This window comes from Indicator indicator, chromosome 1 (genome assembly GCF_027791375.1).
Source record: "Indicator indicator isolate 239-I01 chromosome 1, UM_Iind_1.1, whole genome shotgun sequence".
NCBI lineage: Eukaryota > Metazoa > Chordata > Aves > Piciformes > Indicatoridae > Indicator > Indicator indicator.
The window spans coordinates 38,131,946-38,420,303 of NC_072010.1; the positions used below are offsets into that span (position 1 = coordinate 38,131,946).

A 288,358-nucleotide genomic window follows, 5' to 3' on the forward strand; every position below is an offset into this window, starting at 1 on the left:
CAGTCTGATTTCCTTCACTGAATTGGGGTTTTCTAATCCCTGGCTCAATTCTCCTTCCAAACTAGGTAATACCATGTTGCTATTTGCTTGTCAATCAATCCCTATCTCACCAATTGAGATGAATAACAGAGTTGCTATAAAAACTGGGGAAGGCTTTAGGCCTAATTCTCACTTTAGACCTAATTCTCACTCATGCTGAAGTTGCTTTACGCTACTCCGGTTGCTCATTTACTGCGTGTAAATGCAATTTACTGCCTGAGCAATATAAAGTGACTGTAACATAAATGAGATTCAGATCCCCTATGTTCAGAGCAGCTAACAAGTTCAAATTGCTGAGCACTCTTTTCCCACAGGAGCTAGCATACTAGGGTTTCAATGCATATAAAGAATACAACAAGCCAATTAAAAATTAAGATGTTAAATGAGAAATTGAATGGTTATTTCTAAGGTCTGATTTTTCCAAACAATGGGACTGATTAAACCTGGCTGTTACAAACATGCCACCTTCATCTAAAGTTCAACCCTGCGTGAAACTTGGTTGTTTTCAATAACACAAGCAATGACTTTTCCATATTACCTGGAGAAGGAAGATCGTATTTCAGAAGTCCACACAGGATTCAACTGATGGCATTTCCCTCCCCGGGGACTGTCACTGATATTCAACAATTGCTAAGTAGTGAAGCACAGCAGCATGTTTTGATAATGGATGAGTTGGGGAATAACGACAAGAGCCACTTTAAACCGTAGTTACCACAAATGCTGAAGCAGACACTGCTACCTCACACCTTTTCCCATTTCTGAAGTCATGGTTTTATTGACTAAAGACTTAAAAAACATTTCCTGTTATTGTTCTGTAATGACTGAGATCTAAACTGATGTTGGTCTATACTAAGCAAGGTAGTTGATGGTGAGCAGGCCATAGAGTGGACCATTCCAGTTTAGGCAGAGGTCTGTCATCCTCATGTGCTCCTCACACCTGTTATATCAGTATTTGATATCAGCATTCATCCATTTTGCTGTGAAATCCACATTCCTGCCCTCTTCTTTTCATTTGGTCTACTGAAGAAACTTCAATAACCCACATCCTAATAAAGAACTGTAGTGTTGTGGAAACCACAGACACAAGAAGACTGATTTGCTAATACATGAATCTTTATGTGCTATAAGCAAATTGTCTCCTGTGCTCTGTTCACTACTTTCAAACCTATACATTTTGCGCCCAGTTTTTCACCAGCTCATTTCAATCCTACCTTCACCTTGCTGAAGAAGAGAGGGAGCATAGTATATATATCATCTTATACAAAGACTAATAGCCTTCTGCGGTTGCTAAATAACTGCCTGGTTGTCTAACACAGGGCTGTGTTAAAGTGTTCATCTCATAGTCCAGATCCCTCATCTGCTATAGTGGGGTTTTTTTGCAGTGCTCCTCATGCTAACTCACTCTTGAGGCTGGACACTGTAGGGGAAAACCTATGTGATTCCTCTCCTGAAGATGAACTTCTAAAGGCATAGGCATGTTCCTGTTGCACAGAAAAAAAATCAGCAAGCTTTGTGTGCATCTAAAAGTGAGTTTTGCACTGTTCTAAGAGAGACCTGTGCCTAAAATTAATTGGATAATTTTTTAATGGAAGATAAAAATGATCCTACTGCTCCTAGTAAGTACACAACAGGCCTTACGGGTGCTAATAAACAGAATTGTCTTTTTATTCTTCAGCATTGAATGTTGTGATTTATGCCAATGTAACTGAGAGTGGAATATTTTCCTACTTTCTAGTTTAGATAAATCATTGTAAGTAGCAAATTGTGTTTGAGATGTTGCTGTCTGGTTTGCTATAAGAAAAAAAAAGTGTATAAATGTTTTAGAGCAAAGTTGATCATCATATACTATTTAGGCATTTATGACTAGCTTTGCATATGTTAAAGCATTATAAAATTATTTAATGTTGTGGCGAATGCAGGAATTACTAGTGCCATCTATTGTTGGAAAATGTAGAGTTATAAATGTTAATTTGCATATTATATGGTAAAGTAGCATTACAAATTTAATATTTTTACTAAGTTTTATTGCAAAATGAAATAGTTTATGTAACTGCATGTTTGGAATGTCCATACTTTGCATTCCTTGAAATTTGTCTGTCTTCAGAAAGAACATCCCTGAATATTTTATTTTCATTACAGTCTTGTGTCTCTGAAACCAAACTCTGTTTCAGTTTTGGACCCAGAAAAAAAGCTTGTGGTGATTTATTATCCAGTAGCAGAGAACCCAAATTTTCACTTGCTGGACACTGTTAATTTCAAGAATCTTCAAAATTGCACAGCAATTTGAGCCTGAATGTCACATTCCAATGCAGTGCTGTGATGCAGAGTTCTCTGTTTCACTGGCAGAGAAACTGAGGGCTAGATTTATACTGTTTCTTTTACATCTTTGTGGTGTTTGAAAAGGCCCAGCCTTTACTTGTAGAATGAAGTGAGGCATGTGAGGTGTGCAAGGCATGTATGCTGCCAAGACAGGGAGGAGGTTATTGGCTCAAATAGACCTCAGAAGACCTAAATGTGGTTTCTACCTTTCACGACTGATGCAAAGGGAAACCTCTGATGAGCAAAGCTGACAATGCAGAAGTAAAGAGATGGATTTTCTCATTCTCAGCATGCTTGGGAGCTGTTGCCTTGGGAGTCACAATGGCAATTTTTTTTCCTGAGGGAAAGGTGAGCACTATTCTGCTGACAAAGGAAGAACAGAAGTATTGCTATGGTATATCCAGGGCTCTGTGGTCTCTGAATGCCAAACCAGGGGACATTTGTCTTAGTGACTTTTGAACGATGATGTCTCAGTATCGCAACTGTTCACTGTGGATGCTGCATTGCCATACACCATAGAAAAATGTCTAAAGATGGGTCAGTTGTACTCTAGGAGTATTCATCTGTCTCAGCAACATCTCTAAGTGACACAGTTCATCTTCTGGATTTTTTGTGGCCTTTTGGTTTTTGGCTGTCGTAATCACACAATAAATCGTGAAAAGACCTTACCTAATAGAAAAGGGCAGCGGCTGCCTACATCAACAGGTACATTTCAAGGATGATGGCATGATCAGAAGGAATCCACTCTACCTAACTCTGGTTTAAGTCAGGCAATAACTCAGCTACATCCTTCACAGCCATCCATTCCACCTTGGTCTAATACTTTAGGCACTTAAATTTGGTGATGGTGGGTTTCTGCATGTCACTTCATGCCCAATTGCAATCCCCACACAGGCAGACATACATTTGACTCAAACCGCATCCCCTGACTATAACCTGATTTTCAGATCTGGTCAGGTCATGATTAATGCACCATTGTCATGTCATACAAGGGTCATGTGAAAGAAGAGATGAGCAAAGACTAAATAAAGGTTTGTGGTTAAGGCAATCGCCCAAGAGGGAACATACCTCTGATTTCCAGACCAGACTTCTTAAAAAACATGCATTTTACATCAGACCATCTTTGAGTAAGTAAGAGCAACCTTGAGAGCAAGGACCAAGCCTTCTGTTCCATAATCTATTGGAGTGCCCTGAGCATTTCATGCTTCAACAATAGGACCTTGTGCAATTTGTGTTGCTGTTTCTCTTTTTAACACGCTCACTTGATAAGAAGTGAAATTTAAATGTGAAAGTTATTCTGTTTCTTCACTTTGGACAGAAGTAATTTTTAAAATTAAAAATGAATCATATATTTAAGAATAATCAAGATAATACTAAATGAAAAATACTCAATTTCTGCATAGCAAAATGGTTTCCTTATGAGAAATCAGCATTGCTGTTTTGCTTGGGGTAAATCATTCCATAAGAAAAATATAACATTTAAGTGTAAAATGATTTTCAGTTTCCAACTGTATGTTTTGGCTTTAAATGAAATGTGACATTATTTTTATTTTTATTTTTCCTTAAGTTTGTAATGCATGAAATATAACATTTTGGAAATTATTCTGTTTTTTCTTATAGGTCTACAAGAATAATAGCAAGACAAAATTCCATATATGTATAGATTGAGAATTAAAGCAGTTTGAGGCTTTTCAGGTTGGTTTTTTTTTCCCTGAAATTGATTTTGCAATCAGGTATGTCTTTGCTGTTATCTTTTTTTATTTAAGAAAAATGCTCCTGAAATCCTGTTTTTCTGAATATGGTGGAAAATAAGAAACAGGAGATATATCTTTCGACTGATGACATTTTATTCTGAGTTCTCTGGTTTGGATTCCTCTCTGACTTACCTATGCAGCAATTAATTCTCTTGCTGTTTCCTATGTTTTCCTTCTGGTATACACACATGTATATATAGTTATTTCAACTCAGGTCACGTATTAGCTCTTATTCTAAACTTTAAACACAAGAAGGAACAGCTAAGGATTTCAGGCTTGTCTATTTAGAGAAGAAGAGGCTGAGGGGCAATCTCATTGTCTTCTACAGCTTCCTGAGGAGGGAAAGAGGTGCTGAGCTCTTCCCTCAGGCCTCCAGTGATAGGATGTGTGGGAACAGCTCAAGGCTGCACCAGGGAAGGTTTAGGCAGGACATTAAGAAATGTGTCTTTACCAAGAGTGTGATCAAACATTGGAACAAACTTCCTAGAGTGGTGGTCAATGCTCCAAGCCTGTCAGTGTTTAAGAGGCATTTGACAGTGTCCTTAATAGCACGCTTTAACTTTTGGTCTGACCTGGATTGGTCAGGCAGTTGGACTAGATGATTATTGTAGGTCTCTTCCAACTAAAATATGCTATTCTAAATTTCCATTGCTATCTGTCTTTATCAAAACAATCAGAAATTTAACTGTTTCCTTGTTTGACTTGAATGAAATAGCAGGCCTTGCTAACCACGCCAACTTCTGAATATCTATGACCCTGTATCAGTTAAAGACCAAACAGTTATAACACACTCAGATACTTGCATAGCAGCTAAATTGCTAACAAAAGATTAAATTTAAGCTTTTCAGTTGAGATATTTACCTCCATTATGTTTTCATGGTACCTGGGGCAATGAAAAAGGTAAGAGACTTACGTGTGTATAATGCAGATTAATAATAATATTAATTATTATTAATATTATTATGCTAAGCTGCAGAAAGAAAAGACTCTCACAGGAAAAATATAATTCTTAAAACTGAGATATAAAGACGTGGGGAATGGTCTAATAGAAAAATCAGAACCATTTTGGAGAAACTCAGCTACAAACTGAGGTTTTTTTTCAATTTTTAGCATTGTGTTAAACTCTTTGGCTTTGGTTGATATCAGTGGATAAATCACTATCATAAACACAGCACAATTCTTCAAAATACCCCTTACGAACATCCACAGGCAATTTCAAATGTTTTCATAAAAATATCTTGGCAGATTTTCAATTGCCAGATTTTGTTTTATTCTATTCTGAAATTGGATAAAAGGTTGATGGAGCTGATTCTTCAGTCACAATAAAATTAAAAATCTCTTAAGCTGTCTTATAGATACAATACCTAAGAAATCAGATGTCACTAGGCAAAACACAGGCCACATATAGGGTCAGTTAAAAATCCTAATTTTATGTATCATAGACAATATACTTGACTGAACACTGCATGTGCCTCAGATCCATTAGAATGATTTCCAGATGCTGCAAATAGTTTTTGAGGTTTTAAAGACAGTTAAGATAGATGTTTTTGAAATATCTACTTCTACTTGCAGTATTCCTATAGTAAGGATATTACGGACCCAGAAGGAAAGACACTTCAACCTGTTAAAAAAAAAAAGATGATGATGTTGGAAATTGGGTAAGAAGATGATTGCCAGCTGAAGAACTTGCATAAATGCCTGTGAGCTAACCATTATTCATGGCCTTTAAGGATGGCCAAAGTTAGAGCTTTGGAAACTTATGTTGTTCATAGGGAGAAGATGTTTCTGCTAGATTAGCAAAGACCACCTGTTTTGCATGGGATAGTTGTGATTACACCATTATTTTGTCTATTGACTTAAACCAAAAAGAGTTCCAAAATTATTTTAGCCAGAAATGTGGTGATGAGGAGGTGCCTAGGAGTCAGAATCAGAGAGAGGGTTCTTTACCTGCCAGAAGAGATTGTTGCTTGACCGTTCATTTCTTTTAATAAGTGCTAGTACCTCATGAAATCCACGTAACAGCCCTTTGCAAATTATCAGTGTTATCCTCCCTTTCTCCTGTTTCAGAGCATGCAGCAATAATGTTGCCTTCACTGAGCATGTGGCAGTGGTTATCTGCTATAGTTATGTTCTACAGGAAAGAAGATAAGATGATTTTAAATTTGTAAGGTATCTGCCGAGTTGTAGAATTTAATTTGCAAGACCAAACTTCTGCAATATTGTGTTTATATTGCAGTGCCATTTACTGTTTAATAGAAACATTCACAATGCCCTGGTTCCATCTGTTATAAATACTGAAGGCTGATAAACACTATGCAAACACAAGATGCAGCTTTCTGGCAAATTATGTTTAGTATAGCTTCCAAACATAAAGCAAGATTTATAATATTTGCATCTCTCTTTTATTTTCTTCTTCTTTTTTTTTTTTACAGTAATTACTCTAGAGCTTTGAGTAGATATATAAATAACATTCAAAGCTTTTACATTAAATTATTGCTTGAGAAGACAAGGACAAGTATATGCACACACACAAACACATTTCACATCTTCAGTTGCACTGCAATTACAAATCTTGTTATGGCTGCAGAATTTTTGATCCAACTACTTGCAAATACATTTTTATCAGACAAATACAGTTGAAAGGCAAACCCATACACTATTATGCATTGTATGAAGAAAACTCATTTTTTGATTAAGAAAATTGAGATGAACCAGACAAGTAGCAGATGAACCAGACAAGACTTCTAAAGGGCTATACAATGAATAACAAAAAATGTTACTGCTGTTCCCTGCTCTCAGGAGAAAGGGAGAAAGCCTGCAGCAATAGGTGAGTGAGTCACTGAACAAGACTGTTAGAAGCTGTGGGTGAAGCATGGTAGAGAAGGAAAGTTTCTGGTAATGCTGTTTGGGCACGATCCCTTTATCATCTGCCAAAACTGAAAACCAAATTATGCTACATAGTTAAGGAAAAACAAACTTGCAATCTGAAACACTTGAGACCGTCTACAGAAACACTTGAAATGACAGAGCAAAAGTCTTCTTTTGCTCATCCTGGATGCTGTCAGGTGAATCATGCATCCATTTAAAGAGAGGAAGAAATATTTTTTGTTTTATTTTTGATGCAGATGTATTTCAAAGGAATTACCTTGACAAACCTCACTGCAGTCATTGCTGATAGTCTTTAAGGTTAGTGGACATTTCTTCCTCCGCAGAAAACGTTTGTTTGTTTTTCCAGTTGAGTTGCCTGACTTTGACTAACCATATCCTTTCCAGGACATAGCCACACCATTTAAAACAGCCTGGTTATTTGAGCAGATCTGAGCAGATCATGTTATAGACTGGACTTTTTGAAAGCTTTTGGAAATAGAAGATGCAAAAACCTGAGATAAGTTTTGAACATCCATCTTCCCAATTATGTTTATCTTAGAGTAATTAGCAGGAGACATACTCTTAAGGCAAAACGTGTGTTATGGAAAACAACTGTTTCCCAGGCTGCTGCCTTAGTGCAAGCCACTTCTGTATCCACAGCCATAGCTGAACAAACCACAGGGCTCTTAGACTCACAGTTTCATCTTCTACTTCCCCTAATGTTTTAAGTACTGATTTCTGAAGTCTTTTTCTCCTGTCAATATAGGGACATGACTTTGATTTGAGCCTCAGACTGGAGAGGAAAATGGGGAGGAAGATGTGTATATTTACAATACACTGGCCAACGTAGCTGTAGTTTAATCCATTAACCTGTGTATTTCTGACTTTTTGCTGCAATGTAGTATGTTTGGTTTCTGCAATACAAGTGCAACATTGGAGTTATATCAAGTCAGAACACATAACCAGAAAGTGACCTTAATTTAGGATACAGTGAAGTGTCAAGTAGAAGGGTTTCCACCAGAAAGTGAGAAACTTAACAGGAAAGAAATGCAGGTCTTTTATCACTCTGGCCATTACTTCTTTATATTCTGGAATTTTAAAATGTGCACTCTACCCATTCTTTGTTTGTGACCTTTCTCATAAGGACAGGCATTTTCTTATCTTTTTCTTCCTGAAGTCAAGTTAATTTAATTTACTGATCATATCAAAGGCCTAATTCTTATGTATGTGTATTTCACTGGATTAGTTTAACTGGGTGTAAAAGAATGTTAAGTAAAGATAATAGGATGATTCATTTAAACACAACAGGTACAAATTAAGCTGTTAACTGTATTATAGACATTGCATTGCTTATCATGTCTGATAAGCCAGCTCAATAACATTTAGCTTTGGCACATCTTGTAGCTTCACCACGGACGTAACTTTACATACCAATTTTTAGTTGCAATGAAAGCAAAAAAAAAAAGGCTCCTGATTCAGAAATTGGTTTTGCCTGGACTTTGTCTCAACCATCTGCTTTGTCTCAACTCCTTCCACCTGCTGTGGGAAGAAATCAGTGTTTTATACACAGCTACTACTACATTGCTAGAAATTAGAGTTTTGCCTAGTATAAGGAACGAAAGCAGGTCTATTATTCCAGAAGTGTGAAGAACTGAAATCGATGCTCATTTACTACACCAGGTTTGTAGGATAAAGTGAAGTAGTACAGGTCATACAGGATAGACAGGGAGGTCCAAGACAAGTACCATAGGTGGAGGAGCTGGACATTCAGCTCTTGTCCCAAAAATAGCATTTTGTTTGTATGAATCAGCACGTTGATAAAACTCCTTGATCCTGCTGGGTATCCTGTAAGGTCTGTGGAGAAAGGTCTACATTTTGAGGCTACATTACAGCATCAATTCAGTTCCACTGCTGAATAATGCCAACAGAGCTAAATAATTAGTCAGAGAGTCAGAGTCATTTAGACTGGAAGGTACTTCTCTCTGGAAGGCACCTGGCCCAATCCACCATTCAGAGTAGGTTTGGCAGGTTGGTCAGTTGGTCCAGTTCAGTTTTTGAGTATTTCTAAGGGAGGAGATTCCTCTACCACCTTGTGCAACCTGTGGCTGCCTACCTTCAACAGGAGTACTTTTTTTTCTTCACATTTTATCAGAATTTTCTTTGTAGCAGTTTGTGCTCATTCCATCTCACGCTTTCACTGTGCGCTCTCAAGGAGAGTCCAGATTCATCTTCCTTATACCCCTCAAACAGGCATTTATAGAGAACAAATGCTCCCCCACACCCCTTCCCCCCCACCTTCTCAAGGCTAAACAAATTCAGTTCTTTGAAGTTTCTCCTGATAAGTCATGTATTTCAGGTCCTAATCACCCACAGTAGATAAACAGTTTATCTCAATTTGTTCATTAAATGCTGTATAGTGTTCAGCTCTTGGAATTCAAGTCCTAGACATACAGCAAACTTAACTTTGTATTCAGGAGACAGAGGAGCCAAAACAAATTACAGATTTATCTTAGATGCATGCAAATTGGCAGGATAGCCTAATATCTGAAGTGTCTTAATTAATTGCTGTGATCTTTAGATAAATTAACTAGAAAACTGAAAAGTGTATTTGTATGCTTATAAATGGCATTAGTGCAGAGATGAGTAAGAAATAACATCACTTTCTTCTGTCTAGTCTTAAAAAATATACAGCAAATAATTGCAGCTTTCTTTAGAATATTTTTTAATTTAATAAAGTTTGGAAATTATACCTTAAAACCAGAAGGTAAGCTAATGAATTTCATTTAGTAAGTTTAGCCAACAGAAAAGTCAGTTGTTATTTGATCATAGTCTATCAGTGTGTATGCTGGAATGAGACTTAGAGAACTGTGGAATCGTAAGACAATATATAAAAGTTCTGTAGTTGGGAGAGAAACATATCAATTCAAGCTACAATAATGTACATCGTTTTACTGTGATGGCAATTTACAGTCAAAAGAACTTACCTTGGGAATTAATGAATTTATCACTATGTGAAGACTTCAAATTACAACTGTGTATTTCTAAGAGATGTCATCCAGCTCAGTCAGAAATCATAGGTCAGGAATTACTGGGTGAGGTATTGTGACCTCTATTACACAAAAGCTCACAGTAAATTGTCTACATAGTTATTTCAGTTTTTAACTCTGTGGAGCTATAAAGTAGAACCAGACTGGTGTGCTACATGGTTATTCCCCAGTGGCTGCCTGGACAGGAAGAAATGTCTTACTTCTGTGTCAGCTACTACCATGCTCTTCATTTTCCAAGTTTCTAATCACCTGCATTCATTTTTGCAACACCCATGCACCCATGCCAAAAGATGTCAGGAAGAAAATATGTTGGGGTTTTTTTGGACATAAGTTGATTGCCTTCTTTTGATATTTAAAGTAACTGGGATTCTATCTCCTATTGCAAAGACCTAGATTTTTTATGACAATTTCTGATCATTAAGCATAATGAAAATTAAACCCATTAAATAATGTAGGTGGAATGAAATCTCTAATAACATTTCACTTTCAGATCCTTTGAACTTACAGTTTATTTTTTAATGTACTGCATGTGACATTTTATAAAGCAAACAAACAAACAAGCATAATGAATGCATATGACTTCAGAAGAACAGAGCAGAGCATTCTAAACCTAGGAAATTATTTGTCTTTCCCCTTTTGTCTACATGTGGAAGCAGAGAAACATTTAAATCACCCAGGGAAAGCTCTTAAGATAATTATAAGCTAAAATCTCTGCACTTCATCTTTCTCCAGTATTCCTAGTCACCCAAGCACTGGGCTTCAATTTTCTGTGATTTCCTCTAGAAAGCCCTCTCCTCTTCACTGGGACACCTCCTGCTTTGCAGGACCGGACTCTTAGTCCCATCACTTCTGCAGTAGCATACCATGTGCATCCCTCAGTCTCCTTACACAACAGATTGCAGTAAATCTTCAATTTAATATCCTAAACCCTTTTTTTTATGAGGCATAGAAATGAGCTTTCCTTCAGTAAGTGAAGCTTCCTCAGCTTTACAAAAGAGCATCCTAACTCAACAAATCTAAAATAAATTGTATATGTGTTCTACAGAAATCCTCTAAACAAATAAAACGGAGAGACATTTTATAGCAGTAATAATTTCTTACTTGCAAGTGTTTCAAAAGACTCCCACAGCAGCAGGTGTTAAGGAAGTATCCATCTGTTCTTGTTTCTCTGCACAGAAGTATATTGAATAGATAAGAGTTTCTAAATGTTCAGGGTTGTCATTAAAATGGGTTAGCTGTGATCGTCACTTAAGGCATTCCTGATATTGAAATGAAAATGAAGACTATCTCTGGTTCTGTTGCAATCTGAGGATGCGATCAATGGTTCCCTGAAGAAACATCCTGTCAACTGAGTACTTTTTAAATTATCTTCTGAAAACCGCTTCAGTATTCTGTGACTGAACTGGAAATGCTGTATCAGCAGCATTACTGTTCTCTGAAAATATAGATCAAACCCCAGCTGTTGCAGATATGCTAATTGATGAATAAGGTTAAGAGATCTGAGGCCTTTATACTACATTTGAAACTTATGTTTCTGTTTAAATATTGAAGGCTTTTCAGCTTTCTCCTCCACTGCAAAAAGTTACTTGAGTCACTTCCAAGCAAGGCTTCAGAGTCTCTAAACTTGAGTGCTGATAAAGACTGGAACTTCATTGATGCAGCACTGAAATCAACATGAGAAAGAAAAGATGCACTCAGGATGAGAAAAACAAGACATCAGTGTTTTTCCAAGAAAGTATGCAGGGCGATAGCACGAATGAATCTATGAACAAAGCACCTATGAAACTTCTACACACTCCAGGGTGTTTTTGCACCTTAAGTATTTATATTTAAGTGACTACATTTTAGTTTATTGAGATTAAAAAATGCACCTTGGTAAGCAGTGGAAGTGCTAAGAATGAAAATTCCCTCTTTGCTCTTTAGCATTGCTCTTTAGCATCCTCCCACTAAACAGGAGGGAACAAAAAAGGTGGTTTTTTTGTGTTTTGGGTTTTTTTTTGTGTGTGTGTCATTTTATGCATTTTGTTTGGGTTTTTTTGTTGTTTTTGTTTGGTTGGGGGGTTTTGTTTTTGTTTTTGTTTTTGTTTTGTTTTTTTTCTTGCATGTAACACATATAACAGTTATAATACATTTAGAATTGCAATGGTGGTAGCTTCCAACCAAAAATCTGGTAGCAGTATCATGCTCAAATGCCAAAGTTTGATCTGTCTGTTGTGGCTTCACTTTTATTCTATATTCCTCCAACTCTTTGTCCTCTCATGAAGGCATAGTGTTGTAAGTCTTATGGAAATTTTTTTGCATTTGATCATTTTTGTATTTTGTATTATTTTGTATTTGGAACAACTCGGTCTGGATACCTGATAGCCAAATATTCTCATTCTGTGATGGAGTAATTCTGGTACTGTCAACAAAAACTGTTTATAGCTGAATCTATATGCAAAGCTTCAGGATCTTAGGTCTGAAGCCAGCAGTTCAAAAATAATAACACAAATCTTTGCATCTTTGAAAGAATCCTCTCAAACAAATAAAAGCTGGCCAGCCTCCAGCTGGTATGGGATCTCTCCACATTTGAAGTCCAACCTTGAATGCATTTATTAATATAAACTTTACAGTGGCTTTTTATGAAAGTTTGTGGGTTTTTTGGTGTTTGGATTTTGTTTGTGTTTTTGTCTTGTTTTGTTTTCATTTGGGGGCAGTTTGTTTTGGCTTTGTTTTGGTTTAGTATTTTTTTTTGTTGTTTGTTTTGTCATGTTTTTTCCTCTTTCTTTGTTGTTGACTTTACTGAGATCTTTAGGTCTACAAATCTGTGGGTAGAAGAAACTAGATTTTTCAGAAGATAGTTTGTTAGCTATTTTGTAGTTAATAAGTGGTAACATCACACAAGAATACCCAGGAAAAAAGGCCAAGAGACAAAAACCCACCCCACTGTACCACAGCCTGGTCAACAGAGCATGCAAAATACTAATTTGTTTGATGGAAAAGTACAGATTGTGTGCTAGGATTGTTTCAGTACTAAGCATTTTGCTAAGCCACCTGCCAGGTTAAGCCACTCTAATAATGTAACCATGGTAATACTGCTGGTGTCAGTGAGAAAGACAGATTTGTGCAGCCAGTAAGGACTAGACACCTTAATGCATTAACTGGAGCTGTTAGGAAATATTTGGAAATAAATATGTAAAACAGGTATAAAAGGTTCTTTTAGATTGTTTGGTGTTTTGCTTTGGGCCATATTTGTTCACAGCAGGCCACTGTTTATAGGGCTAAGTGAATGTGGTTGTGAGCACTAAAATAGATAAAAGCTCCTGCTAGATTCTGCTCTGCTGCTTTGCTTTTTGTTCTTTGATGGGAAACAACTGTTCTTGTTTTTAGCAGTAAACGTGTTTGTCCATGCTCATGTATCTGCTGATGTAAAGCTGAGATTTATAACATCAGCTGCAGAAAATCTGAAGACAGACAAATCCAACAAAACATGGAAGTCTTAATTAGGCCCTATAAAAATGGAGAAGTGGTCAAGGTGTTGCCACCACATTTTATCTCTTGTCTCTCCATTCCTCTATTGTTTTTCATATGCTTTTTCCATGCACACATTTTCTGTCTCTCTCAGATTTGCCTTTCATATGCCCCTCAGTTATGTGTTCTTCTCACACCTCTAATTTGCAGCTACACTGCTCCACAAATAATAGGTTTGGTTTTTTTTCCAGAGAGGCAATGATCTGATGATATACTGTCTCCAGCATCAGTGCTGCCTTAATTAATTTCTATTCCTATGTCAACACAAGTGGTGCAGGACTGTAATGTGAATCAGATCAGAAAAGAAATCCACTTTAAAGTAAAAATCTCATCACCTCTCCTCTTTGCTCTAACTTCCTCTTTTCCAGGCAGGAGCCTGGTTCATACAGTAGCCCCAGTGTATGCAAGCATAAAGGACTGCCTTAGTGAATGTTACAGAGGCTGGAACAGAGTGCTGGTTATTTATGATTTTGTGGCTAGATGAGGGAAAACCACAAAATTCTAAAATCTGTATTCATTCTCTATGCCAAAAGGCAATTTGAATGAGGAAAAAAAACCAACCCCAGAATCCGTAATGACCTCTCTGTATATTTTTATGTTGTGTCTACTCTGAGTTGCTTTACTAGCAGCATTTCATGATAAGAAATTATTTCCATTCATTCCATATTATTTTACTGATCTGAATCCAAGCTGATGCAGGTAGCCCAAGTTGTTGCTTTAGGCTGTGGTGCAGTTGTTGACAACTTTTTTTTTTTTATTCTATTTTTTCTTATATTCCTCTAGAGCCTTTTTTCCCTTCTGATCTTTCATTTCTGTCTTTCCCTCACTTTTGCTAATTTTTCATGGTAAGTACCAGAATGGTTCACTAATTTACCAGACATCACTGTGCTATCTGGAGCATATTTCTGTCCCCAAGGTGTCAACTGTTGGATTCTGCGTAAAGTAGCTGCTGAATTAGCACATATATTTGCTAGTGAACTGAATCAGGATTTTTTTGTAGGCTATGGAAATGTGTTTGGTTTCATGCTTGGGGGGCTTTGGGGAATGGGCTACTGGTGTGGCTCACACCTCACAGCTTCAAGAAGCTCCCCTGGCTTCTAGTCCGACCCACCTCTAGCCAAGCACTTCTGAGATAACATATTTCATAGAACCACAGAATCATTAAGAAAAGACCTTTAAGATCATCGAGTCCAACCATAACTCTAATACCATAACCACTAGACTATATCCTGAAGCACGACATCTACACATGACTTGAACACCTCCAGGGATGGTGACTCCACCACCTCCCTGGGCAGCCTGTTCCAATGCCTCACCACACTTTCAGTAAAGAATTTTTTCCTCATATCCAATCTAAACTTGCCCTGGCACAACTTAAACCCATTTTCTCTCGTCCTGTTGCTTAGTCATTTGGGAGAAGAGACCAACACCAGCCTCACTACAACCTTCTTTCAGGTAGATGTAGAGAACAATAAGATCTACCCTTAGCTTTCTCTTCTCCAGAATAAAAATCCTGTTCCTTCAGTCGCCCCTTGTATTACATACCCTCTAAACCCCTCACCAGCCTTGTTGCTCTTCTCTGTACACGTTCCAGGACCTCAACATCTTTCTTACTGTTGTGCCCAGAACTGAACACAGTACTCAAACTGTTGCCTCACCAGTGCTGAGTACAGGGGCAGGATCACTTTTCTACTCCTGCTGGACACAGTGTTCTTGATACAGGACAGGATGCTGTTGGCCTTTTTGGCTACCTGGGCACACTGCTGGTTCATATTCAGATGGCCATCTACCAGCACTCCTAGATCCTTTTCCAACGGGCTGCTTTCCAGACACGTTTCCCCATGCCCGTAGTGTTGCTTGGGGTTGTTGTGACCCAAGTGCAGGACCTGGCACTTGGTCTTGTTAAACCTCATTGCATTGGCCTCAGCCCATCGATCTTACCTGTCCAGATCTCTCTGCAGAGCAGATCAACAGTCCTACTCAATTTAGCATCATCTGCAAACTCGCTGAGAGTGCGGTTGATCCCTTCATTCAAATCATTGATAAAGATGTTAAAGAGAACTGGCCCCAGTACCAAGCCCTGGGGGACACTGCTTGTGACAAGATGCTGGCTGAATTTAACTCTGTTTGCCACAACACTTTGGGCCTAGCCATCCAGCCATTTTTTAATCCACTGAAGAGTACATCCATCTATGACATGGGCTGCAAGCTTGTCAATGAGAATGCTGTGGGAGATGGTGTCAAAGGCTTTACTGAATTCCAGGAAGACAGCGTCTGCAGCCTTTCCCTCATCCACTAGGTAGGAAATCTGTTGAGTAAGTTCCATGTTCCATTGGTTCTGGGAGCTCTTTTTGCCCACGGTGGGATGGCAGGCCAAGCCCTTGCTGCCCTCAGAGATCAATGGTGGAGAAACAACCTGTTTGCAGCCCTGGAGGACCCCACCCCTGACTGATCCCTAAAAAGGACATGACTCTGAGGGAGGCCCACACTGGAGCAGCCTGTTGTGGGGAGAATTACAGCCTGCAGAAAGGACCCACACCAGTAGGAGAAGTTTGTGAGGGATCATGTCCCACGGGAGGGGTGCCATGTTGCAGCAGAGGACTAAGAAGTTTTTCCCTGAGCATGAAAGAGCAGCAGGAACAACATGGAATACTGTGACTGACTGTAATCTCCTCTCCCTGCCCCACTCTGCCACTGCAGGGGAGGAGGCAGAAGAGCCAGACAGAGGAAGAAGGGAGGTGTGGGAGGAAGGTATGTTTAAGATGGAGTTGGATCTCAATTGGAGATTGAGCCCTCCCTGTCTCCATTCTTGAGCTTTTTGCTGTATTTTCTCCTCCCCATCCAACTAGAGAGTTGTTAGGAGTGAGTGAGTGGCTGCAGGGTGCTTTGTTACTAGATGGGTAGGCTAAAATCACTATAGGAAAAGTTGAACTTATGCTTCCACACTGAATTAAGGAAGTGTAGCTTTTACAACAGGCAATGATGTGGTAATGGAAGCCCACTTGTGGATTTGGGGTTATGCAGCTTTTTTAGTCTCTGAAGCTCTTCAGTCTTCTGCCCTGTTGTTGTATCGGCTCCATTTGAAATATCCTAGGCACTCAGGATAAATATCCAAGCCAGGGAAGTTCAAAGTGTATACTTGCAAATAATGAGAAGTTGCTCAGGGCTTGAACATTTCTGCTTCTTTTCATTCTACGTCTTTGACCAAAGCACATTTTAATCTAAAAGTTAGCTGGCATTCACAGTTAGAAAAAGAATAGTTTTCTTTTAATATTTTGCTGCTTTAAGGACGGTTCTATAATTCTGTAAATTCCTTCATAATTCTACAGTTACTCAGAATACTGGGCCCAATTCTCAACTGAATTAAGCCCAGATGCATTTTCCACCTCCTTTAGAGGATTTTTTGGTTTTGTGTTTTGCTAACAGCCAGGAAACAAGGAGCACTGAGAACAGAATAATAACTAGAATCAACAGAGACAGAAAAGATACATAAATAAAAAAGAATCAGAGATGAGAGAGGAACTGAATCATTTGATAAGCGAAGGTCAGTAAACAGTATGCCCAGCTATTGCTTTCAGTTGTTAGAAGTGTTGATACCTTTGCTTCTTGAAAGTTCTTAAGAAATTTAGTTATTTTTCCAAACCACAGACATTTGGGCCTGCAGAGTACAATGGAAAAGCAGTGTTAGGCTAAAGCTGCCATGTTGCAATGGGAAAGGTGCATGACAGTATATTTTCACCGACAGGAAATAACACAGAAAGATTCTTGCCTGCTTAGTGCGTATTCAGTCATGGACAGAAAGTCATCTGCTTAGCTGGAGTCTAGCATAGATTTCCAATAACTTGCTTTTCTTCAAGCACAAACATACAGCTGCACTTGAAGAAAACCAGAGAGTGGATCTTTTATAATACAAAAATAATATTTTCAGATTTCCATGAGAAAACAGCATTTATTTATGGGACCATTTTCACCCACCTTGCAACTACTTGCTGGCATAGACTGCTGGATCATTTATGCCCCAAACTGTTCATATAGAAATGATGTCTTCTGGTATAGTGGATACACAAAGCTAAAACTTAACGGCTTTTAATAATAATAGCAAAATCAATTCACAGAGATACAACCCAATCATGTATATTGCTGCCTAACGGGTAGCCTCTGTTTTGCTGCGCAGCCATGCTCTCTAATCTAATCTAATCTATATTTATAGTTAAAAGTCACATTCTCTTTATGTACTATGCAGAATGATGTATCTATTCCTGTATTACTGTGATGGGTTGACATATGGGCTTCCAATATCTATAGTGTTTTGATTGTTGTTGCCCTACTGTAGAGGAATGGACTTACTTTTAACAGGCACATCCATGAGGCTGGATAGGCAACTATAAAATGGGTCCATCCATGCCCACACTGCAGGTATTATACAACACCTTGAGAGCTGAACTGTGCAGAGCTCCCTTTGCATGACATCTACAAAACCTTTAGTCCTCCACTGGGAAAGCCATGCAAGTGCTTTCCTTAATCATCTGCTCATAAACATGCCATGATTTCACCATGCAGCAGTTCTGCCCAGCAGTGTTCATTATGAGCCTTAATTTTCACTGAGATAAACTATGACAAGTTCAGCTTGAAAGGCAGGGGAAATATGAGGGAAACAGAAATCTGCAAAGAGGAACAGGCATTCTCTACCTGCTGTCCTTCTATTTGAGGGCACTGGTGCTGTCTATGTTGAGTGACTGTTTGGATAGCAGTTGGCCTTCAGCAGTGCCTCCGCTGTTACTGAGTTTTGTTCAGTTACACCATTTCTATCAATTTCAGACATTAAATGACTGCCAATGGGACACTAATTTCTTTATGTAGCAGACCACGTTCATAGCTCTGCGATAGGAGCTCTCAGGAATTGGCAAGCACACACCACCTCAGAATGGAAGGAAGCCAGGAGCTGAGTGCAACAGCAAGGCAGGTCTCAAGGATGGAGGCCTGAGCTTCAACAAAGCTCCTGAGCAAAGGACAGAAGGCTCCCATGAGGCTTCTCTTAACTCCTGGTACACGTGTTTGCCCAGCAGCTTGATCCAAAGCTACAGCGGCACCACATCAGAGCTAGAAATGGAGCCCAGGCAAATAAACTGCAAGGAGCGAGGAAGAGGTTGCAGAGCTTCATGTCGCACTCAGAGCCCTGTCAGCAGCACGTTTATTTCCAGACTTCCATCCAGTCCAGAAGGTATCGGTCTCTTAAAAGTAATCTTGTTAGAGACAAGGCACAGCTGTTCAGGGCTAGGATGTTTACTGCAGCTCAGTGAAAGTCTGCAAAGCCATATGCTGTTTGATCCTCTGCTCCCTGGCTGTTTACCAATTCAGTGTCCAGAGGACCAGTGGGTTGAGCTGTGCCAGAATCACTGACAAACACAAGCCCTTCTGCTGGCCCTTGAGGGGCCCCGCCAGCATCATAATTATACGAGATTACATTCTGCTGTACTTAGTGATCCATCATACCCTAGTGATCATTGCAGTGGTTCATCTGCACTTTCAGATCTGAACTGTCCACGTTTTCATAAGCAGCTATGCACAGACTTGCAATAGCATCACCACGCCCCCGTCCTGACAACAACAGTGTCTTGAGAGCAGTGATGCTGTCTTTGTGTCTGATAGAATGCAAACATGGATTATACCTTCAAGATCACCATGGCCTGCCATGCACTTAGGTGATTTTCACGAAAAAGTGAGTTTGCTGTTATACTGCAAGATTACACAAATGGACAGTCAGATGACAAAATCAATTTGAGCAGCCTGACATAGATCTTAGGCCTTTGCAGAAGTTATCTCTCCTTGCAATACCACCTTAACTACACTCTGTGGCTATAGATGGTGGTATCATACCCAAGACTTCATGACTCTTAAAAATTTCCAGGCTTTAAAACATGCCTGCTCTTTGTCTCTTTCTTTCATCACACTCCTTTCCAACGTCTCTTTCCTCCTCCTTCCCCATTAAAAAAACATTATTTCGTTAATTTTGCTTGTTTTCTTTACTCTGTGAAAAATCAGTTCCTTCTCCATTTGCCATAACAGATGACACCTTGGGCAAGAATCACAGAACAGAATCACAGAACTGTCAGGGTTGGAACGGACCTGAAAGGTCATCTAGTTCCAACGCCCCTGCCATGGGCAGGGATGCCTCACACTAGATCAGGTCACTGAGAGCCTCATCCAGCCTGGCCTTAAACACCTCCAGGGATGGGGCCTCAACCACCTCCCTGGGCAACCTGTTCCAGTGTCTCACCACCCTCATGGTAAAGAACTTCTTCCTAGCATCCAATCTGAATCTACCCACTTCCGGTTTTGTTCCATTCCCCCTAGTCCTGTTGCTACCCAACATCCTAAAAAGTCCCTCACCAGCTTTCTTGTAGGCCCCCTTAAGATACTGGAAGGGTACAATAAGGTCTCCTCAGAGCCTTGTCTTTTCCAGATTGAATAGCCCAAACTCTCTCAGTATGTCTCCATAGGAGAGGTACTCCAGCCCTCTGACCATCCTCCTGGCCCTTCTCTGGACATGCTCCAGTGCGTCCAGATCCTCCCTGTAACAGGGGCTCCAGAACTGGACACAGTACTCCAGGTGAGGTCTCACCAGACTGGAGTAGAGGGGGAGAATCACCTCCCTTGACCTGCTGGCCACACTTCTCTTGATGCAGCCCAGGATGTCATTGGCTTTCTGAGCTGTCAGTGCACACTGACAGGTCATATTGAGCTTCTTGTCCACCTTTTCTTTAGGGCTGCTCTCAAGCCAGTCTCTGCCCAGCCTATATCAGTGCTCAGGGCTGCCTTGACCCAGATGCAGGACCTTGCACTTGGTCTTGTTGAACCTTATGAGGTTGGCTTGTGCCCACCTCTCCAGCCTGTCAAGGTTCCTCTGGATGTCATCCTTTCCCTCCAGCCTGTCAGCCACATCACACAGCTTGGTGTCATCAGCAAACTTGTTGAGGGTGCACTCAATGCCACTGTCCATGTCAGCAACAAAGATGTTAAACAAGACTGGTCCCAGGACTGATCCCTGAGGGACTCCACTTGTCACTGGCCTCCACTGGGACATGGAGCCATTGACAGCCACTCTTTGGTGTAGCCATCAAGCCAGTTCTTTATCCACTGAACGGTCCATCCATCAAACCCAGACTGCACCAGCTTGGAGACCAGGATATTATGTGGGACAGTGTTGAAGGCTCTGCTCAGGTCCAGGTAAATGATGTCAGTTGCTTGTCCCTCATCTGTTGATGTTGTGACCTTGTCATAGAAGGCCATCAGGTTTGTCAGGCAGGATTTGCCCTTGGTGAAGCGGTGTTGATTGTACCAAATCACCTCTTTGTTATTCTTCTGTCTCAGCAGTGCCTCCAGGAGGATCTGCTCCATGATCTTACCAGGCACAGAGGTGGGACTGACTGGCCTGTAGTTCCCTGGTTCTTCCTTCTTACCCTTTTCGAAAATGGGAATTGTTTCCCCTTTTCCAGTGAGTGGGACTTCCCCAGACTGCCATGACCTTTGGAATATAATAGAGAGTGGTTTAGGAACCTCATCTGCCAGTTTCCTGAGCACCTTTGGGTATATCCTATTGGGTTCCACAGACTTGGACACTTTCAGGTTTGTCAGATGGTCATGAACCTGATATTCACTCACAATGGGCAGTTCTTTCCTCCAGCCCCTGCCATTATCTTCCATGGAGTGTGGCTGGAATCCTTGACAGTGAAACTGAGGTAAAGAAGTCATTGAGAACTTCAGCCTTCTCCATGTCACTTGTCACCAGTTCTTCCATTTCCTTTCTGAGGGGGCCTTCCCTAGTCTTTTTTTTTTTTTGCCATTGATATACCTACAGAAATTTTTGCCGTTCCCCTTGATCTCCCTGGCTAGATTTAACTCTAACTGAGCTTTAGCTTTTCTAACCAGGGTCTCTTGCTGCTCAGGCAGCTTCCTTTTATGTCCCCCATTCTAGCTGTTCTTTCTTCCACTTCTTGTGGAGTTTCTTTTTGTGTGACAGTGTGTCCAGGAGCTCCTTGATCATCCAGGCAGGTCTCCTAACATTCTTTCCTGCCTTGCTCTTTGTGGGTACACTTTGTTCCTGGGCACAGAAGTGATCCTTGAACACTGTGATCCTCCTGGGCCCCTCTTCCTTCTAGGGCTTTGTCCCATGATAGTTTGTCCAGCAGATCCCTGAAGCAATCAAAGTCTGCATGCCAAAAGTCCAGGGTTGTAAACTTGGGATACATCCTCTTAGTTGCCCTTAGGATCTTAAATTCTATTGCTTCAGGGTCACTGCAGCCAAGGTTATCCCTGAGCCTCACATTGGTCACCAGCCCTTCCCTGTTGGTGAGAAAAAGGTCTAGCATAGCAACTTTTCTCGTTGGTTCCTCTACCACTTGGAGGAGGAAGTTGTCCTCTATGCATTCCAGGAACATCCTGGAATGCTGGCACCTTGCTGTGTTGTCCTTCCAGCAGATGTCAGGGTGGTTGAAATCCCCCATGAGGACCAAGGCTTGTGAACACGAAGCCACTTCTGTTTGCCTGTGGAGGGCCTCATCTGCTTGGTTCTGCTGGTCAGGTGGCCTGTAACAGACCCCTACAGTAACATCACCTTCCCCTGTCTTCCCTTTAATCTTCACCCATATGCTCTCAACCAGTTCATCATCCTTCCCCAGGTGGAGCTCCATTGATTCCAGCTGGTCAGTGATGTGGAGGTCAACACTTCCTCCCCTTCTGTTCTGCCTGTCCTTCCTAAAGTGCTTGTATCCATCTATCCCTACATTCCAGTCATGGGAATCATCCCACCAAGTTTCAGTAGTAGTTACTGTGGCTTTCCAGCAGCACAGTGACCCTTAATTCATTCTGTTTATCGCCCAAGCTGTGTGCATTCCCACAGAGGCGCTTCAGCTGGGCTGGCTGTGTCACCCTCTGAGGTGAATCCCCCTTGATTCCTTTAGGTGTCTTGGTGCATTGTCCCTGGCTTGCCTCAGGGCAACAAGTTGAAAGCCCTTACTCCATCCCTCTGCCCCTGGTGAGCTGCCCCATGGTTTGTAAAAGGCCAGCATGAGATAAATAACCTCTTTGTCTTTCAAATCCAGTTTAAAGCCCTATCATGTTGAGACAGGTTGCCTTGAGACATAACAGGTTAGGAAGGGTCCCTTACCCACATCAAACACCTCCCCAGTGTGAAACAGTTGTAGTAAGCAGCTGTCTCTGCCTGCAATTTCGGCAAGGTCATGATAGAAGAAGGATAAGGAGAAAGATTTGAGTGCTGACTACTGTCCTCCCCCTTCAGATATAACAGAGAAAACATTCACAATCTTTTGGCTGAAGTGCAACAATGCATGCAGTAAAGCTCATCCTTCTGACTTCAGCCATACCAGATAAGGACCTGGCCCATTACAGGACACCAAGATACAGTCACTTTTATTGAAAGCCCAGCATAGCACTAGAAATACAGGGAGCAGAATTTAAGACCCTTTACCTTCAGTGCCCAGTTAGTTTCTGCTGCAGCTCCAGGCTAAGGATCATCTGTTCTTGCATTCAGTAAGAAGACCTCTTACCTTCAGATAACGCAACAAAGCAAGTACATTATACAGAAGATTAAATAAAAATTGAGACCAAAGCAACATTCTTGTTCTTGTGGGGACCTCCTATCACACTTCATGTTCAGGGTCTCCATCCTGATGTTGTTGATTTTAGCACACCATGTTTCTGCTCTTGCCTGTTTCTGTCAAGTGTGGTCAACAGCTTCAGCTCCCCAAGTTCTGTATCTCCCCAAGATAATCAGGGCTGGAGCTGGCAGGAGATCATGGCAGCAAGGATGAATCAAGCCAGAGGTGGGGAACCTGTAGGATTGCTGCAAAACCTGGCTTTTGCTGTCTTGCCCCATGTGTTAGTCCTGTCCTCTGTCTCACCAGTGCCCTAATGGAGATGCTCAAGTAAACCAAACATTTTAGGAAACAACCTTTTTGTCATAGATTATGTTGTCCCAGGTCACATGGGCCACGGTCAAGAAGAACTGTATTTTAGGAACATCTTTATATGCCTGCCATGTGGTACTCCGGAGGATGGGCTGCCTCCCTTAGTCACTGGATGACAGAGTGTATATGTTTGGATTTTGTGAAGAAATCATGGGCCCTAGTTATTTTTTTGCTTAAATAAACAAGAGGAGCTAACTGCTACCTAAATTCAATTTATGCTCATAGACTCTTACAGTTCTAATAAATAAGGCAGATACATACAAGACATATAAGCTAAGTGTCTTGGTTTCCCTGGTATTAAATCATAGGCCATTAACAGTTTGGAGGCAGCTAGGACAGCCAATGCAGCCAATGCCTAACTGGCTCACAGGTGTGTCCCATACCATAAATCTCATGCTCATTATAAAGCAGGAGGTTTGTTATGGACTGCTTTTCTGCTTATTGTGACTGCTGTACCTTCTCTGAGATGACTGTAACTTTGTATACTTTATATTGGCACTTGGTATTAGTTTGGCTGCTTCATTAAATCCTTTCTCATTTTAATCCACAGGTCTTCTCCTTTTCCCAATCCCCCTTCTCTGCTGGGGAGGGATCACTTGGTGATAGAGCAACTGCTATAGTTTAGTCCCAGATATGGACTAAATGGAGACATGTGCTTAAGATGACACATTGAACAATCTTTCCCCATGTACACCCTACAGCTTTTAAAATAGATGTCATACCTATCTAAAAGGTAAATCTAATAGATCTAAAACTTAATGAAACAATCATATTAAGATCTCATTAAAATGTAAATAGCTTCATGCATAGTACTTTGAAGATATAAAGTACTAGATACATTTTTATGTCTTTGAAGGAGAAGATCAATACAGATAATTCTCCAGTTTTCCCTGAAAGCTGAAATCCTTTGTAAAAGATGTACCAGAGTAAGCTGATAAATTGCCCTGTTTTTGGATGATTCAGACTACTGTTACTATTTGTGCTTAAAACAGAAACTAACACATCTTCAAAGACAAATTGTGGATAAATGAGTATGTTGCTCACCAGACCTGTTCACACATTGATACAGCAGAAGAGCCTCGTTGTCAGGGCATGTTCACCTTCTAGGACATTAGTTAACTGAGTGAAGCAGCTTAGCTGATCAAGCTCATGGTCGGTTTTGTTGCCAGTATGAGCTGTTGGAAAGAAGGTAAAACTGAGGCCTGGACTCTCATTTCATCTCACATTCAAGTAGCAGTTGTACCACCAACCCCTGCACAGCCTACATCACAGCTAGTCTGTTGTTGGGGCATGTACCTCCTTCATCCTGACCTGGACTCTGATTTGGTTTCTTGGCTGAGCTCAGACTGTCTCATCACAGTGGCTGTGCTGGGTAACCACTGGGCTATGTCTGGCCCTGATCCTGACCTGGACTTGCTGTTCCATATCCTGGCTCCTTATGGTGCTATTAACTGCTCCTGCCCACCATGTTGCTATGCCCCACTCCTGGCTTGCATTTCATAGAATAGTTTGGGTTGGAAGGGGCCTCCAAAGGTCATCTAGTCCAATGCCCCTGCAGTCAGCAGGGACATCTAATAGAGCAGGTTGCTCAGAGACTTGTCAAGCCTGATCTTGAATATCCCTAGGGATGGGACCTCAATTACCTACCTGGGCAACCTGTTCCAGTGTTCTACCACCCTTGTAGTGAAGAACTTGTTCCTAACATCCAGTCTAAATCTACTCTTCTCTAATTTAAAACCATTGCCCCTTGTCCTATCACTACAGGCCTTTGTAAACAGTCCCTCTCCATCCTTCTTGTAGGCCTCCTTCAGGTACTGGAAGGCCTCTATTAGGTCTCTCCAGAGTCCTCTCTTCTCCAGGCTGAACAACCCCAGCTCCCTCAGCCTTTCCTCACAGGAGAGGTGTTCCAGCCCCCTGATCATCCTCCCTAAAATGCAGCTAGCCCTTGCTTCTCCATGACACTTTCTCTGTGTCATTTGTAGAATAACTAGTTGAGGCATTCCTTAAAATTTCACATAGCTGATTTGCACACGTAGTATTTTTAAAGAGGACTTTCAACCAGTCACATATGTAGGTTTATTTGTGAAAACCATCACAATGACTTTGGGCCAGTATCGACATCTTTCACAAGTACTACAACAAATGATTTTTGTTTCACAAATTGTCTTGAAGCTATATATGAAACTCAGCAGCGTTAGTTGTTTCTTGAAGACCCTGGTTTTTAATTTAATGCTTTTCCATGGCTAACACTCTGAAGCAGACACTTGGAAAGAGAAACTGGAATGAGCCTTTCAACTTCTGTGTAGTATAACAAACTAGGCTTAAATATGGAGTCTAGGCTCAGTTCCTGTATAGCCCCAGGTACTCTGATGCTCATTAACTTCAGTAACATCATTTATTCTAAAGGCAATGGATATGGTGATATGCTCTAAGAATGCTTTGTCATGAACAGTTGTACATAAGATCTTATCTCTCCAGTTTGTGTTTTTTTTTTGACTGCCTGGCAGGCATTGTATCACCTGTTTAGAGCTAAATATTTACCTCACAACAGCTAGAAACAGCAAAGATCAGGCAGAGCCCTCCATGAGCACAGAAACATCTACTAATGGGGATTTCTCATGTACAAAAGGATGCGTGTGTTTGTATTTATCTATGTCAGCTTGCATATAGTGAATTTGTTAGAAGAGATGCCTGCAGCCCTTTAAGGGCAGTGCTGAGTACTACCTTTCCTTTATAGATGTTGTTTTGTGCCATGAGGTGCAACAACAAGCCATATGCTGGCATAAATTGCTGGTATAATTGTCTGGTGATTTCAATTAAGATTTAAGTAAGCAAAAGCTTCCATGTCTTAAACTAACATGAGGTTATGCGCAAAGTCCGTAACTCTCATTATCTTCTCCTAGATCATACTCCATCCCTTACTAATTGGCTCTACAGGCACCACATTTTTAAGTATACAATGTTTACAGCATTTTCTTGATAGTCTGACATGCATCCAGGTCAGACTAAATGCAAAGTGTCTTTATTTCCACTTGTTTTGCATAATATGTGTGTGAACTGGCATTACACTTCCACCTATCTGCTGTTTCTTTTGTATGCCAGGAGATGCTATGGTTAAGTGCCCAACAAGGGTGTGACTCTGCCACTAACATTTCAGCATGTCTCTTCTGCTTCGCTTTAGGGTATTCCTCAGCACTAATTTAAGAGTTTTCTTTAGTATAGGTATACAGTAGATCTATTTCAGCGCTCTTTTTTTAGGATTTCTTGTCTTTATTCCTTTCAAAGCTCTTATTCACCTGGATTATTGTTGTAATATGAGACTGCACACTTTCCAGAATCTAAACAAGTGATATGGTTATTCAATCCATAAACCGATTGAGCTGGCACAGTTTGCTAAACTCTGGGTAGATGGTTCTCATGGTTGCTCTCTTGCACTTTGCAAATTAATAATAATGCTCCCTCTGCTATTTTTTTAACATTTATTTTTAAACGATCAGCACAAGGATTAAAACTTCGCTGAGCATTGTTTTTGAGATTCTGCTGGCAGAGATTGCATAGGTCGGTCTTCTAAGTGGATTATTATTATTTGAGGGCTAGAGTACACTTCATAAAGGCTCCAGAAAAGCTTCAAGGGTGTGTGCAACATTAGACATTGCTCAGATAAATCTGAACAATATACGTTTTGCTTCCTTTTTCTGCATCAACCTTTCTGTAAGTATTTTTAAACAGATGTGCACCTTCTTGAAAAAGAGCAGCCATGCAGGACACTATACACACTGATATCAAAACCTTTCTAGAGCATTATCTATAGATACAAAAAAGAATACAGTGGGTACTAGGTTTCAAAACCTCACTGCAGTAAAATAGAATTGACATTTGGCATTGATGAGCAGCTGGACTTGACTCACTAATGTGAATTGTGTCTTCTGGACTGAGCTGCGCTCATCTGCAGGCACCAAGGCTCTGGTAGGAATTTTCTTAACTCCTAACCCACTCACATTCACCTGTAGCTTTTTTGAATAACGGTGCACAGGAGAAACAGGAAGACAGCATTCTCACCCTGTCCTGGCACCTGATGTAACTAAGCACTTACAATGTCAGTAACAAATTAGTGCTATTCTTTTTTAAAGTATAATTCCCATTAAAAAGCAGATCACAAAAATGTTCACGTCAGTACTGAGGATTTTAGGGCAAAGCATTAAACAAAAGACATTAGAAAAACACAGAAACAGCCTTTTACATCTTGTCACTGTAAAGGCTAAACATTCCTCCTCATCCGCAATACCTATTTTGAGTCTATGAAGAAGAGTCCTTTCCTACACGATGTTATCAATAATAGTATTATTTATAGATGAAATGCGTTTAAAATACTTTTTTCTCGCTTCCATAAGGAGGTAAGTTGCTGGCCACTGCCAATGCTCCCCGGCGGCAAAGCCTCGTCACACGGCTGCGTCAAGCCCTGCCTTTCAAGGCCGGGCTGCCCTTGCCTGAGTGACCCCGAAGCCAAGAGGCAATGGCAAGGGCCCGCGCTCCGCGCTCCACCCCTTCCCGGGCCCGCGGCACCTCCTTCTCTGCCCTCACTCCTTCCCTTCTCCGTCATGGCGGCAGCGACTTCTATGCAGTCGGCAAGACACCCTCCCCCATTGCTGTAGCAGTCGGTCGCGGGCTTTGTTCGTCTCTGCTTGCGCCGCCTCCGCCCCTTCCTTCCCTGGCTCCCTCCCTCTCTCTCCCTTCCCAGCCGGACCTGGACGGGCCGAGTGCCCGGAGAGGGCCGAAGGGAGGGGGAACGAGCGGGCCCCGTGTCCCTCCTCCAAGCGCCGGGCCTCCTTGCAGCGCCCGGCGGTCCCGCGCCCGCCCGACCACGCTGCTCCGCCCCAGCGGCCCCAAGTTCTGTGGGTGAGCGGCGGCAGGAGGCGCCATGGCCGACAGGACTAGGGCGGCGCTTTCCGAGTCGGGCTGGTAAGTGAGGACGTCCTGGGCTGCACCGCGGCCTTCGCTGCGGCTTGGGGCCGGGGTGCCAGGCCTCGCTCGAGCCTGACCGGTGCCCACAGTTGGGCTCACCGGCCACGGGCAGCTGTATCTTTTTGAGTTACTCTGAGCAGCGGTGTGGGGTTTATGGAGTTCTCCTTGTTTTGAAGCCTGCAACGGTGAGGGGACGTCACCGCCCGAGCTCCGGCTTGGAGTCGGTCGCGGTGTCCATACGAAGGGGATCCCACCCCCACGGGTGCGCTTGGGGCCTGTTGGTGGAGCGGCTTATACTTACTGCCAGGAACAGAGCCCAGGCCTTCGTGGTGGCCCTGCTGAGGGATGTCCCCACCTCCCCTGCTTCAGGGGAGGCCTCCACTTGGTGGGGTCGTGATCCTCCCTGGGGGCCTGCGCGGCCGGTGGGCCTGAGGGTAGGCGGATTCCAGGGGATGCAGTATTGCGGCCGACCTGCTGCCCCTTACGACCATCTTTCCCCGAGGTCTGCCTTGGCTGAGTGTCGGCAATAGCAAATGCTAGGAGGCCCGGTGGTTGCCGGTAGTTTTATTGTTTTTAATTACGCTGTGCTCCCTTTCAGCAGGGAAAGTAAGATGGGAAAAGTGGAATTAAAGTAAATAGACGCGTGAGGCTTGAACCCAGGTATTCCTGCTTTCTTGTCCTAATCGTTTGGCACACTGTCTCTTTTGGAACAACGTCTTTCAATGAATTGTGCTTTTTGAAATACCTAGTACAGGCTGTGCAACTTGTTCACTAGTCTAGAGGAGTTTTGGACATTGTTGACTAGCAATTGATTTTTTGTTTTGTTTGTTCTTAATTGATTAAAGTAATTGGCTTTTTAGATAACATTTAGTCTATTTTTTTTTTCTGAACTACTTACTAACTTTTCACCAAAACAGAAGCTCAATTCTAACTACCAAGACAAAAAGCAGCTTACTTGGTTGTAATTGAGCAAAAATGCTCGAATTACAAGAAACGCGATTTCCAGTGGCATTTTGGCGATATTTCTATAGGGTTGTTTTAACGTTGTGGTTCTCTTGGACTCTGATTTTGTACATGGCTTAGTTGTAAAAGAGTAAAACATATGGTTTATTATAGAATAGGATATTTTGGTTGGAAGGGACCTACAGTGATTATCTAGTCCAGCTGCTTGACCAATTCAGGGCCAACCAAAAGTTAAAGCATGCTCTTATGGACATTGTCCAAATGCCTCTTAAACACTGACAAGCCTGGAGTTTGTTCAAATGTATCACCCTCCTGGTAAAGAAATGCTTCTTAATGTCCTGCCTAAACCTTCCCTGACACAGCTTTTAAGTGTTCCCATACGTCCTGTCAGTGGATCCCAGGGAGAACAACTCAGTACCTCCCTCTTCACGTCTCTTTCTTGGGAAGCTGTAGAGAGCAATGAGATTGCCCCGCAGCCTTCTTTTTCTCCAGACTAGACAAGCTCAAAGTCCTCCACAGGACATTCCTTCCAGCCCCTTCACAAGCTTTGTTGCTCTCCTCTGGATGCATTCAAGGCCTTTAATGTGCTTCTTAAATTGTACAGACAGTACTAGAGTTGAGGCCATGCTAATGCCAAATGCAGTGGGATAATCACCTCTTTGCGCCAGCTGGTTATGCTGTGTTTGATAACCTAGCTTTTACAGTGTTTACCCAGCTTTTAAAGCCTTGCTTTGTGATAATACTAACCAAACCGAGAAAATTAGTGTCCTTTAAGTCTGCTTTTTAGATAATCTTATCATATGTTTAAAAAATACTGTTTTAAATGTTTCTAGAGTGCACAATGGTGTGATTCCTTGCTATTGGTGAACTGCAAGAGTTGTGGCTATTTACACTAATTTTCATAACATCTGCTTATTGAAAGGGAAGTTTTGACTGTAACTGAAAACTCATGTCCTTCTTTTCCATGCTTATTCTAAAAATGACAAAGCTCTCCATAAAAGGAATCTTTATTTTCATAGGTTTATTTTGCTTGCATTTTCATATTCAAAATTTTATCACACCTTTTCTAGTTTTGCTACTTTGTCGGCTTAATGACTGCCATTGATAAACTGCTCTCAGGTTTTGGCAATACCTATGTAAGGCACCTCTGAAATGGTCTGTTATTTCAGAGTGTTTGGCCCTCTCCTTTGGGGCATATATTCTTGACTGCCCATAATATTTGTTATTCTTGCAATACTGCAGGGTGTGAGCCAAAGACAGAAAGATGATCAGGCAAGTAGTGGGCTGGTTATCTGGAATTATGCCTTGACCTAGTTGTGTTTGGAACAGTAGCATGAAGGAGGGGAAATGGATGCATATATTTTTGAGGAATGTGTGATGGAATGGAAAAAGAAATAATAGTTTGAAAATCTTATTTAGCTCAGTGGTTTTACACTTAAAACATTAATAACATAGGCATCCACACTTTTAACTGTTTTGCTGTTAGTGTTTTACTTAGGACTTCTTTTATTAGTATGTCTTGAAGTTATTTAACATGTGTATAAGTAAGCCTTCAGTCATAATGTGGCAGGTTTCTGACTACACTTGATTGCAGTGGTGGTTAAATCATGTTCTGTACCCAATTGGTTAACACTGTTACTGTCACCTCATGTCAAATAGGTATGTTTTCTTGTACAAAAATGAAGATGAGTTTATACATTAAAATCTGTCCCCATTTAAACTGCAGAAGCACCACTTGGCGTATCAAAACAAGTAAGAAACTGTTGTTCTTCCATAGCTGTAAATCCGCTGGCTTGTAAGATACTGCCTATACTGATTGTATTTTATTAAAATTTACTAATTTTTAGAGGTAAGAGGAGTTAATGTAGAGACACATTGATTGAATTTCTGTTATCAGTTTTACTTTATATTCAGAATCAAAAAATACATTTTTCAAGTAAAGCAGTAACGTGATGTAGTTAATATAGTATAGTAATAATGTGTATGTTTTATTCCAACTAGGTATTGTAAGAGAATCATCAGTTGTAAAATTGCTTAGAAATTTGTAATGTTTGCTTTGTAAGCTTTTTTCAGTGTATCAATTAAGTTTTTACCAGCTTTTGAAAAACAAAGTAACCTACAATGGTAGCTAAAGATGAGATTTTTTTTTTTTTTGGTGGTATTGTTCCATAAAAGTCAGTAAAAATTTGTTTGCAGAATTATAGCTTTTCTAAAGAGATGTCCTTGCAGTTGTCTTTAAACGTATGTGGTTTTTTGAAGCAACTTCTTTTTGCTAACCATAACACTATACATTGGAATGAGATGTGGGCTGCGACTTTAGAGGTGAGATAAGGTATGTTTGTATTATGTTACAGTGAAAAAAGATACTCAGTCTTGGAACAGAAGTTCTGTGTTAACATTTTATTTAGTTACCAGACACTTATGGGACAGAGAGAATGACTTTTTTACATTTTTATAGACACCTTTGTGAATTTTGGAACAAGTTTTATATTGTTCCCATTAAAATACAAACCTTAATGGAACTTGAATTATTGAATGCAGTTTTCTTACTATAACTGAAGTCTGCAAGTACTGCAGAACATCTCCTTATGTAATCAGTGAATGACAGAACACTTCTGTTGCATAGGCTTGCAATACCTATATTTTTTAATTTTCCCAGGTGACATTTCATGAGATATAACAAGCCAGAACCTCCTCAATGTCCTAGATATTTGCATAACTTTGGAATTTTTATCTAGAAATGCCTACACGTTTTCAACAATCAATGATATGCCATGTCCTATAGCAGGTTTAACCTGTGGTCCCACAGATCATGGATCTGGTGACTACTCCCTTAATGTGGGAAAGCAAGATGTGCAACCTGGGTGACTAAAGAATTGTTTTCATGCAAGTAAATGTATGTGTGAGTTCCCTTTGAAGTAGTACAGATTTTTCAGTTGTAATGTTTGATGCCATAGAAACTAGTACGTCTGTGGCAAAAATATATGATCTTGTAAAACTTAACATACTTGGAAGATTAGGTAAAGAGTGTTCCAACTATGAAATGTTACTCCCAGAGATGAAGAGGAAATAGATATATACTGGTTGCTTGGAAACAAAAGATTAGTGCTTAGTAATCCACGAGAAAACACTTGTATCAGTGTAATTTTGGTTTTATGTACTTTGTAAGTGAAAACTATATTTTTGGTGTATACTGGACTATTTTAGACTGAATTTTACGCATTTCTGCAAGTAGTGTGCTGCATACATTGGTCTGTTCTAACTTGTTCTTTGGAGGACTGATTGTATGGTGTGACCAAAGCTCTAAATCAAAAGCAGGTGCATGTCTGGAACCACTGGGAAGTGCTCAGGGGTACATCTAACTCCTCCTTCTGATAACGCAGGAGAAATTTGGCAGAGCAGTCAGTTTCAGGATCCTGCAGGGTGATCTGGTTTCCTACATGTTTTACTATTCCATTGAAGTGTCTTTGGAAAGCTCAGCTGAAATTGATCCCTGCATATACAGCAAAGCCAGGCTGGATAGAAGATGTTCTTTAGACACAGGAATAACAAAGGAGAGCTGCGTCAATTCTGAAGTTCTTGACAATCCTTTTGTGATGTACATCATTTTGTGAAGCTTGGTTGGTACCATGAAATCTCCAAATCCCAGGTCAAAACAAAATGCTGCATCACTTCATTTTTTGTTTGTTAAAGCGTATCCTTTATTGGATGGTCTGATCAGCGTTCTTGCTGGGTCATGAATAATGGGTAGTTAGAACTGAACTCCTTCTGTCATTTTCACTTCTGAAGGAGCAGGAAAAGCTCCATTGTTTTTGTTTTACCTTCTGTTGAGGGATACAAACCCAAGAAACTAATACAGATACTTTAAATAGAAAATAAAATAATTTTTTAATAACTAAAGATGCAAGGTGGTAACAAATCATCAAATAGTTTGGGTTGGAAAGGATCTTAAAGACTGTCTAGTTCCAACTGTTCTGCTTTGGGCAGAGACACTTCCTACTAGAGCAGAATACTTGAGGCTTTGAATAATTCCAGATTTGGAGCCTCTACTTCTCTGGGCAACCTGTTCCAGTGCCTTGCCACCCTCATGGTAAAGAACTGCTTCTTAATGTCTAATCTAAATCTACCCTCTGAGGCCGTTAACCCTTGTCCTGTCACTACATGTCTTCAGCTCTTCAGCTATCCAGTAGGCCCCCTTCAAATACTGGAAGGCTGCTATATAGTCTCCCCTGAGACTTTTCTTCACCAAGCTGAACAACCTGAACTCTCTCAGCCTTTTGGGTGGGATTGTTCCACCTTTTCACAAAACAAAAAAAAAAAAAAAAAATTCCTAAGGAATGATAGTGTTGTGGCACTGTAGCAGTTTGTTCATCTATGAGAATTGATAAAACCTGAACTGATTGGGTGCTTGTAGCAAAATCCTGTAATACAATTGCTCACTGCTTCTATTCAGTTTTGTGACTGCTGAATGATGTTCATGCAGGGGAAAATAATTCAAACCTATCTACATAGTGGTGAGCTCTAAATTCTCTGATGTTACTGAGAGAAGAGCAGTGGTCAGAAAGCTGTTGGGAGTTGTTCACAATAAAATAATTTTTTGTGTCATTATGTGTATCAGTGGTGTGTCCAAATCATTAACAGTGTGTATTGATGTAATCACCTTGGCACAGCAAAGGTTTCATAGATGGTGAAAAAGTGGATGAGAGGTATGGAAGATCCTCTGGGCTGGGAAGATGAAGATCTTTAGTCTGGAAAACAGAACAATAAAGGGGAGGTGATGGAGGTCTATAAAATCCATAGATCATATGGAAATGATGAATAGAAAAGAATAGCTGTTGTGTGTTTGTTTTATTTTTTTTTTTAAGACCAGAATTAGGCCACCCAGTGAATTAGACCTGCTACCTGATGAAAAATCAAGTAGCTTTTAAAGCAGTGTGCAATTAGATTCTGTAATGTAATTGCTAAGTGGATTAAAATTAGGCAAAGTCAGGTAGGGATAGATGCACTGCACACTGAACTTTACAATGCAGTTGGACTAACAGCTCTAAAATGACTGAAAGCTAGATATTATGCCATGTTTTACATTCTTTACAATCATCTGCTTCCATCCACCCTTGAAAAAAAAAGAACTGTTAGACCTAGAATGCATAAGTAAAAGCACCATTTATGTTCTTATTTTTATGTTAAGTAATTGTTGTCATGCCGTAGTTCTGAAGAAAGGATTTTTCTTGATTGGGTAGAGGAAGAAGGAGTAGGAATTTGTGGAGAAATTAACAGAACTATTTGGAATAGGACAGAGAGAAAAGACAAAGGCAGTCCTCTGTGCATACAGACTCACCTGCCTTACTGCAGCTCTGCCTTCAGGTTTTCATTAGTTGCTAGGAGAGACTATTCTTCTCTCATCTTGTTACGTCAGATATCAAATTGATTTATGCATTGTCTTTGGGAACACAGACTTCACCTGCTGTTTTCTCTGAATAATCTGCTAGGAAGCTGAAGCACTAGTTAGTATAAGATGTCCTTAATTTGTAGAATTGTTGCAGGTGAAGATGCTGCTACTGTGAATGCTTGACTCAAGAAAAAAACCCAACCCAAACCAGAAAATAAAAAAGCTTAGTCTACTTGCATGCATCTGCAGCTGGAAATCCTTTAAGTTGTTAGTTTTTTTTTGTTGTTGTTGTTGTTGTTTGTTTTTTTTTTTTTTTTTTTTACCACCCACTTTTTAAGTTGCTTTACTTGACTTGGTAATATGTGTCTCAGGCTGATTCTTTTCAGTCAAGGAGTTATATATGGGTGTCTAGCCTTTCTGTAGCTGCTCTCCTTGGTATCCCTGGAGATTTCAGATACATTTGCCTTGCTTCAGAAGTTATTTCCTTAGCCTTGTAATTCATAGTCTGCCATCTTTTTGAGATGCAGATAGTTGTTAGGACATGTGTCAATGTGTTTAACTTGATCTGGTAGTTTCCTTCTTTCTGCCTCTTTTTGTCTCCATGATCTTTGACCTTGTGGGTGAACAGTGCACATGATATGTCTCTGAGATGGCCATGTCTGCTGTGTTTCACAGTATTTTCTATCAGTTTGTCTGCTGGTAAGATAATTCCCCTAAACAAGGGGAATGGGTAGATCTTACTACACAGTTGTGATTGATTGTTTTGAACTGATTTACCTGTTCCCTTCCACAAATTTTGCTTCTAATTATGCGGTAAGTGGAGCATGTAAAAAGGCCCTTTTGGTAGGGATTTGAGAGAACTGCTCATTCTAAGCACATGGAGGAAAAGATGATTATTGAGAGTGGTCAAAATGGATTCACTAAAGGGAGGTCATGCTTGACCCATCTGATAGCCTTCTATGATAGCATGACTGGCTGAGTACATGAAGGGAGAGTAGTGGATGTTGTCTGCCTTGGATGTCAGTGAGGCTTTTGACATAGTTCCTCATAGGGAAGCATAGAAAGTGTGGGTTAGTTGAATGGACTGAGGTGAATTGCGAACTGACAGAATGACAGAGCTCAGAGGGTTGTGATCTGTGTTCACATCTGAGCTCTTCAGTTCAAGAGAAACAGGAAGCTACAGGAGTGAGTTCAGTGGAGAGCTAAGTTGATAGTGGGGAAACTGGAGCATTTCTCTAATGAGGAGAAGCTGAGACACCTGGTGCTTTTTAGCTGGAGAGTACTGAGAAGGGATCTTTTTAAAGCTTGTAAATATCTAAGAGTTGATCAGGATGATGGGGCAAACTTTTTTCAGTTATGCCCAGTGATAGGATGAGGGGCCACAGGCACAAACCACAACACAAGGAGTTCCAGCTCAACACGAAGAAAAGCTTTTTGACATTGAGGGTGGTGGAGCACTGTAAAAGGCTGCTCAGAGAAGCTTTGGAGTCTCCTCTGTAGATACTCAAAACCTGCCTAGATGCACTTACAGAATCTGAACGTAGCTGGGTGGAAGAGACCTTGAAGATCATTCCAACTTTTGACCTAGTACTGAAGGGTCAACACTAGACCATGTCCCTAAGTGCCAGGTCCACACACTGCTTGAACTCTTCCAGGGATGGTGATTCCACCACTGCCCTGGGCAGACCATTCCAACGTTTAGTAATCCTTTCAGTGAAGAAGTATTGCCTAATATCCATCCGAAACCTCTCCTGGTGTGGCTTGTAGCCATTTGCTCTAGTCCTGTCACTTGTCATCGGGGAGAAGAGGCTGGGCCCCTCCTTGCTCCAGCCTCCTTTCAGGTAGTTGTAGAGAGTGATGAGGTCTCCCCTCAGCCTGCTCTTCCCTAGACTGAACAACCCCAGCTCCTTCAGGAGCTCCTTATAGGTCATGTGCTCCAGGTCCTTTGTGAGCCTTGTTGCTCTTCCCTGGACATGTTCCAGCATCTCAGCATTCCTCCTATAGAGAGAGACTCAGAACTGAACACAATACTTGAGGTGTGGCCACAGTGTTTCTAATGCAAGCCAGGATGCCATTTGCCTTGTTGGCCACCTGGCACACTGCTGACTCCTGTTCAGTCCACTACCAACCAGTACCCCCAGGTCCCCTTCCAAGTTGCAGCTTTGCAAACCCAAGTCCGTAACTTACCATGACGTTGTTGTGACCCAAGTGCAAGACCTAGCACTTGGCCTTGTTGAACTTCATACAGTTAGCCTTCACCCACTGATCCAACCTGTCCAGATCCTTCTGTAAATCTTTCATTACCCTCTAGCAGATCAACACAACCACCCAGCTTGGTGCCATCTGCAAACTTCCTGAGGGTGCAGCCTGCTCTAGGTGACCCTGCTTTAGCAGAGAAATTAGACTAGATGATCTCTGGGGATCCCTTCCAAGCCCCACGTAAGAGTGTGTGGAAGTATGAGACTGTTCTGAAACTTAGAATTATTCTTCAAAACATTGAATTTTAATTATCTTATGTATTGGTTAAGTTTTAATAGATTGCTTATTTCATGATATAATATATAATATATAATAAAAGCTAAGATTGATTCTGCAAGTTATATATATTGTTTGGATGTTCAGCAGTAGTATATTTTCTACTTCTTTAAAGAAAAGCAAGATATTTAATTCCAATAATAATTCTAATATAGCTGATGGAAAGAAAGAAAGGCTTTCTCAGGGATGAGTGGTGTGTGAATGTTTCTAGTCACGTTTTACTTCATGTGGTGCATAGTTGTGAGGTGTCACAATTTGGGAAGGCTGGACAGCTCTAGGACTGATGTACAACCTTTAAGCTGCTTCACACGTTTAAGGAAAAGAATGGTACTGGTGTAATCTTTGCAACACTGATAAGTAATTGAAGCATGATGGGCATTCTTGCATTGGCTTTATTTTGAGCCCTTCACTGTGAGAAATGGAGCATAAGAAATGGGAGTGATGGCATTAACTGACAGCAAGCAAAGACTTACTCAGAGTTACAGAACAGACTTCCGAAATTGCTTCTTTGGCAGAGCGTGCTGTTTGTCAAGTGTGGTGAGGACTGGCTTTTTCATTCCTGTTGTTTTGTCTCATAGTGCTCCAAGAATGGGCTAGGAGCTTTTTGTTATGTGTCATGCTTGAGAAAGAGCTGTTGAGGAAAGCCAGAGGAGAAAAGCCATGTGTATTCAGACAGCTTCAAGATACTGTCAGTGGCGTGGCAGCTGTGTCTTTGGCACAGTCCCAGCTTTAGAATATTTGTGTTCAGTTTAATACTTGAGGGTGGCTGCCAATGTTTTCTGGGGAAATGTGAGAAACAGTATTTACAGCTTGTGTCTGAGGAGGAAAAGAAAAAAAATAATTTCATTAGATAAAAAAAAGATCCTTCCTCATTGTTGTGGCTGTGGCCTGTTGAATTTCTACAGCCTGTTAATGAATCATGTAGTACCAATCTTCTCAAGGAGCAAAGCATGCAAGAGCTCTTGTCAGGCACTTTGACTACAGAAGCTGATTCTAGCGTCTGCTGTATTACAGCAGTGCTGCTGCCGAAAGCTTGCCTTATCAGAGTTTGCAGTTAGTGAGGTTATCTTGGGCACATCTGTGTATTTCGCTGAAAAGTTTGGTATTTTTTGCATGGCAGCTGTTATTGCCGAGTAACAGTGTGTACATTTATCACTGTATCTCTTCTATGAAGTTGTTGTAGAGACTCATGTTGACTTTTTTTGCAATCTGATGAAGTTTCACACTGTTACATACTTTTGATATTGTAGTATGTTGTTATCTCAGTATTTAAATACTTAAGTAGGTGTAAATCAGGATGTAGCATTAAAGCATGGGCTAAAAGTGTATACTATTCAGAACCATTACCAACTGCAAAAATAACATTATTTTCCCATTCACTCTGATATTGATGGCAATATAATGAATGTGGAAAATACAACTTTCAACAGCTAGATTGTCTTGTTAGGTAGTATTTCTTGATAGAAAGACAGAAATAAAAAGTACTGTTTACAGAGTCTTAGGCTGGTTTGAAACGAACCTCCAAAGGTCATCTAGTCCAACCTCCCTGCAGTGAACGGAGACATCTTCCACTAGAGCAAGTTGCTCAGAGCCTTGTTGAGCCTGACCTTGAATATCTCCAGGGATGGGACCTCAATTACTTCCCTGGGCAACCTGTTCCAGTGTTCCACCACCCTCATAGTAAAGAACTTTTCCGTAACATCCAGTCTAAATCTACTTTTCTCCAGAAGCCATTGCCCCTCGTCCTATCACTACAGGCCTTTGTAAACAGTCCCTCTCCATCCTTCTTGTAGGCTGTCTTCAGGTAGTGGAAGGCCTCTATTAGGTCTCCCCAGTCTTCTTTCTCAGCCTCTCCTTGTAGGAGAGGTGTTCTAGTGCTCTGATCATATTTTGGCCCTCCTCTGGACCTGCTCCATCAGGTTCATGTCCTTCCTGTGTTGGTGGTTCCAGAGCTGGACACAGTACTCATCTTACCAGAGCAGAGCCAAGTGTCAGCATCACCTCCCTTGGTCTGCTGGCCACGCTTCTTTTGATGCAGCCCAGGATGTGATTGGGCCTCTGGGCTGCAAACACACACTGCTGGCTCATTTGTTACCGAAATACATTTACACTTTCTTTCGGTTGATGTTACCGTAACTACTGTTAGGTTTTTTGCACAGAGGGAGTTGAGGAGACTTTAAAAGCCATCAAGGCTGTTAAGTTTAGCTGGAAGTTTTCATGGACTTGTTAACCTGTTATGTTGTGTCTAAGACAGTTTTAAGTACAAAGCAGAGATGCTGGATTCTAAATTGGTTTGCAGAATGGTAACAATAATGAAGCAGTGGTTTTCAACTTAGAATGCTTTCAACTTAGAATGCAAGTACAGTTGAAAGTACTTGCAAGTGTTGAAGTTTCCATATAACTTGGGGAGGGGAAAAACGTCAGTGAAAGAGCTGAAGAGAAAGTGGGTGATTTTCAAGGGTCTTACTGTGCAAAGTAGTAATTTCTGAAAGACACATTTTGTGTTGAAGTGATGAGCTGCTTAGGAGTACTGAAAGGAAGCATATGTAAAAAATAAGATCCATCAAGCTGCGTTTCATTGAAGAGAGTCTAATACACAAATACATATCTGTGTAGTGCACATGTAATTATTGATAGACTTGAGAGATGCAATTCAGCTAGTCTAAGAAATGGCTTGGAGCGCTGCCTTGTGGCAAATACCTGCTAATTGCTGAATCATAATTCTGTGATTGATCGCAAATCAGTTGCCTCTGAAACTTTTCACTTGAGTAAAATTGTCTTTAATTTTTGATACAAATTAATAGCAGATTTTTTGTGTGTAACTATGAAAATCAGAGTAAATGCAGGGAGTGCATTAGTGTATATACTATAAGCAAGCCAAAACAGGTTTAGGTTAATATATTAATAGTTAAAATTATTCTTGAATAAGTAGCATATAAGGATTTCAAACAGTTTTTAGGTCATTAAATGTCTAGTAACAGTTTTTGTAAATTGTTTTTTTTAATGGCTGATGAAGATTCTCCATGAAATTGGCCAGAAACATTTCTTACACGTATTTCAGAATTTGATTTGGAAGGATTGACTAAAGTGGAGAGAATCCTGTGGAGTGAGCAAATGAGGAAACAAGAACTTTTACTGTTTTCTGTGCTTGGGGCATTGTGCTTTGTTAATTCATCCAAGTTTTTAGCCTTGACCAAATAACCTATTACAGAAATTCATGGTTGATGCTCATTATGATATTGGACACTTAGGCAAAAGGATTCTCTATTACATGGTTTTTAGATGGAAAAAGATTTATTTGGAGAATGCTGCTAAGGGTTCACTGGTGTGTAATTTTCTCTAAATTTGTGAACGAGGAAGAGGAAATGTCTGGGTCATCACTTCATTGCTCACTGTCTCTTCTGCTTTCTTACTTTGCATGTCAGTTTCTAAGCTGAGCATGTCACTGTATGATAATAACATGAAGAAATGGAAAAAGCTTCATGCTGTTACACCAGAGAGATGAACTTAGTGCTTTGTAACTGCTTTATTCTTTAGGTTTGTTTGTAATTTCTTTTTGTTCACATGGAATAGTTAGTGTTCCATTGTTGTGTGATTCTTAAATAAACAACATAACTGTTACCGGAAGATAAAAATTATTAGGAACTGACTTTGGCCTTATCCCCTCAATTATTCACTGACAGAAAAATAATACTTTTTTGTCAGATGTTTCTGTGACTGACTTAGAAAGGAAGTGAAAACTTGAGTTCGAGCATCATAAAAGAAAGTCAGGGAGAATAAAGACCATATGGTGCTCCCTGTGCTCCTGGTTGCATGTTCACACTGCACTTATTGATACCTGACTTGCTTTTGCAATAGTTTGCTGATCATCTTCATGTTTTTTACAGACCTACCTACTTGTCTGTAGGTTGGTGGTTAACTGATACTCTTCTGTTGCTCATGTGCAGTTGACAATCTCCAACTTGGAAATAATCCTTGGAAGTCCTTTAACAAATACAGTACTGTGTTTTTTTTAATTTTTATTTTCTTTTAGTTTTAAAAATATATGAATCTGTGAAGCTGCAGCGATTTTCAAGTACTTGTAAACACATTCTAGTTTTAGTGTATGTTCATTTACATTACAAGAGCACGTCTGCCCTCACACTGCTAATTTTGACTGTTTGGGTCTTTTTTGTAAATGTGCTATAAATCTAGTTTTAAAGGTCTGTAGAAATGGCCATTTTTAGCATTGAGCAGAATAAGAAGCCTGCTACTTCTGCAGGATGGAAAATAACTATTCTCTATGCAGAAAAGTTAGCTATGATGAGTTAAAATGATGCAATTACAGTAATAGAGATGTGTGTATTTTAAGCATTGATGACCACAGCTGTAAAAAATTTTCTACTTTGGCATTTTCAGTTATGACATATGCTTCTTTGTTTTAGTAGCAAATAAATAGTAAAAAATAGTAGCAAATTCTCATCTTTCATCCTTCTGAGCAGATTGCTACTACTTTTTTTTTTTGGTGTGTATTTGTTTTAGTCAATTTTCATATGTAGGAGGGAGGTATGTGCACTATTTATTTATCTCTTAGAGCACTAGAACAAATTCTGTAGTAACAGTGCCCACAACAGCAGCTATTCCTGGGGACTTTTTATTGGGAATAAAATTGTTTTAAGTATTTCAAGTGAAACTGAATGAAGGCATTTGCTTAACATCCTGCTTTGTGAATCCACAAACACTTAGGGATGTTAAGCTTCTGTTATGGCCAAAGTTAATACCAAGTGTCTTGAAAGTCTTCTGATGCTGATATGGAAGACATACTTTAATAACAAAATAAAGTTTCCAGGTTTCGTTTTATGGTTCAGTGATGGTTTTTTGGTAATAAAGTGGGATTTTACATCTTGAACTGAGTAATATTAATAGTCTTCATGTGTATAGTTGTAAAGATAAATAAGGTGGTTAAAAACTATTAAAATTTGTACTTGATCTACTGAAGATACAGCCTTTTGTTACTTACATGTATAAATAATGTGTTGTGTATTCTTGTCTCAATAATCCAGCTTCTAAGTATCTTTGATGGAAAAAAGCACAAAATGTTACTGTGAGTAACATTGCAAATTAATTCTTGTAAAGATGCCAGGTTTTGTGATACTTAACAATATAATTTTATAAAGATACTTGCTTGGGCAACATCTGGAGAGGCCATCATAGTCCTAGCCCATGCTGAAAGCAGGGCTAGCTTGCTGAGGGCCTTGTCTAGTTGAACTTTGAATTTCTCTTAAGTGGCCTGCTCTGCGTTTTAGCCACTCTTGAATTGCCTGCATATCTTGGCAACAAAGGGAGGGGAACTAGTTCCACCTTCCTTGCTTTTCTTCCAGCTGTGCAAACTTGGCAAACCAAGTGACGTGCTCAGCTTCTCCTCCCATGACATGGGCCTCAGCATCCAAAACATCTTAGTGGTCTGCCTTCAGTTGTTGGATCTTCTGTCATAAGGTACCTTGGGAAACAGCCCTTAAAAACAAAGGGGTCCAGGAGGGCTGGACCTACTTTAAGGAAGAAATTTTGAAGACTCAGGAACAGACTGAACAGTCCCAATGTGCAGGAAGATGAGCTGATGGGGTAGATGGCTGGCCTGGATGGGCAATGAGCTTCTGAGTGAATTAAGAGGAAAAAAAGAGGGTGTACCACCTTTGGAAAAAAAGGGGAGGTAACCCGTGAAATGTTTAACAGTGTTGGTAGTTCATGTAGGAAAAAAACATTAGAGAGGCAAAAGCCCACTTAGAACTTAGACTGGCCACTTCTGTAAAAGACAATAAAAAAATGTTTTTATAAATATATTAATGGCAAATGGAGGAGCAAGGACAACCTCCACTCCTTAGTGGACACGGAGGGAAATATAGTAAGAAAAGATGAGGAAAAGGCAGTGTAACAAGGAAGAATTAATTGAAGTTTTATTAGAAGTACCCAGCTGCTGAGGGCTGCCTGGGAATAATTGGTGTTTGTGCCCAGCTGCCCCGGGTGTCTGGGAACGCTTGGTGTTTGATCAGAAGCTCCCAGGTACACTATAAGAGTAATGGATAACATGTATCTGTAGGTTTCCTCTGTTTGTGAAACTAAGCGGGGATGGGAATGTATTGAATGTGTTGACATCCTGAGCTGACTTCAAAAGACATTCAAGCTCTTGTTTAACCATTAACAGACCTGAGGAATATGAAGATGAGTAAGGCTATTGCTGGGCAGGGGGTGTATGACCCCCTGAGCGGGCTGTGCGCATGAGCAGTAGGGTGAGAAGTTACATAACACAATTGTGAAATATGGGAGGGACTTTGGCTCCAAGACCCAGCCTCCTGTGATGTCTTGGCCTGATGTCATGGGACGTGGGACCCTTAAAAAAACCTGAAGGCCACTACTGGGGGATTCTGCTGTTTTCTCTGATCCAGCAAGACAAGATTTGGTCTCCTTGGGACACCTGCCTGGATGGGAGATGATCAGCCCTGCCGTTTTGCAATCTTTGGTACTGCAGTGTTTCTTACAGGGTGTTTAGGATAAGTTAGCTGTGCTTTCCTTGGGATTGGGCTCTGCTTTTGGGTTTACTGGGTAACCTGAAGGGTTGTGCCTTGCTCTTGGGTTTTGTGCCTTGCTCTTGGGTTTTGTGCCTTGCTCTTGGGTTTTGTGCCTTACAGCGCTGTGGTACAACTTTGTCTGCCTTTATAATAAACAAAGATGTACCTATTGGCACCTGTGGTATGTGTAATTAATTCCTTATTGAAAAGGACCCACTGGAACAGGCAGAGGTACTTAACGCCTTCTTTGTCTCAATTTTCAGTAGTAGGGTAGGTTGTCTTCCAGACAGCTGGCCTCCCGAGCTGGCAGATGGAGTCACGGAGCAGTATAGTCCCTCTAGTCCAGGAAGAAGCAGTTAGAGATGTGCTGAGCCACTGGTATCCCCACAAGTCTATGGGACCAGATGGGATCCATCCTAGGGTAATGAGGGAACTGGCAGATGAGCTGGCCAAGCCGCTCTCCATCATTTTTTCAACCGTCCTGGCTCACTGGTGAGGTTCCAGATGACTGGAAGCTGGCTAATGTGATGCCAGTCCACAAGAAGGACCTGTCAGCCTGACCTCAGTGCTAGGCAAGACTATGGAACTGGTCATCTTGAGTGCAGTCACACTGCACTTACAGGATGGCCCAAGGGATCAGGCCCAGCCAGCATGGATTTAGGAGGGGCAGGTCCTGCCTGACCAACCTGATCTCCTTCTGTGATCAGGTGACCTGCCTGGTGGATGTGGGGAAGGCCGTGGTTTCTACCTGGACTTCAGCAAGGCCTTTGACACTGTCCCCCATAGCAAACTGCTCACCAAACTGTTGTCCCGTGGCTTGGACAGCAGCACTCTGTGCTGGGTTAAGAACTGGCTGGAGGACTGGGCCCAGAGGGTGGTACTGAATGGTGTCACTGCCAGCTGGCAGCCTGTCACTAGTGGTGTCCCCCAGGGATCAGTGTTGGGCCTGATCCTGTTCAGTATCTTTATTCATGACCTGGACAAGGGGATTGAGTCCATAATCAGTAAATTTGCAGATGACACCAAGCTGCGGGTGGGTGTTGATCTGTTAGAGGGTAGGAGGGCTCTGCAGAGGGACCTTGACAGGGTGGACAGATGGGCAGAGTCCAACGGCCTGAGATTTAACACAGCTAAGTGCTGGGTTCTACACATTGGCCACAACAACCCCATGCAGTGCTACAGGCTAGGGACAGAGTGGCTGGAGAGCAGCCAGGCAGAAAGGGACCTGGGGGAACTGGTTGACAGTAGGCTGAACATGAGCCAACAGTGTGCCCAGGTGGCAAGAAGGCCAATGGCAATAGTGTGGCAAGCAGAAGCAGGGAAGTCATTCTGCCTCTATACTCAGCACTGGTTAGGCCGCACCTTGAGTACTGTGTCCAGTTCTGGGCCCCTCAATTTAAGAAAGATGTTGAGTTGCTTGAATGTGTCCAGAGAACGCTAACAAAGCTGGTGAGGGGTTTGAAGCACAACCCCATGAGGAGTGGCTGAGGGAGCTGGGGTTGTTTAGCCTGGAGAAGAGGAGGCTCAGCAGTGGCCTTATTGCCATCTACAACTACCTGAAGGGAGGTTGTAGCCAGGAGGGGGTTGGTCTCTTCTCCCAGGTAACCAGTCACAGAAGAAGAGGACACAGTCTCAAGCTGTGCCAGGGGAGGTTTAGGCTGGATGTTAGGAAGAAATTCTTCACAGAAAGAGTGATTTGCTGTTGGAATGGGCTGCCCAGGGAGGTGGTGGAGTCACTGTCCTTGGAAGTGTTTAAAATAAGATTGGATGAGGCACTTAGTGCCATGGTTTAGTTGATTAGGTGGTGTTGGGTGACAGGTTGGACTTGATGATCTCAAATTTCTTTTCCAACCTGGTTAATTCTGTGTGATTCCATGTAATGGGTACTCCTGAAACTGGACACCGTATTTTAGATGTGGCTTTGCACTGAGAAGAGGTGAATAGTCATGTCTCTCGATTTGTTGATTATAGTTCTTGCTAATGTAATCCAGTATGTTGTTATTCTTTATCACTGTATAGTACACTGGTTTGTGTTTAGATTGTTTTTCACTGTGAATCCACAGAGCTGTGTTTTCTCCAGCCATTTCCCAGCATCAGTGGTTGCAAGGCGTCTGGTCTAGCACTTAGCTTTGAGCTCTGTGGTGTTGCTTTTGGCCATGAAACTGCCAGAAGTGGTTCTTCTTACATAGTTCAGTTTTCAGTAACTTGACATTCCCTGAGCTGTCCCTCCTCAAAAGAAAAAAATAGTTCTGTTAGATTTTTATTGATAAGTGCATCTCTTTTAAACTGTGAAGTGCTTATGTAAATTTAATTTTGACTTGCTTTTGATAGCACAAGTAATGTTGATGCATAGTGAAGAAACTGTAATGTAGTAATTGGTGATAGAAAATGGGATATAGTGAAGGTAAGTACTTAATAAGAACTATTACTAGAATGCCTTTTTTGGGTCTGGCAGCTACTTAAACTTCTGATTCCTGAAATTTATGAACTGGAGACTCACATGAAAGATCTCTTTATTTCATGTGGGAATGCTATTTTGAGTTAATTTTGCTACAGTTCCAAGAAATTTCAATCATTCTTTTGCCCATGCACATCTTTCCTTTCTCAGTCTCTACAGTGGATGGTCTTGTGCTTTCCTTTGCTGTGTCAATCAAAGTTTCTGTCCCAGTACTGTGTCTCTAATCAAGTCCAAAAACTGTGGAGAAGCCCGAGAGTGTGACAAATAGGCAGAGATAATATTTCCCCAACTTTTAAGTATTGGTTTTTCAGCAATTTCCTTAGCTGGATGTTTCCTTGCTATTAAATAGACTTTTGATGAATTTCTTCTGCATGGATCTGTGCAGTTGTTTTTTGAACCTATATAAAATTTTAGCAGTCATAGAACAGTGAGTAACAGCTTGATATGCTGTTTGAAGCAGTTTGCTGAATTTCCCACTTGCTAACTTCAAGACCATGAATAACCAATCCTTTTTATCTCTTCAACGGTAGTTGGAACCATATAGATATGTTAAATCCCCTCTTCAGTCTTTTTCATGCTCTGAAGAAGACTATTCTGTGTAGTTAGCATTCAAAAGAAAGGTGCTCTGTATGTTTGATATGCTTTGCAACTGTCAAATGAAGAAGGGCAGACAGAAGACAGAGAATCTTGAAAGGAGGAAGAGTTTGGGAAAAGTAGTCACTGATGAGGACAAGAAGAAAGGAAAATAAAGGGAGATACTTTTAGATATGTATAATTCAATCTCTCTCATTGTAGAGGAAAGTACAAAATGATTGAGAAAATGAATGACGGAGATGTGGTAAAAGTTAATTAACTTAGCAAGCTGAGTATAATGCATGATAAATTACATGCAAGTTTCAAAATTCCGAGTGCCTGGCCTTTGGGCAGTGTCATTTAGCCCATCATGTACTTGTGAGTTTGGATAAAAGAGGGAGTATAAGAATGTGAGCAGTCATTTGCAGTTACAAGAGGTAGGGGCTGGCTTGCACAGACTTGTGACTGGATGTATGTTCCTGTGTTATTAAACATGCAGAATAAAAACGTATAGCTTTGTCATGCTGTCTCTATGAAGATGATATATTTATTTTACTACTTGGCAGATGAATATCTACAGTTACTGCTTCTCAGCAGAGAAGTGATTATTTCTTAAGATGTCTTATTTCAGCTGGTTCTTGCTTGTCCACCTGCGTCCACTGGAGCCCTGACCCCATCACATACTGTTTTTCTACAGAACGTTGATGTACATTTCACTGTGTACATTTTAGCTTAATATTACTTGTTACAGGTTTTGACACAAACTTGATTTCACTATTTCTTAATCAGAATATTAGGGTATAAACTTTAAGTAACTTGCATTAAAGTAACGAAATAGTCCAATTCTGAGTCATGGCATTGTATATGATTGCTTGACTATTGATGAAATTAAAAGCAAGCTGAAAATAAGCTTTTCAGAGGTATGGAAATAACAAAGTGTGGTTGTCTTCAGGTTGTTCCCTCTGCTCCTAAAGCTAAACTCATTATTGTAAATGTTCCCCTTTGACTCCTGTGCCCTCCTGCTGCAGTGCCCTTGGTGCTTTTAGCACGGGTGTAATACCATGCCTTCATCTCCTCCTTCTGGTCTGCCCTACCTCATAACACATTTGGCTGCCTCTCACGTCCCTGTGCATTTGGCAAGCACCAGCATGTGTTATGGCTGGTTTGGAGCTAGGCGAGTGCTTCAATTGACCAGTTGATTGCTGCTGCTCAGAATGGATGAGAGCCAAGTTCTGTTTCCCTTTTCCACAATGCATTAGCTAATTTGTATGTCTTGTGTCTACCCGGCAGCTGATTTCTGTGAAACTTAGGGGAGGTCAGCATCTTTGAGACCTCTGTTTCTCTGTCAAATTTGACTGAAATTGGCCTGTGTGATTAGAATTCATTGGTGTGACAGGGTTGCTGGACAGACTGGGTAATATATAGCCATTTTCAAAGGATAACTGAATTTGACTGCATTCTAAAAACTTTAGAATTTGTTCTCTTAAACAAAAATTAAGAAACTGGAATTCCTCTGAAATGGTTTATCTATTTAGTCTGTGAAGTGTTCGCTTTTTCTGAGTACTGAATGCGAAAGGAGAGAGGAGAAATCGTCTGAAGTGTCTGTCTCTTCCTTGTGCTCATTATTTCAGCACCTACAGTGTTTCAGTGTAGGTGATGTGGATACCAACTTGGGCCATGGGAATTTGAACCATGTGTTCTGCTCCTGCAGAAGAGTGCTTTGGCTGTGAATCTGTAATACATACAGTGGTGAAATAGTCTTTCTTCTTTGATGCCATTCTGCATTTCATAAATAATCAAACTTCCTTCAGAGTTGCCTTAGCATCTCAAGTCTGTAAGTCTCTTCCCCTTGTGCCCTCCTTTTGTCTCTGTGTCTGTTTTAACATTTGGAGCAGCTTCAACAGAAGGAATTGACAAAGGCTCAGACACCTAGCACTGAAACTAGGGAGATATTAATGTTCGTGTGGTGCTATGATTTGAATTCTAATTTTTGTGCACAGTATTATTTGTTGTATATTTATCCACTACAGTTATTATTTGCCAGGAAAGTGCAGCTGCTGTACAGTGGTTTTAATCCTTTCATATATTTTTTAGAAGTAGAGACTGAGCTGCTCATCGAAGACAGGTTGAAAGTGACCATTTTCTGAGGCTTGTGAGGTGCATTTTTTTAATCCAAAATAAAAATGGCTGAAAGGAATGTTTATACGCTTGTAGGCAGATAATTATCCTGCAAAACATAAGAGAATAACTTCTGAAGGAGATTCTCTTAATAGAAAAGGGAAGTTTCAATGCATGTTATCTTGATTTGAGGCAGTGCCTTCAAAATAAGATGATGGTCCTAAGCACTGCTTTGCAAATTTTACTTTTTGCCCACTCTTATGATGAGGCACCATGTCCTATCGTAAATCTTAAGTTAGACATGGCAATTGGAATGCTGACATTGTGAATCTGTCTTTTCTATTTATCCTGACACATTAGTTTTGCTTCCTACCATCTTTCCCCCTTACCTGGCAGAGACTGGGAGCAGGTGTGGTCTAAGGTATTTAGCTTTATATACTTCAGATTGAAGTACATTGGAATTTAACTGTCTGTGAAGCTTGTAAGAAAAACAAAACTTGAAGTAGCTAGGTGGGCAGAGAAAGGGCTATTAATGAAGGGTGACAGAGCTGCAAGTAATTCTGAGTTTCAATTGATCTGCAATACACCAAATATATAACAAGAACATAGGTTTCTTGTTATCATAGAATTATTGAATGGTCTGGGTTGGAAGGGACCTCTGAAGGTCATCTAGTCCAACCCCCTCTGCAGTGAGCAGGGGCATCCTCAATTACATCAGATTGCCCAAAGCCCTGTCAAACCTCACTGAGTATCTCCAGGGATGGGGCCCCAACCACCTCCCCACGCAACCTGTTCCAGTGTTCCACTACCCTCATGGTAAAGAACCTGTTCCCAACATCCAATCTAAATCTTCTCTAGTTTGAAGCCATTGCCTCTCATCCTAATTACTACAGGCCTTTGTAAACAGTCTCTCTCCATCCTTCTTGTAGGCCCCTTTCCGGTACTGGAAGGCTGCTGTTAGATCTCCCTGGAGCCTCCTCTTCTGCAGGCTGAAGAACCCCAGGTCCCTCAGCCTGTCCTTGTAGCAGAGGTGCTCCAACCACCTGATCATTTTCGTGGCCCTCCTCTGGACTCGATCAGCTTCGTGCCTTTCCTATATTGAAGGCTCCAGACCTGGATGCAGTACTCCAGGTGAAATCTCACCAGAGCAAAGTGGCAGAATCACCTCTCTTGATCTGCTGGCCACATACACTTTGATGCAGCCCAGGATGCAATCGGCCTTCTGGCCTGCAAGCTCACACTGTCTGCTCATGTCTGGCTTCTTGTCCATCAGTACTCCCAAGTCCCTTTCCACAGGGATGCTTTCTATCACCTCATCTGCCAGCCTATATTGTTGTGGATTGTTCTGGCCCAGGTGCAGAACCCTGCACTTGTTCTTGTTGAAGCTCATGAGATTCACTTGGGCCCACCTCTCCAGCTTGTTCAGGTCCCTCTGGATGACAACTGGTCCCTCTGGCACCACTCAGCTTGGTGTCATCTGCAAACTTGCAGATGGTGCACTCTATCCCCCTGTCTGTATCACTGATAAAAATGTTAAACAGTACAGGTCCCAGTACAGACGTCTGAGGGATACCACTTGTCACTGCTCTCCACCTGGGCTTAAAGCCATTGAGCACTACCCTCTGGATGTGACCATCCAGCCAATTCCTTATCCAGTGAGCCGTCCAGTCATCAAACTTACATCTCTCCAACTTGGCAAGTTGGATGTTGTGGGGGACTGTGTCAAAGGCCTTGCAGAAGGCCAGATAGCTCACATCCATAGGTCGTCTCTAATCCGCTGACGTAGCCACTTTATCATAGAAAGCCACATTTCCACATTCTCTTAACGTATTTACTCCAGTCAAATAACTCTAAAACAAGAAGAGAAAAACCCGAAACAACAGCAAAAACAAGGAGGAGAAGAGAGGAAAGCATTAAAAAAAAGCAGCAAGTTATTAGATAGGATAGCTGTCGTACTAGTTACTTGTTTATGACAATAAAGGCAGCCTTCATGTTGTTCCATTCTTTTTGGATATCTTTTCTGAATACTACTGAAAGAACATCAGACTGCAGAAAGCTAAGTAGGCTCGATTGCAATGAAAGCAGATACAAGTTTATCTTGTCATTCTTTTCTGGCTTTGATCTTCATCCTTATAGCTCACTTCTGTCACCCTTTTTTGTCCAAGTCCTTTGCCTTTCTTTGTACCTTTTGCTTGAAGCTTTTGCTTTTCTGTCATATGAACAGTTTAAAGAGGTTTCTGGTGAAGCGTGTGAATGCTGCTGCTGGGTAGGTCTTAGCCCCTGTACAACACCTCTCAATACCCTATGGCTTGCTAGCAAATTACTTAATCTCACCTCACTGGTAAATACTGTGAATACTCTTGTGCTTAATGCTAAGGAAGTTTGCATGATACATTGTCATGTTGCTTCTAGAAGGTGGAGTTGGAGTTCAGTCATTTCAGACCCATTAAAATTTTTAGACTTAAGAGCAGAATGCATCAATTTAACATAAAAAAGTTTGTGCCTGCTACTATAGAGTTTATTGTCAGATGAGAGTTCCTGCTGAAGTTTGTGATTGCAGTTGTGTGGTGGTTTGAAAAAAAGACTAATATTCCCCATTATTATGAATCATGAATTTGTGATATTTTATGACAGTAGGGCATTACCATCCTGGACAGGGAATTCTGGTTCGCCCTCTTGCTTTCTGGGTATTGAGCATGCCAGTGCATTTTTTTGCTTGGTTTTGGGTTCTGGACAATATTTTACTTTTCCCTTTCTTTGTGTTTCATACATGTACTGATATAATCTGATACCTTTTAGTGGAGGGTCAAAATAATCTGTATAAGTCAACTAGAAAAGTCCTTGCCTTTTTTTTTCCTTCCTGTCTTATCTTGGTAAGAGGAGAGGGAGGAGGTGGGAGGGGGAAAAAGGGGGCACTAAAACTATATGTATATAGTTATTAGCAAGAAGATCAGAAGTTGTATCTATCCATCAGTCATACTTCAGGGGTGATGTGGATTCATGATTACATGTGAAGTTAGGCAAAACACGCCGTAAAGGGTTTGTAGAGGCTATGAAAGAATGAGATGGTGCCTGGTTCAGGAAAGAGTTTGTGTTCTCTGATCAAACTTATATGGATAAAGCAGCTGTATGAGATCAGCATGGTGAGTCATACAGCTATTTGACCAGTTTTCCTGAAAGTCAGATTTTCTGAGGTCAGACAACTAACTCCTCTTAACTTCTCAGTAGTAAATAATGTAATAGTCTTGCCAAATGCAGACAGTGACTCTTGATCTTTTTTTAAAGAGTTTTCAGTAATGTCAAAGAGATAGGAGCGTTCATGCTTGTGAAGAGGGATGTGAAAATAGTCTGAGTGTACAGCAAGACAGAAGCACTTACTGAATTGTTTAGATAGGCATTTACAGCTTGTCAGTGAAATACATATATATATAAAAATCCTGTGTTCAGTGTGAATTAAAGAGCTCTGGTGTATCAAAAATATTTCTGAACCTTGAAGGTCACAGGGAAATTTTGTAGCATGTGTGTCTGACATCATGACATTAATAAAATCATAGAATAGTTTGAGTTGGAAGGGACCTTTAAAGGTTATCTAGTCAAACACCCCCCTGCAGTGAGCAGGAACATCTTCAATTAGATCAAGTTGCTCAGAGCCCTGTCCAACCTGGCATAAAATATTTCCAGGGAAGGGGCTTCTACAATCTCTCTGGGCAACCCATTCCAGTGTTCCACCATCCTTTATGATAAAAATGTTTATTTAGAAGTCTACTCTTTTTTAGTTTAAAACCATTGCCTCTTGTCTAGTCTGCTAAAGCATCTATTCCCATCTAGCAGGCCAGCTTTAAGCACTGGAAGTTGCAGTAAGGTCCCCCTGGAGCCTTGTCTTCTCCAGGCTGAACATCCCCAACTCCCTCAGCTGTTCATAGGAGAGGTCCTTCACCCCTCAGATGGTTTTTGTGGCCCTTCTCTCAACCTGCTTCAACAAGTTGTCTTCCCTGTGCTGAGGACTCCAGAGCTGGACACAGTACTCCAGATGGGGTCTTCCAAGAATGGAGTGGCAGAATTGCCTTGTTCAAACTGCTTGCCAGACTTCTTTTGATGCGACCCAGGATATGGTTGGCTTCTTGGACTGTGAGTTAACAGTGCTGGCTCATGTCCAGCTTTTCATCCATCAATATTCTCAAATCTTTCTCAGCAGAGCTGCTGCCAGTCTCTTCATCCCCCAGTGTGTATTGATAGCAGGGATTGCCCTAACCCAGATGCATGACCTTGCACTTTGGCTTGTTAGACCTTTATGAAGGTCACGTGAGCCCACTTCTAAGGTTTGTCCAGGTCCCTCTGAATGACATCCTGTCCCTCAGGTGTGTCATCCACACTGTTCAGATTGATGTTGCCAGAATAGAAAAATGGCAAGCCAAATGCCAAATTGCTTTGTTTGAATTTATTTGCCCAGTTACTTTACCTCCATCCCCACAGATGTCATTGAGTCTCTAACATCTTGCTTTTGATTTCATTAATTTTGGACAGTGATTAAGAGAAGACTGCTTTGCATCAGATATAAAAGGCTGGGAAGTGAAATGGTAGGAATTCTGACTAGGGATGGAAACAGAGGGATGGGAAAAGCTGGATTTGGGATTTCAGAAGCATGGAACTTAGGACTATTGTATATTTAATGCAAACCTCTAAATTCATATGAAAACACTTAGCTACTCAGACCAAAAAACCTGTGGTTATTTCACAGAACATTCAAAGTTAATGCTTGTCGTTTCAATGCTTTATTTAAAATCTAACTGCACTTAATTCCATTTAGTGAAAGGAATGTACCTTGCAGAAGTCTTTGAAAACAGGTTTAATAGTTTCTTATTGTTCACCTGTATTCTCTGATGACAATATCCTAATAGCAAGAACAAATTAAAATTGGTGGCATAATTTTGAATTTAGTGTGGACTGCAAGTAATAGCTATTGAAAATGAAAATGTGTATTGAATGTGCTTGAAGTGGTGTACTTTGAATCCTGTGTGGTTTGTCTTCAGTACAGTTTTTGTGTAGTAATGCATAGGTTTTGAAAGCAACCTCTAGATTTTAAATATAGCCCATCAGATAAGTTATTGAGAGCTTTATTTTTCTGTTCCTGAATTTTCTATCTGCATGTCAAAGTATGGTTAAAATCAACATTTTTTTTTGGTGTTGCTCATAGAATGAAATACAGTAGAGATTGTAAGATTTTTGCATTGTTGCTGTTACTTGGCTATGTACTACCTACATAGGGTTAGGGTTAGGTATTTTTTTTCCACAAAGTAGGAATTCAGGTTGGTGTCTCTTCAGTGAAGTAATAATATCTTTTTTTTTTTCCTGAAAACAGACACCTGCATTAGCAGACATTCAGAGGTATTGTCATAATGATGAGCATTATTTGCTTATCGTGGATTTCTTTCTTTAGTGTTGAGGCAGTCATTTACTTCCTGATGTTAAAATATTCTAGACCAGACTATGCAAATAGTTCATGACTATGGCTGTGCTGTTGGCTGTGAGAGTTGTGGTGCCATTCGTGCTTGGAAATGGTTTCCAGAAGAAATGTCATTCAGTCATCTGGACTTAGACTCTCCCTTCTGCTTCTGGAGTGTGCTGCAGCTGTTGGTTTTGTAGCTGTGAAAATAATTGTTTGAAGTAGCGTTTCCCTGAAATAAAGATCAATCTATATGCTTTTTTTTTTTTTTTTGAGTCATGAAGTTCATTCATCAGTGAAGAATGGTAAAACGATGAGTTAACTTCTTGGCCAAGTCTGCTACAAGACTGTTTCTGTCTTTCTGTTAGGGAAAAGGGTAGGAGACACAAAGGTAGTTCCTCCTAGCAAGGATTTTATCTTCAATACTCAGGAAAAAAAGTAATTTCCTAGGATTCTCAGAAGAATTTGGTTATATATATACACACACACACATACATTCTTAATTTTTTGTTTTCTGAGTGAATTTTCTTTTCCCTAGTATTACAATTCTGCCTGTTTTGCTGAGGTTTTATCTTTTCTGATATACTGAAAAACCTGTCTTGCAATTGTATTAAAATGTTGGGTAAATCTTATTCTGTGCTTCAGAAAGTATAGCTTTTGTCTTGATGACTGTTAACAATGTTTAGTCTAGGAGTTATGCTTCAGCAGTAGACAGAAGTTTAATTTTCTGTCCAAATTTGGTTGTCTAAAATTTAGATGCCAGTGTTATGGTGGTTACTCCTAAGTCTCCATTAAATTTACAGAAATAATTACCTCCAGAAGGTCATTCATCTCTTTCTAAGCTTGGTGTCTGAGATAAGAAAGATAAATTGCTGTGGTGATTACAAATGGAGCAGAATGACTTATTCAGATTCAAATATCTAGCTTACTCTCTACAGTGAGGGTCACTGAATCTCATCAGATGAGGAGTGTCTGGGGGATCTAGGGTTGTTTATCTTGGAGAAAAGGAGACTGTGGGGAGACCTTCTCACTCTCTACAGCTACCTGGGAGGAGAATGTAGCAAGGTGGGTGTTGGAGGTTTAGATTGGATATTACAAAAAATTTCTTCAGCAAAAGCGTTGCAAGCATTGGAACAGGGTCCCTCTAGAAGTGATTTATCTTTTATGTACATTTTTTGCTTCTGTTTTTTTTTTTTTCAACAAACAACCAAAACCTGCCAAAAAACCCTGAGCCAACTAAAGAGCCAACTAAACATACAAACTTTAAGTCACTGTCCCTGGAGGTATTTAAAAGTATGTAGATGTGGTGCCTAGGTTTATGGTTGGACTGGATGAACTTAAAGGTCTTTTTCAACCTTAAATGATTATATGGTTAGGTATATATATATATATGTGTGTGTGTGTATGTATGTGCGTGTGTGTATATATCTATCTATCTATATATATATCTTAAGTCAGCCCTCACTGTGTGCCTTTAAGGCTTTGGAGATTTGGATGTGCTGCTGCTGTTTGTTTCACTTTTTGGTTCTAGGGGCCCAGTTCAGAAGGCCAGTGGTAGTTTATAAATGTTCCTTTTCACTTGAGCTGTTTCTAAAGGAGTATTGTTTTTTTTCTAGGTGGTTTAGCCGTAGTTGAGATTGATGTCTAATACAGTCTAGTGATTTTTATTTTTTTTTGTCATGGTAGACAATTGGTTTTGCTTTTTATTTGTGTTTAATTATAGCAACAGATGTAATAAATCACCATATATAAAATAAATGTTGTTTTTCATGTGCCTTTTCTTTGGAGGTTGTGGAAGGAGGTAACAGAAAAAAGCGTTGTTTGTATGTATGATCTTTGCAGTGTTTCTGAACATGAGGTATAATAAGCGTTGCTTCAATTTTTTAGTTGTTGATTAGAAAGACTCTGGAATTGCTCACAGAAATACCCACTTTTTGTTTTTGAATGCATTCTACCTCAAATTCAGTTTTCCCTTCAGAGCTTTTGTGAGGTAGACAGATGTTTTTACCAGTCTCTGTGGATGGCCTCTGTGGCAGAGGCTTTGCTTTTTCATTGTTAAGTGGAGAGGGCAGCGTGCCCATGTGAGTGAAGTGCCAAGTCCTGTAGGCACAAGGGCTTCCTTATGTTACCTGAACAGGCAGGTGTCTAATGCCACTTGAGATGAAGAACTGGCAGGTACGATGCACACCTTACAGGGTCTGGTATGTATCTGAGCTGGAAGCTAATGATGTCTTACTGTTTATAGACAATTCTTTAAACTGACCACATGAAGATTTCAAGATCCCCATTACCTGAGTACCTTAATTTTTGCCATATTCTAGCATTTGAATGTTCCAGTTCCCTGGGAAAAATAAAATCTTCAGTCTGAACTGGAAATGTTTGCGTGATCTCTTCATTACCATTATCTGGTAAATAAATTAATTTTTCAAGTAGAAAACTTTTAAAACTAGAGCTATTTATAGAAAGAAAGTACAACTTTTTGCAGACAGCTTTTCTCATTTGTACAAACCATGCAACATGCTGTTAGAGTTCTTGTGTATTTTGACTTAAAGTATGACAGCTTGCTGCCAAGGTTTTTGTAGCTCACTGTGCTGTGAGTCATCATGAGCGATGTTACACTTAATATAGCAGCAGATATGTGGGAATATTTAATTGTAAAGGAAATAAATACTTGTTTTAGTGTATTGCAGTTCATTTTTTACTGCTTAGATTTTGATATATTTTATTTCTCTCCTGTAGTTATAGAATACAGTATATGACTGAACTGAATGTGAAAGCTTTACTTGTAATTAAGAAGACAGAATTGTAGTGGGAGACTTCTGGATGTGTTTACAGTGTCAAAGTTTGTAGTAAGGTATGCTGTAGTTGTGACTACCTCAGAAAGCAGTAATGATAGGAGGAAAGATGCTACAAAAATCTTGAATTCATAAATCCTGAGAAACTGCAAGCTGTCAGTGGCAAATACTTTGACAGTGTAGTTCCTGTTTTAATGTCAGCAGTTCCAAAATTAGGGTTGTTACTTGAACTGTGGTTGTGACAGGTGGAAGAAGCTTCATAGCAATGAACGAAAATAATGTTTTTGCCAATTTTGTAATAGCTTTCAACCAGTGCTCTGAATTAATTCAGCTGTAGTTGTATAAAAATGAATTGTATTTCATATTGAGTACTTAAAGATCCGAAACTTAAAGTTTTAGTTAGCAGAATTAATGTATCAGAGAATTATTAGAGTCCGAGAAATATAGTTGACTGGGGCTTTAAAGCTGCTCAGAATCCTTTCAGTTTTTAACAACAAGCAAAATGTAAGGTAATGCAGATCAACGTTAAGATGGTTTTTCTGAATCAGTAGCTGAGCTTTATACTTCAGATCTCCTGTGGGATAAAAAAGGGAATGTGCCACCTAGTAGACAGAGGGAAGAAAAGGTGGGAGGAGGGACGATTTTTCTTTTATGATTGTACCTGAGACTTTGAGGCGTGTTACTCAATTTATGGAAAAAGCTGTTCTTTGCTGCCTAGGAGTTTTGCTTATTAATTAAATTTCTTTTATGGTGCAGTAACTTAGTTTTCCCTGTGAAGTTTTTCTCTGTATGTTGAGCCTCTCAAATGTGAATACTTCTATGCCTAGTGTGCTTTGGCTTTAGGAATCTGAGAAATCTGCATCTGTATGTAAAATTGGCAAGTTGCATTCTGAAATGTTTGGCTGTGACACGATGTTTTCTTGTACTTAGCAGAAGGAGATAAACATCAGTATATAGGTGCATATTTCCAGCAGTGCAAAGCAGTTGCAGTGTGCTGAAAATTAACTTGCTTTCAATTGATTCCTTTCCTGTTTTAGTAGGATGAGAGTAGGAATACTTTGGGCTAAAACATGAGTATTTCTCTTCATGGATCAGGTTAGAGCAGGTTAGAACCAGATTATTTCATGCATCTTGATTAAAAGGCTTGACAAATTTACTTTAAGAAGTTTATGAAGCTCCTGTACTTCAGTAGAGCACAGTCACTGCTTGGGAGTTTGTAAGGACTGGGGTTGGAGAAATGTGCTGAATTGCCTAACAAGCTTGTGAAAGGGTTTTTACAACTTAAGATACTTTATAGCACAAATGCACTGTTTTGTAAAATTAAGGAAGGGAATGGATTTGCCTTTTGTAGCTAAAGGTGTTTGTGTAGCTGTTTCAACTACCTGCAAGCTGGTCTTTTGATGCCCCAAACATACCACAACTCTGTAGGAACGATTGAGACAGCCACTGGGAAGTTCCAGATAACCTTTGCCCTGAGTTTCACTACTAAAGATAGGCATAGATTTGTTTGATTTTTTTCTTTTTTTTTCCTTTCTTTCTTTTCCCCTCTGGGAAAGATATATTAATTCTTCTCTATTGTACTGGTGCAGCCACCTGAATTTGTCACAGTAAAAATTTTACTGTAAGATGCTGCCAGCAACTACTTGGCTGCCATCCCACAACAAGAATAGCCGGCATCCAAGTTCTGATGCCAAATTGTGTGTAGGTTAACCTTTGTAACCCATCTCAAATCAGTGCCTGCTGTCTCTGGGGAACAAATCTGGCCTATTTATAGGAATACTCTGCCTGTAGTAGATAGTTTGCATGCAGACTATGCAATTAATGCCTCTAGTAGTTGTTGCTGAGAAGCTTCCCCACTGTGAGGCAATGTCTGTGGGAAACTACCCTTGTAGAAAGTAAATTGTTTTTTCCCCTTAATATTTTGCATGACTGAGTCATTGAATATGTAAGTATCCGTGAGATGGCTATTGCTGAAATAATGTCATGTGCAGGAACAAGTTGCAGCTCATGTCTGTTCATTTTCATCTGACAGTGTTAACTAGCAATGTTTCAGTGAAAGATGTTGTTACCTGTGATCTGGTGTGGCATGTAAGGGCTGTGAACGCTTCAAGGTGTATTGTAAGCTCACACTGGTTAAATTTCAGATGCCATACTTGAATGCTAGCTCTTAACGTAGTGTCATGGTGCCCCCCGAAAGCGATTAGCACAGAAGCAATGTTTAAATGACCAGGTGTTCTTCAAAATCTAATCAGTAGAAAAAATCATTTGAGAGAGAAATTGATACATGTTTTGTGAGTTTGGTAGGTTTTTTATTGTTGCTTGGGTTTTTTTTTCTTTCTTCCTCTCTAAGCTTTCTTTAGTTAGGAGTATGAAATAGACTTTTCTTTCCAGAAGATACTTACTTATTTTCCCCTATAACAGCGTAAAGTAGGATTCTTATTCTGTGAAGTATTCCTCCTTTTCTTATTTGATGTCTTTGACCATATGGATTATCTCCATCCAGGACTAGGTTAAAATAATGGGTACAAAGTTGCTTCCAAAACACTTGACTTTTGCTATATGTAAAAATTGAACGATTCACTCTTCACACTTGAAATGTGGCAGCAGAAAAACACTGGTAGAAAATATATAGCCATTATTCATTGTTACTCTTATTTTAGATTATTTTTTTCCCTGTAATAATAAGCATCCTAAAATACTTGGGGTAACATTGTGTTCTGTAAACAGTTCAATACATTTTCAGTGTTTTTATAAACAAACATAATAGGGTGACAAACAACCACAATCGGAAATATAAGCAAAAAGGCATGACAAGTTTTAACAAGGAAAAAGCAGTGCTGTTTTGAATCTTCAGTGAAGCTTTTGGATTTTTTTTTTTTGAGGGGGGTATGTTACTTTAAGAGAAAAATAGTTTAGATTCAGCAGACACAGTTACTTCTAAGATGGGGAATTACTTACAGTGTGAGACATTGTCTAGCCTGAAGGATTGTGATTAATTTTTCAGAGTTGAAAATAGACTTTGAAAATGGTGTGGAATGGAAGGGAAACAATGTATTTCAGTAGGTTTGAAGCAGATTTTGTGAGTGTAGGTAGGGTTAGTCACCTGCATGTGATAAAGTTGGTAAGAAGCAGATCTGCAGAAAAATATTTAGGTTTTTTTTTCTGTTTTGGTGTATGTCATACAGAGTATGCTGCAATATTGTTTTGTTGAGTGGGGTATAGAAAACAACTATTCTGGTTGTTAAGTAACTATAGTATTTTTAAGATACCCAGAATGATTTTTACTTCAGTCGATGCTATAAGGCATTATCTGAAGTTGGTGTCCAGTTTGTGTATAGTACCATATGGAAGGTGTGTGGGTGGGGAGAATGGAAATGATAAAAACAAAGTCCAAGTAGAGAACTAGAAAATAACGTGACCTTTTAGAGAAGGGCTAAAAGAGCGTGTGTAGTTTAGTTTAAAAAGAGAAGCCTAGGAAATAGAAGTTTTCAAATATTAAAAAGCTATGCTCAGCTCTCATAGCTGTCTATAATACTTTAAGGGCAGTAATGATCAAGGTGTGGTCAAGGAACATAAACCTGACTGCACCTACGTTTACAAAGTACATTTGAGTCAATTTGTTTTGTTTGTAGAATTAGTGTGTGAACAATACTGCAAATAAAAAGAGTGAATGTTGAGTAGATAAATTACGATATGATTTATAGGCTAGCACATAAATTTTGTGTATGTGAGTGTAATAACAATGCAGTAACATAGACAACAGTCTAAGTTCAGGAACATGTATTTGTATCATGGTTCTTATGTCTTTTCTGGCAATTTTGTGAGCTGTCTTGTCATACCTTGGCTGTAAAAGCCCAGTATCTTTTATGCCTTCTTCCATGTTATTACATGAGGTCAGATTATTTTTTTTTCTCCAACTTGAGAGTAAGAACTGTTTAGATCTCTGTGGAGGAGGAAGATAACTAAGGGAAAGTAACAGAAATGAACCCTTCTTCCATTAAAAGCTCTATGTATGCTTATCATACAGCTTCAATTATGTCAGATAATTGGGGAGATGCATCATCATGATTTAATGAAAAATGTTGACAAATGGCTATACTTATATCACTATTTGACAATAAGATTAACAAAATGGAGGCAAGCTAGAAAGGAGAACATTTACAGAGATCCTTGCCTTTGTAGCTGTTATTGGTAAGGTGAAATCTCAAAACACATAATAAGGTTTTGCAGGAGTTTTTGTCTACTACTTCAGTAGTTTTTATTTTAGTCTTCTGAAACTCAAAGTTAATACTGGGAAAGTAACTGAGTTTATCATCAACACTGACTCAGTTACTTTCCCAGTCTTGACTTCAAGATTCATAAGACTGAAATAAAAACCTACTTAAGTAGCACCAAGTACTTTAACATTTATGAGACCAAAAAAACCTTGCTTTTTACTGCTTTTTATTTTTTAAACTTTTAAATATTTCATGGATTTTTGGGTGTGTGTGTTTTGTTTTCAGAGAGCTAAGTGGTTGTCTGGTGGTAGACTTGGCTTTTCTATGCAGTAGCGTGCCAGAACCATCACAGCCTCGCTTTGTACCTTGCAATAATAATTTAACATAAACAGTATAATTACTCTTTACCTTCATTTTATAAGGTGCACACATAGTTATAAATTACATGAATTTAGAAGGCAGTAACATCAGAGTGCAGGAGGAAGAGGGATTGTACTAAAGTGGTTAAAAAAAACATAGTTCTGAAACTAGATAATCACAAATAGATATTTTTGAAGATGCAACCCAGAGTTTGATAGCAAGAAAATGACTTTAAGTCCATGCTATTTCATGCCAAATCAAAGTTTTTTTTCATATCATTCTTATGTCATCATGTTACTGTTGTTAATATTTAATTACTTGGTAGCTTTACTATCATAGAATTGTCTGGTTAGAAAAGTCCCTAATGTCATTGAGTCCACCCACAACTTCACATCTCCCTGTACACAACTGTCATTTTTCTGTGTCCCGATTCTAATCCTGCTTTCCTTTTGTGCCTTTCTTGAATAAGAGAATGATTTCTATAGATGAAGGTCTTGTGCCTGGTCAAGTTTTTCAGTGCTGATGTCTAGTGAGAGCCATCAAAGATGGTGATTTTAGGGATCTCTGTGTCACCAAACTGCAGACTTGTATCATTTAGTCAGGTGGTGAGATCTCAACTTTGAATGGCTGTTGGTGCTGGTAGACTGGAATAAATTTCTGTGTTTCTGCCTGGTTTTGAGCAATGCAATCTTAAAATATCCAGCCAAATAAAATCTCAAAATACCAGTTACAAAATTGCATTTAGATCCTTAAATGTGGTTGTATAATACTTAGAACCTGTAGTTCTGACTGATTTGTGAGGGAAAAAACAAATCAATATTAGTAACACAAAGACTCAATTGCCTACATCTATCTATGTGATAGTTTCTTACAGATCCGTTTCAGTATTGGAGGCATTATTGATTCCCAACTTCTTCCTAAGTCATTAGTTGATGAAAATATGTACTAAGTCCCTGTACAGTTAATTACCACTTCATTAGTTATGTTGTATGTGCTTGGAGCCTGTCTTAGTTAATTCTTGTCTGGCTTTTTATAGAAAGCTGAGCTCTGTAATCTGTCATGTAATCAGCTTGGTTACAGAGAGGTCACATACATATGAACTGTTGCTGTATGTCTTATAAATATTAGTAGATTAGGATATAAAGTTATGAAAATGTTATGTCTTGAAGATAGATGCCTTGAGCCTGTGCTGCGGCAGCAATGTAAACTACAATACTTCTTGCTCTTAAACATAGAAAACCAACCACATACAGTATTAGATGTGTTCTGAATTGAGGTTTGTATCTTTATCTTTTTACCAGTGTTGGTAACTGACTTCAAATTTCTCTTGTACTTAACTGAATTAACATATTTATTTTATATTTAGTTGCTAAAGGATTACCAAATCACTTCATAGAAGCTAAATACCTTTTTCTCCAAGGTATGAAATAAGCAAAACACTGACCCAGGGGGTCAACAGCATCTGTTAAATTGTGCCATAATTCTAGTTTAATTTAAAACCATGGAAATAAAAGCAAATATATATATTTTTGTATATAAACCCAATGTGAAAATGTTGGTAAAATGCATTAACTGAGGGCAGCATAGTTTTATATTATTTAAAATTAAGCCTTTATGTCTGTATCTTAAAACATAATGTTCAGTTACAGTTGCAAATTGGGTTGTGTTCTTGAAAGGTTGATTGGAAGACATCCCTGAAGTCCTCTTAAAGATTTGCTCCAAGAAGGAGTCTAGATTAGGTCAGCCGTAGCTTTACCTGGCTGTGTCTTGAAGTTCAGGGGTGGAGGTTCTGCAGCCACTCTAGAGTTCTTGGTCTTACTCATATACGTGGTGGTGAAATAAGTGATATTTATGTCTGCAGTTTAATGTGATTGATTATTACCTCTGGATTATGGGACTTGGTTAGTTACATCCAGTAGAGAAAACTGTGCTTTGTTTCTCCACTGAAGAAGTGGAAATAGTCATGAATGAAATGTGCAAAAGTTCCTTCTAGACTGGTGCTGAGCAGCTGGTGATTGCAGTCTTTTATTTGGGGAAAATTCTCTTCTCCTTCATCCTTTCAATACGCTTAATTCCCTACTTCCTAAAAAGTGCTTCAGATTTTCATGTCTTTAATATGAAAAATTCATATTTTGTTAGATAATCTTTGAATGTAAACCACCTGTTGAAGTTTTTATCAGTAGATTTTGCAGTTTTGAAGTTGAAATTAAAATGGCTGTTTACTTATGTAAGTCTTGAGGGTAGTTACCTTTGCATGTGCTCACAGTGCTGCTAATGCAATTTAAAAGTGTACCACATATAATACCCTAAAAGTGCAGCTGTACAATTTATTAAAACCTGCCACATGCAGATCTGACAACTTAATCTGTAGCTTTTATCTTGTCCTTCAGTGATTTCTTACCCTGTTTACAGATGCCAATGAAAAGAGATGAGCATTGCAGCATTCAGTGAAGGCCATCTAATTTGTGCTTTTTGAAAGTGTAAGGAAGTAAATTCAACAGCTGCACAGCCCTTTCAGACAGTACCCTGCTTAGTAGTTTCTTGACTATTCAGTGAGGCTTCTCCACACGCATTTCTCTCTTTCCCAGTCGCTTGTTTGGAGATGAACAGTGGGTGTCCTGAAGCCAGCTTCTTGTAGAACTGTGTGATGAGACATTCTCTAATTTCTAGGATTTCAGGGCTTTACAAGTGGTTATGTTATGTTCTTTAGTTAGGAACTGAGATTATAAAGAATGTTAATTCTGGTTTTTAGTTTTGCTTACATAGTTTAGATAAAGCATTTGGTGAATGAAATATATTTGGAAAAGAGTGAACACAGAGTCTGAGATTCTTGGTGGTTGCAGTATTGAAGGTGTGTAAAGTGATTGTAAAGGTGTTTTAAGTTTTATATTTGGTCAAAGACAAACTTTGTGCCTGATTTTTCTGTTGCAAAATTGCTGAAAAAGATCTGCTGCCAGTCTCGCAGTTTTAAATCCCTTTTGTGATTAAAAAAAAATAAATGTATTCTCAGCAGTAGGAGTTTCAGAGGAAAAAACTTGCAAAAAGCACTTGTCACACTACGTATCACAGACTATGGGAGGCACTACTATAAATGCCTCACTAATGCAAGTGTTAAAGTTTTTTGTGTAGGAATTTGATGTAGAGTATGCTGAAAACGTGCTTTTGATACTTAATTTTTGGAGCCAAGTAATTTCAGGGTGGCTGGAGGAAAAAAAAAACACAACCCAGTACATGTGCCAGTAATTAGAGAAGAGTGGTGTGTAGGTCTAGGGAGGTGTGAGAGGGAATGATGGATTGTCAGACTAATCTAATAATAGACTTACACTTCTCTTTGCATGTCAAATGTATTAAAGATTAATTCTAGAGCTATCACTGGTTCCTCAAGCTTTTGTATGAAAATAGTCCTTGTCTTTTAGAAATGGATGAGAAGCTGGATTAGTAAAGGTGACTGCAAAGACCGTGATACAAACACAGACTATGAAACACTTGAAATATTGCAGGGAGTGTCTTCGTGCCCTCTGCCTTTGGTGACACCCTAGCAGAAACTTTCTTACTACTAAATCCAGGCTCAAGACTACTGATCCAGGTATAGGGCAGCTTTCCTCTCCTATATTATGGTAGTAGTTCCATTCAGACCCTTTGACTCTCTGATGTTGGTAAGATGGTAAAGAACTTGCTCCGCAGCAAGGTCAGATAGACTAAGTGGGGAGCAGGAGGTTCTTGAAGGAACGTCACAGTGGATGCTTATGTTTGGCCTTGCAGTCAGATGCCAGACTAGTATTGCCTATACAATGAAATAATTATTGTCAAGTATTGTACATGTTTTAGGATTGTAATGCTCTTAAATTACTGGTCGTTATTCTATTCCTACTGAAAGTTTTGGATAGAAGTAACCTCCAAAGTAGCTAATGCATTAGTTCTGCTTAAAACATTGCACTTTGTTTACTTTTCCTTGTCTCTGAGCATTTGCTGTGCTTGCCTTAGGTCTTGATTTCACTAATAAAAAGATTTTATTGCTAGATAATTAACTTGTGTTTGCTTCTCCATTTTAAACATTTAGAAGAGCAGAGAGGGGGCAGGCAGTAATGACAAATGTTCCACTTTTGCTATGTAATGTAAAAAAAAACAACAAAAAACAAACACCCACCCAGTTTTTGTTGATTTAATTTCAAAAATACATTGACTTTCTTAGCTGGTATTTTTATCAAAAAGTCAAGTGTCACAGACAATTAGCTAATTGTGTGAGAATTAGAACTTCGGAATGTATTTTGTTACTAATGCCTTTCTGGGAAACCAACCTGGGTTGAAGACTGCACTTAAAGTGGTAGCTGGGATGCAAGTTCAGCTGCTTGACAGCTGAGGTGCTGTAGTGGCTGTGCTTTAGTTTCAGGAATGTCAGTAATATTTTAAAGATAGGCTTTATAAGTAGTTTTGGTGTTTGTTATTCTGCTTACCTAGTTGCAATGAAAATTTTGTAATTTGCAGCTTTCTGGATGGTGCAAATAGGCTTTTGCTAGTATAACACTTACTGAGTTTTTAATAGTTATATAATACAGCATATTCTGTTATTTTAACACTTGAATTTTGCATCTTTAAGGAGTGAAATATGAATAGAGTTTTCTTTAAGTTCCCCTAAGGCAATTATAAAACTGGCTTGAACATACTATAAAGAATGGCTACAGATGATTTGCTGTCAAAATCTGAGGCTTCTTGAAGGTATATTCCAGGTCAAGTTTTATTCGATACTGTCATTAAACACCTGGATGATGGAGCATGAAGTGATGAGCTTAAATACAAGATAAAGCTCCTTAGGAAGGTGAATCTGTGAGTGCTTGGGATCAGAGTTCAAAGTGATATTAACAAACGGGAAAAGTGTTAGGAGAACAGCAATACACTTGGATAGCAATGATCACTGATACATGTACAAGGTATGGAGGAAGATACACCAGATGTACAAGATACAGAAAGTAAGTCTTAAAATGTGATTGCAGAAAGGAAAAACACAGTCTCCTCTCCGTTAGATGTGCAGAAAAGAGGCAACAGAAGGTTACATATCCCTGATGAGATGCACTCAAGAGTGTTGAGAGAGCTGGCTGATGTTGCTCTACCGCTGTCCATTGTTTTTGCAAAATTGTGTCAGATAGGAGAGGTGCCTGAGGACTGGAGGAAAGCCAGTGCCACTCCAATCTTCACAAAGGGCAAGAAAGAGGTTCTAGGAAACTACAGACCAGTGAGCCTCACCTCCATCCCTGGAAAAATGATGGAGCAGCTCATTCTGGAGGTCATCTCTAGGCACTTGGAAGAGATGATGATGATCAGGAGCATTCAGTATGGATTTACCAAGGGGAAATCATACTTTACTAACCTGGTAGCCTTCTATGATGTTGTAACAAAATGGTTAGATGCAGGGAGACCAGTGGATGTAGTCTGCCCTGACACTGTCTCCCATAACATCCTTGTGAGCAAGCTCAGAAAGTGTGGGACAGAAGAACAGACAGTGAGATGGATTAGAAACTGGTTACAAAATAGAGTGCAAAGATGGTGGTCAGTGGTACCAGGTCCAGCTGGAGAGCTGTAACTAGTGGAGTTCCCCAGGGATCAGTTCTGGGTCCAGTCCTGTTCAACATCTTCATGAATGACATTAATGAGGGCACAGAGTGACAGAGTGTCTGCTCAGCAGGTTTGCTGACAATACCAAGCTGGGAGGCTTGGCTGGTATGCCTGAAGGCAGCAAGACTTGGACAGACTGGAGTGCTGGGCAGAGAGGAACCTAATGAGGTTCAGCAAGGATAAGTGCAGCATCCTGCATCTGGAAGGAATAATAAACTGCAGCAGTACAGGTTAGGAGGTGACCTACTAGAGAGCAGCCCCATGGAGAAGGACCTGGGAGTCCTGGTGGATAACAAGTTATCCATGGGTAAGCAGTGTGCCCTTGTGGCCAAGAAGGCCAATGGTACCCTGGGGTGCATTAAGAAGAGTGTGTCCAGCAGATCGAGGGAGGTTCTCCTCCCCCTCTATTCTGCCCTGGTGAGACCTCACCTGGAATATTGTGTTCAGTTTTGGGCTCCTCAGTTCAAGAAGGATCGAGATCTACTCGAGAGGGTTCAACAGAGGGCTATGAGGATGATAAGGGACTGGAGCACATGCCCTGTGAGGAAAGGGTGAGAGACCTGGGGCTGTTTAGTCTGGAGAAGACTGAGAGGGGATTTAATAAATGTTTATAAATATCTGAGGGTTGGGTGTCAAGAGGGAGGAGACAGGCTCTTCTCAGTTGCACCCTGTGGATAGGACAAGGGACAATGGATATAAACTACTGCACAGGAGGTTCTCCCTCAACATGAGGAAGAACTTCTTCACTGTGAGGGCCGCAGAGCACTGGAGTGGGCTCCCCAGAGGTGTTATGGAGTCTCCTTCTCTGGAGACTTTCAAGACACATCTGGATGCATTCCTGTGTGACCTGTTGTAGATTTTATGCTCTGGCAGGGGGGTTGGACTAGATGATCTCCTGAGGTCTCTTCCAAGTGCTAACGTCCTGTGATCCTATGTGAATTTTCTGGTTGTGGGAATAATAGTAAAATTGTCAAGTGTGCTACATTTGTCATTCCTTACAGACGTTCACCTTGTGGATAAAGCAACAGTTGGCCCAACTTTTGGAAGGGCTATTGAATCTCTCTAAAAGCTTCCCTAACCTTTTTGCCCTTAAGTTCCATTTTTGTCTTGTCTGTCTAATACTACATTATTCTTTAAATAAGCTCAGAAGCTGAGGAGAAGAATGGTGTCAGTTGCCTTCCCAGTAGTGTTTTGCAGGTTATAGGGTATGAAGAAAGCTTCTTTAAAATCCAGTTTTCATATTTAGCATAAAAATGTTTTAAAATGTGTTGTTGTGGGTTTTCTAACATCTCTAATGATAGGCCCTCAATAAAATTTGTGACATTGCAGTGTAATTCCTTTAAACAACTGAAATTCAGCAGAACAATTTGAAACCCTATTAAGACAACTCCCAAGTTTTTAAAATAGGAAGTATAGGAGATACGTTTCTTCTGTAATAGAACAATACTGGCACCCAGTGGTGTTCTGGTAGTGGTGCATTCTTTGAAATTGCACTTTGCTTTGTTGTTAAATATACTCTCTCTTCTTTTGTGGTGTTACCAAGCATGAGAAATTTGAAAGCTCTCTGATTTTTTGTTTGTTTTCTTTGAAACTTTATCTTTTTATTTTTTTTTAGGGCATGATTGTATAAGTTTGCTTTCTTAGCAAAGTAGTGGAAGGAACATTTTGATTTCTGTATGCACACGTTGAAAATAGCTATATAAAAATATTATAAAATTCAACATTGTTTCCTGTGGCTGGCACTCAATTACAAGAAGTACCGTTAGTGCAGTTTGTGGTTTTGGGTGCAGTATCACAGGGATTCTGCAAAGATTTGTGAATCTGAATTATGTAAATTTTGTTGAGTGTGTTCATTAATTTCCCTTATTTGCTTCTGTGATGGTTTGAAACTGTCTTTTTAATTTTTCCTTGCAAAGTTCAGAACAGAGAAAGTGAAAGAATGTAAATAAGTCACTATTGGGTGTAAGAAAGCAAAATAACAATTGTTCTAAACACTTCCATTGGATAGAGAGAAATGTTTAAGAACTATTACCCAAAACAAAGTAGGCATTCGGCACATTCTGCGTTCGGCAGTGGGGGCAGTTGCTGGGCTGTCTGGCTGCTGTTTCTTCTTCTCTTCTGGCTGAAGATAACACACTGACCTTGGCAGCTAAGTTAACAACTTTCTGCTTAACTAACTCTGCTTCTCTGTCCAGGGGGGTCTGGGGGGGAAGCTCCTGGGAGAGAGAGAGGCCCCTTTGGGAGGGTCCCCTTGGGGGGGAAGCAAAGGGAGATGGGTTGTGCTTTTTCTGTTGATTGTATATATTTGTGAATGTTGTGAATTTTGTATATTTGTATATATTCATTGCATTTCATTGTAGATTTTAGACTCTGCTTGTAAATACAGCTTTCATTTGTTTCCAGACTGGGCTAGCCTGGTTATTGTTGGTGGGGGGGGGAATTTCAGCTCACACCGACACACTTTTTATTTTTGGCGCTCCAACTCGGGGCTCGATTGCTTGTGATTTATTTCTGCTCAGATTAGGAAGCAAAATGAAGCTGTTTTGGATTTTGAGTAATTTTATTTCCTCTGTTATCAGTGTGATTGTCTACAGATGGACTGTTTCCTGCATGATAGACAAGATTGTGAGATATGTGGCATATAAGTCGTTTCTATGGGTTAAGAACAAGTTACTGAATGATGGTGAATTCTGTTGTGGTCTTATTGGGCTAAGAAGCTATGGTAACTCAACTATGGATCTGCTAGCAGACACATATGAGTTTGTTACTCCTCTTATAACTACAGAGGGTCTTTGTAACCAGTGGTACCCTAGATATCTTGTACTAGCCTTAATCTTAGTTTTGTTGCTTCTTGGAATAATCATATGGCTACTGATAGCACTGTATCAAGAAAGACATAAGGCTACTTGCTCTTCCAACTCTGCTGTGAATGTGAAAACCAAGCCAGTAAATTTGGTGGCCACTGTAACCAGAAAGCGTAAAGGAGCTGCAGGAGGAGATGCAGATGCTGCAGGAGATGGTGCAGATGGAGATGAGGGTCCTTCTACTCAGGGTCCCTCTCTTAAGAAAGATCCTTCTGATGAGGAAGAGAGGGTTAGCCTTAAAACTCTGGTAGACCTCTTGAGACCCCACATGGATGATGGAGATGTAGGTCAGGATGTAGACCCTGGTAGATTAGCAACTGCTGGTAGTGCCTCTGAACTCAAAGAAATTCAACGGAGGATTAAAATAGGATTATGGGGACAGCGACCTCAGGATGATTATGATGATGAGGATGAGGATGACATACAGTCAGCTAATGCACCCAGACAGGAAATTAGACATGTGAGGAAGGATTACATCAGAGGAGATAATGAGCCAGTCCTGTCTTGGCTAGCCAGGTGTTTTGATATGGGAGCCCCAGCATTGGTGGTAGGCGACAAGTCGGCCTCTCAGTTGGGGATGCTCTCAAAGGATACAGGCATAGACAATCACCTAGGCAAGTGCATTGGTAAAGTTTCTCTGTGGGCACGCCTCCTACTGGCAGTCTCGCTGAGGTACCCCAGCAGAGATGATTTACCATGGAACCCTAAGCCTTGGACCACAATAGCTGAGGGAATCAAGCGTCTGAGAGAGTTTGCTGTGAGAGAAGTAATGTATGGAGATCATAAGACTCTGAATCCTGATGAAATTCCTGTTGGAACAGGCCTTGCCAAAAAGCTCATTAAGCTTGCTCCTCCTAATTATGCTACTATTCTGGCAAGCAGGATTGTGGCAAGAAATTATGGTGGAGTGCCTCCCACTGTTGGCCATTTCACTGACCAAATGAGGCAATTGGAGGATAGTCTTGCACGTACTTCTTTGGTTTCAGCCATTGAAACTCTGTCTGGAAAGATGGAGAATTGCATGAAAGAGCTGAAGGAGGAACTTAAAACCTCCATATCCAACTTGATGAAGGGGGATGATTCTAATTCCTCTTCCTCCAGATGGATACAAGTTTCAGCTGTTAGGAACAGACATGCTCCAAGAAGGCCATTCCAGAATAGGTCAAACCAAAACAGACAGCAGAGGCAATCACGTGGCAGTATCTGGATAACTCTGCGTGATCAGTTTGGTGAGAACATGAACAGATGGGATGGTCAACCAACTTCTGATCTTTTCAAGAGGTTACGGGAGCTGCAGAGAGGCAGATCCCGAGGTAGAAATACCAGGAGGGTAGCTGTCGCTTCCTCAGTTTCCGAGAACAACTCTGATAGCTCCAACAGTGATCCTAATTCTGGTGCTGGACATTGTGCCAGCTGTACATGTGGAGGTAATCCCCACCATTAGGGGTGCCCTGCCTTCTGCCAGGGGGAGGTAAGGGATAATGGAGATAACAGAATCTATTGGGATGTGTACATCCAGTGGCCTGGCACTTCAAAATTTCAGAAGTACAGGGCCTTGGTTGACACAGGAGCTCAGTGCACCATAATACCATCAAATTATCAAGGGGGAGAATCTATAACTATTCAGGGAGTCACTGGTGGATCTCAAGAGTTGTTTAAGATAGAGGTTGATATATGTTTAACTGGGAAGCAGTGGAAGAAACATACTATTGTAACAGGTCCTAATGCACCTTGTATTTTGGGAATTGACTTTCTGAGAGAAGGGCGTTTTAAAGACCCTAAGGGTTACAAATGGGCTTTTGGAATAGCAACTGTAGAAATTGATGGAGGAAAATTGAAGTTGTCCATTAGACCTGAGCTTTCAGATGAATCTGCAGTTGTGGGACAACATGAGATAGAGGATGTAAAGCTGCCGGTTGCTTCTCAAACTGTGCATCACAGACAATACAGAACCAACCGTGACTCTTTGGTGCCCATCCAAAACTTGATTCGTCAGTTGGAGAGTCAGAAGGTCATCAGCAAAACTCATTCACCTTTCAACAGTCCAATCTGGCCTGTGAGAAAGCAGAATGGAGAGTGGCGTCTGACAGTTGATTTCCGTGCCTTGAATGAAGTAACTCCACCCATGAGTGCAGCTGTACCAGACATGATGGAACTCCAATATGAGCTGGAATCCAAGCAGGCCAAATGGTATGCTACCATAGACATTGCTAATGCTTTCTTCTCTATTCCCATAGCAGAGGAATGCAGGCCTCAGTTTGCTTTCACCTGGAGAGGCATTCAGTACACATTCAATCGTTTGCCCCAGGGGTGGATTCACAGTTCAACCATCTGCCGTGCAGTGATCCATGTTGCTTTGGAGAAAGGTGGAGCTCCAGAACACATTCAGTTCATCGATGACATCATCGTCTGGGGTGAGACTGCTGAAGAAGTCTTCGAGAAAGGTAATAAAATCCTTGACATTCTCTTGCAAGCTGGTTTCGCTATCAAGCGAGACAAGGTGAAAGGACCTGCCAGAGAAATCCAGTTTCTGGGAGTGCGGTGGCAAGACGGTCGCCATCACATCCCAATGGATGTGATAAACAGAGTCTCCACCATGGCAAATCCCATCAACAAGAAAGAAACTCTGCGTTTCTTAGGCATAGTGGGATTTTGGAGACTGCACATTCCTGGATACAGTCAGATTGTGAAACCTCTATATGATGTGACTCGAAAGAGAAACAGTTTCCAATGGGGTCCTGAGCAGCAAGCAGCCTTTGACCAGATCAAGCGAGAGGTAGTCCAAGCGATGGGTCTGGGACCTGTCCGAATTGGTCCAGACATTAAGAACATTCTGTACACGGCCGCGAGTGACAATGGTCCAACCTGGTGCTTATGGCAAAGAGCTCCAGGGGAGACACGAGGACGTCCTCTTGGTTTCTGGGGTCGTGGCTACAGAGGCTCAGAGGCAAACTACACTCCAACAGAGAAAGAGATTTTAGCTGCTTATGAAGGAGTGAAAGCTGCTTCTGAAGTGATTGGAACTGAGTCACAACTTCTTCTAGCTCCTAGATTGCCAGTTCTGAATTGGATGTTCAAAGGCAAAGGTTCTTCACCACATCATGCAACAGATGCTACCTGGTCTAAGTGGATGGCTCTGATAACACAGAGAGCTCGAATGGGAAATCTCGAAAGGCCTGGTTTGGTGGAGGTGATCACAAACTGGCCAGAAGGCACAAGCTGTGCAAAACCTCCAGAGGAGAGAGTAACTCGTGCTGAGGAAGCTCCTCCTTACAGTGATCTGTCTGATGATGAAAAGAGATATGCTTTGTTCACAGACGGTTCCTGTCGTCTTGTTGGGAACAAGCGGAGATGGAAATCTGCAGTGTGGAGCCCAACGCGCAGAGTTGCAGAAGCGAGAGATGGAGAAGGAGAATCCAGTCAATTCGCAGAGGTAAAAGCTGTCCAGCTAGCTCTTAACATAGCTGAATGTGAGAGATGGCCAAAGCTTTATCTCTACACCGACTCGTGGATGGTAGCCAATGCCTTGTGGGGTTGGCTGAAAGACTGGAAGAAGAATGGCTGGCAGAGGAAAGGAAAGCCAATCTGGGCTGCAGATCTGTGGCAAGACATTGCTGCTCGCATTGAGAGAATCCCAGTGAAAGTGAGACACATCGATGCTCACATTCCTAAGAGCAAAGCTACTGAGGAACAACAACACAACCATCAGGCAGATCTAGCTGCAAGAGTTTCCCAGGTGGACACAAACTCTGATCCTGATCCTGATCTTGACTGGAAACACCGAGGTGAGCTGTTCCTAGCCCGGTGGGCCCATGACTCGTCAGGACATCAAGGCAGAGATGCAACCTACCGATGGGCTCGTGACAGATCCATTGACATTTCCATGGATGCTATTACACAAGTCATCCATGACTGTGACATTTGTGCTGCTATTAAGCAGGCAAAGAGGATCAAGCCCTTGTGGTACGGTGACCGATGGTCCAAGTACAAGTATGGTGAAGCCTGGCAGATTGACTACATCACTCTGCCTCGTTCTCGATCTGGTAAGCAGTATGTGCTGACTATGGTAGAGGCAAGCACTGGATGGCTGGAAACTTATCCAGTTCCTCATGCAACTGCACGTAACACCATTCTTGGCCTGGAGAGACAAATCCTGTGGAGACATGGAACTCCAGAGAGGATTGAGTCAGACAATGGAACTCATTTCAAGAACAATCTTGTAAAAAACTGGGCCAAAGAGCACGGCATCGAGTGGATATTCCACATTCCCTACTATGCACCAGCTGCAGGGAAGATCGAACGCTACAATGGTTTGCTGAAAACCACTCTCAAAGCCATGGGGGGTGGATCTTTGAAAAACTGGGAGAAACATTTAGCACAAGCAACCTGGTTGGTGAATAGTAGAGGTTCAGTGAATCGAGCTGGACCTGCCCAATCAGATTTGTTGCGAAAGGAAGAAGGTGATAGAGTTCCTGTTATCAGAGAAAAGAATCTGTTAGGCAAAACTGTTTGGGTATTTTCTCCTTCAGGAGAGGCCAAACCTGTCCGAGGGGTGGTTTCTGCTGAAGGTCCTGGTCACACCTATTGGGTGATGCAAGAAAATGGTGAATTTCAGTGCATTCCACAAAGAAATCTAACTTTGGCTGAGAGAGGTTAAATTCAGAGTGTTGCGCAGACACAGCATCGCGCCCAAGAGGAGAGTTCATGAGATCTACGGTGCACGAACCCTGAGAGCCCTGAGTCACCTGAGAGTCCCTGTTCCTTTCTTCGTTCCATCTGCAAGGAAGCAAGCTGTTTGCTGTTTTTCTTGTGATTTGACTCTTTTGAATCATCTACATCTGAGATAGCCGGAATGGACTATGGTCTTTATTCACCTATTGTTGTAGATATTATTTTAGATTAGATAAATGATAGTAACAGCCAATGGAATTGTTTAGAAGGGGTGGACTGTGATGGTTTGAAACTGTCTTTTTAATTTTTCCTTGCAAAGTTCAGAACAGAGAAAGTGAAAGAATGTAAATAAGTCACTATTGGGTGTAAGAAAGCAAAATAACGATTGTTCTAAACACTTCCATTGGATAGAGAGAAATGTTTAAGAACTATTACCCAAAACAAAGTAGGCATTCGGCACATTCTGCGTTCGGCAGTGGGGGCAGTTGCTGGGCTGTCTGGCTGCTGTTTCTTCTTCTCTTCTGGCTGAAGATAACACACTGACCTTGGCAGCTAAGTTAACAACTTTCTGCTTAACTAACTCTGCTTCTCTGTCCAGGGGGGTCTGGGGGGGAAGCTCCTGGGAGAGAGAGAGGCCCCTTTGGGAGGGTCCCCTTGGGGGGGAAGCAAAGGGAGGTCGGTTGTGCTTTTTCTGTTGATTGTATATATTTGTGAATGTTGTGAATTTTGTATATTTGTACATATTCATTGCATTTCATTGTAGATTTTAGACTCTGCTTGTAAATACAGCTTTTCATTTGCTTCCAGACTGGGCTAGCCTGGTTATTGTCGGTGGGGGGGGAATTTCAGCTCACACCGACACAGCTTCCTTCCTTAAAGAAAGTTTCTTATTAAAATATTAATGGTAGAGATGGTAGGAGACAATCAGAGAGGATTTCTGGAAAAATGTAAAAAAGTATAGGAAAAGGATGAAAGACTGAAGATTTGTGCTTATGGATGAACTGTTAATTACAAATAGAGAAAGCATTTTTCAAGGCTGTGAAAAACATATATTAGTAGGAAAATTGTTTACCTGTAGGATTTAATTCTAGAATAAAGCTCTTATTTTAAACATCCTAAAACGTGTGTGGGTACACATGCATGTTTGCCTGCAGATCAAGTATTTGATCCAGCTGTGTAGAGCAGACAAGCAAAAATGCATCTTCTTTGATACCACCAATTTCTTCAGTGTGTCAGCCATAGGTGGTAATAGTGTAGCAGTACAGAAATGTGTCTATTTAGGACATGTCAGGTGTAATCTGTTCTTGATGAAGTAAAGCAGAAGATAGTAGGAGATAAATAGAGGTGCAGATGAGATCAGTACTACAGAGTTACAGCCCTCAGCAATGGGAAATACTGAAAAGGAGAATGTGCACACCTATAATGTGCAAAAGTGTGTTATTAAATTGATGCCATACGTGATATGAAGCAGTGGCAAAATGGCTCTGCTTGTCACTGATGTGATATGTTTTTCTATGTATTACAAAGGAAGTGTTACTGAAATCTGTATTTCAAAGAAGTATATCGAGAACATTTTGACAAAGAAATTGCAGATCTGGATTTATATGTGAATGGTTCATATAGAAAATACTCATTCATTACTAATGGCTTGTTTTAATGTTCATTTGAAGGTAAGATAAGACTCTAGATACTTTCTAGGAGATGTTCTTCTGACAACAGCTGTTGCCAAGAGGATTGTGTGTGTCTCAGATGAGCAGAACTGGGAGGTGAGGGGAGGAATAGGTGAGGTATTCCTAGAGTTTCAGCAAGCATTATGTGAAAGAATTGCAGTGAAAAAAAATATTTTCTTCTTTTTTTCTGGTATGCTTTCTCAAGAGAATGCTGCACAAATGACTGTCTCAAGCATTTGCAGCAGCTTTATGCCCATTTAGTTGTTAAATGATTATTATTTTTTTATTTTTTAATTTGTATTAGCGTTCCAAGGCCACGAAATCCCACTGTGACTCATGTGGCATTGCTTGCTATAATTCCTTTGAAATCAATTGAAGTGTCTGTGTTGCTGTAATTTATAACCTTTGAGATGGTTTGAAAATATGTACTAGAAAGAAGCCCAGTGGATACTTTTTTCCCCCTTCTTTTCTTTTTTTCTTATATTTTTTCCCCCTTCCCTTAGAAATTGAAAGTGCTTGCACTTTGTATTTTTATAGTTAACAGTCCTCATAGAGAAAAGTTCAGTATGATTTTATGTGTTGGGTTTTTTGTTTCTGTGTGGGCTGGTTTAAAATTTTTTATTAAAAATTTCCTTGAAAATACGAATACTGTTGATTGTGGCAGCAGCATTTCTGTGCCACGTTATTCCTTGTGCTCTGTTGCCTTCTAGGGGAGGATATCTTGGGGTGGAGTATGAAGAGCAAGAATTGATGGAGGGCACTGTACATCACTGCTGGATGCCTCTTGGATATCTCTTGGTGACGGGAAGCTTGTGAGCTGCTTCCAGCAACGTGGTTAAGGACTGCTTCCTGCTCCTTGGCAATAAGGAGATGTGTTGGATTAATGTAATAGGATCACATTGTGCTTCACCTTTCATTATCTAAGGTTGTGATAGGTTGTGATATTTTGGAAAATGGGCAGAATGGGTAATGTAGATGTTGTGAGTCACTTGAATCAATGTAATAGAGACACAGAGCTGCAGGGCTGTTCTCTTTGACACAGAAGGAGGTTTTGGCAGTCTTTGGTTTTGTTCAGGGTCGGATTTTACAATTTTTTTCCCCCTTCATCTAATACACAGGACAAAAATATTGAGTGGCCTTATGCTGTAAATGTCCCTCCTTCAGCATATGACATGTTCTTATTAAGAACAAATAGAAAAGGGGACTCTTTCCTTCAGAGCCTGAAAAAAAGAGTTTTAACTTAATAATCCATATGTTATAGGAGGAAGGATTATGCCAGCTAAAGAGTTAATTTTGATGTTGTACTACCTCCCTTTTCATACTTGAGAGATACAAATGTGATGTGTTTTTTTTTTAATAATTACATTTAAAAGGAACTTTTCATTAATACTGATTTATTTTTTTAAATATTTTTCCCTGTATGATTTTTGAGCCTTGTGATGGGTTGAAATTGCCCCCAGCATAAAATTGCCAGACTAGCTCATTGGAAGCAAAGGAAGCTGTATTTACAAGCAAAGCTACAGTCTAGAAATAAAATGCAATGAATATGTATAAAATACACAATATTTACATATATGTACAATTTATAAACAACACAAGAACCCCTCTGGACAAACCAGGGGGCTACTAATAGCTTCCCCTTCCCTAGCCCCCTGTACACGGGATAAGAGAAAGAGCAGAGAGTTGCTGTTCGTTACTTAAACACAACAAAAATGCATTCAAGGTCAGCAAAGCCATCAGAAGCCAGAAGTTAGTATCTGCCAGAGAGAGGAAGCAGAAAAGGAAGTTAGTATACACAACTAGCTTTTGTTTGTTATCTGTCTGTCGTGGAGCGGATTATTAGGGATGGAGGTTAATGGTTATTAATTATGAACATTATTTATTAATTATTAAAATTATTGATAACTGACTAATCACCATATATATATTGATTTGAATGCATAGTTGTAAAAATACAGTCCATAGCTGGTTCAGTATATACAATTTTACCCAATTATAATATTTACAGAATCGATTTCTAATTAAGGGAACGAAAGGTGCAGTTCCGCCGCTTGTCCCACTAGATGGAGACTCGAGAAGACGCTTGTGGCTTGCAACTATGTACAGAGATATTTATAACGTTATCATGAGGCAAGTTAAGCTAGAAATATCACGCGCCTACGCAGGCGCTTTGAATAGAATGTTACAGAATGTTGCACACATGGAAAGATACATTCTATCTTTCCTTATAGCCAGGCAAGTTGCCGGGTTATGCTGGCTGCTTGCTGCTTGTCTGCCCAGGGCTGGTCCCACCTGGGTGGTGCCCTTCTTTCTCCCCCCCCCACCTCTGTGGGTGGGGGCAAGGCTTTCTTTCTCCTCCTGCGTTCACAGGGAGGTGACTTTCCTTAGCAGGGTTGGAGCAGCTCCCTGAACGGAGGATTCGGCGCGGCAGGGCCGGTCCAGGGGAGTGGTCTTACACCATGAGGTGACGCTTCCCCTTTGGCTCGGCTCGAAGTAAGCTGACTATGCCAAATCTTGGTGACTGCTCCCATTAAGGTTACAATGCGGCAGTCTTGATCTCAATGGAGAGGGTGTTTTCTCTCTCTCCTTCTCTTGGGGAAATCCCAGGTTGCATTACCTTGATGGCACAGGGCTGTGGAGCGGTGACAGTAGGCGGCTCCTTTTCTCTCCCGCAAACGGTGGGGTCACGGAAGAATGTGTTTCTGCTTATGGCTGCTTAATTAGCTTGCAGCAGATCTGGACTGCCAGGCTTGGGGCTTAGTCCTTTCCCTTCTGGGCTAAAGCTTACCCTGGGGCTTCCTCAGCCCTCTCAACTGGGCTTACGATGCTGGTTCAGCGAAGGGATCATCCTGTTTGTGGGTTCCTCCAGTAGCTTGGTGGGCTGGCTTCTTTCCGTATTGCATAGGCTTCTAGTATGCTTGCACGTGAGAAGACTTACAGCTTATGCAGCACGAGTTTACATAGCAAGTGAAGGCAAAAGGAGAGAGCAAGGTAATAAACAAATGGAGTAGTACTTATAGATTTCTCGAGGCTGGATCTGGCCAATGGGCACACTTGTCAACAACCTGCTTCGGCTTATGGAAAGGGTGAAGCTAGAATTATGCCCTTAGATGGAAAGAGCATGAGTGTGCCATGTGATGGGTGCATGCAGTTGTTTACCCCTTAGGAGACAGGTTGGCACCTGGGCCTTTGTCCTCACCTCCTGAAAGGAGGGTGGAATGGGGGACTTATCAAAACATGTTGGGACAAGTCTGCTGGTATTCGGGGGCATAATTCTGGGCATATGGTGCCTTCACTACACTGTCCAACGGGATTATTTAGACCTTATTATTTTCCTTTTCACATCCAGTAGTGATTTATTTATATTCTACTACTTTCTGTTAAAAATCTGTGGAAAATTTTCCAGGTGCAGCCTGAAATTACCACAATCCACTCCTAAATAATTCCATTGATTGCTAATCCCATCCATCTAATCTAAAACAATATCTACAAAAATCAGTATCAAAGTCCATATTTTCAGTTTATCTTCCATTCTGGCTATCTTGGATGCAGATGATTCAAAAGTTCGAAAAACAGGAAATAAGAAAACAGTTTATCTCTTCGCAGATGAGACAAAGAAAAGGACAGGGTCTCCCAGGTGACTCAGGGTTCATGCTTGTGTACTGTAGATTCCTCATGGATTCTTCTTTTGGGTGTGATGTTGTACCTGAAGTAGAAACTCCTAACAGCTTGTACTGTACATTCTGAATTTAAACTATGTCAGCTAACATTAGATTACTTTGTGGAATACACAGAATTTTACCATTCTCTTGCATTACCCAGTAAGCGTGACCAGGAACTTCAGCAGAAACCACCCCTCAGATAGTTGGCCTCTCCTAAAGGAGAAAATACCCAAACAGTTTTCCCTAACAGATTATTTTCTGGAATAACAGGAACTCCATCACCTTCTAGAAATGTGATAGAGTGTCCAAAGAATGTGTCCAGAGAAGGGTGATGAAGCTGATGAGGGGCCTGGAACACAAGCTCTATGAGGAGAGGCTGAGGGAGCTGGGGTTGTTCAGCCTGGAGAAGAGGAGGCTCAGCAGTGACCTCATTGCTGTCTTACAACTACCTGAAGGGAGGTTGTAGCCAGGTAGGGGTTGGTCTCTTCTCCCAGGCCAATAGCAGTAGAATGAGGGGACACAGTCTCAAGTTGTGCCAGGGGAGGTATAGGCTGGATATTAGGAGGAAGTTCTTCACAGAGAGAGTGATTTGCCCTTGGAATGTGCTGCCCAGGGAGGTGGTGGAGTCACTGTCCTGGAGATGTTCAAGAAAAGACTGGATGAGGCACTTAGTGCCATGGTCTAGTTGATTGGATAGGGCTTGGTGATAGGTTGGACTGGATGATCTTGGAGGTCTCTTCCAACTTTGTTGGTTCTATGATTCTATGGTTCTGCCTTTCGTAGCAAATCTGATTGTGCAGGTCCAGCTCGATTTACATAACCTGTACTATTTACCAACCCGGTTGCTTGTGCTAGATGTTTCTCCCAGTTTTTCAAAGTTCCACCCCCCATGGCTTTCAGGGTGGTTTTCAGCAAATCATTGTAACACTCAATTTTTCCTGAAACTGGTGCATAGTAGGGAATGTGTTATATCCGCTCGATGCCATGCTCTTTGGCCCAGTTTTTTACGACATTGTTCTTGAAATGAGTTCCGTTGTCTGATTCAATTCTGTCTGGAGTACCATGTCTCCACAGGATTTGCCTTTGCAGACCAAGAATGGTGTTACGTGCAATAGTGTGAGGTACTGGATAAGTTTCCAACCATCCAGTGCTTGCCTGGAGAATGAGGTAGAATGATGTAATCAATCTGCCATGCTTCACCATACTTGTAGTCAGACCATCGGTCACCATACCACAAGGGCTTCATTTGCTTAGCCTGCTTAATAGCAGCACAAATGTCACAGTCATGTATGACTTGTGTGATAGCATTCATGGAAATGTCAGTGGATCTGTCATGAGCCCACTGGTCGGTTGCATCTCTGCCTTGATGTCTTGATGAATCGTGAGCGCACTGGGCTAAAAAGAGTTTGCCTCGGTGTTTCCAATCAAGGTCAAGATCACAGTGCATATCTACTTGAGAAACTTTTTTAGCTAAATCTGCGTGTTGGTTGTGTTCATGTTCCTCAGTAGCTTTACTCTTACGAATGTGAGCATCGATGTGTCTCACTTTCACTGGGATTCTCTCAATGCGAGCAGCCATGTCTTGCCAGAGATCTGCAGCCCAAATAGGCTTTCCTTTCCTCTGCCAACCGTTCTTTTTCCAGTCATTTAGCCACCCCCACAAAGCATTGGCTACCATCCATGCATCAGTGTAGAGATAAAGCATTCACCATTTCTCATGTTCAGCTACATTAAGAGCTAGCTGGACAGCGTTTACCTCTGCAGATTGGCTGAATTCACCTTCTCCATCTTCTGTCTCTGCATCTCCGTGTGTAGGACTCCACGCTGCAGACTTCCATCTCTGCTTGTTTACAACCAGACGACAGGAACCGTCTGCGAACAAAGCAAATTTCTTCTCATCAGAAAGATCACTGTAAGGAGAAGCTTCCTCAGTATGAGTTACTCTCTCCTCTGGAGGTTTTGTGCAGTCAGTGCCTTCTGGCCAATTTGTGATCACGTCCACCAGACCAGGAGTTTCAAGATGTCCCATTCGAGCTCTGTGTTACCAGAACCGTCCACTTAGACCATGTGGCATCTGTCACATGATGTGGTGAAGAACCTTTACCTTTGAACATCCATTTCAAAACTGATGATCTGGGAGCTGAAAGAAGTTGTGATTCAGTTCCAATTACTTCAGAAGCAGCTTTTGCTCCTTCATAAACAGCTAGTATCTCTTTGTTGGAGTGTAATTTGCTTTTGAGCCTTTGTAGCCACGACTCCAGAAACCAAGAGGACGTCCGCGTGTCTCCCCTGGAGCTCTCTGCCATAAGCACCAGGTTGGACCATTGTCACTTGTGGCCATGCACAGAATGTTCTTGATGTCCGCACGAGTTCAAACAGGTCCCAAACCCAATTGCATGGACTACTTCTCACTTTATCTGGTCAAAGGCTGTTTGTTGCTCAGGCAGGACCCCACTGTAAACTGTTTCTCTTTCGAGTCACATCATAAAGAGGTTTCACAATCTGACTGTATTCAGGAATGTGCAGTCTCTGAAATCTCACTGTACCTAAAAAATGTAGAGTTTCCTTCTTATTTATGGCATTTGCCATGGTAGAGACTTTGTTTATCACATCCAGTGCAATGTGACAGTGACCATCCTGCCACCGCACTCCCAGAAACTGGATTTCTCTGGTCCTTTCACCTTGTCTCACTTAATTGTGAAACTGGCTTTCAAGAGAATGTCAATGATTTTGTTACCTTTCTTGAAGACTTCTTAAGCAGTTTTACTCCTGATGATGATGTCATCGATGAACTGAATGTGTTCTGGAACTCCACCTTTCTCCAAAGCATCATGGATCACTACATGACAAATCGCTCAACTGTGAATCTACCCCTGAGGCAAACAATTAAATGTGTACTGTACCCCGCTCCATGTGAAAGCAAACTGAGGCCTGCATTGCTCTGCTATGGGAATAGAGGAATATACCAGGAAACATTCAAAACTAAGAATTGGGTAGATCTTACAAGAGACTACACAGAAACTGAAGAAAAAAGAAAATATTTTAAATAAGAACTTTCCCTAAGATTCTAAAGGAAGTCAAGACTTACAAACTTGATATACACTACTTCCCAGCTTCTGTTAAAAGAAAGAGAAATCTGTGATTTTGCGAGTTGTGGCATACAGCGTTTCTTGGCTGTGGTTCCCTGAATGATTCCTGACCACTCCTAAAAAAGTCTTCACTTTTACATCCTGTTGCACAGAAGAAACACCTGGAAAGCTCTCACTATTTTACTTTTATTTTTTTTCTATTGAAGTTCTTCAGCATAGTTGTGCTGATGTAGTTGTTGATTTGATCTTTTTTCTTGAAAGTAATTTTGATCCTGATCATTTAAGTAATTTATCTTTTCATGTAATAAGTATCTTTAAAAATCAAACCAGCTGACCTCAAATTATAAAATACTGCCCCTCCCCCTTTGGCATTCACAGATTTTGTTTGTTTGAAGACCGTTTTATTTAACCATGTTAATCCATTTTTTTGCTGAAAAGCCTTAGTGTTTTCTTAAATCAAACTAACAGATGTCCCCAGTTGTATTTCATGATTGGTGCTTCTGTTCCCTTGGCAGAGATTTCAGTCAGGTGGGTAGTGTTTCTGCTAAGTGCTGCTGCTTAAATTAGCACAAGTCAAAACTGAATAGTCTTTTGCAGTGAATTTCTTAAAAAAACCCCTCAAACCGCTGTCTCGGTCCAGAGAGGGAAAGAGACTTGGTTCTTTTTGAACATTCCCATGTTATGAAATTAGAGGCACAAACGGGGCCATCAACAGCGAGGCTATTTGTTAACAGAATAAAGTGGACAGAACAGAAGAAGGGAGAGAAAGAGGGGAAAAGTGGAGAGAGAGAGAGAGAGAGAGAAGGAAAGGCTTCCTCCTGCCAAGATGGTTTGGGTCTGAGGAAGGGTGCTCCTCCTGGAGGAGATGTCATCCTTTTTGGCTTGTGCTGTCCTCCCTGGAGAGAGAGGAGGGAGAGATCCCAAAGTCCAAGTCCTTCTCTGAGCAGCCTCCAGCATGTCTTCAGGAAAGATGTCTTTTCTCTTCTCCATGAGTTACAGCTGGCAGAACTTAAGGCATGGCTTTGCTGGTGGTGGTGAAGAGAGGTTTCCTGGACTGCTTCCAGGCTGCATGGTGTTGTCTTCTGTGTCAGTCTTTTTCCCTGTTTTTCTTCTCCTGAGCAGGCATTGCTGAGGTCTTTTATATGGTTCTTTTAGTCACAGGTTTTTTTTAGGTATGTGGCCAGGTTTTGTCCCCAGGGAATCTTCCTTTGTAGTTCTTGTGTGCTTACAGGGTTCCGGTGGGGGGGGGCTCTGCCTTCTCCTTCGCCTTTTACCTCCCTATATGCCCAATACGCATCAGGGGCTTACCATGCCAGGTGGTGAATCCATTGTCCTTTTCACCATCCTCCCTTTCTGGGGTAGAGATGATCTTGTCTGTGCACATTCCAGAGAGTTGTTATCCAGTGGCGTCTACTCATTACACATTTCTGTCGTCTGGGAGCAAAGGTGATTTTATCTTTGTTGATTCACGTCAAGAGAGACAAGATTTAGTCCCTTACAACCACCAAAGTAATGAGACAGCTAAACTGAAAAATTATGTAAAAATGATATGGAAAAAAAGTTTCAAATGGAAATTTTTTACTATAGCAGTGAGGGATTATAACATGTGTGGTTCAGTCTTCATTTGAAATGAGAAAGTAAAACATGACTCAATGAATTTTGTGGTAGCAGAATTAATTAAATTCTTAATTAAATTAAGAAAATTTAATTCTAGGTAAGATTATTGTTTCATTCTCTAAAAACTCCCCCCCCCCCCACCATTGGAAAATGGTAGTGCTTACATCTAAATACAAGGCTAGGTAACTATGTAGGAGAACTGGAGTCCTGCTAGCTTCAGTACAATTGAAGAATGACTTTATGTTAGGAGCACAATGAGGAATCATTCCACTATGTGCCTGACAGCCTAAAACTCAGCTTGTGGATTTTGTACTCCTCCTAACCCCTGCTGTTGAGCTTACATGCAGTTTCATGCTGAAGATGACAGAAGGTAAACTTGTAGAGTTTACGATACTGCTTTTTCTAGGAAGTCTGTTGGTGTAATTTAATCACAGTTGAAGCCTCAAGAGTAGTATAGTGCCTGTAGGATGTATCTGTTCTAGTTCCCTCTGGCACAGAGTGGGAATGCTCTTCTACTTTTACAGCTAATGAAATCTACTAATTCACAGTAGTTACCTGAATTTTCGCAGGCATAGTACTTGAGCTTGGAGTCACTCAACTGGGAAATCTGGCATTTCCATTCAGGCCACCAAGTCTTGCCCCTTGTTCTGTGTTTTTTATAAAAAAGAGGATCTTATGTTTTGTTTAGTTTTGTGGGTTTTTTTTATGTATGTATTTCCCTACTCCCCCATTCAGTGTATCTGGGTTTTTGGTTGGTGGTTTGTTTTTGTTTTTTGTTTGCATGGTTTTGGGTTTTTGTGTGTGTGGTGTTTTTTCTTTTTTCTGGTTTTTTTTTTTTTTTTTTTTGTTGTTGTTGTAATGGTGGTATGGTCCCTTAGAATTTACTTGACTTGAACAGCTAGATCCCATCAAGTGTCTGGGTTAGAGCACAACTGGGAATATTGGCAGGGCTAGAAACAAAAAGGTCTATCAAGTGTACTTTCGTTCAAATGATTTGCCTTGTTTATATGTTGATGATGTAGGTGTTACTTTCATTAAAAAGAAGTAGTTCTTGAAGCACTCAGGAATATTTATTTTTAATATTACTTCATGTATACTAAGCTTGTTTTCTTAAATCATTATTTTATTCTTTGGAGAATGGTGATTTCTTGGTTGGTAGTTATTTAAATGTTACTTAGGTGAGTGCCATATTTCAGACTGATTATCCAACAAATAGGAATTATTTAATGATTACTGTGATGTATTTAAATAAAACAAAGAGCCGTGAAGAGAGGGCAGATTGCCAGCTACTTAAAAACTGGGGCCTCATATAGGAAAAATTCAACAAAATGAGTAACAAATGCCACAATTTATGACCACTCCAGTTAAAATTACCTTTTTTTTTTCTTTTTAAATGTTTTTGGAGGCTAGAATAGATCAGCCCTTTTGAATGGATTAGCTGAATGCATTTAAAACTTAGTTTTCAGGTGAACTTATTTATTATATGTTCATAGAATTTTGCAGAAATATACTGACCCTGGACTGCCACAATGAGGGTCACAAATGCTGTTTCCAAATGTAATTGTGAAGGAGTTTTTCTTATTTAAACCTTTCACCGAATTTGACTATGGATGTACTGTAGTGCACTTCCATCTTTATCAGCTTCTTGATAGCCCAGGCAAGCAAAAATAGCTTTTACAGGATGACAGTATTACATGCTCCAAGCCTTGGGGGCTTTACCATACAGTCTTGCTTTTCAGAAACAAATGCATTTGTGTTGTGTGTGGGATGCTGCTTTTGTTTAATTTTGTGTTGTTGTCTTTTCAAGTGCATGATTGAAAGTATGCCACATGTATCAAGTAAAGCTTGCATAGCTGATTAGTTATTTTTGAAACCAGGTTCCTGTAATTCAAGGGGATGGGCATGAGGACTGTGTAGTGTTTAGTGTTACCCTATTCAACTTAATCGGCATGAGGGTTATTGTTAGTGTAATAGTGTGTGTGGTGGTGTGTTGTGGATTTTTTTCTCCTTTTATTTAAAGAAATAATGGAAGAAATCGCTTCCTTTACCTGATGTTGGTGTAAAGAAACTGATTACATAAACCAGTGTGCCAAGTGCTTTTAAATCTATCCTTCACTAGCACAAAAAATACACATTTAAGACAATAATCTTATATACAGAAAAAAATGTTTGCCAAGTAGGTACATGATGTGATATTCTAATACCTGTTTGTTTTTTTTTTTTTTTTCCAGGTATCTTTCAGATGAAGGAATTGAGGCTTGCATAAGTTCTTCGGAAAAAGTTAATACAAATGACATTATCCTAGTTGCCCTTAATGTAAGTTATGATTGTGAAAACTTTTCTAACAAATAAAAATTACCTATCTAATGACTCAAGAGTAAGTTTGTGTGGCTAACAGTTTACTGTTGCTTTTGTGATTTACATAAAGGATAGAGTACTTCTCTCCTTGCATGTCTGTTGAGAATTTTATTTGGAAATAACACCTCTTCCGGACTGAAATATGGAGGAGAAAAATGAACTTAATTTGCAGCAGAAATTTTTTTGAGTGTTTATGCAATGTAAATGTACAAGCAGTAATAAACCCAGACATGCTGTGCACTGACATAAGTGTGAAATTGAAGCACAAAATTTTAGTGTGTTGGGATGAATAAACCACCTTACATAGTTTGATTTCTGGACATGATATTCCTTAAAGCATATTCAAACTAATGGTGAATGTTTCTATGAAGTGTGCATATTTATGTAACTGCAAACAGTTTTGGTTTCTTTTTATTTACTGTAGAGATCTGCATTAGTAGTCATTATTCCTGACAAGAAATGAATACACATGACGTATATAGGATATATAAACAGTTTGGAAATAATAAACCCTTTTAAGAACTCCAGGAAAGTGTTTATGTGAATTCCTGCTTTTCAGAATTCTAGTATATGCATTGTTGGAAAGCATAAGCAAGTCTGCTTCCTTTCAATAACAATGAAAAAGAAGGCACTTATTTAATCCATGTATTTATTACTTACTTTTAATTTATTATATCAAAATCACAAGGGGAAGTTTTGAGAATTTTACACTTTGTTGAAAAGTTCTCAGTCATCCATAATCAGAATTCATGAAAGACTGTGTATGCTGTATGTAGATCTATGTAAACTTCGTAATATCTACATGTAGTTCCAAGGGGAAAAACTATATAGTAGAATGCTTAGGAGAAAAACGTGAGGTTTTGTTTGGTGGGTTTTTTGTTTTCCTTTTTTCTTGTCTGTTTGGTTTGTTTGCTGCTTTGGATTTTTTTTTTTCCTTAATGAAGTTGTCACCAAGAATTACTAGGGATTATTTCGTCATCTTTTGAGATTCAACCAATGTTGGTTTAAGATGATACTCTGAAAAGAATATCTCCTCTGCTCCTTTCATCTGATCTTTGAAGCATATGTTTGATCACTCATACCTATGCGTTCACCAGTTCCCATAATGAATTTGAAAAGTAAAGCAAAATCATAATGAAAAATTCCAAAGAATGTAACACAAAGCATGCAGAGGGCAGGCATTTTGTTTCTGGAATGTAGCAGCATACTGCTATGCATTACTGCTTTATAAAATAAAACCAAAACCAAGCCCCAAAATGAAATAAAGTCTCTCCAAGTGATTATATGCTGGCACAAGTACTAACATGGTCATTTGTGCATTTATTTCTGGTTTGTTTGATCAGTAATACAAATAAAATAAACTAGAGATGCTATACAAGCATCCAAAGCAAGTTTTGGTTGCTTATCAATATTTTTGTTACTAAGTCAATCGTTTAATGCCCAGAAGATGAAGTTGCCTGTTGGATAAGTAGACAGTAGCAGTGTGGCTTGAATGCCAGGATAACAATGACTTTGAATTCCACTTATTACAAATTCACTAATTCACTCCTTGGCTGCTAGAGACATGTTTCAGGCAAAATAAATCAAGAAGTCAACTGACTCTGGTTTGTTTTTTTTTTTTTTTTGTGTGTGAATTGCTGCTTAAATAAGTATGAAGTAAACATAAATGTGTCTTCAGTTCTTCAAATGTTTTCATTTTACATAAGATCGTGCAAAGAGTTTGTAGAAGTTGTGTCTCCTTTCTGCTGCTGTGGTTGCAAAGCACCATGCTGTTTCATAGATGTGCAACATGTAGGAATGGTTGATAGGAACCTATGTACAATTAGAGATAAATGGCTGACAGATGAGTCCTGTCAGGTGGGCTCAGAATGAAAATCAAATTGTGCTTTATCACTATGGCTATCTTGTGCAACAGAGTGAGTTGAGCATTTTTGCACTCTCTAGATACTCAGAGTAAATACATTAAAACGAGCATCCCTGCAATTAATTTTCTAATGGTAGACTACTAATGTACCTCACTGAAAAGCTGGATAAACTACTTGTTTATAATGTTTTAGATACTAAAATATAGTTCTGTTCAGTTCTAGATTACGATGCCACAACAGTTGGCAGTCACAGTTAATGGTGCATTAGTGTACAAGTTCTACTAATAATTACACTTAGTCCTTCTTTTGGAAGTGTTTGTGATCATAATAAATAAAGAGGGTTTTCAGATTTAGTAAAGTAACCTGCTCCAGCATGTTTTCTTTAAAACAAGCTTACTTCAAGCAATGGAGTTTAGAAAACATAGATACTTTAGACTGCACTGCTGTGCTTTATTGTTTTTCTTAACACATATAAACACACTAAAAACCTAATGTGTGAAGTTTAATTAGTTTTTATTCCATTTCCTGTTTTCACATGCTGGTTTAGCCATCCAGTGCATCCTTTTGTCATGTGTCACCATAACTGATATGCTCGTCCAAACAGCGTTAGGTGAGGAAAGTGCTTTTGTGGGGATTTGTTTCTTTGATCATATGAATTCTTTTAATGTCAGTGGTCATGTTGAACTGTTGCTGACTAATGTCATGCAGCTATCTCATTTCCAAGACATTTAAGTTAGCAGTTAATGGAAATACGATGTATACTTCTACTCCAGGAGTAATTGCAAAAATCATCCCAACCTTTTTAAAGGATTTGTGCATGTAAAAAACACACATAATAAAAATGCTCTTCTCTAAGTTCCTAATGAAGAACAAGGAGAGACCTTTATCTCTATTAAACTTCAGTGTTAATGTCTAATAATTAAACATAGTCATTTTGTGTCATTTATATTGAAAGCATTTAAATAATTACTGAAAATGTGCTTAAGAATACGGTTTAAAAAGGAAAATTTCTTTTATTTTCACAGTGCATAAATAATTGGCACTATGGAATAAATACACTTCTTTTTCCCATTTTATGGTAACAGGATATTTTAGGTTAATGTTCTCCTGTCTTCTATATTCATTTCAGACAGATTTAAGAACGATTGGCAAGAAATTCCTCCCCAGTGACATCAATGGTGGAAAGGTGGAAAAGGTAGATATGTTTTTACTGAAATTTTTCTGTGTTCTGTGATATCTGTATGATGACAGCCTTCGAAGATGCATTAATCTGGTTTTGTCATTATTTCACGCACTAAAGATCGCAATGTTTGAATACAATTATAGGATAAATAGATGAGGGTTAGTTTGCCCACTAGACTTTATAAAGAGAGGACTTGTTTTTCTTTCACAACTTTGAAATGCTTAAATAAATATGATAATTCCTTACTTTATCACTTAAAAGTAATTTAACCTGTTTGACCTTGATGTCGTATCCAAGTTAACTTTTTCTTCTCCTTTATTTTTTTATTTTATTTTATTTTATTTATTTTATTCCTTTATTTATTATTCTTGTGCGAATAACAAAACAGGTTAGAAATAAAGCAAAGAAGCTGTATGATTATGACACGTAGTGGTACACCTTGATGCTGTGTTACATGACTTACTGATTCACATGAGTATAGCTATACGCTTGATATAATTTTCTTATGACTTTGTGCCCTGTAAGTAGTGTGGATAAACCAGGTTAGATGGTATGACATCTTATATGCTACAGAAGAGCATTACGCTCAAGACTTGGATGTGATAGATGAACATACAATATGTTTACATAAAAATTTGGCCCCTTCAGTGCACCCTTCCTGTTTGTTTACCTACACGCAGGTAAGAGAGTAGATAAATGAAGGAATTGTGTTTTAAACCCAGTAGTAGTTCTAAATTCAAAATATTAATTTTAAATATTGACAGTCTGCATTACTGATATAAAAGTTCTGGGGAAGCATATTTAATTACTGTTGAAATTCAAAAAGTGATAAATCAAGGCAGGTTTGTTTTAAGGGAACAAGATGGATTAGAAATGCTGTTAAGAGGTGTTCAGGTTTGGGGTTTGTGCTGATGATATTGTGTAAATGGAATGGTGACTGCTGTAAACACTGACTTCTGCAAGAACAACAGCAGGAACATTATTGTCAAATCTGAAGAGTACACTTGAGCTACTGTATTACTTGATCATAGTTTTTAGCCATGCATCAGTTTGTACATGCAACTTACTACGTACTAAACTAACTTTCTGGGAAAAGTTCTTTTAAACTTTATTTCCTATTGTGTAGAGCTATGATTTTGTTTGATCAGAGGTATTTATGTTTCCCTGATTGTAAGATAGTTTAGAAAGATCAGGCTTCTTCCATGTTAATAGAGACTGAAAATGCAGAGAGAAGAAAGGTTATTTTTTTTTTCCTGACAACAGCAGCAGGAGTTTTCAAAAGCTGGAGGAAACAGAAGAAAACTGTGGTCCCTAATGATCTTTAAGACAACTCTTTTAACAAATGGTATTTGTTAAATGTTAAGGATATACATACTTCAGTAAGTATTGATAAGGAGTCAATATGTTTTGCATGTCAAATTCTACTAAGATTTACTTTGTTCCTACTTTAATCGACTGTCTTTACTTGGTCATAGATCTTAGAAAATTATTCTTAAAAAAAAAAAAAACTAACAGCAAACATTTTCCCCCAAATCAAAGGAAACATCTACAAACCAGCTGCTGGGGGCTGATAATTTTCCAGGTTTTGAAAGGAAGTAATGATTGCACAAAGTCTGTCTGAAAATTACTTCTATTTGTAATTTTAAGCTCAGACTTTTAGTGTACTGTAACTTTTATTAGTGTAGTCTAGTTTCTTGTTTTTGAGTATCATGAAGCAAATCTGACTGTAAGTGCTACCATTTAGCTTGCAATGTACACAAATATCTGATGTTACAGATCTATGTATTTATGAAGGAGAATATTTGCTTTATGCAAGTAAATGCAAATATGATTGGGACAGGAGTGACTTAATATGATCTCTCAGTAGAAACTAGTAATTTGTGGTTCATAAATGCTTCAGGAAACAGTAGAAATTACATGCTCCTATTGCTCCTCTCATTCAAGACTAAGTTCAGTATTGTTTAATTGTATGGAAATACAGAAACATCTTGCATAGAAAATAATTTTATTTTGTAGTTTTAGTGTAATAAGTAAATATTTGTGTAAAAGCTGGCAGAGAATTATGGTGTGAAACATGAGTATTTGACAATTATAGGTGATTATCAACTTCAGTCATTAATACACAGGCATATTTTATTCATGAAGTTACATCTGTGCTTTGTGTGGCTTAAAAAAAATCAATATTACCAACATTAGCCACAAGATGGCCACATTTGCATAGGTTTTGAAGAAGCTGAACCCTCCCATCTGTGTAGATGACAATATACCATACATATGTGTTAAGTATTATTAATGGAATACAAATTCAAGGACTGTAATGTTATAACATGTAATTTAGCAATGATGTACATTTAAAGTTTTTTTATTTTTATCCCATTAAAATGGAAACATCCATTCCAGAAAAGAAGAATTCAGAAAGCATTTAATTTTTTAACTCAGAGAGGTGTTTTCTGACTACCACCACTTTGTTGGTAAGCAGTTGCAATATAAGTTGGCAGTGACTCTTAATTCCTGTTTAACGTTACTCATACACTTCCCAATTTCTGTCTTACTACTTACTCCAGTCTTGAGGTATGCATCTTTACCTTAGAGTGAAAATGGTTGTTACATCAGATCAGGTTGCCCAGCGCTCTGTTGACCTTTACTTTGAATATCTCCCATGATGGGGTAACAACCACTTCCCTGGGCAACCTGTTCCAGTGTTCCACCACTCTCATAGTAAAGAACCTGTTCTGAACATCCAAGCTAAATTTACTCTTCTCTAGTTTGAAGTCATTGCCCCTCATCCTATCACTACAGGGCTTTGTAAATAACATCCATCTTTCTTGTAGGCCCCCTTCAGGTACTGGAAGGCCACTGTTAAGTCTCTGCAGAGCCTCCTCTATTCCAGGCTGAATAACCCCAGCTCCCTCAGCCTGTCTTTGTAGCAGAGGTGGTGCAACCCTCTGATGGTTTTCATGGCCCTCCTCTGTACCTGCTCCATCAGGTCCATGTCCTTCCTGTATTGTGGGTTCCAGACCTGGACACAGTACTCCAGGTGAAGTCTCACCAGAGCAGAGGAAAGTGGCAGAATCACCTCTCTGGATCTGCTGGCCACACATCTTTTGATGCAGCCCAGGATGTGATTGGCCTTTTGGGCTGCAAGTGTACACTGCCTGCTCATGTCCAGCTTCTCATCCATCAGCACCTCCACGTCCTTTTCCACAAGGCTGCTCTCTTAACTCCTCCTTCCCCAGCTTCTCATTCATCAGCACCTCCATGTCCTTTTCCACAAGGCTGCTCTCTAACTCCTCCTCCCCCAGCCTGTATTGATAGTGAGGATTGTTCTGGTCCAGGTGCAGAACCCTGCACTTGCTCTTGTTAAACTTTGAGGTTCACGTGAGTCCTCCTCTCCAGCTTGTCCAGGTGCCTCTGGATGCCATCCCATCCCCCTGGCATATCAACACCACCACCCAGCTTGGTGTCATCAGCAAACCTGCTGATGGTGCACTTGATCCCACTGTCTATGTAATTGATAAAAATATTAAACAGTACAGGTCCCAGTACAGACCCCTGGGGACACCACTTGTCACTGCTCTCTATCTGGACTTCAAGCCATTGAGCAGTACAAACTGGATGTGACCATCCAGATGGGGGGATGGAACCCCACATGATGTATAAATTGTCTGATACGTTCAACGTTACTGTACAAGGTGTTCAAAGTGTTGGTAAGGGAAGTGAAAGCTGCATTTTTATAATGTAAAGACTCAGAACCTTAATAGTTGGGGTATGATCAGCCTTGCTACATAGGATACTTGATAATTTACTTTTTTTTTATTAAAAAAAATCTCACCTTTTTGTATATGATGCTCAGCATCTGAGTCCTAAAGAAGTTTCCGTTTGGCTGACTGATTTAATATGTAAATGCATCCATTAACCATAACCGATTCAATTTTTTGTTTGTTGTAGTATTTTTTCTTGTCTTTTTTCTCAGAATGCCACATTAAAATACCACACATAAGGAGTACTGTCTTAAGTCTTCTGGATTCACCTATAGTCCAGTGATGGTTGTCCTTGCTCTGCAAGAAGATTGACTTTAATTTCTTCTGTTGCTATGTGCTTGTTTTATGTGATGAGAGGATAAATGAGCTGGGACATGTGGATGCTCTAAGGTCTTGATTAAGTCTATAAAAAATAATTGTTGTGGTAGTGTTGTGTGTAGTTGAGAAAAGTACACACTTCCATTCCTGTTTTGCACCTGTTTTCTGAATCAATGTAATTTTCTTTGTTAAAGAGGCTCTTGTCTGTCTTAGCTCAACAAGTGTACAGCTCTGTTTTAGTGTACTGCATGCTTGATACTGACAGAAGACTGAATAGGCAGGTGGTGTGTATAGCAGGATATGCAGCATTTTTAAGTAACCAACAGATAGCAGTGTCTCTTGAGGTTTCTGGGTTCTGATCACATCTCTTTTAGAAAAAGCTGTGTTTCTAGTTACTGTTTACAAAGCAATTGTACTTGAAAGATACTCTTGATACAACTTTATAGTCTTCAAGGCTGTTTCTTTCTTAAGAATATTTGGTCAATGAGACCCTGCAGTACGACATGTGAAATCTGATCTGGACTCCCTAGTATATTGGAAGTGATAATGTTTGTGGTTTTGTTTGCTTGTTTAGCCCCCCCCAACTCTTCTGCTTCACTTTTTTCCCCACAGTTGGTATCATGGAGATGTGTGAAGCGTCACAAAGCCTGTTTCTTTTATTGTGCTTTAGAACCTTATAGTACGTGAATGACAGGAATTGAACATCACTGCCTGATCAAATAGCCCTTTCCTTTGCCTCGGGGCATCTCTTAGTGTGTCTAGATATTACAGTGTGTTTGCTTAATGGTCTTAACAGTTTCATCTTCCCTTCTTTGTATGCGTAGCTGGAAGGGCCGTGTGTTCTGCAAATACAGAAAATACGCAATGTTGCTGCACCAAAGGATAACGAAGAATCTCAGGCTGCTCCCAGAATGTTACGTTTACAGATGACCGATGGACACACAAGCTGCACAGCTGTGGAATACAGTAGCATGTCAAAAATAAGGTGAAAAACTTTCTTTTCAAAGTTTGGGTTTGATACTTACATGCCCTTAAAATATGGGAAACATCCTTAATAATATATGAAAACAAAACAGGCTTCCTTCTTGTATTTTGTATATAAAGGAGAACCTTAAATTCAACATGCAAAGGTATATGAGAATGCAATTTACAGTATCCTTTATGCTAAAATGCCTAATAGGAGCAACTGGATTTTTGCAGCCATTTTTGCAGAGTTGGAGTTGACACAACATGCAGCATTTTGGATGTGTGCAAACTTGATCCCAATTTGTAGTTTTTAGCTGTAGCAGATCTTCTGCTTGACTTCTGTAGCAAGAATTGTCACAGACCCAAGACACCTACTTTAATGCAACTAGTGCTGCTTTACCATGGGCAAGGCTTTAAATTGGAATGAATTAGTAAAAAAATTCTTCAGTTAAAAATGAAGGGTAAGAGAGCTAATTACTGTTGAACATGGGAATTTTGTGTGTGTTTGGTTATGAAGATGTTGAAAATTATCCCTAGTGTTTAGTCTCCTGAGTCATGGTATGCCTTTTTTGTTCTTTCTTTAAATTCAGGTTACATTGATTTAAAGAAAATATCTTCCTCTCTTTCTCTCTAGCTAGGTGCAACACTTGCAGACTTCATTTTTTAATGTTTTCTTTTACTGTTAAACTGCTCCATTTGAGCTGGAGCCAGCTTGTAGTTTAGAGTGACATTGTCTTAAAAGGTAGAACACTTAATGATATTTTGGTTTTAGCTTCAGCCAGCAGAACTTAGAATATCATGTTCCAATGTAAGTATGAAGAGAGCAGAAAAGGAATGCAGACACCTGTGTAAGTAGGTTCCAGATCACAAAATAAAGAACAGCCAGCAGAAGACATAATTTGAAATCTTGTTAAAATCTCAGAGATGTCTGAGATGACTTTGAGATATCTTCCACTAGTCTAAACAAATCCCTTCTTTAGTTTGGTATTGTTGAATTGGATTTTAACCAAACAGACAATTTGCAAACACTCATCTCTGTTGGAATCTAATTTGCCATATGGCATTTTTCTGTAATGAATGGGAAGTGTTCCAATAAAGCTATTTAAAAATACTATGCATACTGAAAGAATTATTGCAAAGGTTTCTGTTGATAATTTAAAAATATAAAATATGACAGTGTTGAAAGTATAGTAAAAGTAGAGTTTTATGTTTTTTGTGGCAAAATGTTAATAGACATATTTGAAATATTTGGCTTTGTTTCTGCTTCTAGCCTGAACACACCACCTGGAACAAAAATTAAGCTTTCAGGAATTGTTGAAGTGAGAAATGGATTCTTGCTGTTGGATGACAGTAACACAGCAGTTCTCGGAGGTGAAGTGGAGCATCTTATAGAAAAGTGGGAATTACAAAGGGTGAGGTAACACCACTGGAAATGCTTGTCTTACATGATGCATATCACATTTAATGACATCAAGCTTTAATGTGTTGAATGTGAATTTTCATGTGATAAGCTTTTAGAACTCTACTGTCCCAATATGTTTAGGGATGCAGCCACATAAATCTAGATAGATCTTAAGTATAATGTTGCAAATAAAGACATGAGAAGTATCTTTACATAAGAATTAATTCCTTTCATAGTTTACAGGGCTTGAAAACATTAAACGTATTAAGCTCATTGCAGTCATGAATGCAATTGTGAGTGGTTGCTTTCCTAAACACTGTTTGGTACCAAAATATTACAGAGTGATGCCTTTTACCATCTGCAGACCATATATTTTTGAGGCAAAAAAAATTAGAGTAAGCATGCAAAAATCATAGAAACTGGTAACCTTGAGTATGACTTCTGTGTTGTAGATTTTGTCAGTGATTTGTGTGAACGTGTGATTTAGGAAGACAAATTATCAGCCATAAGTGCTTGTAAGCCCCTTTACACTGTTTTAGCCCAATTCCTGTCCCAACAGAACAAAACAGGGCAAATGGTTGTGTCCCTGCTGTCATCAGTCCCAGACATTTGGCAGGTCACTACTACTGTCACATGCATCTCTCTGTTTTTACATCCATGTCTCTGAAACAGAGTAGCTACTTACGAATATCCTGGTCATTTCTGTGTAAAGTACTTCTTTCATTGTTATTGATGCTAAGTTCATTGTTGTTTGCATTTTATAGAGCTGAGCAAACTGGGACAAACTTTATTTGGATCTTGAGTTACACAGTGCCCGTTCTAGTAGAGTCTGTTTGATGACATCCTTTTTGTGCTTTTATACTTGAAAATAGTTTTTAAAAAACACTCCTGGTTTTAAATGAGGCTCCCTGTTTGATTAAGAAGGTGGTTCTGGGCCCAGCAGCAGAAACCTCCCATCTTATTGCATGTTTTTATATTTAGTATTAAGTCTTCTGAGTTAAGTCTGCTGTTAAAAATTGAGGGGGATGCATAGAACTTGTATTCTTAATGCTATCTAATTTGTAAGAGAAGGGCCAATAGGACCGGTTAGCTTTCTTGATGAGATTTCGCAGTCTGTTTTCAGAATTTTTCTGCCTGGGCTTTAGCAAATAGATGTTGCTTTCTAAATACTAACTTGTTTTTGAGGTCAGTGTGAAGAAATAACTCAGAACATGTTCTGCTTACAAGAAAACAAACCATTTAATAACCATTGCTGACTACAGCAACTTTCAGCATTTGTCAGGCAGTTTTCTTGGCTTTGTGCAGTACATTTGAAAGAAAATTAACTAAGTTTTCAATAATTTACTCTGGTAAGATAAAGTGTAGAAAGTTAACTGTTGCTTATTGCCGTCCCTTCAATTCTCTGATTCTGTCCTGCAGTTTGCCAGAATATTGTTTTCTTTTTCTCTTTGACCAGCTTATAGCACATGGTCAGGTTCCCAGAATGAGTGTAGCTATGTCAGAAAAGCTGTGGGTGACAAGAAAACAGTTGGACAGGTGAACCACGACTGGAAATTGTAGTTCCAGTTCTATATTTGGACTGACAGCTAGATAGATAGGGCTCAAGTCTATAGAAGCCAGATGCTACTTTGATAGCAGTTTCCTCATGAGCTTGATGTTTCTGTCCTGTTCAGAAAGCTTTACAGAAGAGAATAGTTGACAAATAAGCCAGATTGTCAACTCTGAAAGATATCCGAGCAAGGACATTGTCACTGCTTGTCTAATCTTGCCACTAAAGCTTAAATGAAATGCTGAACTGTTGCATAAGACAGAAAACTTCTATTTGTGTTACTTGCAAATTACTTGTTTTGAAGTCAGGGGTTTTTATTCCCTTCTCCCACAGTGTCTGGGGACTTTCAGTAGATGATGAAATAAGTTGCTTTTTTACTTATTAAAGAGAGTGCTATTAAATAAAATAATATTACAAAACTTTATAACTGAAGTTGTTTATCCAGTGTTAAGTAATTAATTTTGCATCTACAAGTCCTCTTCTAGTTATACAGTTAGATTGCTCTTTTGTTCCATTCAGAACAGTGCTTGAAATTGCTTTCTGGGGGGAATCAAGTTTCAGTAAGGAAAGGCTCCTCCTACAAATGCAGCGTATGTGGAGTGAGTGCAGTGTTACCATCCTGCGTGTGAATTAAACGTATTCCTTGTAGCATTCAGTTTTATCGTAAGGTTCCAAATAATTATTGCTTCATAGTGTTACTAGTGTTCTGATGATGACTGTCATGTTAAGCAGAGGATCAGTACTGGTGAGATATTGCTGGTTCTCTTCTTATGAAGGAATCACACTTTGTATTGCTGTTAAGCAAAATACCAGACTACATGTAAGTTAAGGCTGAAGCATGTTTTGCTGGTACTTAGGTTAGGCCCTTATATTTTTAAACATAGAATCTGTCAAGTTACGGATTATCTACAAGTTTTCTGGTATACTTAACAGTCTTCTGTTTTGGTGAAGATGATGCTAAATATTGAGGCTACCTGATGGAAAAAGGGAGTAGTTTTATGTAAACTTCCAATTTATATTAGAAGGGAGGGTAGGAGTATAATAGAGCATAGTATCTAGGAGCTTGGTCTCATATTGTAAAACTTTGTTTCTTAAGAGAGCCCCTAGGAAGTCTTTTGTCGTGATTCAAATACAGCAGGAAGGGTAAAAGAAGTATACTAAAAATTACTTTTTATTCGTGCAAAGTGGTACTTAATTTGCAAAGCAGTTCTCACTTCTCAGCAGACAGTACTACCTGGGAAGAAAGTGTCAAAGCTGCTATTTACCATTAGGTGGAGTTCTTTCATTCTGAATAACAATTTTGTGCAAAACCCCCGGTTACATCCCTGTATCTAGATGTTAGTAAATATGCCATCAATTTTAAGTGCTTTTTGCCATTTCCCAAATTAAATGTTTGAGCAGTAGTTTGGAATAGTCTTTTCCTTTTATGTGTTTCCTTGATGCTGGAAAAAAAAAAAAAAACAAAACCTGTGACTATAAACTTAAGAATGTTATTCCTGATTACAGGACTGGGGAAACTGACTATGATCAAATGCTGAAGTTCTTAGGCTGTAATATGAACTTTATAATTTGATTCAGTGCTGAAGTTCATTTCTGAATTGCCTACATTTCTCTGGATCCAAAAAGCAACAAAATAAGCCTAGGGTTTATTGGACCTAGAGTGCCTAGCCTGGGAAGGGAAGTGGCTTGGCAATGGAATCACTGTTACACTATAATTCAGATAGATAGGAAAGGTGTGAGCATGTGATGATGATCATCCCTTGGTTAGCTCATAATTCTTAGGCAGTGTTTTAATGAACTGACTGAAACTAAACCAGAAGAATTTTATTATTTCTGCACTTCTAAGTGCTCTGTTTTGAATTATTTATGGAAAGCTTTATCAGTGGTTTTTGCTCCAAGACATGAGGAAAGTTATGTGTGTATTTATTTTTTTCCCACCCTTGAAGGGAATTAATACCCATAAATGATTTAGAAAATGGTCTTTGATTTCCAAATATCAGTAACTGCCCAGGGGGGTTGTGGAGTCTCCCTCTCTGGAGATACTCAAAACCTGCCTGGATACATTCCTGTGTGACCTGGTATACATCATACTGCTCTGGCAGTGGGGTTAGACTAGATGATCTTTTGAGGTCCCTTCCAACCCCTAACATTCTGTGATAGTTAACTTGAAAAGAGTGGATGAAAATTTTGATTTGGGTATTAGTTAAGCAAATTAATCTCTTATTTTAATAAATTCTTGGATAGTATAATGGCTTAAAGCCTATTCAAGTGTATACTGCAGTTCTCACATGATAGAATTAAATCAGTTTTACCTCAGGGTAATACATATGCATGTCATATATAGCCTTAAGTAATTAAAACACTGTGTGCCAATGAGGAATAGCGAATAATGTATGTATGCATAAATGATGATACATGCAGGACTGTCCCAGTGGGGAAAAAAGGGAAAATACGAAATGAAGATGTTAAAAAAGATGCTTTACAGGAAATACATTTTTGAGGCATTTTAGCAGCATTAAGGACCTGCTCTTCCTTTTTCCATTTCCATAATCAAATATTTCTGTGTAATACAAAATACCAATTTAAAGTATGTACCACACTTTTTAGAACAGCATAGGGGAAATTTCCTAGTGGCACAGTAGTTTGTTTCCAACAGTTACGAAGAAATGGCTTTTAGAGAAAGCACATAGCCTGGAGCTCTTATGCTGTCTTGGCATCCAGAATTGTCATACTATATAGGAGGATACAGTCCTGATTGATGGTGTCAGTATTTGCTTATGCATGGGTTAATCAGTTTCACAGAATGGTTGAGGTTGGAAAGGACCCCTGGAGGTCATCTGGTCCAACCCCCTCTTCTCAAGAAGGGCCGTCTAAAGCTGGATGCCCAGTACCATGTCCAAGCAACTTTTGAGTATCTCTAATGATGGAGAGTCCACAACCTTGCTGGGCAACCTGTGCCAGTGCTTGGTCACCCTCATGATAAAAAAAAAAAAAAAAATTCACTGGTGTCCAGAAGGAAGCTCCTGTGTTTCAGTGATTGCTCCTCTCCTTTTCTCTTGTTCAGTCACTGGACACAACTAAAAAGAGCCTGGGTCTATCTTTAGTCTCCCTTCAGGTAGATTGGTTGGATTCCTCTGAACCTTACCTTCTCTGTGCTGAATTGGTACAATTGTCTTTTAAATATGCTCAGGCTATACTTTTACAACCTATAGTGGTAACAGGTTCACTGGGTGCTATGTAAAGAAACATCTACTGCTTTTTTATGTGCCACTTTGTTCTATCTGTGTAGATTTGGGTATCTAACTTAATTTTCTCCATTAGCACTATCTGTTGCCTTCATGATTTTGCAAATTTGCATAATTCTCTTCATAAGCCTACCCCTCATCCAACCTTTTCCTAAAGTGCACCAGAATTTTAAATATATCATTATTTTTTATGCTCAAATACTCATCTTGCAAGCCTTATACACTGTCTGAAATGGAGACATTTATGATATAATCTGTTTTCTGTTTGCAATGTGTTAATCAACAATTTTCTTTTTACAGAGTTTAGCAAAACACAATAGGAGTAACATTGGAACGGAAGGTGGCCCTCCCCCTTTTGTACCTTTTGGACAGGTATAATGCACTTCTCTTTGTCATTCTGTAAAAAATCTGTGTGATAATACAGGGACTTGATCCCAGCTAGATCAAGGTTATTAGACACCCTACAGTACAATGACTTGGATCTGAAGAATGTGCCTGTTTAAAAAACAAAACAAAACCCACCAAAAATGTGTTGATCCAGTCACTTTGCTGTGACAATTAATATTTTACGTTTTCTCCCAATTTCAAACTTAACATTTTATTTAGTATGTGGATCCTTTGATTCTTCTGGTCTGATTGTGTGGGTGCTAACATAGCCCCTTTTTAAATGTCAAAGGTATTTACAAGATTCCTGTTGCCTGCATTGTGAACTAACCTTAAAATGTAAAAGTCATTCTTCTTTGGCCTTTCTAGTGGACCAGAGGGGAGGGTACTCTCAGTGATAACATCTAGATGTCCTACGTGTACAGTTTTGCAATAGATAAAATTGTGCTTCTCTAATAAAAGAATATAGTTACTATTTTTTTTTTCAAGTGGGGGTGTGCAGAAGAGTAAATTACAACTTTCTTTTTCACTTGCAGAAATGTGGGTCTCACATGCAGGTGGATAGCAGAGAGCTTGATCACAGGAAGACCCTGCAAATGCCAAATACTGTAAAAACTGTTGTGGACAATGATGAATTTGAAAAACAGAGAACAGCTGCTATTGCAGAAGTAGCAAAGAGCAAAGAGGTTAGAATGCATTTGTTATGGCATTTTACTTACTGTGATTGATCTTTTCTTGTTAAGTAGTTCTTAAATGGCAAATGCTTTCTAATGTTTCCCTACTTATAATTCTACTCACGTTTGTTTAAAAATATTTGTCAAAAACAGAGTTCTTTTGGATTGATGGGTATGTTTTATTTTAATAAAGATAATAAATGTATCGTAATGTTTTATTGTAGGTACAATTCTGATTTGATACCACAATTAAAGTTGGGTTTACAGTTTAGCTAATGAGATTTGAGTAATAAATGCAGATTATGAAATTTCAGCTCTTGCTTTCTGCTCTCGGAACCCCACAATTTTCTGTGTTCGGTTTGTGAGAATAGCTGGGAAGTTCAGTTCTAAAGTGTCAGATTTTTATGTTCTCCAATGGTTTTCATTTTAGTTTATTTTTCAACTGTGCTTAGTAGGTCATAAAAACTAGAATTATATACCCTTTTTACAGCCTCATTTGGACAGAGGAGAAAAATACTTACCAAATAAATTACTCTTTTATGTGTGTGTTAAATTAGCTTTTTATTTGTTGATTTGCAAAGCATAATAAAAATACATCTGCATCAGATTTGCTGCACTTTTTGTCCTAGCTTAATATTAAGGCTTATTTTTTTAAGCCCTGTTTACTGAAATGTTATCTTTGTGCTTATCTAAAGACCAAGACATTTGGAGGAGGCGGTGGTAGTAACAGGAGTAATCTCAGTGTGAGTGCTGGAGGGAATCGAAACAGGGAACTGTTCCAGAAAGAGAAGATAACAAAACCTGAGGGAAAGAATGAAGGTGTCTACCGAGAACTGGTAAGGTGGAACACTTAAATTGAACCTTAAATGTGTACTATTGCAAACCAAACCAACCAACCAACCAACAAAAAAAAAAAAAGTAACAAAAGGTGAATCAAAAGACCCTGAAGAATAATAACTTCCTTTCAACTTATTTTGAAGTCTGGTTAGACTACTTAGGGTGCTGTTTTCACCTTACTGAGTTAGCTATGAGTTTCAATGTAATTTAAGTGGAAAAAAATTAAAATAGTTAACCTCATCCAGTAAAATTTATAACCAAGTCCTTGCAAAAGAAAAGTTGTAGTATATGTGATGTAGGACATCACATTATAGTTTTATTTTCTTATTTAAATGAACATAAAGATGCTGAACAATACCGATCACAGCATGGACTTGTGAGGGACGACGCTGGTCACCAGTCTTCATTTGGACCTTGAGCCATTGTCTGCTACACTCTATATGCCACCATCCAACCAATTCATTATCCACCAAACAGTCCACCCATTGAATCCATATCTATCCAATGTAGAAAAAAGGGTTCTCTATGGGGATCATGTCAAAGGTCTTACAGAAGTCCAGGTAGATGACATCTGTAATTTTTCCCTTGTCCACTGATGTAGTCACTGCATCATAGAGGGCTTCTGGGTGTTCTTTGGGATCATTGCATTGAACTTCTGTAAGATGAGCAGTCATCAAAGTTTCTGTCTTGATTGCTCCAGCAAGCAAGATGCTTATGGTAGAGGAAGTATTTGCTGCGAAGGACAACTCTGGAGAGCAATTTTCAAGTATGCAGTAACAGTTAATGATTCTAATTTCAGTGGTGAAGGCATCACAACAATGTAGTAACTCAGTAAGCCAGAATTAAAATATTCACTGGCTTATAAATATCACTTATTTATTGTTGAATATTTTCCACCTTATTTACTTTTATGAAAAGTTAAACGATGAGAAGAAAAAATGGTTCAGGAACAGTAACTACCTGTTACAATTTTGTTTGTATAGTATGTCATCATCCTGCTGCGAGGGGAGCCTTCAGAAATGTCAGTACAGAACTGTAGAAACACAGGTTGAAAGGACCTCAAGAGAGTCATTTAGTCATCCCTCTGCCCAGTCTTCTGCCTTGTTATTCTTGAAAACTATGTCTTGATGTAGATAGACTTAAAATGCCCCAATAAACCATCACACAAAAAACCCAACAACACTTCCTGCCCCAAAATTTAAGAAATAGTTTAAAGTATTTTTGTCTGTTTGTTTTTTTTTCTTCTGTGAACTGCAAGGAATTTTTCATGCATTGCATTGTAAAATGTAAGAGCTTCCAACTTACTGAAATGTAGTATTATGCCATTTTAACATAATTAGGTACTGTTTAGAAGCAGCAAATGTGACCCAGTAGGCCTATATAGAAAGCCTTCTTCAGTTACAAGTGATTTTTGGATCTTAAAGCAACGGGTAACAAATTCGTTTTGTGTTACTGGAATTTTGACATTACATAGGTTTGATTGATGACTTTCAAGTACATCATTGACTTGGCCTATATTTAGAAACAGTTAAGTTTTTTAGTTCATCTGGTATGTTACCTTCCAAGAAACCTGAAGCACTGTATCTTGTCTACAAAACAAACCACAGTTAAGTAGTTTTTCCTGTTTATTTGTAGACAGGCAATAGATTTCAGACATCAATCACCATCCTCTCTTAATGGCCCTTATAAAATACATCCTACAATTTTCTTCAGCTTTCCAGTTTTGTATAAGAGAAGCAAAATTTGTGCTGTGTAAATGAAGTTTAAGGGAGAGTTTTTGACGTCCAAAGACACTGAATACAGTTGAGAATAAGAAAGCCTGTATTTCTGTGGAAGTAAATTGTATTTCTTGCTTTCAAAATGGCTAACAAATGGTTAAATTTTATACCATTGTTATTTTGAGGGATTCCATTTAGTTTTCATCGCAGAGAAAGTACATTACAATCTCTCATATATACCAGTCTACGGTGGAAGAAGAGGTAGGCTAGGGGAACTTGTGCTTCAAGCCACATAATATTAGATCTGAAAATTGGTGAATTAAAAATCATCATCATCATCATCATATTTTACAAAAACCTACTAGCCAATTGTTTGGATGTAAGAGAGATCTGTGAAAATTTTATTTAAAAAACCCCTGAAATATTCATCATCAATAAAATATGAACTAGTGTTTCAATTAAAAATTAATGAAAAATTGAATTAAAATCTGGTGTTTTTTATAGAGTCTCTGTGGTATTTTCTGATTAGGTTTGCATGTACCTTTTATTTTAGGTTGATGAAAAGGCCCTAAAACACATAACAGAGATGGGTTTCAGCAAAGAAGCAGCAAGACAGGCACTTATGGATAACAGCAACAGCCTAGAGGCAGCATTAAATTTTCTTCTTAACAGCAGTAAACAAAAACCCGTTCAGGGACCACCACCTAGAGGTAAACCTTTCAAAGAAATGCTTTAAAACAGTATGTATGAGCAAAGGAATTTGTGTGGTGGTTTACTAATAGAGTTACAGAAGGATGTATGTGTGTGTTCCTTTCCTGCAAGCTAGAATACACTGCAAATCTGAAAGCAATTCGTGTCAATTTTTTTTTGAAGTGGTGGATTTGATTATCTGTATCTATTTTGTCCATTGATTGTATTTTCTACCTTATAAAAATGCTGAAATTTTAAAAATTACATTAAAACCTGTGTACATTTTAAAAAATTTATTTTCCACTTGAAAGTAACTTTCGGTGTTTACAGGTAAAGGGAAGGGCCGAGGCCGAATAAGACCTGAAGATGAAGAAGAGCTGGGAAATGCCAGACCATCTGCACCAAGCACACTGTTTGATTTCTTGGAATCCAAAATGGGTACTCTTACAGTGGAGGGTAAGTTATTGAGATTAATGTGTTGGGAACCAATACTGGATGTTTTTGGTGGAATTGTTTTTCCTAACTTTGTCATTTAAAAGGTTGTTCCTAGAATTTCCTCCACAGTGAACTCCCACCCCCCAAGAAGTACTATAAAGCTCGTCCTGTCCTTTGAAGAGGGCTCCAATAAATCTCACTGGTGTGGTTTATACTTCTCTTGTGACAATAGAAGAGCTTAGGGTTTTTGCCTCAAGCCTAGATATCTAAAATTGATATAAATCCCAGGCTTTTGCAACTCCCCTGCTGTTCAGGAGGAAATCAAGAAAAAGCTGTAACCACAGTCCTTTCTCATTTATGAAGAGCATGTTTTGTGCTGCTCAGTTAAGAATTTAGTAATCGTGGTAAGTTTGGTTTTGTATTCCCCCTCTGGAGGAGAAAAAAGAAATTGGCTGCTGTAAAATATTAAACAACCATTTTCTTCTTTTTCCTTCTGTTTAAGAAATAAGGTAAAAATAGGATTTTAGAAAAAGGAAAACCAAGTAATAAGTACAAAGGGTTTATGATTTTTCTTTAATGTCTTTTAGCTATTTTTCTTTCTTAAGATGAATCACAGTGTGGCCTATGCATCAGGATGACTGTTTATGCCTAAATTGCTAGGTACTTTGGAAGCTTTAACAGACAGCTGCATTAAAAAGACCTGTCCTGAGGTCTCTAGAGCCTTCTCTAGTATTAAAGTAATACTGGTAAGATGAGTAATAAACAGAGATGACTTTCTTTTGGGTATGGCCTTGGAAGTGTTGAAGTGGCCAACATGAAATGAAAATACCTGCTTCAAATATTTAATGTGAAAGTTTTGTGATGAAATTGTAATTTTTTTCTGCCCTACAAAATGGCAGTTGTCATAAATGGTACAGAAAAGATTGTAGTAGTTTCTATGAACCCTTTGATATTTTTAACTTTTCTAAGAAATGAGTGCATTTAAGGAACGACTACATTTATATGTAATTATTTCTTTCACTTAATTTCCAAACTAGTTCTTTGTAAGCTGTGAAAATGGAGTTTGCCTTTGTGTATTTTCACTGAATTTGGGAATTTTAAAAAAAAGAATAAAGTAATATGGAAAAAGAGGAAAACAAGCCTGCAGTAAATTAAAATGAACAGATTGCCCTGTTGGGAAAGGTAGTAATTTACCAAGAATTGTGAAATGAATGAGTTGCTGCTTTTAAAATTATAATACTGATTGATAGTACTTGCTTAGGGGGACTTGTATGGGTTTCACAGTATATTAGAGGTTGGAAGGGACCTTAAGAGATCATTGGGTCCAACACCCCTGCCAGAGCAGGATCATTTAGTCCGCACAGGAATGCATCCAGGTGGGTTTTGAAAGTCTTCAGAGAAGGGGACTCTACAACCTCCCTGGGCAGCCTGTTCCAGTGCTCTGTCACCCTCACTGTAAAGAAGTTTCTTCTCATGTTGAGGTGAAGTCTTCTGTGTTCAAATTTGAACCCATTGTTCCTTGTCTTATGACTGTGAACCACTGAAAAGAGCCTGGCCCCCTCCACTTGACACCCACCCCTCTCTTCATAGGGGAGATGCTCAAGTCCCCTAATCATCCTTGTGGCTCTCCATTGGATTCTCTTCAGCAGGTCTCTGTCTTTCTTGAACTGGGAGCCCAAAACTGGACACAGTATTCCAGGTGTGGTACATTAGCTTTAGTACATGTATGTAGTTTGATAAAACATAGTGTTCTGTGAGAAAAATAAAAAGCATACTTCTGTGTATTTTTCCCTCTTAAATAAAATATTTCAAAAATGGCACAGAAGAAAAAGCACAGTTCTTTGTAAAGGCTTTGTACTCCTTCACTTGCTAAAAGTCCTGGCTTGTTTCCTAACATGACACAGAGGAGTTTTGGTTTTATGGGTTTTAATGTTGGGTTTTTGTCATTGTCAATATGCAATTTGGTGTGCTATTCCCAAGTGATACTCTTTGGGAAAAAAACTTAAGTGTTCTGATTATTTTTTACTTTATTTTTAAAAAATATGTTTGCCCTTTCCTCCTTTTGAAGTAACAGTAACATGTGTTCATGTGCTTTATGTTATTTTGAAATCAATGGGCTTTAAAGTAGTTGCTGATTTTGTTATTTTTTATGTTCTTTACTGAATGTGTCTTGCCCAGAGGATTGTGCCTCTGCTTCTATGCCAGGTTTTACTTTTATCTTACAGAGTCTACTTTAAATGGATTTTTTTTCTGGAAGTACATAGGCATTTGCTGAATTTTCATCTTTCTGTCTCTTTAAAAGGGCTTTTTTTTATTTCTTTGCCAAGCTTGAGAGAACCTGTGCAGAATTCAAACAAACCTTAAAAGTAATTTATTAAAAGTGTTATTTTTTGTGCAGTTTTAAACCTCTGTGGTTGAATATCTCATTTACTTTCTTAATTATTAGTTGTCCTAAATTCCATGCAAACTGAGATGACATGAGTGTTTACAGTGTTTGCAGTGATGATATATTTGCAGTGATTATACTTAACCACTGTGAACTCTTTCGTCATACGTCTGCATACAAATATTTGTAGAAAACAGAATATATTTTGCAGTTTTTAAGTTTCATTTGATCCTGTCATTTGTTAGCTATAGAGGCACATAATGCTCTCAGTATTCCAAAAGCAGTGGTCAGAAATGAAAGGCACATTGGGGAAACTGCTAGAAGCAATTCAAATGTAATGTTATATAGCCAAGGATAAGGTCTCTTGTCATTGTTTTTTCTGCATAGTAACTGTACTAAGGAGGGTCACAGTAGGAAGGTTTTTCTGCATTTGTATGTAATATAGTGCAGCCTCCACTGAATATAAAGTAAGATTGATTGTTCTGCAGCATTTCTGTCCCCTTGCTATCCCATAGGGTCTCTAAAATCCCAATTTGATTTTTAGAAATTAAGAGATGGTCCTTTAGGAATAATGGTTTTGGATAAATGATCACATCCCTGCTATCACACTAATGCATATGATCAGGAGCATATGATTACCTGGAATGGCCCTATTCATCATTGTTACAATAATTAGGCTTCTATGTATTTCAGACAGATTGCAATTTCTTCTACATGGCTGGGAGCCTATGTAGAAGCAAAAACAAAAGGCAATTTTACTGAACTGAGATAAATATTTTTTAAATTCTGTGCCATGTCACAATTTCTTCAAAAATGATTTGTGATGTGGAGAGAAAAGGATCTGAAACAAAAATTGTTTCAAGTATACAGAGGATTGATTTAGTTTTCTCTGTCTTCTTGATTCTCTTACCTAGTGTTTGTAACTGCATCGGAAAACTCTGTACTGTAGAGAATTTCTAAAATCACTTCAGGATTTGCAGTAGCCAGGCTAGGTGTTACATTTGTGAACAAGAACTGCAAAACAGTTGTTTAATTTGTTATCTTTGATTTGGTACCTTTACACAGTTTGATTTAAACCAAGTAAGAAAACATGAATTGATACACTTTCTGTATTTTGTTCAGTAGGTACTTTTATTCCTTTGAAGAGATAAGACAGCACATTAAGCTTTTTGTTGTTTGTGGGTTGGTTTGTTTGATTTTTTTTTTTTCTTAAAGAAGTATGAATTACTTATAAAAAAAGTAAGATCCTAATCTTTTGCCCTGCAAGTGGTGTCTTGTGAAGTCGATACATTTCATCTGTCTTAAGTAATTACAGCTGTTGAAAGTATTGATCTGATTGATCTCCATGATCTGATAGTTCTTCAATTGTAAAACATACGTATACTAAACATACTTTTATTTAAGTGAAATACGAGAAATTAAAACAAACCAACCCATAGTTTTATTATACTGCACATTTATTTATTCATTTCAAACTCTGAATGATTGGTGAAGAGTGTTTATTGAAATTAAGTAGTTTGAGTTTTGGTTGTCAGGAGAAACCTGCTGACTGTAAGAGATAAATAATAAGCAAAATTGCTACCAATTAGCTGCCTTTGCTTACACTTGGATTATTTCTGCTACCAAACACAGATTTTTCCATTAATCTTCTTATTTTTCTTTTGTTAGGAGGAACAATTCATCCATCTTTGCCAGCTTAAATAAGTAAGCACAAGGATTATTAGTGAGAACAAAACAGTACCAAGAGCTTTGACTGTAGTATTGAAGAATAATCAACAAAATGCTGAGAAGTAGGCATGTTTCAGATATTTTTTTCTCCTTTTGGTTCTTAGGGATTGAGAACAGACTAGTGCTTCCATCTGGTCAGGATTCAAAGCCACAAAAGCTTTGGCAGACATCTGTGTCTTTGAAATACTCAAGCAAAGATCAACTTCTAAAATAATTGTTTATTTGTTATTAAATGGGGTAGGTGGTGAGAAACATACCCCTTGCAATGCTACACGCTTGGGGAAGTATGGTAGAAAGAGACCTGGGGGTTCCAATCGACAATGGCTGAATATGAGTCAGCAGTGTGCCCAGGTGGCCAAGAAAGCCAGTGGCATCCTGGCTTGTATCAAAAATGCTGTGTCCAGCAGGAGTAGGGAGGTGATTGACCCCTTGTACTCAGCTCTGGTGAGACCACATCTTGAGTATTGTGTCCAGTTTTGGGCACCTCAACACAAGAGAGATGTGGAGACTGGAGTGAGTGCAGAGGAGGGCAACAAAGCTGGTGAAGGGCCTGGAGAATAAATCTTATGAAGAGTGACTGAAGTATCTAGAGCTGTTCAATTTAAAGAAGGCTGAGGAGAGACCTCATAATTTCCTACAACTTCCTGAAAGGACATTGTAGAGAGGTTGGTGCTGGTCTTTTCTCACAGGTAATTAGTGATAGAACAAGAGGGAATGGTCTCAAACTGCAACAGGGTAGGTTTAGACTGGACATTAGGAAAGTTTCTTTCACAGAAAGAGTGGTCAGACATTGGAACAGGCTGCCGAGGGAGGTGGTTGAGTCACCACCCATGAATGTGTTTAAGGGTCATTCAGATGTGGTGCTTGGGGATATGGTTTAGAGGTGAACTTAGAGTAGGGTCAATGGTTGGACTTCATGATCCCAGGGGTCTTTTCCAACCTGAATGATGCTGTGCCAGGGGAAGTTTAGGCTCGAGGTGAGGAGAAAGTTCTTCATGGAGAGAGTTGTTAGACGTTGGAATGGAGGTGGTGGAGTCACCATACCTGGAGGTGTTCAAGAGGGAATTGGATGTGGCACTTGGTGACATGGTTTAGTAGTCATGAGGTCTTGGGTGACAGGTTGGACTTTGATGATCCTTGAGGTCTTTTCCCAACTTATGGATTCTGTGATTGTAGTGTTCTTTTTTTTAGAGCATTGGCTAGGACACAAAAGACCAGAACCTTTTCAGTTTCATATTGCACAGAATTGCCTCTTTAGTCCTCCTGAGAGACAAACTGTGCCTGGGTAGATGTTTCATGCTGTTCCTATTGAACTGAACCTCCTGCGCAGTGAATTACATTAATGGGATCACAGGAGATGCAAGCATGTCTAGTCTGTTAATAGGTCTACTTCAGATGTGAGGAAGTCATAGGCTGTAGTCTCTGCTTCTTGCTCTGACAGTTAGGCTTTGACTGAAATACAGATTTAGACATGCAGTTTTGATTTTAAAGTATTAGATTAATTCTACTCTAATAGTTTTAGAAATTAATGATAAACTTTAAAAAAAATATTTTTAGTAATCTGAACTTTCTATACTCAGTTTCTAACTGCTGTATCATATTGTGCCTTTGGAGAGCTACCAAAATGTGCTTTCCCAATAGCTATTTATGAGAAATAACTTGTGTATTATATCCATCAGCCATGTTAGCTGTGTGAACTGGGCTTTTCTAGCCCCTCACGAGATACTTCTCACTGCTTTCTGTGTTTTCTCGTTTTTCAGTTTTCTTCTTCAAATGTGCACCCTGTAACTGCTTTTGTAGTGGTTTGAATGATGCTGTATAATGTCAGTGAATATGAATTCTTTCCTCCACTTACTCTGTCTCTGAGCACTCTACCAAATTTAGCTGCGGTTACCTTTACCTTCTGTGCTGCCAGTGCTGTCTGCAGGAGATAAATGGCAAAAGAAGTACTGACCATGTAGGAGGGTTTGCAAGCCACTGCTTTTGTAACAGTTTTCTTACTGTCTCATTAGCTTTTCACCCAAATGTCTCTGAGAATAAATAGAACTTTAGTGGAAGATAAGCATTTATCACAAGCAGAAAAGGGTACACACCCAAGCTCCTGGGACCCAGCCCCAGAGATCTCCAGACTCTTCAAGATCCAGCCCCGGAGGTCTCCAAAGGGCAGGGCATTTATGTGCTTTCAGATGTGAATTTCTGTCCATCTACCTAACTGTTAGTACTTGAGGTAAACCAGAACGTGTGGGGTGTATTTTGTTTTGTTTTTTCATGGTAACACATGTGTGGCGAGTATATCGTGTATAATTTCAACAGATTTAGTCCATAAAGCTTTGTGTATTTCCAAAATAAAGGTTTGAAATATGTTGGTCATGCAAAGAATATAATTAAAAACTATTTGTTTCATTTCTTGATAATAGAATTTGAATATATGGGGGCAAGGTACCTTGGGAGGAAAACAAGACAGATTTTTTTTTTTGAGTTAAAGAAAAGTTGTAACCCTTGGAATTTACAATTTAGTAGCCGTATTTTCAACAAATACCCTGCCCTATTGACAGTAAGAGATTTAAATTGCAAAAGTAATCATCTTTATTATACAGCTTTGGAGGCCAGTCAGTATTAATTGTGAATATCAAGAAAATCAAACCTATTTTTGTTGTAATGTTAGCATTGTTGTAATGTTAGCATTGTTGACGTATGTTAGTAGAATTTTATATTTTTATTTTGTCAGTAACTTCTCTTCAAATATTTAAGATAAAAAGATTGTAAATTACATACATTTCAAGACTAATAAAATCATCAATTTTTGTTTACAGTTCAGTTCTCTAAATGTAAGGTTTATAGTGAATGCAATGACAGAATGCTTTGGGTTTTTTGCCACTTCTGTATTGTCATTGTCATCCTCCTCAGTGTTTATTTACTTTGCTTCACCAGAAATCTGAACTCAGTTTCCAGTTCTTCTGTTACTGCATTTTCATGATCCTGCATTTTATATAACTTGGCGAAGCTCTTGAGTAACTGGCATTTTACTTCATGACATGAAGTGTGTGCAAATGTCTCATGGATTTCCTTCTAATTTTTTATCTTTTGGCCAGTACCAGGTAGAACATGCCCTTAGGAGCAGCTGTCTCAAATACATGCTTCCATAAAGTTGCATAAAAATGTAATTCAAGTTGGAAGGAGAAAATGATATCACTGCCATTGGTGTGAGAAGAGCCGTGATCTTTGAGTTTAACCACATTATTAAACGTGATAAATTCCATGGGAGAGAGCTGCAGGAAACCGTACTGCTGAAATTCCTTTGTGCATGGAGCAGTGCTTTTTTGGAGTTGTATTGGCTGGGATTTCCAACTAAAGCAGGTCCTGCTGGCTTATTGTAAGCAAGGGACTGTGATTGGTTCTATGCAGTCTTCTTGGGTCATCACACACAAAGCTAAAATGAGTGAAATAACTGAGTGATGGTTTCAAACTGAGAAACACGAGTTGTCATCTTAAAACTACCCAGTAGATGACAGTTAAAGTGATGATGACTAGGCTGATGCATCTCACAGTTTGGCAGAATAGCTTACCAAATCTTCTTGTTACTGCCCTGTAGGAACTGGTATTTCTCTGGGAACATTACCTGATTTATTTTTTTTTTTTTTTTCGGAGGTGGAGCAAGAAGTAGTAGTAAGGAACAGTGGACGCAGTAGACAATCTCAGGTTAATGTTCCTCATCGCTTAACTTTTATAGAAGCTTTAGATGTCTTTAGATGTGCTTCAGTTTTTATGATGATCATGAATTTGTGCTGTCTGGCCTGAAGAACCTGTAATGTTCTCATCTCTAGGCTTTTTCTGTTCACTCTGGTTGACAAAGTAACATACACTGTTAGTTTCTATTTGTGGAGGGGTTGTGCATGCATGTCGAAACAATCGGTTAACATGTCCTGCTCACTCAGTGCTGTTGCATATTGTAAGCTTTTAGCCCAATAAATTAATCTTCATAGAATACATCAATTTAACAGATTTTTTTATTTCTTCAAGTTAGAGTAGAAAAATGCCAGGTGTTTTGTGAGCAGTTTTTGCGTATTATGGTAAATAGACCTAGAAAGAAGATGCTTATCTTCACTGTTTTGATGCTTCCTAGTCTCTTTCCATGCTGACAGTTAGTTTAATTTTCCCATACTGTTTAAAAGAAAATCTGTAACTGAAAGTTCCAACGCACTTCAAATCAACTTGTCGCTTTTAGATAATGATCATGTTATGGTGGTAGAAATAATTTAATTATCCAATAGTCTTACTGTTGCAATTAATGTATTAGAAATTTGTTTCTAAATAGATAAGCAACAGATGGCCTTTTCTATACACATACTGCTAAAATTTCTGTTGCCTGAAAAGAGCAGATAATAGGAATTTTTTCCGACTTCTTAGTTCTGGTTGGAGCTATTCATGCCAGTGTTCAAACATGTTGCTAGTTTTTCTTAGCAATTTATTTTAAATCTCCATGCTTTGTAAAATAGTGGGTTATAACTCAAGTGAATCGTCTTAATGCCCTATTTTACAGGTAATTCTTGTTAAGTAGATGAATAGCATTTGAGTTCTGAATTATTTCTTTCAAGATTTTAAAGATTAGTATTTCCTAGCAAAAGACCAAAAATATTGTCTTATGTGAGAATGCTTGTAACTCTTTTGGAAAGCAGGACAGAATAGGGGGAAGAAGGGTAGAAAGACTATTTGCAGCTGTGTGACAGAAGTAGGGTGCCTGGAGATGTATTACATACAGATTTTTTTTTTTCTTTTGGTGTCTAGTAAAGCCATCTATTTTCATTAGTGTGCCTAGACAATAGCTAAGAAGACTTATTACATGCTATGACATTGAATATAAATGTCAGTAAACTTCTTCCAATTATAGAAGAATGTGTGTATGCTTCTGGTTTTCCTCAAGGCTTTAAAGTATTACAACTACTCTACATGCTTACGGAGTAGGTCTTGCGGTTGTACACAGTCCTGGTTATGATCTAGAAGCTGTCTGAGGTGACTACTCAGCTCAGGAAATATTTCTTCATTTAGGAAAAGGTCAAAGGACATGTTTCATGTTCCATTTGTAAATGAGAGATAAAGAAGTACTTCTAAACTTGAAGGATTTAATCTAGAAATAATTTTAATGTTACAAGATTTAAAAAGTAATATTTTCATTTTTTAATAGAAAATGAATATTTATGAAACTTAGTTCTCTGAGTAGTATATTTACATATTCATGCATTAAAAACATTTTTGGTTTTAAAGTCACAAATTTTGCAGTAAGATGTGTTTTTATCAAGATTACAGTCGTGCGAAGCCTTGTGCATGCTTATGCCACTTCAAAAAACCAAACGCTAGGTCATGTTAGTCACCTTAATTTTCAGAAGTCAAAAAGGTTTAAATCAAGTGTATGTAAAAATAAAACTAGATTCTTATTAGCCAATTTAATCAATTATATAAAAATTCCATGAGCTATAATAATGTGGGGGGAAGCACAAACTTTTACATTTCAATTTTAACTCTTACTGTGTAGTAATTTTGAACATTTATACATTTTTTTTTCAGGTTGCAGCATGCATTTTTTCTTGTAGTAACATAATGGTAAACTGAAGTTCTTAATTTTTCCTTACCATAGGAGCATATTCAGGGCTAAGCAGCGGAGACCTTAAGTGCATGGTCCCACTAACCCCCGCATGCACACCAGACTTGTCCACAACAATGTATTCATAGCCTACTGCCATGAATGAACACAAGAGAATACAGACACCCACCTAACATGAGAAATTGCTTATACAGACATGAATCACTCTAATGAGTTTGTTCAGTTAATAAGGAGATGAGACAGGCTGCAGTGATCATGTGCAGGAGTTGACCTGGCAAGTGTGTTAACCTGGAACCTTTTTAGTTGCCGCTGTCCTGTTTAATCTCATTCTTTCTTTTTCTCAAGCTTATTCCTTCTTGATTCATCTTGCTCCTTCCCCTCCTTTGTCTTTTCACCTAAGCGCCCTATTAAAAATTCCATGGTTGAATAAATAAAAATGTAATTCCATAAAAGGTTTTCAGAGATCCCCACAATTCCCCTCCTCCCCAGCATCCTGTAGCAAGTTTCATCTTTCTCATGAGATCCACAAAATACTTTTTATATCTTTTTTTCCCTCTTCTCATTGGTTAGAGTTCTGGTTGAATATCTCAAAGGTAATACTTAAGCAGTTCTTGTTCTGGCTCATTGATCAGAGTCTCCAGAGTTCTGGGCTTTATTGCTCTTCCCATTATCTACGGTTTCTCAGCTGTGTTCATTTCATCACTTCTATTTCTTGCTTTTTGTCTTGGATGCTGAACAGCTGTTAACAAGGTATTTTTACAGAAAGCTTTCATTCAGATTAAAAGTATTCCTTTTTTCTCCTCATTTTCCCCCTCCTTCCTTTCTCCATGCTGGAATTCTGTTTTTCTGTTCTAAATGGCTCTTACTCAAATGAGTTACTGATATCTATAGGGAGAAACAAATTCCTGGAAATCTATGAAGTTTATCTCATACTGGTAGGTGATTTGGTTCTGAGTACAGCCCAGAGCAGTGTGTGTTTTCCAATAACTAGGGATTACAGTTCAAGTGTCTCTCTTAAATTTTCTGTGTACTAATCAATTTGTGTATCACAAAAGGTAAATATTGAATACTTTTCTAAATAATACTGTTCCTTTATCAGGATCTGAAGCACTATTTCTATGATATTTTAAAATTTCTGAAATACATTAATAATTGAAATAATTTTTTTCTTTGTAGAACCGAAATTGCAATTTCACCCGCCACATCAAGTACAGCACAAAGTTCTGAATACCGAACAGAATGGCATCAAAGACAATCATTCAAGACACGTTTCTCGCAATGACATGAGACAGTCCAGGAATGAGAAACCCCCTCGTTTTCAAAAGGATATTCAAAATTCACGCCAGGCTTTGGAAAGTGGTGGGTTACCAAGAAACAGAGGTCCTGAAAGGCACAACTCTTTAGAACATTGGACAGATGAAAAAAATAAAAGTGACAGACATTATCCTAGAAATGACAGGCCAAAGGATATGGGTTATCCCATAGCTACTCACCAGAGTGAGATGACTTTCAAAAAAAGAGATAACAACATGCAAAACAGAGTAGGAAAAGGGGTATGTTTCACAGAATTCAAGGAGAATTCTGTTGCTCAAGATATTGCAGAGAACAATAACCAGAAACGTGGGAAAAGGGAAAACCAAATACACAATTCTGAAAACTTCTGTGACAGGAAGGCACGAACAATAAGTAGTGAGGCTTTTATGGTAAAAAGCGAGCAGCATTTTGGTGTTAATAATGATTACCAAAATCGTAGCAGAACTGATAATTTTAGTGCTGTACCAAATGGAGATACCGAGCATCATCAGAAAGGAAGACGAGTAGGACCGATCAAATCATCAGGACCCACTGCCATCCCAGCTTTTGATGATAAAATGTTGTATTACAACACTGGTCCCAAAAGGAGATCAGGGCCCATCAAACCGGAGAAAATATTAGAACCATCAGTTCACATGGAGTACGGAAAAAGTTGGAGACCAGGGGATGAATGCTTTGCTCTTTACTGGGAGGACAACAAGGTATGCCTTTGCCAATGAGAACTACCTCAAATTGTACCTTCTGTGTTTTCTTATGTACCTGTGGGAGACTTACCATGCTAGTGCTTCGTTACTAGGTGTGCAGTATGCTTCTTGGCCAGCTTCTTGTTTTATTTTTCTGAAATTAAATATGCCACTTACATTCATATGAAACTTCTAAATGCTTTTAAGTGGAGTTTAGGAGGACTAAGCTCTAGGGTGAAGCATTTGACTTGGGTGCTGAAAATTTGAAGGGATGAATATGGATGCCCATACTCTTTTTGAAGGAAAAAGAAACAGGATAGCAATTCTATGGTTCTATGATGCTGTGCTATCTAGAATAGTCTGTAATGGTGTATGTGTAATGCCTTTTTCTAAAACAAGTCAGCATGCAACCTTTGCTATTAAAAGGGGAGACCAGAGTCTGCAGAAACAGGACTATTAAAAAAAAAACCTCTCTTGTTCTTTTAGTCTTTACAGAAAGGAAATAGAAAAAGGCTTTTTTTGTTTGTTTGTTTTCACTAGTAGATTATTAGCTGGAGAATTAATTTAATAAATAAGTTATGCTGAGTGATAACTTTGTTTTACTGATTTATCTGTGTTTAAATACTTTTCAGCTGTGTTTCTTACTAATAAGTGTCTCGCTGCAAGAGAAATCTTTCATTTTCTCCTTTGCAAAAGAAGTTTTTCATATTTGTTTCAGCTTTATTATCTGTACAGGAGTTTCACTCTTTTTGTCTAGTTTTTCCAGTTTTTGACCTTTTCTGATAATCTGAGAACCACCTTAAATACCGTCCTTTGAATAAACTGTGTTGTCACCATTTTCTGTCTTTTTTTTTTTGCTTATTTTATGTTAGAGTTTTAGTTTTTTTACGTAGTTTGGATGGGTGGTTTAGTGTGAAACGAAATAGCATATTATAGAATACATTATTGTGAGATAAGGTTTTGAAATTTTGTACAGTATGAAATTTGCAAAATAAGTAGGTATAGGCTAATCCCAGACTATTACCTAAAAGCACTTTTCTGGGGGGTGTGGAGATGTGGGCTTGAGGGCTATTGGTTTGTTTTTTTGTAGTTAGAATAACTGCTGCTGCTGCCAGGTAGGACAATTTGAAATGTGATGATAAACTATAGTACTAGGCTTAAGCATGTTAGGAGGCAGTGATTTCTTTGTGTTCAATAAGAAGTGATTGAGTGTCTTCAAGAAAGCTGATCTGTATGCACATGAATGTAAAAAAATCTAGCATTGTGCTTAGGAAGAGGATTTTATTTAAAGGCATTTTAATAATGTTTTTATAATATGAGGTGTTAAATTAGGTGTACATTACCATGCACAGTATATGTGGCTGTTAGGCACTTAACTGGTCGATGTGTTTTAAGTCTTACAGTAGCACTTCTCTGTACATAACAGCATTTGTTAGTGACAAATTTGTTTTGTTTTCAGAGAAATCAAAACAAGTCTTTTAAATGTTCAGTCCATAAGCTGCATATTTTCTCAATGGGTATTCTAAGTACACTTTATTGTGTCCTTGCAGCCTACTGTGTGAAACTCTAGTATATCTGCTACAAATCTTAGTCAAAACTAAAAATATATAAATACACATATCTGCATACATATATACACACATATGTGCACACTTTTTATTTAAAGAGGTAGATTTATTTCAGGGAGTATTTTATGACCTTGAAAATTTCTTTTTCAAGTTCTACCGGGCAGAAATTGAAGCTCTCCATTCTTCTGGGACAACTGCTGTTGTTAAATTCTGTGATTATGGAAATTACGAAGAGGTGCTTCTCAGCAACATCAGGCCTGTTCATGCAGATACATGGGTATGTGGTAAAAAATTGTATTAAAAAATATAATCTACGTAGTCTGTATAAAGCATGTAACTCTTCAGATACGAATGCCTAGTCATGTAAAAAGTGTTAGTTGCATATGTAGAAAAATAGTTACGTGACTACAGGAACAAAATCTCAACTTCTTAGTTGTCTGTATGAAACTTTATAAAGGTGTATTTCATGTGGTTTTCATCCTGTGTTTCCATTGTATTGTTTGAAAATGAATAACTAACCTGTCAGCCAAGCAGTTTTATGCGTATTTTCTCTCTAAAAGTCGTTGCTTACCCTATTAAACACATTTCATGTACATTATATATTGTTCTGTGAAGGTCAGGAAACATCCTTTAAAAATACATATTCTGAATGTTTTTACTACATGTGTATGTATGGCTAAAAATAGATGTCTGTATCATTTCATTTTGTATCATCATTTTATTCTTGTTTCGATGATTACTTCTTTGCCAAATACTGTGGTGGAGGTGTTTGCCTCAAAACCTATTTTATAAGGTTTAGAATGAGTTAGCCTTATGGAAGTTGGAAATTTCAGAATACTCTATTCATCAGTGTTGTGGATATAGAGATAGTTACATTTTTATTATTTTTTAAAATCAGGAGTGCAAAATGCTGTCTACTCTTAATATAGAAAGCTGCACAAAAAGTATTAGTATATTGATTCCTTAATGATGAGTTGAATGTGCATATTTTAATTTCTTACCTCTGGGTCATAAAGTCATGTTATTACTGTGTCTGAGGCTGCCTATGGTCTTTTAACTTGTGTTGTTGCCTGTAGCTCTCATGTGCTTTTATGGTCTCTGAGATGGCTTTGTTGTACTTAAAAGGATATCCAATACTCTTCCCAGCTGATGCATTGCTGTTTCTATGAAAATTTACCTTCCCCCACCCTTTTTATCCCACAAGCTGAGCTGTAAGGTGCTGGTTTCTTACTGTATGATTGTACTTATTTCGACCCTTTTTGTGATTAATAATCAGCCTTTTCTTTGGTTTTGATTGCAGTCTTGGAGTGGATTTTATTTTACTTCAACTCTCTGAAAGTTAGTTCTCACAATCTGAGAACTTGGACTGTTGTAAGACTAAGTTGATCTAGTAGTGAGGTGGCAACCTGAAACAGTGATCATTCTTCCTGACTCCTCTGCCTATCTCTGACCACATGATTTTCCTCTTCTCTCTCTTCCCATGTTGGATCATCAGTCATGTAGTCACAGGATGAATTGAATGAGATGGACTGGTTTTTTGTTCCCCCCCCAGGTTTGTTTGTTTTATTTTAGTTAATTTGAGTGGAACAAGATACGAAGAGAGAATTCTGCCACTTGCCGTAGCAGAGTCCTAAGATCATGCTACTTCCCAGTCTAATCATTGAAGCTTCCTCAGTTGTTACTAGGGAGAAATAAAGATTTTCCAAGGACCTTTCAGTCCATTGAGAAATGAAAAATACCTTTTTCAAGGTTCTTTTTTTCTCTCAAGGAAGGTGAGGTAAATAGCATCAATTTAGATCATTATATGTATGTAAGATAGATGCCAATCAAATGCCAACTTCTTCACATTGAACAATTTTTTTATGATTTCTTTCTGAGGTTTTACTATTTTCTTGATAAAAAGTCCTTGCAGCTGTAGGATTTTTGTAGGTGGAAATTAATTAGGACATTGCTCTTCACTTTATTGTGTTTGAATGCTAACTCTAGTCCTTATTAAGCATTTGCAGTTCTTCCTCACTTATTGGAGTCATGCGGTAATACTCTAGCGTCTTTTAAGCTGAACATTGTTAGCTGCTTTCTTTGTCTCACTTCATATTAATATATAAATCTAGCTGGCGTGCACAAATGCAAAGTGAAGTTCTCATGATGCTTAATTAAGTCTTTGTCATAAGGTTTAAGTAATTTTATGATATCTCCTACTTACAAGAGAACAAAACAGATTTTAAACTGACTTCAGTAACTCCTTTTCACTAATTGAGATTATCAGCAATAATGAACTTGTTTTATTGGAAATCACGGAATTAACCAGGTTGGAAAAGACCTTTGAGATCATCAAGTCCAACTGTCACCCAGCACCATCTAATCAACTAAACCATGGCACTAAGTGCCTTACCCAGTCTTATTTTAAACACTTCCAGGGACAGTTACTCCACCACCTCCCTGGGCAGCCCATTCCAATGGCCAATCACTCTTTCTGTGAAGAATTTCTTCCTAACATCCAGCCTAAACCTCCCCTGGCACAGCTTGAGACTGTGTCCTCTCCGTCGGTCACTGGTTGCCTGGGAGAAGAGACCAACCCCCAGCTGGCTGCAACCTCCCTTCAGGTAGTTGTAGATGGCAGTAAGGTGTCCCCTGAGCCTCCCCCTTCCCAGGCTAAACACCGCCAGCTCCCTCAGCCGCTCCTCATAGGGTTTGTGCTCCAAACCCCTCACCAGCTTTGTTGCCCTTCTCTAGACACATTCGAGCAACTCAGCATCTTTCTTAAACTGAGGAGCCCAGAACTGGACACAGTACTCAAGGTGTGGCCTAACCAGTGCTGAGTACAGGGGCAGAATCACTTCCCTGCTCCTGCTGGCCACACTCTTCCTCATACAGGCCAGGATGGCATTGGCCTTTTTTGACTACCTGGGCACACTGCTGCCTCATGTTCAGCTTACTGTTAACCAGTACCCTTGTGTCCCTTTCTGCCTGGCTGCTTTCCAGCCACTCTGTCCTCAGCTTGTAGTGCTGCGTGGGGTTGTTGTGACTGATGTGTAGAACCCAGCACTTAGATGTGTTAAATGTCATGCCATTGCACTCTACCCATCTGTCCAGCCTGTCCAGGTCTCTCTGCAGAGCCCTCTTACCCTCTAACAGATCTACACCTGCTCCCAACTTGGTGTCATCTGCAAATCTTGTGCTGAGTTCTATTTCAGTCCTTCCAAGTAACTTCCAGTTAGCGAAGTCTTTCTAAACTGTCCGTACTGAAGACTTATTATTAATGTAGAAATATACAGTGTGTGAGTTCCTATGTCCCACATTTTTGCAGACCTCTTTTGAAAAAATTGGTTGATATTAAAAAAATTGCCTTAAAGGCATAAATTTTAGTCTTTGTGTTAGAATTGATTATTCTTTACTATTTTCTCCTGCACTTTCTGGTACTCTTGTATTGAATTGAAAATTTTTTCCCCAACTCATATAAGCTGGATAAAATAAACCATTAGGCGAAAGAAAGAAGCTCAAGTTACTCAACTAGTCACTTGAGAAAAACAGCCAAAATGTCACCCTTGTTTTTATGACATTACCTATTCTTTAAGCATCTGAATTTCCAACCTATTTTTGGCAACCTTTTTAATTATCAAAAATAGTAAATTTGTGATTTTTTTTTTTTTTTACATTGTTGATAGATTTAATACAATATTGGTTTCTCTTCATCCCATGCTAGTTAACATTCTACTTGCTGTTCCTTCTGTCTTCAATACTGAACTGCATTTCATAAGTTCTGTGGTTTGGGGGCTTTGCTGTTTTGTGTTTGGGGTTGTTGGTTTTTTTTGCCTTTTTTTTTTTTTTGGTTGGTTGTTTGCTTGTTTGTTTGGCTTTGTTTCTTGTTTGTTTTTTTTTTTTTTTCATTTGCTTCATTTGTTGTTTGGGGATTTTTTTCTTTTCTTGACTGTAGATCAGTTTTGCCTGATATTCTCAGCATACAATGCTCTTTCCACTGCAGTGGAAAAAATGTTATTGGTTGATCTTAAAGCTCTCTAATAACTGATTGTATACTGTCCATCACCCAGTTTGCCTTGATTCATTGTAAGTTTTCAGTCCCTCTGACACTTAACATGCTACTGCTTATCTTCCTGTTAGCTGTTGGTATAGAAGATACAGCTGCATTTTACATAAGGTAAATCAGAAAGCTAGTGGGGATTTTTTTTTTTTCATTAAGCACAAACAGTGACAACACTAAAACTGTAGGGTTGTTTTTTATTTTCTTTCCTTTGTGCTTGCAAAATTTGTAAATATTTTTAACAAATTTGCATTTCAATTCCACTGTTGTTCTAAGTTCTTCTAAGTATCTTGTATGTAGTACTACAGTACTGTATCCATTTCCCTTAATGCAGCAGAAGTCACTTAGTGAAAACACTATCATCCTAATGAAAAAAAATCACTGAAAAGCCATTGTAGAAATAAGAACTGATTTTCTTGTAAAACATGTGAGAGCATACTAATGGCTGAGAAGCATGGAACTTTAAGGGCTTTCCTATCTCAATAGTTTGTTCTGTGGAAAAAAAATAAAGATATTATTTTAAACTTTTCGTCTTAATTTTGTTCTCTAACTTGTCAGATTATTTTTTTTTCTTAATGAATTATGAGAGTATGTAGCCTGGGTGCTTATCTTTTGAAATTTTCCCCCCAAACCCTTGTTTTTCCCTTTTACATTCTTCAGTTTCTTGGTCACAAGCTGTTTACACGATGATAACCCTTTTTTATTTTTCTACTATTATATGAAGGAAATAAAGATGTACATTTTCCCACCTGTGTATGTTTTGGTTGTATTATGATTTTTCCCTATACAATATAGAATTCATACAAACTCTTTGATCGCAGTAATTCACTTAAAAATTCTATTTATGAAGTCTCTAGTTTAGTGTAGTTTCCTATTCTTCTCTCTTGTACCTTATGCCTAATGAGGTGAGAAGGTAAAGACTGTTATTAAGGTATGTGTAATCCTGCTTCTTCTGTAATTTGTTTTGTTTTGTGGATACTAAAAATCTACTCTGCAGCTTTGCTTCATTAAGGAATGAGTTGATGAAAGAAAATCCAAGGGTCTTGGATTACAGTTAATTCATGCTGGCAGACATTTGAGAGCTCGTATTTGGTAAAGTTGTCTGGTACCTCACAGAGCTCTAAGAGCTTCTAAAGATTTTGAATTACCTGAAATCAGACTATAATTCAGGGATTTCTTATACCTGTCCCCTGTTTCAGGTAAGTAGAGGAGTAAACTCCCATAAGGTTCTGAGGGTGTTTGGACCTGTTTCCAGCAACGTAAACAGTAACACTGAAGCCCACTAAATAAAAACTTACAGCTACCTCTTCCAACTGGAGACAACTTTCATCTGTATGATTTATGGAGGTTTTGAACCCTGTCTGCATTTATGACAGGAAAATACTTATTCGAACAATAGAGTGCCATTTCTTTACTACTCTTCGGCCTGGATGGCCTTGGCATCACACTGATCTTTTCGTGTTGTGCATCAAGCAGGAAGTCTTTCCCATTGAATAATTAAGTAGGTAAGGTAGATAAGCATGTCTTGGTTGGATCTCTTATCTAGCTTCTGTCCTCACTGACTATACTAAAAGAATTGTACAGTCTACTTAACCAGTTCTAAGACTACTGTAGAAAAAAAAGTCCCTAAATAGTTGCATCAGACAAGAATTTGATGTCCTTAGTTCTTTGGCTTCTGTACTTTTAAGAAAATCTCTAATTTTACAATTCCTAATTGTGCATTGACTAAATGAATTAAATGAAGGCTGAGTATTTCAGACTACCCTTCATGAGTGGTGGTGCATATTTCTTAATCTAAAAAGTGAATAGTGTTTCCACAAAAGGCCATATTTCCGGATAATTAAAACATTTCAGATTTAAGCAGTTGCTTCCTAATTTAGCAGATTTAGTTGCCCCTGTCCTGCCAGGCTGAAAAATTACTTTTCATAGTCTATCCTAAATATTATTTTTAATTTTATTACCAGAGACTTTTTTTACCCACTATATGTGTTGCTCTAAATTCCTTCACATCTTCTGCAGAGCGTCATTATATGTACCTTTAAACAGAATGAACCTTCGAGTTCTGTCAGAATAATTTATTTATTTCTCCTGCCTTCTTTTAATAGGCAATATTTGAAAACCGGGATTGTGGAAAGCATTTATCCTGATAAACTGCTAGTAGAGTATTTTTCTTTAGCACTTCCGTTCTCTGAGAATTCTTCAGCCTTTAGCTCAGTGTATCCATTTTGGAATACAGACAGATGGCCTTAACTGTTCTTCTGAAAGTTACTGGTGGTTTGCTGAAATGTAGTAACTGATATTTGAATATAGTGAAGGAACTGCATTTTATTTTTTAATAAACTAAAAGAAGGCAAATTCCAGTTGAGAGGAAGTAGTTTATACTAAGAGGGCATAAAACAATGACTTTCCTTTTTCTGAGTTGCAAAATATGTTTGAATCTTTCATTGGAGCATTTTTTTTCTTCACCAAACTATAAAATACTGCAAATTATTTCTAGCCATACAGGTCATGTCACTGAAAAAGTTGTGACAGTTAAAAGAGGATGCTTTGAGCATTACACTATCCTTATTGCCTCCACCTCCTTGTTATTAAATTAAATTGCATGTGATGTTGATTCATTATTTAGAGACTGCATACTGGGTTGCATAGGTTGTTTGTTTTGAGAAAGGCTGTTCCTCACTAAACACCTTTCTTTAAAGTGACTTGCAATTTCATTTTATTATAGCACAGCTTAACCTCTTTGAAATATTGTTTTTTATCCTGTTCTCATGTGATGAAAGTTCTTCAGACTCATTTTGAATCTGAAGGATTTTGTGCTTGGATTTCTCTGTATTGCCTGTGTTGAGCTTGAACATGTTGAATATGTAAAAGAAATTTGATATGTAACAATGTCAGGACTCTACTCATCTTTCCTGATTTCCATGTCTCCTTTAAATTTTAGTGTTCTGAGGTTGTTCACATTTCCAGTGCTTTGAGTTAATATATTTATTAATGAGGAAACTGGAGGAATTGGTGTAATATTCCTGATTTATTGCTGTCTAGGAAAGAGAGACACGATACTGGTGACTCAGTCTCACAGACCTAATTTGTATGTGATTACAGATATTACTGCTTATATATACAGCTCATACTGATTGGACACATGATTTCATGTTCTGAAGTTTCCTTGTACAGGGATGGTTAAAGTCTGAAGTGCTTGGGAGTTGTTTTCCATGTTTGATGGCTTCCCAGTGTTATCAATAGTAATACCTGTAAACAAGATAGGGTTTTAGTTCTTACGTTATAGAACGTAAAAGAAGTTAAAGATAATTTTTTGCAGAAAGGTGATTTATTTTTTCTTCAGAAATGTTAAAGCATGTTAAATTGCTCCTTTTGTTGTTTTTTGTTTGGTAATTTTGATTTGAGGAGGATGTTTTTCTGCTTTCCTTGGCTTGATTGCTTAGTGTAAAAATCGTGAGGTTTCTAACATTGGCAGAGGCTCTACTCATCCTTTATTTTCTGCATATTAGTAATGTAATTTGCATAACTTTTTCATGTCCTGCAAGAGACATTATAGACTATTACTAAATGAGTGGATGTGGATGTCTGAGCTAATGAGCTGACAAGGATCGTTCATGTTTCAAAGAGTAGCACAAATTATGCAGGTTTTCTCAGAGTATTTTAGAGAGCATAAACAGATAATGGGGCTCCCTCAGTGTACCATTTCACTCTAGGACAGTGATGAGCCTTCTTCAGTGCTAGGGCTGAAAGTAAGATTTTACAAGACATTGGGTGCAAACTTCATGAGGCTTGCCCTTGCTTGCTTTCCTTCTTGGTCCATTTCAGTCTTGCTTCTTTTCACTCTGCACTTAATCAGCCTCCTTTCGGTGTCTGACATAACCTAACCTGTCCTCATTGCTGGGTATTGCATGGCCCAGCCGTTGGGAATTGCATCGTAAGTTATAGGTTTCATTGCCACTGATCAAGGAGAGCAGTTGGGTCCCTAGTAAGTGGTTGAGTCTCCCACGAATTCCAGGCCCGTTAAGGGAGAGAGCTGTAGAAATCGTAGAATTGTTTAAGTTGGAAAGACCTTTAAGATCAAGTCCAACCATAAACCTGACACTCCTAAACCATGTCTCCAATGTCCCACTTAAACCATTTCTAAATACCTCATGTTCCTGGGCAGCCTGTTCCAGTGTTTACAATTCTTTTCTTAATAACCAATCTAACCTTTTGTGGCAGAACTTGAGGCCATTTCCTCTTGTCCTATAAGTTGTTACTTGGGAAAAGAAACCAACGCCTTTCTTTACAGTCTCTTTCAGGTTATTGTAGAGAGCAATAAGGCCTCCCCATAACCTCTTTTTCAGACTCAACAACCTCAGTTGTCTCAACTGCTTCTTATGAGACTTGTGCTCTAGACTCTTCACCAGCTCTGTTGGTCTTCTCTGGCCATACTCCAGCACCTCAAAGTGGTCTTTGTAGTGAGGGGCCCAAAACTGAACATAGATGCTGTTGGCCACCTGGACACACTGACTAATGTTCAGCCTGCTGACAACCAATACTCAGAGGTCTTTTTCCAGCTGCTCTTCCCCAAGCTTGTAGCATTCTGTGGAGCCACTGTGACCCAGGTGCAGGACCTTGGCTTGGCACTTGACCTTACTGAATCTCATACCACTGGCTTCACCCTATCAATCCAGCCTCTGCAGATCCCTCTGTGGGATCTGTGTTTGACTTTGGGGATTTGAATGCCAAATTTTGTCATGGCTGTGTGTGCACACAGCATTCTGTGGCACCTAAAACTTGACTAAAACCCACTATTTCTCGTTCAGATACTTTCACTACTTCAATTTCAGATAATATCACTTAGTGTTTCCTTTCTGAGTTGTGGGTGGGTTTTTTTGGTTTTTTTTTTTATGAGTGCACTTACTGCAAAGAAACTGAACTATGATAATTGTGGTTTTTTTCCAAGTATATGCAAATTTTCTTTTTTTGCCATATGTTTAAGACTATGTCTGTATTACCAGTGTAAACTAAATCTCTTTTATTCAACCTGATATTCTGAAAAAGTGGATGAATACTTTATTCAAAAACAAAACAAAATGTTGGAGGGATGGAAAGGCTGATAATTGCATGTTGGGGGGGAGACATGGAGGCCCTTAATTTACTGCTCTTTTCCGAAAACTGGTACAATTACTCATTATAGTAATGTTGTTCCCTACAGTGCATAACTACTTACAGTGTTTACTGTTACTGATTTCACGTTGTTAGATCTATAAAGTATGTTGAAATCTTCTCCACTTCCAGTTTGTGGCTTTCTTGAGTGTGTTTGCTGGCTGCACGTTATTTAAATAGCAGATCTTGCTCCAGTGTATCTATTTTTATTTTTTTTTTTTTTTAGAATATTGGAAATCAACCTTTAAATATTTATAATTTTATACTGAGAGTACTTAGTATGCAGAAGCTAAAATGCATTACTTTTTTTTCTGTATTGAGAACATAGTGACAACTTGTAGGAGACTGTCTGTTTCAAGCAGAAACCTCACAAGAAGAGTTACACATTTATTTTAATATGTGCCACAGGGATTGACTGCAAGTATGAATAACCTGTGCGGTACGCTGAAGGGGAAGAGATAAACTAGCAAAATGTGGGATAATCATGCCCCAGGCTTACATTATCCTAGTTTTATGTAAATGTAATTGGAATATAGTCTGTTTAGGAAAAAAATGTGTGCTTTGTTTTGAGAGTTGAAGAAAAGCGGTGAAGTAGAGAAATGCCTGATACCAAGTTAACTGTTGTGTTGCTTTTAGCAGTCCTGTATTTAAATATGTAATTCTTTTCCATGTCCATTCCTTGATATCTAATGTTTACTGCTTCACACAAAACTTGGGATGTATATTGTTTTAGCACAATCATGTAGACATTAGATGTGTTTGAAAACCGTCTGCTTTTGTAACAACTGATATTTTCAGCAGAGGAAAAATGAGATAAATCTAATTTTAAAAGGTAATATGTTATATCCATTGATTTTTCAGGATTATTGAATAATTTATTATAAAATTAGTGTCTCAAATTAATGTGGAAGAGTGTTTTTGTTGATAAATGCTGACCTTGAAGAAGAACTGTAGATTTTTAAAAAACTAACCTGGAAAATGTGAACTATTTGCCTGTAGGTGTTTAATCAGTGAAAGTCTACAGAAAAGATTTTTTTTTTTTTTAATCATTATTTCTGATACTAAAGAAAAGACTGGTCAGGGAAGGGTCATCTTGAAATTCTTTATTTGCAAACAGAAAATCAGCAGATATTCAGATGTAGCTCCATGCTACCTAGTTTGATGTGCCATGCATAGGAATGTATTTAGTTGGGGTCTGTGTGTGTGTTTGGTGGAGACTGCACATTTATGCACATCTGTGTCAGCTGTACTAATTATCTAATGCTTGTAATGTCCAATATGTTAGCTAGATCCTTATGGGGTTGTGACTTTCAAGTAGGAAATGATTGTATGTGCTCTGTAAATCCTTTACAGTGTTTTTTGATGGTTGGGTTTTTTTTTATCCTGCATATACTTTATAAACAGAAAATAATGCTCCTGTATTGGTGTATAAGTATGTGGAGAAAGACAGAGGTAGAGACAATGGGGAAGGACAAAAGAAAAATATAGCTTGAATGTTATTGTTCTTGTTTCGTGAGTTAGAAAATGGGTATGGCCTTTCGTATCTCTTGTGATCTTTTTCCCCTTTCATTCACATTTCAAAAATTAAGAAATACATGATTCTTTATTTTTGAATTGTCTTTGCCTTTCTCTCGTTTTATTCTCACAAGTGCCATACTAAGTTACCAGTTTTACTAGAATTTTAGTGATTTTTGTCTGTAGGATAACTTAAAGTTGATTAGGTATCTGGGCTGACTATTTTACTACTTACCATATATTGCAACTATTTTAAATTAAAAAAACCCATGCTGTTTTAAGTTTAAAAAGAAATCAGTCATGTTTACTAAGAGAAGTAAAACCATAAAATGTGGAACACTACACTGTAAAAAGGATTCTGCTTTAGAAGGACGTAGTTAACAATGGGATGTTAACTTTTAACTGGGTTTTGGTTTAAGTCTCAGTGTTCAAACATCAGCTTTGGGAGTGCTCGCTAACAGGCACACACTCTGGTAAGGTGTTAAGTTTCACTTCAGCTAATAAGTGGTTATTCTCAGAAAAAACTTTTAATTATTCTTATTTAATTACTTCTAATGTCAAAATCTGTTTTAGACACCCATAACATTTGAATGAGGGCAGACTAATTGCACATTCCATAAAATTACTGTAATGGGAAAAGAATTTAAGAGTATTTAGGAGTGTGATTTCATGGATTGAACTGATGACCAGCTCTCAGCTTTTAGAGTAGGAATCAGTTCTTCCTTCCTAATCATGACCATCTTGACTTTGTTGACTTTTGAACCTGCATTGGTTAAACTTTACAATTTACATCCTAGCGAGAAAGGGAAAGGAAATACAGAAAGAAGAGTGATGAAAAAGGTGGAGGAAAATAAAAAGGAAAAGTTCTGCAGTAGCAAGACATGATGATATTCATGCAGCTGTCTGGCATTGCACCCTGCTTAGCAGAATTTGTAAATTTGTGTCACATAATTTGTTCCTTAATTTAATTTATTCCATAATTTATTAATTGTAGTGTGCTGATACACTTTAAGAGATCCAGGCAAGAGTTTAGTAACAGTAATAATTGTGTGTAATATCACTACTGTTCTAAATGTTATATATTAAAAGGTTAATTAAAAAAAACCCTTTGTGATGACTACATTATAGATTTTTTTTTTTAAGCAACGTTTTTGATAAATACCTTTACAATGAGTTATGTGTACTTCTAGCCATCAGTGATACCTTACTGCAGTGTCTTACAGGATATGTATAAGCATACCAAAAGTATATTTTTCTCAAAATGTAATGCTAGTCTGACTCCTTTAAGGACACATTAGTAGGGGTAAGAGTTTACATTAATTAACTGATAGCAGTGAGTGATAACTCCATGCAGATCTAGCACTTGTCCCTCTCACTCATAATTTTAACTCTGAAATCTGTAGGGCTGTAGGCCCAGCTTCATACAGGGCCATGTACTGTGGAAAAAAAGTATCCACAGCCTCACAAAGTTTATTCTGTGAGAAGATTGCTGCATGAGAGGAACTGCTATTTTAAGTAACAAACATAACTTAACAAGCATTGCTTGCAGAGAAAATTGGTCAAGAATAAATATGTTGAATTATTCTATAATAAACACTTGAAAAATGTTCTTGTCACAAAGTCAGTACTTGGTTAAGATCTTCAAAATACATACATTAGTGGTAATTTCTCTTTTACTTGGAATTTTTACAGTTTGTTTGGCAGTAATATTGAAATTATGCCTTAAAGACACTCCAAGATCATGTAACATAAGGCTTGTGCTTTTATTAAATGACAATTTTTTTTAAAAATTATTAAATCTTGGTTTACTCTTAGCTATTACAGTGTTCTAAGAATCCATTTAAGTACTGAGATGAAGTGAAAGTTTAAGGGAGTGCTATAGACACTTTAGCCAATGATTTTTTTCTATGTAACATGTTGCAATTTAAATACCTAAATTCACTTTTTTTCTAGAAAACGTGAATTCTTAAATATGGTCATAATGTGGTTGGGGTTTCTGTTTGGTTTCTTTGTTTAGTACATGTGAAAAATCTTACAGTCTGTAATTTGGGTTGCTAGAAACATAAATGAGTAGAAACTGCAAAAGTCAAAGATGAAAATAGTCAAGGAGATCAGGACTGGATGATTAGGCAAAAGAAATAAGTTTTACAGAAGGAATTTAACCAGCAAAACAAGAGATTTCTTGTTATATTAACAGCAGCAGCCAGCTGTTGTCAGTGCAAAGAGGCATTAAATCTGGACCAGGACATGGGAGTTGAAATGCATGTGAAAGAAAAGTTATTTTGCAAGGAAGCCAACACTCTGTGTACTGGGTTCATCAAATTTTCCATGAAGTGAGTATGTGTATGTTGTGGTTTCAACTGGAATAGATTTAATTTTCTTCCTAGTAGCTGGTATAGTGCTGTAAGGAAGTTACAGCTTAAACTGGAAGAGTGGTTTGACATCACTGAAATGGAAAATGTCTTCTGCTTTCCATGCTTCCTGTCTCTTCTTTGTAGCCCATGCTGCTCCTTCATGCCTCCTTGGTCAGGCTCTGATGCTCATCCTTTAATAGGCCACAGAGGGCTATAACTGATAAACCTTAGCAGAAGGGCTGAGTGAATAGAGCAGAATTTTCTGCTAATAAGCAGGAATAGAAGGAAGTAATAATTATTTTGTACATGGCGAACTGCTGGCACTGTTCAAGTTGTGACTTGCAGCTGCAGCCTAAATGTCTATGAGCAGAATAGTCAGCAAAGCTTTTTTGTAATACATAACTTCTGTTCTGCTCTTTACTGTAATCCACCTATTCGTTGTTCTCAGAAGGTTAGACAGAAGTATTCACTTCAAGGAATGTGAGTTTGTAGACAGTAATTTTGAATGCACTGAAAAAAGTTTATTGAAATTCAATGAGAGCTTTTAATGCAATATGAATTTAATCTGTTCTGATTTCATAGAATCATAGAATCAGTCAGGGTTGGAAGGGACCACAAGGATCATCTAGTTCCAACCCCCCCTGCCATGGGCAGGGACACCTCACACTACATCAGGCTGGCCAGAGCCTCATCCAGCCTGGCCTTAAACAGCTCCAGGGGCGGGGCCTCAACCACCTCCCTGGACAACCCATTCCAGGCTCTCACCACTCTCATGGGGAAGAACTTCTTCCTCACGTCCAGCCTGAATCTCCCCACTTCCAGCTTTATTCCATTCCCCCTAGTCCTATCACTACCTGATAGCCTAAAAAGTCCCTCCCCAGCTTTCTTGTAGGTCCCCTTCAGATATTGAAAAGCCACAAGAAGGTCACCTCGGAGCCTTCTCTTCTCCAGACTGTACAGCCCCAGCTCTTTCAGTCTGTCCTCATAGGAGAGGTGCTCCAGCCCTCTGATCATCCTGGTGGCCCTTCTCTGGACACGTTCCAGCATGTCCAGATCCCCCTTGTAATAGGAGATTTGGTTAACTATATAGTAAATAGGTCGTTAAAGTATTTTAAATATTGGATTTATAACTTTGTTCTGCAGCTATGAAATGCATTGAATTTTTTATGTAAAAGCATGCTGGTAGTCACTTGGCTGTGCTGAAGCTACTTCATATTTCACTAAGCTCAGGTAGCAAAGTATGGTGATGGTACAAACTCTTCAGAGTATATGGGTCCAAAATGTGTGCATGTACTCCCATATCACACATATCAAATTGTTGTCTGTCTTGTGAGATACTTTTGACATTTTTGTTCTAAGAGCAGATTTTTATGGCAAAATTTTGAATAAAAGCTGAAATGCCCAATGACTTAAATTTTGCTGTTCACTGTCTTCTTTTGAAATACATGAAGAATGCTGACTCCTCACACCCTCTCTCATGTCATTCTAACCTGCAGTAGTGTCTTTGTGCATTTCATTGGTAGCATTGTAAATGTTGTAAAAACTTCCTTGCTTTTTCCTATGCATCTGACAGTTTTTGATGTCTGCATGTATGCCTAGTGGTATAATTTAATCTCAGGATACATAGACCTAGGCATTGTGCAAGTACTAGGAAATTCAGTCCTGAATCCTGGAATATTAGATACCTAATGTATAATACACTTAAGGATGAGCTGATCAAGTATCTGTGTTTTTTGAAGTATTGTACCAATATGCAGCTTCTACTAGTAATAAAGAATGAAAACTCTCTAAGAGAGATCTGTGGCTAACTTTGCTTTATAAAATGTAGTCTACATGGATAAGGAAGTAGAAATGGAATAATTCAGCATGATAATGATTTAGACTGGTAAACTGAAAAACAGCAAGAAAGACTGGAAAAATAGTCAGTGGCAAGACGTGTGACATAATTGACTGCAGAGTTTTAACAGGAACAAATGTAGACAGCTAAAGTTTCTAGGTTGAAGAACAGAAGGAAAACAAGGAAGTGAAAATTAGAGATAATGTTTTGCCTACAAAGGGAAGATACTGTACCAGAAGAGGAATGACAGTTATGAGCATGAGGTAGAGAGATTTTAAAGTAAATTGAAATAAAGAAGAGCCCAGAAAGGAAGTCCCTGAGGTGCAAGTACAATAAAATCATCACAGAAAAAGGATGAAAGATCTGCATTGGTATCAGTGATCAAGAAATAATGGAAGAAAAGAAATGCAATTGCTTGCAAAACAAGAAGCAATGTTTAATAAAGGTATGACTTGCCAAATTGTTCTTTTGGAGAACGTTAGATGCAATTAGGATCAAACACAAACAGCTAAGACCCAAGAAGGAAATGATAATCTGTCATCTGATAAGATGGCAGATTTCAACAAGACTCTATAATTCTGTGTGGGAAACCTCTGTGCATAGAGAAGAACAAGGGAACAGTTGACAGGTTTTCTGTTACTCATTCGTTCTTATCATTTGCTTCATTGCTTGCGTTCATTTCATTCAGAGCCTCAAGAAATTGAATGTGATTTCAGATTTCGCTCTTGCCTATTTTAATAAAAATATCTGAAGTGCATGCATCTTAAGCTCATTCGTTCTGTATGGAAAGACAGCTACATCAGAAGAGAAATATGTAAGACAAATTCTAGTTCTGGTTTGATTTTACTGATATCAAAGCATTGGCAACATAAATTTGGGGGTTTGATGAGGATTTGCTACTTAAGAAATTTACTCCTGATAACCAACCTTTTTTCTGAGGATTACAGGTGAGATGTGATGCACTGAACTATTTAATTGGTATTCTTTTTGAGCAAAGACTACCAAGGTAGCAAAGAAAAAATTCATGTGGAATTCACTACACTGTTAAAAACAACAATAGACCATGCTAAATTAATTTCCCAGTTTTGGAGTGATCCAAACACTGAGCATGTGAAAGTTCACCTATTTACTCTTCAAGGATGAGCTCTTTATGTTAGATTGAAACTTTGGCAAGGAGTTGTAAGAAAGCTTGCAGTTGCTTATTTCTCTGCTCTTTTGGCAAATAATATGGAGCTATCTTCAGCTATTTGGTTTCTTGAAGTGTACTGAAGGAGTTAAAGTATTTTACACCACTTCAGGCAGCTAGCTTTTTAACGTTTTGGTGTTAGTACAGCTTGCATTGTCGGTGTTGGGAGATTACTTCATATACCAAGATGAGGATTGGTACTAGGGCTAACAGTTTTGAAAACTAGTTTTTTTATTGGGTTAGACACCTGCTTTTCTGTTGTGCTTTCCTTTTGGATAGTCGGTGTCTCTTGAACATCTTTATATAAGGCAATCAATAGTGCTGCAAGCAGTAAAAGAGGTATGCTAAGAAAAGTAAGTTTTTTCTGGCAGAATTCCATGGTTCTGAGCCTTTGGCTATAGTAAAATCAATTATTCTGTGTTCAGTTGTATTGAAAATCTGTTTTCTTCTGTGGCTATTGCAGACTCTGCAGTAAGGCTTAATCTGTTGTTCTGGAAATACAACTATGATAACAGACACACTCTGTAAATAGAAGACCTTGTTGTGAGGAATGTGGTTGTCTGTAGTTGTTACTTTTAAAATGTATGCTTATTGATATTCGAGCTGATGAGTCAGAAAGAGATGTTTCTTGAGGGAGGCATGACTTTTCACAAGAACCTTAGAGTGTACATTTTCCTTCCTGTCTCTTTCAGTGAATTATTTTACTCCTGTGACTTGGTTACTCTGTCATATGCATGCTGCACTGTAGGACAGTTCTTGGGCATTGGAACAGTTGACAAAATTAATCGTTCAGTGTTCTTGATTCTTGTTCCTGTATTTTCCTGTGCTGTGAATGAAAGGGAATTTTCTCAAAGTTTTCTCAAGAGGAGATTCCTTGCAGCATGTTCCCTCTAGACCTGGTGTCTGCTACAGTACAGTTAGGATACTAAAAATAAGAGAGACTGTTTCCCTGAGACCCCATTTACAATCATACTCATGTTCAGAAACTTTACAGCCTATAATTCTTCTATTTCTCTTTTGTTATCAACTCTGCTGATCTTATAATTCTTCCCTATTTTTAATGTGTACCACCTTCAAATACTCCATCAGATGAGTGTTTTTCTTTTCAATATTTCTTGACCAAATTAATTATGTAGCTCTGTTAACATACCCCCGTCTCCTCTGAATTCCGTGTAATTAATTTGTCCATATCTTTCTGGTATTGAGATACCTGTCAGTTAATGCAATATTGCAAATAGATAATTACCTCTCATTATTCAGAAGTTATATTTATTACTGCTGCACACAGAAAATTCACATCTCAAGTGCTGTCCACTATGCTTTCATTATTGCCGCATCACAGATTTTTATGTACTATTTTCGATCTGTGTTTCTAGGTTGCATATTGCCAGATGATGTTCCTTTCATTTCCATTTCCCAATTCTTTTATTTCATTACACACAGTTTTCTAAACTCCTAAAAGCTGGTATTTTTCTTGCTCTGGCAGATCATCAAGTTTATCTTGCTTCTTGAGTTTGTTGCCTGTATAATTCTTGGAAAATAATTTTGCTTTAATATCTATGCTTTTTTTTTTTCTTCTGCAGATATTTAATAACTTCTGCTGCTGCTCTAAGGATTGAGTTTTGAGAGTCTCCATCTTGATTTTGTTAGCTCTCCTAGGTTTTAAAACCCCACTCCTGTTTTCTCACTTTATTAAGTGTTCATCAGAAGCAGCAGTTGCTGTATGTGCATGCATTCATACATGTGTATGTATGTGTGTATGTATGCATACACCTAGTCATGTATAATGCACTTGCCTACTCTTCCATTTAAAACAATACTTTTCACCTGCAGGAGGAGGAGGAGGAAACATATGAGCAAACTCTGGAATTCCGCAGAGGAGGTGATGGTCAACCGAGACGTTCCACACGACCTACTCAACAATTTTATCAACCCCCAAGAGCTAGAAACTGAGTAATAGGAAATAAAAGGTAAATATATGATAATGACATTTTGTTTATGTGATTTAGGTTTTGAGAAAAATAGATCAGGATTTTTCTGTACCTCAGTGTTTCTCAGCCTTTGTGTAGTTTGTAAGAGAGCTTTCTCCAACTTTGCCAGTAGTTGGCTGTTTAAGAACCCTCAGCGTTGGGTTGCAGATGATGAATGTTTTGAAAAAATAACTTAATGGAATCATCACTTTACAAGAAAACAGACAAAATTCATAGAAAAAACTAAGCAACAATATGAGCATTACCTACTTTATGTAATAGGAGGAAGCACAGAGCAGTGATTCCTACATCTGTGAAGAACTCTTGCTACTAAATCAGTGTCATACAATTTAAGTGAAAGTTTTATGTTTGTCTCTTTAGTTTAGAAACTATTTGTGATCCCCTATATGTTAAGATGTTTGACATATTGTTTCTCTATTTTTGGGGGGCTGTTGATACAGTTATGGTGGAAGTTGGGTATCTCTGTTTCTCCAGATGTTTTGGCTATAGGTAGAGATGTAATATATCTGTGGGAAGAGGAAGAGCAATAAAAACACTTTGGGAAATAGCTTTTTAACTTTGCTGTGTGAAAGGACTCATGTCATCTGATCAAGTTTTTACTTCATACTTTTTCATCTGAGAGCAGCCACAACTTTCTTGAATTCACGTGCACTGGACCAGCTGCTTCTCTGAAATAAATGTCTGCAGTTCCTGCTGAACTCTCTCTGTCCAGTGTCTCATGTTCTACTTTTTATGAGCCATTTATGTGAATAGGTATTCTTTCTAATTTTTTTTTTTTGCTTAGCAAGGGAAGGGGAATTTGCAATGCTAGCATCTAAAATCAGTGAGTTTGCCATTGAATGGGGGAGGTATAAGGCCTAAAAATATTTACTGTGCTGTGAATCTTGAGGATATACTTGCCCCTATACTTTGTTAGTTAGCAGAAATGAAGGGATTATGGATCATCCTCAGAAAATACACCGGATATTTAGAAGTCTAGAAAAGCCAGTCAGAAAACCCAGATATAATTTTTTCCTAAACAAATCAGGTGTGCTGTATCACTTTCATTTTACTTGTAGATCCTCTAAATCCTCAATTTCCAAACGTTGATTAAAATTCTATCTGGAATAAAGACAGCTTTGTAACATGGTGTGCTGTTTGGAGTACGTCTGCAATGCCAGTTTATTTTTACTGAGCTTTTTAGTTCCTTTCATTGTTTCAGTCCTCCACGGTCAGTTGGCTTAATAGATGCTGCTGATCTCTGCAGTTTTGGGGATTTTCTAACACGTGGTAACCTGTGATTTTACTTTTCTTAATTATATGCTAAAATACCATTTTCATTTGAGGGAATACTTGCAGTTTAGGAGTAAGTAATGTATTTATTACATAAATATAAAAAATTTATTGACTCTTTCCAAAATGATAATTATTCTAATTTTGCCCATATAATTTGATATTCTATTTTAAGTAAGAGTATCAGTCACTATCAATAAACATGTCATAAGATACTTTATGCAGAAATTGCTCAGTGCATACGCCAGAATTGAGTTCTAAAGCAGCTCGCTTGGCTCAGAGGAGTGTCAGTGTGATCAGCCAAATGCAGTGTGCCTAGTGTAACCAGCAGTCAAACAGGGAGGTATTTTGTGGATTTAGATAATATTTTTGGTATTTCCCTGATTTCATAGTATAGATCTGGAAAACTGTATTTGGCTTTGGTCAGCTGGGAGAGAGGGAAAACAGACATCCAGAGAGAGTTACAGAAACTTCTGTCTCAGGAAGAGTGAATGAAGTGTTGGTGGGTAAGGAACAAGCTTCCTATTGCACAGTTGGTTGTTCCCTGTAGGTTTTCTTATATCTTAGTTTGAAGATTCTAAGAGGATCCTGATTTAACTGGACAGCAGACTGTCAAAACCTATCTACCATAAAAAGTGGCAGCCCTTCCCCTGCCCCAGTTCAAATACTATGATTTTCTGTCAGACATTTCTAAATAAAGGGGCTAGATTCAAGTGATAGTTTAAAGTAGTATCAGTTTAAAGAAACCTAGAAGCATTTGTTGACAAATAGCAATGGATTCTTCTTATCCAGGAGAAAAAAAATAATCAAGATATATTTTGGAAAATGTGTCATGAAGCTGAATATTATTTTCCAGCATCTACTGACTTTGCTTTAAAAAGTGCATCTTAAATGGACAATACTTCAGATATATTCTTTTTCTTCATCATAATTTAAAACTCTGTTCCTCAGTTGAGAGATTTCCTGTGTTTTCTTTTGGCCCAAGACTGTTTACTTCAACATCTGCTCAAGTTAGACATATGGAGTGAATTTGTCATCCAAAACTGAACTTACTAACTCGGTGCCATGTGTAATCAGTGGCAGCTTAAACTTGGAAAGTTTTGGTTGCTTTTGTCTGTTAGAATGTTATGCACAATACAGATAGCAATTACTGTAGGAGTTATGCAACACAGAATAATGTAACAGCTGTTGGACATTAACACCAAAAAGAAGTTGTCAAGATATGAGATGCCTTCTATATAGAGAGGTTGGGTGGTACTACTTAAGTGTAATTAGCTCCTGTATTAGTTCCAGTCAAAACAATGCTTTATTTTGTCTAGAATTCACAATAGTGTGTTGGGGTTTTGTGTTGGGGTTTTTTTTAAATCTTTGCCACTGCCCTAGTGAATATTGGAAAACGAACATCTTGTTCCTTTCTCTTCAAGAGTGTGGCATTATTGGCCATTTCTGAATAGTGCCAGAAAGTGGAAATTCATCCATGGTTTAAGAACATAAAAATAATGAAGTGCTGTATGCTGAAGCTTTTTCTGTGTAGATACTTTACCAGTTTCTTTGGGTACACTCCAATACCTCAATGTCGTTCTTGAAGTGAGGGGCTCAAAACTGAACACAGTGTTCAAAGTGTTACCTCACCAGTGCTCCCTAGTCCTGCTGGCCACACTATTTGATTCACGCCAGGATGCCGTTGGCCATTCTGGCCTCCTGGGTGCGCTGCTGGCTCACGTTTAGCCATCTCTCAATCAAGGTCGTTTTTTGCAGTGGGGCAGCTTTTCAGCCACTCTTACTGAAGCAAATGGGGATGGCTGTCATGACTGTATGAAAAAGGAGGAGCACAAGTAATTAAAAATGTTTCAAAGCTTTTGGAGGCATTTGGAAGAACCTAGGAGTGTTTAGTCTTTTTTTTTTCTTGGGTTTTCCTTTCCTCCGTGGCAGAGGTAATACACACCTTGTCACATGTAGTTTAAAATTTATACTGAAGTCTTCACCAGTGGAGAAACTGCATTTTTTGGTGAGAAGTCATTGCCAGCAAGTTTTCCTTGTATTACACCAGTCGCATTTGTTGTGTTGAAGCGCAACCTTGATTTGTTGTTTTAAAGACCTATCTCTGTAAGTACTGAAAAGCAGTTGTCCACTCTCTTGGAGAGCGAAAATGAAATAGCAATAAAGTGTATGTTGCACAAATAGCAGAGCAGTTTTATGCTTACCTATTTTTGTTGTTGTTTGATTGTGGTTGGTTGTTGTGGATTTTTTTTGTTGTTTATTTGTTTTTCATTTAGAAACCTTCTCAAGATGGGCGAAATTCACTGGCAGCTCTAACTTGCTGAAGACTTCTAGAAGAAATTCTGGCTTTTTCCAAGCAACAGGATGGAACAATGAAAGCTCATGTGAGCAGAAGGAATTAGGACCTGACACCACAAGAGACTTTTTTAAAAGTTCTTAGATACATGAAGCTAAATACTTTTTACATACAAAAGGGGCAAATTGTCATTGCTGCCATCAATAAAACCACAGTGCACTATTCTATTCTTTGCCTTGTATTCTTTTTACTGAGCCTTCATTGTTTGTTAATATAATCCTTGTGTAGCATGATTTTTATTTGTTTTGAATTTATTTTGGTTCTAATATTGTTTCTAGTAAGGTAAACATAAAGCAGGACACAACTGGGCCATTTAATATTGATTTTAGGCTAGAATTAGTGAAAAGTCAAAAAAATTTCAGGTAACTACTGTACAGTGAAATTCTGGATGGGTTTCAACTCTGTTTTCTGTGTTTGTTTTCCAAAGTTGCTGAAGGCCAAATTACAAACTTGCCTATTATGTTTTTCATGACCTGTGACTAAAAGGTCAAAAGGGAGGGGAAAAAAAATCCTAAGTTTCAGTAGTCATTTTCTAAATAATTTTAGACAAAGACTTTCTTTTTTTAGAAATATTTATATTACAGAAATAGAAACATTTCTAGAAGGTAGAGGAAAAAGTAGTTTAAAGAAAAAAAAAACACCAAAAGGTGCATATGAGTATTTTAAATGTAAATACATGTATACATGCACACATGTGCAACCAGCTGAATACTAAGTTCTCATTTTCTTCTAGCTTTAAACTCTGCTTTTATGCTCCATATCATTAGAATGTTTTTCAGTTGTCACTGGCACTTGAACGAACCTTATGTCAAACTGCTTTTCACTCTAAGCTGTATCTTGGAATCTTACTGATTGTAGTTGAAGTAGTTGAAATTACACTATTTCTTTAGCTGAGCAGCACTGAAGGTTGGTGCACCATGCAAATGCCTCCTAAGCTTTATTCTGGTCATTTGATTTAAGATTGAAATAGCACATTTGTTTAGAGGTAGTTCTGTAAACACAGAATTTTACCTGAGCTATGTACTGATGGTATAAGCTGTATAATTAATTCTCCTGAATTTTTTCTGAGTGCTCATACAAAACTCTGTTTGGATAGAACCTGGTTTATTTGGATGGGAAGAAATTTTATACTAATGATGTGATTGAATGTATTTGCAGTACTGTCTGAGTGCTGTCAAATCTTACCAATCACTTAAATACTTGCACAGTAGCAGGGAACCAAATGTTTTGCTGCTTTAATGGATCCTAAGCAACTTCTTGAGAATTATAATGCAACTCACTAATTTGGAAGCTTAAAACATGAGCTGTACAATGTTGAACCTCCTCACTATCAACTGACACACAATAAATTTTATGAAGTTTTTTGGGTTTAACTTAGAAACCACTTCCCAAATACTATGAATCATCCTAGTCAGTTCTGCTAAATTGTACCAGCAAATAAATAAATTGTAGATCTAATACACTGGATGTTGGATGCTTTACTTCTAGTATTATCACTAAGCCACTGATAACAGCTATTCAGCTTCATAGTGATGCAGCCAGAGCATCATTTTAGAAAGCAGCTTTGTGGTTTTTTTTTTTTTTTTGTTTACAAAGAGACTGTGCATTAATGAGAACCCTAAGATCAGTGTACCAAAGGAGTTTCTGAAATTAAGATAACTTTTATGTTCTTTTGAGCTTTCATTCTTGCTATGAAGTAAATCATAATATTCAGAAAACTGCAATCTGATTTATTGAACTGTAAAAAATAAAGCCTACTTATGAAAATTTGAAGACTGTAGAAAAGCAGTGCAGCATTCCTCTGTAGTGATTGTGGCATTCTGAAATTACCTCTCTGTGTGCAGCTATCTGGAGGCAAATGAAACATATTTGAAAATGTTGGGTTTGTTTGTAAAACAAATACATCCTGGACTTCTTATCGGTGCTAAGGAACTGGAAAGCCCCACCATAAGCAAACAGATGGAGAGTCTCCTTGGAAAGACCTTTTTTTGTGTGTTTTATGATTCTTTTGGTTTCAAGTGAAACAACTTCTTTTGAAGACTCTGTCTGTTCAGGATCTGAAGAACTAGTGACTGAGTAAATAAAAATTATTTGCATCCAACTGTTTTGAAAAGAAGAATTCATGTATTTGTGCTCATCGATCCCTATATCTGGAAGCACCATGATGATAAACTAGGTTTGTATATAAATTATTTTCTTGATTTGCATAATCCATCAAACCCACTAATAAAATAATTTGTCAGTCATAATGCAGTAAAGTGTATGTACAGAAGAGCAACCCATTTTTATTTAGCTTTTATGTTCAGAAGAAGTTACCACAAATAGGTGTCTCTTCAAAACTGATTTAAAAGTTAACTTCTTATTTGTCTAAAGTGACAGCAGAAGCAAGCTCCTGGACTCTGTGGATTGACACTGATAAGGAGCAGGATACTGATCATCCACGCTTTATTTACTCAATTTCTAACTCCTATTTTGGAGTGTTCTTGACTAGCTGTTTCTGAGACAAACCTGTTTGAAAGGAATTTTTCCTTTGCAAGCTGGATATGAGCCCACCTGTGCTTCCTGGCCTGTGAACTAGTAGTTCCCCAGTCTGTGGCCCTCCTTTACTAGCATTATAGATGCAACTTAAGAGAATTTGTGTCTTGAATTCAGGAATGTAATTATAATGAGATGTTTTCCTTGCCATGGATTTGTACTTAAAGGAAATTTTAGAGAAGTCAGAATTTCTAATTCAAATGATCCTAAAAGTTATGTGGCAAGTTGGTAATACTATCATCAAATAGTATTATTTTTCTCCTGTTTTATCTTGTTGAGATACAAAATAATTTTGAAGCAAAGATGGAAATATTCTTGTTTTATCATGTATTTTCATAGTTTTGTAAAAAAAAATCAGTTGAAGTTGTCAGGTTTTAATTCAAAATTGTTCCTTTGACTAGCATCTTCTGATATTCAGATACATATTTATTAATATATCTTTCTCCTTTATCACTAACAGGTACTTTCTTATTATGTCTCTGGCAGCAACTGTACAGAGCACTCAAGGGAACACTGCTGGATATGTCTCTGTAGAACTTCTGTAATGTCTTGAGCTTTATGCAGATGAAACATGTTGGAAGTGTGGCTTTCTAAGGCAGCATTAACAACATGTATTTCCATTGGGTTACAAAAGGCTGATACCACAAGAAGGACAAATCTTAACCGTGAAATGTATTTGGCATTAGGTACAGAATGAGTAAAAGCTTAGTGGAAGGTAAAGGTTTAGCTTGAGCTACATCTGAAGAGACATTTGCAGGAGAACTTCCAAAGAGCCAAATTAACTAATGAAGGTTGTTCTAATGTTAGCCAACTAGCTGGAAGAATCTGCCAGAATCTAGAAAGGGACCCAAATTTAGTCCCTTTCTAGCATTATGGTTGGAGGGGAGTTCATGTAGAAAGGTCTTAAGTGCTTGTGTGTGTACACAGGAACATACCTGTCAGAATGATTGCTTGAATCCTGGTTTGTCTGTCCTTTCATCAAATAATGTGTTCCAACTCCAGTAACAGCTTTATAACTTTCTTGAGAACTATAGAAGCCTCAAAATGGCTAATTGCTAATTTAACTAGCTCAGTTTAGCTTTCTACTTGCTACACAACTATCTCAGTGTTCTCATGGGGTCTGGTGTTTTTTTGTTTGTTTTTTCTTTCTGAAATGTTTTAGATCAGCCTGTTCCAGGACAGCACCTTACTATGGAAGGTCCTCCAACCATATAGGCAGTGACTTTCTTATAACATGAAAAACTTTGTATATTAGTGGTATTCTTCAAAACAATAGCAAAGACTTAATTTTGGGGTTTTTTGTTAATATTAATTTCATATCAGTTCCTCTGTCTTTGAATGATCATTTTATTTAGGTATTTTGAGAATGATTCCACCTAATGAAGTATAGACAGAGGTTACTTCAATACTTAATTTTCCCACATGATTGAGTGGCCATAAAAAGTCATTTTCCATAAAAACACGTGGGCTGTTGATGGACACAACTATATTCTGGAAGTTATGATGGAACAAATGAAAACAGAATCTATACATTAAAAATAATTCTTATATGTGTTCAAATAGGACCTGTAAGAAGACAATTAGGTGTGTAATAGCAGCAGAACACTATAGATTGTCTAAAAGAGTTCTGCAGCTGCTTCTAAGGAAAATGTTTGCAGTCTCACTTTAGTGCCTTGTATTTCATGCAACTTGATTAAGGTATTTCCAGGTGAAAGTGAATGCAGATATAAGCATTGTGCAGAAGAGAAGTAACTTTTAGGCAGTTTGTCATGGGATTTTGAATGCTTTGATTTTATACTGTATATTTCTAAACCGCAGAGGTTAGGGATCATAAATAATATTTTATATGAGGTTTATAGTCAAATTAGTCTTAACCCCAAGTATATTTTGGTAGTCATTAGATAGATGTTTGTGCCTCTGTAAAAAGGGTTGTAATCTTCCATGACTCTACACAGATTTAAGTCTCAGTTAACCATCTGTTTTGTGGTGATTATTCTTCTGTAGCTAGTTAGCAAAGGATCTCTGTTTGTCTACAATAATAATAATAATAAAAGTAAAAACCACAATAAATAAGAGATGCTTTATCATTTTGATACACCACAAATGAATCAGTGTTTTTATTCTGGGGCACTAGAACAGCATATGCAAAATTGGTGTTCCACGTGCTATTTGAGTAAAATAGTTTTCTTCAAAACTGACTTTAAAAAATAAAATCTAAAAACTATTTATGTTTCTCCCTGCCTGCTAATTAAAAAAAAAAAATCATCACAGTTTAGTTGATGGGGTAAGACAGATCTACTGTGGCATTTCACTGCACTTGACATACCCAAAGAGACAGATATGTTATGATCAAATGCTCCTAATAACAGATTTTCTTGATGTCCAGGTGCTAAGTGTCTTTTTTGACTCTAGCTGGTTGGATTACAATATATACCAAAACTTGATTTAACATGATACATGCCAAAGTTGAGAGTTGTCACACTGATAGTCAGAAGTAGGATCTATAGGTGTTTCGGTGTACTACAGCTGCAGAAATGACAGTGAAATTCAGCACAGAATCGTAGAATGCATCATGCTGAAAAAGATCCTCAAGGGTCACCTTGTCCAGCCTTCCTGCAGTGAGCAGGGACAATTCTAGCCAGATCAGATCACTTAGGACCCCATCAAGTTTGACCATGAACATTTCCATGTCCAGGGCTGGGGTCTCCACCACGTCTGTGGGCAACCTGTTCCAGTATTTCACTATCCTCGATGGTGGAAATTCCTCCTAATGTCCAGCCTAAATCTACCCTGCTCTAGTTTAAAACCATCACCCCTTTTACTACTGCTACAAGCCCTTCTAAACAGTCCCTTCCCATCTTTCTTGTAGGCCCCCTTCACATACTGAAATGCAGCTATAAGGTCTCCCTTCTCTTCCCTAGGCTGAACAACCACAATTCTCCCAGCCTGCCTTGTTGGAGAGGTTTTCCAGCCCTCTGATCAACTTAGTGGCCCTCCTCTGGACCCTCTCCATCAGGTCCATGTTCTTCCTGTGTTAAGGGTCCCAAAGCTGGATACAGTACTCCAGGTGAGGTCTCACCAGAGCAGAGCAGAGTGGCAGAATCACCACTCTTGATCTGCTGGCCATGCTTCTCTTTGATGTGGCCCAAGATGCCACTGGCCTTCTGGGCTGCAAATGTACCTTGTTGGCTCATGTCCAGCTTCTTGTCCATCAGTAGCCCCAAGTCCTTTTCTGCAGGGCTGCTTTCAATCTCATCATCCCCCAGCCTGTATTGATAATGAGCATTACCCTGACCCAGGTGCAGGGCCCTGCATTTCACCCTACTGAACCTCATGTACTGCTCTATTTTCCTTAGTTGCTTTGAATTTTCGTTTTCCATAATAATAAATAAATAATAATTTCCATAATAAAAAAAAAAACTAATACATTTTCAGTGCTTTATGTAAGAATTTGACTGAATTTGAAACATAAGAGTTATGCCTACTCTATGAAGAAACACAGTTTCAAGAGTTGTGAAATGTGAAAACATGCTATGTACATCGGCTGTGAACTTTTCGGCTCTGTGGCTCTGGAATCTGGCAACTCTTTTTTTTTTTTTTTTTTTCCCAAAATAGTAGAAAGCTGAATAATTCTGGTACAAAGTGGTCATGTTTAAAAATCAGTTTACCCCAGCACTTCATTCATGGCTTTAGCTGCCTCTGGCCCATTGGCTTTCTCACATTGCTTTGCAAGAAGCAGACAACAGCTGAGAGTCTCAGATGAAAGTCAATAGAGAGGTTAAGATGCTGACACTGATTTATGGGTTCTTCCTAACTGTGTGTGAGAAGCTATGCTCTCTACTTGAAAGTATGGAAGATGCTAGGACCCTGGCAAAGCAGTTGTTAAGGACTAAGGACCATTAAGATATTGCAAACAGGAGTTGCACATACTTGAATAAAGATGAGGCAGATGAGAAAATAACTGTTTAAATGATGATATGGTGACAATTTTGCCAAATAAAGTATACCACCTGCAATATACATAGCAGCTTGAAGTGCAGCCACTAATGTGTAGAATGCACAGTATTTATAGAAACGATCTAAAAATCCATATTGGCAACACTTTCTGCTTTCAGATAATGTGATTATCTTGATGTGGGTGTTAAGAAGGCCTTCAAATTTACCTGAGATGTAGGTGAGATGTTCTTCATCTCCAGCAGGGCAGTAAAAATAGTCTGCCACTTGATTATCTATTATTATTCTTTCCATGTTGGTTAGAAATGATGAGAGTTACATATTGCTGTTTATACCAATGAAGAGCAGGGCATATAGCCTGTTATGCAGGAATTATGGGTCATATACTAAAGCACATCCATTCTGTATAACTGAATGTATGTCCTCATCTGACTGAAACATTGATGTTTCCTCACATAATTTTTGTACCTCCTACTGTAAAGAAAGTATTAATGAATGATGGCTCACACTGTTTCTTTGGGGTTTTTTTTTGCAATTATGTTCTGTTTGGGCAGCAAGAACCCATGGGGTGATCCATGTAGCTCTCAAGCAAATGTGTGTCCAGAGTGTTTAGCTGAACCCCACTGTTTAGTTGAGCCATTTTTGACCTTCAGTCTGTAAGATACTGAATAATGCAGCAGTTTTTCTTATGACTTTTCCTGAGGTAATGTAACATTTACAATTCAAAGCCTGTGTAATGCAGAATAATAATACTTTGGTTTTGGTGGGGGTTCGGTTTGGTTTTGTTTTGTTTTCCTGGCAAATAAATCTATTGTAAAACAGGGAAAAGTGTTCTGCTTCAGGATTAACTAGGCAGGGATAATACTGTGTAATTTTGACTCAGATCTTTTCATCAAAGACTGGTTGTCAGTACTACTTTGCATTTTAATATCACATTTTTAAGGCCACTTTGACTTTGATCACAGAGGCTGTAGACTTTTATCCAGATATTTCTTCGGCATAGCAAATAGAAGTCTCCTGAGCCCTCTGCATGAGGGCTCTGTTTTTTTATGGACATTGATTAACTTATCCCTTTGATAAAGCCCTTGAAAGCACTTAGCTCTGTTATTCCCAGTTACTCCTATTACCAGATTGTTCCAGAATTTAATTCCTCAGAAGGCTAAAAATACTCTAATTATAGCCTAAGTGTATTCAGTTATACTCATGCTTGTGTCACCACTAACCTTCACTTTAAAGGGCTCTCCTCTGACCCTTGAGATATTGGTAGGAAAAGTCTAAACTGTTCTGAGTGAGAGCATAGGAGAAAAACATTCTTTAAATGCTGTTCAGTAACCACTTGAAATTTGGTAACATGCTGCCACAGGAGGTTCTTCATGCTTGTGTTGTGTGCAATAATTCCAGCTATGTACATGCCTTCATGGAATTTATGGAACTCTTGAAACTTGTAATTTTATGTGCCCTTTTTCTAGTGATCGGGGGGAAAGACTGTAAAGAACTACAGAACAGTGTAGGTTATAAGGGACTACAGAAAGAAGATCTCTAGGCCAGCCTCCCACTCAAAACAGGGTCAGCTGTGAGATCAAAGAAGATTCTTCAGGACTTTATCCAGTAAGGTCTTGAAAGTGTTCAGGGATGCAGATGCATAAACTTTGCTTGCAACCAGCTGTGGTGTTAGACTGTCTGTCCTTCTGGTGAAAAAAGTCTTTCCCTACCCACAATCTGAACATGTCCGATTTCAGTGTGCTTCTTGTCTTTTGTTCTCCTGCCATGTATCACTGTAAAGAATGTGGCTTTATCTTGATAAATCTTCCTATGGGAAGGCTGCTGCTAGGTTCTGCTACTACTGTTTCTTCTCCAGACTGAAGGAGCCCCACTTTCTTGGCTCCTCACAGGGCAAGTACTTCTGCCCTTGATCATTGCAGTAGCCCTCCACTGAACTCATTCCAATGTACTGCAAATTGTACTGGCAAATCCCAAACTGTGATATTCTATGAGGGGATCTAATGAGTCCTGAGTAAAGGAGGATGATAATTTCCCTGGATCGATTGTCTATACTTCTGTTGATGCAGACAGCTGATCTACTACTACTACTGTGAATTTTCTCCACTAAGTTACTGAAATATTTTAACTCTTAGTCCTTGTATGCCTTTGGCTGGACATGAGCCAGCAGTGTGCCCAGGTGGCAAGAAGGCCAATGGCATCCTAGACTATATTGGAACTAATACGGCCAGCAGGACTAGAGAGGTGATTGGCCTCCTCTACTTGGCTTTGGTGATACCACACCTTGAATACCCTATTCAGTTTTGGGCCCCTCACTACTAGAAAGACATTGAGGTGCTGGACTGGGTCTGGAGAAGGATATAGAGAACAAGTCCAACGAGGAACAGCTGAGGGAACTGGGATTGTTTACTCTGGAGAAGTATTCACCTACCCAAAAGGAGATTGTGGTGAGGTGGGTCTGTTCTCTCAGGTAACAGAAAAAGAGGAAATAGCCTCAAGTTGCACCAGGGAAGGTTTAGGTTGGACAATAGGAAAAACACTGAAATGGTTTTGAGGCACTGGAACAGGCTGCTCAGGGATGTGGTTAAATAATCCTCCTTGGATGCAGGTGCTTAGGAATATGGTTTAGCAGCAGACTTGGTAGTGTTAGGTTAACTGTTGGATTCAATGACATTAAAGGTCTTTTACAGCCTAAACAATTTTATGTTTCTATGCCAGATGTCTTGTTACTTAACAGGACAAAACTATGCTCTGCTAGAAAAAATTGGTGTTTTGTGTCAGCCTACTGATGTTTCTTGACAAGGTGTTGACCTGGCTGGTTGTTCAGTTCCAGTCTAAACATAAAGAACGGGCAAAGAATTGAGCATACATAACACACAAACTCAGACAGTAGTAACTAAGCCTGGGGAAAAAGAGGTTGCTAATTATGTTGTTGATACGGCCAACACAAAGAATCTTTCATCTTAAATATGTTGTTTGGAATGCAGAACAGGGAAGTAATACATTATTTGGTATGGTAGGACCCAGAAGCAAAGTAGGCCAGTGTTCTCAGAGTAAAATCTTTGTGCTAGCTACTTGTATTTCTAGTGTGGAATAGAAATTTGTGTCTTGGACAATGGTAGGAGCAAGGCTAGCCTTGAGCACAAGGTTAACAAGTTCTGATGAGCATCAACTTGGCAAGAGAGAAGCTGGACTAATGTGTCCACTCCCACCAGCAAGACCTGAGGAACAGGGAGCTCTTGGCATGGTCTCCAAAATCCCTCCAAAGAAACTTGGAACTGCACAAATCATAAGGATAGGCATACCCTGAAGTGCCCATTTAATGAAAAATAAATGCTCGTTTCCCCCAGGACTAGCTCTCTATGGGTATGTTTTATTACTAGCAGGAGCTGTGATGTATATCTGTTTAGCCCATAAAACTTGGAATAGACTGTGCCAGTCACAGAGTAATCTGAAAGACCAGAATATCTTATTTTCTGTTACATCACCACATCACTTTAAGTGTCTCTTCCTCTGTATTTGCCTGTGGACTGCAGAATTAAAGCATCACCTGAGGATTTATGTGAGAATAAATTTTTAGAGCACGTTTTTGAACTGTTTTTGGTCCAGTTGTTAGCATATTTAAAACTTTCCTTTGCACAGAGATTTATATTGTGAGTTCATTTATTATGAGCTATGATATGCTATGAAGATAAAAAACCCCAAAGTACGATATAAAAGTCAACATCTATATGTGATTAATTGAAGGAGTTATAGAGGAGAGACCTCAGATGTGCTTGGCAAATTTAAAAAGTACTTCCAATTTGTCTAATGCCAAGTAATATGTAATGAACAAGATCAAATTATAATGCTATGGTCCATTGAGCATGGTTTATTAAGATCATTGTTCATTCACTTAAAGGCTGTCATTTAATATTTACATTGTTAGAGAAATGCATGATTTGGAGGCTAGCAGTGCTTACCTTTTCAAAGAAAAGCTATTCATAGGGCATAGTTCTTCACAAATATGGTGTAACAGTGTGAGAGCTGAAATCCCCATCCCACACTGACAATAACCAGGCTAGCTCAGCCTGGAAGCAAATGAAAGCTGTATTTACAAACAAATCTACAATCTATGATGAAATGCAATGAATATGTACAAATATACACTATTCACAACATTTACAAATATATACAATTAACAGATATATACAATTAACAGAAAAGCACAACCAAGCTCCCTTTGCTTCCCCCAAGGGGCCTCCCCCCCAGCCAGAAGGAATTCCCCTAGGCCCCCCTGGCAGAAGGCAGAGAGTCAAGAAGCAGAGAGGCTGTTAGACTTAGCTTGGCAAGGTCAGTGTGTTATCTTCAGCCAGAAGAGAAGAAGAAGCAGGCAGACAGAAGCTGAGCAAGCTGAGACTGCCCAACTCCCTGACCTTGTTTCGAGTAGAGATTCTTAAACCTTTGTCTCTCTTCAATGGAAGTGTTTAGAATAATCATTATTTTGCTTTCTTATGCTCGAACTTTGTGAAGAAAAATTCAAAAGTCTTAAAACCATCACATATGATAACACAGGAAAACCTGGGTCTAGAATACCTTGGAATGTGTTCTCTGCCTAGTAATTAGATCCTGTAAGGGCATACTTTTTTCCTTCCTGAGCTAATTAGTCTTTTAGAAATCTTCCTATTGCAAAAATTTATGATAATTTAAAAAGTAATTTCCTTTCCCTTTCTAAAAAGTCATTCCTTTTCCCTTATGGGAAGAGATTACAGTAGTATAAACACTATGAGTGTACCAGTATAGCCAAAGGAGAATGGCTTTTATTTGTGTCCTTGTGTCATGTGCCTATGCCCTCTGTCACATGAGCAGTGTGAGGACATGCTCTTGAGAGCTTGTTAGGCAGTGTTTGAAACAGGCTGCCTCAACTAGGCGTGTGAGAGGAACCCTGCTTGCAGTGGTGGGGTGGGTTTGGCTGCCTCTACCTTACGGAAGAACAAAGGTTTGTGCTACTCTGCAACACAGAACATGCAGAGAATTGTCTCAAAAGTCATTTTCTGTCCATTCCCCCTGCTTACTGTGTAAACAAAGTAATCCATGCAATGTTTTTCCAGTGAAAACTCTGCCCATACATCACCCTTCATCTTCCTGGCTTGGCTATGTGTTGACAGTAGTCTAAGAATAGCTGGCTGCCTCCTATCTGCATTGCCCCACCTATGCTGTGTTTCTTAGTGTGGGTTGTGCTAACGTTATGGTTTTAATTTTTTTTTGTTGCTACTTTTATTATAGCAATTAAGGGTAGACCTGACATGTCATTCACCTTTCTGTGCTCCATATATTCTTGATTTGCTATGCTACTTCTGTGCATTGTCTTTGCCCATTTTTTGCATTTTTCTCAGTCATTTTACAGGAATACAGATTTGCATTAGTGGGTTTAAGAGCTCTTTCAAAATCAGGCAGAACTGCATTTTTTCTAAACCAGCACTAAGGGCTGACTTTTGCACTAGAAAAATGTTTTAAACCTCTATGAAGAGAACAGAGTTTTGAATACCTAGAACATATGCCAATGTACTAAAGACTTTTTCTTTTTTTCTTTTAATGCAGAAAAAGTGCTGTTTTGGAAGGCTGTATGGCATGGTATAAAAAAGAATGTCACAATTATAAAGAAGCATTTGTCTCAAAACTAGTTTTAAAACTCTGCAAGTATGTTGTTGAAATTGTTTCTACAAGAGAATAAAAGTTGCTCTCAGAAATAATACTTAGTTTATTTGAGTTCTAGTATAATTTTTCATGGTTCTGCTCTGTTTTGATACATTTGTTTTCATTTGTGGCTTCTCTGTTTCTCTCCTTATAATTCTGATACTAAGATTCTCAGAATGATTCTAAATAATCAGATTATTCTGAATAATCAGAATTCACTGATACTCTTTTTCTAGGGGAAAAAGAGAAATTTAGGTCTGTCTAGAATATACAAAACCACCAACTAGAAATTTTCCCAGTTGTGTACTAAAAAGTAGGGCTTGATTCTGAAAGCAAAGCTGAATGGCCTTTGTAGTCCTCTACTTAAGAAAGATCAGCTTGAATGGCTGGAAACTCATAAAATTTTTATGTTGAGCTATATTAGCTCAAAGCTCACATTTCTGTGATGCAGTATAAGAAGGATAACTTTTTCCTAAAATAAATAAAACAAATAAAAAAACCCCAAAAGAAAGCAGTTTCCTTAATTTTTCCTTTTGTGGCTCCTTGCCCATGTAGCTTTAAAAAGAATATATGTTCTAATAAAACATATGAAATGAACTTTCTGTTTATGCTGTGCTCAAAGCACAGTGAAAAGGTGCCACTCATTATGAATGCTGACAAGGTGGCAGGTGTGCTTACAACATACAGAAATATTTTATCTCTAATCTTATACAGTTATGTATAAAATTACTGTTCATCTGAGAAGCACTGTATGACAATTTCTTTGTAGAGTATTAGGAAGTGCTTAATTAAAACATAGAAAATTCCTTTGGGGATTTTTTTTTTGGGGGGGGGAGAGGGTTGTTTTGGTTTGGTTTTTTTTTTTCCTGAGATACATGGGAAATTGTGAAAATGTTGTTCATTCTCACCTATCATTCTCTATCAGGATGTACTAAAGACCAGAATAATTATAAATAGCTAAAAAGACTAAAGATATGGGGTTTTAGACACATTGTTTTATTTGTTTTCCAGAACTAGAAAGGAATCTTCCCTGTCCATATTAAAACCCTTGAAACAGCTGAGTTAAGCTAACCACAGTGTCTTTTATGGTTAGCGTGAATTATTTTCCTCACGTGGCTAGGGCTTAATTATTTGGAACATTCTTCAGCAAAGCTCCATTTTTAAATGCTTAATCATTCCCTATTACTTCAGAAGATTTCACAACCCAGGATCACAATAATTTTAGGGATCACTTTGCAGGAACCAGACCTGAAATTCCTTGCTATAGAGCACTTCAAGGCTGCATAAGGAATATCACTGAATCTGCATGTCGTGATAAAAATCCCTTTGGCCTTGGCAATGGAATCATATAATGTGAGAGTTTAGGACAGCAAATGTTTTCAGGGGCTTCTTTGAACACAAGGCACTTATGATCAGGAAAATACATAGTTTTTCCTCAAACTCCTCAATGCAGTATGCTTCACATTTCCACTTTTGAGAGAAGAGGAATTGCTGGAGCTGGTAAAAACTGGATCTTAATTCTGCAGTGAAATTCACAGTAAGAATATCTAAGCTTATGTCTCAGGTGTTCTTCAAAGTGCTTCGGTTGAGTATTTGGATTTTTAGCACCTCTTGACAGATTTTTCCAGTTCTCTAGTAATTACTTTGAGAAACATCCAGGCAGTCTTTCAAACTGAATCCCTCCAGTTCTGAATGAAATATGTCTATATCAAAGTTTTTCAGATTGTACAGAATTTTAAGAATATGATTCTACATTAGGGATACTTTCAAGCAGATGCTACTTATGATGAAAAAGAGGAGCTTACCTGACAAGATCACTTTTCTTCTCACCTTAGATGTCTCTGTAAAAGCATCTGATTTCTATCTAGGGCAGACTTCTTTGAAATAGAAAGTACAAAACCATGGGGGGGAAAAAAAATCCCAAAACTTAGCTGAATTTATTTCTGATTTAGTTATGTCTCTGTTTGTTAGTGAATGCAGTAATTTATACCTCTGCCCATGATGGCTAAATTGCACTGTGTTATATTTTAACCAGTGATGCTCACAGTTCAATCTGACTTCAGGAAGCTTGTATCTGTTGCTATATTAGAAAGCTTCTTCAAAACCCTTGTAGTCTGCATTGTCCACACTGCATCACTTTTAAAATACAGTAATTGCCTTTTTAAATTGGTTTTGATTTCAACCTTTTATTTTCAAGGAAAAGTTTTATCTCTTGTTGTCTTTAATAAATAGGCTGTTGTCGATTAGCAGACTTGGATTTAGTAAGCAAATTTAACAGTTTGTTTGCAAACATGAGTTGCAATCACTGAGCTTCAGAGCGTGACTGCATGACTACCTTGAGTGCCATCCCTTCGTACTGCCTCCCATCTCAGGGAAGGGAAATTAAGAATGCAAGTCAGCATTTTAGATCCTCCTGACTACAAAGAAACAACCCTCAAGGTATCCATGTGGAGGTGACTGATTGAAGGGTATGTAAGTTTTGGGAGAAGAGTTTGGATTTTCACAGGTAAGTTTATCATAACTGGATATTGGCTGAGTGAATGAGCTCAAACTTTAAAACAGAGCTTTGTGATTTACCAGGTAGAAGAAGCTCTGGAAATGTGGTTTACATTGACTGTCCAGCCAAGGACACTAGTATGGTGTTTATGGTGATTTGTGATTTCTGCTGCTGCTACAGGCCTTACACTGGAAACTCACAGGTTGCATTTGGAGGCCACACATTCTGTGGCTGTTTCTGTTGTAGGTCAGAATGTCTTGGTGGATGTCCATAAGGCAGGTCTGTGAACCTTCTGCTTCCTGCTCCCAGTGTTCATGTCACTGGGACTGTTGTTACCCTGAAAGGTAAGATGAAACAGTGGAGGCTAACTGGCTTTCCAGCAAGGTTTAACCTCTTAAAATGTCATAATTTACTGTGGATTGCAAAACTGTAGTTGCAGGCAGTAATGGACAAAATGGTGAATAACTACTTGTGATTGAATGTCTTTTGGTCCAGTTGAGAGGTATGATACTGGTTTAGGGTCTCAGTTTGAGTGATCATTACGCATTTTCATAGAACTTTTTTTTTTTTTTCCCTTTTAACACTGGTTCTGTTTAGAGGAATCAGTGATGATATAGAGGAAGTGTAGTCCAATGTAATTCCTAGTTGCTTTATCAATGCTGTATTTAAGATCACTGTCTCTTCTAGTAATAGAGCACCCTAAGAGAATGTTTATCTTTGGTATTATTAGTTCCAGGAGCCATATACAGTTTAGGTAATTTTCTGGTTTTCTGTTGCAGAATATGTTGCCTTCTATCTACCTTCCTCTTTCTGTCCTTAGAGAAAAGATACTGTTCACGGAACAGTGCCGAAGTTTCTGGGTATATGGGTTTCAAGGAGGAAATGTGTCTGTCCTATTTCCATTTTTATTGCACAAGAAATCTATTAATCTCTGTTTTTATTGGTTTATAAAATAGAGTGAAGGTCAATAGCAAAGGACTGCTTTTCCTATTGTCTCTCTTGTTTTCATCTAAAAATTATTTCTCTGTTCAACTTTATTGCAGGGAAAAACCTATTTAATTTGCCTTTATTGTCTGCATTCAATGGGAGAGAATGTAATAATTTTTTGAGCTATAACCAAATCATGCAAATAGAAGTGAGTAATCATAAGAGAAGATTTGATAAGTTGATTTTATTAATGTGGCTATCACAAATTACTATGACTTTCCAGATGTTTAATTAGTACTTCTAGCAGCATACTCATTTCAGCTCTAGGCATAGACTTCTGCTCTGCAAAGTGGCCGTAGCAGCTCCACTAGAGCTGCTATGAGATAGAGCTCAGCTTCATATCTTCTTTTGCACCAGGTAATTTGGTTTCTTTTCAGAAACTCAACCATCTTGGGAGCAAGGGAACCAGCAGGTGTATATACATCTAATCATGGCAATATTTGTTAGTCTGAGGAACACAATATAGAATTCTTCAGCTAGAACAGAAAACAGGTGCATTTTGATCACTCTGCTGCCTAACAAACCACAGATATACATGATTTTGTTTCCTTTGCCCAAGGCAGCACTATGCTTATCACATCTAGTGCTTTCTTTCACTCTATGGCTCAAAAGGTCAGCAAGTTCATAGGAGTAAGTTCTGTGCTCTCAAAAACAGGAGAGGATCTGCAGAAAGGTTTTGGTTTTGTTGTTCTGTTTGGCTTTCAGTTTGTTTTGGGTTTGTTTTGGCTTTTCTGTTGTTTGGTTGTACTTGTTGTTTTGTGTGTGGTGTTTTTTTTTTCTTTTTCTTTTAGCTCAATAGGGTTCTTGCACCTCAATGGCTCAATTGCTACTTTGTATCACATCTCCAAAGTAGCTCCTTCCACATGGTCTCTGCCTGATAGAGGCAACCACAGAAGGGACTAGACCATACATCTCAAAGCAAAGCTGTTCACCCTTGCTGCTGTGGTAGAACAATGCAAGATACAGCAGGGAAAATCAAATAGTGTATACAGTCTGTGAAAACACTACATTAATTGTGCAGCTGTGCTAGTTTGATGCTACCCAAAGTTATACAGAGCTGGTGGCTTCAGCAGTGTGTCATTTTGTTATGTGTAGGGCTTTTGTGTTTGGCAAAGGGCACACAGAGATCATGAAAGAGAAACACATACAACACATACACACCCCGTCGGGCTGTGCCACCATCCAGCGTGACCTGGACAGGCTGGAGAGCTGGGTGCAGGCAAACCTCATGAAGTTTAATAAGGACAAGTGCAAGGTCCTACATGTGGGGAGAAATAACAACAGGCAGCAGTACAGGTGAGGGGCTGCCCTGCTGGAAAGCAGCTCCCCGGAGAAAGACCTTGGAGTGCTGGTGGACAGCAAGTTCTTTATGGAACAACAATGTGCTCTTGTGGCCAAGACAGCCAATGGGACCCTGGGATGTATCAAGAAAGGTGTGTCCAGCAGGTCTAGGGAAGTTCTTCTACCTCTCTACCCTGCCCTGGTGAGACCACACCTGGAATACTGTGTCCAGTTTTGGGCTTCCCAGTTCAAGAGAGACAGAGACCTGCTGGAGAGAATCCAACAAAGAGCCACGAGGATGATTAGGGGACTTGAGCATCTCCCCTATGAAGAGACTGAGATCCCTGGGGCTACTTAGTCTGGAGAAGAGAAGACTGAGAGGGGATCTCCTAAATGCATATAAATATCTGAGGGGTGGGTGTCAAGTGGAGGGGGCCAGGATCTTTTCAGTGGTTCACAGTAGTAAGACAAGGAACAATGGGTTCAAACTTGACCATAGAAGATTTCACATCAAATTGAGGAGAAACTTCTTTACAGTGAGGATGATGGAGCACTGGAAGAGACTGCCCAGAAAAGTTGTGGAGTCTCCTTCTCTGGAGACTTTCCAAGCCCACCTCTATGCATTCCTGTGTGAACTACCCTAAGTGATCCTGCTCTGGCAGAGGGGTTGGACCTGATGATCTCTTGAGGTCCCTTCCAACCTCTAATGTACTGTGATATTGTGATACAAACAGTATGAAACAAAACAAAACTGATTTTAGAAATTAGTTGAAATGGTGCCTAGACATCTGGAATCTCTAAGGCTGAGGGTGTCAGGTGTGCAGGCTAAGATCAAAATTCCCCATGTGACACATAGGCAGATCACAGTATTCATAAATTCATAAATTCATAGTCTTATTTGACATAACAAAAAGAAATATACAAAACCATGAGTGCACAAAGGATTTCATCAGATAGGAGGGATATTCATGGGAATTCCTGTGACAAAGAAGCCCCCCCCAGAACTGGGGCTCTTCAGCCTGGAGAAAAGAAGGGTCAGGGTAGACCTTATAGCCACCTTGTAGTACCTGAAGGGCGCCTACAAGAAGAGGCTTTTTACAAGGGCTTGTAGGGATAGGAAAAGAGTGAATGGGTTTAAGCTTGAGGAGCACAGGTTTAGAGTAGGTATTAGGAAAATAAATCTTTATAGTGAGGGTGGTGAGACACTGGAACAGGTTGCCCAGGGAGGCCATGGATGGCCCCTCTCAGGGGGTGTTCAGGGCCAGGCTGAATGTGGCCTGGTCTAGTGGAAAGTGTCCCTGCCCATGGTGTGGGGGAATTGGAGCTAGGTGACTTTTAAGGTGCCTTCCAACCCAAACTATTCTGTGAAGTGGGAGATAATACAATTAGAATTTAAGAGACTTAACAGCAAGGATGGATAACTGAAGGTAGAGGTTTCTGAGCATTAAGAAAAAAGGGAGTTGTGTGAAAGGGAGTACACGTGTGAGAGAGACAGGTTGACTTTCCCATATGTATAGAGTAAGGATTATGCCTGTCCTTAAGTTCTGTGGTGAGTGGGGTCAAGGACCCTGGCACTGGGCTTGACCTGCTTGCCTTGCATTCTTTATTCTTTACTTCTGCTTCTCTTTCTCCATCTCTCTGTGGGCCTCTTTTGCTATGTGAAAAAATCTAACTAGGTTCTTACGGAGTCTTGTCATATCCACTGTGCTAACAAAAAGGGGCTTTTAACTTGCAAGCTGTGTTTGGGAAATACAATCAAGATGTCCAGTGCAGTGAATAATGAGTGTCTGGTGACAGGAAGTGTAGTAGCTCTTGACCTGTGTAGCAGTTATAGTAGCAGTTCTTGATCTGCGTAACAACTCCTGGCACAGAGACTTCAAACGAGTGCAAGGACACAGGAACCTGCAATAGAGGAAGGAGTGTTTGCAGCAATGGGTAATTTTAAATCTCCCTGCTGTGATGTCTATTACTAGCTCTGGGAAGGATTTTACATCTGGGGATGCATCATTAAGCATGTGATGCTTAAGACTATACAACTATTCTAGTTTGGTAATAATCATCACCATCATCCTCCTCCTCTGTAAAGGCTGGACATGATCAAGCAGGATATATATTTGTCTCACATTTTAGCCCTACAGGACTGGATAATAGAGTTCCCAAACCCTATGGCTAAAACCAGGGATGACTTTTCTCCCAGGAGACAGCAAAACAAGTGACTCTAGAACATTTCTTCCAGGGGTTTCCAAGGAGAGTCTGGAAATGGGATTGTTACAACTAGGTGCCAGGCTTAGCGATGGCAGCAGTAGTGGTAGAAGTTCAACTGGAAGTGTACATTGGCAAGCAGACCACCAGAAGACTTCAGACCCTAAGGCATTTCACTTGTAGAAAAGGGAATTTAGACTTTGAGACCTTCTCATCTGCTTTTCTCCCCCAACTTCTGAACTGAAACGTCTCTTTCATATAGGGTTGTTGGAAGCAAGTTCAGAGCTTTCTTCTCATCAGAAGGGCAAGATTCACTTCCAGAAAAGGAAAGGTCCATAATTTGTTTGCCTTTGTTAAGGGGAGTCAGAAGTTTAGAAGCTAACCCTGACATAACCTGGTCATGTTTTTGTTCTTGCCTCAGCCATGGCCCAGCATAGCAGCAGGAATTTAGGTGCTACAGTTTATAAGCTCCATGCAGCTATTTCTTCAAGAACAGGTTATTGTTGGGGTTCTGAGAACAAAAGCTTGTAGCTATGGACAGAAGGCTGAGACAGGCTGGGAGACATGGAGGCAGGCAGTTAGTGCATGAGTATCTGTGCACAAATAACTGTTTTTTCAACATATAGAATTACTTTGACTCTGTCAAGTTGAACTCTAAATCCACTTGCCGGATATGTTTCTTTTCAACTACTAAATACCCTTTTTGAATGGGTCAAGAAGGAGAAAGAGAAAAGGTCACTTTCACATAATGAAACCCTGGGAAGTTTATGAAGTGTGCTGTGGCCAGGTGGTTTCCGACATGTTATGATGTTAGTGCTTCAGATGTTACTGACAAAAGTGAACCCTGAAGTGTATAATTGCTCTTACTGGTACCATGAGGAAAATTTCCTGGTCTGTGCAGCTGTGTATCTGTGGCAGTACATCCAAAGCCCCTCCCCACCCTGTGAAGTGGGGCTGTGGGGAAGAGGAGAAGCTGGGATGGAGGGAGCCAGAGGGGAGACACCTCCCCCCACCCAGGGCTGTGGGTCAGTAGACTCATGAGCCCTTCACCCACGCCACATGTCCTGCCAGGCGTGGTAAGACACAGACCCCACGCTGGGACAAGTCTGGGCAAAGGACAGATCTTTACCTGTTCCTGGTATTTTGAAAATGCTCTCCTTTGTGATATTTGACAAAAAATAGGTTTGGTTTTCATAAAAATGGCACAGTTGTGGAGTGAGGGAGCTCTTTCTCTCATTTTTTTTCCTCACCACACAAGTGGACTAAGCAGCTAGCAGTTTAGGAGAATCCTCCAATAAAAAGGGATGAAAAGAGGAATTCCCACAATCAGCAAATGGTGTTGTGAGCATCTAATATATTCCTAAAGTCCCCAGGAAGTTCCTTCCTTTTGTAAGTGGAGTATTATTGCTGCTTTTGGGTTTATCTTTTCCAAATACTGTTTTCAAACAATCTGTAACCAAACTACTGAACCTTTATAACCTTTGAATTACGTTAGGAGGGTGGTGGATATAAATATATATATTTTTATAAATTTCTCGTGTTATTCCCTCCTTATTTGTAACAGTATCTTACTTGTATGTTACAGTATAACTAAAACACTTACAAGATACTCCCTGTTAGGCAATCTTGCTTGTCCAAACATAGAGGAGGAAGTGCATACTTTGATTTCATTTGATTTATATATAACAGAATACGTGGTTCTTCAAAAATCTAGGAAAATATCTGGCATTGGTGTAATATAAGTAGGCACAACTGATAACAGATAGTGGAGAAAATATAGATGGGCAAATATTTATTTTACAAATTTCAGTTATACAGGTTTTCATGTAGACTCAAGTTCAGTCCCTTGTGTTTGGATGAAACCTTCGGTATTTATGTTCAAGCTGGTTTGGTCTTTTTCTCTATTCCATTCCTCAGAGAGGACTTCATTCTCAATTTATTGTCCAAGAAGCTGTTCTTACTTGTGTGTATTCACCCCTATTATTTCCCCCCCTGCTTGTATTTTAATTTAGAAAACTGAGGAAGAGCTTTTTTGGGGGATTGCTTGTTTAAGAAAGATTCATTTAGCTGAATGATGCCTATGGTAGGAGCTTTTGGGCTAGGAGAACACTCAGATTCAGTAACTGTGTATATCTTTAAGCTGTTGATCTGAAGTGAAGGGCAATTCATTATGCTCAGCCTGGCTCTACAAAGTCAGGCACTTTCATATTCTTGCATTGTTACTTTGGGATGAGAATGATCAGAGAAAGCAAGGCAGAAACTATTGCTGGGTATAAGCTCTTGCCTGCAGAGTACTCCGTGGCTTAGTTGTGAAATAAACTTTCCAGACTGTAAGACCCATGCAGACCCTCCAACTGGTTTGAAGAGTTCAATAGGGTTATTTGTGTGAGAAGCTGATTTTAATTGCATAATGATTTGAACACGGGCATAGTGATTCCTGTAACACTGGATCATTAACTGAATGCAACAGCAAAAAATTAATATAAATTTGCTATGAGTACATGTAATCATAGGACTTACCTGAATTAGGTTTGAAACAGCCTAGTGATTTACTGTTCTCAAGTTCATTCTGACCCCTGTGAAATTTGCCAAGAACTACTACAGACCCCCAAATGGTCTTGAAGGTTAAGTATATGCTGGATTTTGATTCCAAGTCTTAATGCTAGGGTCTATCGTGGCTTTCCTGTCTCAGGATTCACATCAGACATTCTCACCGACTGGCAGCAGCTTTCAGCTTCAAGGTCTGCACAATTCAGTAAAACACCTAAATGTTTGGTCTCCATTCCTCATCTTCTTTGACCTAAACTAATCATATTTGAAATACTTGCTAACCTCAGATGAGGGCATTAATAACCATAGCCTTGTTTCTCCCAGCATCTTCTTTTATCCTGGCTGTGTTAGCCTTGGAGGACACTCTACCTAGGTTATTCTCAAAGGCTGCAGCAGATTTCTAACTGTTTAACTGTTCCTTGAGTCCATCTATCAAGACGAGACAAACTGATCCATCCCACAGTTAGTTGTCTTTGTTGTTGATGTAAATCATCTTAGCTCTATGTGCTGTGAATGATGCACTAGGAAATCTAATTCTTCCATTCTAGCCTGATAAAAGCCTAGCCTGGTAGACTAACAATCTCCTGTTTTCTTGGCTTGCATTAAGGCAAAAACAATCACTATATGCCTTTCAGGTCTTTTCTGTTCTTCAGTGTTGTGTATCACACAAAGAAGTAAGAAATTATCTCCAGATCCCCCTATCTGAAACCATTACTGAGTTTCTGTTTAAGGCTAGATTTAAACCCATAGCCCATTGTGGTGGGTTGAAATTACCCCCCAATTAATTTGGAGAATTACCCCCCAGTATGAAATCGCCAGACCAGCTCAGTTTGGGGTGGAAGCAAATGAAGCTATATTTACAAGCAAGCTACAATCTAGGGATATGAAAGGCAATGAATATGTACAAAATATACAATATATATACATATATTTACAATTTATAAACCACTCAAACTCCTCAGACCTCCCCCCCGGATGGCTCCAGGGAGACCATTCACCTCCTCCGCTGCCCCACCCCCTCCCCATTACCTCACACAGTAGTCAAATCAGAGATACCCTGGCCATGGGGGGGAGAGAGAGAGAGGAAAGTTGCAAGCAGAAGTGATGGGAGAAGAAAAGAGAGAAAGAACTGTTTATGCCTCTGCTCTATATTCTCATTAGCAATCCAATGAATTATATAGACCTTATAATTATTTTTCCTTTTGCATCCAATGGTCTTTTATTTTTAGTCTTTGCAGGGACTAGGCTAAAGTTCCCCTTTTTGACCATGAGAATGATCAGAGGGCTGGAGCACCTCTCCTATGAGGACAGACAGAGAGTTGGGGCTGTCAGTCTGGAGAAGAGAAGGCTCCAAGGTGACCTTCTTGTGGCCTTCCAGTATCTGAAGGGGGCCTACAAGAAAGCTGGGGAGGGACTTTTTAGGATATCAGGTAGTGATAGGACTAGGGGGAATGGAATAAAGCTGGAAGTGGGGAGATTCAGACTGGACATGAGGAAGAAGTTCTTCCCCATGAGAGTGGTGAGAGCCTGGAATGGGTTGTCCAGGGAGGTGGTTGAGGCCCCATCCCTGGAGGTGTTTAAGGCCAGGCTGGATGAGGCTCTGGCTAGCCTGATGTAGTGTGAGGTGTCCCTGACCATGGCAGGGGGTTGGAACTAGATGATCCTTGTGGTCCCTTCCAACCCTGACTGATTCTATGATCCGTAAAATATGGTTTGCCTCTTTACTTTTTAACAGTTCTACTTTCAGAGGCAGCATAAGATACTACAACAAATACTGAACATTAAAGCTATTTTTCCAGAATCATCTGTCACAAGACCTGGATAGCCTCTAACCCTGTACTGGCCTAGGCATCTCTATGTGCCTCAAGGTCAACTGCAAGTCAACATCTCTGCGACAACAAGTCTTGAATTCTCCATTGTTAGTCTTCAAAAATTTGTCACTAAGTCTCTCCTTACACTTTTTCTCCCCCTCCCCATCGTAATCCTTTCCTTCAGCTTTACCTTCCCTCTGCTGAATACAAACTGATACTTCTCTTTTATGTTAGTGCATCACATCTTCTAAATCTTTAATTTTGAAAAAGTCAATGAATGCTTAAAGAAGATCATTTTGTTACCCATGGAGTTTGAACCTGGAGTTCAAACAAATTTTTGACCTGGAAGCTTTTTCAAAGAACTAAGCTGCTATCAGGTGAAACAGAATTTACTTTTTGGGAGAGGTTAAAAGATAATATAGAGCAGGAATAATCACTTTTCCAAAAAGGGAAGTGTCACTGATAAGGTGTTGTCAAACACATCTGTACTCTTTAACACAGCCATAAATAATCTGGAAAAATAGGGTGACTAGTGAGATAATTCTGTGTGATGAAGAAGAATTATTTAAGGTAGTTAAAACCATGAAGGCTTAGGGAAAAGGAAAATAAATACTGACTCTTGGCTGTGCTGAAGGAGGAATGAGGGGACAAGGATACCTAATGAGATAATGAGAAAGGATCGACAAGGAAGGGTTAAAGAGAATATATGAGACATTTAAAGTTCAGTCAATCAGCTCTGATTAGGATAGGTGAAGGAAAACTAACTAAACCATCTGAAAAACCTGGGTCAGTGACAAAGGAAAGTGAGTAGCAGAAGTAAACTACAGAATCTACAATAAATCAAAATGTATAGAAGAGCACTGAGCAAGTTACTTCTTGTGGTGGGAACAATAACAGAATAGATGGGTGTGAGAAAGAGGTGAATGGATCCTCTCTTCCACCAGCACTGTGTAGCACATAGGTGAGAGGCAGTCAATGCCATTTGACTTCAGAGCTGAGGATTAGTTCTTGGACCTCTGTTCTCCATGGCACTGTAGGCTTTTGTCTCTATGTTTATATGGGCACACAACTTTCAGCTTCTACAAAAGATAGGTGTATATGTACAGTGGGTTTTGTGGTTGGTTGGGTTTTGTTTGGTGGTGGGTTTTTTTGTTTTGTTTTTTGATAAGTAAATAGGGGAAGGTGTGAGTCTTCACTGTAGGATGAAGGATGGAGAAAATGCAGCTATTACATGGAGAGTAGGAAAGGATCAGTCCAAGTGAGGCACTCACTACTTCCTTGGATCATGGTGACCTGGAAATTTGGTCTTTCCAGAATGTTAGGATAGGGGCATGTGACTTCTGACTAGATCTGGTATGGACAGGAGCCAGTGTAATAGTTTAACAGTCAGGCTTGGAATTAAATTTAGGGATACCAGAACCTGAAGAGCTTGATTTATTGGTGGATTCTGTGAGCCTTGCAGGGTTAAGATGGAGTCGTGTTCTGCTAAGGCAAAGTTAGCTCTGTGGTGTTATTTTTAAATTAAGATTAGGATTGGGTTAGGGACAATATGCCAAACCCTTCACTTCTACTGAAGTACTGAGGCATCTTGGGAAACAGGAGGACACTGAAGAGACAGTTGAGTTGAAATCAAAAAGGAAAATGAAGTTAAATTCTTTCAGATTTGTGTCACTTTGCCTCAGTTTACCTATTTCCTTAAAACCAAATTATCACCATAATTTAAGGGTACTTTCCAATTAACAGTCCCTGTGCATTTAACCATCAATCTGTAAATATAGAGGTGATATACAAGCCACCCACACAACACACACTGACTCTTACTACTTTTTGTACAGTAGAAGCTCTGGAATAATACTTGTTCTGGAAAGAATTAAAAAAAAAAAAAAGTTTTCCCTGCACCATTTGAGCAAGAGAGAAGTGAAGACAATTTTGAAGGAAAGAAATAGAAGACTTAATAAAAATCCATCTGGAGACTAAGAGCTCAAGTAGCTCACTCCAGGGATGGATTTTGCCTGTTCTGCAATGCATTTGTACCTGTATTTTTCTTTCTCTGAGATAAAGAATTGTGCAATACTTTTTTCCTTACTATGCTGAGCAGTGTATATAGGATAGCTACACTTCATCATGCAATGAGATTTTGCTTTGTTATAATTTGATTCTGTTGTAGTTTGGTTTTTAATCACATCCTTGTACCATTTCTAAATCAATATCCAATCACTGGTCCTTCAGAGGAAAAATTTGAAATCCATTAAATCTTGCCTGAAAGTAGAGTGTGAGTTTTATCTCAATAATGTACATGCCAAAGTTCACTGAATCATTTAAATATTTTTCATTGTTTTCCACTTCTCATGTGATGGAACTGTCATTTTGGAGTTGACAGAGAGCAAGATAGTAGGACTAAACCTGAAAACCCATCCATAAAACACCTTTTGAAAGGCTTTCTATCTCAACAAAGTATTTTCCCATTCTTGAGAATGTTAATCTTACTGATGCTAACTTAGCCATCACTAACACATTCTTTTATTCGTGGGTTGAACCTTCCTTCTATAGAGAGGATGGAACCAATCTCTTTCAAGCAGTACACAGGTAAAGAATGGGAGGCAATGGACACAAGCCTTGGGGAAAATCCTAGTTAGACACTGGTAAAATAAAAATCATATAAATGCAATCAGGTATTGGGGCAGGTTGCCTCAAAAACTTGATGCTTGAAAATATGCTGAACTCAATTGGATAAGGTACTAAGCTCCCTTTATCTAATGGCAAAGATTCCCCTGTTTCATGGTCAGACAAGGTGACCTCTTGAGGTCCCTTTCAACTTAAATTAGTATGTGACACTGAGGTAGTCACCACAAAATAATCAAGACACCTGTGCTGGCTGAACATCAGCCTTCTCAGGCTGCACATCAGCCTTCTCAGGCTGCACTACCCTTGTTTGTCAGCAAAATAACTGAAGTCATGTCTAAATCACTGAAGAATTCAGTAAAGTCTTCTTGCCTTATTTTGCCTCTGCTACTGCCTTTCTCCTGTGGTAAACTTTGATTTAGAAGTGGAACCCCAGTTAGCAACAGGACTGGTTCAGGTATTTTTGGCATTTTCAGCAAAATTTAGTTCAGTCTTCTAAAGGACAAGAAAAATGAGGAGATGAGACTTTGTGACATTTAATGCTATTATACATATATGCTTCCACATACACATTTTTTTTTAAGGCTTCAGGAATCAGTGCAAAGAAATACAGAATTATATGTGTTGGTATACATTTCCTTTTAATTTAAGAATAGTTGGGAAAATGAAGAAGCTAGGTAGAAATAATGTAATAATGAGTTTATCACTCTGCACTGTAAATTCTTGGAGCATAAGTTTATACAGAAGCAATTATAATTTTCGGGGAGAGGAAACAGAGCACCCTAGGCTCTATTGCCCTTATTTGCTGTTGTTGTTGTTGTTTGCATTTTTGTTCATAGAATTATAGAATTGTTAGGGTTGGAAGGGACCTCAAGGATCATCTAGTTCCAACCGCCCCTGCCATCAGCAGGGACACCTCATACTAGATCACATTACTCAGAGCCACATCCAGCCTGGCCTTAAAAACCTCCAGGGATGGGGCTTCTACCACCTCTCTGGGCAACCTGTTCCAGTGTCTCACCACCCTCATGGTGTATAACTTCTTCCTAACACCCAATCTGAATCTACCCCCTTCTAGTTTTGCTCCATTCCCCTTAGTTCTATTGCTACCTTGTTGTTTTGGGTTGGTTTGTTTTGTGGTTTTGTTTGTTTGGCTTTTTTTTGTTTGTTTGTTTTTGTTTGGAAGTGTGGAGATGCTGTAGAAAGAAAATATTGTAAGCTGAGTCTGTGCATTTGGATTTAGTTTTATATGAGACATTTGCTAATGGCAAAATGTCCTTGAGGTTAGGGAGAGCTTTTTTGGCACAGCCAAGTTTCTGCATTCCAATTTTATTATGATTTGCTCTTTGCAATTAATAATAAAACAGTTTTGGATGAAACAAAGGAAAGCAAAGAGACTAGAGAGGCCAAGTTATTAACCCAGTGTTATTTCCATCCTTATAAGCAACAAATACAGTCTAGGGCACACGATGTCTGTTAAGTCTATCCCATAGACCAACTCCTGTTTCATTCTACTACAGATTTAACATCTTATAACCTCCTTGACTTCAAAGGATTTCAAAATGCAAAAACTTCAGGATGGTGGTACTAGTATGATCAGGGAACGGAGGGACAATCTTTCTAGAACAAGTTAAAATAAACAGGCTTGTTTAGTTTAGCAATAGAAGGTTTGATTGCATACTAAAACCATATCCAGGGTAAAAATGCTAGGAAATGGTATTAAAGGAGAATGGTAGGAGGGGAAACAGATGTATGCATTTTTCCTTGGTTAAAGTTATGTTAGAAACTAGAACGTTGCTAACCTTCAGAAGGTCATAGGCTTTGGATGCATTTACTTGATTGACTCCTACTTAGGAGGCACTGGCCTTGATTCAAGAGATCTTTCTAATCCATATCCAGAGGAATTACAGAATGGTATGGAGCATTGTGTGACATTTCTTACCTCTTTCCAGAATCTTTTGCAGTCTGCATGAGAGATTTTTCCTGCCTTTGATACACTGTTGGTTTTTTATGTGTGTGTATTGTTTAGTTGTTTGTGTTTTTTTGGTTTTGTTTTCTTTGTTTTGTTTTGTTTTTATGGTGCAGGTTATCACCACAGGTGATCATAGAATCATAGAATCAGTCAGGGTTGGAAGGGACCACAAGGATCATCTAGTTCCAAAGTTCTAAAGTGCAACATTGTATTTTGCTTTGGCAGAAAGCTTTTGTGTTTGTTCCTTGGCCTAAATCAGTCATCCTCTCTAGGCCTAAGATAATTTTCAATTTTTTTTTTCTGAAAATTTCAAATTACTTTTAAAGTATTTTTATAGAATAGAGAAAATTCAATTTGTTAATTTCATTGTGACTGAGCTCATCATAGTTTCTAAGCTTACATTTCTTTTTTATTATCCTCTTTTATTTCTTGCCTCCTTACCATTCAATAGGAAAATATGTTTTCCATGGATATACTGGTAGAATGACTTCATACTCTTTTTAAGCTCATTTTGCTGTCTTACAGTTTTTCTTGGTGTACTTGCTATATTTTGATTAATTTCTTTGTCTCCTGGGATGCAAATAGGCATTTGTGATCTTTGGATTGAAAACCTACCATGAACTTAAGCTTTCATCTCTTTTCTATTCCTCAGTTAAGTATCTGGAGATATTGTTTGTTAGGATGTGGAAGAGTTGGCAACAGCACTGATTCTGCTGTTATATTTATTTATGAGATACAGTAGATATAATCATCACTTTGTTCACTGAAGTCTTTGTAAATTAGGAAGACTTGGTATTTCTCCATGCAGAGAAACTGCATTACTCCCATTCTGATTCAAAGAGATATTCAGAGGTATGTAGGGGTGACTGACCTCAAAAGTTTGGGGAAAACTGCAAGGTGAACTTGGTCTGCTTTTAAAGAGCTTCTAGAGTAAATGAAACACACTGGGGCATATTTCTCAGCTGGTGTAAATTAGCATCAATCCACTGAAGTGAGGGTAGCGAAAGCAGTTTAACCAACTGGCAATCCCTCAGGTTACACATATCTTTCTTGTTTTGTGGATGATTTTGAAAGGAGAGGTTTTCAAGTGAACTTTTTGACCAAATTATTCTGTTGAGGGTCAGAGCAGGTCATGAATAAAATAAGAGTACAGATCAACTCTGAGCTCTTTCCACATGAGTTATACACTAATCATGGCCTCATGCATTCCCAGAATGCGATTCCCTGCAGCCTCCCTCCTGCTGCTGCCTGACCCTGATCTGGAATTAAATTGTTATCAGAATCACTGTAGCATGTATTGTGTATAACAAATAAAAGTTGGAAACTTGGCATATGGAAGACTAGGAATCATCTCATCTAATGTAAAGCACTTTCCTAGAGCAGTTCATCTAGTGATAGCAGCAGTACGTCCAAAATGTGTCTGCTTACAGGATTGCAACATAATGTGAATAAATTGATGAAGTACTAAGACAACATGTGATGTAACTGTACAGTCTGAAAGTGAGTCAGGTCCTGCAAATTTCTCTTTGATTTCCCCCTTTCCCCCTGCCCCCCCAATTTTTCCCTTTACTGTCTGAAAAACATTTTAAAATGGTGCTGCAAATATTAAATATCAATAATACAAAGCCTGGTAAAACTGTTCTATTTGCCAAAAGAGTGGTGGTTTGTTTAGGGATAAATAAAATTATCTTCTAGAATTGCCTTTTCAAGGCAATTTCATACTTTAATGATTATTTTAATGTAAACAGTTAATAAAAGTTAATATACACACCTGAACTAGATCTGTGTTTCCTCCACTGAACACAAGAAATGTTTCCATGTGTGTTGTTTCTTATGTTTGCAGCAGGCAGAGTGTCTTATTCTTGAGTGTGTGGTGAACTACTTCCTTCTGGTAATTGCATTTTGTAGGGGCAAGGCATCTCCATGTACAGACAGCACAACAGATAAAGCCAAAATATCATTTGGGAACTTGTCACAACATGATTTCACCAGGTGCTGCTGAATTTTAGAAGGAAAGATATCTAAGTGCCAGGTTATTCCTTAAAAGAGCAAGCCAACTATGCCACATCTCCCTTTCATGGTCTCTACCCAGATGACAGGTATGTTCAGTAGCTTAATGCAGCTAAACATTTTTGATAATTCATCTATGATTCAATGATGCATTTTGCCCCAGGGCTACAGAGTCTATGTGTGTATGCATGCTCATTTCCTGCAGAGTCTGATAGCAGAGCCAGGCTGTCCTAGTTCCCCTCCTCAAACAGAAAGGTCCATTTTTAAAACTAAGCAGTTGCTTCTGATTGTGAGATTAATTTAGACATTAACCAGTCAGTGTATTCATATATTTTCTTTAAATAATGCAGATATTTACCTTAATTTATGTTTAAAATATTCTATTAATCTTCTATTAGAATAGTCTACTCTGTATTAAAGTACTAGTGGGAAGGTATGCAGCATAACCACCCATTAATAGCTGTTAATTATTCTGTAAATTAAAGCTCTGGACAGAAGCATTGTTGCATGCATGTGTTGAGAGCACGATAAGAAATAGAAAATTCATGTCATACAGTGAACTAAGTCTCCTTTTTTCCCCCTGTAAATGATGGGTTTATATTTTGTTGGAGTTTGGTTTAGTCTGGACGAGTAATTATACAACTCTGTTTTTTATGTATTACAGTTTAATATTACTAAATTGATACAGTGTTAAAACAACACATGATGCAATCATTCATTTTGCATTAGTTATAATTTTTTTTGGCATCAGTGACAGAAAAGCTTCTTTTTCTTCCTCTGTAATAATACTGATTTTTTTTTCTTATCCAGTATTCTGAGCATTTAAACACTGAACAGCTTGTTTCAACCTTTTAAAATTCAAGGCTTAATGAAATATTTTAATACAATCATCTCTAGTTCTTTCCTGAATGGAAGAGAATGAAAGTACAGAACAAACCCATATTTTTCCTTTCACTTCTCAGTAATTAGTCTTTTCCTCCTTTTTGAAATGCAGATATTCTTCCACTTTATTCTTGGAATTTAACAACTTTTTCAACACCTTAGAAAAAAATTGCAAATAATTGAGCCAGGCCTATTTTCTTGATAATATGTGCATCTTAGAAATACAGTATTTAGGAATAATTTCATAAGCTTTTCTACTTTTTAAACTGTGCAATTTAAACTGCAACAATAGAGATGTTACTCCTTACTGCCACTTGAGTGTTGCTGTACTTTGCATTGCAGCCAAGAGGGTGTGTGCCAAGGACTGAAAGTTGCACATAGTAGTGGAAGGGTTTGTATTTTGAAAAGGCTATAGAACTTGCAGGTCAATCTCTGCAATTACAGAAGAAATGGAGCACAAAAAGCTCAATTGATGCTACTGCTATTTTATGAAAATAACACATTTCCAGATGCACAAAAAAACAAACAATCTCAAATTCTATGGTTTTGACCTAGTTTGTCCTTGAATGCATTCCTCTGTGATCTGGTATAGGTGATCCTGCTCTGACAGGGGGATTGGACTAGATGATCTTTCAAGGTCCCTTCTAGCCCCTAACGTTCTGTGGTTCTGTGATTTTAACACAACTTCCCCTCCCAGTCACTACAAAGAGAAATCAAAGTTGCGTATGAACAGGTTGAGCAACCAGAAGTATCAAATTTGCTTTGTGATGAAATATCCTCATAGGAGCCTTTGTGCTCTGAACACTGTCAATTTACCTAGTGATGTCAGCTGACTGTTACAGTCTCTTGGTACCTCTTGTGAAGATCTCCCTTGGTGCTGGAGACCTCTCTTGTGGCTCAGTACCTCAACTTAGGCTTCATGAAGTGACACAACATAAGAGGGAAAGCAGCTGATAAATGCTGGCTGTAATCCTGTCATTTCTAATAAAAAGCTCTATCTTCTGTGACTTTCTTCTCGGTCTTTAATGGCCTTTAGTAAGAAATGGTCTAGTAAGAATTGCAGCAAGAGTAACTGAGGAATAAGTGAAAGACTCACAGATGAACTAGAGGACAGCTGTTAGTCTGTTCTTTGAAACTTCTGTAGTAGTTGCATGATTATACATGTATGTGGTCTGACTTCAACTGCTTTGATAGTATTTATTTTAAAAACTTTACAGATGTGTCTCCATTCTGGAGCAGAGAGGGGGGTTTCTGACGTAACTGTGTGGTAGATCACACAATGATTTACTTACCCCTTGGTAGATCAGAGGCTTGAACTTTGCTTCCATGAACGTTAAGACATGCTCTCTAACCAGGGAGCTTGCGTTCCTTGTTGTGATGCTCACAGCTTTAAAGTAAATGGGTGCTGGTTTTTTTTTTTTTTTATGCTGGTTTCTACAGCATTGCTGGACAATTCCCTGTGTGATTTGGAACAATGTGTTTATTGTTCCAGATGGAATTGGCTCCCCAGGGAGTTCGTCGGCACAGCAAACATCACTATACTTCTCTCAAAGTTGGAGCCAGCGGCAGTGGAGAAATCGTTATAACAGCTCTGTCCCACTAGAGGGCTCCCCAGCACTTGAAGTCATCTTCGTTTTAAAGGGCTGTCTCGGTTTTAGCGCTGACTCTTGCCTGCAGTGCAATGTGGAACTGCTCCCTTGCAGCAAAAGAAATGGGTTTAATCAGATGAGGGGTCCAAGAACGAGTATTCCGCGCTCCGCCGTGTGCATTTTTACTGCCTTCAATATTCAAGAAAATAATGTGCTAAATACAACTCTGAATCTAGTGTGGCTCATTATATTTTTAATTTAGTGTTGATTCCTGAGCAAGGCTAACTAAATATCTTCACTGTTTTTTAGCTTTAGGAAGGTAACAACAATTATTCTTGAATTGTTCCCTTTATTGCACTTCAGTTTTTAATAGGTGCCTTCAGTACAATCCATCTACTTAGAAATGCTGTAAAGAGAAAGTGCCTACACTTGAAGTCGGCTACTTTGCTCTCAAGTCATGTTACTTTTAATTTAATTTGGAGATAAAATCATTGCTCAATTTAATTCATGAACAGTTTGGCCTTTCTGTTGAGATTCTAGGTGATTGTGGAGTCTTGAGGAGTCAAGTGATTTAGGGCACTCGGAAAGCTGAAGTGATTTTGCAGGAAAGAGCATGTAGGCAAGTTGGTGGTCTGTTTTGTGTAGCAATGGAATAGCTTTCTACAGCCCTCCATTTAATCTGAAACAAATTAAATGTGGCAGGCCATGTTGGGAAAATTCAGTAACTGTAAATGAACCTTTGTGACTATGGTCACTTTTCAGCTGCTCTTAAAAATATTAGTTCCTAGCAATTTCTATATTTTCATTACAAATACATTATACTCAGGCTGGATTTTATCTCGGTGTGTCTTGTAATTTAGCTAGTGTACCTAGTTACTTTTGAAATCATGTTTGTTTTTCTCCTGCATCAGCTGCATAGTGTTTCAAAAGTCTCATATTTTAAATTGGATGCGAATATAATTTTCTTCAAGTGAGCCTCTTTACTTTGTGTAGCATGCTAGGTCGTGGTCTTGTCTTTAAGGCAGCAATCGTCAGCTGAGCCCAGTACAGTCTTGCTGACTGTCAGCTGATGGAAAAGGACTTCTTCTCAAAGGGATGTTGACTCATAATCATGAGTTGCCGATCACATCCTGGGCTGCATCAAGAGAAGCATAGCCAGCAGGTGGAGGGAGATGATTCTTCCCCTCTACTCTGTTCTGGTGAGACCCCACCTGGAGCACTGTATCCAGTCTGGAGCCCCTATTACAAGAAAGCTCTGGATGTGCTGGAACTTCTCCAGAGAAGGGCCACGAGGATGATCAGAGGGCTGGAGCACCTCTCCTGTGAGGACAGACTGAGAGAGTTGAGGCTATTCAGTCTGGCGAAGAGAAGGCTCCAAGGAGACCTTATTGTGGCCTTCCAGTATTTTAAGGGGGCCTAGAAGAAAGCTGGGGAGGGACTTTTTAGGGTGTCAGGTAATGATAGGACTAGGAGGAATGGAGCAAAAATAGAAAAAGGTAGATTCAGATTGGATGTTAGGAAGAAATTCTTCCCCATGAGGGTGGTGAGACACTGGAACAGGTTGCCCAGGGAGGTGGTGGAAGCCCCATCCCTGGAGGTTTTTAAGGCCAGGCTGGATGTGGCTCTAGGCAACCTGATCTAGTGGGAGGTGTTCCTGCCCATGGCAGGTGGGTTGGAATTAGATGAATCTTGAGGTTCCTTCCAACCCTAATAATTCTGTGATTCTATGATTCTTTCCTATAGAAATTCACTACTGGAGGTATCCAGAGATGAGCTTTCAAATACATCTTTATAACCACACTGATAATTTCTTTTAAACCATCAATGGTACATCTATCCTCATGTCTCCCAAAGCAACTTTCTGCAGCCTTTCCCCCTCCCCAACCCACTGCAAATCTTGAAGCTTATTCTGGGATTCGAAGAGAATCATCCTTTTAAAGCTGATTTTGTGTTACTTGTAAAAGGCTTCAAACCATAATTAAAAAAAAAAATTAAAAAATCTCCAATTGTACTGGGAGTTGTTCAGCTGTGAGGAACATTGTTATTATTGATGGAACTTTCCCATTTACCCAAGTTCTTAGGCAAAGGATGTTTTGTAAGTTTATGTGAATAGATTTTTGCTTATTCTTTTTAATAATCTACTGATATTATTTACTTCCAATTTCTCCTGACAAAGGAAAATATGCACAGCAAGGTGCAGTAAAACTATCAAAATGTCTAATGTTCTTCATTTAGGAAGAGCCAGCAGTATAGAAAACACTTCCCAATTGTTCTGAGCACGAAGGTGTTAAGACTGTGTATTAAATGGAAGGAATTGTACTACTGTGGCTGGTGAGCATCATCTGAGGAGCACCATTTTTGGTTTGTATATCCTATGTGTTTTTAAATTTCTCTTTTGTCCTAATAGGCCACTAGAAATGCAACAGCTCATGCTGACCCTTTGCAGAATCAGAGAAGAGCACCTGTGTGGTCTAGAAACCCTGTTAAAATTCACGTGGCAATAGAAGTATCAGGATTCCGTTCCATTAGAGACATTGTAGTGAAGTGTAGCGTATGAAATAATAATGGACAGACCTTGCAGTTTATTGCTTCTGAGCTGAACAAAATGCAATCTCTATAAACACATATTTTAAAACAACTCCCAGCAAGTATTTTAAAATAATCACAGATTCTTCAGTGATGTAGAGGCATAAATGAAGGAATTTTGCTGAGACAATTACAGTGTCTCCTGCTGCTGTGCCAAAAGCATTAGCTTGATACATGAGACTTCCCACTGTTTGCAGATCTCTGCAGTAACCAGAGATTTAAGGTTTAGAACTTGGAGGTGTGCTTAAAAGATCTTGTCAATAACTGCACAGGTTTCAAATTTAAGTGGATGACTGTGGTGATCTAATACTGCTGTGCTTGTCCAAGAGGATTTGCCACTCTCTAGAAAAGCTTTGAGGTGACTTGTCTCTGTTTGTATTGCAGGAGTGGATTGTAATCAAAATATTCAGGCAAATGTTTGTTAATGTGTGTGTGGACTAAAGACATGTACTTCCCAGAGCCTGAAGTTCTCTGTATCCCCACAAGAGTTGATGTTGTCACTTAATATAGAGAACAAAATGGGGAAAAAGTGTTTTCATGTTAGAAGATAGCTTTGCTTCATCTTTTATTTTCTCTAACATGATGAATTTGTTGCCTGTTGTCTCTGAAAATTTCATGACACTATCCTACAAAAGGACACCTTCTCTGTGGTCACAAAGGCAGTGAGCAGCATAGCCAGAAACTGAACCTGGCATCCTTGCTGCCAGCCCTGTGTTACATTCTTTTCCCTGCTGGCATGCTGAGAGTACCATGGATACAAGTAAGTAAAGGAATATTGTTAAGCTACTTGAATACATATATCTGTAACATTTAACTTTTTACATACTTATTAGAAATTAAGGTATTCAGAAATGTGCATGATTTTTTTTAATTTATCTGTGCTTCATGTATCTTAATTTCTCAATTTTTAAAATGTTATTTTTGAATGAACTCAATTCAAATGTTGAATATGTGAATCATCTTTTCCATATTTTTCTAGATAAGAATTGATTGAGAGTGGAAGAATTTCCCTGAAAAAGACCTAAAAAATCTAAACTTCCTTTGAAAATTTTCTTCAGTAGTCATTAAAAATTAAGCAAAACACACATCGATGTTTATCAGATACTTTAATACCCATCCTAATGAGAATAAATTAAAAAAACATAGAGAATTTTTATCTTCATATATGCTGAGGTGATGCTTAAATAACACCTTTTTCTGAGGTGCTGTGTGTTTCTGGCTTCATACATATTGGTTATGATATGTCAACTGAAGTGTGACCATATCCAAAGCTTGTGTATATTTGGGCTCATCTTACCTAGATTGTTACTGCTTTAGAGGACCTGGAAAGCAGAAATATTAGGGATGGACAAAGTGTACTCTCATGTCTATAAACTGAATTCAAACTATGTGTGCATCCATGTGGATGCAAATGTCAAAGTACTCTTGCTCCTACCCTGTAATTCTGAGGTAGGGATAAGTATGAAAATACATGTGACCGTGCTGAAAAACTCTTCTTAGAATTTATTTTGTTCACCAAGATTTTAGTGCTTAATAGAATAGAGAACAAGCTAAACATACTTAATCTTATTAGTGCTTCGTTTTTATAGGAAGACACAGTTACTTCTCCATTTCATTTGACATTGTTAAAGCAGAGAGTCAGTCCAGCTGCAAATTCATCAGCTGTAAACAAAGCTCTTTGCTTCTGGCCAAATTTTAGTCTCCCAGTGTTTTCACTTTGCCTGGAGTAAATCTCTGTGACCAACAAATCCCTGAAAATAAGAACATATAATGGAAAAGCTGACAAGACCCTTAACAACAGCTGAGCCATGGGCTTTGGTATAAGCAGCATAATAACAGAGTGGATTTGAATGTCATCCTGGAATCTCAGTCTTGCATTTCTTGTCCAATTGCTTGCATGACTATTTCACAGCAATACTTCCAAAAGCCATGGTTTATCACCTGCAGGCTCCTGCCATAACCCAGCAACAAGGTGTACATTGGGATGTTAACTGCTCTTTCTCTTAGAATAAAGGTGGAAAACCCAAGTAGTTAAATTAAGCCTGAACAGGTAGTTCTCTGCTGCAGTATTGAGGCCTGTCAGCCTCAATGACGTGTGGTGGCAGTGCCTAGCTGTGTGCTAATGAGTCACAGTGTGAAGCTTAAAGAGCACAATCCCTTTTTCTCCTCCTCCATCTCATGTCATATTTGAAATGAAAGGACATTGCACTAAATGTAAATGTAACTACTCAAAGAAGTCTTAGTCCCCAGATAGGTATCTGGGCTTCCCTGTACAATACATTGTGCAACCAACCCCTTAATAATAGGATTATCAAAGCATAAGAATCTTTTAAAAAAAGAACAAAGATGCAAAACGACAGGGAAGTTATTTTGCATTTAGTGATCATTTTCTGGTCTATGACAAACCTCTCCTTACTTCTTTCCTTCCCCTCCAGATCAACAGCTCTGAACCCTGTGGTGTTTTTTGATTATTTTGTTTTGTTTTTCCCTATTTGCTTAAGGTTAGGGGAGGATAACGCTTTGAGCCTGGCCATTCTTTTATAATATTTGTAGTCGTTCCACTGCTATTGCCTATTTCCTAGTTGGAAATACTTTAGCTAAAGCACTCAGGGAAAGTCCAGTCCTATATAATTAGCTCATGTTCGAATTACTATTCAAATCAGTGTCCCTGTGGAATAACATGGCAGTTCTTACTGCCCTTCAAAAGAGAATAGATCTCTGTTTTGTCCCAGCCTTGAGCAAATGCAGCAACACTGTAAATAAAGAGTCATGGGTTCCACTCACAGGTTCCACTTCAGGCATTGTACCCAGCTCAGGAGCATGGAATAGTTCATAAAGCATTTGACTAGCAAGCTTGTAAGTTGAACTTCAGATAAAGTTTAGGTGATTTGCTTTGTGCTACTGATCCAACAAATCCACAAAACTCGGTTTGTAACCTGTGGTACTAACAGACTTCCTAATTTTAATTTATGTGCCAAAGGCTAAATGACTGTTTTTCATATCCAATAATTAAATGAGCTCTTTAGTCCTTAGTAGGATATGCGGAGGCAAAAAAACCAGATTACTGGAGAAAGGAATGGGAGAGTAGGAAAAGAGGGTTACTCCTAGACTGCATTCTCTCTGTTAATTATTTTCATTTATTCACATCCTCAAAGCTACTCTTCTAAGAAGTGGGGGAAAAAAAGATTAAGATCCCAGACTTGGGGATGTTCATGTCATACTGAAATGTATTAAACATAGACTTACTAATAGAATTTCCTGTTTTCAGTAATATGCTTTCATACCTCACCTGTCCTTGACTGAGTATAACACAAAAAAGCCCCATCTGCGGTTGTTGGGAGGCTACAATTCAATAAATAATCCAATTATATGCCTTTCTGAAGGTAGTTCAAGATCACATACAGAGTTGTATTGATTCCATTTTACTGCCAGCATTGTCATGGCAGCAGAATGGCCAAAGAGTGGTCATCTGCCCCAGAGCAGATGGAGAACCTACACTTGTGATACATACATGTGAAGAAATTATGTGGTTTTGAATTTAGGATGCGATGTCCCTGAAAGGTAACAACTTAAAAAGCCATCACCTAAACTTGCTGACAGTATGGTTAGCTTTTTTCTGGCCTGGTGTACTGACCTGAATCTGTGCTTATCAGTACAGAGTTTTGATCAATGCTGTGGTTTACTCATGTGAGAGAGTCCCAAAGGCTGACATGCAAAGAAAAACCTCAATCATTTATGCTAAAGCTGCAGTGAAATTTCAGCACTGAAGGGCAAACTTGTAATCCATTCATCTGCTGCTTCATGTGAAAGGGCTTTGGTTTTTGGCCAGTGCCTGAATTTCAAAAATGCCCAGAAATGTCTTAGTCTTCACACTAGTACCTACCGCTTGCCAAAGGAGGACTGGACTACGGGCACTTAACTTTTTTTCTGCCAGTGTTCCCCTTTTACAACACTGCAGAACAGAAGCAGGAGAAGGTGGTAATGATGCAAATACATTCACAGTTGCCCTGAAAACCCATCCTCTACTTCATGGGAATCATTTGCATCTTCCACAAACTGCTTTAGCTACTGGGCAATAGTCCATCTGAACAGATAGTATTTCCTCTCCTACTGTTGAAAGCTTCCTGATGTGCAGGAGTAAAATCAGGGCTCTTCTAATCTGTCTGTTCCTCTTCAATCTTCCTCCTCAAAGTCACATCTCTATTTTTTGTTTGTAATCCTTTTTGTCACTCAGTTTTGAGCTCTACCGTCCAAATGACACAGTGCACTTCAGAATGTTACTGGAGTAGTGTCAAAGAGAGAACTATGGTTGGAAGCAATGATTCTTAAGCTATAATTCTGGAAGTATCAAAGTTCTCTAGAGGCTTTCCTATAGTTCTGTTAACATAATGGCGTAAGATTTGAAAAAGCATGAAACTAACAGCTGAGGGTGCCAAGAAGGACCTCTGATTTTCTCTGAAGTCATCTGCAGAAGGAACTATTAAGAGATTTTCTGGGCTGAAAGAAAAGCTGTGTTCCTTTTTGTGTTCCTTTCTGGAGTTATAGAATCATGGTGTACATTGCTGGAAGCTATCATCTGTGGTCTAACAATGGATGCAGCTCTTCCGTGAATGCCATCTTCTAACCACAGTATCTGGAAAGAAATACTAAAACAGTGAGCTGGGATTGTTCACCCTGGAGTAGAGAAGACTCCTAGGAGACCTGATAGTGACTTTCCAGTACCTGAAGGGGGCCTGCAAGAAGGCTGGAAAGGGTCTGTGGTGATAGGACAAGGGATAGTGGTTTTAAATTAGAGAATAACAGATTTAGGTTGGACGTTGAGAGGAAGTTCTTTACCATGAGGGCAGTGGAACACTGGAACAGTTTGCCCAGAAAGGTAGTTGAGGGCCCGTTCTTGGAGATACTCAAGGTCAGGCTCAACAGGGCTGTGGGCAACCTGACCTAATGGAGGATGGCCCTGCTCAATGCAGGGAGTTTGTACTAGATGACCTTTGGGGTTCCCTTCCAAAGCAAAATATTTTATGATTCTATGTGTTTGATGCATTCCACTTGATGGACTTGAATGATGAATTCCTAGAGGGCTGCTCAGATGATGGACTAAGAAAACTTTATACGTCCTTATTCTTTAATACTATGCAGTATAATATATGCTCAGAAAATGAATCTTTTAGGGGGGGGATAGAAGAAAAATAAGGTTTGAACACTAATAATTTCTTCTTTTGGTCTCTCTCTCTCTCCAGGTAAGTGGATTCATTTTCCTGAGTACCCAGCATGAATGGTTTAGGTAGCTGTGGATATGAAATCTCCTTCTGCCTTTTGCTTTGTAGCATGAGGTTTGGATATTGTTTATCTAATGCGGTCAATTTCTTGGTTTAAGAAGAGAGAAAAGCAGGGATTATGAAGCTAATAATTGCAGTCTCCTCTAGAAGTTGGTGGTGGGCTTGCTACATGTTTGTGTCATGGTAGGGCCATGACATGGCCCAGTACAAACCCAGACAGACCTTAAGATGTCTAGACAAGGTCCCTTTCTCTCCCTTCCTTTCTGCAGAAGGACAGGGCAACGGGAAAAAGAACAAAGGGGACAGGACTCCTGCCTGTCTGGTAAACAAGTTGTTTATCTGGGATGAGAGCACGGAGCTGACCACTGCTCCCCAGATACAAGGTCCTTGCTTCTGCCTTTTGTGGTTATAGCCTGGCAGAACACCCTTCCATTGGGTAGCTACAGGTTAGCTTCAGTGCCCCATTGGACCAATCGATCACTGGCCATATGTATATAGAGGTTGACCTGGTAGTCGCCTTTGCCTTGCTTCAAACCTTGCTCAAATCTTGCTCAAGCCTTGCTTCAAACCTTGCTTTAAGTCTTGCTTTCAAGCCTACTCGGATCTGTCTTGTAGAAGCCGCCTCAAGTGCCATGCCTCAAGTGCCCGGCCCAGAGCCTGGGATAAAGCCATGAGCCCATACACAGCAAGATGGAAAAGCCACAAGCCTAGAAGCCAGATCCACCTAGCCTGCTTCCCCTTGCCACCAGAATCGTGCTGTGCCTCAGTTTACCCAGGAACCAAGCAAGTGCCCGTTGCAAAGAGCGTCGTTAACTGCCCACCATCCGCTGAAGCCAGATCAGCCTGGGACCATGCTGCAAACTCTCCTTGCTGGCAATCTGCTGCGCCAGCACCATACAAGAGCACCCCAAAGCTAACACAGCAGCAGCAGCATCCCCCATGTGGGTAAAACCAGCTGTGAGTAATTAATTAATTGCACTTTGGGTTTAAAGATTCTTATCGAGCCTCCCCCTGCTGTAATTGAGCACTATCTGCTCCTGGGGACCTTCTCTTTCCAAGTTATTTCCTCCTAGTTTGCATGAAATTGTTTGTATTTTGCCCTAAGACTGCATATACCTGTTGTAAATATATATTCCAATGGTACAACAATCCTATTTAATGAGTTTTGGCAATTTTCATTAATAAAGGGTTACCAATATTTTTATTAATACCCATTTGCCCTATTATTTATTACTGTTGTAAGGGCAATTAATAATTCCCCTTCACGACAACAGTCTGAAAACAGAAAAAAAAAAATCTGTGTGCTGGAGAAAGGAAGAGATTTAAGGTAAATGAGTTCAAAAAACCAAGGCATCTTCCAGAGAAAGTCTCAGCAACAGTAAGGGAGGGGTCCAGACAAAGACCTTTTGTTGTCTTTGCTACAGCTGTAGGCAATCTTTCATATCATTACTTGAAAGTTATCACTTAGAGTTTTATATAAGTAAAAAATGCAGCAGGATTACTGAGAAATCAATTGGAAAGCAGAGCTTCTAAGTAGTGAGTTTCCTTTAAAAAGACTACAGTTTTCCATACTACCTACTGGTTTAAACTTGCTTGATGTTTTGAGGCAAATCAAATTCTGTTTGGAAAGACTCAGATACTCTTCTGTCCAGGAGGAAAACATGTTCTTGTCCATTCCACCATTTGAGTGTAAAGAGGCTCCAGATATAGCAAGCAACTACATATCTGCTTTAGTGTGGTTAAACACGATGCTCACAAGGGAATGCTTAATGATTATTCCAGAGTTTTAATATGCTTTTCTCACATAAGAAGGAGGGAAGATTATGGTCTGGCAGAGACAGTTTCTCTCCTAATTTCTCTGTGGTGAATGTGAACACATAATCCTTATGACTGCATGGTAAAGTGTCTGTAATTAGCACTCAGTGGGGAAATTGTATACATTTTTGCATAAGAAATTTTTATACATGCTTTGCAGCCACTGTCTCATCTATCTCAGAAAGACTTGTTAATATAATGATTTGTGTGCAAGCAATTTTTTTTTTTCTGAGATACTACTTTACTGCATCACATTAGGATTCAGATTTCTTAAAAAAAAAAAAAAGTAGTTGATTATTTGTCACTTGCACAAAGGGAAGTTAGGTAAGGCTTAGGAAATGTTGTTTGCCGTCTAACTGTATGTTACTGTCTACAGGGCTAATCTGGCCAATCGTAAGAGGCAGTTGGAAGAGCACTTTGATGATTGTGCAGAATTTATTATGGAACATGTTCAATGAACTGTGACAATTTGTGAGACTTACACATGGAGAGGAACAGTGTAGTGGAACAGAGGAAGGGGTTAAGGGACCTGATTGAGTGATAGTACATTAGAGGTTGGAAAGGACCTCGAGAGATCATCAGATGCAACCCCCCTGCCAAAGCAGGATCACTTAGGGTAGTCCACACAGGAATGCATCCAGGTGGGCTTGGAAAGTCTCCAGAGAAGGAGACTCCACAACCTCTCTGGGCAGCCTTGTTCCAGTGCTCCATCATCCTCACTGTAAAGAAGTTTCTCCTCATATTCAGGTGAAATCTTCTGTGTTCAAGCTTGAACCCATTGTTTCTTGTCTTATTACTGTACACCACCAAAAAGAGATTGGCCCCCTCCACTTGACACCCATCCCTCACATATTTATACACGTTTACGAGATCCCCTCTCAGTCTTTTCTTCTCAAGACTAAACAGCCCCAGGGATCTCAGTCTCTCTTCACAGGGGAGATGCTCAAGTCCCCTAATCATCCTCATGGCTCCCTGTTGGATTCTCTCCAGCAGTTCTCTGTCTTTCTTGAACTGGGGAGCCCAAAATATTGGATGCAGTATTCCAGGTGTGGTCTCAGCAGGGCAGAATAGAGAGGTAGAAGAACTTCCCTAGACCTGCTGGACACACCTTTCTTGATGCACCCCAGAATACCATTGGCTTTATTGCCCACAAGGGCATGATGTTGTTCCATGGAGAACTTGCTGTCCACCAACATTCCAAAGTCTTTCTCAGTGGAGCTGCTTTCCAGCAGGGCAGTTCCTAACCTGTACTGGTGCATGTTATTCCTCCCCAGATGCAGGACCTTGCACTAAGTGTAATCAGGTTGCTGCTCGGTACTGTTGTCTGACTGAGCCTTGTGCTTAGCTTCCATAATTTGCCATATCTTTATATGAAACCTTATTTTTTTCTATGTGATTGAGCTCTCCATCCCGAGTGTGTGTGTGTATATGAATATTAATGAATTCAAAACTGGTCTAAGCAGTAAGTAGAGGAGGAGTTCTTAGTACCGACAACTGGACCATGAACCTCCAGGGGCACATAGGTCTGTGTGCCCACATCAGGGGAAACCAGCTACTGAATAGATTATGCATCTAGGCCAGCTGCTGGAGGGTTCAGTATTTCATATGCACATATAGCAGATGTATGTATTTTATAGATTCATAGAATGGTTTGGGTTTGAAGGGACCTTAATGATCATCTAGTGCCAAACCCCGTGCCATGGGCAGGAACACCTTCCACGAGATCAGGTTTCTCAAGGCCTTATCCAATCTGGCCTTGAGCACCTCCAAGGAGGGGGCATCCATGCCCTTCCTGGGAAATCTGTTCTAAGAGAGAACTGCAGTCTGAGCAAGCAGGGCATACATATATATTTAGAGATAGATCTATTACTGCTAAGCAGGTTTAAACCTCCTACATGTAGAGGGTGCTTCATTCATGTATGTACTAACATTTCTCTGTAATCCTTAGAGACTTTCCTTTCTTAAGACTGTGTCACAACCCATTTTCTTTGAATAAGGAGACTTCAAAATGAACTGACAAGCAGAAGAATCACAAATCATTAAACATGAAGAAGAGAGGAACTCACTTTATTAAACTGCCTTTTTTGAGCAACGGCACAAGCAGAACTTCTGTTTCTTTACGTGTGATACTCATCACTTTGCTGTTACAAGTTAGTAGTGCAGTTGGGGGAATGAGTAGATGAGGTTCCTTTCCTGAGGTGTGGGGAAGGGGTGAGAGGCTGCATGCTGAATCATAGGATCTATTTGCCTTATTCCCTGAGGCTAAAAGCAATGTGTTTCTGTGAAACAAAAAACTGTTTTTCTATCTGAAGTACAGGTATATATCCTTTCCTCTATTTGCACCCAGACACTGATATGGTGAATGGAAAGTCTGCTTGGCCTTAGAAACTGTGACAAATTTTCTCAGTGCTTGTAGAGTATTTCATAGTTTTAAACATAAAAAACTGAAATCACAGTTCATAGAAAAACTCATTGAAGTAATAAAAAACCCCAACACCACATTTTTTTATAATACAAAGTGGTGCAAACCTAAGTCCTTTGTACTAGACAACTCTAGGTTAATTGTAATCCACATCTATTCAAGACATGTTTGGATTAATTTTTTTTTTAACTTACGAGCTAAATTCTCCAAGGGGAGATGCAACCTGCTACTCAGTTAAACTGGCAGTTGCAGACAGGTTGCAACAAACACACACACACACAAAAAGCACTGATAGTTGCCACAAAATACATCTGTCTTTGAATGAGAGAAAAAGTTGCTAATTTGAGACACAAACTTACAGCAATCATTTTGGTAATTATATTAAATTATGGCTAATATAAGTAATTATAGTTATTTAATTATGGTGTAATTAGCACAGTTAGATTCAGTCATGAAATATGCTTGATGTCTTGCCCATGGAGAGAGAATACTCTAAGACATAGCATGTCTATATCTTGCCTGAACTGCCGCATCTAAAAGTGGCTCAGAGTCGCTAGTGCTATCCACACAACTGGAAGCTCATAGAATGACAAAGCAAATGCAGAAAAAAGAACCTCCTTAACTTGCCTTCCATTCTATGAAGGCTTGCCCTCAAAGTACTTCTTCAAACATTGTCTGTTGGAGTTTAAAATTCCTAAGTGCTGCTCTTCTTTTTGTTATTTTCTCCAAATAATTAGGTGGCAGTTTAATAGTTCCCCTTATCAGATATTTTTTTCCTAATAATTATTCAATGTTTTTATTTTCAATCATGTAATTATATGTATTATTTTTGCTAGTTATAGCTACTATTTTTCCTGTCTGACTAAACCAGAGAGGATTATTTTCTCCTTACTTCTGTGATGAGATGCTTCAATCGGAATTGCATTGCCTTTTGGTTTTCCTGTCATATTACATAACAGTCTAATTCATACCCAATTAAAATGTCCATCTCTCTTTTGGGATCAATGCCTTTCAGGTTCTCCTCCCCCAGAGGCTAATAGTTAAATTATTTTTCTCAGATGTATTAAACTCTAATCCTGCACAGAGATTTATGCAACTGCTCAGTTTTATCTTTTGTGAGTATTCTTACTGAAGGGGATAGGACTACTCAGAGTGCATGAACTGAAACACACATGCAAATCTTTGATATCAGGCTTTTATTTAAATGATTCTTAATTAAAAGTAAAAGTGATATTATAATATCAACTTTTAGATTTCTTAACACTTTTAACAAGTGTTTACAGTTTTTCTTAGTTAAATAGGGTGTATCAATAATCTCTGAATAAAACCAGAATGGATTGTTTAATATACATTGCTTTACTCTAAGAGTATTTCATGTCTCTCAAGGCATTTTTATTTTTCTGAAATGAGGCTGTAAGGTTTAGAATTCTACAAAAATTCTACTTGTTTTTCTAAGGAACTTAATTCCCACCCCCCCAACTCTCTCCTCCCCCTTCGTGCATTATTCAAAGCAGCCAGATGCTTTGGATATTCTGGTTGCCTTTGGAAGGAAGATAACTTTTCCAATTTAAGTTTATAATTTAAACTGAAATATCTAGGTCTAGCATAGTTAGTGCTTTCTATCTGATTGAGCATGTAAGACCCAATTGTCTTTACAGCTCTCCAGTTCTGAGTTCTGACATGTTCTAGATTTCTTTTTGAGACATATAGTCTTTTGTGTCTCTAAGAACTGTCATTTCAAAGCAGCTTTTAAGAGTTTGGTATTTTGACCTCATATGTATTTTTTTAATTCTTTCTTGCTAAAACCTTTTGATAAGCTCTGGCTTGACCACAGTTATTGGACCCAAAGCAGGATTTAATACCCATTGCTTCTGTAATACAGCAAAATAGCCTCTTCTACCCTTCTCTGAATCCCAGAGCTTATGTAAAATTCTGATTTATAAAGAAGTGTGGCTGTTTGAATTCTGATTCAACCATCCTTGCTTTACAGATCTCTATAAACATGTGTGTAGTGGAATGCTTGCTGAATAGAGAAGGAAGAAAGGATGTGGCTATGCTTTATTGAGCTTCTGTATATGAAAAGTTAGAATAGCTACAGGCTAACAGATGTGGGAATCTCTTTGTATTTTCAGGAGTTTTGTGGATTGCCTGAGTTTTTACTTCCTGAAAAATTTTAGATGACCCAAGAACATGACTTAACTGGGAACTGAGCAAGTTAGGTAGGTAGTCCTGAATCTAGAGATTCGCATTTGTATTATCACTCAAGATTATAAAAGACAGTGTAAGAGATAGAGACTAAATCTCTGTCTGCTGATCTATTTGCCTGCTGCACAGGGAATTTTCTTCCTCTGTGGCTGTGGAAGAAAACAAGGTGCTCTTTGGAGTACCTTGATCGAGAGAGACTTGTCTGTTTTCCTACAGATTTTCTAGGAAGGGAGGGAGAACCCCCAGTCTGGTAAGAGTGGTTAAGAATATCACAAGAAACAAACTGTCCTTATTGTGCCAGAGTGAATATCTACTCTTCAACAATAGTCAAAGGAAAGCTATGTAGAGAAAGTCACCATTTAGTATTTTCCAGAATATTCTCCCAGCTTCCAGTTGTTCCTGATTTGCCAGACTTGTGGGCTGATGGGTGTCTTTGAATTTAATAGCCCCTGGTGTTTCATTTTGTTTGTTTTGTTTGTTTGTGTTTTTTGGGGGTTTGTTTGTTTGGGTTTTATTTATTTATTGAATTTCTTTTTGTGTGTATGTTGTTGTTGACTATTTTTGTATTTTTTGTTGTTGTTTTGGTTTTTGGGTTTTTTTTTGTTTGTTTGTTTCTCCCTCCCCCATAGTGTTGTCTGTCAGTTTTTTACCTACCTATACTTTTAGCATCAGCAGCCCTCAGTAGCAAGGAATTCTACACTATAGGGTCACACACAGGAAATAAAGGAAGGTGGTTTATTCATTCTGACACCTCCAGTTTAAACTAACTCTTCTCATTCTTGTTAGAGATCTTGGTTTCCTACTGAGGAGATTAGCACCTCACCTTTTTGTGCAATTTTAACATTGTTCTGCTGCTGCCATCTTTGTATAAACACATGCACACTCTCACACATCATTTCCCCAATGGCTATTCACCCATGACTTGCCATACTTTGGTGGCCAGCAATCAATTTCAATCACCTCTGTCAGTTCAGTTCTACTCAGATCAAACTGCAAGCCTTGGTCTATCAGCTTCTGGATGAATTCTCCTGGGCAGCTGAAGGAGAAATGAGCCAGCTGCTTGCTCAGCCCTGTTAGAGACCAGGTTATTTCACTGTGACTCAAAGCCAATTACTTCTTTCCTGGTGCAAAACCGTCCCTGTGAGCAGAGAAACTGCAAGTGGATTTTGCCCTTTTGTTACTTCAAAAATAAGCTAGGTATGGATGTTACAGGCCAGAACATCTTGGACTGAACTGCCTGGTTTTAGATACTTAAACTAGGAACATTGTCACTGGCCTCTCTCTAGTTTGCAGAGTGAATTAATCTGCTCAAGGGAAATCTGGACTTCTTCCATTTAGGCTCCTGTTCCAAGTTATGCTGTGGAAGCTTGCCTTTTCCTGTTGGCAATAAAGGGAATGTGTGGAAACTGGAAAACTAACTTGAATATTAAACTTTGTTAGCTAAAATTAGACATAAATAAGCGTGGGTAAGGGAGTATGGGAAGTATTGACCATTAGTGTGGGAGGTATTGACCATGACAGTCAATGGGAAGCTTTAAATACTTTATCTGAGCTAGGTTACTAGTTACAGGATGCAAGATTATTAGTATCTTAACAACCAAAGCTGGCTTTTAGCTGCTCCTGCAGAAGCTTGTGACTTCATGTCTGAAGTCCTTCATCTGGTTCTGCTATACTGTCCAGAAGAAAATCTGTCTTGTTAAAATAAAATTTCAATCATGTGTACCTTTCTTCTATGCTCCCAACAAAACATGATTATGTGCCCTTTTTTACTGCACTTGTAGGGTAAAAATTTCTTTGAAAGCAGAGCCCTACTTGTTTGCTGCTGTGGTATTTTGATATTCTAATCACAGCACTGCCTCCTTTATCTTTTTAATAATACATTATAGTGAAATTTATATGTGGTACAAAAAATAGTGAGACCATAGCACAATGACAATTTAGAAATTTAAATTTAAATTACTACCTATTCACTGTACATTAAGTCTACTGAAAGAGCAGCACACTGGATTGATTGTTCTCTGCTAATCTGTGTAGGAGAAAAAGTTTAGGCAAGTACAGTTCAGCCTTGTTCCAACTTTCAACATCATGCTGTAAATTAGCTATACTGTGTGATGCTGCAGATGGTATATGTGCTATTTTTATTGTCACATTTTTAATCATTAGCTTTAATTTTCTTAATGCCCTTTGTAACAACTATGAAATTGGTATGAACACCTCTCCCCAAAAAAACCCAAAAAAGCAAACAAAAAATACTGTCCCATAGACAGATTTAGTTTTTTTTTTTAATTATATATATTTTGGTTAAGATGAACTGGTCAAACACCATTGAGAAATAACTCTTTGGAATGTGATGTATTTCTCAACTCAAGAGGGCAATGCGTTTGCAGTTGTCTGATGATGCTGGCTTTTTTTTTTTTTTTTTAATATAATTATACCCTTCATCTATACAGCCAAAATCTTTCTACTGTTCATCTATGAGCATCCTGCTGAAAAATCTCTCTTGTCAAAAGAAAGAATAGTTGAAAAAGAGACAAGTACCACCTTGTAATTTTGTGATACATAAAATCTAGTAGATAAAAAATATGACATGGAATCTATCAGCAGCAAGCTATACATTGCTTACATTTCTTTATCAAGATTTACAATCCATTATCTTTGTGTTACTAAGCCTTTTGCTCTTTCTGCTTTTTCCTGTACTAGTGCTGTTTGGTGTTTCTGGTCACTGCGGAAAAGGTGGAAAAGGACCTGGGGGTGGTGGTGGACAGCCTGCAGAATATAAGCAGGTGGTGTGTCCAGGTGGCCAAGAAGGCCAGCAGCATTTTGACTTCTAACAGAAATAGCTTGGCCAGCAGGACTAGGGAAGTATTTGTACCTCTTTACTTGACACTTGACTGCACCTCAAATACGGTGTTCAGTTTTGGACTCCTCACTATAAGACATTTAGGTTCTGGAGCATGTCCAATGAATGGTAATGAAGCTGGCAAAGGAGCTCAAGTGTTATGAGGAGCAGCTGAGAAAATTGAGGTGGTTTAGTCTGGAAAAGAAAAGGCTGAGGGAAGATATTTGCTGTCTTATGGCTACCTGGAAATTAACTGCTGAAGTTGTAGTGAGGTGAGTGTTGGTCTTCTTTCCCAAGTAACAAGTGATGGGATGAGAGGAAGCATCAAGTTACACCAGGGGATGTTTATATTGGATATTAGGTAGAATTTTTTCACCAAAAGAGTTGTGAAGCAGTATAACAGGCTGCCCAGAGGTATTTAAAAGACATGTGGATGTGGTGCTTAGTGACATGGTTTAGTGGTGGAGTTGACATTTTAGGTTAACAGTTGGTCTTGATAAAGGGTCTTTCCCAACCTAAATGGTTCTATGACCTTTAAAGATCATCTAGTCTAACCCTCCTGCAATGAGCAGGGACATCTTCAACAAGATCAGATTATTCAGAGACCTGTCCATCCTGACCTTGAATACTTCCAGGCATGGACATCTAACACCTCTCTGGTCAACCTGTTCCAGCATTTCACCACCCTCAATTTAAAACTGTGTGTCTTTATAACCAATCTAATTGTCTCCTCTTTTAATTTAAAGCCACTATCCCTTGTCCTATCACTACAGCCTGACTGATATTCTGTTGTGATCTTTCTTACACTTTAATTATTGACAGCCAGTAATAAAGTCTCTCCAGAGCTGCTGCCTTCTCCAAACTGGGTGTAGCATGTGTGTGTTCAGAGTCACTGGCAAACTCCAACCTGAACCAGCTCCTGAGTAGGAGACCCCAGGTCCAGGCAGAGCTATCAGGTGGGTGGGTGATCTGTGATGGTATTTGAGGGGACTTGTGAGTGTGGGGTGTCCCTGGGACAAGTGTGTGAGTGCTGCATGTGAGCAATGAGCTGGAGCAGCCATGAAGGTGGATCCATGGGGCAGGTTAGAGGGGCCAGAATCCAGACAAGGGTGCCAGGTAGGCAGAGGGACCCAGAAACCAGATGCTTGTGCATCTGGGGCGTGTGCTGCATTGGTGTCGTTCTGCCTCTGCCAGCACAAAAAGAGGAAGGGACATGGCTGTGCCTGTGTCTGATGTGAGCTCTGAATGTGGGTGCTACTGGGGGCAGCAAAAGAGCTATATCTTCCTTTCTAAAGTTGTTGGAGCTTTGTTTTTGTGGGGTTTTGTTTGTTTGTTTGTTTGGTTTTGGTTTTTTTGTTTTTAGTTTAAATTTCATCTCCCTAAACTGGTTTATATCCAGCCCCTGATTGAGAACATGTTGCTTGTGGAAATCTTAAAAAGGTCATCCAGCTGAAACATTTGTTGACAGGCGTTTGGGGATTTTTTTGTGGTACTTACTACTCGATATATAACAAACAAGATGCCTCCTTAGCATATGAAACTGCCAGAAGTGAAAGTGCATACAGTCATATGAAACAGAGGTGTAGAAGTGAGTCATCTCTTTGTCAGACACTAAATTCATTGTTATTCATTAAGACCTTTTACAGAGTGCTCTACATGTCTAGTTATGTTGTTGTCTTTTTTTTTTTTTCAGTATGATTCAATGAATCTTATTTCTTCAAAGCAATATCTATAATTCCCCCATAACTGATAGAGGTATAGAGAATGCTAGACTGTGTTTTGAAAAGAGAAGACAGGCAGAAAAGAAAGAAAAAATAAATTAAATGTTATAGCAGTGCAAGCAACTTAGGAGCTTTTGGCTTTCTGTCAGTGAGAAGTGATTAAACTTTCATCAAGGAATTAACACATTGATGTAGCACACTGCAGCTGAGCACTAAAGTGTATATTAATAGTGCAGAAAAAACATAATCCTGTTATAATTCACAGTGATCTGCACAATTAAGGCTACAATATTTTTGTGTTTTCTCCTGTGCTGACAGAGAATGATGCATCAGTTGCTTCATTGGTATGCACTGTTGTATGAACTGATTCCCTGTTGTAGCTGTAGCCATGGGAAGTCCAGGAAATTATACAACTATGGATCACAGAATGATTTTTAATCACATATGGCAAATAGCAGGAATTCTATGGTTTATGTTGATTGATTTACATTATAACAATATAATTCTATTGATAATTCAGTAGCAGTTTAATTCAAATTTCAAAATTAGAAATTCAGTAATTAAAGCACTTCATATATATTTAGTTCCATCTGAATTTTGCATTGTTAGAGGTTCACTCCCCTACAAATAGAAGAACTTAAATTTCTCTATATTTGTGACATCTCTACTTGAGAACTGGGTGTTCTGTGCATGGATGAATCTATTTTGCCTCTACCATTATCCTTCATGAGAAAGTCTTTTGATTCATTCCTGTGGCATTTGTTTCAGATAATTTGTTAACAAATATGAATATGAGTCATGTAGAAAATAAGAAAAATCCCTGTGGCATGTAAAATACGTGGAGAGTAACAATTCTTAGCCATATTCTAGCACTTTACATTGTTGCTTCCTTTTGAACATTACTTTTAATCAAACATTTAAGAATTTTGCCTTATGTTTTGGTGGGAGCATTAACCTGAACCATGGTGAAGTTTATGATGAAAGCCTCTCAGGACTTTTGTTCAGATATGCATACATACATAGGCACATAAATGAAGAAGTGTGTATTTGTGTATCTTAAATAAATCTTCCAGACAGGTGGGGAGGAAGCTGCATCCTGTAGCCTGAGGGGAATGAAGAGAGATTTCAAGGCCTTGGGATGGTTGGTGAAAGAGTCTGGGGCACAAGTTATTTTCTCTTCTCTACTTTTAGTACCCAGCCATGATATGGAAGGGAGTTGTAGAATCCAGTCTGTAAATGCAGGGCTCTGAGACTGGTGCTACAGGCAGGGCTTTGGGTTCTTTGATAATGGCTGGGTTTATAGGACACCAGGATAGATGGTAATATATGGGAGAAGCTTACCTCTCAGAGGGAAAAGGGTTCTAGGACAAGAACTAGCAGGGTTCATTCATAGAACTTTAAACTAGAGTTGAAGGGGGATGGGATTGTTGCTGGGTTTGCACCAGAGGGGCAGTGTTTCAGTATTAATGAAGAGCAGAAGGTCTCCCACACCCTCAGATTCTTCCAAGCTCAAGATCAGAGCATTCCAACAAGTAGGAATCAAGAAAGGGAGCCAGGAGACCTGCATGGTTAAGTAGGGAACTTTTGAGAGAACTCAAGTGGAAGAAGAGAGTCTACAGATCATGGAAAGAGGGGCTGGCCATTTGGGAGGAGTACAAGACTGCTGTAGGGAGGCAACTAGGAAAGGTGAGGCCTCCTTGGAATTCAACCTTGCAAGGCAGGTCAAGGAGAAGAGAAAAGGCGTCTTGAAATACCTTGCAGGGAAAACTAACTCTAGAGGCAATGTAGGCCTACTGCTGAATGAGGTGGGTGCCTTGGTGACAGAGGATACAAAGAAGGCAGTTAATAAATGCCTTCTTTATCTCCATCTATACTGATGGAGACTGTCCTCTGGAGCCCCTGACCCCTGAGGCCCCAGAGGAAGACATGACAAAGGAGAATTTTTCCTTGGTTGATGAAGACTGGGTTGATGAGGCCTGGGTTAGGGAACTGTTAAGTAATCTGAACATCTATAAATCCATGGATCCTGATGGGATGCACCCAGGGGTGCTGAGGGAGCTGGCAGAGGTCATTGCCAGACCACTCTCCACCATCTCTGGTAAGGTCTGGCAGACAGGAGAGGTGCCTGGGGACTGGAGGAAGGCAAATGTCACTCCAATCTTCAAAAAGGGTAAGAAGGAGGACCCAGGTTACTATAGCCCAGCCAGCCTCACTTCCATCCCTGGAAAGGTAATGGAACAACTTATCCTTGGTGCTGTCCTTAGGCATATCAAGGACAAGAGCAGTCAGCATGGTTTCATGAAGGGGAAGTCATGTCTGACCAACTTGATAGCCTTTTATGAGACACAAGCAGCTGGATAGATGCTGGTAGAGCAGTGGATGTGGTTTATCTTGATTTCAGTGAAGCATTTGACACCATCTCCCACAGCATCCTTGCAGCTAAACTGAGGCAGTGCGGTCTGGATTATCGGGTAGTGAGGTGGATTGTGAACTGGTTGAAGGAAAGAAGTCAGAGAGTTGTGGTCAATGGGATGGAGTCTAGTTGGAGGCCTGCACCTAGTGGAGTCCCTCAGGGATCAGTGCTGGGGCCAGTACTATTCAATGTATTCATCAATAACCTGGATGAAGCAACAGAGAGCACTGTCAGCAAGTTTGCTGATGATACCAAAATGGGTGGAGTGGCTGACAACTGGAAGGTTGTGCTGTCATTCAGCAAGTCAGGCAGGAGAGCTGGGCAGGGAGAAATGTAATGAAGTTCAACAAGGGCAAGTGTAGAATCTTGTACCTGGGAAAGAACACCCCCATGTGTCAGTATAGGTTGGGGACTGACCAGTTAGAGAGCAGTGAAGGGAAGAAGGACCTGGGGGTCCTAGTGGATGGAAGGCTGACCATGAGCCAGCAATGTGCTCTTGTGGCCAAGAAGGCCAATGCCATTCTGGGGTGTATTAGAAGGGGTGTGGCTAGTAGGTCATGAGAAGTTCTCCTCCCTCTCTACTCTGCCCTGGTGAGGCCACATCTGGAGTATCATGTCCAGTTATGGGCCCCTCAGTTCAAGAAGGACAGGGAACTGCTTGAAAGAGTCCATTGCAGAGCCACAAAATGATTAAGGGAGTGAAACATCTTCCTTGCAAGGACAGACTGAGGGAGCTGGGGCTTTTTAGCTTGTAGAAGAGGAGATCTCATCAATGTTTATAAATATGTAAAGGGTGAGTGCCAAAAGACTGGAGCCAGGCTCTTCTCAGTGATGCCTAGTAACAGGACAAGGGGCAATGGGTTGAAGTTGAGGCATAGGATGTTCGATGTAAACATGAGGAATAATTTTTTCATTGTGAGGGTGGTGGAACAGTGGAACAGGCTGCCCAGGGGGTTTGTGGAGTCTCCCTCTCTGGAGATAGTCAAAAGCCGCCTGGATGTGTTCCTGTGTGATCTGGTATAGGTGATCCTGCTCTGGCAAGGGGGGTTGGACTAGATGATCTTTGGAGGTCCCTTCCAACCCCTAACATTCTGTGATTTTAAAATACTGTCTTATTCCTATTTAAATTCATGATGAAACTCTTATTTTGATAGTGATTCAGCAGAAGGAGCCAAAGGGCCTCTGAGTGACTTGCAATTTAAAATGAACCATGTACTTTTCAGAGCTGAGATATAAACATAGCTTTGACTATTCTGCTTTCATGTCATTGATTTTCCAGATACAAATTGATTATGTAAATCAAGTACTGTAGTTTATTAGTATTTTTCTTTTAATTACTCCTTGCAACATTTAAAGGAACATTTTATGAAACTGTCACTGTTCCTTCATCATCCTTGATTTTTTCATACATTTGATATTACTGAAATATAGTAATGCACCACTTCCTATGACTAGTCTTTCACATGGCAATATGTCCTACTGTGATCAAGTATATGCACTCTATGATGGATAATAGCAATGTCAAGAATTCCACTACAGTGTTTTCTGTCAATTGGTGTCTGTCAATCTGTCAACCGAAACTTGAAACATGACCAAATATGCTCCATGGGGTGCGCCTGTAAAACACATTAACAGTAGTTTACATTCAGTATTTGCAGCCTTCTCAGTCATTAGAGTGTGTGTTATGAATGTATATTTAGAATAATATGTTATGCTCAGATAATTTTTTACATACTGGTTGACATGTTCCTCACCTGCAAACATCTTCTAAAAGCTGCTGCTTTTTCTTTCTCCAACACAAGACAGAGAATGTCACAACCTATATCCACAAAATGTTACAGGTTTGATTTAGAATTTCAAAAGCTGTATGCTGTCTTTGTTGCCAAAAGGTTTTGTAATAAGAATGCCATGTCTTTAGTTGGCAGTAGTCACATTATTTTATTACTGTCTGAAGACCTTACAATAGTCTATGCAGATTGGGTTGGGAGCTTCAATCCATGTCCTGGGGGACAGATATCCACATCATAAAACTGCTGCCACAGTTGTTACTTTTTGTATGTATAGAGGTGGAGAAAAATGGTATTCTGTGAGCCGTTATGAAAGTAAATGGCTTCAAAATTCTCTTGGAATTGGTCCCATCAAAATGGATTCAAGACAGCTAGAAGAAAAGCATGGACCTGCTCAAGCAGATCCAGAGGAGGGCCACAGGGAAGATTTGGGATTGCAGCACCTACGCACAGGCTGTGAGAGAGTTAGGGCTTTTTGGACTAGAAAAGACTCTGGGGAGACGTTTAGGGGCCTGTCAGTACTTAAAGAAGACCTACAGGCAGGGACCTTTTTTCAGGGAGTGTAGTAATAGGATGAGAAGTACTGATTTTGAACTAAAAGGATAGATTTAGATTAGATATTAGGAAAAAAACCCCACACAACACTTTACTGTGAGGTTGGTGAGACAGTAGAAGAGGTTGCGCAGAGAAGTTGTGGATGTGTCCTCCCTGGAAGTGTTCAAGGTCAGGTTGGACAGGGCTCTCAGCAACTTGATCTAGTGGAAGATGTCCCTGCCCATGGCAGGGGGATTGAAACTAGATGACCTTTTAGGTCCCTTCCAACCCAATCTATTCTAAGATTCTATGGAGTGCATTCACTTCCTTATACTTTTCTGACCACCTTCATGGATGGATTGGTATTTTTTTTTCCTGCAGCTGTCAATCCACACATTTAAGTACATCCATTTTGATTACAAACAAAAAACAAAAAAAGGGGGGGAGGGGGTGGAGAGAGAGAGAGAGGTTGAAATCACACTCACTGTATCTTGGTCCATGCTATTCATCCTTTCACTCTGCTGTGGACTTCCTGGTCATCTTCATTCAGGTCAGATCTGCTTTTGGGAAGGTGGGGAGATAGGCTAGCTGGATCAGAAGGCATATGAGCTTTCCTATGACACATGTCTGTGTGACCAGAAATCAAGCAATATTGATTAAAAACAAGCAAAATGCCACTGGCATGTCAGTGACACTCCTGTTAAATACAGCTTTCCAATTTCTCTCTCATCTTTCACAGAGGTTGAAGATACATTTATTTTTTTTTTGTGCATGGGTGCTACATTTTGTGAGTTTTATAAAAGTCCTAGGATCCCTCCATCCCCTTAGGCCAAATAAAGATGATCATCCACTAGTCCAAGATGATAAAGCTGGAACAGCAGTTCTCTGATGCATTGTGGTCTTTTTTACCTTCTCTCTCACTCACGCACTTTAGGTCACTCCAGACCTGGGAGTAAGTTTGAATTCTCTGCCCAGTGGTGACAAGTACTGATACTTTGCTTTGGCTCTGCATTTTCATCCTTCTGCTTGACTATATATATATATTTTAAATTTTCTCAGCTCCTATAATTCCTTTATTTCTGGGCTCTGTTAGTCCATTATTCACCTCACCATGGGGCATTGTAGGGTTTTTCTGGTGATCTTGAACCAATAGCCTTATCTATCATGAGTGTAGGAGGTTATTAATAGGAGAGATTTCCTCTTGTGTTGTTTGGTAGTTTAGTGAGTTATCTTCTGAATGTGAAACACAAGTGAAAATTGAGTAGCAATGTCCAAAACCTAATTGGTAGCCATGTGGTATTATTGTGAAAAACATGGCCAATAGCCATAACTAGTGAAAACATATCTAATATTTGTGAATGGCCTTTGAATTCTATTTCTTTCAAAGTTATAATACTGATTTTTTAAAACAAAACATATTTTCGTATTTTGAGCTAACTCTATTTCTGCCCTTCAGTCCTAAGGAAAAAGAATTAATAACATACACAAAGAAAGAAAAATAACATTTGTGTGATACTGTGATACTGTGATTTGAAGTGGTAACCAGACGCTGTTTGGAGGCCTCTGTGGGTTTGGAAATAATGTATTACCAGTTTCGTTGGCCTTGAAATGAGACGTGTCCTGTGAAGCCTGGATGGGAATGAGTTTACTCTCTCGCTAGCTTATTAACTGCAAGTAAACATATGTGATAACATTCTGCTTCTAGAGATCAGTCTGAGATCCAGTAATTAAATACCTCTATATCCTACATCGAATTTCACTAGGATATTGAATCTAGGTAGATCTCATTGGAAAAATGGCCATAAACATGTAATGTTCTAGCAGTTTCTTTCCGTGACACTGAAACTGTGTTCTACTTCCTCTTCTCATACTTTTCTAACTGTAATGAGCTACCATCTGTCATGTTGTTGGTGAGTTTCTACTCAGTGTTCCTCAGCTTGTAATGAAAATGAATGTATAGCTAACCTGAGAGGTACCTATCAGACTTTAATACTTCTTTTAGTTTACATAAGTTTACTGATACTGGCCTTGAGTCTCTGATTTATCTATATCTGCTTCAGCAGGCAGATTGACCATTTGAGCATGTGTCCCATTCACTCTGAAAACGACCTCATTACTTGGGAAATCTTCAGGAGCAGTCAGTGCTGTAAATGGTGCAGGGGTGGTGGTGAAGAGCTCTGCAGTTAACATGAAAAATGACAAGAAGGCTACATAAACATGGTCATGCAGCCTTGAGAAGTACAGTATCTAAAGGGAAGTTAGCAGTAATGTGTTTTCAATAGGACAGATTTATGTATGTAAGGAAGCTTACTAAATTTAGTAAAGTGGAGATGAAACAGACATGTACAGGCTTGCAGGGTCTTTATTAGGTTAGTAAACACATTAATGGATGTGTTTATTGCTTTGCTGTTTGTTAGTAGGCTTCCTGTACCTTCTTCAATTTTTTGATGCATCATTGTATCCCCTCATTTTATAGAATCACACAATGGTTGATGCTGGAAGGGTCATCTGGTTCAACCCATCTGCTCAAGCAGGGCTACCTAGAGCCAGGAAGTAGCCCAGGGCCATATCCAAAAAGCTATTGAATAAGTATGGAGACTCTATGACTTCCCTGGGTAACCTGTTCCAGTGCTTATCTGTTACCTTCTCTGAGTTTACTATCTGTAATAACCCAACTTGCCTTCTTTTAGATACTTGCTGCAATGCACTCAGTTAAGCTGTTTTGATTGGGCTTTTTGAATCTTGGCAAAACCTAAACAGTAGTTGGGACAGGTCTATAAACATTCTACTTGCAATAAAACAGGGTTATTACAGCAGCAAGAGAAAAAAAAAATATATATATAGAGAGAGAGATACACAGAGAGAGAGAGAGATTAACCAGACAAAGCTTGAATGTGCAATATTTAAATATTAGTGGTACTTCAGAGGAATGACACATTCATACCTTATCTGGCCGTTCATATATATATATATATATATATATATATATATATATATATATATATATGGGAGCCTGTGTATTCATTAGATCAATCCTACATCAAACCACTAGCTTCATTCTTTGACTCATGAGGAACTTACCCTTTCATCTTACTTTTTAATTTTTTTTTTATTTCTTTCATCATCAGCTACTGAAATTTTCAGCTGCCTTTTTTTTTTTTTCTTTTTTTAAAAAAAGTTCTCTTTTCTCTCACACTGTGGTCATGCCAAAGGTTTATTTGTAAATTTGGTTGCCACATTTTCAGTTGAGTAGCATCCTTTCAGATTTTTCTTACCACTAAGTGCTGGTGATATTCAATGTTCATATCTTCAGATGCTTTATTTTTCATTAACATCCTGTTTCAAATTATTCAGCTTTTCTTATGCGAGAGTTACATCGTGGCTTGCTAAGTCAGTTTTTAAGGGGCCCAGGACCACAATGCACTTCTTGTTTCTCACTTTATGGGATATTGGATTTTGCGGCTGGGAGAGCAAGTGACAGATGGCTTTAACTGAGTTTAAATCATAACATTAAGCCAGTTCAGATTGGGCCTTGAGTGACCTGGTCTAGTAGGAGGTGTCACTGCCCATGGAGGGGAAGTTGGAACTAGATGACCTTTAAGGCCATTTCCAACTTCTCTTTCTGCCTCCTCTCTCCTCCTGGTGATACAGTTTATGATCAAATTTATAAGTCAGAAATCTGATATAATATTAATATGATTTATTAGATATCAAAAATTATTTTTCTGAGCTAATTTGATCCAGGTTCATTTGCCCAGTTGATGATAGGTTGATTACACATGATAGGACATTAATAAACAATGGAATAACAGTCTAGAAAAGTCAGAAACTTGGAATACAGAGGAACAAACTGGAAACAAACTGCTATGCCACCTCGAAAGGCAGGACAGACTCCCGTGGCCTCGCTGTGGAGTTAAGCCACAGAGAAACAGTCTGTGAACTCTAGGAATAACCAAGTAACGTAGCTTTAGTTACTCCACAACCTTCTACTGATTAACCCTCTTGAGCTTCTAGTCATCAAAACTTTTGCCAACTGGAGAGATACATGGAGCTGCAACTTGTAATCCAAAGGCAAATCCTAAATTGGAAGAAGTGAGGGAGGGAAAGAGAGCACTCTGCTGTGGTGTGGTCTGGGACCCAACACGCTGCTACTAGGACAATAGCAGGTAATTGCCCTGAGGACAAGCACAAAGTGGGTGCTTGCCGCCGCCTCGAATCCCGCTAACGAACAGGGTGTGGGCTCTCGAATCATCCCCTATAAATTCCCCTTTTGAAAACCCAACGGCCCAATGGCAGATTACCTATTCAAATATTGCCAATCAGTTCAAAGTGCTGTATGGTGGGCACACTGTACACACCTTCTCGACTAGTCTCTGACAGGTGCAGTTGTCTGTGTGAAACGTGAGGCACGGGGTCCAGCTTCCACCCCCACAGGCAGCCTCAACAGCACCTGCCTATTGGCTTCTCAACCTCAAACCTGCACCCTGCAACAGGGAGGGAGAAGAAAGGGCAGTGATCAAACAGTTTAGCTGGGTCATTAATGCCTCTTCCAGGACACCTGGGTGCGCAGTGGTTTGTGAGGGAGTGCAGCCTTGTGGACAAGCTGTTTTCTTGCTGCATAGCTGGGCCTGGCATGCTCAGCTAGTGTGGGGGGGGACAGTGAGGCTTGTTGGAGGGGAGCATTGAGGCCTGGTAGGTCTGTCTTGGTGGGATGGCAGTTTGTCCTACTCTGGGCTTACTGAGGTCTAGTGTTGGGGAGGGGAGGTTTGTCTGGTTGAGCCCTCGTGAGGCCTGGTTGTGGCCTAGTGTGGAACTTAGCTGGGGAGCAGGGGGGCTATGCCAGGGCTGATTCTGAGTATGTATATATATCCTTTTGCCTTTGTACTTTCATATTTGATTTACTTTTGTCAATAGTATTTCTATTTAACCTCCCATTCTATGTGAGTGTGGTTGTTTACTCCTTTGGGGTGAATTGATTCTGTCCTCACTCCAGAGCTGTTTTCAGCTCAGACCAAGACAGCTCCCTGTCATGGTACAGCTCACCTCTTAATTGTAAAATTAGATGGAATATTAAGAGTAAATTTTGCTTCTTTGAAAAAAAATCTTTGTTTGTTTGAAATCTAACTACCAAAAGTCATTAGTTAGATTGTAAACTTTGTCGAAGGTACAGATGTAACATTTCTGTATTTGTTTGAAATCTAACTACCAAAAGTCATTACAGAATCACAGAATCTATGAGGTTGGAAAAGACCTCAAGGATCATTACGTCCAACCTGTCACCCAAGACCTCATGACTACTAAACCATGGCACCAAGTGCCATGTCCAATCCCCTCCTGAACACCTCCAGGGATGGTGATTCCACCAGTGCCCTGGGCAGCACATTCCAACATCTAACAACTCTCTCCATGAAGAACTTCCTCCTCACCTTGAGCCTAAACTTCCCGTGGCACAGCTTGAGACTGTGTCCTCTTGTTCTGGTGCTGATTGCCTGGGAGAAGAGACCAACCCCCTCCTGGCTACAACCTCCCTTCAGGTAGTTGTAGACAGCAATGAGGTCACCCTTGAGCCTCCTCTTCTCCAGGCTAAACAGTCCCAGCTCCCTCAGCCTCTCCTCATTGGGTTTGTGTTCGAGGCCTCTCACCAGCCTTGTTGCCCTTCTCTGGACATGTTCAAGTATCTCAATGTCCTTCTTAAATTGAGGGGCCCAGAACTGGACACAGTACTCGAGGTGCAGCCTAAGCAGTGCTGAGTACAGGGGCAGAATGACTTCTCTGTTCCTGCTGGCCACACTATTCCTCATCCAGGCCAGGATACCATTGACCTTCTTGGCCACTTGGGCACACTGCTTAGGTGGCTGTCAAATAGTACCCCCAGGTCCCTTTCTGCCTGGCTGCTCTCCAGCCACTCTGACCCCAGCCTGTAGCTCTGCATGGGGTTGTTGTGGCCAAAGCGCAACACGCGGCACTTGGACTTGTTAAATGCCATCATGTTGGACTCTGCCCATTTGACCCGCCAGTCAAGGTGCCTCTGCAGAGCCCTTCTACCCTCTAACTGATCAACACCTGCCCTCAACTTGGTGTCATCTGCAAATTTACTGATGATGGACTCAATCTCCTCATCCAGATCATCAATAAAGATATTGAACAGGATGGGGCCCAGCACTGATCCCTGGGGGACACCATTAGTGCCTGGCCTCCAGCTGGCAGTGGCACCATTCACCACCACTCTCTGGGCCCTGCCCTCCAGCCAGTTCCTAACCCAGCACAGAGTGCTGCTGTCCAAGCCATAGGCTGACAGCTTGGCCAGGAGTTTGCTGTAGGGGACAGTGTCAAAGGCCTTGCTGAAGTCCAGGTAGACTGCATCCACAGCCTTTCCCACATCCACCATGTGGGTCACCTGATCATAGAAGGAGATCAGGTTGGTGAGGCAGGACCTGCCCTTCCTAAATCCATGTTGGCTGGGCCTGATCCCTTGGCCATCCTTCAGGTGCGCAGTGATTGCACCCAAATTAGTTAGATTGTAAACTTTGTCGAAGGTACAAATGTAACATTTCTGTATAAACTGTGTGCTTTCTTCACTGGAAATACTGGATAATTATCAGAAAGCTGATTGCACTTGGCAATGCCAAATTTTAATGGTACCAAATTTATATAGTTATATAATTGAAGAGGGAGAAATGTGAGTTAATGAGGTATATATAATAGGATTTGAGTTTGTTACAGGATGCTAGAAAAGCAAAAATCTGCTTTCTGACTCTCCTAATATGTAGTCAGGTGGGGTTTATTAGCAGGAGTAGAAGATGAGTTGGAATGTTATTGTGTAGTGAAGGGAGTCAGGAAAGGGAAAGGAGGGCTCCTGTAAGAAAAACACTAATGAATTACTAAACTCAAGAAAAAGCTTACACAGAGATTTATGTTGCAGTCATTTAAGTTAGCCATAAGGCAAAACAGGAATTCTGGGAAGTTTGTGTTAGTTTCTGTGTTAGAAACAGACTTAAAACAACATCTGCTTAGAGCTACACAGTGCTTAGTAGGGAGGTTTTATTTTTGGCCTAAAGCACGTAAAAACAATCAAAAGCAATCAACATGGAATGGAGGAATGCCTGTGGAATAATATTTGAAGATTCACTTGCACAGTAATTTGTTTAATACATTCTCAGTCCAGTGGGCTGATGAAAAGACCAAGCAAATAACCTTGCCCCTCACTCTAGAGATTTTTAGATTGTTAGGATTTTTTTTTCCTTTCAGTAGACAGGCAAAGTCTCTATAATATTCCCTTGGAAATAAAAAACGAGAAGATACTGAAATGTATCTGACTTGAATAAATACAAGGATGAGCTTTTTTCATTCTCATTAACTCACAGAGAACAAAAATATTGTGTGGCAAGTACAGTACTAAAACACAGGCATCTAGCAATAACATTAGGATGATCCTGTGAAATAAGCAAATGGGGTTATCTCTGTGCTTAAAAGGCTAGCACCATATCTGGTTTGGAATCTCACTAATTAAAAGTTGTCTTCCCATATTAAAGGATCTGCAGAACTCTCCTGCATTCAGCATTTAATCATGGAAGAGATATTTGGCTCAAACTGGGTAGAATCTGTGGAAAATATTAATTGAAAGGAAAAAAGAAAAAAGTGGCAAATTTCACACAGCAGTTTCAGCTTTGAGTAGAATTAGTTGTGCACTCAAGTATCCATGTCCCAGAGGACTCCACAAGGCTTTTCAGCTGACTATAGTTTGCATAACTGCCAGCTAGTGCAGAGGTCAAAATGTTGAATGGAAGGATGGTACATAGATGTTTCATCCTAGATTACTTGGTCAGGTAATCTACAATGAGGCATCATTATAAATTTATAATTTACAGCAGATGCACCATTAAAGTACTGATAGAACATTGTTTAATTTATGACATTTTTTTTGTATCAGTTTTACTCAGACCCAACATTCCTAAATTTCAGAAGAAATAAGTACTCTCTGAAATTAATATCACAGTACCACAGTATCACAGTATATCAGAGGTTGGAAGGGACCTCAAGAGATCATCAGATCCAACCCCCCTGCCAGAGCAGGATCACTTAGGGTAGTCCACACAGGAACATATCCAGGTGGGTTTTGAAAGTCTCCAGAGAAGGAGACTCCACAACCCCCCTGGGCAGCCTCTTCCAGTGCTGTCACCCTCACTGTAAAGAAGTTTCTCCTCATGTTAAGGTGAAATCTTCTATGTTCAAGTTTGAACCCATTGTTTCTTGTCTTATCATTTGAACCACCGAAAAGAGCCTGGCCCCCTTCACTTGACACCCACCCCTCAGATATTTATACACATTGATCAGATCCCCTCTCAGTCTTCTCCAGACTAAAGAGCCCCAGGGATCTCAGTCTCTCTTCCTAGGGAAGATGCTCAAGTCCCCTAATCATCCTCTTGGCTCTCCCTTGGACTCTCTCCATCAGTTCTCTGTCTCTCTTGAACTGGGGTGCGCAAAACCGGGCGCAGTCTTCCAGGTGTGGTCTCACCAGGGCATTCAGTTAGTGTCTTGTTGGGAAAGTTAATGTATTTTGGATGAGCAAAAATCATAGTAATTTTTTTTTTTTTGTCTTTTAAGTGCAATGTCAAGAATGAATATCTAAAGCAGAAACTGAACAAAATGTATAGTTGAGCTACAGTTTTCTTTAGACTAGCTCTTTTAAAAATATTATTGGAAGCTGCCAGCAACTTTCTGTACTTTTACTATATTGCAAATGCCTAAGATGTATTTTTTTTGTGAAGAATTCATTTGGGTGATATAGCCTGGGTAATTTAGTTATAAATTATAAAAAGTTATTTATAATTTAAAATTATAAATATTTGTGATATATATATATATATTATAAATATTATTAAAATTGTGATAATTTAAAAAATTAGTCAGAGATCTATATAAGTCATGCCTTTCACATTGAAGAAAAAATTATTTTTCATACTCCATGCAGTGTTTGCAGAGACCATGGAGAAAAAATGTGCAGCAATAAACAAGTCTTCACATTTCAGTGGATTTTTCCAAGAATTGGGAAAATTTCTCATTAATGTTAGTCCCGGTGAAGTTCACAAAGTTTATTTTGAAATTCTTTTTGCAGTATTGTAGTTTGATTTTTCTTATACACTTGCTACAGATTTGGTGTATTGGGAAGGGACGGTCTGAGTAAAATAGATACTGTAGGAGTCAAGAAAATTTCAGCAAGTAGTTGCTCAAAATATAGCAGTTCTATCAGAAAAAAAAGAAAGTGTCTGATTCTATGATTTCATGAAGAAGTTTGGAAAAGCATGGTTGTAATCTTTGTTCTGTATTTAACAAAGAATTATGTAATAGTAAATCAAGTGCCTTGTGGAGCAAAAGCAAATTGCTAGAGTCATTATTAAAATGCAAGCCACACAATGTCATTGTGAGATGGCTTTGCAGGGAGGTAAACATTGACATGAAAGATTAATGTTTTCTGTTCAATCAATTAATACAGAAGAAACACTCCTCTGCAGAAGTTTTTTATCCAGTGAGGTGTTTTTTAGTCATAATTAAACATATTACCTCTCCATATGAATCTTACCTAGTTCATCACAGTTTCAACAGCACTCTGTGAAGGAAATACAGAAACCATATAAAATTGCATTAGAAGCTCAGCTTATGAACCCTGACTTTGTTTTGCTTCCAACACACACAAAATTCAGGGGGAATAAAAAGTATATGTTTTGTAAGAGAAGTTGCTACTGGAAAAATCTAAATCCAAATTTCCTTCCTAAACAAGTTTCACAAGAGAAAGCAAAAGCACTTTAAATGGCACTTTTTTGAAAGTGCATTGTAACCAGATGTTTGCTGAAAAGTTGGGGATAGAATAGCTCTGCTTGGTATTTCACATTGTTCTGCAGAGCTTATGAAAGGAGACATAGTTTGACATTACAAATGATCAAATTTTGCATCATGTATGTGGGTTGTTCTCTTATTTTAAAAAATCTTCTCTTGTGTTAGTTTCCTCTGTTTTCTTGCTACAAGATCTTTGCCTCAGCCTATTTTTAAAAGCTGCCAAACAGGATTATAAGCTACTAATGTTCTCAGAGGTAGTCAGGAACCACAAAGTAACACATCCATCAAATATGTCAATTGTATATGTGTTCTTCTTGTGATTTTCAAACCTCGTTTATAATTGGGAAAGAGAGAACAAATACAGTTCATTTTGTCTCTAAGTCCTTCTGCAACATGGGACTTATCAGAAATTAGTATCTGAAAAGCTTTTCTTGACAACTGTTGGCAGCTGTTAAGTGAAAACAATAATAAAAGCTTTCTTTTATGTTCTTAAATTATCAAACCCTGTGTTGACTAGATTTAACACCTGGTTTGCATAGATTTACCAAGCAACATCTCTGAAAAGCATCCTTTCACTTTGGCTTTTTAACTTCAGAACCAAACACTTCATCTTCCAGGATCTTCTGTCTCTTTCTTTCTGTTTCTTGTCTTTTTGTTCAGTTCCCCATGTAGGCCTCTATCGCCATGCTATTTCCTTTATGCCAGTGGTGACAGTCAACAGGTCTCTGCTTCATTTCAGTGATTCAGAAGTTGCATACATGTATGACTTTTCTGCATTAGATGCCCTGTGGGACAAAGTTCCTGATCTGAGAGATTTAGATATGAAGATGGTTGGTGGTATGAATACCTAGAGTGCAGGCTAGATGTAATTTGGATGGATGCAGTTCAAACCAAAGATGAAGCAGTGGTCCAGGGCATGCTCTCATGTGCTAAGCCATTTCCTTTCCAAGTGTAAAATGGCTGCATATGTGCAAGCATTTGATTCAAGTCAACTCAAAACTCACATCTGTGTTTTTCATATTTAGCGATACATTGAAGAAATAAAATGTTGCACATTGCAAATTAATTTATTTAGAAGCCATGTGATCACAGGGCTGTTAATTCTTTGCTAAACTAAAGTTGCAAGAATGAATTCAGAAAAAAGTCTGTAATAGTATTTGAAGCCAATTTAGATGAAAAAAATATTGCTGTTGTTTGTTTCTCGATTAAAATGTGGGAATGAGGTTTGGGTAAAAGTATCAAACTTGTGCATAGAAATTGATTTTTCCTTTTTTTTTTCTCTCTAAGGAGCAGAAAACATTAAAATCCATTTATTACCCATATGCACTGACATTCATTATTAATTTTATGTCCCATTTTATTGCTTTCTTTGGGGCAAAACATTCATTTGTTGATTAGTGATATACAGGAAATACAAGATGCATGGCTACTTATTAAATAACAAGCATATTAGGATTTTTTTTTTTTTTATGCTGGTGCTAGCTGCTGCTTGACAATCAGTTAAGGGCAGTTTGCTTGCTGCCCTGGTGGGTCAGAATTGCTCAATGCATACTGTCAGCCAACAGCCCAGAATTTTCTTGAAAATTATGATGACTTGCCTCCTTCCCCCAAGACTGGAAGTTATCAGTGTGGTGAAGGCACCATATGCCCAGAATTATGCCCCAAATACCAGAAAACTTGTCCCAACATGTTTGGGCAAGTTCCCCCCTTCCACCCTCCTTTCTGGAGTGGGGGACAAAGGCCCAGGCCCCCATCTGCCTTGTAAGGGGTAAACAACTACATGCACCCATCACATGAGATGCTCATGCTTCTTCCTTTTAAGGGCATAATTCTAACTTCACGCTTTCTATAGGCTAAAGCAGGTTGTTGACAAGAACGCCCATTGGTCAAAATCCAGCCTCAAGAAACTTACAAGTATTACCTCACTTGTAAACAAGTTGCTCTCTCCTTTTGTTCTCCAGAGCTTTGCACGCTCTCACTTTGCCCGAGTTTGTAAGCTCGTGGCGCTTAAGCCATTGCCTGTAAGTCTTCTCACTCCCACATGCATGCATACTAGCAGCCTCTACAACACGGAGAAGAAGCCAGTGCCCCGGGAAGGCCACCGTGGCTCAGTTTGCAAGGGAGATTCCTTCACTGAAGGTACAAAAGCCAGCATCGAAAGCCCAGTCCTAACGGATTGGAATAAGAGCACACCGTGTCTGAAAGAGGACTGGAATCCCCAGGATAAGCTTTAGCCCAGAGGGGGAGGGACTGGCCCAAGTCTGGCATTCCAACATCTGCTACAGCTGTAAGCGGCAGACCGAGCAGCCACGCCCCCGTGTGTACTGGCTCGCATAAGCAGGAACCGCATTCAGCCGCACTGTGTGACCCCGCCATTTGTGGGAGACAAACGGAGCTGCCAGCTTCACTGCTCCGCAGCCCTGTGCCGTCAGGACAACAAAAAGTCAGGGCTTCCTGAGAGAGAGAGTCCTGTCCTCTTCTTGAGTTCAAGCAAAGGACTGCCTTGTAACCTTAAACGGGAAGCAGTCACCGATGAGATTCGACATTGCCAACTAATCTGAGCTCAGCTGAGGGGAACCGCCGCTCTGCATCGCTGCACCCCTTCCCCAAAGTACGTCACTGCCGGGATCGGAGACATCTGACCCCACCTATCGGGAACCGTTGCCCCGCCCCACTGTGTGGGCCAGCCCTGTGAGGGCCCTGAAGGGCCGTGCCCCGCCTCGCAGGACCACTTACCTAGCACTGGCCCTGCTGGGCTGACCCTGTTCAGGCAGTCACACTGGCCCTGCCAGCCGCTGGCCACCGCAGTTGCGCTGTGGGACCACCCTGCCAAGGGGAGCCGCCGATTCGTGGAAAGTCTTGCCCCTTCTGCAGAGGTGGGAGGAGAAAGAGAGCCAGTGTCCAGAGGGAAGCCCCCCACCGCAGCCTGCTGCAGCCTCAGCCCCAGGAGCCTTTCCCCGCCCGGAATGGACCAGCCCTGGGCAGACAGTAGGCAGGCAGCAGCCAGCTAGCGAAACCTAGCAGCTTGCTTCACTACAAACACACAGTGAGTCTTTTCACGTGTGCAACACTCGCTAACTTTCAGTTCAAAGCACTCGCACCTAGCTAGGTGACATTCCAGCTTGAATTGCCTCTTGACAACATTGTAAATCTTTCTGTGTATATGGTTAAAGCCACCAAGCATCTTGTTGAGTTGCCATCTGGTGGACAAGCGGCAGAACTGCACCCTTCATTCCCTTAATTAGAAATTAATTCTGTAAATATTCTAATTGGGTCAAATTGTACATACGAAACCAGTTATGGGATGTATTTTCACAACTGTGCATTAGAATCTATTTGTAAAATAGTGATTAATCAGTTATTAATAATTTTAATATTTAAGTAATAAATTTTCATAATTCATGTTTCATAGTTCATAAATTAATAACCTCTTCTTCATAATCAATATGGAGGGTTTTTTTCAGAACTTGATAGTGAAAACCTGAGCTGCACATTTAACGCATCTCAGATAGCTATCTTTGTTAGAAGTGAGGTCATGTATCCCAGAGGTTGAGAAGGAGAGAAAAGGGAGACGATTTCAGAGGGCAGTTCAGCTTTTATGTGTGAGTGAAGTGTTTCCTGCAGATGCTTGCTTGCTTAGTGGGTCAAAAAGGTCATGTCAAAGTTGGCTGGAATAATTACAGCTCCAACTTTATATGCTTCAGGTACTGGAAATGAAACAAGGCTAAAATGTCTTGTTTCTGAGATTCTGTACCAAACAGCTCAGGGCACAGGTGTGTTGATAGCGCATTTGCACCATATCATTTAGTGTGATACCTGCGTGGGCCAAGGCAGAAGGTTAACACAATTCACTTTGCAGCAAGGCTGCTAGCTCAGCCACAGCCCTGTACTGATCTGCCTCACAACCTTCTATCTGTGGCTGAACCTCCTAGGAGCCTGGAGCTCCTGTTGGCACATACTCCATGCTGCCATGCAGACTTACAGAGGATGTCTATCTTGTCACTGGAAAACCAGCTATGGAAGGTCACATAAACTCCTTTTTCTCCTTGACTAAGCCCATCTGTATTCAAACACTTTATGTCAGTTTGCATTGCTACCTCAGTGGCAACTTTACCTCATCAAAGCAGCATCAACGTGGCTTTATGATTTCCTGTGCTTGTTTTGTTTACAATTAAATTAACAACACAGGAATTATAAAAATATAGTTATCTTTAGTTTCCTTAAAACCCCACCCCAAAATTATATACAAAACGGATTAAATTTATTTACAGGTCCTATTCGGTCACGAATTCTACAAGGATGCTCATGGGCAATTTAATACAATTTAGAGAATTCAGAAAAGGAAAGAGGCTAAGCCACAAAGTAGCTTTACCACACTTATAAAATCAGAGGCAAGCCGGGACCCTAGGAAAAGCTGAGAATGCTGGTTTTACTGGTGAGGATGGAGCAGGAATTTGGAGATAGTCCCTAGGTCTCTCTTCAGTGGCAGGCTCCAGAACTACAAGTTGTATAATCCGATTTCTGCGTAACGTGGCAAAAATCCAAAGGAAAAGGGACCCTTCAAAATCTAAGTGTCCTTAGACACAGCTGCCACGAGGCAAAACTTGTGCAGTAACACTGTCTGAGCAGTGCAAGAGAAGCTGCACCGCAGGCCTGTTCCAGCGAACAGCCACAGTTTTACAGCAGGCAGGGAGCAGGACCCCAGGGCAGGCAGGTCCAGGGAGAAGCCGGGTCTGAGTGCTGATTTCTCCAATTTCACCATGAATCCAGAGCGAGTCCAAAATGAGCGCCTAAATGAGAGCCAAAATGAGAGTGCAGACCGCTTCCTGGTCACTCTTATTTAAGACTTTCCTAGACAACGTGTCCCATGCCAATACTGGGCACAAAGAACCCAGCCAATCACAGTTCCAAATCCCAGTGCGGGCTTCCACCACGGGTGAATACATGTGAGGGACCTCTGCCCCGATGGGAAGAATAGACACCTTTTTACCTGTCCCCCAGGGGAAGGGGAAGGCAATTTTGCACCTTTGTCTTCCCCCATTCAAACCTCTGCTGATAGAGGTGGGAGAAGGGGGGTTTGGAGAATCCTGTAACAGTACTATTAAGACTTTGTATGTGTTTGAAAAGACATTAAATTTCGAAAGACTCATTGCATTCTTTGCCAGAGTTTTATGTTTGATTATTTGGGACTTTTTTTGTTGTTGTATGTTTTGTTGTTTGTTTATTGTTGTTGTTGGGGGGTGTTGATTGCTTTTTATTATTTAAATCTTTTTGTGATGGTCAAAAGCAGGGACAACTAGCTTCAGCTGGTACCCTTGCACAAAAGTACTCAAATTCTTAATAATTTGTTCACAGAAATCGTTAGTTTATACTTTCAAATGCTCATGTGCATTTGTAAGCCTTTGGAGATAAGTCACCACACATCTGATGCAATGCAAGTGACTATTCTGAGGTTTAGGAAGGGAATGACTATAGGGGACTTAAGATTAGCTTCACCCCAATGTACATTTTATAGATATTGGTGTTTGATTCAGGTTCATACTAATTAGGTGAATATTGCATATGCTGGCACCTATGACAGATTTGCACTCTCTTTTGGTGGTCCATACAAGTTCAAATTACTTTTTTAGATGAGACTTGCTAGCTTCTCCCCATTTAGAATACATCGTTTACTTAAAATGGACTTGCTGCAGTGAATGGATTTAGTTCTGATATTCCATTTGTTAAAATGGGGACCTCTGATTTTTCAGGAGGCATATTTATGCCCTCAAAGAGCACTATTTCAATGTTAACACCTATCTGTTGTGTATTTCGTTACTTCTGTTGGTCAAGAGGAATGATGAACTATGCATCTCTCATAATAGGTATTGATCTTCTTGGAGATGATTTAAGGATCTATCAATACTCTCTACTGGCCTCCATGTAAGATAAAATACTGTATCTTCTCTCCACTTGCAATTCTTACTGTGGCATGAAATCCTCTCAAAATTCTTTTCATTCTCTTTAGCAATAATTCAAAAATATCTATTTATTTTAACACTTAATCAATTAATAGAAAAATCACTGCACTGGATTTGAGTTGTTTCTCTGGTGTTAACTTCATTGTTACTGTCCAAGTTATTTTTGTTTTTTTTTTCTTTTTCATAATTTAACTACAATTTGTTTTTTGAATTTCAACAGCAGCACTCAGTCAATCTCTTTGATGCTGTTTGACTAATGAAGAAATCAGAAAAAAGGGTTGATATATTTTACTTTTCTGTAACTGAAGTATAATTTACGATGGATTACCTGTGATCTAGATTTTGAATGCAATTATGAGCTTTTATCATTCTGTTGCAAACATCTAGCATTCAATTAGTCCCCAGTTTTGTTTGCTGTTGATTTGGAAATCGTGTCTGGATGACTGCATTCATAACTGCATTATGTAAATGGTGTAAACACTCACAGTCGCAAAGGACTCCTAACCTTCAGCTTTGCTCCAGCAGTTCCACGCAAATTGCTTAGTTTCCTTCATTGTTCTGTGTAGGATATTGTTCACTTGGATGTTTTTGCTGTTTTGGAATCTTTTTCACCATAATTGATTGAAGTGCCTCTGTATAAGTTAACTTTCCCAAGAGGACTCTATAAGCCTCTGGAACCTGATAAGGTTTTGTAGTAGAAGATGAAAATTTCATCTGGATTGAAATTCTCCTTGCATAAAGAAATATTTCAACAGCTACCGTCTGCTCTGCTAAGATTTGCTGGCACAGAGACACCTGAGTCCCATAGTCTAACTCTAACTGGTGTTTTTGTCCTTGCCTCAGGGCAAGAGATTCAAGAAAGTTGTTTTGTTGTTCAGCAACAGAAGATACTGCTGAGCCAATGCATTAAAATAACATAAAAGTTCCCCTCGTCTTGGGGAGAACTTTGCATAAACTATAAAGGCTATGCGAGTCTCGGTAGGGCTCTTTGGGTACAATTGTTTAAAAAACTTAGAGTAACTAGCAAACCACTGACAGTCTAAGTTGATATAACAAAATTGGGAGGAAGTGAAGAAGGATTAAACACATTTCAATTTAAATGAAAAGTAAACCAGGAAAAAAAATGTAGCTTAAGTTTCAAACTCTGGGACCAAAACCTGGTTTAGTGTCTCCAGCAACAGTGACAATCAACAGGTAATGATGAAATCAAACATTCATGGAACAAGGGCATTTTCTGCCCTTGTTACTTTAAAATATATCCATTTCTGTGTCTGATCTGCAACCATGAAACAGAAGGTATGGATATTTTAGAGTTGCAAAAAGGAACTGTAATTATGTTCTTGCATGGGCAGTGAATATTAATTTTTCTTATGTTCCCAGGAATAATGTTTTCTTACTCATTCTCAACTGCTATAACAAAACACAACCAAATAAAATTCTCCCTTCCCCTTCCTTTTCTTTAAAACCTAAGACAACTGATAACAGAAACATAAGAGTTACAGGTGCAGATTTAACCAGTATCAGAAGAGAGACCATAGCTTGATTCAGAATGATAAAACTTTGAAATTTTCTAAAAGTGTCTTGCTGTTGTTCCATATCTTATGCACTATTTAGGCTTAAACCAGTTAAATACCTGACTGGGAGCCACATGGCTACACGTAGGCTATTCTCTGCTAGTCGGGATATACAGCTCTTGGCTTGTATCAGCCAGCAGAACAGCATGGTCTTAGAGCGCGTTTCAGTGTGGGCAGTGTCATGAATGGAGCCAGCCATCTATGGAAGATCTCGGGTGGTTTGTTGACACCTGGCTGAATATGAGCTGGCAGTGTGCCCAGGTGGCCAAGAGGCCAACAGCATCCTGGCTTGTGTCAGAAGTATTGTGTGACCAGCAGGACTAATCACTGGTAAGACCACACTTTGAACACTGTGTTCAGTTTTAGACTTCTCACTACAAGAGCAACATTGAGGTGCTGGAGTGTATCCAGAGAAGAGCAACAAGGCTGATGAAGAGTCTAGAGCACAAGTCCTATAAGAAGCAGCTGAGGAAACTGGGTTTGTTTAGCCTGGAGGAAAGGAGGCTGAGGGGAGACTCTTGCTTTCTACAACTGTCATGGTAAGGCCATGACATGGCCCAGTACAAACCCAGACAGGCCTTAAGATGGCTAAGACAAAGTCCGTTTCTCTCCCCTCCTTCCTGCAGAAAAACAGAGCAATGCGGAAAAAAGAACAAAGGGGACAGGACTTCTGCCTGCCTGGGATAAAGCCATGAGCCATACACATGCAAGCTGGAGAAGCCGCAAGCTGGAGAAGCCGCAAGCCAGAGAAGCCACAAGCCTAGAAGCCGGATCCACCTAGTCTGCTTCCCCTTGCCACCAGAATTGTGCCGTGCCTCGGTTTACCCAGGAACCAAGCAAGCGCCCATCGTGAAGAGCGTCGTTAACTGCCCACTGTCTGTTGAAGCCAGATCAGCCTGGGACCATGCGGTAAACTCTCCTTGCCAGCAATCTGCTGAGCCAGTGCTGTATGAGAGCTCCCCAAAGCCAACACAGCAGCAACAACATCCCCCATGTGGGTAAAACCAGCTGTGAGTAATCAGTTCATTACCTTTTGGGTTTAAAAGTTCTTATCGAGCCTCCTCCCACTGTGACTGAGTGCTATCTGCTCCTGGGGACCTTCTCTTTCCATGTTGTTGCCTCCTAATTTGCATAAAATTGTTTGTATATTTGCCCTAAGACAACACATTCCCATTGTAAATATATATTCCAATGGTACAATGATCCTATTTAATGAATTTGGGAATTTTCATAAATAAAGGGTCACTATTTTTATTAATATATGTTTGCCATATCGTTTGTTATTGTTATGAGGGTAATTAATAATTCCCCCCTCTACCACAACAACAACTACCTGAAAGGAGGTAAAAAGTGATAGAACAAGAAAGAATGGCCTGAAATTGTACCAGGGATGGTTTAGGTTGGATATTGGGAAACATTTCTTCCTTGAAAGGGCATTGGAATAATACTGCACTGTGAGGCACTGCAACAAGCTGCCCTGGGAAGTGGTTAAGTCACTGTCTGTGGAGATACTTACTTAAAAGTTCTGAAGACATGACAATGAGTGACATGTTTCAGTAGTGGGCTTGTCAGGGCTAGGTTAGTGATGGATTTATGACCCATATTGATCTTATGGGTCTTCTCCAACCTAAATGATTCTGTGATCTTTTAGATAAGAATAATGCTTTTCTTGCGTAAGTGTGATGTTTTTACTTCTGCTGTGTAGAATCTTTTTGGCAAACAGTGGCAATGGAGCTGATGCAGCTCCTTACAGAGGGTAATACCCTTCATATGAGAAAGTGTTATACCCTGTCTCTGACTAACTAGAGACAACACAGAGGACTTGAGAGAGTAATAATGTTGATTGTGTTTCCTTTCCAAATTTTGGGGCCGATTTGCAACCAGGAAGGTTTTAAAGATACTTCTGTTAGAAAGTAGAAGATCTTAATCCTAGGTAGTGTCAGAGAAAGCTTGAATTTGAATAAGAACAGAAGTCTCAGGGGATTGTCTTGTCTGCTAAACTGAAACTTTTTGGAAGTAAGTCTCCCAGAGGTAAGCATTGTTATGTTTTTTCTATAAAAAAAGGAAAGGTTAGACAATAATTGTATTTCTGTTGATGAGGGATCCAGGACACCAAACCCTTCTGTAAAGCATGTAAACATAGATTAGATCTGAGAAGGCTGGGTTTCTGAAAGCCATGGTCTGACCTGGAACTTTTAATACCAACTGTCTCTTATCAACAATTTCTTCTCCTGATTGTTTTTTTGTTGGTTGGTTCATTTGTTTTTTCAGTTCCTTACTTTTTGGCAGGTGAGAAAATGGGAATAAAAAGTTTCTGCACATTTACTGTTTTTATCTATTTATTTGCTTTTTCATTAATCCAGAAGATTTGTATGGAAACTCCAATGTAAGTATTTTTATATTACTATTTGATGAGGTTTCTCTCATTGATTGACAAAGAACATTGAATCGCTAGCTTTAAAACTTCAGCAAAAGTATTCTCTAACAGAAATTCAGTGAGAAAGAACAAAGCAAAATTTTGAAGTTCGAAGGAAAAAAATGAGGTAAAAGGGATATAGAGGTTTGCTATCTTCTGTATACTTTTCTTATTATTTCTCTGAGAAGATAAGTAATGAATTACCAAAGGTATAATGTAGTTTTTTTTTCCAAACAGGTTATTTGCAGGTAAGCTACTCTACCATGTATTCCATTTGACACAGTATCATCATAACTCTATTAAACTAAGAGGAAGTATTTTTTTTTTCCAGATATATGATCATGGACTTACTCAGATTTATTACATACTTGAGATGGTAGGAAAACCTGCTGATGTTTTTCCACCTGGGTTTATTGCTAAAGAAAGAAGAGACAGCGTTCCCATGGTACATTGTGGAAAAGGACAACAAAATTTCTGAAGGTGCTTCTCTGTCCACTTCATTGAAAGGTTGCTTAAGGCTTGGGGAAAGCACTATTTAAGTTTTCAGCAGGGAGTTTTAAAATGTTTACCTGCTTGTACTTTGATGGATGAAGGAGAGGAAAAGATGCAGACCAAATGTGCAGCCAAATGTTTGTCTCACCCATTTTGGGATAATACTCCTAAAACTGGTGGTGAAGTTGCTTCAAAAGCTTCATTGTGTCAGTTTGGGTCTTCATCCAGCTGCATAGTCTTTGCTGCAGGAATTTTGTGGAATTGAAACATAGCCAAGCATGTTTCCATTGTACAACTGGCTTTAATTTTTATTTCTTAATCATTGATTCAAACCCATATTTGTATTAAAAAAAAAAAAAAGAAAAAAGAGAAAAGAGAAAGACTTCATGGTCTACCTTCAACTCATTTAGGCAACCGATCTTTTCTTCACCTTGAAAAGCTGCATAAAGTACAACCCAAAAAGAAAACTAGTGGGATGAATATAGAAGGCTGGGAGTGTTTTTCAATGCATATAACATTTAGATTCATGGTCTTTACAAAAAAAGCTCACAAGGAGATTCAGAAGATGTTTTCTCACCATGCAGCAGACAGTCTCAAAGGACAGCAGCAGAGCATGCATATTTTTCCTGTTTTACCATACAGGTCAAAACAATTCTTCTGTTTAGAGGTTTCACCCCATTGATAACAGTTTTAACTGAAAGAAACAAAAATGCCTATGTCTGTTTTTGTGAATCTGAGTAGATGCTGCAGGGTACTCCCTCAGCTTCTATTACTATGACCTTAATGCATGCTTCATGCTTTGAGTCCACTTTTCTTCCCTGTTACTGATTTTATCCCCTTAGTACAAATTCCTGTGTAGCAGGAGTAGTCAATGATAGCCTTGCTCATTAAGCTATCAAGCAGTAAAATCTACTTTTTCACAGTTGCTAAGATAGGGAGGAGATGAGAAAAAGAAAAAACTTGATGCACAATATTTTTGTACACATAATAAATATAAACCTAGAGCAAGTGCACATAAGCCAAGAGAAAAACAACATCAACTATGTTCATGGAGCATCTAGCTTCAGTGCAAGGTGAGAGGAATATTTTCTGCTGTGCCATCAAGATAGTGTGACACTGTATGATAAAGTTTGTTCTTCTGCTCTTACAATCATTCAGCAACAGTGTGTGGCTTCATTGCTTCAATCATCAAGTTATTCATCTTGTGAGGTAAGTTGTCTTTCATGCAAGAAATTGATTTTGTATTTTGTGCATGTTTTCTCTATTTCTTTATAGAGTCTCCAGTTTGTTTTTGAAAAACTGAGTTGGCTTGCCTTTAAATTCACTTGTTTATTCTTAAGATGACGGTGAGAAAAGAACAGCTACCTGACAAGACTGTCTCACAGCACACAGCTTGTGAACATATTACTTGTCTCAGCTGATATAAATAAAAATTGAGAGAAGCTTTCATCATAACTGTACTTCCATGTGCTTTTCCTTGGTGAGAAGCATCATGGGTTGTAAATCAGGACAGTATTTGCAGCCAACTGAAAGAGTTGAAATCAGCTGAACACTTAGAAAGTATCAGTTTTGAAATTATTATCTATATTTTTTTCCCCATAAAGTGCAAGAATAACCCTGGGTAAACCTGGCAGCTTGAAGCCTGAAGAGACAACAGGTTGATCTTTCCCTGATCCCAGTGAGATGGAAGCCTGTAAGAGCTTTCAGGCTGTTCTAGGAAAAGACCAGAACAACAGGTACAATAGGTACCCTGAAACTGGTTCCTTTATGGGTCTTTAAATATCAGGGGGCTTTTCTGCTAAAGTGAGTTAGTTAAAAAATTAGGAATTTGCTGGAATAAGTAAGCATGGCCTGCTGATTAAATTTATAATTATGCTGGAGAAATGCAGACAAGTCAACCTCTCTCCACGCATAATGTTAGAGACAGATACCTTAATCTCACGGCACAGCTTTGTTTTCATACATGAGAAATTTTTGGCAAGGAAAGATTGGTAATTTTTTCTGAAAGGAAAGATTTGCTTATGAGGAGCTGCTTGTGATTGCCTCCCACGTTCACTGCTGTGCTGCTGCTAAGAAATAAAGTTCTGTGGCAACACCCAGAGCTGGAGGAGAAACTGGTTACCAGATGGACTAGCAAAGAAAGCAAGTAGTTACCATAAGAAGCTAAGAGCAAGCAGAGATTGTAAAGGATTTGCTAGCTAATCAGTTACAGCAAATACATGATAAGCACAGGTGAGCTGCTTGACCTGGTCAGTGGAGAAGAGGCAATACAGCTCCTGCTTGAATTGGACAGACCATAGTGGGACCTTTTAACCCAACAACATGAGAGTACAATTTATTTAATGTCATTTGAGCATCTGAGAGCCTCAGGGTAAGTGAGGGCTCACTACTAGAGCAGTTACATACAGCTAAAGAAGAAGGGTTTATGTGGGAACATTTCCCCTGTATTCTGAAATGTATTTTGCTTTTTAGAGAACATGCGCTTTCTCCAAAATGCCATATTATTGTGCTTTCTCTTTTCCCTCTCCAATAAAAACTATTTATTTAAATTTTTGTTTTGTTTTCTGTGTTTATAGCTTATTTTTTGTGAAGTACAAGATACTGTTTACTGAGTGGCCAGATAATGTAGTTGCTCTTCCTGGCTTTCTGGAGAGGGACTAGAGCACTAGCTCTAGAAAAACTGAAAAGCTGTGTCAGTAAGTGCCTGGCAGAAAAGCTACACTTCTAAGATAAACTTACTTTGTGAAAAAAAGGAAAGGTATAGCAGTATGTGTGCTCATCTAATCTGGTGGGAAATAATAATTTGTTGACTGTATCCCCTAGCTTTTTTTAATTAAAATGACTGATAGTTTCTAGCCAGGAGGTGAAAAATCAGTTATTGCTAGTAAGTAACTCTCAATGTGTACACAAATGTTCAGTTTTACTATTTTGGTGGCCAAGTGCATTACAGCTTTTTTTTTTTCTTGCAAGTCCTTTGACAAGTGTCCATGTAATCCCCAGAACTGATCACCTGAAAGGTGCTATGACAAAGTATAATCAACATTTCTAGAAACAGAAAAATTACGTTTTTAAATAGGAAAATATGTTTGCAACAGTTGAACTCTGTCATCATTATGTAATTTTGTTCAATGAAGGTTTCTTAAACCTGGTTTCTACAGTTTTAACAGAAGTTACTGATGAATAGGAATGATATTTCAAAGTGATTATCTTCAAAGAATAAGTATTGCATAAAGCACTTTGACAAAACTGTAGAGGTGCAGTGACAACAAGTGCAACTTTGCTGGAATAAGTAAGCATGAACTGCTGATTAAGCTCATTGGAAACTATTCTCTAGTTTCCTGGGTTTAGCAATGTTAGGGTTAAGTTTTGGGTTTGGTGTTTTGTTTTGGTTTGGTTTGGTTTGATGGTTTGGTCTGGGTTTTGCTTGTGGTTGGTTGTTTTTCCCTTCACAAGAAGCTGAGAGAGACCAGCCAATGGGTATTTGATGCCATACTTATGTCATGTCTACTATATAAGGGAAGGACTGGCCTGGAAAAATGAGGGTGCTTTGAGCAGGTGAGTGTGGCATGGTTCAGGTGGTAGTGGGGCAGGAATGAGACAGGCAGGCTGGGCCGACCCATCACTGTCAGTGCTGCCTTTTGATTCACTCACTTTATATACTATTTCATCAGTATTATTGTTCCCTCTGCATCTGTTGTTAACCCTGTGTTTATCAGCAGTTTTAATCAGTTTCCACAACTTAAAAGCAATAATCCGATGTAACGTTGTATCACCAAAAATTTGTGATTTGTCCTACCCCAGAGATCTCTAGAGGGATGAATGCCTGTTGAAAGGCTGTCACTCTATGTCACTGAGAACATTTTAAAAGTCAGAGAAATTGCAAGTGCTACTTCTGCAAAATCAGTGCAGCATTATGCATTGAAAGCTGCAGAAACATCTACTGTTTGCTCAAGCCTCTCAGCTGCATGAACTAGATATAAAAAATCTTCAGTAACTAAATTCCAAGTGGAAACTGGCGCTGGGAGATGAAAGCTATTTGAATTTATATCACTGAAAGAGTTCATTATTATTCAAAGGCATATTTTTGTATAAAATGCTTAAAAGTGAATCCTAAACAAGACTGTCTCTTTTATATTAAAGAAATTTTGAAATAGGCAGACATATCTATTATTCAATTATGATCAGCAAGAAAAATACTGAGCTTCTTTTTCTGCAGAAAATCTAAAGCAATCTTTTTTTTTTTTTTAAGTCAGTAACAGCACATTTTGGTATGGATGATTTATTTTTCAAATCTTTTTCATTTAAAATTAATTTCATGATCTGAAATGTTCAAGGTCATCAGTGAGAAAAAAAATGTCTGGAATATTGAGGTTTTGTGGGATTTGTTTTTTGTTTGTTTTCCCCCACCCCCAAAATGTCTCTCATAGGATTGTAAAATGCACCTGGTGAGTACCTATGCTTTATAGGCAAATGTGACAGAAGCACAGCCATGATGTGATCACTGAGGTTTAGAGTCATTTGTGACTCATGAATTTATTTCTATAAGGTTCCTCCTACAGCACATGCACAGGGGTAAGTGTCCATTCTGTTTATCATAGAGAGGAATCATAGTCTGAAGATCTCTCTCCCCTATTGCTTAAATGATCACTTATACCAGATTATACTGTGTAGACAGCAAAGGTTAGGTGAAATCAACCTTCCTGCAAACACTTGGAGAGAATAGTTATAGAATCGTGGAATCATTAAGGTTGTAAAAGACCTTTAAGATCGTTGAATACAACCATAACCCAACTATCATGACCACTAAACTATATCCTGACGTGCCACACCTCCATGCCTCTTGAACACATCTGAGGATGGTGACTCCACCACCTCCCTGGACAGCCTGTTCCAAAGCCTTGCCACTCTTTCAATAAAGAAATTTTTCCTAATATTTAACCTAAACCTCCCCTGAGACAAATTAAGCCCATAAAGATCTCTTCTGTAGTGCAGCACATGTAAAATTAAAGAATTCAATGTTTTTTAAATAAAAGTGAAAAAACAATATTATTTTTAAACTTTCTCCTTCTTTGGAGCACATTTCCTGTATCACTATTATCATCGCTGGTATATCTGATAAATAGCAAACTGGATTTATCTGGAAAGCTCTATGTAAATTGTCAGATGAAACTCATTACTCAAATTTCAGTTAAACACCAGAGAGAGATGAGTTTTCTAAATACAAAGTGACAATACAACCGTTCATGACTGTAACCAGTTATGAAAGGGACACTACGTGGTGCAGATGTATTTGAAACACTGAGTGCTTCACAGTATTCTTCTGTGGCTTCTTGAAGACTGTTTTCAGCTCTTACAACTACATCAATACATATTCATTTTGAGGGAAACTAGTGATGTTTCTATGTTGATAAAGGCTGAAAGTTGTTGCCATAGGGATGCTGTCCTCAAAAAGATGTGGATGAAAGGGCTTTTTTGTTGTATCCTTTCTTTTATAGAGATATTTTCTCAGTGCCTAGGCACTCCAGGCACTGTTCCCCACTTATTATATGCCCTGCCTCAAATTACTAGACCAACACTGGGATAGAGTACCCTCAGTTAAATGCCTTTCACATGGCCATAAGATATCATGGATGTGCTGATTTTCACACAGAAGCTCCATAAGTGAGGTGAGCTACAGGAGTGTGGCATATAATAACAGTAAGTTGTTTTGGTCTTGGTAGGAAATGAAGTGGGTGACCTTGTGGCATGCATCTTTCCCCGAGTTCTTGCACTGAAGAGACGTCTTAACTTCAAGGTTCCTGTCACCACTATTTGGAGAAAGCCTTTCTGTCTCTCACAGCTGGGTATTCTGCTTTTATGGGAGATGGGCACTGAAGACCATTCCTGAAGATTCCCTCCAAGAGCAGGGGTCTTGATTCAATTACAAATTCAAGATTCATGGCAGCAGTTGGCCACAGCACATGACAGTTTTCTTTGGTCCCTGAGTTCAGAGGGAAAAAAAGAGAAGCTGAAATCTTGGGCGTGAGTTTTGATTCTTCTATTTTGATTGGACTGCTATGCACAAATGAAGACTTCTCAGGGGTGTTCTGAGGAGGACTAACAGCTGACTGATGGGCCACTTTCTGTATAAACCCTTTCTCTTCTTGTGAACTCAGCAATTGAAAGAATGTAGCAAAAGAGTCAGAATTCCTGTGTCAATTAATAAAAAAATTTTAGTTGGTGCAGATGTCCTGGGTTGATTTGTATATAAAAATGTTTGTTCTAAAGCTGTTAGCAATAATCTCATATGACTGTGACTAGGGCACCCTGTTCTAGAATAAAACCCTAAACCCAGAAGATGTCCTTTGTATCACATGCTGCAAGAGTCTAAAGGCACATCAATAACACATAGAATCAAATCATCTTCTCTCTTCATCTCCTAAGTAGGGTAATTGGGAGTATAATGGAAGTCAGCAGAGAGCTGCACCTCTGTGATGGATGAAATGTCTTTCCAAGAAAAGTGATATAGGAAGTTGTATTGAAAATCATAGAATAATAGAATCACAAATTCACAGAATCATTTTGGTTGGAAAGGGCCTTTAAGATCATTGAGTTCAACCATTAACAGTGTAAAGTCTACCACTAAAACATGTCTCTAAGTGCCACATCTACACCTTTGGAAAAAAAGGGGAGGTAATGCGTGAAATGTTTAAGGAGGTTTCTAGGTCATGTAGGAAAAAACTTAGACAGGCAAAGGCCCATTTAAAACTTAGACTGGCCATTACTGTGAATAAAAAATGTTTTTATAAATATATTAATGGCAAAAAGAGGGTCAAATACAAGCTCCACTCCTCAGTGGAATATAGTACCAAAAGATGAGGAAAAGGCAGAGGTACTTAATGTCTTCTTTGTGTCAATTTTCAATGGAAGGATAAGTTTTCTTCCAGACAACTGGCCTTCTGAGCTGGCAGATGGAATCAGGAAGCAGTATATTACCCCTGTAATCCAGGAGGAAGAAGTTAGAGACCTGCTGAGCCACTTGGATCCCCACAAGTCTATGGGACCAGATGGGATCCCTCCTAGGGTGCTGAGAGAGCTGGCAGATGAACTCAGGTTATGGAAGAAGGAGCTGCCCATTGTGAGTGAAGATCCAGGTGTATGACCATCTAAGAAAGTGTCCATGGGACTTGATGAGATACACCCATGGGTGCTGAGGGAACTGGCAGATGATGTTGCTAAACCCCTCTCTATTATATTCCAAAAGTCATGGCGGTCTGGGGAGGTGCCCACTGATTGGAAAAGGGGAAACATAATTCCCATTTTCAAAAAGGGAAAGAAGGACAACCCAGTCAGTCTCACCTCTGTGCCTGGTAAGGTCATGGAGCAGATCCTCCTGGAGGCACTGCTGTGGGAGAAGAATAATGAAGAGGTGATTTGGTACAATCAGCACAGGTTCACCAAGGGCAAATCCTGCCTGACAAACCTGGTGCAACCTTCTATGACAAGGTCACAACATTAATAGATGAAGGCCAAGCAACTGATATAATTTACCTGGACCTGAGCAAAGCCTTCAGTACTGTCCCACATGACATCCTGGTCTCCAAGATGGTAAAGTCTGGGTTTCATGGATAGACCACTTGGTGGATAAAGAACTGGCTTGATGGCCAGACCCAAAGAGTGGCTGTCAATGGGTCCATGTCCAAGTGGAGGCCAGTGACAAGTGGAGCCCTTGCCCCCACTTGCCCTCTCCTATATATAGTAGTGGGCATGGTCAGTATGGTATCAAATATCCCACTGGCTAGTTCAGTTGGCTATCCCAACTGTGGCCTTTCCCAGCTTCTTGTGAAAATGAATCCTGTCCTAGCTGAACCTAAGACAGTAATTAAGTATCTTTGTAACAGGCTCCTTTTTAACCATTGTACTGAAATTTCCTAGCCAACTCACTTGTTTGCATTTGGAAAAATCTTCTGTCTTTGAATGACTGAATTAGGAAACCAAACTAGAAAACATTTACTAGTCAATATACAAGATAAAAAATTGGCCAAGCCAATGTATTAAAGCATCAAACTTCTGAGGTAAGTTGTAGCAAAGAAACAAATGAAACCATGCATAGTGCCATATCTTGAGTAATAAACCAGAGGAACTAAATCTTTTAATTTTATATGAGCATTCAAAGTTGACATATTATCTTCCATTTTTTTTCCTTCTCAAAAGGAAAAGTTAAACAAAAATAACAAATTTGCAGGGCAAATGAACTGCCAACCTGTGATGATTTTGTTTTCAAAGCATTAAGGCCAAGCTATTTGCATTCATCTATGATAAAGTGGAAAAAGGATGTGTCAACAAGTCATAAAAAGAACGAATTATTGTGTCATCACATAACACAGAAGGCTATGCCCTACAATAACAGCTTATGATGAGATAATAAAATAGAAAGCAGTGTATGAAGAGAACTAAATTCTGTGCAATAGTAGTAATAAAGGATTTTAATATTAGCAAGTTATTAGAAGACAAGGAAAAGAACTTGGTACTCAATGACATGATGTCAAAAAGCAGTATCTGTAAGAATAAACTGAACAAAAGAGCTGAGATGCTTGCTGAGTATTAATAAAACCAACAAGCATCCTAAAGACAGAAAAAATGCAATTTGAGGAGAAGGAAACTGTGATTAAATGAAAGTAAACAAGCTTGAACAAGGAGGAAAGGTCTTTCTATAAATGGCTTTAGTCTGGGAATGTGTCCTGAAGAAATGAAATAGTTATATAAGACTGTCAAAAGGCACCATTAAACCTATTACTGATAAACTCAGCTCAGCTACCACATAATCAAAGTGTGCTAAAAGACTCTTTTTGATGGTACTGGTATTAGAAGATATCATCAGACTCAGCTGCTATTGTCTTTAACAGAACCATAAGTAACATGATGTGAAATGTGCTCACTAGATCTACGTGGTGCTCATCATCACTGAGGTTTGTTCTGTAATGTTGCTTTTAAACAGGCTGTTTATTTCATTAAATAGTTATAAAGAAATGCCATGTAATGAGAAAGCTCTGATTTATCCTCCAAGTAGCTGACAGATAACTCAGAATTACCTCAGTCTTTCATCTCTCAGCTATGTTTTTTTTATCTTTTTGTTAATGTCAGTGAATAAACTAAAAAAACCCCCAAACCCTTAATTCAAATGCAGTTCAAATCCCTCATAAATCTGTCATTTACTTCCACCAACCATATAATGCACTGTATCAAATTATTCTCATTGTTTATGATCTGTAGTGGAAAGTGAAAGTTAAAACAAAAATCATTACAAGGTTGAGATTATGTTCATCTGTATTCTTCTGAGGTAACTGTGAAAAGTGAATCCATAGCAATTAGCAATGAAGCATTAAAGAATAGCAAGAATTTAATCCAAATTACCTTTGCAAAGAGATACAAAGCTGAAGATCTTGAAACTGAAATACATCAGTCTTCTGAGTGAATTGGTGCAAATAATGTGCTGATGGAAGGTCTTAGAAGATAAATGACTGTCAAAGACAGTGTTTGCTTATTAATTTATTTATTTTTAGTTCTGTATTCAAAGAATTATTCTGTTTAAAAGCAAAGAAGCTATTTCTCTCTCTCTCTTTTTTTTTTTTTTTTTTTACTTAATTTAAAGTTTAACAGATTTAAGGTGGCATACAATGGTTTATTTTGTTATTATTTTAGGGATGTATTTTAAAACATGGCAAAACAAAACTATTTCTCTGCTTATTTCTGAACCACAGTATAGGTTCATTTTCTGTAATTGGTCATAGTCTCCTTTGACTTAAATTGGAACTTAGGTTCGCAGTATCACAGTACATCAGAGGTTGGAAGGGACCACAAGAGATCATCAGGTCCAACCCTCTTGCCAGAGCAGGATCCCTTAGGGCAGTCTACACAGCAATGCATCCATGCATCTCCAGAGAGGGAGACTTCACAACCCCCTGGGGAGCCTGTTCCAGTGCTCCATCACCCTCACTGTAAAGAAGTTTCTCCTCATGTTGAGGTGAAATCTTCTATGTTCAAGTTTGAAAACATTGTTCCTTCTCTTATCACTGTGAACCACTGAAAAGAGCCTGGCCCCCTCCTCCTGACACCCACCCCTCAGATATATATAGACATTGATCAGATCCCCTCTTGGTCTTCTCAAAACTATATAGCCCCAGGGATCTGATTCTCTCTTCATAAGGGAGATATGCTAAAGTCCCCTAATCATCCTCATGGCTCTCCATTCGATTCTCTCCAGCAGGTCTCTGTCTCTCTTGAACTGGGGAGACCAAAACTGGACACAGTATTCCAGGTGTGGTCTCACCAGGGCAGAATAGAGAGGTAGAAGAACTTCCCTTGACCTGCTGAACACACCTTTCTTGATACATCCCAGGATCCCATTGGCTCTCTTGGCCACAAGAGCACATTGTTGTTCCATGGAGAACTTGCTGTCCACCAGCACTCCAAGGTCTTTCTCTGTGAAGCTGCTTTCCAGCAGGGCAGCCCCTAACCTGTACTGGTGCCTGTTGTTATTTCTCCCTAGATGTTGGACCCTGCAGTTGTCCTTATTAAACTTCATGAGGTTTGCCTGCACCCAGCTCTCTAGCCTGTCCAGGTCATGTTGGATGGCTGCACAGCCTGACGGGGTGTCAGCCAACCCCTCCAGTTTTGTATCATCAGTGAACTTGCTGAGGGTACTCTCAATGCCCTCATCCAGATCGTTGATAAAGATATTGAACAAAACTGGACCCAGCACTGATTCCTGGGGGACACCACTTGCCACAGGCCTCCAAGTTGACTCTGTCCCATTGATGTCTCCAAGTTGACTCTGAACTCTGTTGTGGAGCCAGTTTTCAATCCACCTCACTGACCAGCCATCTATGCCACATCTCCTGAGCTTTTCCATGAGTATGTTATGGGAGACTGTATCAAAAGCTTTACCGAAGTCAAGATATATGACATCCACTGCTCTTCCCTCATCTGTCCACTTGGTCATAACTTCATAGAAGGCTATCACATTAATTAGACAAGATTTTCCCTTGGTAAATCCATGTTGGCTACTCCTGATAACCTTCTTGTCTTCCATGTGGTTAGAGATGACCTCTGGGATGAGCTGCTCCATCATCTTTGCAGGGATGGAGATAAGGCTGACAGGTCTGTAGTTGCCTGGGTACTCCTTCTTGCCTTTTTTGAAGACTGGAGTGACATTTGCTTTCTTCCAGTCCTCAGGCACCTCTCCTGTTCTCTATGACTTTTCAAAGCCAGCTCTCTTAGTACTCATTGATGTACCCCATCAGGGCCCATGGATTTGTGTGTCTTCAGATGGTATAAGAAATCTCTAACCCTGTCCTGACTAACCAGTGGAATGTCCACATCTCTCCAGTTCTGCTCCCTTGCTTCTAGAGACTGAAGTTCCTGAGGGCTGCTCTTAGGAATGAAGACTGAGGCAAAGAAGGCATTCAGCAGCTCTGCCATCTCTGCATCATCAGTTATTGTATCTCCCCTCTCATTTAGCAGTGGGCCCACCTTTTGCCTGCTCTTCCTTTTACCATTGATGTATTTGAAAAAACTTCTTGTTCTCCTTCTGGTGAGATTCAGTTCCAGGAGAGCCTTGGCTTTCCTTGTTGCATCTCTACATTCTGTGGCTACATCTCTATAATCCTCCCAATTAACCAGTCCTTTTCCCACATATTGTAAACCTCCTTTGTGTTTTTGAGTTTTACTAAAAGTTCCTTGCTTATCCATGTAGGTCTTCTGCTTGCCTTACTTGATTTTTTTTCAAGGGCATACATTTCTCTTGCACTTGGAGGAGGTAATGTTTGAACATTAACCAGCTCTCTTGGGTCCCCCTTCCTTCCAGAGCCCTAGTCCACTGGATATTTCTAAGTAGAGTCTTGAAGAGGGGAAAATTTGCCCTTTTAAAGTCCAGGGTTGATATTTTACTTATCACCCTGCTTCTTTGTCTATTGATATTAAAGTCTAACAGGTCATGGTCACGGCAACCAAGATTACCCCCAACCCTGACATCTACAACCAGTCCTTCTTTGTTTGTTACTATCAGGTCCAGCACTGCACTTCTCCTTGTTGGTTCTTCAACTACTTGCAGGAGAAAGTTGTCACCAATGCACTGCAAGAACCTTTTGGACTGTTTGTGCTTGGCTGTGTGATCTTTCCGATTAATATCCAAGTGGTTGAAGTCACCCGTAAGCACCGGGGCACTTGATCTTGAGGCTACTTCTCTCCTCTCTTATATGCTGCCACAGGTATTTAGACAATTTATTGTAAGTGAACTGTATCCTGCATTTTCATCATATTTAAATTTAGTAGGATGAACTACATCCCATTCCTACTTTAAGATGGGATAAATTACTTTTTAATGAGTCTTTTGTGAGGACATAATCAGGTGGATAGATGCTGGTAGAGCAGTGGATGTGGTTTACCTTGGTTTCAGTAAAGCATTTGATGCCAGACTCCCACAGCATTCTTGAAGCTAAACTGAGGAAGTGTGGACTGGGTGGTAGTGAGGTGGATTGAAAATTGGTTGAAGGAAAGAAGTCAGAATGTTGTGGTCAATGGGACAGCGCCTAGTTGAGTCCTTCAGGGGTCAGTACTGGGGCCAGTGCTATTCAATATATTTATCACAGTCTGGATGAGGCAACACTGCACTGTCAGCCAATTCGCTGATGACACCAAACTGGCTGGAGTGGCTGACACACCGGAAGGTTGTGCTGCCATTCAGCAAGACTTAGACAGATTGGAGAATTGGGCAGGGAGAAATTGAATGAAATTCATCAAGGGCAGGTGTAGAGTCTTGCACTTGGGAAAGAACTACCCCAAGTGACCTGTAGGAGAGCAGTGAAAGTGAAAAGGACCTGGGGTTCCTAGTGGACAACAGGAGGAACCAGCAATGTGCCCTTGTCGTCAAGAAGGCCAATGGCATCCTAGGGTGTGGCTAGCATGTCAAGAGAGTTACTCCTCCCCCTCTATTCTGCACTGGTGAGGCTGCATCTGGAATACAGTGTCCAGTTCTGGGCCCCTCAGTTCGAGAAGGACAGGGAACTGCTTGAAAGAGTCCGTTGTAGAGCCACAAAAATGATTAAGGGAGAGGAGCATCTTCCTTATGAGGAGAGACAGAGTCTCTTAGCTGGGAGAAGAGGAGACTGAGGGGTGACCTCATCAATTTTTATAAATATGTAAAGGGCAAGTGCCAAGAGGATGGAGCCAGGCTCTTCTCAGTGATACACAATGACAGGACAAGGGGCAGTGGGTGAAAGTTGAGGCATAGGAAGTTCCATGCAAACATAAGGAAAAACTTTCTCATTGTAAGGGTGACAGCACAGAAACAGGCTGCCCAGAGATGTTACAGAATCTCCTTCTCTGGAGACATTCAAAACCCACCTGGATGCAGGATGTGTGACCTACTGTAGGGTGGTTGGACTAGATGACCTTTCGAGGTTGCTTCCAACCCCTAATATTCTGTGATTCTGTGATATTATGAGAATTTTCCTCTATTTACTTCTGTGTCAAGATATTACGTGAGATCTCACAAAAAGTGACTCTATGAGGATAAATATTCCCCTATCAGGATGAACCTGATAGGGTTCCTGTTCCAAGCTACATGAAATTATTGATATGACTTCATTTTGTACAAGGGAGAAATTGAACACAACCCTCTGTGTAATGTTCCAAAAAGCAAGACTACATGCGCTTATCCGAACAATGAACCCAAACATCAAGAAGTAAGGAAAGATCCTGAACCCTGATCTTGCATGTACTAGCTCAATACTTTTGTTATTGGGTAACTGTGCAAAAGATGGGAACCATCATATCAGTATTCTTAAATATATATTTTGGGGCATAAAATAAGTCTCTTGATCTTTTTTTCAGTGAATCCAACCTTCCTTCCCTTGAATTTCTAGATGATCAAGCACAATTTTTTTGTTTAAAGATTATGTTATTATGAAAAAAAACCCTGATATTCATCAGAAATATTGCAATAGTAGATCAGAGCTGACTACCTATTGGCTAATTTTTCCTCCATGTGATCAAAATTTTTGCACGTTATAACCCGCTACTCAACTTTTCTTTATTACTTTTGAAATGTGATTTCACTGTGTAAAATATTTCATAAATTCATTTCACTGAAAAGCATTACCTTAGATGGAAAGAGCATGAGTGTGCCATGCGATGGGTGCATGCAGTTGTTTACCCCTTAGGAGACAGGTTGGCACCTGGGCCTTTGTCCTCCTCTACTGAAAGGAGGGTGGAAGGGGGGGCTTACCAAAACATGTTGGGACAAGTTTGCTGGTATCTGGGGTTATAATTCCGGGCATGTGGTGCCTTCGCCACAAGCAGTCAGTCCTTTTATTATATTTGGATGCTTGCTCAAAGAAAAATACCACACCATGAATTGCTAACATCACTTCCCACAGTAGCTATGGGCTCCTTGGAGTTCTTTTGGCCAAGTACCAAACTAGCTCGTCTCTGCTATGCTTGTGACATTTTGTTTGATCACATCATAAAGTTGTAAGGTGGCGGAATGTATACATGACACTATAATAAAGTGTTATCCTTTAATGGCTCCCAGATGCTTGCCTATAGTTTTTTCTGGTAGTAAAGAGAATGTGTTGACTTGATGTGATCTTGTGTTTATATTGTCTGCTTGAGTCTATGTGGCATGTCATGTTCTTTCCTCCTCTACTTTCATAGAATCAGTAAAACAAGTGTTGTCTTCAGGGTTTCTTCCTCTATGGGAAACACATGCTGAGTCCATTATGCACTAAGATCAAGCGATAATACAAGCTGAGGTAAAAAGAATATCTATGAGGGAAAATCAGTCAGTGGTTTCTGTGTTATGTAAAATCACAAAATTCCCTGGGGCTGCTGATGTTTACCTCCAGAGAGTTTTGGAGTAATTAGAACTCTAAATACTCAAGTTTGTACAACCATTCAGAAAAAAAAAAAAAAAGTGCATGGTGCTTGGGATCTGATTCTTTATTGCTTCTTATTTGGTGCTGTTATTTATGATGGTTAGGACAGGTGTAAACAGCAAGTACTGTGACTACATTTTTTGCTTATATTTTGCATGGTTGTAAATCACCAGCTGAGGCAACATTAAATGCCACAGGGCAGTAGATAAATGAAACTGTTTTTGTTTTGTTTTTTAATCTAGGTAAGAGTGCCTGTTGAACTAAGGCTGAAAATCAATCAAGAAAAAAAAATCAGTTGGAATAGTCTAACAATTATTAAAATGAAAATGTAATGTTAGCAGGTTTTCATTGTTTACTCTGTCATGAGACTCCATGTAAAATTTTGGAATATGTTGAAATGCCCTTCAAGCCCAAGTACTCTTTCAACAGCAGTACAGACATTTAGGCCCAGACTATTTACCCTTGTCAAAGCACTTTACAGTGTGCACAATTTATTCTGTCTGTTATAAAAGCATCTTCCAGCATAGTGATCGCCATCAAGAATGTGACCTGTGATTGAAAAGAGAAGCTTCCATTATACAAACAGCCAAAACAGTACAAGCTGCCAAAACAAAGTTTATGCTGAATTAGCTAATTTTTCTTGAAAGGGCTGGAAGAGATCATATTAGTGGAGGAATTGTTAGGTGACCCAGAATACCATTGGGACTGAAGTTTTCCTAGTTCAAGGAAAAATAGTTCCATAACTTTCATTCTGCATGTCCTCTTTCTACAGAAGCGCAGAACTGCGAAGGTCTACTGTGCAAGAGCCAGTCAGGGCTGTGGGCCTTCAAGTTTACCTCTGAAATACCTATGTGTTATGCACATGGTCCTACAGAGACCCACATCCCATGATGATATAGCTCCCCATGCACAACCTCTGAGGTACTTTGGAAGGAAATCTACACAGCTAGCACCCTGAATAAATTGTAGCCTGAATTCAGATTGCTGATGGGAAAAACTGTCCTGAGAGGCACAAAAAACCAAGAACAGGGACAAGTCTAGATGCCACCTGCTTTGTATCAAAGAATCATAACTCACAAACAATTCAGGAAGGTAATTTTATCCACTGAAGAGCCACAGATGATGATGACACAACATTTATAACTATGTTTAAAAATTACCACTTTTTGATGGCAGAAACAGTAATATTCTGCTGCTCTAACAAATATATGTGCTGAGAACACACATCAAGGGAACAAGAAATGGACTCATTTCACTTCATCTCTTGAAGAAAGACTGAGAAAACTGGGGCTGTTTAGTCTTGAGAAGGATGAGAGAGGATCTTTTTAATGTCTACAAGTATTTGAGGGGTGGGTGTCAAGATGAAGGTGACAGTCTCTTTTTGATGGTGCCTAGTGATAGGACAAGGAACAACAGGTATATGCTGGAACACAGGAGGTTCCACCTCAACATGAGGAAAAACTTCTTTATTGTGAGGGCAACAGATCACTGAAACAGGCTGTCCAGAGAGGTTGTGGAGTCTCCTTCTCTGAAGAAACTAAAAAATTGCCTGAATGTTTTTCTGCGTATCCTGCCCTGGGTGATCCCGCTTTGGAAGTGGGGTTGGACTCAATGATCTCTAGAGATCCCTTTCAACAGCTAATGTGCTGTGATTCTGTGATTCTTCTACATTTAAAATGGAAGACTGTAAGTACTTTCTACCCATAGCACTGAACATGTGCAAAAGATTATGACCTTGTAAGGAACAGCATAGCAATGATCTAATGATCAAGACTGTCAGCAACAAAAGAGAGAGGAAGATCACGAGCTGTATTTTCATTTGAAATACCTGCATGAGACAGTTACTTGATAAAATATTTATCTGAAGAAATAATTAATAACACATTAAAAAAGGGAAATAGTTAATGCCAGCCCCATGTGATGACAAGGAAATTGGGTTGGAACTTCATGTTCCACCAGGGGACATATTTGATTGAAATTTGTAGCCACATAGAGTATGGTTTGAACTGTGTATAACTATTGACTTAGTATTATTGTCATGCTGATTGAATAATCATCATTATCCAGAACCACCAAAATACACCTTATGTGAATTCTGAGGTTTAATAAAGATGTAGTCAGTGGAGAAAGATAATTGGAAGGAACTGTTTTAGTTACTTAATTGCTGTAAATAATAGGACCAGTGATAAAATCTGCAGAATCAGATGTCACAGTAGAAAAGTGTCCTAAACACTGGAATTTGACACTTAAGAATTCTTACCTGTGGCCTCTCCATCAATGTGTACCTCTGTACAGTCACATATGAATGTAGCCCTTTAAAAATGCCAAACGTAGGGTTTAGCTAAAATCTGTGGACTGCAATCGGCAAGGTTTTTAATATAACCTTTTAAAAGGTCTTATAGTCATCATTATAAATTAAAAACTGACTTTGAGATCCCATTAGGAAGATGTGGAGAGAAAAGTCAATAATTCTCGGATTTTTACTTCTGTTTGTGGTTTTAATGCCTCTGTCTGAGGCAGATGAATGAAAAAGGGCCAGTGATTATCCTGTGCCCTGGGGCAAGGTAGACTGTTTAGTTCACATCCCTGATGTTTTGGACCTTCTCCACATCAGGTTTGTCCTGAAGAGAGCTGGCTGGAGCAGTAGATAGTACAGACAGGGAAAGAATTATCCATCAGGGTGAATGATTTGTGATCAATCTCATTCCATGGCCCTCTTTTCTATAATGCAGTGTATGGGTGCTCAGAGACCTTAATTAGAATAGTGAGATAATTTTAGTGGATGTATTTTCAAAAAGGTGCACGATAATTCTAGTGAGTTCACAAAAAGTGTCAGATAGCTGGAGAGCCAAAAATAATACAAATCATGGGAACACTTGAAAAAACAGCTTATTTGCCTTTTTAAAAAGGAGAGTTAGAAAACAACGTGATTATAATGCATAAATACCCAGAGAAGGAAAGTAGACTGATCTAAAAGACTTCACAAATAAATGAGAAAAGACACAGCAAGAACCAGTTATTTGAGTTGAAGCCAAACACACTCAGACTTTAAGTGAGACTATGAATTATTAATAGTAAGCTCATCAAACAAGGAGTACATTGTTATTCTACCAAAGCAAGCACTGGATTTTTACCTTTCTGTGGCTTCAGAACACGACTTTTCAAGAAGATATGATGTAGTTGTATGCAAGATTTTGTTTAGTTATGAAAAGGATCAGTTGAAATATAATCACCAGATTATATCCAGATAATCAGTTTAAATAATCTAACAGGTGACCTTTGGCCTTTATTTCTATGGATCTAAGCATTAATATTAATTGGAAATTATCAAGTTCAGTGAATAATTTTGGTAAGATTTACTTTGCATTGGTCTAGATAACAGATTAAAATATACGAAGAGCTAAAAAAATAATTATAAAGTAAATAATACATGACTTGCAATATGACTATATTCTCCTTAAAACATTATGAGTGAACACATTTCAAAGGATATTTAATGTTTTTGGGAAGCATTACCCTGACAGCAAAAGAGGATTTTTTCCCTACACTGAAGGCAGGTAACAGCTATGATGGCTGGGTTTTGTTTAGCATATGTTCTATTCCTGAACTGACAATAGGAGACAGCTAAATTAAGTGCTTAATTTTGGTTTGTATACTCAGTCTAGACACAAATGGGATTTCACTAGGCACATATATACTGTCAGATTGATTTGCTTCTTGTTTTACTTTGAGAACATAGCTCTGCCAATAACCTACACAGTGCCCATGTTAATTCAGCCATGGATTCCAAGTAGTGAACTAAACACTAGAAATCTGGATACGGAAGAAAGAGTAGTTTGTTGTTGGGGTTTCATTACACAAAGAGCATTGATATGAACCAGTGCCTGAACTTGTCCTAACCAGAGTTCCATCTGTGCCTTCAATGAAAGGTCAGTATAGATGGACTTCAGGCAGCTAAAAATTCAGTCAATAGGGAATGTATTAACTATATTTAGGGAACATAGTTATAATTAGATCTATAGTGAAACAGTGTCAGACAAAACAATTGCATCAATTTAATTTATAAAAATAAAGGAAAAGACCACCAACTTCATGTATTTTAGGGTCAGAAGTCACTGTTTGATGTCTTGGTTATTATAGGTCACAGGACTTTTATGAATTAATTAGCATTGACTTCTATGGGACTAAGACCTTTACTGTTTGGGTTTTCCCTGTTACATGTAACTACTGAAATCAGCAGATCAGAAAAAAAAAAAAAAGGTATTTTTTCAGTTCTTTCACTTTGAACTTTTCAATGTTATTTGCAGTCCACTGCCTCTATGTCATATGCTGGTATAAAAGGAGCTCATGTGCCCTTTCTCATTTAGGCTTTGCAAGAGCATAATTCCTATTAGCTCCAAGTAACTATGTAACTATGTGAAAATAAAAACTATAGTAAGCTGATATTCCCACAGAGAAAGGAAGGGAGAGGAAAAGGAATGAGAGAGAAAAGAAACAGAATGAATGTATTTACTTTTGCTTCAGGATCAACTTTGCCAACTAATGGGATAAACAGGTGTGAAAAAAAACGCTCTCATCTGGTTTAAAAGGTCATTACAGTGGATAACTAACTACTTTTTAGAAAATATTCTTCCTTCACATTTTCAAAGGAAACTAAAGTCTTCAGTTTGCAAAAACTGGGTATCTATGTGACAATATATGAATACGGAAATCATGTGTATGAGAGTTCTTTTTCCCAGGTATATTCCCTTTGCCTCTGCAGATCTATAATCTGTATCTGGTCAAATTACTTTTTCATTTATTGATTACTATTGCATATATATTGCTTCAATTATTAAAAAAAAAATTGTGAATAAATCTAACACTTGGAATCCACCACAATCTGTAGCAACTAATTCCACATATTAATTATGTACCGTGTGAAAGCATTCCTTCTTTGTTTACTTTCCTCCTCCTCATTTACTTGATCATTAAACTTTATGGCCTGGTTTATTTGGTCATCTCTTATACTGAAGCATTTTCTTTTCTTATTGGATCTGTGTGGGGTAGAGTCATTTTTCCTCATAGCAACACATATGGTGTGGTGGTTTGGATTTGTGATCAGAATAGTGGTGATAACACACCAATGCTTTAGATATTGCTCAGCAGTGCTTACACAACTTTGAGGCCTTTCTATAACTGCCCTGCCAGTGAGTAGTCTGGGGATCAGAAAGAAGTTGAGAGGGGACTCAGCCTGAACAGATGACCAAAAGGATATTTCATGCCATGTGATGTCATACTCAGCAATAAAACCTTAGGAAAAGGAGGAGTGAGAGGGGACATTCCTAGTTATGATGTTCATCTTCTCAAGTAACAATTAAGTGTGCAGTGTTCTCCTTTACTGGAGATGGCCAAACACCTGCTTGGCTATGGATAAAAATCCCTTGTGGATAAATCTCTTATTTTGCTTTGCTTGTGCAGGCAACTTTTCTTCCCTTAGTAAAATGTCCTTTCCTTGAATCATGAGTTTTCAGCTTTTGCTCTTCTGATTTGCTCCCTCATCCTGGTGGAGGTGGTGAGCACCTAGTTGTTGACTGGATGTCTGGGTCTGGAGGGTGAGAGAGACTGGGTTCTTTTTTGAACATTCCTGTGTTGTGAACTTAAATGGCAAACGAGGTCAAATATCAAAAGCAAGCCTATTTATTTACAGAATAAAGTGGACAGAACAGAAGAAGGGAGAAAGACAGGGGGAGAAAATGTGTCTTTTTCTCTGAGTTACTAAGGCTCAGTGCTTTTATTCAGTTAATTGCAGCTCCCCCTGGCCCACATCCTAGTCACATTAATGATGCAACTGTCAGGTGTGCTATCAGTGGGCAGAGCTGACCCATCAGACAGGTCATTCACAGCAATCTTATCTTTTTGTTGGACATTCTAGAGGATCTTTTCACCATGCCCTCCCTGGAAAGCTGTTGTCTGGGCAAGGAGCAAAGGTGTTTTTTATCTATGTTGATTCACATCAACAGATACAAGATTTAGTCTCTTACACTGGGGCAATTCACTGCAATTGTCTCTGAGAGTTTGCTGTCATTCTTCATGAACAGGCTATTACATTTTGAGATGTGGGAACGAGATCTGCAAATAGTTTGCAAGATGCAGGTGCATCACAAAATTGGATGTTGAAATAATTTTGTCCTTGGTTGTGTTACCTATTTATTTCTTAATGATTTCCAGCATTTTGCTTTCCTGTCTGATAGCTGCTGATAATTTTCATAGATTATCTATTATAGGTCAAAGATACTTTTTCCCCTCACTGGTAATTAACTAGTTCAGAACTCAGTACTCTGCATGCAGTTTAGAGTTGTTTTTTCCCTCATGGGAATAATTTTGCTTTTATCAAGACAGCATTTCATCTTCTGTTTTCAACATTACCTTAAACTTCCTGTAAAGTGTCAGTGGACCAAATAGTAGCTATAGGGTACTCTTGAGAAATACTATTCCATACCAAGCAAACTGATAAATCCCAGTAAGAAAAAGTGTTTCAGGAAATTGAAATAGATTTTCCAGAAAGCTATGATAAAGATTTTTTTTTGGTACAGCTATTCTCAGGGAAAACCATATATAAGTGACAATGATTTTTACTGACAGAAGAAGGTGATGTTTCACTTTGACCTCAAAACTTGTGACTATTATCTCAAGGTATTTAAAAAGCAGCTTGTATTAGCCAACTGTAGTCATCTAAAAATGAGTGGACAGCCTTGTGACATTAATTAGCTGTGTTACATGCCTTTGGCTTGAGAAGTATGGTCACTTTGAGCTATATTTGTCTGACACTAATGCCTGAGTTCAAGACATAACTAAATACAGAATGGACATATACACGAGGTCATCACTTACTGAGGTAAAATGGAGAGGAGAAAATTAATTCCTCCTTAAAAACATTGGGAAAGTTATTGTTAATCGAACATATCAGACCTTAGAAATATGCTGCTACTAATACATGCAAACATGATTTCAATTATTATTTTAACAATTCTTCCAATTTAAACTGAATGTATTTAAAATGAAATCGTCTCACCCATTGGTGATTGATTTGTGATGCATGCAAAATTAGTTATTTATTCTGTTGCCAGAATGGACTAAATAATCAAGTCACAGTTAAAGTCTGTATCAATCAAGAACAAAACTCAGGAGTGTAACTTAGTATGTATGATGGTTTTTGCTGAGAAGACCACACACATGTAGAGACAGTGATCTAGAAATCTTTCGGCTCTAATATTCTGCTTTTGATCAGAAGAGCAAAAGGTCAAACAAAGTGCATTGGAAGAGGAGAAAATATGCAGTAAGCCTTTACTTCAGGAGGGGCAGGTCCTGCCTGCCCAACCTGATCTGTTTTTATGATCAGGTTACCTGCCTGATGAATGCAGGGAAGGCTGTGGATGTAGTCTACCTGGACTTCAGCAAAGCCTTTGACCCTTTCTGCCACAAGAATCTCCTGGCAAAGCTGGCAGCTCATGGTTTGGACAGATTCACTATGAAATTGGTCAAGAACTGGCTGGAGGGCTGGGCCCAGAGAGTGGTGGTGAATGGTGCCACATCCAGCTGGCAGCCTGTCACTAGTGGTGTCCCCCAGGGACCAGTGCTGGGCTCCATCCTATTCAATATCTTTATTGATGATCTGGATGAAGGAATTGAGTCCATCATCAGTAAGATTGCAGGTGACACCAAACTGGGAGCAGCTGTTTATCTGTTAAGAGGGTAGGAGGGCTCTGCAGAGGGACCTTGACAAGCTGAACAGATGGACAGAGTCCAATGGCATGAGATTTGACACATCTAAGTGCTGGGTTCTACACATCAGCCACAACAACCCCATGCAGTGCTACAGGCTGGGGACAGAGTGGCTGGAGAGCAGCCAGGCAGAAAGGGACCTGGGAGTACTGGTTAACAGTAGGCTGAACATGAGCCAGCAGTGTGCCCAGGTGGCCAGGAGAGCCAATGGCATCCTGGCCTGCATCAGGAAGAGTGTAGCCAGCAGGACAAGGGAGGTTATTTTTCCCCTGTACTCAGCATTGGTCAGGCCACACCTTGAGTACTGTGTCCAGTTCTGGGCTCCTCAATTCAGGAAAGATGTTGAGGTACTGGAACCTGTCCAGAGAAGGGCAATGAAGCTGGTGAGGGGCCTGGAACACAAACCCTATGAGGAGAGGCTGAGGGAGCTGGGGTTGTTTAGCCTGGAGAAGAGGAGGCTCAGGGGTGACCTCATTGCTGTCTACAACTGCCTGAGGGGAGGTTGTAGCCAGGTAGGGGTTGGTCTCTTCTCCCAGGCAACCAGCAGCAGAACAAGAGGACACAGTCTCAAGTTGTGCCAGGGGAGGTATAGGCTGGGTATTAGGAAGAAGTTCTTCACAAGGAGGGTGATTGCCCATTGGAATGTGCTGTCCAGAGAGGTGGTGGAGTTGCCATCACCGGAGACGTTCAAGAGAAGACTGGATGAGGCACTTAGTGCCATGGTCTAGTTGATTGGTTAGGACTGGGTGATAGGTTGGACTGGATGATCTTGGAGGTGTCTTCCAGCCTTCTTGATTCTATGATTCTATGATTCTACTTGAGATCCTAGAGTAACATATCAAGGGCATTTATCTTTCTGTCTTATTTTCATATTTTTTTTTTTACTAGTCTATTGTCAGTGCCACCGTTTAAGGTCCCAGATGTGTTGCTGGTTTGTTAAACAGCACACCACTCAAGAGCATAACATGTATTCACCCATCTTCACAGTCTTTTCCCAAGCATGTATCCTTAGGCCATTTCCCCCCCTCCCCTTTCTCTTACGATGCATCAAGTCTTTAAAAACAGTATGTTGGATACAGTTCACTCTGCAACAAGAATCAGACATAAAAGACAAAGCCATATCAAGGACATAAGGCACACGGCAAAGTAGAATTTGGTCACTGTGTATCAGGAATCCAGATATTTTGTTGCACCTTTCAAGTAGAGAGCATTAAATGTGCATTTAGTTCCAGGACTGTCCAGCATACATGGTGAATCATGGCAATTTTTCTGTCATGCTTCCTCCATTTCGCTTTCCTACAAAAAATCTGGCTGCAACACAGACACTGCTAAAGAAGTCTGTTCCTTCCTGCAGTATTCAGCATAAGATGCACATCAAAGATGAATTAAAAAATGTAACAAGCGTGGTGCATAGGCTGGCAATACTCAGCTGGTGGCAGCCTGTTGGAATAATTTCCAGCTTGTTGCCAGAATTGCCTCCAGGCTTCACTATGATCCACATTTGGGACTTGGCCTAGGAACAGAGTCAGGATGCTGTGAAGCTGTTATTCACTATGCCCACTGCAAGGAAGTCACAGCAGAAAGTAGGGTCCAACAGCTTTCCTACCTGATCAGCTTTCCAGATATCTTTCTGGCCTGTCCCTGACCAAACTGTGCCTGTCTGACATTTGCATTTCATTCTTCACTGTAGCTTTAAAGGAGACCTTTCTTTTTTTCCTCAATGGTTGTCTGAAATAGAGAAGTTGTGAGATCTGGAAACTACTGCTTTTTGTCTGAGCATGTTTTTCCTTCAGGAGTATCACATACAATTCTACCAGACTCAGAGCTGACAGCAGACAAGGTGACAAAGGGCACTTTGGAGGAACCTTCTGTAAGGCTTCTCAGCAACTCCAGGATATTGAGTTGCCTGCATAAGATTTGTTGACTGGGAGTTTACTGTGCTTTCTTTCTAGCTTTTATTTATCTGGGACAGTATTGTCCTTCTCTAGTTTCATGCTACAAGACTTTAAAATGGTTTTTAGCTTCAGATTGCTTGGCTACTGAACTAAAGGTCTGTGGTTGAATCTCTTATCAAGGGTGCAAAGCATATATAACCATATCTTATTCAACATTTCACAGTGCTGCTCCATTAGGTCTGTACTTAAGCACTAGTAGGGAAATCAAGACCTGATCCTACTTTATCTCCTAGGTTAAATCCCCAGAGAGGTGCAGATTTTCCACTCTGCATCAGACAGTGATGCTATTCTTAACCATTTTGTGGGTGGTAAAAATGACACAGGAGCTTTACTTGACCTTGCTCTCAAAGCATCATTGACTCTCAAAGAACAGAGGAAGATCCAGAGCATAGGTCTGCCATTTCATATATGTGATTGACAGACTGCTGAAAGAGGTAGCCAGATTTGAGATAGGTGTATTAAACTCACTTGCAGTTACTATAAAGAAGTAAGTACTTCCAAGGCATAATTTAGCTCATCCTAAAGTGGCTGTCTAAAAGAGATCAAGTGATTGGTTCTGTAAGAGTACTAAGAGAGCCTAGAGTAAATAGCTCATCTGTTGACAGCTAAGTAGCATAAATTTTAAATTGTGAGGTGAATCCTACTCTAATCTGTTGCTTAAATGTCAATTGGCTTCCATAGTATAGCATTTTTATATAGGAGAGTGCCAACAAACTGAGGTCTGATTCTCATTTAAAAAAATAGTTAAAAAAAAATAGCTAAAGAAGACACAAGGTGTAGGTCAGTTCCAGGTTCAGATTACTGACAGACTACTGCAGTGCCTCTCTATGTGACCTACATATATAAAATCCCATACAGTTAAGGGAGACCTAATCAATATACTTAGTTGAGTTGAGGCAGCTGTTCAGATGGGTAGATCACAGTATCACAGTATATCAGAGGCTGGAAGGGACCTCAAGAGATCATCAGATCCAACCCCCCTGCCAGAGCAGGATCACTTAGGGTAGTCTGCACAGGAATGCATCCAGGTGGGTTTTGAAACTCTTCAGATAAGGAGACTCCACAACCCCTCTGGGGAGCCTGTTCCAGTGCTCTGTCACCCTCACTGTAAAGAAGTTTCTCCTCATGTTGAGGTGAAATCTTCTATGTTCAAGTTTGAACCCATTGTTCTTTCTCTTATCTCTGTGAACCACTGAAAAGAGCCTGGCCCCCTCCACTTGACACCCACCCCTCAGATATTTATACACATTCATGAGATCCCCTTTCAGTCTTCTCTTCTCAAGACTAAATAGCCCTAGGGATCTCAGTCTCTCTTCATAGGGGAGATGCTCATGGCTTTCCTTTGGATTCTCTCCATCAGTTCTCTGTCTCTTTTGAACTGGGGAGCCCAAAACTGGATGCAGATGTGCACACCTTCTTTAGGCTTTAGAGTTTTGAGAGCTCTTTTTTTCATTGTCCATAATGGAAGCCTAGACATGCATGATATGTACATACTTTTAGATGTCTGAATATGAAAATGAACTCCATCTCAATATGGTTTGAACAAAATTTTTGTGGTGGTTCTGAAAATGACAGTGATATTTCCTTGCTTGTAGTGATTTAATATTAATAGGTAGATAAATAACCATGCCTTCTACATTTTTGTTCACACTAAGGCTTGGAATTGAGGATGTAGGCATGTGTGTTTATCTGATGTTGTCTTTCTAGATAGTAATTCACTCAAACTGGACAGAAAGATATTTAGAGGATGACTATAATCAATCTCAGATTTAGATGCTGGGTTGATGTAAGGGCTATACAATAATTTTGTAGAATTCTATGACATACATTTCACTCTAAGAACTGTTTTGGCTTGACAAATGAATTGATGTGCTCTTCTGAGACTCTTCAGATATGACACTGTCACAATTTGGGCAAAAGTGCTGTGTGAGAGTTAAAAAAATTGAATAGTGTAGATGCAGGCTTGGGATTTTGATGGGGCAGAGAAGAAATGGAATTAGGCCCCAGCTGGAGATCTTCAAGAGTTTTTACAATAAATATATATCAATGAGAAAGGAGAAAACTAGAGCTGGCAGCACATTTATTATTAGTTCCACTAACAGGAGTTGCAAAGGCTCATGCTAACTCCTCACAGAACTATGTAGCTTTTAAGTACACAACCTTTGAGAATTTATACGTCAATCAAGATCTATTGATCTTTACATTGCAAGGACTGGGTAACCTTAGGTTTATATGAAAACTTACAGCTTATGAAGTTCAGAGTCCTTTCTGAAATTAATATTTGGCTTCTAAAATTTCTAAGCTTGTGTTTGCATTTTTGAGCATATTCCACTATTCCACTGCATATAGAACCTGGGATCTGACTGGGGCTTGGTCAGACTTGAGAAGTGGGCCTGCATGAACCTCATGGTCCCTTCCAACCCTGACTGATTTTATGATGCTATGAAGTTCAGCGAGGCCAAGTGCAAGGTCTGGCATCGCAATTCGGGCAACTCCCGGTGTCAACAAAGGCTAGGGAATGAAGGGATAGGGGGCATCCCTGCAGAGAAGGACTTGGGGATAAAAATGGGTGAAAAGCTGACATGAGCTGGCAATGTGTGCTCACAGCCCAGAAAGCCAGCCATGCCCTGGGCTGCATTCAAAGAAGCAGGATGATATTACTCTCCCTGTCTACTCTGTTTGGGTGAGACCTCACAGTGAGACCTCACTGTGTCCAGCTCTGGAGTCCTCAACACAAGAAAGGCATGGAGCTGTTTGAGTGTGTCCAAAGTGGGATCAGAAAAATGACCAGAGGGATGGAACACTTCTCCTATAAGGAAAAGCTGAGAGGCTTGGGTTGTTCAGCCTGGAGAAGAGAAGGCTTCAGTGAAACCTTATCATGCCATTTCAATATTTAAAGAGGGCTTATAAAAAAGACGGTGATGGAGGTTTTACTAAGGCCTGTTGTGATAGTACAATTCTTTATCACTGGAGTACTTAAAATCTGCTTGGGCTCTGTGTCCTGCTCTAGGAGAATCTGCTCTGGAAGTGGGGTTGGACGAAATGATCTCTGGAGATCCTTTCCAGCCCCTCTCATTCTGTGATTCTGTGACAAAAGGTAAACTAGAAGACAGTTGATTTAGACTAGCTATGAATTAAAAAAAAAAAAAAAAATTACAATGGGAGTGATGAAACACTGGAACAGTTTGCCCAGAGAGGTGGTGGATGATTCATCCCTGGAAACATTCAAAGTCAGATGGGATGTGCCTCTGAGTAACCTGATCTAGTTGTAGATGTCCCTGCTCATTACAACAAGGTGGGACGAGATTACCTTTAAATTTCCTTTCCAGTTTAAACTATTCTGTGATTCTATACATGGGTATTGCAACTGGAGGATTTTCCATGTCTCTAAGTGGTGCTTAAATTCAGGTATCTCCTCATGTGAAGCATAAATGTTTATCCATTTGCTTCCAAACCTCATAATCTGAGTCATGCTACTAAGTACATAGTAAATGGTCACTGATATCCCTGATTTACCTGTGGATGAAACCAAGCCTTCATTTGTGCCATGGAAGTTGACTGATTCAAGATCAGAATTCCTGGTCCATTTTTCTACAATCAGACTGGAAAGGTAGTGCTACTGTACTATGAATATTCCACTTACAGTTGAAGAATTTACAATAAATTGCACTAGAGTCGTGAATCTTGTGAGCAGAGTAAATGAGACACGTCTTAGACAGGCCTGAGAATTTTGGTAGCATGCAAGGTGAGGTGATATAGTTCATTTTTTTTTTCCTTTGGACATATTTTAATTTTTATTTTATTTTTTTTTTACCTTCATGAGACTTACTTCTGTAGATGCCTAAAGTTGTTGTTTTTCTTGACTTACATTTATACAGATATGAAAATCCTTGTCAGTTATGGCAATGTACAGCAGGCTAATGATCTCATTATTTTCAATGTTTCGTTTCAAACTACAGTAGTAAATGGAAAATTAAGCTGAAATATTCCCTTAAATATGCCTAAACACCTACTGTTCTCTCTAATGGCATGAAAATTATACTTTAGAAATGCTTCTTTCCTGTTTGTGAACTCTGCTCATGGCAGCGTAGTTTTCAATTGAAAACACTATGAAATGGCTACCTAGATGTATTTAACCACTTCTGTGCTGAGTTTGGATGATTACTTGTTTTCTATTTTCTCTTGCTAACTGCTGAGACACTGATTTGTCTAAACATTATTTAGGAGAAGACTTAAAAATTTGACAGTTGGTATTTGTTATAGAACATACTTTCAGTTTGTAGAAAGAGTAAATAATCTAAGTTTTTTTCATGCATTATGCTGTTTTTAATAGAGGTAATTAAGCTGCTGTAAGAGGTTTGATTGTTTTACATTAGAACATCTTTTTATGTATGACAAACTTCAGCTTGCAATTCAGGTCAGTATAATTTTATTGTTTTCAGCAGAAATTTTCATGACTTGCTATGATGATCCGTTTCTAGCTTTCATTGATAAAAATTGGGACAAAGTAATGATATTAATCTGACATTAAAGCATAACCAGTTCTAGATCACTGAATGCACCTTATCCCAAAATAAATAATTGCTGAGTCAATTTCAGAATTGTTAACACTAATACCTGAGAAGTCATGGAGAAAGAAAGGAAATTGGGTAAATATAGTGCCAGTGCTCAAAAAACCCCAGGAAGCTAAGAATGGCAAGCATACCAGTTAAACTTGTGCCTTTGAAAATTCTCTAATAAATTATTTGTTAACAAATCATTATTTCTGTAACAATTGTTTCAAGGCATCTCAAAGACAACTAAAAGGATAAGCAACACTTAGGAGAAATCTGTCAAAAATTTCAAAATTTCAAAAGAAAATTAATATTATTCCATAGTAATATAATGAGCTTTGTGAATAAGCAAAAAGGGAATGGATATCTTTACTTTTTGAGCCTTTTTCCTGCTTATTTTTTCTATATTTTCTGGTGTGGGTTTTTTTTTTTTTCTGTTTTGTTATCCATTTACAGCAGGCTAAGCATGTTCTTCTTATACATACTGAGTGCATGCAAAACAGATAAGAGAAATTTAACAGGAGTGTAATTTGTATGACTAAAATTATTCAAATTTTTCCTTATGATCTGAATGGTAGAATACGGAGAGAGCTTATTACAGTTATAGTTATAGAAGCCTAGGTAGTATCTATGAAACTGGAGGTCAAGATTAGAATTCAGGTAATTTCAGTCTTGAAAGAGAGGCCTTAAAAATAGAACACAGATCTGCAGAGATGAATGTCAGCAAGAAAGAACAAGAAATAGTCAACTAGACAAAGAATTGAAAAACATTGGAAAAATTGCTGGTGAACTGTGGCATCTCCTCCATTCAGGGCCTTTAAGAAGAAGCAGGACAAATGTCTACCAGGACCACTCTTTCTAGAAGCAGAGACATGCTCAACAATCTTGTGTGTGGTACCAAACTGGGAGGACCAATTTCTAAACTCATGGGCAGAGCTGCCATTCTGAGGGATCTCTACAGGTTAGAGCAATGACACAACTGACCTTTATGAAGGTCAACCAAGGAAAGTGAATTTTTGCACCTGAGCAGCTGGATTTTTTTAAAATTTTCTTTTAAAGAAAGGAACACTTGGGTCCCAGCAGACAAGGAGTTAACAAGGAGTTAAGTCATCTGTGTGCCCTTGAAACAAAGAAGGCCAACCTCATATTGGGCAGCAAGAGCGTGAGCAGCAGGTCAAGGCAAGTGATTATTTCCATTGATTCAGCACCTGTGAAACTATATTTCAGTACAGTGTCCAATTTTGGGCTTTCCAGTACAAGACATTGACACACTGAGGTCACCAAGCTCGTCAGGAGACTGTAGAACTTGGAGTAACCAAGGAGGGACTGTGAGAGCTGGGTCTGTTCAGCCTTGAGAAGAACAGGCAAAGGGGAAAACTTACTGTTGGCTGTAACTTCCAAATAAAGGGGAACAGAGAATATGGGGTCAGAGGTGGACAGCAGATGGACAAGAAGCAATGGACAGAAGCTGAAACACAGAAAACTCTTATTAAATAGAAGTACATATTTTTATGCTGAGGGTGGTCAAACACTGCAGCAGGTTGCACAGGGCTGTTTCAGAGGCTCCATCTATGGAGATACTCCAAACCTGGAGATAATCCATGGCCCTTAGCTTGAGCTGGCCTGCTTTGAGCTTATGCTTATGTGATTCTATAGGGATAAACATAAAATTACATAGGAAGTGTTATATTCTAAACTATGCTCCAAACTGAAAAAAATCCAAATGTGTTATTTGAACAAATACTATGTTTGTTCCTTGGTTATAGGAATGATTTAAGAACCTGTCTGCAGTAGAAAAATTAGCCAAATGTTAACTTAATGAATCTATTACCAGTTGAGTACGGCCACATAGTTCATGCGGCAGAGTCAGATCCCTCAGGGGTCAGTACTGGGACCAGTGCTGTTCAATATATTCATCAACGACCTGGATGAGGGAACAGAATGCACTGTCAGCAAGTTTGCTGATGACACCAAACTGGGTGGTGTAGCTTTCAACTGAATGGTGTGCCATTCAGTGGGACTTGGACAGGCAGCAGAGTTGGGCAGGGAGAAATTGAATGAAATTCAACATGGGCAAGTGTATAGTCTTGCACCTGGGAAAGAACAACCCCAGGTATCAATATAGGTTGGGGATCGATCTGTTGGAGAGCAGTGAAAGCGAAAAGGACCTTGGAGTCCTAGTGGACAACAGGAGGAAACAGCAATGTGCCCTTGTAGTCCAGAAGGCCAATGGTAGCTTGGGTTGTATTAGAAGGGGTGTGGTCAGTAGGTCAAGAGAGGTTCTCCTCCCACTCTACTCTGCCCTGTGAGGCTGCATCTGGAATACTGTGTCTAATTCTGTGCCACTCCATTCAAGGACAGGGAACTGCTTGAAAGAGTCCGGTGCAGAGCCATGAAAACGATTAAGGGAGTGGAACATCTTCCTTATGAGGAGAGACTGAGGGAGCTGGGGCTTTTCAGCTTGGAGAAAAGACTAAGGGATGACCTCATTAATGTTTATAAATATGTAAAGGGTGAGTGACAAGAGGATGGAGCCAGGCTCTTCTCAGCGATGACCCATGACAGGACAAGGGGTAATGGGTGGAAGTTGAGACACAGGAAGTTCCATGCAAACAGAAGGAAGAATTATTTCATTGTGAGTGTTACAGAACACTGGAACAGGCTGCCCAGGGCAGGTTGTGGAGTCTCCCTCTCTGGAGATATTCAAAATCCACCCTGGGACTCTTCATGAGTTCCTGTGTGATCTGGTATAGGTGATCCTGCTTTTGCAGGGGGGTTGGACTAGATGTTCTCTCAAGGTCCTTTCCAGCCCCTAACATTCTGTGATTCTGTGATCTGGTAGCATGAAAGGTTATCTGAAGCATTGGAAAGGTCAGGCATACATGCAAGGACACAGGACAACTAATCAGAAACGCCAAGCTTCTGCACATCAGCTACTTTTGTGTACATGTGTATTCAGCTTGTAGTGAATGCACTGAGGAATCAGAGAAATTCAAGTACTCACCATTTGCTAGAGCTGAGTGTTTACTCTGACAGTGGCAGTAATTAGCTTCTGGCTAGCTGGCATGGCAAATTATCACCTTCACATTCCTGCATAGTCTGTTCAGGTTTTTTTCTCCCTTCCTGTTTTTGTATTGTTACTTCTATCACTCACTTTTCTCTATTTTTTAATTATTATTTTAGAACTTTATCTGGTAAGCTTCCCTCTTTTCCTCCAGTTCTCTATTAAATCTCACAATTCTTTCAGGCCTTTTTGTTAATTTTCTGTGGAGTAGACACTGAATTGATTATGTTGAAATACTGCTGAATTTATGAAAAGAATAAATCTGGTCCAAGGTATTTAAATATGTGTTTGTAAAGCACTGAGTAAATGCATAACAGTAGCTGTGATTAGCACTACTAATATTACTGTTGCCATGGTTAATAGTAAATATGATCAATAGCAGTATAAATCTACTTTGTCACTAGTGCTATAGTTGTTGAATGATGATTTTGATAATAATAAACACTGTCCACAGCTAATATTCTTCTTGATTATAGAGAAAGCATTCTAGTAATTTGCCTTCCTTATAATTTACGTGCTGTAGGTAAAATATAAAATGGATCAGTAATTATTACTGTACTTCAAGCTACTAGTTTAGTGAGAGGAATAATTACTGCTTGCTTTTATTCTTCAATCAGTTTTCATTGCAGCATGGAAATGCACCTATTGAAATAGCAAAGAGGAGACTACTGAGCCTTTGTGGTTTATTTTGAAGTGTCTTAATGGCTTAGTTCTGGAAGATGTAATTAAAAAAATTTGGTAGTTTTTCTTATAGTGATCTAGCTTATGATGTAAAAGGTAGTACATGCCTACATACATTATATAATGTCTACACACATTTTATAATGTCAAATATAGTTGGAGCTGGAAAAGCATTAGAAAGAAGTATTACATATTTTTCATGTTGTTACTTTTCCCAGGGTATCAGTTTGTGGGTACAATGGAATTCAGGTTCCTGTGCTAGATGGACTTTTGGTCTACATAGTACATCCATTTGTATGTACATGAGAAACATGAGGTCACTTAGAAGTGATGCTCCAGAAATCAACCAACAGCTGTACCTGTGCACAATGTAATGAGAACAGTATGGAAAATGCCTTAACTTGGAATAGCTCATTCCTTCTGGTGGGATGGAGCTAGGGATATGAATCTTCTCAAAGAGAAGAGGAGTTAAACCTTTACTTCCTTCAACCAGTTTGTGCACTTTTGGGACTGTTTTAAAATGAAAGGGTCCCTAGCATGGTGCTAACTGCAAATCTGTGCAGAGGGTACCTGGTCTATATGAGCAGGTTGGAGGAAAAACAGTTTTTGAATCCTCCTAAAGTATAGGCCCAAGATAACTGTTCAGGAGCTCAGCTGTACCTAGAAATTTATAAGAAATAGGACTCTGCACAACTGGGAAACAAAAGCATTAATCAGCTGAGATCTTACCAGGAGTGGAATCTTGAATTTTACTTTTGTCTCATGAGTTTTCACTGTTAGTGTCAAGAGTTTTCACTCAGCCACTGATGTCATTAATTATAACAAGTTAATTAACTAAATAAAAGCAACCTAAATGTATTTTATAATACGTTAAGCCAAAATTTTAAAATATTTGAGAATTATTTTAAAAACCCCAGCTAATTAATGAAATCAATGATTTTTTTAATAATGATCCTAGTTGCTTACATTATTTATTTATATTTTTATAGATATATTTATTTATTTTTAATGAAGTCCTAGCTTCTGGACTCATAATGCTTTCAGAATACACACTATAAAAGCAAATATGTGGATTTTTCTTATTCTTTATAGCTTCAGAGATATGTTGAAGACAGTAATGACACTGGAATCCTAAGGACAGTTATAAAGAAATATTTTTTTTTCCACTTTCTAAGTCTTGTGAGTTTTTTTCTATGGGACTTGAGTTCTAGGTTTGCCAAGTGGTTATTTTTTGAATGATGGAGGTTGATAGCATTCTGAAATAGAATTACAACTAGAAAACCATAACTTTTAAAAGCAGCAAAATTAAATATTGCAGTATAAAGTAATTTTAATTAAAGTTAACATGTGAGACATGTTTCACAAAAAAGCATAAAAGGTTAAAATTTAGTTTGAAATTCTTAGTGAAGTATCATGGCAATAATCCTATAGAAGAGGACTTGAAAATTTTAAAACATAGCTCCACTCCAAAGACTCCACTCCATCTGGGAAGTTCCTGAATAGTGGATTATCAGAACAAAGAGAGGTTTTCTTATTTTCTAAGATTTATTTCCTTTCTATTAAAAAAAAGCACAACAACACAACAACAACAACAAAGCCTTTTGTAAAACTTAATAACTTTTATGCTTGGGTAAGAAAAAGGGAGGTTTATGTGTGCCTGGAGACTTGGGAACGATGGACACTAACTGGTAGCTACAATTAAACATTAATTAGATATTCACTCTGCTTTATTTTGAATGCTTGTGCCAACTCACAAATTTTAATTTTCTGTGATAATTAGGTAGACTTTCTGCATAAATAAGGATATATTAAGGCAGTTTATGTGGATAATTATTTGTTCATAGACTTGCTTCATAATCACTCCTATTTTAACTAACCTCTTATTTTTATATGAGTGATAGAAAAGTCATCCAACTGCGCTCCAGCAGCACGTACCTGGAGGCTTTCTGTTAAAGTGCTTTTGAATAACAGAGGTGAGTTAATGCAGGGCAGACTGACTTTACATAATAAATGGTGGTTTTATGTAAATGTGCAAAAAGAACTCTTTTCCTAATTGTAATATTACTCATAAAAGCTCCCAAAGGGAAGAAATTTGTTATTCCCTTGTAGCCCCTTTCTTTATACATGGTAATCTTTGTATGTACAAATATAAGCACAAAAAAAATTCCTGTCTCTTAGTTTGGAGCAGTATTAATTTCTACTTAATATATCTGTCACGGAGTTGCTAATGTTCTGATAGGGGAATGCTTGTGCTTTTTTGCATATATTTAGGCTTTCAGAGTTCCTAAGAAAATGCAGTAAAGCACAGATGTGACTGAAATATTGGAAAGCAATACAAAATCTGCTTAATTATATTAATCAATTCTGCATCAGAAATTTGCAGTTTTTCCAGTGCAAATGAATAGTTCATGAGTGCTCCTAAACTGAAGCACTACTGAAAATTGCTTGTTATGGTAATTTTTATTTTCATTCTGTAATAAATATCATGTAATAAGAATCATTACTTTTTATTCAGGGAACATTTGTTATGAATTTGATTTTGCACCTGAAGAGAGGCATAGGATGGAGCTTCTTTCTGAAGCTGTGGTGTGCCAACCTGTCTCAGAGCAAGTCCTCCTGACATCCAGAGAGTCTCTGCAAAGATGTGCCATGAAGCAGGCAGCTGCAGGCATTAATGTTAAGACTGCAGAGGAATTTATGCAACTTGGCTTTTAGGTGCGTTGCACCCTTGCCTTAGAAGTTCTCAGGAATTAGATGCATAAGCATGGAAGCCTCACTTCACCCAATGAGACATTTCCTAATTAGCCACAGGAAAGCAGAGAGGAAATGCTTGTGGTTTAAATGTTTTTATTAATTTCCAAGAAGCTAAGCACATTTTCTGAGACTGACAGAGGGCCCTGTTTCTGGCTGGGACATACTACTTTGAATCCCTCTTAAAGGGAAGCTAGAGACTTGAGGATTGTATGAAGGTATGCTCCTAAAATGCCACTGGAAGGAGTGATAGGGAATGCTTGTGCTTTTTTGCATATATTCAGGCTTTCAGAGTTCCTAAGAAAATGCAGTAAAGCACAGATGTGACTGAAATATTGGAAAGCAATACAAAATCTGCTTAGTTATATCGGTCAATTCTGATCAGTCAATTTTAGATGCCAGCTTTTCAGTTTCTGATTTTTTCTGCCTTTAAATAAATCTGAAATTCTATCTTATGAAAGTAACCAATAGTTTTTATTGCAACTAACTGCCTCAGTGAAGAAATGACAGCAATTTCCAATATCTATCCCCCCCAAGTTTGGTGATTACAGTGTTCACTTGATATGGGGAAGAATTTTGTTTCATACCTGTCACAACAGAAATAGTTCTCAGAGTGCTCCAAATGCAGACTGTAGCCATCCGAAAAAATACAATGGCAAAAGTCTTCAGCATAGGTCATTAACTAATCCAGGATCTTGAGTATCTACCAACTTTTTGAGAATGTTGACTCCTCCTAGGTGAGATGACAAGGGGTTAGTGCTTCACTGCCAAAACATGAAAAGTGTCAGGCACATTTGTCACGGACGGACTTCTGTAGGTGTTAAATGTAGACAGTTCATGGATCTGTAGCATTTTTGGCCTGTTTATTTGTTGTTATTTTTTAAGTCTGGCCATTTTTTGACATGTTGATATCAGGAACTCTACAAGAGGGATTAGGAAAGGAAGGAAACCTAATTAATCTCCTAATTGTCCCTATGTTCAGGATGCACTTGGGGATCAATCATGCAAGAATGACTCATAAAAATATTCAGCTCAAGATTACTCACCCTCCATGTTTGAACGTTGTCTGATTCATAGTGTGCACACTTAGAAGCTGTTGTGTTCCTAATATAATAGTGCAGTCTCATTGCATCATAAGAGAATTTGGATGCCAGCTTTTCAGTTTCTGATTTTTTTTCTGCCTTTAAATAAATCTGAAATTTTATCTTATGAAAGTAACCAATAGTTTGTATTGCAATTAACTGTCTCAGAGAAGAAATGCCAGCAATTTCCAATATGCAAAAATATATTCTGTTAACTGTACCAGTTTCCAGTATTCCAAAAATACTAGGGGCCATTTGAAATAGTCTGTTTACTGAAGTCATCTTATTTTGAAGGTTTTAAACATTGAATGGTGTAATGTAGGCTGCTCTGAAGTAGTTTGACACCAGAGAACAGACCTGGACATTTACTTCTGTAGGTGATTAGTCTCAGTGGACAAAGTTGCTTAATTCAGGGGCTAAACTCAGAGAAATCTGGGGAAAATGTACTTTGTGGGACCTCTTTGCATTTGCCCAGCTCTAGGAAGACTCTCTGTTCAGTATGTAGTCTACCAGTTGTCATGTTGGTTGACTCTTATTTTCCTTAAAGTGTAATTACTCTTGCTATATTAAGCTGTCTAATTAAATATAATTCTGATGCTGAAGACCTAAAAGAAGCAGCAGGTTAACAAAAGTAGTTTCTTTTTACATTATCTTTTAATCTGTTGTGTAAATGTCCCAAGCAGGATCCACTTTAATTACTAGGAAGATAGGTGATGTGATATACTATTTCTAGTTAGGAACAGCAGTAACTGATATTGATCAGAGTATGGCCCTCATCATGGAGAACCAGCATGATTGCTATAACAGAAGGACATGGGAGCAAAGTCGTTGTACTGCCTTTGATAAGATGTGACAAAAATGCCAATAGTGAAAGAAACCAAAGCTGATATCGTTGCCTACTGCTGCTAGTAGCTGTACTCATATATCACTATAAGTAAGAAATAATTCTGAGACTTGGTTTTTGTTTTTTTTTTTGACAGAGATAGTAGCAAGAATTCTGAACTCTTCTTGGCTTTATCCAGGATGAAACTGACTGATGGTCAGAAATTGCCTCTGCATAAATGTTGATTTTATTCTCAGAAGACTCATCAGCAACGTCCCAATGCTTTACAACCAGATTCATCTCTCTGTTTGAAATATTCTACCTGTATTTTCCACTGCATCTACTTTTACTTCTACGACATTATAAGCAGTAAATTTTATTTTTACTTCTCTGACTTTCATGTTTTTTGTTAAAAGGCACATCTAAATTTGGCATCATCAACACAAGAAAAGGCTGGCAAAATGGTGATCTTTCTCTTTGAATCAGAAATTACCACTTATGATCACTTCAGCTGAGCTTAGTAGTGGAGCATTCCAAACAGTTTATTTCCAAGAAGTATTAGTATTTGCAGCAATTCTTTTGTTCTTGCTGATCTTGCCTCTTACTCTTTTCTGCTTAGGGAGTTGTATCAGTCAATATGGCACAGGAATTATATGTGGTAATCACTTCAATTCTAATGATAGTTCAGAACAAAATACCTGTTGACCAGCACCTATCATAGAGAGCTTTTCATACCTAAGATCTGTTATGAGATTTCCATTTGCAATCACAGTCTTCTGACATCTGCTCTGAGACAAAATCCATCTGGTTTCTGTGTAAATCCGAAAAAGAAATTGAGTGGACACCTTTGATTCCATAGGATGCAATAGTTTTAATTAAAATGCCTCTCTTTCTGAGGCTTTGGAAATATTTGTTTTATTTTTCCTTTTCAGTGAGGTCTCCAGTCTTTCTATGATGCTAGAAAGTTCTCATTTTCTTCTTTGTTTACTCTTTCATTGAGGATCCTCTGAGATCTTTTGGCATCATCCACCCAAAGGCAAAAACAAAAGCAACTCAGAGTTGTTTCATAATAATTGGCATTTGAGTTTTTAAACTAGGGGAGTATTACTGCTGACAGAGGAAGTTAGCAACAAAGAAAATCTGTAAAATATAAAGTGGAACATAACATGTAAGATTCAAGGATCTTAAAGGTCTTTTCTAATTTAAGTGATTCTGTGATTCTATGATTGGATGTTTCGTTCTCAGTAAATAAAACCAAGAAACCCCCTCAAACAAGCAAAAGAATCAATGAACCAAATAAAACTCCCATAAAAAATTCCCTGTCACTACACTGGCTACTGCACTTGCAACAGAAACCTCATAAAGTATGCTCCAGTTATTGCTATATACCTGAGAATCACCATGGTTGCTCTTAGTTGGGCATAAAGGTGTCAAACTTCCTAAACCCTCTTTGCCAGCTAGTCAAATTGTGTTAGAGATGGAACAGTACATGTGACTGGGCTAACCTTCAACAAAATAGAGTGTAACTCTTTTAAAAGAAGATTCAATCCCTCTATAGAAATGAAGCAGTGATCCTTGACAAAAATGAGCTCTTGGAACGAGTACACTGCCTAGATGTTTACTGCGCTACACATACATACATTCAGTATCCGTTGATTGCACTTTTTGAGTATAGAGTGTTATGCTCAAAATCTTATGGATAGAAAAGAAACACATCTCGTATGGAAACTGATTTATTACTAGTGTATTTGAAATCTTAGCAGTTTCATCAATGAGTTGCTATTAGTCCAGATGTAACTCTTAAAAGTAATATAGAAGGAAAAAAGTTAAAACTTTTTTACACATTACCCCATTTCATAGCATCACAGATTCACATAGAGTTACAAAATCATGAAATGGCTGAAGTAGCAAAGCACCCCTGAAGATCATCTAGTCCAGGAAAACCCCCCTCCTCAAAGCAGAGTGGGCTTAACAGCAAGTTGCTCAGGTCCATGTCCAGCTCATTTTTGGATATCTCTAAGGATGGAAACTCCACAACTTGTCTCAGCAACCTGTGCCAGTGTTTCCCCTCCCTCATTGTGAAGGATTTTATTTCTTATGTTTATGAGCAAGTTTATGTATTTCAGTTTGTGCCTGTTTTTTCTTGTCATGTCAATAGGCACCACTGAGTAAGTTCTGGCTCTGTTTTCTTTATTCCCTTTATGAGTTACTTATACACATTGATAAGATCCTCCTGAGCATTCTTCAGGCTGAATAGCCCCAGCTGTCAGGCTTTCCTGCACAAGAGATGCTCCAGCCTCTCCATTTGCTTCATGCTCTTTTGACAGCCCCAGTTCTGTCTCAGCACATGGGCCTCATGCTGAGGAGAGCAGAACCAGACTCAGCACTTCACATAATGGTGTCATCATTTTTTTCATTTATTTGTCTTTATGCTGGTGGTATGGTCACACTCCCAATGCTCTTCTAGATCCTAAGATAAATGATTTAATTCTGGTATGTGTGTGATGTGTAGAGTCAACTGTCAACAACCCAAATCCTTTGTTGGGAGAAGTATCATCATAATGATAGCTTCTTCATTACTCTAGGATCCATTTGGCATCTTGTTCCTTTACTTGCTAACAAGAACAACACCTTGTTCTTTTGTCTCTGATCTGCAAGTTTACATTATATCTGAAGTTTTTTCTGTGTGGAGTTTTTAATGTACATTAAATAGTTGGGTTTTTTTCTTCTTTTTGTACCTCCTAAAACTGTTTTTGCCCAGCTTCATGTTTGCATTTCTTTAACTAACCATAGCCAAGTTTTTAACCTCCCAGTTTCTGGATTTCCAGTGCCTACCTGTGACCATTTTCTTGATGCTCTGTGGCTCTAACCCCTTTGCAGTGTGTCCTGTGTCCCTAATTCAAAGCCCCTGCTGCCATACCAGGCTTATATTCCTCCATACTTCATCATTATCTCAGTGTCATAGAATTTTCATTCTGCACAGAGCTGCAACTTGTTATTACTGTCTTTATAAAATTATGGTTATACCTTACAGAGATTAACAAAAGTAAAATAAATTAGACTTATCCACTTGTTCATTAGGAAAAAAATCTGCTACATGTAGCCAAATTAGAACGAAGTAGCAGACCTGTCAAAACTATTTCAGATAAAGCAAGTCTGAGAAACCTCAGAGCAGGAAAAGTAGCATAAGCCTGTGGCCTGTTGTTAGGATTGGCAATACTTTATGAACTCCAACTCAGAAGATCCAGAAGGATTTTATGGATCATGGTAGAAATTTCTAAAAAATCTGATAAGTGGAGAAAAAATATAGTTAAAATTCTTGATTTTTCTTTGGTTTCAAATCCAGCTTTGCAGTGTGCTCTAAAGTGCTGGATTGCTGGGAGGGTGAAGTTGTTGCTGTGACATTTAGAGAGCAAGCATCCCTAAATGAAAGATTAATTTTTGTTTGTTTGGTTGGTTTGGTTTGTTTTTTCCAAGGCAGAACTTGAAGGACTGAAAAGTCAAAAAGGCTTGATTAATCAAGCTGCCAATGTCAACAGAAAAGCCTTTTAGGCATCTGGTGAGGCCACACCTCAAGTATTGCTTTCAGTTTTGGGACCATCAATAAAAGAGAGATGTGGAGGTGCTGGAGCGAGTGCAGACAAGGGCAGCTAAACTGGGGAAGGGCCTGGAGAATAAATCTTAGGAAGAGCAACTGAGGGAGCTGGGGATGTTTAGTTTGAAAAAGAGGAGGCTGAGGGCAGACCTCATTGTTTCTTACAACTACCTGAAAGAACATTGTGGAGAGGCTGGTGCTGGTCTCGTCTCCCAAGTAGTAAGTGATAGAACAAGAGGGAATGGCCTCAAGCTGTGACTGGGTAGGTTTAGACTGGATATTAGGAAAATTTTGTTACAAAAAGAGTGGTCAGGCATTGGAATGTGCTGCCCAGGGAGGTGGTTGAATCACCAACCTTGGATGTGTTTAAAGGTTGTTTGTATGTGGAGCTTGGGGATATGGTTTAGGGGTGAACCTTGTAGAGCAGGGTTATGGGTTGGACTTAGTGATTCTGAGAGTCTTTTCCAACCTGAATTCTGTGATCTATGAATTGTAAGTAGCAAAAGGTACATACAGTTGCAGAAAATGTACAAAAGGCATTGTTTTGAAAGTTATGCATCCTGAAGTAGCTATCCCAACAGGGCCTTTGCCAAGTAACAGTGTTCTGCATTGAATGAATTACACAGCTAAATATGTTCACATATATTTGGGGGTGGTCCTTGGTACATCTTTCTGTCACAGTCAGTGGAAAACTTGCTAGAAACATCTCCAGAAGTGACCTGAGATTTGTATGCCCAAAGGTACTGATCTTTGTCAATCTGCTCCAACAGCGCCAAGGCAACATAAGAGCACTTTGGCCACACAAGTAAAAATAATTCTCTTGGATTCACTCACTTTCAGTCCACAAATTCTTGCCTCTAAGATCATAGAATCATTGAGTGCTTTGAGTTGGAAGGGACTTGTAAAGTTTGTCTACTCCAACCCTCTTGCAGTGAGCAGGGGCATCTTGAACTAGATCAAGTTGTTCAGAGCCTTATCCAGCCTGACCTTTAATGTTTCCAGGGATGGAGCATCTACCACCTGCTTGAGCTACCTGTTCCATCATTTCATCACCCTCGTCATAACAAATATCTTCCTTCTATCTAGCCTAAATCTACCCTCTTTTAGTTTAAAAACTTTTATCTTTTTCTCTATCACAACAGGCTCTTCTAAAAAGATTGTCCTTATCTTTCTAATAGGCCACCTCTAAGTATTGAAAAGCTGCAATAAGGTCTCCTTAGAGCCTTCTTTTCTGCAGGCTAAAAATCCCCAAATCTCTCAGCCTGACCTCATAGGAAAATTTCTGTGGCTCTTCTCTGGATCAGTAAATCCACGTCATTCCTGTGCTGAGAACTCCAGAATTTGATGCAGTACTCCAGCTGGGGTCTCACCAGAGCAGTGTAGATGGGGAGAATGACTTCCCTCAACCTGCTGAGCACTGCCAGCACATCCAGCTTTTCATCCACCAATACCCCCAACCCCTTCTTCTCAGGGCTGCTCTTAATCCCTTCATCCCCAAGCATATACTGATACTGGATGTTGCACTGACCTGGGTGCAGCAGCCTGTACTTGGTTTTGTTGAACATCATGAGGTTCACATGGACCCACTTCTCAAGCTTGTCGAGGTCCCTCTGGGTGGCATCCCTTCCCTCAGGCATGTAAACCACATTTCTCAGGTAGATGTCTTGCACTTGATCCCATTCTCTGTCAAATGATGAAGATATTTAACAGCACCGGTCACAGTATGGACCCCTGAAAGACACCACTTGCCACAGATTTCCATCCAGACATTGAGTTATTGAGCATTACCCTCTGGATGCAACCACCCAACAAGTTCCTCATCCACTTAACAGTCCACACATCTCTTCAGTGTAGAGAGAAAGATGTCTTATGAGGACTGTCTGAGGGAACTGGTATTGTTTAGTCTGGAGAAAACGAGGGTGTGGGGAGACCTCACTGCTCTCTGCAACTACCTGAAAGGAGGTTATAGTGAGGTGGGAGGTCAGTCTTTTCTCCCTAGTATCGGAAGATAGGACAAGAGGAAACATCTTGAAACTGTGCCAGGGGAGGTTTAGATTGGATATTAGGAAAAAACTCTTTATGGAAACAGTGGTCAGGCTCTGGAATAGTGAGGTAATGGAATGACTGTCTATGGAGGTATTCAAGAAACATGTGAACATGACACTTTGGGACATGGTTTAATGACCATGGTGGTATTTGTTTTACAGTTGAATCTGATGATCTTAGAGGTCTTTTCCAATTGAAATAATTCTATGATGTTTTAGGGAACCATGTCAAAGGTTTTATAGAAGTCCATACAGATCTTGCTTGGAAAATTGTGTTTTAAGGATAGATGAAAGATGTGGACTTCTATAAGGCCACGAGAGAATTTTTGACTTACTAACATTGTTTCATGGATAGGCTAGTATTTATTCTTTCGTGAGCAACTTTTCTTAGCCATCAGCTGACGAGGCTGTCAGCAGAGAAGGTCTAATGTGATTCTTTGAACCAGGCTCTAGGCTTTTCTAATGACTAACATTCGTCCTTAGCTGGTGAAACCTTCAAAAATTCATTTTGTGTGCTGCACCTAATCTACCTTCCTGACAGCTCCAAGCACTTAAATGAGCAGAACTTTTTTCTCCTGAAGTTGAAATGGAACCTTTGTTTACATGTAACTTGATAAAAGGATTAATCAGAAAACACAAAGGCTGCTATTTCCTAGGCATATGGAACAAGTTTGTCTTGTTTAAGATTGTATTGACAGAAACTAAAAACAGTGTTTGAGAATGTTACAAACATGATATCCAATGGCAGAATTGTTTTCCTGGTGGGATGGGAAAGAAACACATTTACCTAAGCTGCTCCTGGCTGTGCCAAGTGGTTGGGACCAATCTCTTCTTGATGGTGCACAGTAGTAAGACAAGGAACAATGAATACATGAGGAGAAACTTCTTTACAGTGAGGATAATGGAGCACTGGAACAGGCTCCCCAGGGGGGTTGTGGAGTCTCCTTCTCTGGAGACTTTCAAAATCCTCCTGGATGCATTCCTGTGCAGACTACCCTAAGTGATCCTGCTTTCAGCAGGGAGGTTGGACTTGATCTCTGGAGGTCCCTTCCAACCTCTAACATTCTGTGATTCTGTCATTCTGTGCCATATGGGTGGGTCAATTCAAAGTGAATAGTGCCAAAGAAACTGTGTTGCTAATGTTTTTGGTTAAAAAAAAAAAGAAAGAAAATAAAAGAAAAAAATGACTATAGATTTAGTATTCCTACAGATTTATCATTGTGCAAAATATCTTTTCCTGTCTTTAAAGATTGATCTATCATCATATTCTTATCATGTTTTGAAGTGTTGTCCTTTAAAAAAGATTTTCCTACCTCCAAAATGCTATACTACAATTTATTGCTATTTCCAGTATTGTAAGAATCCCAAGAGAATTCCAGGAAATATTCTCTCCTTTACAAAGAGAAACTTCCATTTAAAAAAAATTGCAAACTCTCATTCTGCTATGGCTACAGTTAAGCATTTAAATGGCAACCTCTCAATCTGTACAAGTACACAGAAAGAAAACCTGACAAAGAATGAAACTCCAGACTCTGACACAGCTCTGAATGCCTCTTCTGTTCTGACAGACCAGTTTAGCTGTTTTACTTTTTATTCTGCACAGACTGAGAAGTCTAATCCTCATTAAATAACAGAGAGAAATGAGACATGCAATTGGTCTGTGAGAGCAGAAAGGGGAATAAATTATGATTGAAAAGTTTAAATTGAAAAATATCTCCAATATATTTTTATATTGACATTTGAAGCAATCCATTTGGTTTTGGCTTCCTTTGTTTTAGAGGACATTTTTAAAGGTAGCCAAGAGATAATGCACCAATCCTCCCTGCTCCCCCACACCTCTTCCTTTCAAAAGCAGAAATCAAACATGCATGATAAGACTTCAGAATTTATCCTACAGAGGAAAACAAACAAACAAACAAAAGTTTTCCTAATAACCCGTTGTCTTGTTCTTGCCATGTATCTAATATTCGCCCACAGGACACATATCTTTGTCCATACCTGTTTTATTCAACTCTTCACGGAGTGCTTTCTTGGCCTCTAAAATTTGGCTTTGGCTTTGGCAGACTGCTTTGAATATTCAAATAAGGTATACATAATCCACTGAAGGGCCCAGCCTCAGTTTCATGATTCTCATTGAGGAAAATGAGGTTAGAAAGAGTTTGAACTGCTATTTCTAGTATGATATTGCCATGTTCAAAGAATATTTAATATGTAAGCACAATCAGTCTCACTCTGAGTATAGCCACAGGATTATCTTTACAAATTATATACGCAGATGTACAGCACACTTCACAGTCTCATTTTAAAGGGGCTGTAATTCTCTATCTACTTTGTGAGTGTCTGCTCTGACTGAAAACACATCAACATGCAAATAAGGACATAAACCTTTAGGAGAAAGAAATGCAACAGAAACTTGGCTGTAAATGAACAAAATTTCACAATCAGTCAAATATGCAGTATTACTCAGTATTTGGTACATCACAGCTGCTTCTAGTCCCTCTAATCTCAGCATGTTTGATATCTTCAGAGATATTTTTGACTCACTTGTGACTTATGATCTGAGATGCCACATGATGCAGTTAAGTAGTGCAAATGAGCACTGGGTGGGGATGCTGTTAGGGCTGTGGTAAATTGCACGCTTCCAAATGTTTGATAATAGCCCCTTGTAGTGGCATAATCTCTGTCAAATATGATCAAGTCTTCAAAGATATAAGACATGATGGATTGCCTCTGCCCTCCCTTGTATCTTTTAGAATAGGATCTTTTGTAGTCCTCACAGGCTTTTTTCAGCTCTTGTGCTATGAACACAGCAGGATCTTTTGGTGCCTCAAGTAATATACCTGGGCATTGGTATTAAAAATATTTTAAAAATATAATTATTTTTTCATGACTTTCAGTGATTCATATTGATTGACTTAAAAGTGAAGGCAGAGCACCAATTCTCCTTCATATGGAAGAAACATACAAAAATATATTTGTTGTCTTCTGCCCTTAATAGCAAAAATCTATTTTAGTGATATTCTGAGATGGGCTATGCAAAAATTGGCTGGAAGATGAGAAAGATCTTTATTCTCTCCTCTTAAAGAAAGGAGGAAAAATGCAGATATCTTCTGCAACTGCAGAACTGAGCTATTAACAAGACTAAATTGTAAATGCAATCAGTGAATCATGGTGTTATTGAGTAGCATGTGAACAATGGCCTTTGAACCAAAAATAAAAGCAGACCAAAGGAAACTCTGAGCTGAGCTTATGTCTTTGATTCTGGGAATTTTCCTAAATATCACTATTTGGTTATCCCAAAGGAATGTGAGAAATCATTCCTGAGAAATTCAATAATATCTCATTATAGGTCATATACACACACACAGAGTTTTACTTGGAATGTATCTTAATTGCTCTTTTTTCTTTTCATGTAATGACGTTACAAAATCAGTGACTAGAACTGAAACTGAGACAAAACAGTGAATGTCATCAGATTGAGGCTGTAAATGATTTCACTCAGAAGAAGGAAAATGTTATTTTTCAGGTGATAATCCATAATCTAAAATTATACGTGAATATGAAAACATGCTCATGACAAACTTTTGTGAGTACAGCAGAGTGCTTTACTGAGGAGGCTGCTAAGATGTACAACACTTGCAATGATATTCATTGTTAGATGAAATTTCAAAGTATTTAAGTACAGAATAGTAGAAGACCCCTTTGGTCTTACAGTTCAGCTTTCTACTGTAAGCAATGAATTGTTATTTCTGCTAATGTGAGTCTCTCCTGAAATCAGAGAATAAAAATATAAACCCCGGAGTCATCCAACACGAACTATAAATTTTTATTAGACTCTGGATATTAAAACACACTTTCAAGGGAACAGGATGGCATTCTTCAGAGTTTACTTCACACTTCACAAACACTTTTCATGTCTGGATACTTGCTATTGGTTTTTAGTGATTTGAGTAAGCCCTTCACTGACTCATTAAGCTGTTGAATTCTCCATATGTGTGTCCCATTATGTTTTCTTTGCTTAAAAAACTCTCTAACTCATCTTCTTTGGAACATTTCTGTGATAGTCTCTGTGTCTTCTATTTCTTTCTAAAAAGAGGAATTAAAGATCTACCTGCCTTAGTCCTGCAGATAAACCACTCTACAAATTTTCTAATAAATTAAAGAGGAACAGACATGTCTTGTGGGTTTACAGGGATTGACATCACTGAAGTTATCTGACTATTCTGAAGAGTAGAGATTTGCCTAGGTAGTTTTAGACCATAAAGTAATAACTTCACAGAAAATTTAAAAATAGCTAACCCCCTCTAATTGCTAAAATAAAATATATGATTTATTTTCATGTTATCCTTTTACTTATACCTGAGCTAGTGTAGGTGTGGCAATTTGCTATCAGCCTCTAGAAAGAAGCCCTACAAATTCAGCCTGATATTACTATGAAGACACTACTGAAAAAAAAGTTTTTAAGTTTGGCTACAATTGGAGATTATAATAGATCCATAGATTCCTAAAATACCAGGTTGGAAGGGACCTCAAGGATCATCTAGTCCAACCTTTCAGAGTAAGAATATAATTTAAATGAGATGGCCCAGCACCCTGTCAACCTGGGCCTTGAAACTGTCTAATGTAGGGGAATCCACCACTTTCCTTGGAAATTTAGTTTGTATATTGGACATTTTTTTTTCTGGCATCCAGTCTGAATCTCCCCAGTATGTACTTGTGCCCATTAACCCTTGTCTTTACTATGTGACTCTTTGTAAAAAGGGAGTCTCCCTCCTCATGATAGCCACCCTTCATATACTTGTACATGGTTATGGGGTGTCCCCTAAGCCTTCTCTTCTCAAGGCTGAACAAACCTGGTTCTCTCAGCCTTCCTTCCTATGACAGGTATCCCAGTCCTCTGATCATTCTTGTGCCCCTTCTCTGGACCCTTTCTGGCCTGTCCACATCCTTCCTGTATATAATGATGGAAAGTAAATTTGCAGTACAGATAAATCTGTATTGAAGAAAGTAAGTAATATGAAAACCAATGCAAAAGTTGATAGTTCTGGTGTCAGTGTCGGTTCTGCTCCCCACTTGCAATGACTCAGTACATTTCCAGATGGTTTTCCTTGTTTTCCTATGTACTGAATAGGTAAGGATGGCATTTTGTATTATCTTGCTCATCACACAGAATATGACAAAAGAAACCTGACAACTCTGCATTACTATATTTGGTTATCTACCACTTGTCCATAATGGGTAACATGGTTGAAATGAAATGCTTTCATTGTGAATGTTTTACAGTACTAGTACAGCTCTTTGTTTCTTTATCTTATATAAGACTCACCAATACCAAACAAATGTGATGTGACTCTGCTGTGGTATATATGAGCTCACTTTGCTAGCTTTGGCTCTTGATAACTCAATTGCTTTCTCAGGTGATGCTTCAGTAGTGGGAAAGGAAATGTTAACACATTGGAGAGTTCTGCACCAATGACAGAAACGATTTTTTGCAGATTCATGTTACTGTTACCAGCACTTTAATGTTACACTATCTAGTTTATAGTTTTATTATTGCAAATATTCAGGAACTTATTTTGGTGAAAAATGAAGTTTCAGCATATACACATACACAAATGGTAAGCAAAATGCAACTCTCCATTACAAGAGTTTTTAGAAAGCATTTATCTTCAGTCAATTTGATGTCAATCTGAAAAAAAAAAAAATTGCTTCTGAAATGATGCAAAACATTTTGTTTCAAATTACTTAATCAAAACATTAAACTGAATTTCTTTGTCAGTATTTATCACAGTTAGATTGTAGTTTTCTTTTCAAGAGCCTGTAGCCCAGAAAAAGAATGAGGAAAATGAGGAAGTCAGGATATCCATGAAGCTCTTGGTGTATTTTGAACCTGGCTTTTAGAAGAGCATTGAGAAATAATGCTTGTCTAATAAAGTTCTCACAAGAATATCAGAATGTTTAAACAATGTTTTAGATTGAACTGACCAGAAAGGGATTGAAGAAGAAACATTTTCATTTTGAGATGAGATTTATTTTTACTAGAAATGTCAGAAATTAAACTCTCATGTTTTCAAATTAAAATGTTGACATTATGCATAAGAAATTTCTTTTTATTTCCAGTTTTTGCCCCTTATTGGAATAAAACTCACAGTAAAATTTCTTCTTGTCAAAGATCTCCAAATTTCTGAATTTTCCCAGAAAAGAAAAAGTAGAATAAAAAAATTAAAAAAGGAAGAAATATAAGATAGAGAAACACAATGAAGGCAAAGTTTGTATTATTTTTTTGTAATGGACAGTTTTGTTAAACTCAGACCTGTGACTTTATTCTAAAATAAAGACTTCCCTTTACATTTTAAAACCTTCTCTTGCTACTATTTCCAATACTATTGAAGGGTTTAATTGGACAAGAGGAAAAAAGACAAAACCCCCAGAAGTAATCTGCTGAAATTCCCTATGTCTGTAAAGTGGGGCACACCATTCTTTAGGACAGTGTACCAAAAGGGATCATGTATTTTGTGTGTGTGGATAATAGATCAAATAGTTCTGAAAAGCAGTTTATGAGCAGTCATTAATTTAGGAGTGTTGATGTAATGGGTACAACAATAACATCTCTTAATTAAATGGACTGGTTTTGAAAATGAAAGGTCAGACATTAACAGTAAATGGCATCCAGTTATGCGTAATTTGCATACCTATTTCTTTCACCCAGTACAATATTGTGTCATCCCTGGTTGAAGAATCATTACACTAATTTTTTTTTTTTTTATGAATTTGTTGGTTTGTTAGCTTAATCAGGGCCTCATTTTGGTATACATTAAGAAGTAATAAAGCAGTCACAGAAAGGAACCTTCTCACAGATATTGGAAGAAAAGAATTGGAAAGAAGATTACTTTATTAAGGCAGTTGTAGCATTTCCAATGCAAACACATTTATTTTACCTGCTCTTGCCATTGTTGATATTATTTCTGTGTTGAATGATAAACAGAAGCATAATTGATTTCTGGAGTGGAGTTCAGGAAGCTGGTTGAAAAATATGCATATATATATACATATGAAAATAATTAATGCAGGCAACACTTTCACAACTATATAATGCTGTATTTTGAGTTGTTAGCAGTCTTTGACCTATGATTTGTTTTGTCTTCAGAAGGGTAATAATCTTTAATAAACTAGCTGATGTAGCTGGAAGGAACAGACATGTTTTCAAGCATGTAAATTTTCAGGATTTGTAGAAGAGTGTGTGTGTCTGTCTTCTCTAACTGTGTCAGTTGGTCTAATAAAAGAGGTTATTCCTTCCTATAAGCCTGACCTTACTTATATACTTACAGACAATTATGATAACATTACTAGATTGTGTCTTAGCATGCTAATAATTTCCCTCAAATATCCCAGGTTTGCCTAGGTACTGTACTGGATTTCCAGGTCAGAGATACACTCCTTTTGCAAAATGTAGATTTAGTTTATTAAGCCACTGTAGACTACAACAATTAGATAAGAGTATGGACCATATTTCCATCTTTAATTTCTCTGTTGTAAAGGAAATATTACATATGTTGTTCTTAAATGGTTGAATGTCTGAATTCCTTGGACAATAATATTTAGCAATATAATTGGATGCTTACTTGCCTGTTACACAGGGAAGTGCTAATACACATATCAATATATTTATTTTAAGAAGTAATTTGTATAAATCTTAACATTCAATTTTATTCAGTTTTTGAAAGAAAGTGTACTGTATTTGAGAGAGAGTGTATGTCCTTGGCAGGCAACACTGACGTGAAAATAAGTGGGTTTGAAGAAATAAAACAGAAAGAGGAATCATTAGGAAACTGGCAAGCTGTTGTAAGAACAGTCAGCCAGACACTGTCATAAAGATCTGAAATGTTGCAGTGTTTTCTTTTATGGCAGTCCTCATTCAGAAAGGTCATGATGATATGGAGGATGAACAGTTATCTTTTATGATCTCTAGCAATTTAAAATAGTGTAAACAAATAAATCCTAAGAATGAGAAAATGTTTATTAGTCTTCAGAGACTTTGCAAGAGTTTAGTTGTTACTGAAGTTCTATGAGTGTCATGGGAGGTGATGAGATCAGTAGCTATTACCATATCCTGTAGATTTTAATACCTCAGAGAAATGTTAACACAAATTCCACACTTCAATAAAATCAGAAATCTAAAATCAAGGTATCACTACATAAAATATTTCCTGAATTAATATGCAGGGTGGAAAGAGGATAGGGGTTATAAAATGGATGACATTTCTATGTAGAAAAGGAAGGAGACACTTGATAAACAGATGAGGTCACACAATCTGTGGAAAGTGTGGAAATGTTCTATTTATTTAATGTTCCACAGCCTTTCTCTAATAAAACATCACTGTGGGTAATATTGGTGACAGCTTTCTACTTCTGACTCTCAGTTAAAAAATGTTGGTCGTGATTCAAATCAATCAAGGTAGTCAGTAGTAAAACGTCCCTGTTTTCATCAGGGGTATAGGCTCATGAAGTCGATGAGTTGTAAATACTTTTTTCAAAAATAGGATTGACACTGCCAGATCCCCATTCCTCAAGCATGTAGATATTTAAGCCTTGCTTCAACTGCCTTCCTAAGCAAAAAACTGAGGTCTTGAGTTCTCTAAATGTAGCCAATGGCAATGCATATAACGTTAGCAGTCTCAAGTTGCGCATGAGGAGGTTTGTGTTGGATATTATGAAAAATGTCTTTGTCTTCACAGAAAGAGTTTTAAAGCACTGTAAGAGACTCTCCAGGGAAGTGGTGGAATCAACCATTCCCAGAGGTACTTGAAAGATGTGTAGATGCGATGCTTAGGGAAATGGTGAAGTGGTGACCTGACAGTGCAGGGTTAATGGTCTTTAAGGTCTCTTCCAACCAAAATGATGCTGTGATTCTATAATTTAAACATCTGCTCAACATTCTGTCATCTGCCTATAAAAGACTGGTGGTCAAAACTTTTGCAAAATGCGCTTACATGACTCTGCTGTGAAACACCCTTCCTTAATTTGAGTAAATTTTAATTTTATTATTAATGTGGAATGACTACTTTCTTCTGAGGATAGAAGGATGATAAAAATATTTACAATATTGTTCTAGAAACATTTTGAACTGCTGCGATGGAGAGACGGGACAAGGCCTGATGCAAGCCAAGTGTCGATTTATTGTACAAAGCTTTTTCTTTATATAGGTTAACATAATATCAGAAGGCAGCTTGTAATTGGTCATTGGTATGTCCATACTACAGTTGTAAATTCATGATTGGCTACAGAGAGAAAGTATCACATGAACGCATATATTTTTCAGAAGGCTTAAGCAAACGTCAGGCAAGAGATAAAGGGATTCCATAATTCTGTCCTAAGTTTTGCTTTGTTTTTGTTATCAGGTCCCTTAGGTCACAGTGGCCTCTAGGGAGCTGACCTGTCTGTGTTTTCCTTCTAGCTGCGCTCTGTTCCCAGGGTTTGCCACCCATCAGGGTTAAAGCATCTCCTTCTGTCAGTAAGACAGTGTCTGGGGTTCTGGTCCCTAAATCAGTTCCTTCATTTCCCCCTCCCTGTTGAACGATAAGGACTCCCTTGAGTGATCGATTAATTAAACCTTGTAAGCATTGCAATATACAGGGTAAAAAAACAATAAAAAAGCAAACCAGCAAAAGCATAAATGATTGTTTTGGCAAGACTACGAAGTCAGCCAGAAATGGTTAAATGACCGAGACTGCAAAGTCCTCCTCTGATTTGTGAGGGCAGAGCTGGCCAGGCTCTATCTCCACAAATAAGGAAAACAACTGCAGGCAGACAATGAGGATGGGAATGCCTCTTCAATGCTCGATTGCACCATGCAGTATAATTTCTGTACCTCTTCCCTGCTGGAGTAACATCCTGAATATCTGTGGCCTTGTCTGATGTAGAATTAAACACAACACAGTAATGCATTCTTACCAATCCTAACATACTTATCTTTTGAGGCTAGTCAGATTTGTCTTTTCAAATCCTTTACACCCAAAACTATGAAAGATTTTAAGTGTGCCAGGAAGCACATGTAGAATGATCTTTTCAAATTCAGTGGTTCAGTTTTTTCAGTGATGTCCTTTTACCCATTCACTGATGTGCCCACCAGACAGGTGCTGAAGAGATTGGCAGGTGTTGATACAGAGAGGCACAGCGTGTCTTGTCCTATGGCCTTGGCAAGTGTGATCCACAGATTTTGCTGTGGTTGCTTTGAGATGTGCAAGGCCACTGCTGCAGTCAGCGTCCAAAGGATGATGAAAGCACTGGGACCCAATACAGTCCAAAACCTGTATAGACACAAGCATATCCTCCACCCGAGGTTATTAATACACTGGTGGTAGTTAAAAAATTAAAATGACGTGTCATTGGGGTTTCCTGGGAATCATTAGGAAGCTGTAAAAAATTTAAATTTTAAAATGTAAAACATACATAGCTTTGTTTAACCAGGCCTCTGAAGAGGCCCCAGCCATTCCCCCTCTTTAGTTTTTGCAAAAGTCATTTCAGTGTACTGTGTGAGGGAATAAGGAATACAGGGAACATGAGCGATACCCCACAATTGCAAGAATGAATTAATTTTACCAGATAGATAGGCTGGGCTATTTGTCTATTCCTGCGTAACCACTGTTTAACTATAACATTCTGGTGAGTTAACATATAAATCTACATAAACATATTCCCTAATTACATAACATTAAGGCATTGAAACATTCAGTCCCGAATGAAATGTTTCCTTCGGGGACACTCGTGCAGTCAGCTTCAGATCGGTGCTTCTGATCTCAGTTAAACAGGCACTGTGGTCAGACTCAATGGTCAGCTGATTGTCAGCCTCACGGGCACTGCTGTTTGTCCCATCCTTTGAGTCTGGTGTTCTGCCATGCTGGCATCAGGAAAAACCTGTAGGTGGGAAAAGGTGAATCCCTTTCCTAGCACTGAGTTTTCCCTAGGGAAAACCTGTGTACCAAAAAAGGAAAAGAATTTTTTTCCCCCCCGCTTTTCATATTCTTATAACCTTATCTTAAAACCTTTATAAACACAAAAAACAATAGAACACTCTATAACGTTCCTAAAATAATCTTATGTCCTGCTAATATCAAGAAAAGATCCTAAAAACTTACATAAAATTAAACCATCAATATAATATACAAAAAAACCACAAAAAAGATAATGCGCGCTTTTCAAAATGAAAACTTATTTACCATATAGAGCTCTTTTTAAAAATGCCGGCACACTCAAAAAAAAAAAAAAAAAGAGAGAGCTTCGAACCAGAAAAAAAGGAAAAAAAGAAACCTTAACCTATAAACTCATAAAACCAGTAGCACTTACACAGTATCATGCTTGTTAATTAAGAAAAATACTTTAACATAATCACTAAAAACTTATAAGCAAAAGTCATTTTCTATAACAGTAGACCTTATTACAAATACCAACTTTGTTTTTTGGGTAGCCAATTACCATCATGCTTATTGTAAAGACACGCAACAATTGCAAACACTAAAATAATAAATTCCCAAATGCCTTAAAATCAGAAATAATGATAAAAACAATATATAGATATCAGTTGCATTCATGAAATGGTAAAATACCTTTCTTAACAAAACTTAACACTCTTACTTTAAAATTAGAACACAGGTTTCTGCAGACCTTCAACAGGGAGTGAAACAAGGGAGTGAGATAAGGAGGGAGAAGGAAGGGGGAGAGAGAAAAGGGGGGGGAGGCAAACGGCAGTAGAGAAGACACATTTTTCTTTTTTTCTTTTCATTGTTCATATGCTGTTATCTTCAGAAATGTGCAGATTTTCCAGCTTTGAAGTGAAGGTTCTGACTGTATGAGCACTGCCTTCAGCTCCAAGGTTGCTTTTTCACTAATTTCTTGATGAAAAAACTGTGACATTTCTTTAAAGAATCAAGGTCTGTAAACAACTAGTGCCGCTGCTGATAGACGAGAGCAATGGGAGTTGCAGCTGCCGCCTCCTCCATGGGACAAGCCAGAGCCAGCGCGGAGGTCGCCGCTTGGCTCCCTGCTGTGGCTGGCACCACCGCTCTGTGACTCGTGATGCCCCAGCCAGGGGCCATCTCCTCCCGCTGCCCCATACCGCTGTACGTGCGGTAACTGTGGGGATTTTTTCTTGCACCCACTTTAGCGCTACTCCAAGATCATGGCCAGAAATAACTTTGCCATGCTTTTTAAGGAGTGCATTAATTAGTTCATATACATCTCTCTCTGGGGACAACTCTTGATTCCCTATTTCAGTTTCCCACAGCTCACCTCACTTCCTGGAGGGATGATATGTTGCCGGCCAGCGTTCTGCTTCCTTTCAGCTCATTCAAACGTTCTGTGGGATGTCGCAGCAGCCCACAGTATAGTGGTTATTGCCTCATCACATCGAGGGTCACCTTTATGCTGCAATGGAGAGACAGGACAAGGCCTGATGCAAACCAAGTGTTGATTTATTGTACAAAGCTTTTTCTTTATATAGGTTAACATAATATCAGAAGGCAGCTTGTAATTGGTCATTGGTATGTCCATACTACAGTTGTAAATTCATGATTGGCTACAGAGAGAAAGTATCACATGAACGCATATATTTTTCACAAGGCTTAAGCAAACGTCAAGCAAGAGATAAAGGGATTCCGTAATTCTGTCCTAAGTTTTGCTTTGTCCTTGTTATCAGGTCCCTGCATAACTCCCTTAGGTCACAGTGGCCTCTAGGGAGCCGACCTGTCTGTGTTTTCCTTCTAGCTGCGCTCTGTTCCCAGGGTTTGCCACCCATCAGGGTTAAAGCATCTCCTTCTATCAGTAAGACAGTGTCTGGGGTTCTGGTCCCTAAATCAATTCCTTCATTGAACCAGGGAATATCATACCTTCTATGAAGCTCAAGCAACTAAATTAAGTACTACAGGTATATTATAATACTGTGAGTAACACATGCAAGAGAATAATCCAAGATACAAATTTCATACTTAGGTTCAAAGATTTCCTGTAAATCAAGTCTGAAAAGATAGCAAATTACAGATGTGTTTTTGCTGTAGGATGTGGTTATTATGCACAATTAAATTATGAGTGATAAAAACATTAGACATATCAACAGACTTTTAATTTTATCTTGAACAGTTAGAAACTACAGCATATAAGGCTGTGCTCACAATACACATTGTATTGTTTAGATTTTTTTAAAGAGTGAAAAAATCTTAATGAATTTTTAATAGTGAGGCTTGTAGCTTTGTGAGCTTACAGCTTTTATTGACATCAAAATGACTGTAATGTGTTGACCTTGGTTGGCCATCAGGTGCTCACCAAGCAGCTCTATCATTCCCCTTCCATCCACAGGACAAAGGGAAAAAAATTGAAAAAAATTTCATGCACTGAGATAAGGACAGGGAGATCACTCAGCAACTAATCTCACAGGCAAAACAGACTGAACTTGGGGAAATTAGTTCAGTCTACTGCCAATTGCTTGTAAGAGGCTAGAATAGTAAGAAATGAGAATGAAACAAAAAATTTCTTCTTCCCACCACTCTCTTCTTCCCAAGATGAACTTCACTCCTGCCTGTTCTACCTCTTCCCCTTGAGTGGCACAAAGGATGGGTAATGTGGGTTGCAGTCAATGCATAACACTTTGTCCCTGCCTCTCCTTCTTCGTTATGGTCTTTCCCTGTTCTAATGTGGAGTCCCTCCCATGAGATACAGTCCTTCATGAACTAATCCAGTGTGAGGCCTTTCCACAGTGTGAAATTCATCACAAACTTCTTTAGCACTGATCCCTTCCATTGGATGCAGTCCTTCAGGAACAGACTGCTCCAGTATGGAACCCCCATGGGCCATATCTCTTATCAGAAAACCTGCTCCTGAACAGGTTCTACATCATAGGCTGCAACTCCTGCCAGGATTCAGCTCTGGCATGGGCTGTTCACGGGGTGCAGCTTTCTTCAAGGCATGTCCATCTGCTCTGGTGTAGGGTCATGCACAGGCTGCAGTATGGATATCTTCTCCACTGTAGTCTTCTGGGGGCTGCAGGGGAAGAACATGCATCACCATGGCCTTCTCCAGTGGCTTCAGGGGAATCTCCAGTGCCTGAAGCATCTCCTCCCTCTCCTCCGACCTTGGTGGCTGCAAAGTTGTTTCTTGCTCCTTCCTCACAGCTGCCACATAATGATTTCCCTCCTTCTTAAATATACTATCACAGAGGTGCTACCATCATCACTGACTGTCTCCGTTGTGGCCAGAGGTAAGTCCATCTTGGAGCTGGCTGGCATTGGTTTTGTCTGGCATGGGGGCAGCTTCTGTCATATTCTCACAGAAGACACCTGTGCAGCACCCAATCTTCCTTCCTTCCCTTGCCACTTTTGAGTTTATCTATGTTTGAAATATATTCTTCCATAAAACAGAAATACGTTTGTGATACCACTCTGCATTTTAGGAGACGGGATTATGATGTCATACCTACAAGATGATGGTTTAAAATGAGGAATAGACACATAAACTTCCAGAAGGAAAGCTTCTCTTTTCATGCAAATGCCTTCTATAGCAAAAACATTCAGAAAAAGAAAATGATATTATATGTGGTAGCAGTGGGTTTTCTGTTCTTTCTTTTTTTCCTTTTTTTTTTTTTTTTGTAATATCTGAACAGGAAATCACTGGAGAAATGTAGATTTTGATGTTTTCAAAATGTGAAAAATAATTGAAGGGCTGTTAATGAAATAGCCTGGTAAAGGGGAAGCGTTGGAAAGAGTTCATTACTGGATAGGCTTAGGAGGCGGTGGTATGCTTTAAGGAACTTTGTCCATATTTCTTTAAGCAGTGACAGTTTTCTCATTTGAGATCCCCCCTTATCACTTTTGCTGAATCTCTTTAGTCTTCTTTTCTGTTATACTGATTATTATTACCCTGAATATAAAATCAATATAATGTGGGTGTTTTAGTGAATTACTGCTTTTATTTTCCATTTAGTGTCATCACGACAATGGAACCTTGTTCTGAAGAGTTTTGAAATCATATGATTGAATTTATGCTGAATTTCTGTGAGAAGTAATTTACTCAAAAGAAGAGAGAAGGGATTTATTTATTTATTTATTTATTTATTTATTTATTTATTTATTTATTGGTATAGACAAAGTATATGATAATTTGCCCTGACTAGAGTCTTCTATGCACCCTTAAGGAAGACTATGATTTAACTACCATTTCTCTCCTGTTTTCTTTTTCTGTTGAATGTAATACTGATGAATACACATTTTGCTTGGTTCAGATGATTTCAGTGAAGGCATGGACCACTATATTTCTTTCTCATGTTCTCTTGGATACAACTACACAGAAATCCACTAAAATGTTTTTTACTCTATGCACTTGCATGGTTTTAATTTGGGCAAAATTCAGCCCACTGTTTTTTCCTTTTTCTCTCTATGTGTTCCTGACAATATAGTTGTCCAACTTGCATTTGTATGTCAGAAATTGACTCTATTCCATTGAAGTCAATAACAACCTTCCTATAAATTTAAAATTGAAATGACAATAAGTCTGCTACAAAGGAAAAATAAAGGCACACAATCCTGTGCTGCTGTGCTCAGTCGTTCTTGTAGGCCAGTCCAATAAAGGTGAGCACTCTACCCTTCTTCCTTCATGCCTGTCCTACAATACTGACTGTCTTAGTGTTGCTCACAGGCATGGAAAAGTCTTGAACACACAAAATGGACCATGAAACTTGTGACATCTACTGCAAAGACCTTTTGGGAATGTAACAGTGTGAGAGCTGAAATCCCCCCATGCTGACAATGACCAGGCTAGCTCAGTCTGGAAGCAAATGAAAGCTGTATTTACAAGCAAATCTACAATCTATGATGAAATGCAATGAATATGTACAAATATACACAATTCACAACATTTACAAATATGTACAATCAACAGAAAAGTACAACCAAGCCCCCTTTGCTTCCCCCAAGAGCCCTGTCACCAGGGGCCTCCCCTCCCAACCGGAAGGACTCCCCCCAGAACCCCTTGGCAGAAGGCAGAGAGTCAAGAAGCAGAGAGGCTGTTAGACTTAGCTCGTCAAGGTCAGTGTGTTATCTTCAGCCAGAAAAGAAGCAGCAGCAGCCAGACAGAAGCCCAGCAAGCTGCAAACTGCCCAACTCCCCGACCTTGTTTTGAGTAGTGGTTCTTAAACATTTCTATCTTTCCAATGGGATTGTTTAGAATAATCATTATTTTGTTCTCTTACACCCAATAGTGATTTATTTACGTTCTCTAACCTTCTCTCCTTGAACTTCGTGAAGAAAAATTAAAAAGGCAGTCTTTAAAACCATCACAAGGAGCGATTCCACCTGAGCCATTTTGCTTAGATCTGTTGTGGGATACATATTTTTAGCCATCATCATTATGAGAGGTTCTTGATTTGCTGTGATTATTATATCATAGTCCAAAACCTCACTGATGACTGTGACTGATATATGCACAAATTCTGAGAGATAATCTTACACATGATGGCCAGATGTTTTGGAACTGCAATCTCTGTTTCTAGGGCAAAAACGATGCTGTGCTTCCAGCAAACCGTGTTACCATTATTTGAGTAGGGATACCTGTATTGCCACATCAGCTAGATAACCAAGTTGTCTGTATTCCTGCTTTGATGACCAAAGCATTCATATGCAGTTCAACCATTCTTTCTTTGCAAGCTGTTCAATGTACCAGCTGGTGATTCAAGACCTGTTAGTGCTGCCTGTAACATCAAAGCAGTCACAAAAGGCACTGTAACATGATGTGCACATTTTTAATCTGTTCAGAGGTTTGCTATAGGGCAGATACAATACTGTGGCTGAATGCATCTCAAATATAAGAAAAGACAAGTGCCAGCATCATGTACATCTACTGGGTCACCTGCACTGCTGTCTCTTAGAATTTTTCTTAAGATCTGTACGTCCTTCTGAATTTTTCAGCACTTTCTAGGGATTTTGCTTGTGCATGTGCTGACAAAGCTGCCACAATGAAGTGAAAATGCAGCCCATGTGAGTAGGAAATTAGTGCCTGGATTTTTTTTTTTTTTTTTGGTGATAGAAATGAAAGTACAGGAAGATTCTCACTTTATCTGTTGCCAGGTTTGGAGAGGGAAAGAATCCTTAATGTTAAAATTTGTGTCAGTGAAAATATGAGTTCTGATTTTTTGGCACAATGCCTTATATACAAAAATAAGATGAGTGCCTAAGATTAATACTTACAGGTAATAAAATCTGAAGACTTCTAAACATGATTCATGAAGAATTATATTTATGGTTTGTAGGCACTTCTAAATAACTCATCTCATGCACCTCATATATTTGTTCTGCAGACAGATGGTAAGAAGACTTAGTGCTGCTTTCTGCTTTAATCATATTTCTCCTTGCTGACACAAATTAGTTTAAGTTTTGCAAATATGTAATCCAATAAGCTTTGGGGAGTTCCTAAGTGCTAGCAGCAGCTCAGCTACTAACCTTTAAAAAAAAAACATACTAAACCAAACCAAACAAAAAAAAAAAAGTGGGTTTTTTCCACTTTGTGGATGAACAAACTGATTTGGACAGAAGAAAAATTTTCTGTTTTCTTTTGAAGCCTTCTACTAGGCTCAAAACTCTAACTTGAGAATTTTGAGATGTCCAAATGTGGTGCTTCAGCCTCTTTCTCTCCACGTGCAGAGATGGGAGAAATCTAGCTATTACATTTCTTCTGGTAAGCACTTGCCTGAAACAACTCTGTGGTAGAAACAGCTTCAGGATGAGATGCTGGGTGGAAAACAGAGATGAGAAAGAGGGAGAATTGAGGTAAAGACGTAGGAGTAAATATAGAGGCAAAGGGGAGAGTGGAATCCATCAAGCTGTATCAGCTGAATCTCCCTCATTGCAGGTATCCCCTGATGGGCCAATTACTTCATCTCAGCAGCAGGAGACAGACATTTTCTGTGGATTTCAGGCTAGTAATGCTGTAATGCTGCTGAAACTTGTTGTCAGGTGGCTGCACATAGCACAGCTGTGTTCAGAGATACGATTTCTGCCTAACAGTGATTGAAAACCACTCATCCATGGAAGATGTGGTACAGAAACAGACCAGGCAAACCTTCTTTGACAAGCAAAATAGTCTGCAACAGATGAGCAAATTCTGATTCCTGTATTTGCTAAGAGGCTGAGAGGAGGGAGAAACACTGACTACCCTATACCTGCGCTAGGAAATAAATGAGTTCAGGGTCTGTCTAGTTTTGAGATGGCATGGCACATTGTAGTAACTGCTCACCAAAGATCAAGCTGTAGCAAGGTGGCTACACCTAAACCTCCTCATGAAACAGTCCTTGTTTTCTGCTGTCCTTGAACTGTGCCTGACATTGTTGGGGAAAGAGGTAGGCTCTGTGAGAAAGCAAGAGCAAGTAGGTAAACTGCACAAATGTCTACAGGTGCATGCTCAACCTGTGCCCTAGCCATTTCTTGATAAACTGATACAGAGGTTTTCAGTGAGTTTCATGACTGCTGAGGTCTTTTCTTCTTAGTGATGGCTTTCTGTGCCTTGATTACATGCCCTAAGATACAGACTTGCCATCAAAAGGATGTTTAAATGCTTACGTCACTGAACTGCACATAGTATTCTCCCATGCATAGAAAACATTTTAATTACCTAGCTAGGTTGTTACACCCAGGTTGTTTATAATCTTTATTAAAATGGAAAAAACCCTACTTATATACAGGCTACATGTAGAATAGAATATTTATTTATAGTATATTTATTTATGGCTGTTTGTTTTAATGAAGGGAGTGTTTTGCCTAATTAAAAGCAACTCCAATGTAATGTTAGAAAAAGACATGTGGGGATTTAAGAAGAATATATCCTCTTGTCTTATAAATCTAGACTATTGACTCGCAGGTCTAATTGCAGTTTCTAGAGTGCAGTTCTGCAACCTCTGTTTAGTTGTAGTATTTTGTGCAATTTATTTTACAGCACAGTAAATCTGAATATTTGAATGCATGTTTATATTGTATGTAGTACTTGATAAGAATTTTAAAGTGTGAGTTATGCTAAAGCAGCTATTAATTCCTGCCTGGCAAAATACTTCGTTAGAAAGCACATTTCTGTTAGCAATGGACTACTAAATCACCAGGTAATGCCATTACTTTCAAAGGGGAATGATGTACATCACAGCATTTTCTAAGACTACAGTATACTGAGAAAAGAGATCTCTCTTCTTCTCCCTTTCTGTGTGCTCTTCTTTGTTCACAAAGAAAATTTCTGCTTTGATCTGATATGGAAAGTTTTAGGAACATTGTTATTGAAAAAGATCTGTCTTACAATCCCTTCACAGTGTTTTTGGAAAACATGGTTTGCTGGAAAATACTTTGTTTAAAATGTTTTAGTTATTTCATAGATATGTACAAATAGAAGAGCTTCTAGGATACGTTTATTTACAACACTTGTAGTTTAAAAGACAGTTTCTGTAAATAGTTGGATAGTTAATTTATAAATAAAGTCACCTGATTGATAGTACTGTTGGTGTCTAAAATAAGAAACCTCAGCTGAGACTGTTTGTTTAATGGCATAACGAATTATAGAGCAATGTGAAACAGTTTAGCTAACAAAATCAGTATTCTCCAGAAGTTGTTGAAAGTAAATTTTTCCAACAGTTTAACAGAAAACAAACAACAAAAACACTTCTGCAACTACAAAACTGAACCATCAGTACCTACCCAAGGAATGAGCTGAATATAACAAAATGCAGTTATGAACTGTAAATACTGTGTGTCAAGTCACAAATTGTGTATAGACTGTATGTTAAGGACTAGAAGATGGCATTATCTCTAATCCATTCAGGTCAGAGCCACCTGCGGTTCCCTCATGACTGCTTTCTTGTTTCATTAGCTACACGGTGGCCCAATTTTGATAGTATAGTGTCATCTCTTCTCTGGAAATCTCTGGAGTCTGTGGTTATTGCCTTCTTCTTGAGCATGGAAATTTGGAGCCTGAACCAAAGTCTTGCAGTTCTTAGGCCAATAATCTAGGCTATTATGTAAAGCATGGAGGATGATGATTTCACCATTTTTTCAAACAACATATATGCTCAAAAGAGAGTAACATATTCATATGACCGCACAGGCAGATGTTTCTATCTTTTTTCTTCATTATAAACTTCTATTCATACTCCATGTATTTTATTTATGGAAGAATAAAAGTAGTCACCTGTAGTCTTGCCTGTAGAAGGGGTCAGATTCCTGCACAAGAATATCTTATTTCATTGGTCTGAGTTGTCTTCCCTAGGTTTCAGAGGCTGTACATATATGGTGCGACAGAAAACCTCTTCCTAGCTCTCATCTTACTGCCATATCCTGACTATGCCTTGGGACCTGGTGATATTCCTTTTTTAGTCAGCTCATTGAGGAAAACCAGGCACACAGATTAGGCAGGAGTCCTCCTGAGCTCCATTAGGACCTGCACTCTCTTGTCACCTTAGATATTTCTGTTGACTGTACAAGGACCTTAGAATGTTAATCTCAGAAGTTAGCAACTCCATATCTTCTATGTCTCAGAAGTTAGGCTAGCCTTAAACTGTTACACATTAGGTCCATGATTTTAGTTTTCTCTCTGTAACAAGCAATTGTCCTGAGTAAGTGTCATGAGTCTATATTCTGCATGCGGCCCCGTTGATGCCCTGCAGAGCTATCCAGATGTATTAAGGTGGCATTTATGTTACTATCATGGGCTCTGGATACAGTTTGTACTCAGGATTTTTAGGGAAAAAAAATCCATTTGACAAACCAAAAATAACTATGTAAGAGGTTTATGCTGTCAGTGGATATGGTCTCTATCAAAGAGATGGTCCAGCAGTGCTGCCTCTGCCATGCAACTGAAGTCCCATGTAACCAAAGAATATTCCTACCCTGAGATAATTCCCCTCCACAAATTATGTCAGTTTTGTAGACAGAGTCTACAAACGAAGGAAATGAAGTGCTGCTGGTCAAAAGCAGGGTTAGGATTCAATCCAGTGTTGATTATTTCCGCAGCAGCAGTAAGGTGTCTTTTTATTTTCATGGCACTCAACCAAGCTCATGATAGGGTCAGTGTGGCATCATTTAGCTATAAGCCACCTATTTTTTTTCCCACCTTTTAGAGGGATTGGGATATATCAGTGCCATTAACTGAAAACAGTACAGGAGAGAAAGCATTTTTTGACAGATGAAAAGTGACACAATGCAATGATAAACCTGTCTTTTCACTTCTGTAGCCAGAAAAACAATACTTTGCTGAGACTCCATTTTTATTGTACTGCTTAAATATGCGGTGTCAGTGATTACATAATGGTTTTAACTTTTTATTTTCACAATGGGGATTTCATGCCTTTTGTATAATTGAAATATGAAGTATGTACTCTGAAATCTTATTGAAGCATATGTTGAATTTAATGTGCATAGTATTTTTTTCTACTAAGAAAGAAAATAAAAACCCAGTAGTTTTAGTATGAAACAGTTAGGCTTCATGCTAAAAATAATATCTTCACCTATCTGTCCTTTGTTTATGGAAGATTTTCAATATTCTTATTTATTTTTTGAACTATAAAAACTTTGCAATATATTTCAATATTCAGATTAGATATTATCATTGTTTACTTTACTAACAAATTTGAAATATCATCTTTGACTTCCAGCCCAATATCCCAGAAATGAGAATGAACATACCTATGGATATCCATCCACAATTCTATAGCATAGATCATATATTCCCTGGGTGGAAATGTGGACATATCTTCAAATATAAGTGCAACTTACCCTGTAATTTGGTTATGACTACACACAAATGCTGTCAGCTCCTGGTTTTTTTCATGGCTGCTGTGTCTGCAGTCCTTTTGGGATGCTACATCTGTTCATTTTGTTCCAGGAAGGGCAGCAGATTTCAGAGGGGAGCTGAGGACAATGATAGATAGCATCAGGAGGACTAGCTGCAAGGTATAGCATGTCAAAACAGTTTGAAACACTGTCAGGAAGAAAGTGCTGTGAAGATAATGATGGAAAGAGATGACAGTGAATAGAAAAAAACACCAAATGTATCATTTGGGAAAGAGCTTGGGAAGGTGAGAAGGTAACACTGAAAGATAGCTGAAGGAACAGACTAAGAAAAAGAAGGTAGGTATGAAAAAGAGAACTCAAATCTGTATGCCTCATGTCAGTGAGGATCTGATGCAAGACAGTTTGAAGTTAATTAATGTGATTTAACTGGATCTTTAATGAGAAAATACAGAATTCAGGTAAGCATTTTCCTTGGACCCCTTGGTCCTGCTTTCAGTTGGCTGGCAAATAAGAAGCCATGTATTAAAATTTGATAGAATTTCTGCTAGGACAGAGTTTAATGGAAATAATACAATGTGCAATTGCCTTCACCTATTTCACAGAAAAGCACAGCAAAAGCAGAAGCAGCAGCAGAAGCCAGTGATAAAAGACCACCCTGCAAGCCCAAAGCCAGCCCAGCAGAAAAGGCCAACACCCCAAAACCAGAACATGGAAGCAGCAATCAGAAACAGGAAGGCCCTCATGTTACAACCTGAAATTCAAGCCCCATGATACTTTGCTCCAGCCAGCATGTTCATTTTAAAGCTGGCATGACAGAAGCATGGTATGGTATATTCATCAGTAGATTAAATTGGCTAAACCCATGACATGAAGTGTGAGAGGCAAACCTGAAAGTTTTCAGGAAGTGCACTTGGTTTGTGATGAGGTTTAACTGGGGAAAATAAGTTTTAGTTAGACCAAAAATGCTTCAGAGAAGTATGAATTAATATTGGATAAAAAAAGGCCAAAGGGTGAAATTTAGTCTAATTGCCTTTGACTTAAGGTCAAGACAATTTGTTCAAATAAACTAAAATGATTTTGCTATAGCCCAGATTTTGGGTTTATATAATTTATATTTCAGTTGTACACATTGTTTTCAAGTAAATTAGGCTATTTAACTTGGAGATTTCAGACATTTAAGTCATGATTTATTTAGATTGCCTTATGCATACATAATAAGTTTTACATCTTTATTGTGCTAAAATGAAGGCTAAGCTGCACACTTTGGGCTTGATTTTAATCAAGTACAATGTCAGAGTTTGGAAAGCATTCAGATCACTTTGGAAAAAGGATAAGGAGTCATATGGTAAAAGAAGCAAGTTCTCATAGAAGTTTCATTTGTAGATAGATGTGATGCATATGACTGATTCCTCTGAGGTTTATCTATTTTTTTCAGGTTATAAAATACGCTGTCATTTAGGCTGGATGTACGAAGATATTTTTCTAAGTTTAGTCTGAATGAATCTTTTTTTTCTTTCCTTTTTTTTTTAATCAGAGAGGATGCATCTCATTTTGTGATGATAGCTGATGGGACCACATTTATGCCATTTTCAATGCAATTTTTCAACTGTTACTATATAACTGCCAGAAGTATTCCATTGTACCCTGGATTACTAAGAAATGTATACAGCCAATAACAAAGGAACACTAGTACCCCATTGCTTTAATGCTTTAATTATCCCAGAGTCATAATAAACACATTGATTGCTCTATCTTAACATGTACAGATCAAGTCTTACCCATTTTTTATAATTTCAGAGTATTTACTAATATTAGAGCAATTTCTTTTGATTCCAGAACTAGTCATAGTATCATAATGATTTAGGTTGGAAAGAACCATTAAAGATTACATAATCTAAACCCCCTGATATGGGCAGGGACACCTTTCACTAGATCAGGTCTCTCAAAGCTCTGTTCAACCTGAGCTTGAACTTCTCCAGTAATGAGGCAGCCACAGATTCTCTGGGCAACCTGTTCCAGTGTCTCGCCACCCTGAATGTAAATTTCTTCCCTATATATAATCTAAATCTACCCTCTCTAGACCCTCAACCAGTTTCACTGATATTCTTTGGATGCACTCCAGCACCTCAATATCCATCTTGTAGTGAGAGGACCAAAACTGAAAGCAGACCAAAATGTTGCAGCCTCACCAGTGCTTGGTACAGTGGAACAATCACTTCCTTACTCTTGATGGCCACATTACTCCTGAAACAAGCTGGGATGCTGTCCCAAAGAGTAGCTTTCAAAGGGTCCAAGTCCAAGTGGAGGCCAGTGACAAGTGGAGTCCCTCAAGGGCCAGTACTGGGACCAGCCTTGTTTAACATCTTTGTTGGTGACATGGACAGTGGCATTGAGTGCACCCTCAGCAAGTTTGCTGATGACACCAAGCTGTGAGGTGCAGCAGACACACTGGAGGGAAGGGATGCCATTCAGAGGGACCTTGACAGGCTGGAGAAGTGGGCCCATGACAATCTCATGAAGTTCAACAAGACCAAATGAAAAGTCCTGCATCTAGGTCAGGGCAATCCCAAGCACCGATATATGCTGGGCAGTGACTGGCTTGAGAGCAGCCCTGAAGAAAAGGACTTGGGGATGCTGGTGGATGAGAAGCTCAACATGAGCCACCAGTGTGCGCTTGCAGCCCGGAAAGCAAATCACATCCTGGTCTGCATCAAGAGAAGTGTGGCCAGCACGTCGAGGGAGGTAATTCTCACCCTTTACTCTGCTCTGGTGAGACCCCACCTGGAGTACTGTGTCCAGTTCTGGAGCCTCTATCACAAAAAGGATCTGGATGTGCTGGAATGTGTCCAGAGAAGGGTCACAAGGATGATCAGAAGGCTGGAGCACCTCTCCTATAAAGATAGACTGAGAGAGTTGGGATTGTTCAGTCTGGAGAAGAGACGACTCTGAGGACACCTTGTTCTGGCCTTCCAGTATTTTAAGGGGGCCTACAAGAAAGCTGGTGAGGGACATTTTAGGGTGTCAGGTAATGATAGGACTAGGGGGAATGGAACAAAAATAGAAAAGAGTAGATTCAGATTGGGTGTTGGGAAGAAATTCTTCACCATGCGGGTAGTGAGACACTGGAACAGGTTGCCCAGGGAGGTGGTGGAAGCCTCATCCCTGGAGGTTTTTAAGGCCAGGCTGGATGTGGCTCTAGGTAACCTGATCTAGTGTGAAGTGTCCCTTCCCCAACAGTGGGGTTGGAACTAGATGATCCTTGAGGTCTATTCCAACCCTAACAATTCTATGATTCTATTATTCTATGGGCTGCCTTGGCCACCTTGTGCACACTGCTGGCTCATGTTCAAGTAACCGTCAGCCAACACCTCTAGCTTCTTCCCAAACAGGTTTTGCAGGACAGATTGGATGGCCATATGGTATTAGACCAGACTAAAGCAATTCCTTCACCTTTGAGTGGGTGCCAGGCAGTATTGCAGTTATATCACCAAGAAGTGATTGAAAATTTTGATGACACAGTCTTTTTGTGGAAATGGAAACTTTATTGGTGGAACTGAATCCTTCAGGTAAAATATGTCTATTTCAAGAAGAGAATAAACAATTTTAACTTTTTTTCCCTTTTTTTTTCTTTTTTTTTCTCATTTTGTTAACAGAGTGTTTTTTTTTTTTTATTCTATATATTCCATTTATTTCATTTTTATGAGTGTATTACTTCATATGTGTTTTGCCATACAAATTTTTGACACTGAAAATGAAACCTTTTAATAAGTTTTTCTGGAACTTTTATATAGACTGGTTTGTATACAATTTTAGTGAAGACCAATCTCCATGCAACACTTCAGATTCTTTTCTTGTTTGCTTCCAGTTTTGCTGTTTAGGATCAGTGTATCTGAGTAATTGCCTTTTTTCCTACTAGACACTTACAGTAAAGGCAACCTACTTGGAAATATATATATATATATATATAAATATATATTAAAAAAATAAATACATATATTTCCAATTAGGCTGCCTTTACACAAGATTGTGTGTGTGTGTGTGTGTATGTGTATGCATACACACCACTCTAGCCCTCTGACAGGAACATAATGTGTGTTCATTTTCACATCTTACTCCTTTCAGTCAGTGATCTGCAGGTCATGATCTGGTCTTGGGTTAAATTAGGGATACATGGGCTCATTTCTTTATGTCACTTGGTTCCTATAAAGGATTCAACAACAAGGCTTCAGTCATGGTATTATGACAATAAACTTTTTATTTTGTTTTGCTAAGGTGAGAGTTTGGCATAATCAGAACTGTCATCAAAACATTGATAAAATTCAGATAAAATCTGGTAAAAGGTTTAGTGGTTCAGTATGTTCTTCTGAAATACTTTTGCATTTCTGGAAAAAGCTTATTTTCTTTTCTCTATGTCTGGCATAGATTCAGATTTCTGAAATGCAAAGTGCAGTGTTTGTACTCTTTTTGTATTTGACTATTTTAGTGTAGGAATCTCATCAAAGTTCAAGACAAAACTTTTGTTTATTGCCTTTGAATATTTTTGCTTGCAAAACTGGATTTTGCAGTGGGTTTCCTCTCACATGAAGAAAAATCACTAAATGTTTGCTTCTCTGAGCTAGGACAAACCTCCTGTGTTTTGTCTGTAGAACACACAGCTTTATCCCTCAAAGGAGCAAGATTTGTTCTTTAAGATCTGCTCCTGTTCCACTACCCTTCTTGTATCTCTTCAGGAAGGCACAAGTGAGGTTGCTTCATGAGTTATGACAAGCTCAGGGTGACCCTAGCATGGGAAATGACCCCAGTTAAAAGGTGACATCCATTAGGGACTGAACATCACTGGCAGAGCTAGGGTGATGACAGAAGGGTGCACTGATATCCCTAGGATGACAAGTAGTGTAACAGGTCCAGAGTCCCTGAAGGGGTGTCAGTCTGAAGCAAAAGAGGAGTGAGCAAAGCAAAGGACAAAGCTATGGTGTGTTTATCCAGGTGGCAGGGACAGAGAAAGGTTTGGAGACTCTTGCTCTTACAGGGTTGTTGGGAGTAAGGACTGATAGCTTTGGGATGAGCCAAAACACCATACTCGGCTATGGGCAGGGTGGCAGAGGTCCCAGGGGTGGGTAGGAGAGGATGGTGAAGTCTTATTATGACCTGGGGCCATAACACTGATACGGACAGATCCTGAATTCTTGTTTCAAGGACGGCATGCATCTCTGGAGCTATAAACCCAGTTTAGTATGTGGAGCTCAGATTCCATTACTGTAATCTGCACGTGAATTAAAGGATTAAGTTTGCTGGTAGGAAGATGAGATCTGATCTGTTAAGATATCAGATAATGGAATCTAAACTCATCTTAAAATCTGCATTGGTAAGATTTCACATCAGATGTTCAATAGTCTTCTTTGGGAAATGAAACCCTGGAAAAGGGTGCTGCTATCAATTTTATTAAAATTAATCTAA

At 39.0% G+C, this 288,358-nt stretch overlaps 1 protein-coding gene across 2 annotated transcripts; it reads left to right on the plus strand.

Moving 5' to 3' along the window:
- The first annotated feature begins 28,471 nt into the window (after window positions 1-28,471).
- TDRD3 (tudor domain containing 3) lies at window positions 28,472-141,572 on the plus strand. Of its 2 annotated transcripts, none has more exons than XM_054381639.1 (14): window positions 28,472-28,482; window positions 87,296-87,380; window positions 90,417-90,482; window positions 95,374-95,534; window positions 96,786-96,927; window positions 102,012-102,083; window positions 102,632-102,781; window positions 103,465-103,605; window positions 105,878-106,034; window positions 106,345-106,470; window positions 117,339-118,177; window positions 119,879-120,004; window positions 137,643-137,779; window positions 141,349-141,572. In XM_054381639.1, exons 4-13 carry the CDS (start codon window positions 95,461-95,463, stop codon window positions 137,760-137,762), a joined length of 1,947 nt encoding a protein of 648 aa, XP_054237614.1. In that variant the 5' UTR covers window positions 28,472-28,482; window positions 87,296-87,380; window positions 90,417-90,482; window positions 95,374-95,460; the 3' UTR covers window positions 137,763-137,779; window positions 141,349-141,572. The 2 variants fall into 2 exon arrangements, with proteins under 2 accessions (XP_054237614.1, XP_054237619.1); XM_054381644.1 differs by having other exon boundaries at window positions 137,646-137,779.
- The last annotated feature ends 146,786 nt before the right edge of the window (window positions 141,573-288,358 follow it).

Coding starts and splice junctions, on each gene's coding strand:
- TDRD3 (XM_054381639.1), top strand. CDS start 95,461: ATGTTACGTTTACAGATGACCGATGGACACACAAGCTGCACAGCTGTG. Junction 96,928..102,011: donor AAAAGTGGGAATTACAAAGG/GTGAGGTAACAC, acceptor TTCTTTTTACAG/AGTTTAGCAAAACACAATAG. Junction 106,471..117,338: donor GGGTACTCTTACAGTGGAGG/GTAAGTTATTGA, acceptor TTTTCTTTGTAG/AACCGAAATTGCAATTTCAC.